The sequence below is a fragment of the Liolophura sinensis genome, chromosome 1 (genome assembly GCF_032854445.1).
Source record: "Liolophura sinensis isolate JHLJ2023 chromosome 1, CUHK_Ljap_v2, whole genome shotgun sequence".
Taxonomy (NCBI): domain Eukaryota; kingdom Metazoa; phylum Mollusca; class Polyplacophora; order Chitonida; family Chitonidae; genus Liolophura; species Liolophura sinensis.
In genome coordinates, this window is record NC_088295.1 from 21,181,500 (window position 1) to 21,446,991 (window position 265,492).

Consider the following 265,492-nt stretch of genomic DNA (forward strand, 5'->3'; position numbering starts at 1 on the left):
CCCAGTGTTGCTTAGGTTTATTTCCATTTGCATCAGAATTGAGCATAAACCCAATTGATAATAGTCCTATTGTAATTTTGTCAACATTTAATAGGGGTCAGAATTACTGGTGCCAGCACATCCCATCCGGAGGCTATGACCTAAAAAAGGAATACCCGGCCGTTCAGTCTAATGTAAACATTTGCTCACGGGCATACATAAGCCAGTTAAATTTTTGTTAAATCAGGGGGAACTACTCTCTCTGTCACTAAAATAAGGGGACAATACTTTGGTTAGTTTAACGAAGAATGTAACGTAAAGCCATTTATAGTGTGGTTTGGGTTATGGGATTCATTTTTATTGTTTCTTGACAGCTTTAAACCATACATCAGAGATTCGAGGCAGCGCTGATGGCAGTCGTTGATCGCTCTACAATAAAGACTTGTGGACGTCACTCGTTTTGGATGCGTTGTATTTTACTGACTTGGGCCATTCGACGGTTAGCTAACTGCTATTCCTCCATGGAAGATGCAGAACAGCATCTGTGGTGCTTTTCTCCTCAGCAAAATGTTGCCTCAAGTGGTCGTACTTTATGGGTCTGATCATTTGGGACAGGAAGTTGTGCTCATGGATAGTAATTCTAACACTACTTATGAGAATATACTTAGTAAATGATCTAGAGCCATGCGAATGGCTGACTGAAACCAGTCTGTCTGTCTGTAATATGTACGATTTTGTCCACGCCAGTGCGAAGCATGTCGCAGCAATTACATGTATTAGGCATAAGATTCTCACTCACACTATGGGGCCTCCGTTGTCAAGTGGGGTTAGAATATCAGCGCTGCGCCGTGGCTTGTGCTGGCTTTCTCTCCGGTCGAACCGGCCCCAATAGCGCAGTTGGTAGAGCGTCCGCTTCGGGAGACGGTAGATCCAGGGTCGGATCACACATAAGACCTTAAGAGAGGAAGTTATACTTTCCTCGCATGTTAAACATGAAGGGGATAGTGCAACGACCAGTTGACCCATATCAATATAACGGCTCGGGCGGGGCAGCTTGCTTGCCTTCGGTAAGTCGTCTCGGTGAAGCGGCTCTAGAGTAAAGAGGGGTGGAAATCCATCATGCATCAAGGAGGCATATTACATGCACTCAAAAAAACTCCTTTGTCCGTCATATGACTGAAAAAATTAAATACGACGCTAAACCCCAAGCAGTCACTCACTCTCACGTTGTACGTGGGAAGGTCTGTGTGCAACCTGCTGGCCGTCGTAGTATTGAAATATGAAATATTTTGGAGTACAGCATAAAACACCAATCAGTTAAATAAATAAATGAAACTCGCATTAAGTGTGCAAAATGACCTGGAACTGTGCGCCGATAGGTTATTTTGTTCACATTTCAATCTGTTTTAGGAGTCTGCCCTTGTGCATATTTTTCCGGCCATTGAGTAGCAAATTTGTGAAGGACATATATTGGCTATTATATGGGACATAACTCTGGCATCATATGTTTCTTAAATTCTCACAAATTGTGCCAGATAACCTGAAGTGGTGCATTGTCAGATTGTTTTTTCACAAATTGATTTTTTCAGTAGTTTTCTGGACTTGCTCTTCCTACAAAAAAATAGGAAGGGCAAGTGATAAAATTAATAATGTTGACTTTATTGCACCGGAATTCGGATCTTAAAATTTTTCCCCTTTTCAAATGTAAGACTCGGGTATGATATGGCATGCATTGTACATGTAGGAATCTCAAACTCACACAGGACTCTCTGTAACCGAGTGATCTTTTCCGACGATTGCTGCAGCTTTCCACCAATGAGGTCAAGGCTGGAATCTGTGTTCTCCCAGGCTTAAGTGAGTAAACCTGTGTCTGTGAAGCCCTCCTCCATGCTCTGTCGACTGACACATTTATGGGCTTAAGTGGAATATATGGTGTCCAAGTTTAACGTGAAAGATTCTTGAATTCACACCTACTGAGGAAAATGATCATGATCTGAAGTGATGAACGTGTATCAGTTATGGTATCTTAATTAAAGAACAACTCATGCTGAGGGGAAGGGGGACATACATCTTTGCAATCTCTGATTGCTTTCTTGTTTGATTTGTGTTTTACACTGTACCGAAGAATACTTCATTTGAGCTCCTGACCGACCTTCCCACTGAATTCTGTGGTGGCTTCGTAAACGAAACGCTTTAAATTGATACAATAACGCGTTGTAAATCTGGTCTCGATTTTAAGACAGAGTCTCCTAGTATTCCGACATTTTTGTGATGTCAAGAAATGCGGATATATTTAGTAAATCGATTAGTAATAAAACATTGGTCATCTATTTAATTACTATGTATATACAACATTTTTCAAATGAAAGTAAGCACTGGAACAGTTATGAAAGATATCCCAGAAGAATGGCGCGGTCTAGACAAGAGTTCCGCGGCAGGAATCCCCATGACATTCTGGGAACGGGAAGGTGTCTGGTATGATTTGTGCCTCTGTTGTCATTTCTAGTGCCGTGCCATCTGCACCAGGGAACGTCATCTGCAACAGATCACATATAGGTGCAAAATAATAGGGGACAAAAATATTGTTCATCCAAAAAGATCTTCCACACAACATGAAAACATTTTGAAAACATGTCAAAACAGGTACACACAGGAAACCACCGTTCTTCGATGTCCCGACAACAGGCTGGTGAGCTCGCGCTGGTTATGGTCAACAGCGTGTGAAGAATTGACAAGACTTTTATATCGTTTGATTTTGTTGATCAAACTCTTAGCCTACAAACTGCAGGCACTTAAAGTTGAGGGTTGCAGCATATATTATTTTGTGAAATATACCTAAAAAAACCCTTTAAATTCTAACATATTATATGTTACATGGTAGGCATATATTACATAAACTCTCCGGCCGTTAGTGGGAAGGTCAGCCACCAACCTGCGGATGGTCGTGGGTTTCCCCCGGGCTCTGCCTGGTTTCCTCCCACCATGATGCTGACCGCCGTCGCATAACTGAAATATTCTTGAGTACGGCGTAAAACACCAATCAAATAAACAGATTAAATATATTACATAAACTGCCGTCGTAAATAGGTGAAACTGTCTTGGGTACGGCGTAAAACATCAATCGAATAAATATATTACTTATAATGTTGATTTTATCGCATCGGAATTCGGATCTTAAAAATTTTAGTTCGGTGGGGCCGTACCCCGGCAATTTCAAAAGTCGGTGAGGCCAGCTAAAGTTCTGGCGCCCCCCGCCCCCTCTTTCGACCCAACCATTAAAAAATACACCACAGTGAATGTTCATTGTTTTCATTGAATCGTTTTTTGTAATTTCCAAAGTGGGCAATGTAACTCAAACGGAGTGAAAACTCACGTCTATTAATTTTGGAAGGCCTTTTATCCTCAAGCACTCAGCAAAACTCAATGCAGCAATTGTCTTATTTTCTGGAATATTTTCAACAAGGCGATAATACTCAAAAACAATTCTCATGTTTTATGAAGCAATACCTGCATGTTTTCTATCACAAAGAACACATGGATATAGATATCGAGTTTAGCCTACTTAAGGTTTTATCATAATTTTGGATAGGAATTTCCTTGTGCAATTTTGTGGATGCCTCTAGCTCCCCCGTTCAAATGATTTTGCATAGATTTTCAAGTTAAAGGCTCCATACATCTGCTTGTATTTACTTTAATTATAGAAAAGGCATTCAGAACATGTCTCCGGACGTCTGGAATATCGGAGCTTCCGGGGCCTCGAGGGCCACTGGAGCCTCGCCTATATTGACTGGGATAGTTGTTCCGCTTGCCTGTGTACGACCCCACCATCTCCCCACCTCGCTGTTTGCAGGCCTCATTACTCTGGTCAATGTATAAATAAATATTGTTCAGTTTATCCGCATGCGCTATTATACAATAGGCCTAAATATTTCAAAACTCACACAGCGAGTAGCGGTGTTCCAATGGATCCGGTAACTAAATTTGTGCCAGAATGTGCATTATAGGCCTTCTTTGTCACAAGCTTGAGGATGGATACTTTTTTCTCTCAACACACGCTGAAACGCACATAATACGGCTATAGAGCACTATAGGGTGCAAGAGTTTCCGGGGCCTTGGCCTCCCCTCATTGGTTGGGATAATGCACTCCCCACTTTACATTTGCTTCCTACGCCTCTGTATAATATATGAGATTTAACATTCCGGTAAACAATTCTAGATTAAGTCGAAACTTCGCTTCACAACGCGCCATTTCTGTAAATCTCGCTCTTTGGATTAAATTGCGCTTATCTCCTAAGAATGTTGCCTTGTTTTCGGAATCTCGTCCTAATTTCGCTCTGTCGCCCGAATGTCACTCTTCCCAAGTCGAGCTGCAAAGCTCAGCTTTGAGAGTCAGATCAGTAATTTCGAGAGTGCCGCAACATTTTGACGAGATCAAGAATATAGGCGACATTAGAGCCAATGCAGTGTGCGAGACTCGAAATTCAGACGAGATTTAGACCAGATTTGACCAAAAAAAAATGAACGAGCAGGCGAAATTGGAATGAGAGCACGAGGTTCAGTCATCAAAGCGAGATTCAGACTCAGGCGCGCTATTCACACAAGATTCTTGACCGAATATCATTGAAATCTCGTTGGAATCTCGACAAAATGTTGCGTTGTCGTTCTAATCTCGAAGGAATGTCGACTAAATCGTGTACGGCCGATCTAACATCGCTGTTCCTGGCTTGGGGCAAACATATACGATAGAGCCTGGACGCTTCCATGTATTTGACTCATTGACGTTCGATGCAAACCAGGATTCAAGTCCCTGTGCAGTAGATGGGATCGTGATCGTGGGTTGATCAATTCTATTCTTTAGTTGATAGAGGATTGTTATCACCATACCCAATAGAGTTAGGCCTATGATGTACAGCAGATCGCCCTATCCTACTGACATGCATGCCCTTACCTGAATAAAAAAAAGCGGCCCAGCCTTCCGCTGGATTGTCGAACTCCACCTGGTACATGTTATTGCCCTGTTTGATAAACGATTAGGGTATACAGTTATATATGTAAGTATACAGATATTCATTAAAAGATTTGAAAGATTCATGTGCGAAAAATAAGGCTTCTTCGAACGCTCTGTGTTTGTATTCACTGCAGGTATTTCACAATGACATAGTAATCCTACATATTTTCCAACCATTTAGTTTTGTACATAAAATAAAAGATAACCCCCGCCCCCCATCCACAACAAACAATTTTCGGTAACATTAAATTTTAAATTAGTTGAAGAGGGCTGCGCTGTTTTCGTGACGAATGTACATAGAAAGATGTAAAATATGTATACAGAGTAATACGAAATACTTTTGTGAGGGTCACAGAATCAAACAGGGAGGAAGATCTGCGTAAGAATGTCTGATAAGTGCTTTTAATGTATGTCTCTTATAGCGGGGAATCTTTCTGACATCGCCTTTTGGATCGCTTTGTGCGCACTCCTTTGTTCTAACACTGGTACATTATAGTAGCTTACCACTTCCTGTACGTCAAATGTCAGCCATGGAACGGGGTGTGGAAAGGGTTTCGTAGGGTTGCCAGGTGTTCCCACTAAAGGCGGAAATCCCTCCTGAAAAGAACGCATGGTTAAAATACGTTAACGATAGTAATGATAAGAGAAAAAAATCAGTGCCACACAGATATCGCTAACCCCGAGTTTGTGTTTTACAATGTGGTTGTACATGGGTATTTGGGTGAAAATCTTCAGATGACAAAAGAAGGTCAGCCAGCAACCTACGGATTGTCGTGGGTTTCCCCCGGGCTCTGCCCGGTTTCTCCTCCTCCATAATGCTGGCCGCCATCGTAAAAGTGAAGTTTTCTTGAGTACGGCGAAAAACACCCAATCAGACAGATCAGATGATATAAACACTAATTTGTGCCCTACTACATTCATTCAAGTCATTAAAATTAGTCCGATTGTTCTTTGGACGAGATGATAGAACGCTTTTCCTACAGATTATATATACAAAGATTTGAAACGTTGAGTAATGCTGAATATAGAACGGAATCTTTCTAGTCATAGAATGCAACAGGGAGGAAGATATGTGAATGTACACTGAACAAAAAAAGAAATTTCACGTACTCGTTTATGTTCCAAACATAGGCACTACCTATATGGAACAAAGTGTGTGGAAAGGAAAAAATCTAGTGTGTGAACGTAATGAGCGCATACTAAAATAGATCAGGCATTACATGCATTTGTCAGTAAATGTGCAAATCTGTATTATGACTGTATCCTTGCCCATATTTTTACACAGCACAACAACCAACGATCAAAATAATCTCCAGAACTCATAGACTATACAGGCCATATCAAGACTACACACTAATTAAATCCTTTCTAATTATATGGCATTATGTTGTAAGACAATGAAATTGGCAAGAGCATGCAGAACTTTATAAATTTTAATCTTAATGACTCAGACTATGACACAAAACAAAGCCAATTGTATATTCCCTCTGGGACACCAACCGACTTTTTGGGAAATTTCTGGCATAAAGAGTATCAAATTAATCATCCAAAGTTCATTTCTTCAGCTGTTTAGTAATATAAAATATGGTATTTTCAAAAAAACATAGGTGGGGTGCTCTACATTACCACCTGAGAGTTGTTTTACATGGCAGTTTACACACATATCTGAGAAATGCTAGAATATTGTTTTTGAACATAATTAGATTAATCTTAATTGCTGGAGGAGTTTATATAGGTTGTATATATTCAATGCTTAATGACGATTATTGTGAGTTTTCATTGTTGAGCTATGTCTGTGACAAATTTGTAAACATCTGACACGAGGACGCCGTTGGTAGACCCTCCACAGTCAACAGTAGCATGATGGTGGCGCTTTTTGATTTCACAGGGACTAGCCACCTGTATATTCAGTACTGCTTCCTCTCGCATTAACAACAGCAAGGCAACGTTGTCTCACTGATTGCCTAACACCCCTGAATTTGGCATTGGCAACCTGCGCCACTGCCATACCAACATGGCACCCAGCTCTTGTGTTGGAATGTTGGAGGCCTAGGTCACGAACAGGCATGGAGCGGTACCAGCTCCGGGTCAAGGACCTGGTCACGATATCCCGCTGCATTGAGGTACCCACCAATTAAGTCAGCAAATCGCAGTGTAAAACTCTGGTTCAAGAGCAGGTGAAACTGGACACCGTGCAGACGTTCATTACGGTTTACCTGTGTCAGAACTGGCCCAACATCATGACTTCGGGCACGAAGATGGCCAGCGCAGCTACGCGACCCCTAAGCTTTGCGTTTACACGCAAATGACGTAGCCGAATTTGATTGTGCTCGGCGTGTGTCGTCATACGGGGGCGTCTTGACCTGAGGCGATCAGATGTCCTTCCCGTTTGATGCACACGTGCCCTGAGGTTGTCTGCTGTATTTCATGGTAAATAAGCAAAGTAACTCCGAAGAAATTCATCTGGACGATCTCAAGATTTTTCTGATGTGGCCAGGATAAATAGGTATAAAAGCAAGATTCTTCTCATGTGCTGGCTCACTTGGCACAACTGAAGAAGAAAACTTCTCCCTGTGTGTCTTCCCAAATAAGTATATATATGTTAAAAGTTTGATAAATACGATGAAATTCCTGGTTTATCGCCGGTGGATCTAATTCTGTAGTCATGAAATATCGTAAGACTGAAAATTGGTGCAATACGCAAGTGACCATGCAGCCGATAATGGTATTCTTGGAAATGATGAACTTCTCAAGAGTCGTGCAAAGGGTCAAGCAGAAAACTCGGACGAACGGATGTCAGTTATCTCAACAAAAAACTTGTTGAGAGCACTGAAAGGAACCGACGATCGCTTTTCGCAACGATAAGATCTGAGGCTGCAGGGGATTTCCAGTGTGATGCCGAACCGAAACACATCGTTAAATTTAAATTTAGACACAGGTTATATACCATACCACTTATGTATAATATATTATTCTAAGATTTGCCACTACACCAAATCTATAATAATGCAATTGTCGATGCAGTGTTCCACTGTTAAATGCTACTGACAGCGACGTGCAAATTACAACAAAGATTAATGACAAGATATTCAAATTACCTTAGACCGTCAAGTGTTTTGGCTTTGTATGCATGGATTGTCATGGGTGTAGTATCTGTCATCACAGTTATACGACCACCACTTGAAAGCTGGAAGAAAAAGTACTTTGGTTAATCATATATCGAGATTACATTGAGAAGTCGATCTTTTCTGCCTTTAAATTCTCAAGTAGATGGTATATGGTACTGAGATATTGTATCATTGTACAACTATAAAGAACTATACCCTCCATATTTGCTTCAGTGGTAAAAGTGCTATTCTACGGCGTGAAATTAACGTTTGTTGTTTAAATTTCTATTTCACGACAGGTTATACTGGCCTTTAAACCATATACCTTTGTCACCGCGCATTGCGGACAATTCAGATGGGATAGAATGGATTTTTGTAAGGTTATAACATAATGTGACCTAGAGGTAAGAAAGTGAGTGTGATCGTCATGCAATGGTTTAGATGCACGCAGATGTTGGAGCCAGTGAAGGTAATAAGTATAGATGGAATTACAAAATATTGATATTGGGTGAAAAGCTCTGTCGATCTGTCATATCGATTCGACAAGTGGGATGACTAAAGCACAAGCCGATTTCATAAGCCGTGTTCAGACGATAGGATTTGTCTTATCCTGTAATCGAATGGAATAACGCATGCTGTTGTTGTATTTTCAATGAATTATTCGAATCCGATGGGTCGGCTTCACAATCACACGATGTGAACGCGACTTTATGCTTACAACTTAAAAATACATTCCTTTCAAGTGAAGGCGAATTGCAACTATTCGTCAAAGGTTGATAATCAAACACTTCTTTCATTGATAATGTTATGAAAAAGGTAAATGCCATAAATGAAAACTATTAGATATTCGGGTAACAGTATCAGTACTGTGAACTCCACGTGTGTTTGCAAAATCCACATGTGCAAGCATTGTAAGGAAATGGATATAACAAGTGTATTGAGACAGATGTAAAAAGAATTGTCAGGAAATGAGTGTAACAACTGTACACACATTCACATGGATATGTTTGCCTACACAACATGTAACTACCGTCGCAGTGCTGTTGTATATACTTCTTAGAAGAAAATGTACATAACTATAGACTGAATACCAAAATTACCACTCTCGGGAAAAGTGGCAAAGACCAACTTTGTTTTAAAAGTTTGAATACCAAAATAACTGTTGAAAATGATAATGAAAACAACTTGTCACTTCAAGTCAGGTGGGTTATTTATTTGATCATTTATTTGATTTGTTTTACGTCGTACTCAAAGAACATGTCACTTAAACGACGCCGGTCAGTATTGTGGAAGTACGGTGGGAAGAAAGAGGGCCAGCACTGGGAAAACCCACGATCATTCGGAAGTTTCTAATAGGCTTTTTACCACGTATTTATTTATTTTTTTGTCTGGTGATTTATGCCTGATGATTTATGCCGTACCAAAAAATACTTCATGTAAAAATAGTACCACGAAGGCACCGCGTTCCCACGTATACGAAGGATGTGGCTTGTGTTTTCCGTAATAACCAACTTGTTGCCTCGGGACTTGTCTTTTACCTTTACTTTAATGTGCGATATTCTCTAATTAACCAACAGAGCTACATTAGTATAACGGGCATATTTTGAGCTATCATGCAAGTGTAGCATATGTAGGCTGTATATTCTATCTGTGCTACACACACAGTATATACGCCTAATATATATAACTAAATAATGTAAAGCAATTGTGTTGAAATCTAACACAACGACATGTGCTATTTTTCTTTCAACACGGAAATGTGTTACCCTATGGACACAAAGATGTGTCAAATAAACGTGAAGTACACGTTTGTGTTACAAAATAATAAAACACAAACTTGTGTTGAACCAGAATGACTTAATTATGCAATACAACAAAAACTTACGTATATAACATTTAACACATCTTATAGTCAATTCTTTCAACACGACCCTGTGATGTTAATTCAATACAAGAAAGAGTTGTTCAAATATGACACAAACATTCTGTTTCGAAAGATTGTGTCATAAAACAAATGCATTTGTGCTATATAAACAGTATAATATACATCTACATATGATTACTATGTGTGCAATAAAGCACAATATAAAATTTAAAACCACCTGAGCTTGGTATTAGTATATCTCACACTCACCGTTTCTCGTTTCCAAGAAACCTTGGGAATGTCCACCCCTAAAATTTTCAATGAAGAAGAATAAGTTTAAGCATAAATTCCAATTGTTTATGCCTTGGAAATCACCAATATACACCACCAATAGAATGCAAAATTACAGTTAAAAAAAAAAGGTATGAAATTCGATGGCATATGTCAAAATTGTAAACCTGTATCAGCAAGCACTTCTCTTTGTACAGTAATTTTTGTAGATCTACCTCGTTGACATTATAAGGGATTTACAGCATTTTTCTCAGTTTGAAAATCCACCAAAACAGTGTTTACACGTGCAGAAATCACATACAGTGTATGCCCACGATCATTCTGTTCTTTCCAGATACTAAACTGCTTTTCATTAATTTAAATTTGGGCTAAAATTTAGGGTAAAATATGGACAAATTCTTAAGTTATTTATTTATGTATTTGTATATTTATTCGAATTGTCTTACGCCTTTCTTTGGAATAATTCACTTATATCCTGATGGTAACTTTATAGAAGGAGAAAACTGTACAGTCCAAGGAAAGCAACGCATGCAGCTTAATTATCAGAGGCCAGAGAAATCTCAGTTAACGGACTAGAGGAGGCGGGCTGTATGATATATACCAGCACGCGATATACATGCAGTATACAGTGTCTTTTTGAACATTTTAATCACCGGGGTTTTCATTTCTTGATTGAAAGGCTTTTGTTAGGCCCTGAACTTTAAAAATCTCAGATTCCGTCCTCCCTTTCAAAATTCTGTTACCTTCACAATGGATAAGTAAAAAGCCCTCAGAGTAAAAAAGAGACTGATCTCGTGTCCGGCACAGGAATGTTCTGCATTGGGAAGAATTCTGTGGAAATATCAGAGAACCTGGCTTTAAGTGTTATAGGAAGCAGATACATGTAGTTCAGGATCTTTTCATTCAGTTTGTTTATTTAGTTTATTTGATCGTTGAATAACGCCATGCTGAAGAATTTTTCAGTCAGCTTTGTAGGTGATGGAAACTGGAATACCAGGCGTAAACCACCGACCTTTGGTAAGTCTTTTCATGGACATCATATTGGTGGAAGACGAGTGGCCCTCAGCAAAAGACATACTGTGCAAACAATCACACGGGAGTCGTCGACCGTTTATTCTCACCAAGTTCCCAATGATGTAGTGAGAGCGAGAGGAATGTACAAATTCCCTGGCCAATGCCGGCTTTGAACCCGCACCTCGTGTGTCACAGCTTTTCATTCAACCTACAGGATAATATATGCAGAGACTGACTGCATACAGTCAGTTTTCCACGTCAGATACTTCACGGGCAATAGAGTGGGCACATTGTGATTTATGCTCGGCTTTAGTCACTTCTTTATTTTGTATTATTTTTTAGGGCCTGTAAGGGGGCCTCAGTGGGCTAGCGCGCTAGCGAAGTGTAATGACCCAGGAGCCTCCTACCAATGCGGTAGCTGTGAGTTCAAGTACAGCTCATGCTGGCTTCCTCTCCGGCCGTACGTGGGAAGGTCTGCCAATAACCTGCGGATGGTCGTGCGTTTCTTCCCATCATAATGCTGGCCGCCGTCGCATAAGTGAAATATTAGCACGGCGTAAAACACCAATCAAATAAATGAATAAATTAGAGCCTGCACTGGAACATATAAATGGGTACAGTTACCCGCTAGGGCCGCTTACCTCATGTATTTCGGTTCACTGAGCTGATTGAAGTAATAATGAGAATCGTCAGGCAGGAAAAACTCATCCCCCCCGGTGCTGATAACCAGCTTGGGCATTGTCAATCGGTCGTTATAGGCTTATAGGTGACAAAACGTATTTGATAATGAGCGTGTTTATATATTACAACAATTCGAATATAAACTTGAGTAAGGAGCTTCTGAAAATGCGGTTGTTATACACAGGGAAAATTCAATTAGGTAGGCCTTTAACGGATTAAATTAATTAAAATGGAAACAAATTGGTCTAAAGAAGCTCTCAAACACATCGCAGGCCAGTACTCCATTATATGAAGAAGCTTTAATATACGTATTTAGCAAAATCAATTTTACCTCGTTTACCTTTCGACTTGTAACTAAGCGGTTCATGAAGGTATGAGGTTGCATGTATAGTTCAGTAATAGATAAGCCATTGCATGACCTTATATGACTATTTGTGCAAATGTCCTCATAAAAAATTAGATTTATAGATGTGTGTGTATACTTACAGATAGGATCAATAATATCTGCCATTAGTTGTGTATTTGGATTGTCCAGCTGATCGGTGAAGTTTAGCTCATAATAACTGTTAAAAGCAAATGTCCACCCTCCCAACGCTCGATAAAAGTGATGAAGATTCTGCCAGAAAGTTTAGAAATTTCAGCTTTTGACAGTTACAATTCATAAGTACACAATTTACCAGAAATGCTGAAAATCTTATTAGGGTTATAACAAACACAGCCGGATAATTAGAACTCAATGAATTTTTTCCACGTGTGACATGTGCCAAGTTTGCTTGTCACTATCACTGCCATTTCATCTCATTCAAAGAATTTGGACACGGATATTGTTGTGGACACATGGAAATAAACAAAAATAAAACAAAAGCTCAATTCGAATACAACGCTATATGGTTTCTTATAGAGCATGTCTGGTCACGGTACCAAATTTCTTTAAGTTTATTAAACTTAAACGCTTTGAATACAAATGTAAGTCAATTTGGACTTCTGAGTTGTATGGCGATGTTATAAAACCCTGTATAAAGGCTCATCACGATACGAACATAAAGATCATTCCAGGCCTACTTTAATAACCTGGGACAGTAAATTGATATGCATGCATGGTTCATGCCATTTATTTCTACATTTCTGTGTGACAAATCGGGAATATTGTGGTATTAATCAAGAAAATGGTGAATCCCAATACTCGGTACATGCACATGTGTACGGTGATATACCTACTAGATTTCAAAGAATTTCTGTGCATACAATCATTCAAATTAATTATTGAAATTAGAGCCGTCGGCAAAACTTACATCAGTAATGCTTCCGTGAGTGCCTTCCGTGATACTGGAAAGCGTATATGGTTTGTATTTCATTTACTTTCAAGACGGTAAAATTTTACCAGTATGTATACATATAACTTATATATGCAACACGGGACCAAAGTTTGTATGACTTCTGTGGTCTGTCTTCAGTGACTTAGTTCAGAATGCCTAATAATATACGTTTAGATTTGTACATGTAGAATGTACATGAAGATTATCTCACCTTTACGAAGTTCAGAACGTCTAATACTATTGGTGCTATGGCGAACACCCTTTTGTCCACTGCACCAGTAGTCCAAGTTGTCCATCCTCTCTACAATGAAAGTAAGCATGAAAAAGCATATATATAAAAGAGTGAGTACAAGCAACACTTTCAAGCGTGTATTCAACGACATCTTTGTGAGTGGCTATCCTTTTTGCTGTATAGTCTCGTCTTAATCGTGAAAACATGTCGACAGAAATGTATGGCAACAGATGCCTGCCGGTATAAATCATCACATGGAACTGCATGGACCCATAAAACTATATACGAAAACGCCTTTACTTCACTTCAGTAGATTCTATAGACAGTATAACCACCTTTCTTCCATACATTACGCATGTACCTATATAGATGGGTTTTCGAATATACACGATGATTGTTCTGACATCAAACGCTCTTGTAAGTATGACGAAAACTTTATGGGACGGTAGTGTGCTAAACATTTAGAATGATCGAGCAAACAATAGCTATACTCATCCCGTGTCTCTTATAGCCCGTCATAGATTCGCAATCCTGATGTCAGAAATGAATGAATGAATGATTGGGGTTTTACGTCGTACAATTTTTACTTAACAGGGTGAGTCCATGCTGCCGGAGACACCAAACCAAGAGTCCTGTTTCCTTGCTTCCCTCAGTGCTGAACGCCAAGCAAGAAAGCAAGAAGTACCATTTTTAAAGTCTTTGGCATGACCCGACCCGGGTTTGATCCCAGATCTCCCGACTTTTAGGCGGACGCTTTAACCATTAGGCCACAGAAGCAGTAATCTGAGAACTAAACCGAATTCAATTCGATAACTCACTTAACTCACTTCACAGTTCACCAGTCATCCGTCACATCCCCTTTGAACAATATTTTTGGCATTAAAACTTAATCCATTATGTAATAACGTCTTTTTATCAACGGAGATTTAGGCAAAAGCGTTTAACTGATTGCTTGGCAGTTATGTTGCCTCTATATGTGTAAATGCCAGGCGACTTTCATTAAACTGGACATGAATATATGTAATTTCCATCGGCCACATTAGTATATAATTTTACCCTCATGATCGGTAGAGAGCCAATTAATAAACACAAGAGACATAATTTATACATAGGCCTACACTATACCGTGTTTATATAAGTTATAAGTGTAGGTGTATGGATGTTGAATGTCTCAGTCATTACCTTGGATGCTCCGGCCACCATGAACTTGCTCGGTGTGATGTTTGCAGTTTTCCCCGCGAAATCGGTTATTGTGTCCAACGCTCTTACGGCTGCCTTTGGACATACATATAAAGCCGTGATGAAAATATGCAAAGCTTATAATCGGTTACACAAACATGCGTTTTATACCGTATACATATAAATTATATATTATTTATCAAACATATTTACCAATAACCACACAAATTAGGCCTAGTCATTTCGTAACATTTCGTTAATTACTCTTGTGCCACTCGTTTCTATATTAGGACGCAAATTACCAAGGGTTACATGTATATAAAAGCACTTAAACAACAATTTCTCCGAAATCAAGAATGTTCACTCATACTTTGGTCATTGGCATTCTCAGAAGGATCTCAGGGTCTGTAGTGTTTTCAATAAACGTTTTCCACGTCCAGGCAATGATGGAATCTTCGGAGCGGGACTTTTGGGTTGGGTCTTTCTACAGGATTCAGAAACGGGGAAAATATATAAGGCAGTTCACTGCAGAAGCATATTCCAATCAAAACATAAATGATTAGCAGACATGCTGAAGAATATTACCAGTATAAATGGCGGTGATCAGATTAATGGGTGGAGGAAACTAGACAATGTCCAGAGGAAACCATGCAGTGTTCTTGGTGTTCTTGCTCGGGCACTATACAATATACAAAGCTTGCGAAGGGCTGGAATTCGTATGTTTCAGATGGCTCAAAATATAGTCTACAATCGGGTAGAGAAAAGTAACATTGTCATTAATTCTGAAAGATCCCACAGCAGCTAAGGAAAGAATATAGAAGACTTGCAGCATATAGATACCAGAGCAGCGATGAAAGAGTGATAGTTGGCAAATGTTCTAGCTCACGTAATCAGTGAAGTATGGCCTCCCGTCATTTTACTCAGTTATTTTTATTAAATAGGAGTGTTTAGCATTTTCCAGGCACAGCACTAATTATTTTGAGCCACGTCTACGAAATAGGAGACAACTCTGCCTTGACGCAGGTAACCCAAAAGAGAGTGATCTCCCTTTATGACCCCCACCTCCCCAGCGCAGGAGGTTGTCGGTCATGCAAATATTTCGTCATGCCCATCAAGCATTATTACATCTTCCGGAACACGCACATGTTTGGGCATTTAGATTGTAAAGTATTTTTAAAGTATATCAGCGATGCCGCGAGCTCGTCAGGCCAAGAAACGTCGTACGTCAGGTGAGGCAACTGTCAGCGTACAGAGGCCGAAGAAAGCGATGTCATTCCATCTTCTTTACAAGCTGATCCACAAGAGCCTCCTCAACAACAACAACACCGGTTGGTCGGGGACAATGTGGCCGGCCTCGAGCAACACCAGCCAGCAAGTTCGTTATCCGTCAGTGGAAATATTGGTACGTCATGTAACAGTACTGTGGTGGTGTCGGATAATTACACTTTTACTGAAGCCATCAACGCGTTCGGATATTTAAGTTCTTTGTTAGAGCAAACCAGACTCCATGTCAACAGGCTACGATCAATAATTAACCCTGATGTTAATACTCGTACCCAAGATTGCGACAGTGACGTAAGCAGTAGTGATTTCCTATCTATCCCACAAAACAAAAAAATATTGAAATTTCAAATAAGGATCCCGTTGCATTGAACATTCCAAACTGTACTGCCACTATGTGAAATGTTGTTTTTAGTTCAGGTGTTTTGGATAGCCATGGAGTTCGTATCTCCTAAGTGGAGGCTGGCAACAGTCAGGTAATGTTATTGGAAAAAGAGGTAGACACTGCGGGAATGTATGAGCCCTCCCCACTACATAGTATATCTGATTAAATCAGTTCACATGTTCCAGAGAGCATTAAAGAAAAATTTGGAAAGGGCAATTTTTTTGAGTTGGCCATACTTGTTAAGACTAGCAAAGTTATTATTGAGCCATCTTATTCTCTCAACTTTGGCATTTCTGAGGGAAAAATCATTATGCGACCAAAGCTGCTTGCTAAACCCATACTAGATATTGACACACGGCTGACATTCACTATTTACATGGATTTTTATATTAAGCGTCATCCAACCAAAGCTAGAGAAATGCTGAAATATTTTAACACCATTTGCACTATTGCATCTCATGGTAATTTTGTGTGGGCAAGGTATGAAGATCAATTAAGGTGGAGGATGGCAGAGAATCCTATTAAGTTACAGGGTGTCAAAATGATGATGAACTTTGGATGATGGCAATGTTCTCAGAAACCCAGGATAGACAGGCTGCAGATAAAGTTACCAGGAATCTCTCTAACTCAACTAAAGTTTATTGGGTCTACAATCAGGGTAATTGTAACTTTGCCAAATGTCCATTCTGACATGCATGTAAGTATTGTGGTGTAATGGGCCACCCAGAACCAAAATGTTTTAAAGCTAAGGGTAACCATGGTACCAGCCAAACCTGAGCCTCAGGTAAGCACCTTTTTTGAGCTGGCTCTCACACCAATCAAAGTGGACCAGTTGGAAATTCAGCTTAAGGATTACCCAGATAAAGAAGATGCTGAGTATTTGTTGAATGGTTTTAAGTTTGCCACAAATGCCACAAATTTACTTTCAGCTAAGCAAAATCTTGATACAGCGGAACAGAAAATAGACAAAGAAATTAATCAAAATAGAATGGCAGGCCCCTTTGACTCACCCCCATTTCCTAACCTTAAAGTCTCGCCAATCAGATAGGTTTCCAAGAAAAATAACATAATGGGAGATTACAGACTAATTCACCACCTTTCATATCTTCAAGTGGTCAGTGATCATATTAACCCTGCCATGTCTTCTGTTGGCTACTCCAGTATTGATGAGGCTGTGGATCTTATACAGCAGATAGGTGGGAACTCTCATATGGCCAAAGCTGATAAAAAATCAACTTTCACATTCCTACCGGTTACACCAAGTGACTTTGACCAGCTTGGGTTTACATTCCTAGGTAAGTTCTATTTTGATAAGACCCTTCCAATGGGATGTTCCATTTCCTGTGCCACCTGTGAGAAAGTCTATAGCACATGTTTATAGCACACCGCAGGTATCTCCCCACCAAGGGGTACAAAAATGCCTGGATGACTTTCTGTTCATTGGTGAATCAAAAACAACCTGCCAACTTATACTTGATAGTCTTATGCAGATTTGTGATTCATTAAGTATACCAGTAGCATATGAATAGACTAAAGGGCCATTAAAAAGATTGAGAGTTTTGGGCTTGGAATTAGATGCAGTGTATTCAAATTAGGCTGCCTTAAAACAAACTTGCGCTGATATACAGTCTGGCCTTTGTTGCAACAAACTCTGACTGAAGGAGCTCCAGGCAGTAGTTGGGTTGCTTAATTTTGCCTGTCGTGCAGTAAAACAGGGTAGCCCATAATGTAGACGGTTAATAGATGCAACATTGCATGTCTGGAAACCACACCATTTCATAAGGGTAACCACAACAGTGCGTAAAGATTTACAAATGTGGAAAAAATTCCTGTCCGAATTTAATGGTTCTTCATATTTCTTGGATAGATTTTGGTTCCTAAATCACAGCCTACGGCTATATACTGATGCCTCTGAGTCAGTTTTCTTTGGTGCTTTTTACATGGGACATTGGATCTGTGGTGTGTGGCCACAGGAATGGGTTGACACAGAGATCTCCAAGGATATCACGTTTTTGGAAACCTTTCCAATAGTTCTTGCTATCATGGTGTACAGAAATTTACTCTCTAATAAGAAAGTAATTTTTCATTGTGACAACAATTCAGTTGTTGCAGTCATAAACAAGGTAACTTCTAAGTCTAGTAGGGTAATGAAACTCATAAAGTTCATTACATTACAATGCATGACACACAGCATCCTGTTAAGATGTGTGTGTCTCTGGGGTTGAAAATAGCATAGCTCATTTCTTGTCTCGTTTGCAGGTTTCCAGCTTCAGGAAGTTTGCACCCCAGGCAGACAGGGCAGCTACACCTGTACCACGGGAATTCTGGGACATCTATGGATAGAGGAACATTGTTGACTTCATAGCGCTTTGGCCACATGCACTTGGAAGGGTTATAAAACAGGCATAGAATCTCTCGTAAACTTCAGGAATATTTCTAACTGGCCCCAGTTGTGGCCAGCGGCCAGTTCCAGTGAAAGATATCATCATGTACATTGCATATGTGCCAGTGACCCAGTTATCCCCGTCATCAGCTTCCACATTTTTGGCAGGTGTGCGCAAGAGGCATAGGCTTATGAGCTGGCCAGATTCGACACAACATTTCATTATAAAAAAGTTAGTAGAGGAATTTCGGAGGCAATCTGGTCACCCAGATGTACACTCTCCCATCATGTTAGATATACTACGGAAAATTTTGCTGGCCCTTCCCCATGTTTGTGCCTCCGTATACGAGGTTTTACGATTTAGAGTTGCATTTTTGTTGGCGTTTCTTGGATTTTTAAGAATCAGTGAGCTTGTGCCAGATAGTATTTCTGACATAAGATTGATTGCCCTCCTGTTAAATGACAACAGTTTTTCTAACTCACCACAGGGCAGGTGCCTACTCATTCAGATTCGGTTCTCCAAAATTGATCACTACGGTAAAAGAGCACAACTAGTTCCCCACCTATTAAATCAAAGAAAGCTTTGTCCGGTTAAGGCAGTCAGTGAGCATTTGTCAGTTCGTCCACGTGGGAACTGGCATTTACTTGTAATTTTGATACCAACCCAGTCACTTGGTACCAGTTCACATCTGTTTTAAAGAAAGCACTGAGTTCTGCGGATGTTCCATCAGGTCATTACACCTCACATTGGTTGGCGCCGGAACAATGGCAGCTGTGTGCGGTCTGTCGGGAGGCCGTATAAACGCTTTGGGAAGATGGAAATTGTCAGCTGTCTGCACATACATACGAGTAGCCTTGGGTTGTGGATATGTGTTTAGTTAGCAAATGAATATTTCCTTCTAAATGTTCAGTAATTCAGTTTATTTCCAGGAAAGAGGCAAGTTACCATCTACGGATCTCCCATAGTGTTCTGGGCAGGTATACGAGTGCTATGCCGACCAGGTGGGACTTCCCTTGGTTTAAGCAGCCATTTTTCTGTTCGTTGGGTGGGTAAAAGAGGGATGAGATGGGATGAGCTTCTCCCAGCTGTTAAACGTGATCCCCAGCACTACCCAATCCCAGAAACTAACAAGTACAGCTGGGAAGTAATGAATTGGGCAAACGCAAGTCATGTAGTTCGATTTTTAGCATGATCCATGTGCTTGAAGAAATTCCTTTGCTTAATGGCCTGTTGTTACATTATGTGGTCTTGTATGCTACCGAAGCTAGCCTGGCGTGGGGTACAGAATCTTGTAGCCATTGACAAACTCACAGGAAGGTCAACAAAAATGTTGGGGCGAAATGCCGGACCAGGGGAAATACACTAACATATAAGTTCATAACTCACACAATCCCCGGCTTATTCAGGTCAGACGGAACACGTTTATCACATCAGATATCAGTAATTACATCCTCAATTTAGATTTCCAGATTGCTTTGGAATCTCTCATACCTATTTAAGAGTGTTTATGGTGGATCATGGTGGGATGTGCTCATTAAATTTGTACACGTAGCAGACTGTGAGCATGTTTATTGACTTACATGTGTGCATACACTTGAAACTTAAGGAAAATTTTATTAATGGGATGGGATCACCTTTATGTTTTCCCACATTGTTAAAAAATGTGTGTTTTATGTGATGAGATATGTGATGTACTACATACATCTATATGTGTGGCCACATCAGATGTTTTTGGCTGTCCCAACGATGGACATAACCGGGTTACCAGGATATAGCCTGAGAGGAATCTCTTTACTAATAAGGGAGAAGAAAATTAAAATATCAACCAAATACCATTGAAAAGAGGATGCTTTTCGCAGGTGCATGCCATAAAAAATTCTAATATGTACCTCAAGTTGATAAATTATGGATAATGTCAGCGCCAAAATCCGTTACGGGCAACTCCATTTTGCCTAAGAACTAGTCCTGAAGTCTTCTGTGTTAGGAAGAGAATTGCCGTTGGAAACGGCCAAAGTGCAGTTCGTACATTTCCGGTAGAACTCTTTTTCCCAGAAGGTAGCGAAGTGTACAGTTCGTTTTCTGCTTGACGATCGGGGAACCGGAATGTTGAACGTAGGTTCCGAGATTACACTAACAAGCCGACAGTTTTAACGACTCTCATTGGCTGAGAGGCAACACACCCCAGCATAAATTACAGGGTGTTAAAGATGGAGGACGCGACGGACACAGCAATTTATGCCAGCTTTGCCGTTTTTAGGCTTTACGCGTAAAGCGAGAAAAATGGCAAAATTATGCAGCAGGCACCACCAGATAGAAAAAAATGAGCTCTTTTCAGCCTATAGTGTCATGTTTTTAAGTTTTCTTCTTCTTTAAGTTTGCCGACAGTCGTTGGACAGTAAACTGCAGTAACTTTGGTTATCAGTGGTCTGCCAGGGCAATTGGTGGCAACCACTGGATACCTCAAGGATGGGTATCTCGGTATACCTCGTACATGGTTATCGTATAATAGGGTGATCTAATGATACGTATAGACATGCTCACAGTTCCAACTCATGCCCCGATGTAAAATTAGAGGAATAAAGCTCGGCCAACCTCCATCTATCATTGAAGGTGTTCTTAGTTTTATCATATGTTATATTAATTAGCATGGTTATTCGTAGTCGTTGGAAATGTCTCGAGATAATAGCAAATTACACGCCCCTTAGTATCATTCCTTAAGCAGAATTAAAAAAAAAATCCACTGATGTTGGATGTAATTTATTAGACCTCACGGGTCTAGAATTACTCAAAATGCTTTGTTGCCAACACATTTAATATACAATCACACTGAAACAATGCAAAGGGTCGAGGCCTCCGGGTTTTTTAGTCCACCAGCAGAATCGTGGTTTATGCTGAAATACAATATTAAAATCGTATAAAGCTGAGATTCCTTACATGCGGTAGCGGTATGCGGTACGCGGCAAGAAATCGAAATAGTTAAAATAAGTTGCAATGATTCCATAGGTACGGTCGCGGATCCGTTTTTTCATGCGGAAACGTATACGGCAAAATCAATCGCACCATGTAGCGATCGGTGCGGTATGCGTTTTCAAAACCGGACAGGGTATCCCAAGAAATGACGTTACTGGTGGGGTGTTTCCCCGACACGTGGTCGGAACTTTTTTAAATTGTTCTCTGTTTAGACGAAAGTACTGTTGGAATTTTTCTCCATCCAGCTGCAATTCCGAGACCAAGTTATGGAAAGCCGTATGCCGTATCCGCGTACCGCGTGCCGTATACCGCAAACTGCATACCGCGTATATGGAATCTCAGCTTAATGAAGAGTTGTAGGTGTCAAACAGGTCAAAACACAATGAGTGCTCTATTTCATGCACCAAGGACACTCGCATACCTTAAATACCACTGGCTGATTTGGAATCATTTTGAGGTTGGCACCTATTGATTTCGTCCCCACAGCAAACATCGTGATCAACGACACAAAGTTATCCGTGGGCTTCGGTGGTCTACAAACATTTATGGCAAAAAATATTTGTGTATAGGCTATATTTCATCTACGAATTAGTAGATAGTCGTAAGTGTCGATGGAGACCTATGTGTTTCAAAGAAAATACAAGGAAATGTCACTTCGAGAGTACCGGAATGAATTACAGTGGATATCATAATACTTATCACAGTCAAGAGAAACTACATCTCTGGGAATCTCTGTAAATTCACGTAAGTTGACACCCTCCCAGGTCCCAAAAAGCCCACACCCACCCATCCACCCAGTTGGCTTAAATCGATTTCAAGCCTAATATATTTCTTTTCAGCGTGACACTAATGGGTTTCCGTACACTAGAGACTTCCTTGCGAAGAGATTTAGATAATTAGTCCCATGTTTTTGTTCATTAAAAGTAGGCCTACCCATCTTGTGAATGTTTTACAAATATATGCATGTTATGTACGTACATATTTACATATATACACCTGTATATTCTTACTTGTCATGATTTGATCCTCCGTCAATGAAAAGAAAAGCTGTATTCTTGAGTTCGACTTCGTCTGGTATTGTCACACTCAAGTAGTGCCACCATATCGGGTGCGTTACCACATCATCTACAAAAGATACGAGGCAAATGGTTATACTATATTAACTGATGTGTGTATTGATTGCTTGCTTCGTTGAAGGGGTAGTTGACTGACTGACTGACCAATGCACAGATTGGCTTGATGTCTTGAGATCGTGACTCATCATTCGATAGAATGATCGATATTCAATGTTGGTTGATTAACGGAGATGCAGATGATTGAGTGATGATTGATTTGTCCTGTCAAAGCCCTTTAAATCGTGGAGTAGAATAATCTCCCAATTGTTTGTTTCTACTGGATTCCATTGAAGCGCATGGCAAGCACTGGTCATGAAAGAAGATCTCTAAGTGTGGACCGTAGGTCTATGTATAGAGAACCTTGAACGCCTACACTAATTCGGGTCAAAGTTGTGTATTGTCTATTGGTCCCCATTCCTTCTTTGGTGATGACGCAACGTGGGTATATTGATAATGTATATACTCATGTTACAAGAGAAATATGGTCACGCTATACCAATATAGGACTATTGTTAAATGGAGGGTATTTAAAGAAAGGTACATGAGGAAAGGTGTGGCTCAATGGTATGGTGTACTTTTAGCACACACGGGGTGCGGGTTCGATCCCAGTCTTGGACAGGGAATTTCTAGTTTCCCCGCTCTGATTACTGGTAGGACAGCGGTGTCTGTAAGCCGTCAAGGGCGCTTGTGTGAGCGTTTGTACAGTCTTATCGATCACTCGTCATTGACCTTACATGTGCATGGCGTACAAAATCTGTACGGCTCTATAATAAACACGTGACATATATATGTCGGTAGTTTATCAATGGGCACTCCGGGTTCCCCCAACCATGAAGTCGATTGCTATCCTACGGGTGAAAAATTTCCGAGTGTTACATAAACCAACCATCTACATGTAGTAAGTAAATAATCCAATAAAAATAAAATTGAAATACATAAATCTAGAAAAAATAAAGAAGTAAATATAAAAGACGGTTTTTCGCAGTACGCCAATCTCTACATGCATATATATTTATGCAATCCATACTACATGTATTTTCATCGCCGGTGTATACGTCACATATTTATGCAGAGAAAGAAATCTTTGTAAGCATGATTACGTTGGCCAACACTTGTTTCCGGAATCCATGGAAGAATCCCGTTTTCTTTATAATACTGTTTTTTCAAACCTATACAGACATATAACAAACATCCGTGTACAAAAGGAGTGTTTTTCCGTGAATGTTGAGTAGGCCAGCATGTACATAAACGAAGTATATGAATAAGGATGAGTAAGTTATTTAACTTATGATATAGATGATACGATATGCGTAACAATAATTACATTTCTCATAGAATACTAATATAATACGTAAAATATTTGCGAATATATTGATAATTACACGGTTTCACGAGAAAAGAGCATACAATTATTGATAAAAATGTTTGGACATACCTGATTTCCATTTCTGTGAAGTCATATTTAATGTATAGAGGGTATAGTCAGGCCCTCGGAATGTGTCTATCAGCTTATAGCTGTAGTGTGGATCGGGCTTGTTGACATAATCGTCCAGCGGTGTGGACAGCGACCATGAAACAGAAGACAGCCATACGCCGAGTGAAAGAATACAACTGTAAAAAATCCTCATTATGCTGTCTTTGTGGTCATCTATTGTCTAAAAGATCACATTAACGTTCATCCTACATTCAAACCGCAACTGTCAACTATTTCAAATCATTATGATGTTTCTATATAATAACCTAACCTTTGTGTGGCCGATCACATGAGGGTATTGTCTGATCGTTTCTCAAAGTCCGTCCGCTATCAGTACTCCCTTTTTTCACTCTTCTCTCCCACTATCAGCCATTGTATATACTTATAATCGTGTAAGTTTTGGCATCGCACAAGTCTCTCAGCTTCCCTCACAGTTTTGACATAGTCTTACACTCTTCCATTGTATTTCCATGACCACAATGTATGTGCATGAATTTAATTATTGTGCTCGCTCACCAAAATAAACCAGGAAGTTTGCATGAAGATGATGGCATTTTCAGTAGGCGGATGTACTTGTATACATTATACTCAGAAATAACGTCTATATAGGCTACATGCTCCATACGCACGGGTGATGATGTCAGCACGTGCTATGTAGGTTTTTCCAAGTTTCAATATAACTACCAATAACTTTTTACTTCCATGTAGGCTACTTTCAAAATCCAAACCAATGTATGCACTTATGTATAAGAAGCATGCATGCAGTAGAATTTCTGTTATTTCTGTGAGTGTGTATTTAACACCGTACTCCAGCATTGTTAAGTTGTATGATGATTATCGGGTTTATGGGTGGAAGAGACCGGATTACGCAGTGTAAAACGACCGACCTTCCACACGTATATATAGCTGCCGCCGAGGGCTCCGTGGATTTGAACATAGTCAAGGACCTGATGTTCACCGAGAGCTATGTAACGCTTATATGAGTCATAAAGACCTCAGTGCAATTTTTGTGATTTTACTCTTATTTGTTTCAATGTTGAAGTTTTGGATAACAATAGGAACCCAGTGCCAAAAGTATATAGGCTTGGAAAAAATACTCAATTTGTACAAATATTCCGTTCAAAAGTATACATGTTTGTTAAGTGAGCTTTATGGTGACACTGTACCAGTGGTATATGACAAGGTGTACTTGTACGGTCATGGGAAAAGTATGCCAAAGGCACACAGATCATCCCCCATACTCCAACTCATCAGATAATACACTGTCGACCATCACCATATGTATATGTATATACAAGTTTCGTTATATATAGGTTAAAAGTAGCCTTCAACATTCTTTCTCAATTATATCTTCATGCAGCAAGAAGGTGTCACTGCTCTCTCTGCAGACTCTCTTTTCTCCATTAAAATGCATGCCAAAACATACCTAATAAAAATTGAGTTATAGATATACCTGGACCCATGTTTAGGACATTTTCAGAGTGATTAGTGGTATACACCCACATGTATATGCGCTCATGCATGGTGAAACTAAAATATTTCCCAACGAAAAATAAAGAATTTGATTATATTAATACATGCACAAATACCACTACCAATTGCATCGTCAGGGAAATCACGTCAAGAACAAATAGGCTACATTACGTCTTACCCCAACTCCTTTTTCAACTTAGAAAAAAACAAAACACTTACACAAGTAAGAGGAAGAGATTTTACTTGTAATAACGAGCCTATGAGAAGAATACTGTACGTACAGAAAACAGATAGGTTTTATTAAAGTACTGTTATGCTCGCATATATGTAAGCTTGTTGCAAAACTGTCGCGTTGTGTTCAAAGAAGATTCTTCTGACCAATGAAGTAGCCCAAACATGACACCCGGCTCAATTGCAGGCTAGGTTTGCGGAACAAGAAAGATAACTCTTGCAGCCTTTTGGCTCCCTATGGTTCATCATGGTGGGAAACAATTGATTTATTTATTTATTTGATTGCTGTTTTACGCCGTACTCAAGAATATTTCACTTATACGATGGCGGCCAGCATTATGGTGGGTGGAAACCGGGCAGAGCCCGGGGGAAACCCACGACCATCCGCAGGTTGAGGGCAGACCTTCCCACTTACGGCCGGGAAACAATTGATAATGTGTGTCGTATGTTTTGCCAAGAGATACCTGATGACATTTATAAATGACATTGTTCTTCGTATGTTGTGTTATTTTGGTGTTATAATTTCACCAACCCTTCAACATCATCAGGGGCGTAGCATGGATCTTCACTGTGGGGTGGGGTGGGGTTCATTTTCACATTAAAAAAAAAAAGCAAACGATCACTCACTTGCCTTCAGGGACTTTCGTGAACAACAACAACTTTTGCGAGTGATAAGGTGTCATTCATTCGAAGCTGTCGCGTTGGGAAGGTGTATACAAATTATGCGGTTTTAATATCCAACGATTAATCAGGATGAAAGCGCACAGAGCCACAAAATCACGACCTATGTTTTTTAAGTGAACTCATTGAAAGGTTTCGGGAAACTTTCGGAGTTGGCCTACCGACGGCGTAGCGATAGGCTACAAAACTTCTCAGCATTTTCGTATCATCAGTACAGGACTGACGCATTATTTTTAAGTTTGATTGACACGTTCAATTTGAAACTGGCTGGAAAATGAAGATTTTACATTTAAAAATGCCGAATCAGCATTTCAGCAGTGTTGCTATAGGTCATTCGGGTTTAGATCATGGATGAGATAAGGTGGGGGCTCTCGCAAACTAATGTGGCTGAAAGGCATGATATTATGGTTGTTCCTAGATTGCAACATTGCATCTTGCATAGTGGGATCTGTTAGCTACCACAAAATCATGCCTTTTAGCTGCAGTGGTATGTGAGAGTACAGTCCGCCTCCCCCCGTTCCCCCGCCCCCTCCCTGAACTTATCTCTCCTAAATCTCTGTAACTATATTTGTGAGATTCTTGTAATGTTGATTTGGTTTATTTATTCAGATCTATTTTTATGAGAGACGCATGGCATGTTCTCCTGAACACTTGAAGGCTCAAGAAGTTAAGAAAATCATTTATGTTCGAACAGAACAATTAAATTAACCGAAACTACTGCAATCTGAAACACAATGTGTTAGCCTAGCACAACATGCTAAATTTAAATGCTGTATATTTTTTCTTTCAGTAAGCATTTGGACGTCTGATTAAAATGGCACACATTACGAGAACTGCAGGCTTTTCAAACATCAGTTTAATGGTAATTAGTATAGTTAAAGGGGGTTGACAGTATTTTTATTTTATTTTAAAATCACTTTAAAATTAAATAAAAGCATTTGTTTGAGGCCATTTCCCCCCCCCCCCCCCCCAAAAAAAAAAAAACAAAAAAACAAAAAGAAGAACTGATATGGAATTGGCCTGGTAAATGAAAAGACCTAGGCAGATTGGGGTCAGACTCATTGTAGTACATCATATAGTAACAAAAGGAGGAAGAATTGAATGGATATTTGGATTTCCTTTTCAAAGTGACTTATCAGTATATATATCTGTGCAGATGTTGAAAATATCTCAAGGACCGCTAAACTTAACTTCACTCAGTGACACAGGAGCCTCTCACCAATGCGGTCGCTGTGAGTTCAGCTCATGCTGGCTACCTTTCCAACCATACATGGGAAGGTCTGCCCTCAACCTGCTGATGGTCGTGGGTTTACCCCCGGGCTGCACCCAGTTTCCTCCTACCATAATGCTGGCCACCTTCGTATAAATGAAATATTCTTGAGAAAAAGCAAACAGAAAAAAATATCCCCAAAACAATCAAATCAAATAAATCCTGAAGTTTCTGGTGAGAAAAAGATTCTGGCTTTGCAACACATTAGCTGATCTTGGTACATGAACCTGCTTGCTGTTCATGCAGACATTGTACACACATTTACACATGCTTGTGAGAAGCGCCCTTTTGACTCCTTCAACCATCTTGAGGTGTTGTGAAACCTAGTTCAGGTTGTGCAGGTTGAGCTATGACCTTGTGTCAGGAAGTTTGTCATGAACTTGGGGAGGTATGGTGATTTCCTCCACTGGCAACTGTACACATTCTGCCTTGTGAAAACAAATGATGTATGCACTATGTACGTGTTTATGTATAAATTACAACATATGGAATTAATATGATGAATTGTTAAAATTGATGCTCTTTTTTATTTCCCGTAAATGCTGGATTGATATTCACATACTTACTGGGTGAATCTTCTGATTGAACAGCATTGCAGATAATGTAACTTGTAAATGCAGATACATATGTATGTACATTACAGTGTATTCTGTATGCCATTAACTGATCACTTATTATATCAGCAGGTTCATGCTGCTATCATATTATCCCCAGGCAGATTACTTTATTAAATATTTAAGAAATGAAAAAAACAAAAAACAAAACAGTGTCCTCTATATTGTTGCATATATGATAGTTATTGATTCTGGATGAGTCGCCTGTGATCATGGTTTGACTGCAGTGTTGCTGTTACTTTTTCAGATAAATATATATCCCAAAGATGTTTAGTTCTAGCAAAAAGAGAAAGAAAATTGAAAGAAAGAGAGGACACTTCCAATGTAGGAAATCCAGGGTAGAAGGTAAGTAATACCTGGTTTCTGGTCAAACAAAGGTGACTTCATGTACTTGTATCTCATGAGTTATCATATTTAGTGCTAATTTGTAAAAAAAATATGTTTAACAAAGTTTAACTATACAAACTACATGTATGATTAATTGGCAGAATGGCAATATTATGGGGATGGCTATGTCATGTTTTACACCTTTGTATCTTTTGATTTTCATTTTCAGTGTGTCCAATTTAGGTTATGACAGCAGGATTAGAACAAGCTCTGTGCATATCTGTCTGTGTGTTGTTCATGAACACACTCATGCTTGTTGTGCTGAGAGAATAAATGAATAAATTAGTGTTTAATGTCACATTGGCAGTATTTCAGCCATTTCATGGCAAAAACATGTTTGAACCTGGAAACTGTTGTCTTTTCACATGATGCCAATAAGATACAAAATCAGAGCGAACAAGAAAACTCATTCACGTTTACACGGTATCCTTCCTTAAAATGAGACTTACTATTTAAATGTGGAAATGTGAAAGAAAATTTGTTCCAGGCTCAGTACACAGGGCATGTAGTCATGTACTTGTGTCTAATCTATCAAGGTTATAAACAATGCAACACATAATAATTAAAGGTATGCAGGTAAATTATGTGCAGATATCTGTGAAATTTTTGTTGTTGTTGATATTGTTGGTAATATGTTGAAATTCCACTTCTTGATAAATACAGAGAGTATTTTCTACTGTGAATATAAGACATAATGGTGTCTTTGTTGTGAAAGTTTAATGATCCACATTTTGATGAACTCAAAGGAGTCGAGGATGATAAGATTTGGCCTCTGAATGTGTAAAATGTATAAAGATCAAGGTGAATTATGATATACATGGATGGAGACAGGAGAGTAGGGGTAGGTAATCAGTCTGTTTTCTAAAGGCTTAATTAAAATTGAAAGATGCATTGTTTATAAGGCATATAAGGAGAGTTTCTCAGCTGAGTAAACCAGTCCACCTTGAACCACCTTATGTGGTGAGTGTAGGATCTTGAACCGTAAAGTTTCATGGAAGGATGCAGTTGTGTGACTAAATGAAATATGTGCCTTAAGGTTTCATGAGAACACTTTTCAACCCATTGTTTTGATGTTTCTCTACAAATGTGATTGAAAAGATTATTTTTCTCTGGGAAATGTTTAAATTATCTAGTGACCAAGTTATTTACTATGATTATAATTTGTTGATCTTTATACATGTACAATGTTAGACTTCTTGCCTTGCTCTGTTACTGTGTGTGAATAAAGAAGAAAGGGAAGAGATAGGAATCTGAGCGAGTGTTGTACAGTGAGTCCTGGTATCTCTCTATCTGCTAGTAATGATCACTCTGACATTTTTTTGCGCTTGATGGCGGCAAATGTCTACAACCTGTTCACCCCCATGTGAGGTTTACCTGTGATCTCCTCTGATCCCTGTTAGACCAAGGAATGGTATTTGCTACATGTAATTACACTAGACTGAAAGTGCAGGTGTCTGGTGTTTTAACTCTAATTTGTTGTCTACCATAGAATACTTTTCTCACTTTTAAAAATTGCTAAGATGTGCAGTTGTTATAAATTCAGTGTAACGTGATTTTGAACTAGTGTGTTTATTAGAGATTTCAGCCTTTTGCTTGTTACTACTGTATATTACTGGGACATATTTATTACAATGGTTAACTTATATATCTCATGCGAATAGTGTTGTCCACCAGATAAAGTGAACAGAATTTGCTTTTCTTAAGTTAGATGAGGTATAATGAATATTTGGTGTGATTCATGTGAAAGGCCAAAGAAATTGGGTTAAAGAATTACATGCCATTAAGGCATATGGTAGCCCTGTATGTCTGCTGGTATGTCTACGTGTATTAACAATAGACTATTCTCTATCTACATGTGCAATGCACTTGCCATTGCCAGTGCATAGCATGGTCGAGTGTCTATGGAAAACTGAACCAACCGAAAAAGCCTATAAGGTGTTAGACAACATATAACTACTCCTGTAGACAGGTTTACAGCTAAAGACTGACTAATGTCATTGTAAAATTTCAGTGTAGATGTCAGGGTTGTTTTGTACAACACGATGACCATTTAAAATTGAATGGTGCTTGAGCAAGAAACATTGCTGTGAGCTAAAATGTCCCATGCACTTGATCTAGCTTAGCACCTGCTGGGTATTTTGGATACAGAAGTGAAGGCCTATGCCAGCGTTTCAGGGATGGATATAATGTGTGTTACACCTGTATCCTTCACTCTGAACTTGTCACATTCATGTATCGGGCAATCTGACTAAGTCATCTTTGATGGAGCTGCAAGTCAGCAGTTACTTGGCCTCAGGCATTCCATTGTACAGTGAACGGCTCTGCTTGTTTAGTCTTTGTTGTCATTGTTAACGCAGGGATTAAGAGAGCATGTGATCGTTCACCTGTTAATAGCGCACGATTGGAATCAGGGGACAGCAGAGGAGAAGTGACAACGATGCGTCGCTGCCTGGACGAGGGTCACTCAAGTTCGTTGGCGTGGGGGATTTATTTCTTTAGCCGTGCAGTAGCCCTGGATTGTCCACAGTTGAATCAGTGTCCAAACTGAGCCTGTGCACACATAGCGAGGGAACACTTGCTCTTGTACTTCTTCAATTTACGTTTATGTGGGAGAAAATGGGTCTGTTCTACCCTGGCTTGGGGACTAGAATGCAGATGTTTTCTGGATTACTCTTAATTTGGCGTGATCATTAGTGTGAGCAGCTAGTAATATAGATGCCAGTTGATCCAGGTGGTTTCTTTTTCTGTGGTGGTTTTACCTGTGCTTACAACCCTTTGCTGTCAATTTTCACCTATGTGGAGCCAACAGGAGGTGTAACTTCCCCTGACGTCCCACTAATGAGCTCCTAATTGCAGCATTGTCGGACTTAGGTGATTATTTAAATCATTTGGTGATTACAGTTTCTGTGTTTCTTCCATGACATATATTAGAACTTTTGAGGAATTATTTTGTTTACATGGTAGCACATGCTTATCTCTTTTATTTGCCATTCATTGTGTGTGTGATCTGGGAGAAGTGCTTGACTCTGAATCAGTATTCTTTCATGAACCAAGTCCTCTCTGCCTAGTGCATACCACACTGAAGCATGAGTCTTTACTCGCATGTGTGATATATTTCCCTTGGATTTATACTGTGTCAGTTTCAAATTTGGGAGATTTTACCTATCAGCATATTATCGATTTGAGGTAAGTGGAGCAAATACATTGTAAATTTACGTAACCTTGTGTGTAAATCTGCCTTCTACTTTAACCTGAAGGCTTACTCAACCCTGATTAGGTTTATGGAAATTCAGAATGTTCTCTTTGTTTTAATTAAAGCACATGCCCATTTAATATTGATCTATGTTTTTAAAGTTAATTTCTCTGCTAAGTCTGACAAGAAAAAGTGATTAACACACCTTTTTTTTTGTCAGATGGTATGTGGATGTGGCATGCGGATATTGGAGTGATGCCAGCTTGTGTTATAGCATACATAGAGGTTTGCAAAATTCGGTTTATTTCATAGTGGAGTCATTTTGTAAATTCATTTATTGGATTAATAGCATGTTTTTGAATACATTGCACAGATTAGGTACATTTTTTAAGCTTTCATATTGTGTATTAGAGTGACGCATTGATAAAGGTCATCGCACAAGGGAGCCTCAGTGTTTAGTGTGTTGGCATTGAGCCTCTCAGCAATCCATTCGCTGTGAGTTCAAGTGCAGCTTATGCTGGCTTCCTCTCAGGCCATATGTGGAAAGGTCTGTCAGTAACCTGTGGATGGTCATGGGGTTCCCCGGTGCCTGCTTGGTGTCCTCACATTGAAACACTGGCCACCGTTGTATAAGTGAAATACTCTTGAGTACGGTGTAAACACCAATCAAATAAATAAATCATTCTACCTATGGGCTTTGTTGCCTTGTGTACAAATATACTTCAGCATATTGTAATGTCATTAATGTTGCATACACATATCTGGAACTATTGACAATTTTGAATGTTCCTCTGAGATTAAGACTTGAAGGAAACCCTGTTGTAGTCGCCCCGTGGATTATTTAGCATTTTTCAAAATAATCCAAGGGGATCAGTGCAAACAAAATTTTTGGACTGATTTGACAAGGGATGTGCCTGTGCCATCTTTTAGCTGAGTTTCAAATGATTATCGTTATCAACAGTGTGTATGTGACAGTGTTGAAGGTTAAAGTCTTTAGATTCACTCTCCAAGTGCTTGGGCTACATTTATTATTGAGAGTGAAGTACTATTATGTCATTTCCTGTGGTATGTGTATGTCATTTTAGCCATGCCCATTGGAGCAGAGTATTTTCATTAGCTTTGCAGTAAATGTGAATAAACTGTGGCCTGTTAATGGGGGTGAAGGGACCATGGCCATTGAAGCATGGGTAAGACTACAGGGGCGCCTATAAGGTGTGGTGTATTGACCATACTCATGTAGTCTGCTATTATTTATATTGGTAGACTGCATGCTGCTTTTTTCACTTACCGATTTTTCCAACAAGTTTGCACAACCACTGAAGCATTAAGGGATTGACAGGGTACAGATAATGTTAAAGGGGTGTCGGGGTGGTTGTATTGAAGTGTCTCTCTAGGGTCTGAGTGAGCACAGCCATACCCTTGTATATCTTACCTGTAATCAGACGAGGCTGTGAGAACTACTTTACTGTTCAGATGAAACACTGCATTAAGTTATCTGCAGATCACAGAGACTTTTAATTAGACTCAATCTTCCATGTTTGAGCATAGTACCTTTAGGATTTAATGTGTCCAATTTTGTACCCTTTTATCTACATGAATACATAGGAAGGACCCACTCTTTTCATGGTGAAGTGATATTCACTTCTTTTGAGAATTCTGGTGAATGTCAGTAAATTCCATGATATCTAAACCCAGAATCTAAACATGTATTTATCAGTCACTTTATTTGGTTTCATTAAAAGCCAGCTGTCATGTACTTGTATTTCGTACTATAATATGCATTGATGTAGTTCAGATAGTGTGACCTATTTGGTATGCCTCAGCATTTCGGGTAGAAAAAAGCCATCAATAAAATACATTCATTTATTCTCTTGAGTTAGGTATTACTCTGGAGATGTTCTTAAGTAAAAATGGCATCAGTTACAGTGAAATGTGTGCAGTAGAGTGGAACAAATTGTACAGTTTAAGGATAGATAAAATATCTTTGAATTTAAGATTCCATCTTGTTTAAAAGCTTTGGTAAAATAGATAATACTGATTATGTATGAATTCTACTACTTTTCCATGTTCCATATGTCTTTTTGTGCTTCTGTAACAACTCCAACAATCCTGAGCTTGATCAGTTATATCATGACTCATGTCTGTAATGTTAATGTGTGAGTGACATCATATAAATTATCTTTGCTAACCTAAGCAACATAATTACATTATGTACACAGCAGCTTAAATGTGATGAACTAAAACTGAAATGTGAATCAAAATGAGGTTTAGATTTTTTTAAGCTTTCTTGAATACAAATTTATGAATATGAAGTAGTATTACTTGAAATGAATGAATGATTAGGGCTAATTAGTGATAGCTGAGTATTACTTGGAGTAAAAGTTTAGCATATTTATGCTTGTAATCAAGCAATTTCCTGTTGTAGCAGTCTACACAGTTCTCTCCTGTCTAGCCATATCAGATTGTTAGACTAATGGTCAGACATCTGATCATATTAATGCTGTTTTATGGGTTAATTTATCCTCAATATCAGACACCCTTAAGCTATATTAATAAAGTTTTTCAGTTTTCTTACTTTACATTTTGCTGACAAGGGAAGTTACTGTGTCACTTATTTTTGAGTAATCACAGAAATTCTTGGTGTGTGTGGTATGTATCACAAGTAAAACAAATTTCCTTGGAAGAGAAAAGTTCAATCTGATCACAAAACGTTATGAATAATGTTAGTGTTATTATTAATTGATAATGTTTATTGTAAAGAGGATTGTGTTAAGTTTGAGTGGTATATGTGATTATGTTTGACTAACAGTGCACTTTACAGTACCTCATGTAATAACATATAGACAGAAATACTGTAGTGTGGCTAGTCCTGAAATGGACAATATTAGTTGTCGGTACTGAGACTAATAAAGCCATTACTAAGTTGGTTATGAAGACTTTAAATCTGAGATATGATCACTGTACAAGCTGTCTGGCTGTGCCATATACAGTTTATCTGCAGGACTTAATGCTTATACCAGGAAGGTAGAAGTTTATACAGTAGATCAATCACAAGTGTGTGTGATGCTAGGGTAGTGTTTTGTGGATGTTAAATGTTACTTCTACAATCAGATGTTAACACTGGGTGACACTTTTATACATGTAGATGTTGCTGTCTTTCTCATCATATTCTTTGAACTAATTCTCACTGTATTCTCTGTAATATGTTTATAGATATATAAATATGTGGTAATTGAGGTGAGCTGAGTGATGTTTGAGTTGTAACCTGGCAATCACGTGTCCTCATGAGGTGTTGTTGTACCTCTGTTCTGTCTGCCTAATTAGGTCATCTGGGCAAAACTTGAAGAGGAATCCTCACCTCAAAGTTTGAGCTGGCTATTTTGAATGAACTCGTGTATGAATCTGACAGCTCGACCTGATGCTGCTGCAGGGAAAGGTTATTTATGAAATGCTCACACAAGTGTCAGAGAGAGTTCAGGTATTGTCTGGTCTTGCATAAATCAGAGACATTAAAAAGGTGTGATGTTAAGATGGCAGTGAAAGCAAAGATTTTAGACATCAACATCTGTAACTTTGAATCTTTATTTACACTGTATGTGGTATGCTATTTTCATTACAAAACTAGTTGTAAATTGATCAAGCATGTGATTTTCATTACAAAACTAGCTAGGATACATTGACTGGCTTCACAAAGAGACTAGTTACTTACATGACTGACTTGTACATAAAGGCTGCCTTAGCAAGCAAGCAAATAAATCACAATAAGAATCGATTTCTCATGTGAAATTAATAGCATTACTGCAGCGATCACGCTTTTGATCTGACAGATTACATGGAGAAATTGGAATATTTAGCCGGTCATGGGCTGTGGTCAGGCTACATTCCTGTATTGCTTGGGAAAAAATAAACCATGAAGTAACGAATATAACCTGTGCTACATATCCTCAGACATGTAACTGCTGGTATTGTGGATGTCAAAGGCGTGGATCAAAATGTTATTACATGTAGGAAATACTTGTATGTACACCATGGGCCCTCCATTGGATATTCAAAGGCTGTGACTGTGTTTTGACATAGTCGGCGTGTATGGTTTTATTTATTTATTTATTTGATTACTGTTTTATGCCGTACTTAAGAATACAATAATATTTCACTTATATGACAGCGGACTGCATTGCGCTGGGAGGAAACCAAGAAGAACCCGAGGGAAACCCACAACCATCTGCAGGTTGCTGGCAGACCTTCTGATGTCCGGTCGGAGAGGAAGCTATCACTTGAACTCAAAGTGACTTCATTGGTGAGGGCTCCTGGGTCATTGGGCTGGATCGATAAGCTAACCACGAAGGAGGCCTTGTGGCTGGTAGGAGAAGGATCTGATATGCTGGATGAACATTTTCACTGGTTTACTCTGGGCCCAGTCCCTGAAGCATTACAGACTTCAAACCCACTGTCATACTGGCTGTGCATGAAACTTACAAGTTGAGGTTTGATTGACTTTATAAGACGATGTGCATTTGTTTGGTATTGTAAGCATCACCATTAGTTTACAAGTTCTTAAAGCAGAATCCTTGTTGGGGCATGCGTAGCACATTGACTCAGGATCCTCTCACATGTGTTATTTCTGTGAGTTCAAGTCCAGATCATGATTTCTTCCTCTATGGTTATATTTTGGAAGGTTTTTCAGCAACCTGCAGATGGTTGTGGGTTTCCCCGTTTTCCTCTCGCTGTAATGCTGACCACCATCATATAATTGAAATATTCTTGGTTTCAGCATAAAACGCCAATCAAGTGATTCAAATTTGAAATTTCAAATACAAGCCTTTGTTGTTGAATATATAATTTATTGTAAGTAAACTACTATTTAAACTATGCCACATAACTGGCACATGTTTAATCAGCTCCTGTCTCATTCAGCATGTTCACTGGTCAATGTATTTTACACCTACACACACACATATATGTCCACCAGTTTACATTAAACTGTAGAACTGTTTGAAGCATGCCACATGAATGTCATCTGATTTTTTTCTAAATCCTTGGGATCAAAGCCAGGATAAAGGTTTCTAATGTACGCTGCTCTCCACAACTTGCCTGGCTGTCTGCTTGGACTGATGTGTATTTATCACCTTGTGGTAGAACATAAGTGGGTGATGATAATAATGATGCTGAATCATGAACTTTGATATGTTTGCCGACAGTTTTATTTGCCGGAGCCAGGGTGATGAATTACAACATGTTATTCAGCATTCCTTTTTGTCAGTTCTCTGCCGATAAATGACAGAAGATTTATCCACTTTACTATATCTCGGAGATGTGTTCTTTTTGCTTTATAAAAGCTTTATGGGGGAAAGACAAAGACACATCCTATACATTCAAGATACATTTTATTATTCCTATTGTCCTTGTGTATACCATATCTGTTACTGAAGTCTGTCAATGTATCTGTTACATTGCTTGTTAGCTGTAATTGTATGGGATAGAATTGTAACCATTTGCAGGTGGAATTCTTGCAAGTATAATGGAGAGAAAATATGAAATATACATCAGCATGTAGTGGCACCTTGCTCAGAAATTGTTCACGTTAATTCTTAAACATTGTTGCATATTTTTAACATGTCCATTCAGGCATATTCTGAGGACATTATTCTGTGTAGACTGATAAAAGTATTTGTGTAGCCCGGATATTGGCCACACCAACCGATGTAGATGCAGTTCTGTCTCCAAAATCAAAGTGAAATTCTCAAAATGTTGCTCTTTGATATGTGAAAAGGTTGAGGAGTTAGGTGATATGCAACGGTGGTCATGTTTATGGTTGGAGGAAACCTGATGTAAACCAGCTTCGTGACTTCATTTTGACTGTAAAGGGAAGAACAATGTTGTAGAATGATCTAGCCAACGGTGGTCTTTGAAATGATAATAAGCAGATTGCTAAAACCACTACCTGGAATGCTAACACACCAAATTTTTCAATGATATTTGTTTATAAGTTCATTGTTTATTCTTTTTGGAAGCTAAGAACCTGTTGTTTAAGGGTTATAGTGTTGTAGCTCTGGTGTATCTTATTTAGGATATGTCAGTTGCACTTTATGCATCAGGGTTTATTCTTAGAAGAGTTGTTGGAATTGTAGGACTTGTCTAACTCGTCATTTCTCTCTAGCTGTGAAGGAAAACTGACAGAAGGAGGCTTTGTGGAAGATGTCAGCCTGACAAGTTCTGCTCTGTCTAACAGATATCCTTATGAATGGCATATCTTGAAACATGGTGGATAAGACTTGAGTCAGAAGGTCAGTTGTAAACACATAGATTATTTTCCGATTTAGGACTATTCATTGGCAGCCAGATATGTTGTCAGAAGATAATCTTAGTGATGTCACATATCAGGCCCTCAGAGTTCTGCTTGTTCGTGACACTCTTCTATGGTGTTTGATTGATCTCCTGGTTCTTTCTAGTGCTGAGCAAACATACTGGCTAAGAACAACATCTCCTTGTGTTTTGTTTGAACAGTCAACCTTTGAAGACCAAGTTTAGGATGTTCTATACTAGGTTCCCAATAACTCACTGCTGAAGTATTGATCGATGGCATTCTTAGATTTCTGTAACTTTCACCTTATTCCAGTATTTGTGATCAGATTTGGAGTGGAAAAAATGGTACTTGCAGCTTGTTTAGTGGCCAGAAGTGGATTGTTCTGATGTCATTCTTGAAAGCAGTAATAGTGTGTGGAACAGATTATCTTTTCATGTATGTACTTCCAAACAGTTTGTTGATATTCGAGTCATACTTTTAGTGTCTTCAAACCAAGCTTTGGTATGACAAAGGACTGGCTGCTCCAGTGACTTGCGTTGTGTGGGTTTGTTATATTGTTGTTGTAACCAATGTATGTCAACATTTTAAGGGCAAATCATTTTTCAATCACAGTAGAGGCATTTAGCGGCTTACTTGCCTTTCGTAAGTCGTCTCATTGAAGCAGCACTAGATAAAAGAGTGGTGGAAATCTATCATGCAACCAGGGGGCACATTGCATGCACTCTAAGGACACCTTTGACTGTAGGCTGAAAAATTGTTAAATTTTTCTGTTAAATTTTTCAGGCTGAAAAATCGTTAAGCATGAGGTTAAACCCCAAGCACTCAATCACTCACACACTCACTCACTCTTCAATAGCTTGCTCAGGTATATAACATAGCATGGTGCCTTCCACCTTGATATGCTCCTTACCTATACACTTGAGAGAGGAAATGTTCCTGAATGTCTCATAAAATTGCAGTCAGATAAACAAACAAATTCTTTTATGGGGTTAATATAAAATATGATGTGGTACAGCATTTCTCAGAAACCCAATACCTGTAGATGTATTTGTGATTTTGTTTTATTTTGACAAAACATTGGTCTCTGGCTTCAAGGGTCAAACATTGCAAATTCAGAGAGTTTAAAGGTAAGATTTCATCCTCAGTTTGTGACCATCTTCATCATTATGAAGAAGACAAAATGCTTACTGTTGTTGTCTCATTAATTGCTGATTCTAAGTACATGTACTTAGAAGTACAAATTGTTCAGACAGCTGTTTCACATTTATGAAAGAGACGGCTTCTATGGGAAAGGTTTATGGTTCCATCTTGTACAGGGTTTACAGATTTTCATGTGTATCCAGGTCTATGCAATGCTTGTTACATGAGAAGAGAGAAAGGTCATTCATTTCACTGGCTTGTGCAGACCGAGCTCTGCTAATAGAAACAGCAGCTCCATGTAAATTAACACAACAAATCATTTCTGTAACAACACATTGACTTAGGAATTACATTGGAATTTACTCAGAGGTTTGGAGAAGTAAATATTGGTGTGCTTGTTTGCTTTGACTTCCTGAAATAGAAAGTATTCCATCCTGTAGTCCTCTTCCACGTGTACATGCAAAGGTCTCTTTCTGTGATTGGTTAAATCAGGATGTATATAAACTGCTGAGATACCACCCATGGAGTTCTCCATTGAAGGTCCCTTTACTGACTAATTAATAATGGTCTTAGCAACCTTGGCGAAAGATTTGCTTAAGACCCCCATGTTTGCTAAAGGTGAAATGACTGGACGTGTCAGCTCTGGTTCTTGTAAAGCCAGGTTATTCACATACAAGTCTTATATTCTTTGCACTATTCATAGCTCAACCAGTCAATAGCTGATTTAAATTTGGAGTCTGATGGTTTACTCACTTGAAGGCCTGGGAGCAACCTAGGGATGGTGGGTTTCACCAGGGCTCTGTCCGGTTTCCTCCCACCATCATGCCGACTGCCGTTCTATAAGTGAAATGTTTTTGAGTATGGCGTAAAACACCGATCAAATAAATAAATTTGAACCATTCTGCTGCATCTCAAAGTGACATAAAAGACAAATGCTTTTACTTATATAACGAAGTATAGTACAAACATGACCAGTTTTTCAAGTATTTCTTTTTATTTCATGCCACCAGATTTATAATTGTATGCATATTATCACCATGTATATCCATTTCTAACAAAATCTGTGTAGTATAGTTGACTAGCCGTAGGTTGATATTGATTTGTGTCTGTGTGTGTACTGCTTTTTCCAGACCTTTCTTTCAGCTCTATAGGGCTGGTTAAAAGGTGCACAGAATGTCTCCAGATCCTTAGCGAGATCTGCTAGAGCCTTGTGTCTGTAGACCACGGCATTTAGTGCAGATTTGAGGCTACCCATGTTGTGTAGGGACTTTGGTCATATGATTTGAGCTCGAAGGCGAATTTTCTGAGGATTTTGTCTGTTTTTCTTACAAGGCCAGTTCATTGCTCACAGAATTGTCTGTGCTTATTGGATCTTGTAGTTCAGGGTCTCTTCTAAAAATAACGAACAAAGTAAACTTCCTGTCATCAATGAAGTCCTGGTAGATTTACATCACTAACCCAGACTGAAGGTTTTTGAAGTGTGGGGTAAAGTAAATGAATATCAAGATGATTTATATTTGTTGCGTAAGAATTGATTTTTATGCGAGTGGCAAAGAATTTGACCTACAGGTATGCATGCTTTGGCGATTTTCTTTTCTTTCTCCTGTACTCCAATCACGGATGGTTCCTGTGTAGAACTTTGGTGTCAGTATGCCACTGTATGTGGTCTATTCTTGTATTAAGTCCTGCTGACTGTCACTAATGTAAGTTTGACGGCTGTGGACAATGGTTTCTTTGTAAGAGTTTGTGTGAAGTATTCGGTCAGGAGACCACTGACTACGAAAACAAGCTGTCCACAATGGACTTTAGCTCTGCAGGCGTACTCAGACCCTTAGAAACTCCTGACCTGCCAGTCAAAAGTGTCTATCAAATTTGAGAAGAAGCTGTGTTAGGTTTTCTTAAAGGTGATATCAGAAGTCAGAGGTACGTGTAAGATAAGAGTTTGTTGGGTGGTGGTGTTAGCAAAGCCTACAAGATCAGCATGCCTGATTGATTTCTCTCTACCTACTCTATACTAAGGCCAGAAAAGTGAAGACTGAAGCAAGAAAAGGTGTGGAGCCTAAAAATACATGTACAAAAAGCCTTGATAAGGTCAATATCATATGGGTGTTTCTGTTAGAAGTGTATGTGACTATGCCCATTAATATTTACACTATAATAGCAGACAGGAGTTAATGGTTATCTTCTGTAAAAGCCACAACACTAAAACTCACATTTTTATGTGTCTGGAACAAATTTAACCTCAGGTTCATTTTCTCTTTGACATAGTATTGGTATCTTGACAAAGCAAAAATGCGGGTTCAACTTAACCCTTTCGTGTTATAATATTTTCCCCTATTGTGACATAGTGACATACATACAGTAATTGTGAAGGACATGTATGTAGGACACCGTGAGTGTAATTGGTGTAGGTATTCCTTGTAGTTTGTCCAGTGCTGTGGGTTATAACACCTAATATCTTATTTTTCTAGTCTACATAAGTGCATTGTTCAGGATTTGCACCGAGTATGGGATTGTGGAATTTGATTTACAGGTATGAATAAGTTTAGAAAATGTCTTACCATTTATTATTAAAGTGACAGTACTGGAAGATATATGGAAATCATTCAAATCAACTTGCAGCAATTAGGATAAAATTTTTGGTTATTATATGTGTAATTAATCGAAACTTGCTTCATATAATTTGGTATATTCAAATGTACCATGCTTTGTATGATGAAATCAGAAACAGTGTCTTAGAAATCTTCCCAGTAAATGAAATTAAATCTTGTGAATTGTTCACCACTCACACAATATTACAGAGTGTTGGAGGCATGGTCATTGTGCTTCGTAGAACCGTCATGTCTGCAGGCTTGCTGTTAGGTGGTGCCTGCTTTATTTACTTTTTCACAAATCTCGCATTCCCAAGGCTGACGGATTAAAATCCACATAACTCTCATTACATGTGCAAAATTTCCTGGATATGCTCATGGAAATTGGTATGAGATATCACACTGTGGAACAAATGGGTTACTTTCAAATGAACATGGACTGCTTTGGTGGCCTAATGGTTAAAGCATCCACCTAGAAGTCGGTAGACTCAGGATCAAACCTGGATCGGGTCATACCGAAGACTTTAAAAGTGTTACTGGTTACTGGTTGCTGTCTTGCATGGAGCTTAGCACTGGGAGGTTAGAGCAAGGAAACAGGACTGGTTGGCCTGGTGTGAGTGCAGTGTGACTGGGTGAGGTGTCATGTCTTCATGATACTTCAGTGGCAGCAAGCACTTTGGTGCCATGGACTTGCCACAAGAAGACATAGTATATTTATACACATGTAATGGCTCCTCGTTGTCATATGACTGAAAAACTGTTAAGTATGACTTTAAACCCAAAGCATTCATTTATTCATTCAAATAAGCAAACATGCACCCATAAGCTTTTGCTTTCTACATTACCATCTGATCAGCACTTAATGCTCTAATGACATCTCCCTTTCTTGAGGTGGCTCAATCATAATATATTGAGCATTATATATGATAATTATATATGCTCTCATTCTCTTCTTGGGCTGCTAAACTTCTTATGTTTCGATTGGTGTTTATGTGAATTAATGACAGGATATTAATTTAAGCAAATGAATTGTATTACTAAGTTGATGTGATTAGAAAATCCCTGAGATAGTGGAAGTGATTGGTGGTTGTGCTGGAGGCTTGCTCTATCATTTCAGATATCATCACAGATCTGTATTAAATCACTCAGGTGTACTCGCTCGATGACAAAGCCTTACCTTGCTCATCAGATAGTGAGCTAAGCCTCCCAGCTATGCCCCCTATATAGTCCATGGCACAAAATACAGGTGGAATCACTGGGACCTGATAGAGCTTTGTAAACACTATGTCTCACCAGAAACATCGCTGATGTCTGGACATCAAATGTCACAACTGCCAAAGTGCAGTTTGTACACTTAGAAAAAACTGTGGCCTTTTCAGCCTGTAGTGTCATGTTTTAGGTTCTCTTCTCCTTTAAGGATAAAACCTTAACTTAACAGTACATCTGTGCAGTTTTTTTTTTTGTTAAAGCTATTCATTCATATTTTTATTCTGTTTGAATTCCGGTTAGCCTGGATATATTACTTTCACCATCCTATTTTGCCTGTATTTTAGGTTCTTTGTTTCATTTTATTCATGTGCTGATTTTAATATTTTGCAGTTTTAATAAAGTGTGACTAACACATGTTCTCACAAATTCCTCTGACAGCAAATCTTCATCAAAGAAGCCAGTCAGGTGTAAGATATCTTCTTTATACTCCTCAGTCCATGCAGGTAATGACCATAATCTCTCTCATTAATTCCTACAGGCAGTTTTGCATATTGTAATCAAATGCATAGCTTCACGGTATCATAATGTTGGCCTCAAGCTTAATTTTAAGCAGAAACTGACTAACATTGCTCTAGGGTGTAAATATTCAATTAATGTCAATACTTGTTCCATTATTCTGTCTTAATGTGGTGAGTAGTGATCTCATGGGCCATTAATTGAGAGTCCCACCAGTTAATCTGACCCATTGCTGTACAGCTCTGACTAGTCAGAGAAACCTACATGCCTCTGCAATTATAGCCAGAGTGATTTACAGGGTGTGCACAGATACGTGCACTAGCCAGTCGTAGGTTAACATTTGACTTGTGTGTTGTATGTTTGTTCTTTATGGCAATACAATATGCATACATGTGCAAATGGTCTTTGAAGTAAAAATAGACAGATCTACATGAATAAATATACATGTGAATTTGTTTGGACAGATAATAATATTCTTGGTCTTCACAAATATGATAAGGTGTTACGGTGTTATGAAGATTATTTATTAATACAGCTGCGTGTAGATTCTGATTATAGTAGTTAAGCTTTCCACGTTACATAAATCTTGTTGATCTCATACATGTTTGGGTTAGCCCGCCAGCATGGGTGCAATGACCCAGGAACCTCCAACCAATGCGATCGCCGCGAGTTCAAGTGCATTTCATGCTGGCTTCCATTCTGAACTTACGCAGGAAGATCTGTCAGCAACCTGCGGATGGTCGTGGGTGGGCCTGGTTTCTTCACCACAATGTTAGCTGCCGTCATAGAAGTGAAATATTTTTGAATACGGCATAAAACACCAATGAAATAAATAAATGATATACTTCAAATAAAAAATCTTTTCATACATTTAGCAAATGTATGCAAATACTTTGAAAAGGTTGTCATGCATGCATGAAACATGCAAGTTCAAGGTGCAAATGAATACAATAAAGTTTTCACATATTGAGATTTAGTATAAAATATAGCATGTACATGCATGCTTTCTTTACTTTTTTAAGTAGTGTAACACTGCATGACTGAGTCCATCTAGCACCCTAATGGGAATAGTCATCGTCCACTGTTGTTTGATCTCTGGTTCTGATCATTCACATATGCTAGACTGTTGTAGTTTGCAGTGTTGTAGTAACAATAAGTAGATGGAGAATTTGCAAGTACTGTTTATGAGATTTGGTGCTTGATGAGTCAAGTTAATATGATCCTTGTTGATGTCTAGTCACCTTTCATGGACCTGAAAGTATAAAGGGGAAAGATAAAGAAAGCACAAAATGTAGAATTTTGGTTTGTTATGTTACTTTAGGAGTGCTTTGAAGAAACTGTGGAAGATGTTAGTTGCACATTTTGTAAGTATATGTGTACTTGTAGCCACGTTATCCTTCCACCTGATTGGGCAAGTTGCAATCTGTGAGAGAAACCAACAAAGGTGGCTTCATGCACATCAGGCTCTCTGACTGGCTGGATTTCTACCTTCCTGCTCAGTGTTTATCCCTTCCATACTGTTGTTCTTCATACTAGTCCACTTTTTTTACTGAGGACCTCAGATTTCAGCCGAGCCACTAAACAGCTAACATGGTCTGTCCATTAGGGTAATTATTAGAGGTAAAGAATTGCTTTAAGTAGATTCAGTCAGGTTTGATTGTGTTGGGAGAAGCTTCATTGTTTAGGGGCTTTTGGCCTTGGGAATTGGCTGTCCATGTGGCAGCAGGGGTAATCTGTGGTAATCACACTGATCTATTGTCATCCATACAACAACCCAGTCTAACAGGATTAGAGGCCTCAGATGACCACTCACTGCCCCTTGTTCATTTCACTTACATAGGCTTATTACTAGCTTTGATTGCTTAATAATACATTTTGTCTAGTGGTGGTGTATAAGCATGTTACCATGTGCTGATCCCATGTGCTGTTCCCATAATTGAAGTAATATCGCTGGGCTACTGAATCAGCCTGAAGTGCTCTCAGGTGAGGTTAGTTTTATGGTAAAGCCAACTGCTACAGTCATGAATTTATTGCATCTGAACAAATCAAGACATCTTTTATATTTAAACTCTGCTTTTCGAAAACATTCACGAAATTTATGGTGGTGGCTGGGGAGATTGTGAAGACAGCATACATACATACATATATACATGTATACATTCGTATTTACAGGTAGCAAGAGTATGTGCATCAAGAGTGTGTGTATTTTATGTTTTCATTTTGAAGAGCTTCCACCTTTTATTCTTGACATTTTCTGATATGTTGTGGAATACAAAAATGCCAAAGATCTATCGACATTTCCAACCTGTCACAATTCAAAGTACAGGGCTATCTATTTAAGCATTTATGAGTAAGTATTGTCTGGTAATGAATAGAAAAAAGACTCCTACGACAGATGCATGCTCTCACCTTGATGCATGTCACTTCTAAGAATATATTTTGTGTAAAACTTGTATGGTAGGACACAATGTTTGTAGGTTGCCCACGAGGTGTGCCTGGTTTCCTCTGGCCATATAATTCTGGCTGCCGTCATATAAGTGAAATATTCTTAAGTTTGGCGTAAAACACCAATTAAATAAATTAATAAATATACATGTATTGTGATAGGCTAGTAGTTATACTTAAAGGATAAGAGCTACATGTAGGCTACATGTTGTCAGTAGATCAGAAATTTGGCACAAATTGCTGTTATTAATTTATTTAATTGATTGGTGTTTTACGCCTTCTCAAGAATATTTCACTTATGCGACGGCGGCCAGCATTATGGTGGGAGGAAACCGGGCACATCGCAGGGGAAACCCACAACCATCCGCAGGTTGCTGGCAGACCTTCCCACGTACGGCCGGAGAGGAAGCCAGCATGAGCTGGACTTGAACACACAGCGATCGCATTGGTGAGAGGCTCCTGGAGTCATTACTTTGCGCTAGCACGCTAACCAACTGAGCCACGGAGGCCCCTCAAATTGCTGTTAAGTTTACACAGTGTTTTCTGGTGGTCAGTAGTCCTGAACAGTCTTTTGTTTCACAGGCATTATTGCGCCTGTATTGACTAGGACAGTATGCAGATGTCTAGTATGTGATGTAAAGTTCAGTTTTGTATTTTCAAAAATTTTTTTCATTTGTTTCCTTTGCAACTTATGACCACATTCCTCTCCATTGACTTGTCCATGGTGTATATATTTATATAATTGCCCTGCTCCTCCCTTATATCATAGAAATCTATACAGAAGTGTTAAGCCCATTGTAATTAAACTTTTATATGAGTTAAAAATGTTGAAGCAGCAGGTGCATGCTTGATGGGAAAAATGATTTTAAGTTTTCTCACTGTTGTTATTTGAGACTTTTTTCACTTTAGTTCTAGTTAACCACGTTAATTTTGAGGAGAAAAAACATTGATGCCTTTATCTGGCTAAATGCATTTGTTGTTAAAATGTTGTACCTATTACTTATTGTACCTGTCAAATAGATGTCATTGTGGTGGAAAGTCTAGTCATTGTTTAGTTGTTGTGGAATGCATTGTGTGGTACAGTAAATGTAGCTGTCTCTGGTTATTTGTGTGAACTCCCTCTTACTCATATACCATACCAGTATTATAAATATTGGTAAATTGGATTATTGCTGGAATGGCCCACAGTAAATTAACTACCATCAATATAGGTTTATTGTTAACAGGAAGAATGGAGATTCATTCAGTTATATCCCCACAACAACAGAGCTGCTCTTTAATCTAGATCTAGTTACGCTTGATGAAAGCTATCCTCTTTCAGCATAACTGTATGTGACTGTGTGGGGTAATTGATCAACTTTATAGGTGTATTTCTTTTGAAGTTTGTTATATGTTCTCTGTGCACAAACAGGGCTGCAAAAAACTTTATGATATCACTTTTCTTATTTACAGGTTCAGCAGGTTAGGGCTTAATCTGGAATCATTGACATTAAACATGTTTTTTAACTGAAGATTGGGAATGTTGTCAATATATGTGTACATGTAGCTTATATATTTCTTTGACTTTGCATACACTATACATGTACTCCTTTTGATTCTGTGGTCTATGTTCATGCACTTTCATGGGACATCTACATGTACAAATGTGTTTATCTGAAGGAAAACTATTTTATACAAGGTTGCAAGATGTCAGCTTCTGCTTATGGTACAATGTACAAAAATGTTTTTTTCTCTTGTGATAACACTTTATTTCCCAACTGCATTGTTTTAAAGGGATTTTGATATCTGCTCTCAGTGCATTGGTTAGGTTTGAGTATGTTCTGTATGTGCTACTTTATTTCACTTACAAGTTGTAAATCTTCTGATACAAAATGATAGTGAAGTGATGACAGATGGGAAGTTTGCAAATTAGGTAGTTACTTATAATTTTTTGACTGTGGAAATGTCATATCTAGTTCCATTGACAGTCTTGAGCCGGAAAGTGTACACCATGTGAGCACTTGATCACACTTTTATCATGTTAATCTGGATAAAAACAGTGCAAAAGTGTCAGCTAGATAGTTTATAGGTAGTGGCCTGTCTGCGATCATTGATAAATTTCCACCATTACAGTTAATCTTTTCTTTCATGTATGTGGTGTTGTCTGACTGGGGCTCTTTAGCCTCCCTTTCAAAGAGAAAGAACAGATTAGCGTGTGTACTCCTGAATCATAGTTCAGACCTGTCCAGTTTTTTTCCCTTTGTCAATAGATCTTTTGTTTCCCACACTTCTTGCCCGGATGAACATAGTTTTATGATCTTTTATAGATTGGCTGTTATTCTATTTTTGTTTGCATAGTGTTAAGTGCAGCATACCATGGGAATTATCTTCATTTCTCATTCTCTGCTTTCTTCAGTGTTCTTGGGTCAGCAGAGCTTTATTCATTTGACCATTTGAAAGTTTGTCTCTATTTGAGTTCCAGCAAACAGAAAAGCGACAGGCGATTTAATGAAAATTGTTTCTCGATTATTCACTGAGTATGGTTTAATGCAGGTCATAATCTTAATAGGCATTACCAAAGTATTATTCATTATAGAACATTGAATTATTATCCACTAAAGTTCTTGGGGCATAACCACTGTTGCATTTGAATGTGGCTTCATTTACTTTAAATTGATGAAAAACATCTCAACCTCAGGTAACAAGTACCGTACCGAAATCTCTTCTTGAAGTGCCATATTGTTTCATTGGAGCTGCAGTTGTAGCTTTAAGTGAGGACATTTGTCATGCACCGGCTGAACAATTTTTTTGTCCAGTTTCCTTACCTACAAATCTGACTGTCATCATATGATTCAAATATTCTTGAGCATGTCAGTAAAGTAAAACCATACCTCCCCTGCTAAATAATTAAGCATTAGTGGAAAGATCATGAAAACTATATCAAACTGGATATTTTTATTTTTAAACAATTGTTTTGACCGAATTCAATAAAATCTGTTTGATTTCTGTGGTAAGCTTTTTGGACTGACTTTGGGCTTAGGGACATCATTTTTTAAAATCAGAAATACACAATATTAAATGTGGGAATACACTGTAGCTAGTTTTTGTGTATAAGTTAACATTACATGTACATGACTTACATAACATTACTTGTGTAGATGCCACATGAATTTCATCCAGAAGTAGAAATGAAAGTATTACTTCTCCTTCATATTGTTGGCACCCAAATATGGTGACTTAAAGCCCACCATAAATTTAAAAAGTCTAAAAATTATCAAATAATAAATGTTGTTTCATTGGTTTTTCAAATGAAGGGTACTTATTTGTAGTCATTCTGTCACTGTAAACCCTTTCAAAAAAGACGGTTTGTTTAAAGCTCAAGAAATAGTGAAAATACTTTTTAGAATGTTTGTTAATATAGCTGTGTATCCCTTTAATCTATCACAAGGTTAAGTCCATTGGGGGATTTTGGTCATAAGAAAGTGCAGTCTGGCATAGGCTTCCTCTAATAGAGCATGTAGTGACAAAAACTAAATGTCACATGGAGTAGTTTGAATTCTCATAAAATAAATATATGTACCTGTAAATCAAACAAATTTAACTGAACAACTTAAACCTGTCTTTCAGTGTTTTCCTCTATTTCTGTTTCCGCGTATACTTTTGATATAAGTACTTAGCTTTATGTAAAACAGGCAGTTCACGATTGGAACCCATTACAGATATATAGTCATTAATGTTGTAACACTGTGCTATTGCCATTCATCGTTTTATAGAAACCGATTTCAGGAGATAGTCAGGTGTGAGCAGACACTTTACAACATTTCATGAATTTCACCAAATTTTCAAAGAAACTCCTACTTCCAGAAGATATCCACCCAATTTTCAGCTTCTAGAAGCCAGGTTTAGCGACAACTGAAGCGAAGATAAATGTTAATTTTACATGTAGCACTTAAGATGACATTATTTTAATCATAGGAGACTTCCCACCACTCAGTCCTTTGTACATGTGTATGTAAGCCATCTTTGTGATAAGCCTTGTAGAGTTATTTCCCTTGATTTATGATTTTTGTTAAAATAAAGGGTGTATATCCTGTGTAAGTGGTATATTATGTACTTTTGCTCAAGTGATATACAAAAGTGTGCATGGAAACATTTAGGTTAAAGTAACAACTGCGAATGAGTTCAGTTTGATGAAAATGTGAGTTTTTGCAGTTGACTTTTAGGATGTGAAACATACATTTAAGTTTCACTTCAGGTCATTTTCCTTTAAAAGAAGCGTTTGTGTCAGTCTTTCTGGTTCTTTCAGACAATAACTTATGAATGATTAATGGAGCAACACTTTAGCAGTTTTGCAGTCATAATGAGGTCAAAGGAACGAAAGAAACACACATCAGGGAGAGACTGCTTTGCATCCATTCACATTAGTCCATTAGGCATGCTGGATGCAAATTCCATCTCTAATAATATGAACCTCTAAAATAGTGCTTGCACCTTCTTTATTTGATTTTTATACACACTATAGGTGGTCATTTATAACTCTCATTGTTTTGCATGTGGAGTTGTTTTTGGTAGATACAGAGGTGTTGATTTACCTAGCCCACTGTGAGATATAGGGTTGATGCCTTTGTCTGACCTAGTACTCCAACTTTTCCATGATTGACATGATAATGAAATTTTTTTCTGTCTTATTACATAAATGGGAATATATCAAACAAATAAACCAATATGACTATTCAAAATCTCTTCAAAACAGAAAAGGATGAATAGGGAAAATACTTTATCTTATGCATACCTACACTAACAGTATTGTGAAACTTCATATTTTGCAGTCGCCCCTTGAGTAAACTAGCTATGGTATGAGGGAGATGCTGGCTAAAATGTCTGTGGGAAAGGAGTACGGAGAGTTTGGGGATGACCTTGATTTTGATGAGGTCACCATGTTGACCTCTGACCAGATGACCTGTCCTGAGATGTTTGACCTTGATGAGGTCTTCCCTGACATCCCGTCTATCAGGTGAGTTAGAGCGTGAGGAAGTCTGGAATACATATATTTACAAAATATTAAAAATTTAAATATTTAGAACCTTGCGTAATAGTGCTTTTCCATGTATTCAGATTTTGTCCATGCAATTCTCCCTAAAGTACTGAACCTATTTCCATGAAACTCAGCATAAACTTTCCTGTAATCTTGTGCATGCTTAATATTTTTCATAATTACTCCCATTCAGGTAGTTAGTGCAGTAATCGGTTTTCATGCACACTGTAATCTCTTCAGATTACAATATTTCTCCATTCAAGGTAGATGTATCAGTAGTGCAATCATTGTACATCACGAATGGTCCATGAAACAATCCACATGAAGCCAAATTAAGCAACATTATGTCTTCTCATTTCTTTAAAGTTTTCTAAGTTTTCTTTCTTTTAGGGGCCTCTGTGGCTCAATCGGTTAAAGCGCTAGCGCAGTGTAATGACCCAGGAGCCTCTCACCAATGCGGTCGCTGTGAGTTTAAGTCCAGCTCATGCTGGCTTCCTGTCTGGCCGTACGTGAGAAGGTCTGGCAGCAACCTGCGGATGGTCGTAGGCTTCCCCCGGGCTCTGCTCGGTTTCCACCCACCATAATGCTGGCCGCCGTCGTATAAGTGAAATATTCTTGAGTACGGCGTATAAGCCCAATCAAATAAATAAATCAAATGAATTCTTCCGTTTATTTTGGAAGTGTTGGGGATGGCAGCGGTATTTCGGACATTTGATTTTAGTTGTGTTTTAAATCAGGACTGTTTATCATGGTATATTAGTCAATTTTTCAATGACTGGTTCATATTTAAACATCATAAATTTTGCCATTTGACTAATAAAATTAACAGATGCAATTGTATTGAATTGAAGTAAGGACTTACTGTGCGTTGTTGAGGTATTGGCATGTAGATGTGAGGGAGTAAAACTTTTGATGCAGATCTGATGTTAATCTTTAATTTCTTTGCATTAAAGACCTGTATTCACTTCTGGTGCACTTTTAAGGCCTAATTAACCAATGTAAGCCAATAAGTTTAAAACGTGTGTGCAGATATTCCTTTTGATGCTCATTTAGTGAAAAGTGTATGTCTTTGTGGCTAACCAAGTTAAAGGGAAGAAATTATCTTATTTGTATTTATTTAAGCAGCATGTCAAGATGAAAAAAATTTATTGTGAAGATCTGGTGAAGAAATATGACCATAAAAATGTTGAGCAGAAATTAAAGGCTTTCACACAGGAAGATTGGTTCCCTGTAATATAGTTTAATCTTAATGTGCCTTGCAAAAGAAAGAGCATGATAGTGAAAGAGGTTGACAGTAGAAGTAACATTAAAGGAGAGTTCTTTTAACTGTTTCTGTTGCCTTGGCTGATAAACCTGCAGTGCTGCTGTCTTTGAACAGTCAACACACAACTGATTTTGAGTAAAAAAACAATCAGAATCCTCATACAGTTTAAAGTTAATTTGAAAAACAGATTTTCTTGCTGAGTGTAATCAGTAGTTTGGATGGCGAACTGTTCAGAGTCCAGATAAACTGATGGTAATTACTGCGGATTTTTTGTGTTTTTGTTTTCTAAATGAGGCTGTTTGAGAACTGCTTCCTTGTCATCACTGATCTTCCTGTATCTTCCTGGCAGGTTGGTTTATAGTAAGTTGGTTCCTCAGGAATATAAGGGAGGCAACTCAGTGTGGGAGTAATAGCTGTATTTTTATGAACCGGGAGAAGAATCTGATAGTTGTAGCAGATGCTTCTGATGCAGATTTTCTACATGAAGAGTACTCAAACAACAATACACCTTGTACTATATGGTGATGTACTTGTATGCTCAGCCACAATGGAAATAAAGAAGATTAGATAATATTGTCGTGCAATTTCTAGCTACTATTAAGTTATCTCTACATGTACAGTACAAAGTGTCAATAGTACATGTGGGTGCAGAGAAAGTTTTATTAAGTCAAGAATATAGCAGGAGAAATTTTAGGCTTCCATGGGAGACTCCATATTTGCTGCGCAGGCTCTTATTGAGATGAACTAGGTTCTTATTTAGACATGTTCCTTTTAGGCCATACACCTGTATTTGAAGATGCTGTTTAGATCAAAATTCTGATTTCCACACAAAAAAAACCCTCTGAAAATAGCAAGTTTCATTGACATGATATCCATAGAAGGTAATAAACCACCAGAGGTAAGAGTTTCATATTTGATATACGTGGGAAGGTCTTCCAGCAACCTGGGGATGGTTGTGGGTGGATATATCAGTTAAATATCCGGTTTCCATGGCATCTGACTGGAAATAGAAAGTTTGAACTATGTGAGCAAAATAGCTTCAATAGTTGAAGTCATTAGGCTTCACACAGGATTGGAGAGAATTTATTTTATTTTTGTACTTCAAATTTCTGATTTCCATCGTAAAAGTCTGTTTCATGCAATTTCACTTGGAGATTGCAATTTTGATGTTCACATTCATTTGGGGATAAAGTACTTCCTATTTAATCTAGGTCTGAGCTGAACAGGGTTCCAATCTCTAAAGCAATCAGCTGAAAATGGTGAATTACTGCTTCTGATTTTCAAGCATATAAGGCTGTCAAAACGGCTGATGGGATTGTGTGTGCAACACTCACTTCTTGGTCATATAGGTGATCGTTTTGTCTCCTACTGCGCGAAGACTTGATGGTTTAAATATGATAGCATGTTATGTTTTCAGTCCTGTATGGTTTGAGAACTTACTGTTTAATTATATAACTGTATTGTATTTTCTGCTTTCAGTCCTGTTTTTGAGGATCACACTTTTCCAGTTGAACAGTATTGTTTTGAGGATTTCCCTGATCGCAGTGGCTTCAAAAAGTGTGAGGAGGTGAGGGAGGAAGACATGGTGGAATACTGCAGTACTCTCTACTCTACTCTTCAAGCTTTGCTAGGAGCTGGGCAGCTGGATTGGTAAGTAATTTTTGTGAAACCACCTCTACCTTAGGGGCCCATGAGTTTCCAATCTGGTGAACGCATCCTCCACAGTGGTTGAAATGTGAAGTGGCAAGTCTGGATATAGGGCTGTCTCGTGGATGGATGGGTGTCTATTTTTATTATTTTGGCAGACCCATAGGAAGCCAAGTTGTTCACCTACAGGCATTGTGACCACTTTGGTGGCCTCTGCCATGGAGTCAGGAGATCAGGGATCAGACTTGGGTTGAATCATATCAAAGGTATGTATTGCTGCCTCATTTGGCGCTCAGCACTGAGAGGCTAGAGCAAGGAGATAGGACTGGTTGACCCGAGGTCAGTATAATGTGACTGGGTGGGGTGTCATATCTGGTGGCGTTGGTATCGTACTTTAGTGGCGCCAGCACTGTGGTGCCGTACCACAAGAACACACGCTTTACCCTGATTGACCTAAAATTTAATCCACGAAAGTGCATTTTTAGAGGCATATAAATGTCACAAAACGTCATTTTTGGTGCTGAAACTAACAATTTTCCAGTAGAATATAATCCCATTTTCCAAGTAAACCTCAAAATATTTTTCTAAAATCAATAAATCTCTCAGAATCAGGAAAGATGGGCAACTTAAGTCATGGACGAAATTTATGGTTATTAAGGGTATTTACACACTCACCTAATGACTGTTTGTCATGTGACTGAAAAATTGTTAAGTATTACATAAACCCCAAGCATACATACATACATACCAAAGGCATGGTTTGCCATCCTCCACATAACCGAGTGATCATTCATTTGAATTTCTCAGGACTTTTTATTTTGTATATGATCACAGTCAGGGGTGTGGAAAAATCCGGTGTATGGTGTTCAGTATGCTCTGAAGTTAAATGATATAACTTGGAAGAGTGGAAATGTGTACAATTGGGTATTTGGTTCTGAGATTCTGTTACTGCATATGATGCTGCTGTATGAATGTTACAGAAACTTGGAACGAGTGTGTACATGTATGTACTGCAGAAAGAGATGAGTTAGACCTGTTTCAAACTGGTCTGAAATGTGTTTTTGGGTTAATGGCTATTAACTAAAGCCAGAATGCTGTCACCTTGTTAAGCTTAGGCTGTGTATGAACCCCTCTTCTGGCTGGCCATCACTTCTTGTTACTGTGACCAAGGGAATCAATCAATACCATGAGTCAGGCCACTCCTGCGCCTGAAAGCTAAAGTTAAACTTAAACATGGTCATAAAGGCTACCCACTTTGTTCTCAACTACTATATCACACCTTTAGAAGTCTCTAGAAGAATAGCTAGGATGATACTTTGTGACACAATCCTTCCTTAATGGCTCAAGTTCACTTGTTAGACGTGTAAATAAAGTCTTGTTACGGAGTAGCTGATGGCAGGAAGATGGCTACTGTTGGTCCAACCCATGGTGTTTGTAAAACTGAAAAGACACATTAGGATTATTGCCTAGAGGAACATGATTTTTTAGTGTATTTACATTTATATTTTTGCTTTATTTTTGAAATTTATTTGTTTAGGGTGTAGTGTATAGAAGTTTGAATTGTTATAGGAGAAAGCATTAACATAAATTTTCATGTATGAACTCAGTTTTCTCTTGTAATGGGTAGATTTTTCTTTTGTAATGGGTAGAGTTCTTAAAAGTTTTACCTGTAATGATGATAAATTTGTTGCAGACAGTTTACTTTAGTAAAGAGAGAGAAAAAGGATTTTCCTCTTGCTTTCCAAAATGTATCAAAAGACAGGTCGGGTTTCAAGTTTCGGGTACGTGTATAGTATGCTTTGTGGATTGTCCTGTAGACTGACAAATTCCAAGTGTGTTCTATCATGAGTTTTTCCTGTAGAATGACCAATTTAATATTACATGTATCTTCTTTTTCATGGGTTGCCCTGGACAGTGACTAATACTTGTCATGTAGAGTGACTACTTATTACATGTAGATTCCGTCACATAGATTTGTTGGGTAGAATGGGCTGCACGTTTTGGCCTGGAAACTGACTGTACTTTATTGCATGTACATTGTATGTTCTGTCTCATGTTTTTGTCCTGGAGAGTGACTACTCTCATTTTTTCAGTGTTTTCGTACAAAATTGTTTCTGAAGTTATCAGAAGGGTTCACGTGGAGAATTCTCTTTGCTAGACCAGAGTGAAACTTACTTCATTTGCTTCACAGATGAACTGATGTGTTATAATGTCTAATATTTCGTTATTTATTTATTTGATTGGTGTTTTACGCCGTACTCAAGAATATTTCACTTATACGACGACGGCCAGCATTGTGGTGGGAGGAAACCGAGCAAAGCCCCGGGGAAACCCACAACCATCCGCAGGTTGCTAGCAGACCTTCCCATGTACAACCGGAGAGGAAGCCAACATGAGACAGACTTGAACTCACAGCGACCGCATTGGTGAGTGGCTCCTGGGTCATTATGCTGCGGTAGCATGCTAACCAACTGAGCCACAGAGGCCTCTAATGTCTAATAAGAAGAGTGAAATGACTGGCTAATGGAAAGCTGATGGTGCAGGTGGAAATTTAGTTTAGGTTACAGAGAAAAGACATGAGGCAAAGAATAGAAAGAAGTTGGCGGGCAGGCTTGCAAGGCCTTAATTGTGGATGTCAAGCCTTAAACAGAAAGTCACGGTCTCCAACATCTACGCAAGAGAAATAAATGTGAATTAATTATCTGAGCGGATGAAACATGTTCTTAACAAAGAAAAAAAATAAAAGGAAAAGGTGTGGTTATGAATTCTTCTCAAGTGGTACTTTTGTTTTAAAAATGAAGCAATACAAATGCGGTACATTTAACATTGAAATGTCCTGGATGAACATTAGCAAAGCTAAGACAGTTGTTTTGGACCAGTTACATAAGTGTATCTCAAGCATTTGTAGAACCTCTGTGGCTGAGTGGTTATAGTGCTAGCTCTCCTCTGCTCTGGAGACGCACCATTGCGATCACAGTGAGTTGAAGTCCATCTCATGCTGGTTTCCTCGATCTTTTGTGGGATAGTCTGCCAGCAGCCTACAGATATCTGCGTTTTCCCAGTCATCATATCAGGTACCCCAGGTACATATCAGCCAATACCCCAGGGTATTTTCACTACCGATCACTCTAAGCTCCATGAAACTGCAGACAGATTGGTGAGAATTACAATTAAAATATATTCTGTAACATGTATACAGGAATCCAAGCATTGTTAATGTTTTCACACAAAGCTATATGAAAACTCTGACATATTGGCAAGAATTTCCTATTAAAAATGTTTCATAATGAAGTGTATGATACACATACATACAGGAGACATGTGGGGACATGTCCATGTATGTATGGACAAGTATAAATCTTGCATTTTAAGAATGTATAGGTCCAGCGAAATAATAGTTAAAATGCAGGGCACATGGACTTTTGTTGAAGACTGGTCATTGACTCATTTTTCTGTGTCTCTGAATGTCATTTTGAAAAAAAATTGAAAAGTTTTTCCCATGTTGAATAAGGTTGGGCGATGGTGCACAAAAACTTTCATGACCTCGTAAAGGAACAAGAGAACATCAAAGGGCTGGGTGTGCTTTGGTTTTACCAAAATGTTTGGACACAATGCCAGTCATTTTACTTGTTCCAAAAACGTACCGTTTAGGTACTGATGGTGTTTATGTGAGCTGGTAAGACACTGACATCTAGGCACAAGGACTATCTGTAACCATTTTAGCTGAGCTGCCATATGGAGGCCAGACAAGCACTCGAGGGATCGCAGAATTGGAGAACAGATTGCTGTTTACTGCAACCTGTAAAATGAAATTAAACAAACCCCAGATCTAAAATCAATACTTGGCAATGAAGCAAAAACTTCTTGAAAGCTGTCTGACAGAGTGGATATTTTGAATGTTTGTGAGATATGTGCTGAAGTATTTCCAGATGGAGATTACAGGTACCTACTTGGGATTTCGTTTGCCTCCACACCTCCCAGTGGCTGGCAAAATGTACATTATTCAGACATGACATTTACACTAATATAGCATAAATTTGACATGCATGCCATCTTGATTATTTTGTTCTAAAACTGAATGTGGTTCTCCGTCATGGATGCATGTTTGCTGGACTTACTTAGATTTACCTCTTTTCAGTATTACATGAGGGACATTGTGAGTGTTACAGACTCTTCTCTAAAGAAAGGAAGGGATAGATAGTACAAATCTCATCATATAGTTCAAATTAATGTTAACCATGTCGGTAAGTAATCCATTTGCCTGCTGTCAGAATGCATGTCGCAAAGAGACCACTTTTGTAAGGGGATAATGGTGGATAATTGGAATGTCAGGGGAAGATGACCTGGAAGAAGACATCAGTTTATTTTGTTTGATGTTTCTCCACATGGAGTATGGAGAGTGATGAAACCCCAGAGTTGATGATAATGCCCTACCCCTACATCTGTGGCAGCCTTTTTATCTATTATTTTCCTCCACATCTACGTCAGTTTGACCAAGGTGGTAACCATAGCAATTTGATTAATTATAGGATCTGACAGATATATATCAGAGATTAACACGAACTTCAGCACATCCTTTATTCCTTTCGATGTTTTTGTGGCCACCCCACTAATATGATAATTTCTGTGAACGTGAGCTATTTACAAGCTAGGCTTGCAGTACTCAGTGCAGACAAAGACTGGTGGCGTAGCTTGATTCGGATCCCTGATTATGGTGTTATCCTCAATAATGTACACCACATCTGTTGACGCCCATTAGCTTGTCTGTTATGCCACATGTGCTATGTTTAATGTATGCGAATACTGGACTGATAATAACAGAACGTACAGATGTGAATTTTTATATCCCAGTATACATGTACCTTCACTGTAGACAATGTGAAAATGATGATGTAAAGTCTATGTAAAACGCATTATATAAACAGCATAGCACACTGAACACTTTATTTTTCAATTTTAGGCTCAACATTATAAATATTGGTCAGAGAAATTTTTTCCAGTGGTACCTTCCAATTAAGTTTGTTTTTGCCTCCAGATTTAAATTTGCTTTACACATAGTTGAGACTTTGGCATTAAGGACTAGGATATGTTTCAAAGACGAAAGTTCAACTGTTAAATACTGGTCAAGGTTTTTGTGTTGAAGCGTTTTCATTGGTTGAAGTTTGGTGTTCAAGAAATGATTTGTGTAGTGAAAAAGATGTTCTGGGCTGTATACCTCTACAGATGTTCCTTGTATACTTCTAAGACATTATTTCAGTGGCACTGGTTCATGTTGGTTTTCCCAGCTGTATGTACGGATGGTTGTGGACTTCCTTACAACATAATACTGGCTGCCGTCATATAAGTGAAATATTCTTGAGTACACTGCAAAACATCAATCAAATAAATAGTGTTGGTTTTCAGAGCTTATTATCTTATCAGGTTTGTTCGCAAGTATGTTTGACATTGATAGTTGATTTAGTATGTTTTTGGTGAAAATTCATATACGCTGTTGTTATTTATTTCTTTATTTCACAGAAGTTAAATGCTGTACTTAAGAATATTTCACGTATATGACGACAGTTGTTTTATTGGTGAACAGGAAAGCCCAGAGTAAACGAGGGAGCCAGTGTGGCTTAGTGATTAGCATACATGCCAGCATGCCTCTCACCAATGCGACTGCAGTGAGTTCAAGCCCAGCTCATGCTGGCTCCATTTGTGTTCTTATGTGCGAAGGTCTGTCAACCTGTGGATGGCCATGTGTTTCCTCAGGGGTCTGCCAGGTTTCCTCCCACCATAATTCTGGCTGCCTTCATATAAGTGAAATATTCATGAGTACAGCGTAAAACTAAAATCAAATAGATAACTAAATAACAGAGAAAGCCACTGACTTATGCCTAGTAACTGTCAAACTTTCCTACATGTGAAAGTGGGACCACCAGGGCCCTGAGAACAACAAAAATCTGACTATGTAGCCTTAATGTGGGGCTCTTTATATGACTTCGGATGTTATTTTTCGGGTTTGATTCCATAAATATATTGTCTTTAACAGGATTCTATTCTCACTGTTGTCAGACTGAGGCGTCATCTTGAGTGTTACATTAACACAGTAATTCATGACCTAGCCATAAACAATTGTGGACCGTTCAGACAGCATGCAAGTCCTTGGCTTTTTGATGAAGACCTTGGCTTCTTGACTGATCTAAGAAGAAAAGATGTTGTGGTTCTATAGGGCTAGCTGAGTTGATATGAATCTAACCTGGCTGTGGCCTTAGTTCAACCTAACACATTCTGGGTCAATCAGGATAAAATGGGTCACTATTCTGTAATATTCTATGGGTATTCTGTGTGAATAGCTTTAGTTGATGGGTCTAAGAAGACTGGTGAGCTGGAAGCCGAGTTGAATCGTTTAATTGATTATTGAGATGACTGGTCATTCTGAACTCAACATTTGAATGATTCCCTGCCTCAGGCTCATCGTTCACGTACATGTAGCTCTTATATCCTGTCTCCAGAATTTGCTATGACATCTGTGAAGACTTGCTGATTTTAAGTTTCATAAATATACATACGTTGCACATGAATGCAGACTTTATTAGACAAATGTATCAATGAGATATGTTTTGATAAATGTTTAATGCCGTGGTACAGTTTTTCATGCATCCCAGAGAACTTCGTTTTAAATAAGGATATTTAAGCAAGGAGCAGCTGGCTCTTGTGATTGACCCATGGGGATCTATCTAAGGAAGAGCAACTTCATCTCAGAAATTGTCTGTTATATAATGAAAGTCTTGATCGTGGGTAAGACTTTTGTCTTATTCAAGGGGCTTGGGCAGTTGAATGATTAGAAACATTGATATATAAATTAATCACAACAAGAGACACAACTTACAAATTCCATTATATCTTGTTTTTATATACACAGGTGTATGGAAAGTTGAAAATACTGTGTTTTCTTCTTAAGGCCAGCTCTGTGTGTGTAATAAACACGCAAAAGATAGGCCATTTTTTTGTTTGCCATTAGACAAAGTATTGTTTGCTGTGATAACAAAGTGTTGTTTGGTACGCGAGGATTTCTCAAATTTGTCCATGTCCAGTTAAGCTTTTTGTTAAGTCCAGGTATGGTGTGTACAAGGCACGGATATGTTGAGGTCTATGGTTAATGATTATTGTAGTTCAGAAGTATGTCTGCATTGTTCACTTTGCTCCCTAATTTGAGTGTGGACAGGATTACCATTCATTGACCAAATAATACCATTGAGTTTGAAGTGCGTGTTTCACTAATAATCTTGAAACACATGCCGAAGGCACCATTTTTTCTTTAACTCTATATGCCATAAGCACTTGAATCACTCATCTCACAAGGCTTCATTTGTTTCAAGGGTATAACTTTTTCATTTATAACATATAAATTCCTCAGAGCTAACATCATCAGCTTTCAAGTCTATTTTCATTCTAATCTTGCCAGTATGTCTTTAAATAGTTAGAATTCAGCATGTATTGATAGAGGACTTCATCAACTTCAGGGATATAGCCATTGGTAAGTGCTGCTTGTTAAAAGCGTGTGACGTCAGTGGTGTTTACCGTGCCTTGTCGGAATCAAAGATAATGTTGGTTGTACCCAGGATCGAAATTCCGGGAATCTCTGATCTTTAGGGAAGCTGTCAGTGTGAAGCAGTACAAAACCTAGACCTAGCTGTCCTTAGGCTTGATTAGGTAACAAAAGGCATTCCTGCTTTTCAAACAAATCTCAAGTGTTTTTTCCAGGTTATAACATAAACATGGCACTTCAGTTGTCAGTGTCATTAAATCTGTCTGGTGAAGACTGAAAACCCAATAGATACATAGATCGCAGTTTAAATGAAATCTGCTTGGATATCTGCTCAAATATCTGTATCCAATAGGAAATACCTGTCACATTTGTGGTCTTGATGAAGGTAATAAGAACTCAAGGTTTCTGTAGTGGTATTAGTGTATTCCAAGTTGCCCGATGACCTGTTGACACAACCTGATAGTTGATTATTTGTTTGGCTTGAACTTTTATGTAACACAGCTTTATCTTTAGTTTGGGAAGACTTATACAGCTATAAGGGTTACAGATCAGTGACAAATCCGTCTTGTATTTAAAATAGTTTAGTCGTCTTATTCACCCTCAGTCTTCACCGACAGGGATCTAAAAGGTGTCAGAGGCAGATCATATTCACTACTGTGAGCCAAGGTTGTTCAAACTTCATGTTTCACACATGGTGTACATGCATATCATGTTGAGTAATGATTATTTTAACATTCTTAGCCTTGTTAATATTTTAGAGACTACATGTTGCTTGATGTCATTGATTTCAGTGTAATTGAGAATGTTTTGTCATAAGACAAAAGTATCAAGGTCTCTGGTTTTCTGTCTGTTTTGCTGAATATCCTACATAGTTGTGTATGTATATAGCTTATGAGCTATTAATTTTAGGTTGCCTTGTTTATCAACCAGTTGTTAAAGCACATGGACTGTTTAATCATGATTTAGTGCTATTTACTGTAATGTAATGGGGATCTCTACAGAGTAGGAAATTATTCTTGACACGATGATCATGTGCTAATGCGTGGTATGCCTACACGTGCCTGGGCTTCTATAGGCGAGTCTTTATTCTGTTTACAGCAGCATGTACATGTATAGTGATATGTCAGTGTAATCAAGCTGTTCAGAATGTTCAAGGTGCTCAAGTGCAGATTTCATCCCATACAGTTTTACTATACTTGCTATCTCGAGTATCTCCGGGATGGGGTTTTTGTTGTAAACACAGTGAGTGATAGACAAGATGTGAAAGTGCTTGGAGTGGTGGGGTGTTGGCATCTTTGGGGTCTTGTGAATTAAACGAGGAAGGTTGTATGTGTAGCACAGGAGTTACACAACACTAAATTGTCTTGGCTTAAGAGAGCATTGGGGCCTCATAAATTGAATACCAAGCAATCACAGAGCATAATGGGAGTTATTACAACCATGCAGCTCCACTGATATGGCCTGTCTCAGAAATTCACGTCATGTCCAGCACTGGTCACTGGTTAATTAAGAACGAGGTACAAATGCAGATAGTTGTGTAATTCCCTGAAGGTCATAGCTGAGTGCACTGGGTGTGGGCTTAAGGTTGGCATGGCTGTATCTGTGGATGCATGAATCCCTAATAGCAGCTTGTCTTGTTGAAAGCTCTCCCACATGGCAAGATGGCATGACCGCCTGTGCTGCTCAGCTGGGCCATCTCTGTATCTCTGATGTCCTAACCTTCCATGTGTCCATGCTTCTCTGTATATGACTTCAGTCCTATCTCATAACATCAGCCCACCACATGTAGCTCATTAGCTGGTTACACCTGTGGCCTACCCCGCTGTAAACAATAGATGCCACTCATTTGTCGCACCCAATAATGATGTTTGGACTTCATTGAACTTGATTAACTTAACTGAGTTTTCTATATTTGCTTGAAAGAAAGAAAGCATTTATTTTTAGAGTATTCGTCATTCACTTGTTTATCAACGTTTTGAACGTAGTGTTGCTAATTGGCGTGGTATGGTTTTATCTTATGTAGAAATTAATTCTATAGTTTGAAAATACAGTTTAGAAAGTCACCATAGTTACCCAGCAAATATATGTTTCAATACTGCAAGTGGTTGATTTCTGTACATTACTGTAACACATGCACTGGTGTGAGCATGTTGGCATGAAGTGTTTACCTGTATTCATTTCACAAACTGACTGATGTGTCTAATTTCATTTCACAAACTAAAACTGATTTATTGGGGTTACCTGTACTACCTTGAAGGGGTATGCACATTTTTGCTGGTTTCTAAGCTAGGAATGAAGAAAGGATATATGTTTGTGATGGTCATAGCAAGACATTTCTTATTTGACATAGGGTTCATGTCATACTTAAATGCGCAGGCTTGGGTTTGTCCCATTTCCTGTTAAAGATGCCTTTGGTTTGTTGGTAATGTGCTGCTAATTATTTGACATCTTTGGACAAAGACAGTTTTGTGAATTCTGTTTGCTGTTTTTGGATGGCAGATAGCCAGGTATGAGCTAGGTGCAGACTCTCGTCCAAGTCTAGTCATATAGGGATGGGGAAGCCCTCATAGCTCTCAGTTCAGATCAAACATTGATTGTCGAGCTAAGCTTCCATCAAAACCTGGTAGAAATCAATCAAGCTGCATGTTAGTTTGTGGGTGATTTCCTCTGACAGATATAGATGTATGGCTTGTCTAGTTAGTCTTATTTCTGGGCATACTGCAGGTTGATACATTTCCCATCCTTTCCTATCAGTCCAAATTTCATAACCATGAATCAGTTATTGACAGCTTCATTTGTACATTGCCTATTAACTTAGAGATTTCAAACTATCTTGTTTTTTTGTTGTATAACGATGCTTTAAATATTTTTGTGCCATACTGGTACTTAAGTTTTACCGATGAAAGATTTTTTTTGTGGCTTGTCTCTTGTTATTATATGGTTTAGCACAGCACTAAGATGTGTCTGCTGGCTTATAGAAATCAATATATTATAGCTCGGGTGGCAGTGTTGTGGAGCTGGTCTGACTTCGAGTAGGCCTGAAGGCCATATAGCTGATGACTTGCTCCCAGCCTTCCGCACGTGATGATGCTTCAGTCTGACGCCAGCCACTTCTTTACACCTCTCATTCGTGAAGGAAGAATCTGATGTGCTTCACTGATTGGCTCTGCTTTGTCACATGATATGAACAACTGTCTTGAGAAGTCTGACAAGCGCAGTAGTCTGTAGATATCTGTAGATATGAGAACCTGCCTGTGTAGTGGAGAGGTATCTTTGTGTTGAGCCAATCAATACCCAGGTTACCTGTGTGAAATATTTTCATGAAATTGATGGTGTAACACGAAGGTATACAATTTTTTTGAAAAAATCAAAGTATAAATTGGAACATACCATTGGCTTTGTGATTCCATTAACTTTTCTTATTGGAAGAATGGTTGTCTCATTGTGAATTTTTGTCACACAATCATTGGGCCTGGTATTCGGTATTTCTTTTGGTTGTAAAGATTCGTTATGACTGTAGCTCCTTGAACTTTTGACCAAATCAGCGTGGGCTGCCAGTTTTCTGAGTTGGTTTATTTGCTGACATCATTGTGAAACTCAGTGTGTTTGGGTTTGGGATTGGCCAAGTGTTTCTTATAGAGCGGAACTTCCCCAGAAATCCACTGTGAACACACTGGCTGTCAACTGTGTTGGTTCACTGCTTAATGTAGACTGCTCCCGAATCATGGCAGAAGGATTTTAGTGGGAGAAATATATTTCAAAGGCTCCACCAGCAGTAATTAACCTTCTGTTTAGTTGGTTTTCTTCATTACTTCATTGTGAAGACCAATATGAGCAATCTGTGGAAAAAACTGTTCGAGAAATGGAAGACTTCACAATGTGAAATGAAACGTGCTGAGGCAGCTGCTGCTGCCTTTTTCTGTGGAATAACTGCCAAAAGAAAGAAACGGTAAGTTGAACTGTCAATTAGTTTAAAATTAATTGCATTGTTACTGTCTGATGAGAACATATGGAATATGATTGGAAAGTAAATGTTCTATGTAGGAAATGAACCTTTCAGTGTTTATAGTCAGAATATAGGTATTGGGAATGTATAAAAATTGATGAAAAAACATATATGTATAGGCTATTTTAATAACACCATTACTTTTGTATGTTTTACATGAGAATGACATTTTTTTTCATGAAAATATGTGAAATAGGAATATGTAAGATTGTGCAACAATGAAAATATGTGAAATAGGAATATGTAAGATTTTGTGACAATGAAAATATGTGAAATAGGAATATGTAAGATTATGTGATAATGAAAATATGTGAAATACAGATGTGTTCGATTATATGACAAGATAGTGCCATAAAAAATACATGTGGTTAATTGGTGATTTCTTCCTTAGATTTTGCTTTCACAATGGAAAGAAAGCTTAATACATGCCTGTATGCTTCAGTTTTTAAGTAACGTAGTGAAATGGAACTCATCTGGTACCTTCTCAAATTAAAGCAGAAGATATTGATTTCTAGTCTTCAAAATCTATGATTATTTTTCACTCTAGTGGCTTATTTATGATGGGCTGTCAAAAGCTATTTCTGTCAAATTTGCTTTACTTTTGCCATAATTTCAAATGACAGTGTTACTTTATACATGTATTGTACACTTTATTTAGTGTCCTTGGACTTTCTGTAGTAATCTAAGTTACATTGTGTCTTCTATAAACAATGATGCTTTTACCCCTTTATTGTCCTACATGTAAATACTGTTATTTAGCTATTTAACTCCAGTTAATGTTGAAGACTTGATCTTCATGTCAGGTATCGATGTAATCATTGTAGCATAATCACTCTGTAGCAATTTGGTGACTCAGAAATCAGAAAAGTGCGACATGGATTTGCAAGATTGGTAGCTTTTCCATTTTCAGTTGTCATGTGTAAGTTATTTGTTGGGGGGAATTTTTCATGATCATTTGTTGATTTATTTGATTCTTGTTTAACACCATACTTAAGAATTTGTAACTTTGACAGTGGTGGTCAGTTTTTAGCTTGCCATTACAAAGTAGTAACAGGGTGTGTGTTCAAGTAAGCTTTTTTGTTCAGGTCAGCTGTCCAGTCAACTTAGGCTAGACTCTTGCTTGGGTGTTGCTGGGTTTCTCCTAACCATTGTTTTGGGTATGGAAACCTGTGTGGCGGGGTTAAACTAACAGACTTTGACAAATTAATGATAAACATTCCCACTTGTGAAGTACATACTTGCATATTATATTTGTGGCATTAAGCCATGTGGTCTTATGTCAACATAAAAAATATTGAGGACTACACATAAGACACCCATGCACAACCTCAACTGCTTAATGAGGCATGAAAATGGGGGCATCTACAAAATCCCTGTCAAAGTTTGGGGTGATTTTTGTTGATGTTTAGACATCTATAGAGTGGTGTGTTGAAATGCAGTAGATTTAACAGTGTAATCCTGTATTGCGTGAGAAGAAAACCCCAGCACAGCATAGTTATGTACCGTCATAAACTAAAATTTCACCCAAAGAGTGCATATTGAGAGGTAAATACACATCGTAAAAATACAAATTTCCTTTGGAACTAAAACATGTCTCCATTAGGATATCAACCTGTTTTCCAAGCAAACCTTAAAACACCTTTTTAATAGAAATCTCAGAATCAGGCAAATTGAACAGTTTATTGTTAGACGAAATTTTGATCAGTAATAGGCAGCTTGAATTGTCAGTGCTTAATTCCTGAAATGTGGATTTAAGAGAAAAAAAACAACAAAACATGTGCATTATAAATAAGGTGAGAATCCTATTGTATGAGCATATTTTAGATGTAGCCAGTTTGAGGAATTTCACGACTTACATGTATTAAGAATCCTTTCTTGTCAATATAACTCTTCTTAACTTTTATGTGATTGTGGCGTGGCGTTTCCCCCCCCCCCCCATTAATATCTTTGTAGGTTAAGTCCTTTAAAGCTAAAGAAAGACTCAAAACTGTTTATTATATGCATTTATATACCTTTCCAAGTCAGTATTGTAGAGTCGGCATAGCAGAAGTTCTATGCAATAGGTGTTAATATGATTTAGTTAAGTATACCTCTGTTTGGAACTGGCACTGACCAGGAGTGCGTTTTTCTTGTACATGCGTACTGTTGTTGACATGGCAATGCAAAGAGTACATGTGTTTAGAAATGTGTCATCGGTGTGTACATTTATAGTGACCTGAATCTGTTTAGGTGTATGTACTGTTCCTATGGAAATGCTGGCTATGTGTCTGTTTTATTGTTGTTCAGTCTAATGTTGATGTGAGAAGAGTTTAGGGTGTGGCATCACTAAGGTGATGCTGTTGGTGGAGGCTGCCTCAGTGAATATTGCTAAGTGTTTACCTGTGTGCATGGATGGCTGGCTGGCTGGCTGGTGATGTAGGGAGTTAATAATGATTGAAGCACACCTCAGATCAATAATTGCATCCGGTTGTATTACTGAAACGTCCCTAACTCCTCAGTTGTCACACCTTAATTAGCCGTTACCAGGCACATTCCACCTGTGTAATATGTTTTATGGTACAAACCGACCACTTATAGAGCATGTGGGTGGGGTCCGCTCTGATGTCAGCTCAGCTAATGAAAATTATTCCAAATAATTAATTTCTAGGCAGGTGTTCAGGCTGTATAATTTTGGATATTGTGTAATATTTTTACTAATGGTTGTCCGTTAAGCCATTAGTTTTAATCAAGTTTGACTGATACCAGTGCTAATCTGTCAAAACTCAAGAACATAATCTGTTAATCAGATATTATTGGATTCTTCATTTTCGAAGAGCATTGAAATTACGTATATGTTTTACATATATTTTGGTATATCTGATGTACATATAGGGGTGCAATCTCATGAGAAAGCACTCCGAGACTAACTGTTATTGAAAGATTTCTGTCCAAAATTTCTTCTTAGTGCATTTGAAGTTTGCAAAGTATGTTATTATTTTCCTTGCAGTAAATCGAAAAAACATACACCACCTGTAAAATTCTAGTGCTATTTATGAGACAACATGTATGTACTTTTGGGGGGGCCTCTGTGGCTCAATTGGTTAGCGCACTAGTGCAGCGTATTGACCCAGGGGTCTCTCACCAATGCGGTCGCTGTGAGTTCAAGTCCAGCTCATGCTGGCTTCCTCTCCGGCCATATGTGGGAAGGTCTGCCAGTAACCTGCGGATGGTCGTGGGTTTCCCCCGGGCTCTGCCCGGTTTCCACCCACTATAATGTTGGCTGCCGTCGTATAAGTGAAATATTCTTGAGTATGGCGTAAAACACCAATCAAATAAATAAATAAATGTACTTTTGGCTGTCGCCCTTAACTTTAGGCTAGATTATATGTTGTTTGGTCTTGAGATTATTGACCTGTAATGTCCTTTTTGGTCGATAGCTGGTATACAAATGTCAACACTTTGATGTAAGGATTGTGCAGCTGACCCACGCCACATGTTGTTGTGATAGAAATGGCCTCAAAAGTGAAGATTTAGAAGGTGGTTAATCCCTAGCCATTTCACATACTCATTGAAGATTCCCAGTTGATTGTGTCAACAATGTGGCAGCGTGGGCTAAAATACAGGCGAGGCAGGGTTTCATCTTTCAAAAGATAATAGTACTGTTTGCTGGGACAGTATTGGTGATTACAAACATGTGCCTAGTCCAAGTACATTTTTTTTTTTGGTAACATCTTGACATTTATCACAACACTGAAAAGTCCATTTATACCATTCAATGGAAAAAAGTGCATCTTTAAAAGAAAATGAAATGTGTTCAGGGCTTGATTTTCTTACATGTATCCCCACACTAATGGAGTATTTGCTGGCTATCTAAACAGATTTAAAATATCTCTGTTAATAACCGGTGTGTCACATTTTTACATCTGTTCTTTTCAGCTTAGTGCTATGATATTGGAAAAGTGAATTCTTTGGTAATGACATTTAAGAGATGAAATTGCTAGATATTGTACAAATCTAATTCCGTGTTATGGTGTGCACAGTTTATTATGTATGCTGTATCCAAAACGTAGCCATTTGATTTCTTGTAGAAATTGTTTGAGCAGATAAGGATTGAATTTTTTGAAGGCTTCTCAGTGTTTAACATGCAAACTTGCTGGATTTTTGTAGCATTCATGTGTTAGCTATAACTCAGGATTATCCTTCATCAGTATCAAACTCTTACTGTTTGCATATACATGTACAATATTTCTAAATGTATGTTTAGACTGACATTTAAACTCTGTTATGAAAACGGACAAATGAGCTAAAACCAGAGACAACGTAAAATTATATGTATCCTGTTTGTAGAAGTTTAGGGGGTTCTGCGTAGTTTGTTGTGATTGCAGCTTGCATACATTGCTGCAGCAGGAGCAGATTACTCTCAGGGGATATTAATGAAGCCTGGCCACTCATGTCATGGCTGTGACCTTCATTTTTTTTATTGACGTAATTTCCTTGATTGCTGTTTGGAATCTCTATGGGCATTACACAAGAATTGTGTTGGCCATATGAACTAGTTTATGCTACAAGGAGACTCTGGACCAACTGTTGAAGGCAAGGAAAAACAGGGAATTTTGTTTTTATAGAATGTAGAAACACTTGACAGAAAAACACTTTGTAGATTTTTGTGCGCAGTTCTTAAGACCAACAATAGACCCACAGATATTTCGTTTAAGGGTAAAAGTTAGGCCTAAATTTTAGTTAATGTTGCTTTTCAGGCAAATTGTTACACCAGCTATCTTGCTTCAAATTATCTATTCTCAGATTGATTGTGTGGGCTGAGCAGATTGGAGGATGCTCACATATTAGAGAGCTCTGGCCCATTAGTTATAGCCAACTGATAAAATATCTGCTCCCCATGCATTTGGAATACCTGGAGTACATTTACCTGTGTCATGACAGTTATTTTGAATTACATGGTGTTTTTTAATTGTGGGGCATTGAATATAGTTTATCCAATTACAACAAGTCTTTCGTTTTAATTTAATACATCTTGTTAATATGAGTAAACTTGTATGTTGAAGCTGTTTCAAAGGATGTAGATATTGTACTTTGTAGAGTGTTAAGACGTTTATATTGAGATGCTTTCAGCATTGATCAGAAAATCTTGTGCTAGTACTGATTGTAAATCTCACCTGTGAAGAGCCATGGAATATTAAGATTTTGGGTAGTGCTGTTGACATGGTTAATGTTCTGTAAATTGACTTGTAAATGAACTGACTATTTTGAACTGCGACTTTAAGTGGCCTTAAATTAAGTTTCATTTGTTGGTTGATTTTTTTGACATTTTATCTTTTGACATGGGCCTCGTGTCTTTGAACATATATCAATCTCTTAAGGAGGCCAGGGTCTGAGTACAAAACGACACAACATCCGACTAAGTGGATGTCTCAGCTATTGCAAATTGGCCCTAGAGAGATATGATAAGAAAGTGCAAATTTCAAAACCCTCAGCACAATTCTGTTAATTTCCAAATCAGAAGTAAAAAACTTGGTGAAAGCATCCATTAAATTATATAGCCAGAGAAAAGATGGTTGCTTAGTAATAACCCGTTACATGTGCACTCTCAACCAGAGAGTTTTTTTTATAATGTCGGAATATCAACATTAGCCAGAAAATTATCTTTACTGAAACCTTCACCGATGAATTTCTATATGCTTCATTTTGGTGAACGTTTATCTTCATGTATAAACCATAAACTTTATAATGTGATCAGTTTTGTCATAGTTTGGCAAGTTTAAAATATATATTTCTGTCGAAGTCTGAAAGGCATCCTTCATGGTACAGTGAACTAAGGAATTCACTGGGGAGAACACATAGCATTTGGAGAAAGAGTTTGAATTGTCGTGATTCATTTCATTTTCATTGGAAACATTTTGTTATGTGAGTAAGGATATAAGCTACATGTATTAAATACACGTTTTCATGAATCAGAATCAATAATTGTTAAATTGTTCTAATACTTAACATGTAGTAACTAAACTGAAATCCTAGTGACTCCTGCTTGAGAGCACATGTGGTTGTCTATCATTGATTGCCATTTTACAGTATGTGTAATATGTACCAGAATGATAAGGCTGAAAGTTACATTTGTTATATATGTATTTATTTGGTTTGTGTTTAATGGCATGCGGAAGGATTTTTACATTCACATTTTAAGTTACATTTGTGGTGCAGTGATTTTCCTCACTTTCCAGTGTCTAAAACAAAAATGGTATTTCAGTGTGCCTAGGGAATAGACTACCATTTTTCGATTTTATGACCTATACATCACTATACATGGATATACTAAATACACTGAATGCAGAAGTGGCACGAAGGTGTCAGTAGCTTTTAATCACAGCTATAATCAGATTTGCTTTTTTGACGTTTAAAGTTTTTTTTGCACTGAGGCTGATTCCTGGCCTTACCATACCAGGTCCTTTGCGATTGTGGAATCAGTGATTTTCACTGGTGTGCATTGTTGTGAAGCAGATTCGAAGTCATTCTGTATATTGCATCCTAATGGTGATTTTAGTACTGCTAGGTAATGCATAATAAATAAAGCACAGGTACAGTGTTATATAAATATTTGTCTAGGGGTTTATTTTTGGCCTTGTGTTGTCTACCAAAATGGCAACAAACCTCAATGAATCAGTCGCCTTTGGACAAGTTTAACTCCACACTACCTATTCAAATGGTGAGTGATTGCATGATGTTACTATTTCTGGTGCCCGGCTGACATCTCCCACAGGGAGGAAGACTCAAGGAGCACTGTGAAAGTTTAACTGGGGAATAAGAATGAGGAAATGTACTAGTTTTGCGTGGTTAATCTGCGTGTTGGGGCCTGAGGGTCTGCTGTCCTCGTGTTCACCTCCCTCTATCATACAGTTAACCATCAGCCGCTGTCTGGCCTGGGAGTTAGCAAGGATTAGAGTGGCCTGCAGGCCAACCCTTGACAGCCCGCAGAAGGTCTTAAGGTATTAAACTTCTCCATCTCTTAGCGTAAATCAATTGATTTCGGGGTGAGAAGCCTTAGCTGCCAGTGTATATTACTTTGGTCAAGTCGGTGTAGTCACTTCTAGCTAAACCTCAGTTCCTAACAAACCTTTCAGCTTCTGCTGAGCATACACTTTTATGAAGCTTCACACTTCATGGAATAACTTCAGGGTTCAGTATGAAATGGCAGCAGATCATATTTGCATTTGTGTGATTGCAGACATAAAACATGATTACATTATCATGTAACCTTTGTGACCCACATTCTTTCCTCAGAATGAAGAATTAAGTAATATTAATATGTTGCTCCTTGATTTGTCATGTTTTAAAGGGATGCAGGTGTCATATTTCAGAGTTATCCTTGTATATATTAAGTTTTCCAGTATTTATCTAATCAACACGTGTGCATGTTCATCATATACGCTATAATGACTCATCCTGATCTTTGTTCTAAAGGGGGGACCTCCGTGGCTCAGTCCGTTAGCGCGTTAGCGCAGCGTAATGACCCAGAAGCCTCTCACCAATGCGGTCGCTGTGAGTTCAAGTCCAGCTCATGCTGGCTTCCTCTCCGGCCGTAAGTGGGAAGGTCTGTCAGCAACCTGCGGATGGTCGTGGGTTTCCCCCAGGCTGTGCCCGGTTTTCTCCCACCATAATGCTGGCCGCCGTCATATAAGTGAAATATTCTTGAGTATGACGTAAAACACCAATCAAATAAATAAATAAATAAATTGTTCTAAAGGCGCATATTAATTGACAAGTTGTTCAATATGCACATTGCATCACAAGATGCCCGAGATGGCTAGCATGGTAGCACGGCACGGTGACTCAGGAGCCCCTCACCAATCTGGTCGCTGCAAGTTCAAGTCCAGCTCATGCTGGTTTCCTCTATGGCAGTAAGTGGGAAGGTTTATCAGCCACCTGCGGAATGTCTTGGGTTTCTGTAATGCTGGCTGTTGTTGTACGAGTGAAATATCCTTGAGTACGGGGTCAAACAGCGATCAAATAAACAAAATTTATTTGCGCAGAAGTTGGCTTCTTCTTCAAAAATATTTTTTTCCCTCTGTTTCTTGTGGAGACATAGTCTGTGCTAAATCAATATTTAACTGTGAGTAATCAAGCATATTGTAACTGCTTTTGTAGATTTCTTATGTTTTTTTTTGTATTTATTCAGTTGCTGCATTTTTTTTTTAAATTATGTTTATATGGGAAATATGATGCATGTCTGATTAAGATATTCAGGTGACTCCATATTACACGTGATTTGAAAGAAAAATGTTATATGTGCACTTGTTTAGTTTCTGTGACAATTTGAATCTTTCATATTTAGATTTAATGTTATATTGTTGTATGGTTGGGTTTAAGATTTATAGCTGCCCTAAAAGCTTATTAGGTTGCACATTTTAGAAATACATGTAGACAGTGATAGCTGGAGAGATGAGGTGGTAATTGCTGGCCAAGCACCGTGGCAGTATGGAGGAGACTGATCATGGCAGTGGCTGGAGTTCATGCAGGAGTTTATGCCAGGGTTGACGGAGCTTTGTCTGGCTTCACATGACAGAAGATTAAACCTGTCTAGAAGCAAACAGATACTTTTTACAGTAATGGGACTTTTGGACTGCAAGGCAAGGAACAAAAAAGAGATAGAAAGAGAGAAAAACAAAAAACTTTTTCAGAGAGTCTTTTTATTTAGCTTGTAGGAAGAGAGAGTATGTCAAGTCGTACCCAATCCATTTAGAAGAAACTGTAGGATTTCAGAAGTGCTGTTTTCAAGCAGATTTGTATCTGAAAGTGGATAATGCTTACATGGGCATGAATCCAGGAAGATCGTGAAATATGTACATCTCATACATACATGTATGTGCATGAAAATGAGTTGTTAATCCATTTTTTTATTTTTCTGGGCAATTGTCTGCTCCAATCTCTGACGAAATCTGTTGCCAATAGTACTTATTAGACATTTACTGTTTTATAAGTTCTTTCTTTAATGTGTAATAGTTTTTTATCTTTTTTTTTTATCTTATCTGTTTCATCCCTGCATACTTTCATAGTCTTTGACATAAAGTTCATTCTGTTGACCTCTGACGAAAGGAATCAAGAGACAAAATTAAACTGAAATAATTTACTTATAGAAAGGATTCACATTAAGAAGCTTTAATTGCCACCCATCTATAGTCACCATTGCCAAAAGTGAAGAAAATTGGTTTGATGGTTCCAGAGAAGATTCTTAAAGGGTTTTGATATAAATGCAATATGGCCACCAAGTCATGTGACATATGGTGAGACTACTACAGACCATAGGCAAGTATGGTGTAAAGTTTCAGCAGATTTCATCAGGTGGTTTTGTCTTTAGCAGGCGCACAAAATTATGGTTGATAATCCTGACAATTTCCAGAGGATATCGTCAAGCGGGTCAATCCCCTAATAAGGACAGGTATGATATTTTGGTTAAGAAACGTTACTTCATGCAGCCCTTTCTGTAGAGAAAAAAAACGAAACGCTATTGTTATATTTGCAAAAGGGCTCGTGCCAGGAAAAGAAAACTCCTCGGTCAGATTTGCCATTATTTTGTCCGACTGTTCGTCTGTTCTTCCATATGTTTGTAAACACTTTACTGTATCTCTTAAATGTAAATAAACAGGTTAATTGGCTATTATGTCAGTGTAATATTGTCTACAAACATTGATTTCAGCTTGAAATCTGCTGTGGGCTTCAAACGTTAACAAGGGATTGTTGTTACTTATGGAGTTGCCATGGTTTATTATTTGTGGTATAGGAAAAACCCTTTTTCATAAACAACCAGTGCTAACTTAGACAAGGATCATTGCTTATATTTTATCTTCTCTTTTCCGTACACTTATGTTATAAGTTGTACTTCTTTACATGTATGTACCATATTGACCTGGACTGCCTAATTGTCTAAATCTACAACTCTTCTCTTTGGGTATGTTTTTTAAATGCCTGACTTAAAGTCGATATAAGACGTCATTACAACATTGGATCATATCTATGCATGCTTCTTGAGGTGCCTCAATTTTATCTGTTACTTTTTGTATTTACATGTTTTGTCTATTTAAACATTTATTTGATCTTCTTTGCATATTGCACTTTGTGCTGGTATACTATTGAAAGGCTATTTTTGTTGCACTAAAATGTGCACTGGTTTGCTACATTTTTGAGTGGTCTTTTATATTAAAATGAACTGAGTGCATATGTTACTGGAATTAGTAATAGGCCATTGATCAATAGTCTGCATTGCTCTGTGTACAGTTACACTGCATATCAGTGGATTTGTGCGATCTTACCTGAATTATTCAGTTACTAAGTTGCAACAATGAAGTTCAGAAGTCTATGTGACATCGTTCTCTGAACATATTTTGTGAACCCCTTATGAATGTAGAACATACAGCTCTGTGCACTGAGATGTTACTTGCAATACATGGTACACTAAGTTACAATGCACTGGTACATTGAATTGCTGGCGTTGTCGATATTTCACTGCTGTTTACAGTGACAATTTGCATTGACTGATAATCTGTGTGGATTGACTCTCCATATTTCCTGTTTCTCATCATTATGATATCTTGCTTTTCAATTCTCTTTGCTTGACAGGTTCGGCAATTTTGTCATCAGTTCTCCATCTGTCTTGTATCTGTACTGTTGCATGCCCTGCCTAGTGATCAACCTGTTAATAAACTTACTTGTCTTAGACACCACATATTGTTGTCACGAGTGACAATGCTGTCTGATATATCCCTCTTCATCATTATGATTGATGGCAGTCTTGAGGAATCATTTAGTAAGCAAGAAAGGAAATCAATTTGTCAATATAACCATGACCATGCCTATCCATCATTCACTGTTTCGTCATATCTAATCATTACATTCATCTACATAAATTATTGACAGAATGTACTTAATTTATTGACTGCTTGCCTCATGGAAACTTGCATAACTTTTCATGCAGATTGGAAACATGCATTTCCCCTTAAGTTGACTGGGTGAGAGAAATATCTAGGATAAGCGAGACTGGAGGAGTATGGTACACGTTATCATCAATATTTATGGTCTAATATGTTATTCACAACTCAAAGTCAGTGTGCAGTTTGCTTTAATCATTATGTAAATTTTTGTAAGCAGTTTAGAAAGCTTTATTTAGAAGATTCAGTCCATACCATAGACATTATGGCAGGAATGTCAGCAAACTTACCAGTAGTGTTCTATAAAATGGTGCTACATACGTGCTACAGTAAGTGTGTTGTTTTTACTGGGTTTAAGTGTGTCAAGTTACAGTAATTCTTCAGCCTTTTTGTATGTTTGCAAAAGTTTTACTGGATGTGTACATAAATCCTGATGATAATCAAGAATAATAAAGACACTGTAACACAGATTTTGACCGAAAAGAAAAAAGTATCAGCGTGAATTCAATTGAATTTTTGCCATTATTTTCAAATTATAGATGTAAATAATTACCTTTCACAAAGTGTCAGCCTCATCTGTGGATGTGTTACCATTCGAACTTGGTAGTAAAGTTTAAGTTCAGTTACGAGTCTGATATTTACAAATGAAAATCTCCTGTGTAGCTTCTTTAATTTCTGTGGAGCTAATGTGAACTGTTTCAGATTATTGATGTGAAAGGCCAAAGATAAAGGTTTAATGTAAGGCTTATAAGCATTTGCAATTCTGTTAGTACATTTAAGATACAGCAATTGAAGTAGAAGGTAAGTTTTTGTTGAGATCTCTGTTACATGGATGCATGTGTTCACACTTATCACCGAGGAGCACATGTGCATGTAGATATTGAGTATTGGTTACAGCACTGTGTACACATTACTGGGTTGTAACCCACAAGGATAGAGGAAGGGAGACAACCACCTTTCAAAAAATACTGAATAAATTACATGTATTAAAGTAGAGCCCTATTGCTCAGCCTTCCAAACTGCATGCAGATAGTTTAATGTCCCCTGAATCCATTTGATGGTTGAAGTTGTAGAAAAGGGAAGAAAAATGGTAGAATTTGATGATCAAACATCAGAAAATCTACCCCACTACAGTTGAGTCACCCTTGTGATGTGATAGTGGTACATTTGCTGGCAGGCATGCAGGCTTCTGCATGTGTACAACACAGACCACAGGAGACAATTGCTATAGTTTTATAACTAGTTTTGAGATTATTCCATGCCCAAGTGTGGGTTTGGGACCCAACACAGGAATCTGCCGACAAGATAGGCAGAGGGTCCAACTTAAATGGAATTTTTTTAAATAGAACTAGCTAAGATAGTATTTTTTTAAATGTAGTTTACACACTAAGATAGCATAAATATTATGTCTAGTGAACATTTAGTGTAAAAATAAAATCGTTGGGGAACTCCTTTAAGAATCCACATACGGTATAAGTGTGGTCCATTTTATCTAATGGTGTGAGTACATGTAAGCCACACGACTTACAGTTGGCTGTGATATGAGACATCTTCATTTATCTTGACACACATCTCTAATTATGACACCCATTGTTCTCATGTGCAACATCCCAGTAAATTGTTATTTTTCATGAAATACACTTTTTGTGACTACACAGAGGTTTGATTTGAACATAAGCTACTGTATTGGTATAGGAAAAAATACATGTACATTAACTATATTACTATAACTATAGTAATAACTATAATAACCATTACTATATATGCATATGAGTCAGGGGTTGCCCCATATCGTTTAGCTAAGGTATCATGCATACCTTGTACTGTTGACGGCAGTCCAGCTTATATGTTGGTTTCAATACAGCTTACGGTCTGAGTATGTCAGACGGATTGTCATAATGCAGACATCTCATAAAACGCAATGGTTTTACTTTTTTCGATTTGCTCCACAGGTTATCATGACTGTAGTCAAATAAGTGAAATATTCTTAAAAATAATTTAAATACCTTAATGACATGCATAAATTATATATGTGATAATAACACCATGTCAACATCTGTGTATAAACATACAATAAAGCATCTTCCTGAAACTAAAGATTTTTAGATTCATGTAGTGTTAGTAAAATCTTAGCATTTTGTCATTCCTATATAAAAAATCTAAACCTACAACTCTGTGCTACGTCATTTTTTTCCAGGTAGTATAATGTTTCTCTTCTGAAAACCTATTTTAAAAATAAACTGTTCATATTCATATGTTAGTTACGTCAGGTTGTGGGGAAATGGGAATTTAATTATAACGAGTGTTTCGGGAATAGCTGTCATGTGGAGATGACAATGTAAATATTATGATGATCTCTTTACATATACACATGTAAAGTTAGACATATAAGGAAATATAAAATGTTACCTTCCGGTTTAAAGCTGCAATTAATTTTTAAAACAAACATGGCAGTTTATTTAGATTGTTTGACTACATGGTCTTCACATAATATCTGAGTTCTATCTATTTCAATGGCTGGGTGTTGTATATCGCATAACCTTAACCACGGCTTGAAACTAGGATCATATGAATAAGTGAACCATTATCCTCACTAGGTGATTGGTATGGGTGCCATACCAAGACAGCACCAGTTGACTTCAAGATGTGTAGGAAAAATGTGTACTTTCATTGATCACTTGTGACAGTGGTGTAATAAATACTGGAAGTTGGATGTTGAATCATAATGACGCTATCAGTGTTAGGTCCAAGACAACGCGTGTATTTTGTTTTGAGCATTTGTAGAAGTTCATGGAGGATAATTAGACAGAATATTGGGTCATCAATGCAGTGTTCTGTTCTCCAGGATCGTCACATTTCCCTGTTCTGAGGGAACAAGCTGTCAATTAGCAGCAATCGTGTCAGCCAGTTTATCGAGCAGACACGCGCAGTAGGCAAATTAGTGATGTTTATCAATCAGTTTCTGACCTCTGATCAATCTACATGTAGTACAGCTGAAAAGTTAACTGACTGTCTACCTGTACGTCTAGCAGTGAAGTGGTGGCTTAGATGGTAGGCGATGTGATAGAGGATGAACATCATTAGTGTCGTGGGCATAGCAACTCATGTCATAGACTTGAGCAGTGACCAGATGCCTGTTTTGTCTTACATCTCTTTCTGATTTACCTATACACATACCAGCCCAGCTGATTAAGGTACTTAATAAGAAAGGTTTGCATGAAGTGCATTTAGTGATCGTGGATACCTCTTCAACACGTTTGCTTTAACAAGTCCTCTCAGAACTGATCGTCATTGGGACAACAGTGGTATGTGTGATTGACACACAGTAGGTGTGCAAATCAGCTGGTAGATGGTAGAAAGGGAGTATGTGTAGGCAGGTTTTCTGTGCTACATGGGATTTTACCTGTGACATACCTCTGGTTCATAAATGGTCTAGTTGGTGATACACAATCCCTGTTGTGTTGACAACTTCGGAGACATTTATTATCTACACCATAACATGAACTGTGTTAACAACACTAAACCGAAATGTCAACAGCATAGGTAGAGCAGTGGTCTGGACATAGGTGATCTTAACTCTACCTACCATGGCACTCTTCCCTGCAACGGTTAAAAACTAGGGTGTAAACTACATGTAGGTCTGAGATAGCTGTGGGACAATGTCAGTATGGCTTTGAGTAGGGACTTAAAGCTTATGCTCTCACTGACACCAGCGTCCAGTGAGGAAGCTGTGTGTAAAAGTAAAACCAAAGGTATGTTCCAGAGACTACGCCAATCTTTCCGCACAAATGACAGGTAAGCCAGAAATAGTATAGTTATGTTGAATTGGTTGGCTTAAAGGAGACGAAAACATAACAGTGATGCCAAAATTAGATGAAGGAGCATCAAAACTTATTTGCAAATATGATCTTTTTTTAAAAAATATTTTTGGATTTTTTTTATCAAGCGAAAAGGGTATTTGAAAATAGTTTTGTTTGGAGGGTATTTGGGACCAAGTCCTGGTATTTAGCATTTTTGCATAATAATGTTCTAAATATTGATGTGATGCTTGTCTAATAAATTTATTTGAATTTAAATTTATTAAAACATATGCATTTAACCTAAATTATGTTAATATTTATGAACATATTCAAAATATAAATATGATCCGAATTGCGGGTTAATACATTTGTTAGCTGAAAGAACAAATTCTAGTGCTAAAATATTCATTAAACCATTATTAAACAAAGACAAGAAATACCAAAAGGTGGTCTCAAATACCGAGCATATTTTCAACTGTCTTTTTCTCGTTAAGGAAAAATTGGAAAACATATTGAAGACCACATTTAGGAATAACTTTTTGCACTCTTTCATCTGAACTTTATGTCATTTTTATGTTTTCTCCACCTTTAATGTAACAAGCCTTTAATAACACTTGTATGGTCTGACTGTAAAATATATCATATATCTTTTGCTCACCTGTTGTATGTCAAAACATGGTCAGACTGTAAAATATATCATGTATCTTTTTTTCACCTGTTGTATGTCAAAACATGAAACTGTTGTTAACCAGTGTGGGGTGTGTTCAGATTAGATAAATGTTCATATGTGCATGTGTTGATAGACATAGTTTGGTTTTTCAGGTAATGCAACTATTGAGTTAAAGGCACCAAATCATTGAAACCAGGATAAAATAATAGCTCACTCTAACTGTAGTGTCCATGTTCCTACAGTATACGCCTGATAGTTGATGCCTATGTGGTGGTAGGAGAAAACTATGGTTGAAGGGTTGCAAAGTGTGCAGTTAGCAGTTAGACATGAGATCCACATGATGGCTATTGGTTGTATTGGTCCATTTTGAACAAGGCTAATTTAGACAATTATGTGTGATTCACAGCTCAGGAATTTGGTACTATTTATAAAGTTCCTTGTTCAGTGCTGCAGTTAAAAATTTAACATACAAGTTGTAATTTGTGTTGATATATAGTGTTATGTACACTTTCTCTTTCTGTAATCATTTGTAGGCAGACATGTTGCTCTTGACTTCCCAAGTTTTTGTTGCTAACTGTACATTCATTACCCAATTTAAATTAATTAAATTAATGGCACGGTATATATGTGTTGTATTGTCAGACTATTGTTTCCCTGGCATTAAATATGGTGTTTGATTTGCCAAAGTTAGCTGGATTTAATTATTTTAGGTCCATATGCCTTATCTGTTGAAAAGTAATCTTGTTTAAAGTGTGGTGCTTGCTGCATGTTGGTCTATTTTTGGCCATGTGATGAGAAACTTTTCATATTTTGTATGCTTGATTAAGCACTTGACATGTTGCGTATTGATTGAAGCATACTTGTTGACACGGGTCATGCTAAACAGTTTGCTCATCTACATGGTTCTCACTGATGGTATCTAATCTCATTCAACTGGAGCCTTATTTACATGTATAAGCACTGTGCTGTGTGATCAGAGTGACTGCATGTAGTTTTAACATGCCACAGAAAAGCCAGTTTGTCACCAGCTGTGAAAATCATACGAGCAAGCTGATAACACACGATGATAGTGACCTAATATTTCTCTTGCAAGGCTTTGCTTCCTATTAATAAGTGGACAGTTGTTCAGAAAAACTAATTATTTTAAAAGCTGAGAGTAATAATAATGGTTTCAGATAAAACAGTAGTCATATGCACAAAATACTGAAACTGACATTACAACTGGTTTAAACCAAAGTCACATTCAGTTTCTTTGCCTTGGTATTCTACATGAATGTTGTACAATAAACATGTATTGGATAACCAGCCATTGGGTATGTCTAGACAAGTTTGTGCTTTTAAAATGTGTTAGTTATGTATTAAACTTTGTTGGCAGTATGTGGAGTTGTGGTTATGTGATCTTAGAGTTGCTCTCCATGTTTAAACCCCCACCTGTATCTGTTAATCATTGTTTATCTGATTAACATGTACAGTGTAGTCCTGTCAGAAAACTGAATTTATCATCCATGCTTGTGGATCATATTGTTCATACTGCCCACTCACAAAAGTCTCTTTATTTTGCTAAAGCAATAAACATAATTCTTCCTGTATATATTCATTTTATTGGGACTTCACTTTTTATGTGATGCGTGAGAATGTTTCACCTTCTGTCTACTACGATAGTCAATTTCATGGATGGAGGAAACAGGAGTGTCATTAGTAAACCACATGTCTTTTTTTAAAGACGATAACTGACGAACTGTGAACTTTCATTTGTGACTCACAGACTTTCAAACATCATAATGTTTGTCATATTGGTGGAAGGCAAGTTGTCTTCACTAAATTTCACGTAAGACCATATAAGTATATATCTGTGCCAGTGCTATGGACAGCTTATTCTCGCCAAGACCCTTACTACAGGGGAAGGTGGTGAATTTGGGAAGATTCCTTGTGCAAAACTGAGATTGGAATATTCATTTTATTGCCTTATGTTAACCTTGTATTAATCTGTGTTCAGAAAGAATGGTGGTATTCCTAATGCATAATTGTAAAACAAGGCATGCATGTAGTGTTAATATATAGTAAAAAAGATGTACCATAAGGATTGCTGATGTAGTACAATGATACAAGAGTATACATACACATGTGACAACTCTGGCATGTGGGCCTACACATATACATCCTTCAGTGTTGTGCTCATGTTTCCTGACTAAGTTTGTAGATATTGTTTGTGCTGATGAAATGAATTCTACATACCCAACATTCCCATTTGTTTATTCAAATGCTAATTTACTCCAGCTGTTGTGAATTGGAAGTTCCGTATAGGATTGGTTGAAAGTAACATTCATCTGAACAACCGGAAGCATGCACATGCAGTAGTGGGTGATAACTCAGTTATTATCAGGGTTGTAGGCTTTGTTTTCTTGCTTGATTTAGACGACATTTGTAGGTACGTAAAAAAAAATGCCCCTTTTACTGAAGTATTTATTCTGCTTTGTTTCAGTATCAAGGGTAAAGAATTGCTTAGGTCAAAGACATTGCCAGTGATATCACTACCAATAATGTGTAATGGGGAGATAATCCATCACCCTGCGCAGCCTGTCCAGCTCTCGCCAACCTTCAGGAAGAGCTCTACAGCCTCCTCTGACAAGTCCCCCAGAAGCAGCCCATCTCTGTCAGGTCAGAGGTCAAATCCTGTAACTCCTTACTGGTTGCCCATACATTATACCTTTTCATTATTATTATACCTGATTAATAATCTTATTGATGTATTATGTGTCATAGCACAAACTCTGCCAACAAAACTTCAGGAGTAAATTCTTTGAAAGACAGATATAAACAAGATAAAATGTCACAGAATACAGTTATTTATATCCCAGAACTTGCACAGTGCCCAGTATTAAATTGTTTGCTGATTGTTAAATTACCGATTTTGGGTTTTGTTTCAGACTCCTCCTCAACAGATATGAAACAGAAGAAATGTCACAGAAGTTATAGTTTGGACAGACGGCGCCAGAGGAATTTGCAGAAGAGCAGTCGCTACCGTGACAAATGTGAGTACATGAATTTGATTTTGCCATCTGGATTAGTCAGCTGAGAGTCTCAGATAGCCGTGCTGGTGTAGCAGTGAGTGTTTACTACCAAACTAGTAACTGATAGTCAATATATTCTCTGAGCAAATAATGAGGGTTAAATTGTTTCATGAGAAGCATTTATCAAATGGGTTTGTTCTGCATTTTGACTTCTAACTGACTATGCTGCCATGTGGACACATGTGTCTAAATGTTTGAACTTCCATTCACTCCACTTGGTGTGGATCAAGGGAAACAACTCTTTCATGCTAACTCACTCCAGTCTGTGCATGTTACAGTACTCGTGCCACAAGACCTGATTTATTAACTCACACAGAAATGAGTTCACTCAGCGCATATACATTGATTTCCAATCTCTGTAGCTTATTATGCCTCTCTCTTGAAAATGGGGAGTTCTGTAGCGATTGCTGTTCTGTCGAATAGTGGGTCTGTGGGTCTGGATTGCTTGTATCTTGAAAACTAATAAGAGGAAAATCATGAAATTTGCAGATTCCATTGACCTCAGATCAGATTATAAACCTAGCCTGATCGTGTTGTGTGCATGTTTTGCATAGTTATGATTTCCTTGAATCTGAATGATCATTGATTCCTGTGCAATGACTGCACTAAACATTGTCTTAGATCATGTGGAAAAAAGATCAGTTTTGGGTGTTTAGTGTGGCATATAAATTGTCTGAAATTAAGCTTGTTATTGCCCATTCTTCCAAAGATTTATTTATTTATTTGATTGGTGTTTTACGCCGTACCCAAGAATATTTCACTTATACGACGACAGCCAGCATTATGGTGGGTGGAAACCCATGACCATCCGCAGGTTGCTGGCAGACCTTCCCACTTACGGCCAGAGACGAAGCCAGCATGAGCTGGATTTGAATTCACAGCGACCGCATTGGTGAGAGACTCCTGAGTCATTACACTGCGCTAATGCGCTAACCAACTGAGCCATGGAGGCCCCTTCTTCCAAAGAGGAAGAATTATAAAACTGACATTTTACATTGAGTACATATATTTTGTATTGGTGCATATTTTGGGGCTGTCATATTGATTTTCATGCATAAGTTTGGGTCTGTGAGTAAGCTTTTCTGCAATGTGTTCATACATGGATGAATCTAGAAAACTGACAGGTTTGGTGGGCATTGATACTCATAGTCTTTGATTGTATTTCCACTTGTTTAAAATTCGCATTAAAATTAGTAGCCTATTGTGTCTACTGGCAATCAGTTTTGACATTGTTGAATAATGCATTAAGCCCATTTCTTGCATGTGTGAAAATTTTATCAATAAATTTTTCACGCAGTGGGACTAGTGCATTACTTCACAAAGCAAGTTATTAGCCTATTATATATAATCTCTGTGGCTGATATGGAATTTTATATGTAGAGGATAATGGGTTTGTTTGTTCTAACACAGAAATGCTTGTTGATCTCTGCATTTGATGTAGTATCATGTTGATAAAATTACCAAGTGATGGGGAAAGATAGTGAGGCCCGGAACCATCCACCAGCCATCTAGCAACCATCCAGCACTAGTGATTTTAATGATTTACCAAGGTTTTTCTTATCACCCCAGCACTATGTATGACATAATCACAATCGTTGGCGTTCATGCATTATGATCTTGCTAGCCATTGCCCTTTCATAAAGTCTTGTAAAAGGTGTGTATCAAGAAGAAAAAGATGAGCTTATTGTCTACTTTCTCAGCCACTTAGATGAATGGCTTTGTTTCTGAATAGCAAATGAGGCCACTCTATTGATTTTCCTGCAAAACTGGGCAGTGTATTCTAAAATCTTATTATTCCTAATGGCATGGTCCTATGGGGGGATTAATAAAGACAGGCGTTGGAGTCAGAAGAAGTTGATATCTGGTGAGGAAGATAGGAGTGATTATGAGGCGTTAGCATGGTACGTCTCCATCCTGGTGAGACTGCGTGAGCCAGCCTGGTGGTAGCGTCTGGCGCGCTGGGACTCGCCAAGGCCAGCTGTCAGACAAACGCATAAGACACATGATGAATAGATATCAAATACTGCTGTATGATGATGATGATGGAGACTTCTTGTGCACTAGCCAAGACATGATGATGTACATATATATATATGGCGGGGGACAGGACACAACATATCTCTATCTGTATGTCATCTCTGGAGGAAACAGCTTACAGCATATATCTCGCTATCAGCCCTCTGATGGGTTGCGTGTATGGAGGCTTTGTTATTACATTTGTAGATACAGACAAGCCGTATTTACAATGTGTATGTAGACAAACATATACACAGTAAAAACGTTTTAAGAATGATTTTAGTTATCAACTAGTGATTTAAATTCAGTCTGAATGTGGGCAAAAGTTTGCGGGTATAGTACATGTCACACTCCATTCCAAATATTTTTGACTGTTCATTGACAATATCTAGAGGTTGCATGTGGTCAGTTCTGATTGTTAAGTTTATAGATGTCAGACATTGAACTGTGACACAGAGTTTTAGTTGTAGGTATTTATACTGGTTATGAATGAAAGTTACATTTGACCGATATATATGTACGCATCATATTGATTCTTGCACAAGATTACTGCTGCAAGATTTGGCTGGAGAAAATTTGCAACAGCTGAAATGACAAGTGTTGTGCCCTATAGCAATAGAGAAGATTGAGAGGAAGTTTACAGAGCTGAGTTATGATAGTTTATGTCTGGCAGCTGGTAAATATGTGCCATTAAGGTGGGTTAGTGTGATGAGTGCTTGACAGCAGGCTGGTGAAGTAGACTGATATCTTAGTTGCAAAGTTGTTATATTGTTTCTGATCTGCATTTGGATTTGAGAATGCGTAAACATTCTCTATTTTTACAGTATGGTTATGAACTGGTTATTGAGCCTTTGATAACTGTGAGGGTGTGCCGTAGTCATGGGTTCCCCATGACCTCTGCCTGGTTTCCTCCCACCATAATGCAAGAGCCCATCATAGAAGTGAAATATTCTTAGTTACACGCTTACTCAGTGAAAGGATAAATGTTTGCACAGCCAAACAAAGGGAGATGACCCAGTTAACTGAGGATACTGGGATATACACGTCACTCACATGACTGTTGCTCTCCAATGAAAACTGGAGTATTTGGTCTGATATGGGATAATTTTGTGGATGACTTAAAACACTGATCAAATAAGTAAATGAATAAATAAATGTACTGCCCAAGTTAGCTTGTAAACATGTCTAAAATTTCATGTACAAGACTGGTGACAAATTAAAACTGTCAAAGTGTCAAAAAATGTACAAAGAGATTGAGAATGCCATTTGAAAGAATTGATCTTTGCCAAATCTGTGTTCTCTTTGTCACTTAATTATTCAACTATACAGCCACTAAACATAGATGGATGCAATGTAAGTATGCTGTACCATTATCATATATTTCAATAGTTTCCCAGTAGAGCTGTCCCTATGGGCTGTATAGTAGGATATAGACCCAGCTCTTATGGTTAGATCTCGTTGAAATACCCAATAACAAGTATCTTCAGTTTTGTCTGAACACGGTATTAGGAACTGCCATTGTCTTAAGCTAATCAGGAAGACATACTCACAGTGACCCTTTCAGCACAAATATTAAAAGTTTCTAGTTACATGTTGTTGTTAGCTGGTAGACCCTGGACTTCCACAACACAAGGTTTTAACCCTGCCTATTTACTGCACTACTACTGATTGAGTTTATGACTGTCCAACAAAGGAAGTATTCAACAAAATGTGGATTAATGCATTTAATCTTCACTGTTGTATAAGTGAAATATCCTTGAACAAGGCATTAAACCCCAGTAAAATAAAATAGATAAACCCATCTGGTTTGTTACTATCTATATGTATGAATCAGTGATATGTACAACAACATCTAGCTATAACCAACCCACACAGTACCGATCATTCTATGGGAAAAAGTTTACAGTGAATAGTTTAGGATTTTCTACAAGAGTTGGTTTAATTGCATTGTCAGCTTCATAATTTTAATGAAAAGATTAAATAGTATCATTATATGGTTTTAGGGTGATACTACAACTATCACAGCCAGCAGCATTTAACCACAGTGACCTGGTATGTTCCGGTACCATTTATAATGATTGCCAAGTTCAAAAAAGGATGCAGACCTTGATTTGACCTCTAATCAGATTAGTTCAGAGAATCAATTCTCCATAAAAGTGTTTCCAAGAAGGGTTTAACTGTCTGCAGGGTGGTCAGCACCATTTTGACCTAGATTCTCTTAAAAACTTGATTGATTATTTTCTGTTCTGGGATCTCTGAATTGTTGATGGTTGTGGTTGATGGTTGAATAGAATGCTAAATACATGTAGAGAAGGAAACAAAATTTGCCCGACACGTTGAGAATCAGTGATGGAATCTCAATCAATACAACTCAAATATTCATCGTCTTTCACATGTGAAATAATCCTGTTCAAAATGTAGATTTTTTGTATAGTAGTAATGAAAGGCGTGAACATATTTATCACATTTACTTTGATAAATTACAAATTTCCAATCTTTGTTACCCTCCAAAAATATCATCCTTTCATTCATGGTTACCTTGATTTCTGAACTGATCCATGAATTATTCATTATGTGTATAAATGAATGAGATGTATGAGATGTTGTGTACATGTTCACCCTGAATTGTGTTGTTACATGCTGACTGCAGGTCATCTTAACATAGATGCACATGATGCTTTTTCATAGGAGCCTTCTGTAATACCTGAGCTCTGTTGCAGCCCTTGACATAATCATGTTTGGATGGAATAAATGGTAAACTGAAAAAATCGGCTGATTGGTTGTGTGGAGTTGGTATTGGCAGTTGATCCCAGCAGCTTGTCTGACTGGCAGAAGCTGATGGACTATGGTCCCTGGCCTGTAGCCTGTTGAGGACACAGTAAGCCATTTATCTGCGCAGGGGAAACTTGTCTTAGTCAGGGCTATGGACCTGTATAAAGAGTTGACTGTAACCCAGTTCAATAATTCATCTTTAATTGCACACCAATGCCAGTTGTATAGGTCTCACGTGGTCAATACATAGCCTTTGTTCTAATTGGTGCTGTTTACCCGTCTCTTAGTGTATATGTGGCCATGAACACTGACATTCATGTTCATGTATTGTGACATTCATGTTCATGTACTGTCACATCCATGTTCATGTACTGTCACACCCATGTTCATGTATTTGACATCCATGTTCATGTATTGTGACATCCATGTTCATGTATTATGACATACATGTTCATGTATTGTGACATCCATGTTCATGTATTGTGACATCCATGTTCATGTAACTGGGTATGCATCTGAGCATTTGAGTATCTGGCCTCCAGAACAAATAACCTCGTATCAAAACAGCATTGAAGGCCAGATACTTCAATGGTCTTTGAGCAAATTGCCATGATTGGATGAAAAAAATGTATGTATTTTTTTAAAAGTTCTCTGTTGCATAAACATTCTAGTTTACTCATGATGATTGTTTTCCAAACTAAATGTTTATTTCAGGTAATATTATAAAAAAATTACTTGATTTTTTCAATTTTGCAGAATAATCAATGTTAAGTCAATTTTGTAATGATTTCTCCAGAGAATTTTACAACAAAGAAATATTATGAGATCAAATCTGCTCATGTTGATGTGGAGCAAGCTTGTACATGGGAGAGCAAATATTGTTTTTAGAATATCCAGTAATTAGAAGACTTCTCAATCCATCATTCCAAGAAAAAACCTTAATTATACCCTTTGTACGATGGCCTGGTGACTGATGGAGATTTTGAAGTATACTGGGGCAAAGAGGTGACAATTGTTTCAGTCAAACCTGGCTTTACCCAGATGGCTCTGTGTTGCCCTATGGTGCCTCCATACAATAACAGTTCACTAGGATAACATTGAACAATCTATAACCAATGTAAACCTAGCCTGCAGCAAACTTCCTGGTGCCCGGTCAATAGTCCAGTCTCAGAACTTAAGCAAGAATCTCATATTGCCTGAATATTTGCATATTCATGTGTGTGCTGCCGGTATTCTGTGAGTATTCTGTATAGGGACATGCTTGGTACAAGGATATATGGACTGATCCTATCTAATCTGTCCCTAGCGTCTTCACCCGATATCTCCTGTATATTAAAATGTTACAAAAAAAGGGCCTCCTTCCTAATATTTTTATTCCAGTGTTCTTGTATGCTTTTAGGAATAAATATAATTGCTTTTCTGGTAACACAAACTAGTTTATGTTACATACACATATATACATCTATGTTCTGAATCAGCTTTATGCCTTTTGCTTACACTTCAATCCTCTTGGCACACTTTCTATCATTATAGAATGATATTAATGTTATCAATTTTAGTCACTGTTTCCAATAAAGATGTTAAAGTGGATTTATTGTTCAGCTCATTACTACCTATGTGTAGGTCTGCACATGTACAGACTGTATTTGGTTCAGAACTACACATAGGAAAATAGTGTATCAAGTTTGCGAAATTGATTAAATGTTTACTTTGCAAAGGTTAGGCAAGTGAAAGTGGCAGCTGTGCTGTAAATGTATTAAGTAGACTGACATGTATGGAGACTGAGCCATTCATGTGGCTGGTGTGTAGTGATGTGACGTGATGTGATGCTTGCTTGCTGAAATACACCTTCCTATGCTGACAACCTTATCCACACTGCTGACCTTCTAATACTAGTTCCTTTTGACATTCCATAACCTTCTGTTTAACCCTACATTGTTGATATTTGATAATGAAGATAATTACTTGCTCTGACCTTACTGTGGTAACAGCTAGTGGATGGGTTTGATGTAACTCAATGCTAGTTGTGTTTTATCAGTCCTCTGTGATCAAGCTCTTGTCTAGGAGCTGTGTCATGCCTATGCTGGAAGTTCAAATCCACGAAGTTTCCACATTGGTTGTGTGATTATGGACAGTAATTTTCTGTACTTAATCGTGTGATCTTACAAATATATGGATGATTTGATTTTGTTGCTGTGTTGTCTCCGCGATAAAAGTTGAACTGAGTTACAGGGTGGATGTTAACATTATTGTAATTTTTCAACCTTTTGGCAAGTTTGTAAGTGTTTATTCAAGCATATTATGAAGGTATTATTATGTATTGACTGATAAAAGTATACTTTCTGTGAAACCCTGAAACTGGCCAATCCAAAAATGTATTTTTGTCTCCAAAATCAAATTGAATTGTGGATAAATTGCACTGAAAGTTGCTTTTTCTAATGTAAAAAGGTTGAGGAATTAGGGTATGTACATAAAGTTGTGGAAATAAATAATGTGTTATCAAATGACTGAAATACTAGGCTAAGCTCAATATTGCTCATGAATTTTGTTGTATTAAGAGTTGATCACTGAGATAATAGTGGTGTGAGTAACAGTGGGTGTGACATGTATCTGAGGATATGCTGTGATTGTAGTGGGACCTGTGTGAGCTGACATTCTCCACCCAGACCTGTGTGTGTACAAAAACCCAAATGACATAGTCTGGGTTATATTGCAAGCAGAATTGGGTAGCTATCAAAGATAATTTTTTCTGAATTGTTTTCTATTGTTTACTGAGTTGACCTTGTTGTTTTATAGAGCCTATTATCAGCTGGGTAAACTTAGCAGAGACTTTTGGGCAAGCTGTACGTATTTCATTATGATAGCAACCCTTTCTCCATTTTGCCGCAAAATGTGATAATGAAAGTTGGAAGTCGTATTTTTGTAACCAAGTGTATTAGGTAGTGGTTTGATGTTCAGTGTGGAGGTTTTCACTCCTTGAAAACAATCTTGTTCACATGGACTTGTACAGATACGTATACTTGCCACCCATGGTATTATTGAGATGTTTAGAAGGATAATAGCAAATATTTTGGCAGGTAGGTTCTTATATATTCTATATGACTTGCTTATTTGTTTTAGGTGACTTGTTCTTTGAAAATAAAATTATACATAAAACATTTATTTTTGATCAAAAATTAGCAGGAGGTCTGAATTTATTTTGAGATAGGTTCCCAAAAATGCTTGATACTTTTAGTATCTTTTGCACAGGAAGCAAATATCAGGCTGAACTTAACTTGATTTTGGGTAAAAGGTTTAAATCTTGAGAGTGATTATTGATTACTAATATAATAATTACAAGGGTAATTTTATCTGCTGGTGTTTGTATCACTGATAGCCAATAGAGAAATGTTTAGTGAAAACCTCACCTCAACTCATTGTTTACCTGCTATCGGCCTAATCTGTAGGCATCAATTAAGTCATATCTATTTTGGTCTGGAACAACCTGAGATCTCTTCATCCTCCTGCTAAAAATGGATTCCTCTGCAGGGGTGTGGGAAATGCCGGAAACCAATATTATTCAGTCACACAAATAATAATTGACAGATGTTTTGACAGTATTTGATTTGTCATTTGGCGATACCGTAGTATAGCTCTCTTTTTCCCTAAATAGAATCATGTTAATTTCTTCCATTGAGTTTTGCAAATATGCCATCATCCCAAGTTTAGACTAATGTGTGAAACTGTTTTTGATTGGATTTGTTCAGTAAAAGATCTGGTCTAACTAAAGCACTTAACCCACCCACAAGTGCATTTTAATAGAATATAGAAATACAATATGTATTTGTAAATAAGATTTTTGTGTTGTTTTGTTCTAAAAGCTTTATTCACATATGTCATGAAATGTTGAATTGTTGCATGAAATGTTTGTGATTGTGATAAGCCATTATTTCTGGCAGAAAAATAGTATTTATTTAGCTTTTCTGTTCAATGCATTCTTTCACACCATGATAGAATCTGTGTGGTTGGTCAGCTTGAATGGCACAGTTATGTTTTCAATTTGAGTTTAGTGTGGTTTTTAAGGGCCAAAAGAATAGATATATGTAAAGAGTTAATTTACTTAAGTTGCACAGACCGCTCTGTAGTACTTTCTAACTCTGTAGTGCTGTAGTCTATAGAACAGCTTTAATTCTTCCTAATCACGAGGCTTCAGAACAGATGGCGAACAGTAAATATCAAGAGCATTCTAGAAACTTCACTCTATCATTGAGTCTCTTATATTTAAATGTATGTTGGTTTTAGTAAAGATGTATCTGGTTGTACAAGAACTGTTATCGTCTGAAATAGTTTGTCCAAGGGAATTTGAAAACGTACCAAGCTTGTCCTACTTTACCAGATATTTGATTTTTACTTATCAAAGTATTCTCTTAATGAATGGATCTGACAAACAAAAAAAAAAAGAAAAAAGAACAATGAATACCTTGAGAGTTATATTTTGGTGTGATTTCCACATGAAATAGTTCTGTTTGTGGAAGATTTATGCCATTATGACTATCTTTTTATACACATGTATAAAAACTGTTCGTTTGACCTGCTGTGATGAGTTTTATGTATAATGGGACAGACGCTTGGTTTGATCTCCAATACAAAGCCTATCCCGCCCAGCCTTGCCAGACTTTTATCTGTTTTACTATGTTTCAATCTTATGATGCACTTATATGATGTTTTTTTTATGGACACTGGGTTTGCTATATAGATAAATACTAAGATCATCTTAAATTCTTTAGGCAGTCCAATTGAAATTTTGACTAGACAAGGCCACCACAAATTTATTTTGTCCCCACACATTTTGTTGTCTGATTTAAAGGAGAAGAAAACTTATAACAATGACGCTATAGATTGAAAAGAGCATATTTTTTTTCTATCTGGTGGTGCCTGCTGCATAATTTTGTGATTTTTCATCACCATACACGTAAAGTCTAAAAATGGCAAAGCTGGCATAAATCGCTGAGTCCATTGTGTCCTCCACCTTTAACACCCTGTAACTTATGCTGGGGTGTGTTGCTTCTCAGCCATTGAGAGTCATTAAAACTGCCGGCTTGTTTGTGTAAACTCGGAACCTACGTCCAACATTCCGGTTTCTCCATCCTCAAGCGGAAAACGAAGTGTACTGTTCGCTTCCTTATGGGAAGAAGAGTTCTGCCGAAAATGTATGGACTGCACTTCGGCAGTTTCTGACGGCAATCCTCCTCCTAACACAAAAGACTTCAGGACTAGTTCATTGGCAAAATGGAGTCTCCCACAGCAGATTTTGGTGCTGACATTATTCATAATTTATCAACTTGAGGTAGAATTTTTTTATGGCTTGCACCTGCAAGAAAATGCATACTCTTTTCAATGGTATTTGATTGATATTTCAATTTTCTTCTCCTTCAATTTTGGAAATAAATGATGTGAAAGTTTTGCTGTTATAATACAACACAGGCTAAATTGAGTTTGTTGGAAAAGGGTTATTTTTTGTGTGGCTGTACGGGCAAGCACTTTTTATTAGAGCCATTGATTTCTTTGTCTTCCACTCTTGATTTCTTGGTAAACTATGGAGTAGTCAATACATTTATACTGCACAAAAAAACCCCAAAAGCCTCAACTTGCTTAAAATGGTGTTGACGGCTCAGTGTATCAAAAATGCCTCAACCATAACAACTGCTTTATTCATTTTATGTATTTATTTCATTTGGGTTTATGCTATATTTAAGAATATATCACTTACGCGAGAGTGGCCAACATTTTGGTGGGATGAAACCGTGGACATCCCATGGGATAACCAAAACATCTGCAAGGTACTGGCAGACCTTCCTGCTAATGATTAGAGAGGAAGCCAGTCTCACCTGGACTTGAACCACATTGATGAGAGGCACCAAAATCAATGTGCTGCACTAGCTAGTTACTAGCTCGCCCATGGATCTCCTGCCTTGTTCAAAATCATTTTTTTTTGTGTGTGAGAAATGTTTTACTGCTAACATGGTATCACTGTAGTGAAGAGCTGTTAATATATTTACACAGGTAAACTATGCATGCATACTGAACGCACTGTTGTCAACAGTATGAAATTCTGGTTAAGGCTTTTATAATGTGAATAACATGCACTTTCCATGTATGATATTTTTAGCACACAGCCTTGAATATTACTTCTCTTTTTATCCTAGAGGGTTTGAATAAACATTTTTTTTTTTCAAAATGGTTTCATGTAATGATTTATGGCCACAGAATGGGATGTGTGGGTGCATATGTACATGTATGTGTTATTTCTACTATGTGGACTTCGGTGGGTGGTGTCTTACCCTTTCACTAGACTAGGTAAATGAGTGCACAGTGAAGTATGTGTTTAACACCTTTGTATTGAGCCATTTACCTCAGCAGTGCTAGTTTGTTGCTAGTTGACTGAATAGGGAAGCAGGTAGTGATAGTGTAAGATGCAGGCAAGTTGCTAGTGTCAGTGTGTGACCACTGGCATCAGCAGTGTGTCTGCGCATCTCTGCACGGATTGGTATCTAGACATCCAACAGGCTGGTATTGACTGGAATACCGCCCAGCCACTATCTGTCTGCATTCTGTTCACCACCGCAGGTGGCCTGTAAACCAGTTGCAAGCCTCTCATTCAAGTCTTGCTCCAGATTGCAAATAATTATTCCTTGCTTCATTGGTTGTCAAGGAGACTGCGACTGGTCATATGAAGTGGTGCCGGCAGAAAAAGTCATTGATGGAGATGCCGCTTTCTGCTGCGATACACCATTGACATTGGCACTCAGTGCACACAGTGCCATTTCCTGTGGGTGGCTGCTGGAGGTACAGCCTGAACCCGCCAACCTCATTGCTTTCACATCAGCAGAGTACCTGTATGGTGCAGTGTTGTGGCTGTGTACCGATAGCCAGATGATGTGTTACTCTGCCAGCTTAGGACCCAGTGCTCCAGTGGATATTACTTGAAATGCTGCTTGTAGTGGACAATGAAAGGGAAAATCAATTCACACCTACATTACATGATCCAAGTTGGACATTGTGTGGGAGTCCCTTAGCAAGGACACAGTGACAGGTGTTTTGGGACGGTATATATATAATTCCACAATCATCAAGAGCTGTTTTGTTCAGAGGCTTACAATTGTAAGCATTCCTAAAGTGAGCCCATCAGGCTGTCATGATGCTTCAGAGAAGGACCAAGATGCAGGACCTGAGGAGGGCAGCTTCCTGGAAGCCAAAGAAGGGCAAACATCCCCCAGTTCAGAGGAGCAAAAGTGAAGCTGATCAGGCAGGGGATTACTACACACAACAAGTTGCTCCTCGTAAGTTACAAAATGTACATGTGCACATGTAACTCCTTCTCCCTCATTATTCTTCCCATAAAACAAGATGTTCACAGGGTTTTGGATATGGTTGCTGGGTTGTTAATATGGTAGCTGGGTTTTGGACATGGGTTGCTAGGTTTGGGATATGGTTCTGGTAGGTTCATCCAACACGGTAATTCTTTGAAATATGATTGTATTGATTTTGGGCATTGAGTTAGTCATGGTGAGGATTGCTGCAAATGACCATGGTGTGGATTTCTTATTATTTTTCATTTTCATCCATCACTTTGAGTTCTGTTATTCAAGACTCATACTGTTCCTGATTTTAGAGTGAAGAGTTAAGAATAACACAAACTTCAATGTATTTTATTTAGCTCTGACTTGTGTCAATGTCTAAATGTGCCTTTTTTCACATGGTTTAATTTAGATAGCCTGTTTTATAAGAAAAGACAGCAAATAATATTACCTTATATATATCAGTGAATCAATGAAAACAGACTTAAATGGCCACAGCCATTTTGTCCTGACTTGCTTGGTTACTCCATAAATCAAGTTTTAATCAAGAGACCATGGGATGCGCCCTGTAAGCGCAACTGAAAACAGGCTCTCATCGCACATAAATATATAACACATAAATACATAACACACATGTGGCTAACAGGTAAAATAGGGTTTGATTGACATCAGCAGAAACAACTGTGTTGGAAAAATAACTTGTGCCTGATGAGTTTAAATTAAAAACATCGTGGCGCTTTTGACTTTCTCAATGTGTGCAGTTTTGCTTTACATCTGAAATACTAGTTGCTAATAATTCACCTTGACAACAAGACTTAAGAGATTTGTCTTAGAGCTATTCCTCTCTAGTGATTTGTGATCAGGGAGTTGTGTATAATTGCGTATAATTTCCTGTGTCTATTTAACACTATATAAAGAGACTTTTTACCACTTTTTTTATCATTGATTTTGCAGTGCTAGAAGACAAATTATCATCTTGACATCAGTACATGTTAAGATTAGGTAATTTCTCATTGCTGATAGGTGCGTAATTATGAGATGCTAATGAAAACTGGGTAGTGCCACATCTGTATGCAACAGATTATGTTGTTGGTGGATCCTGTAAGTCTGCTATAATCAATGTCTGATGTGGAACCTTGAGATACAGCCGGGTACTGTGGCACATTTCACACCCTGTCCAACTGAACACGTCTAAACTATTTTGTCAGTGATAATAATGAACACCCTGCCGTTGTCTTTGCCTTAAGGATATAAACTGGAAGCCATTTGCAGTTGCCCTGTTTACTGGTGTTAAGCGGCTGAAAGAAAAAATAAATCCTCAGATGACGCAGACATGTATGTAATATATATATACATGTAATATAAAGAGCATGTAGGTTTTCTCTTACCAATTCTAATTCTGATTAACGGTGAGCTACATGTAGTAGCACTTGACAATTACATGTATGTACCAGGGCCATTGTGGAGTGATAATTTAGGTAATAGATCCCTGATTTGTGATGTAATCCTTTCTCTGAAATTACTGCCATCTGAATGCATATACATTCATTGACATGTTAACTCTTTCCTGACCTGGGCCTGAAGAAGTGTACCACGAACTTGAAATGAATCACTTATTACATTTAGTCTTCTTGTGAGAAATTTAGGTTTAATATTGGTACATTTAGGTTGTGGAAGGTGGAATGGATGGTACATGTAGGATTGCAGTATAGAGGGGTAATTCAGTTAAACTAGATGAAGGCTGACATTGGTGCTTTCACTGATCAGACAGGCTAACTAATGAGCATGCTGAGATACAGTTAGAATAAGATACATAGTTCAATCATCCCCAACCACACTATTCTTTGGAGGACAGCCAAGATAAGTAATTCAAGCAATTAGAGCTATATCTGTGTAGCATTTGCATCTGTTTGACCCAAACTAGCTGCTAAAATAAGGAAACCTTGACATGTTTTTGTCATAGAACTATAGAAATGTGGCCCAATGAACAGGCCAAGCTGATGCTGTTTACATTTAGGTTTGTGTTAAACTGTTGAGTGTGTAGCAATGTCGTGTTCCAGTGAGTATTTGTAGTCATTAGGAGGTAATCTGTAAAGCGGAGGGCTGTTAGAGGCTGGTAGATTGACACCGCACATTGGAACATGCTGGCTCTCTCACCTACTGATTACCTGCCCATTACCTGCCCCGGCTGTCAGTATTATCTCAGGTGGCTGCAATCAGCTCAGCTAACTCAGACAGACTGACCCCTGAGAGTAGCCATATGATGATGTAGGAAATGATAATAAACCACTTCAAGGACAACCAGACTGAAATCAGAGACGAACTTAATTGTAAATCTGTTCTTGTTGCTCATAAAATATTACGATGTCTCGCACATTTCCACATGAGTGTGTCCAGCTCTTAATACGATGTGTCCAGCTCTTAATACGATGTGTCCAGCTCTTAATACGATATGCCTAAGAGGATTATTAGGTTGCAGTTGTGCATGTATAGATAGTACAGCGTATACTGCAATATGACTCTCGATGTACACAGGTGTTTATAAACCCTAGGATATATATCATTTTGATGGACTAAAATATCTCATCATCCTGCCAAGTTGCATGGCTGGTGTTTGTCATTTGCTGATGAAACATCTTAGCCTTACAGCATTTCCAGGTTGCTGAAGATGCATGGTAGCAATGTAGATTTGCGTTTATATATACTTTGCACAATTATACATGTACACGTATCTTTACTGTGATATTAGGACTCAGTGGTGTTGTGGTTTCAGCCACAGATTGCTATGGTAGCTGGTCTGGAACTTCGAGTACAGCGCTACATATTTTATAGGAATAGAGGCGGATAAGACATGTATTAATAATATGTTAAAAGATAGAGAGTGTACAGCTGTTGCTGCCAGTATTCTGCTGATATAACTTGAAAAAGATCTAATAGCTGGGATTTAACCTGTATCGACACAACAGATTTGGCTGCAATAAAGTCATACTAGATTCAGTTGCACTGTGAATAGCTCAGCTTAGAAAAGCTGACTGGTATCATTTCTTAATCATCTAATATAAAACTATCTTGAAACCATTATCTTGGAGTAGTGTTTCAATTGTATTTGCCAAATGTGTGTGAAGAAACTTTGCCATTTGCTGGGTGCCCAGGTTTTATAGGATTTACATCGATTTCCTGGTTCAGTGGGCTGATTCAGCGGCCTTTTCCAGACAGCCAGCCCTGACCTGGAGTCCACGAACTCAGTAAGATGAAGTCAGTCTTTAGAATCACCACACGCACATCTAGTTCAAAACAATTTGAACACTGCAGAAAAGTGAAATTGTTTTACAAACGTTTCATAATTACTTGCATTCATAGCCCAGTTCCATAACTCAGAGCAGAACAAGATATTGCAGTTTGTGTAGCATTCAATACAAATTAAAGTAATAATGATCTTTTGTGAGTTCAAAATGCAGACATGACCTGATGTGTCTTGTTCATTGAGTTCTGATTTCACCTGTCAGTACACAAGGACAGAAGAGTGATGAACATGATGGATGTTTTAGTGAAATATACAAATATGTTGGACACACAGCATACATAGATTTTTCAGTGAAGATTTAAAAAGACATTATATATGCATGCGCGTTTAAGATTTTGTTTTGAAAATGATAGGACTGCTATACTAAACAAAACCTTGTTTTACAACATCTTGGTATTTCTTTACTACAGGGTGTTCTTTTTAGTTGTTGATTCACTATTCATTTTAATGTGTATATGCTGAAATATCAAAGTTCATTGTACACATAAGAAACAAAACAGCATTGTTAAATTTTGAATTTTACCTTGGATGTTTCATTTCACTGTCATTGGTTTAAAATTCTGGTTCAGATCTTGGCCAAGTACATATAGCTGTTTTACATGTATTCTGTAGGCTGGAAGCACTCCATAAGAGGGATAAAAACCATCATTTGTAAGAAGTTGTTGCCATAGCCAATGGACTGGTTGCTGTTTACTTACTAAATGTGGCAGTATCCCTTGTTATCCAGTCCCTGTTTAAACAGAATCAATCAAAGTGTGACTGGAGCCTCTGGTAATGTTTGTATGTTATTTTGTATCCTGTTTTATGATGTTAGCAGTTCAGATTGACCAGCGCCCTCATCAGATAGCCTTAAGGGGCATGTGGTTTCTAACCTCTCGAATCTGTTTTCCAATCTATTGAATGTTGGCCGACAGAAAGCAGTGTGTCTTCACCCCATTGAATCAGCAGTCTGGAGGGAGGCTGTTGTGAGAACCACGCTTATCTAATTGTCATGGAATGTTAAAGGATTTTCATTTCCGTCTGATTGCAGCAAGAAGCTGAATCAAATTATTCAAATTTCCTGACCGAGTTTGCTAAAGGCTGTCTTTTCAGACTTCAAGTCTATATTGACAGAAGCCCATACGTCTGATTTCTTCTAATTTAGCCCACTTTAGCTTTTGAAAAAAAAAAAAAGATGTTGAAGAGCAGGAATGGCATAATCATGGAAGAAATATTGATCATATTATTAAGTAGGTTTGATTGTGTATGTGTTTCTGTCATTTCATGGTGTAGGCAAGTCGTACATGTAAAACCATCACGTATGTAGACACCAAAAATGACACTCATTCATTCACAGAGTAGTAGCTCCAGGCTCACCCATCTTTTCCTGGTAAACGTTGAGCATCACAAGTCAGATCCATTAGCACCTTCCCTTATTCCAGATCCAAACAAACAGTTCTTCCTAACTCTATCTCTGTTTGCTCAGTCCAATTCTTGCTTCCATACTTTGGTGAAAAATGACATTCTCATGATTCTCATTGTTACCAAAGTTTGACTAAAAGCTCCATTCAAAAAGATATTAGTGGGTATGCTGGAAGGTTGTGTGATTTCATATATAATTAGGAAAACTAAGTCACCGTAGTTAGAGAGTACTAGATTTGAGTTTAATTAGAATTGCTGAGCACTTCTATATCAAAGAAGCTATAAGAAGCATTTTTATAATGTTTAGTGTAACACGTCTAGGAATTCAACCAAGAATTTATTCTTGTATACATGTACACAGAGAACCAAGTACTGTAGGTCAACATAACATGCTGCTCTTGATATTCTTCGCTCCCGAGATGCGTGTTGTCTGATTATGAAGTCAAATTTATTGTCCCACATTTCTTCAAATATTGTGTGAATCCAATAAAATTTTGTGCACTGATTCATTTTGAAAACCTTAAGATCCACTTTATCCATGTATAAGTTTTACATATTTAGGGGGTGTAAATTCTCTGCATTTGTTTCTTTTAAGTAAATTCATTGCACCGTTCGAATTAATCAGTTTGATATTTTTTCTTGAAGAGTCAGTGGGTCTCATTGTCCAGCTTTCCTTCTTGTACAACACAGCCAATTATTTAATTTCTTTCCAGCATTGTGATTGTTGTTGAAGGAAGATTGTTTTATAGATATGTCCTATCCATCAACCTATATATTGAGTAATAATTTAGCAATGTCATGTTGACCAGCCATATTGTTCTGGTTCTTGCTCTTTTTTGTGGTCTTCAAGAAAAGATTGTTTATGGTATGAGAGGCTTTTTGTAAGGATCTAGACAAATAGACTGCTGGACCCATTAGAATCTTGGCAGGAATAGATGTTTTGTCTGGGAACTGTTAGGGCAATGGCAGACCAGTTGTATTGATTTAAACCCATTGAAGATTGTATGACCGACCAATACATTTACTTTTGCACACCAGTCATGGTTTTATTGGAAATTTCTGGTAACTTAATACTCACAGAACAAAATGTCTTTGCTAGAAACAGTGTTTGCATTTCTGTCTTAGCTGCAGTTTTTCGTGTGGATTTGTTTGCCATTCTCCTAAACATCCATGAAAAGTTCTCTTCGGCTATTCTTGATTCCTGAGGGGCCATCTTGCTTTCCATTTTTCCATGTATCTATTATATCCCAAAAATTTGCAGGAACGTTATATTTTGTACTAATATCCTCTCAGTGTCATAACCAGGTTAGAATTTGAATACGTTTTAAGAAGGTTTTCTACTCAGTTTTCCCTATTTTGCTTCACCTTCTTGAAGGCTGTGGCCAGAATGTATCCCTCTTCTCTCCAAGTAAAAAAAATCACCTGTTGACCTTTATATCTTACTTGTGTTTACTTTGACAAAAAAGGGGGTTCAGCATTTGTTGTAGAAACACTCAGCAGTGCTTTCGCATGCAAGCACCTTATTTTACTGCTTGTATTTTTGGGTGCAGTACTTGTACTTTTGTGTACACAGTGCTTTCAGGATTTTGTCAGCATGATTATCACCGTCCATCTTTGATAGACAGGTTCTGACATTGCAGGAATTTCATGAAAATAATGCACACCATGTTTTAAAACAAATTTTACTTCAATTTGTCAAATTTATTGGAATTGGGTTTCATTTTTTCTTATCTTGCCCATTTGCCTGAAGTGTATGCCTAGTTGGTGCCTTGGACAAGGAAATTTACTATTCCCATGAACCAAACCCCTCTTGAATGAGCTCTGGCAAAACATGAATAGGTAATAAAGCCAGAAGGGGGACCTGTTGCTGCTTGATGGTTTTGAATTATTTAGCATGTGTAGGCTGTTGGAAACAGCACTGCCAGACTTGTGGTACATATGAAGGGTAAACAGCCTGTGGTAAATTTATACCATAAGTACACAGGAAGGCATGAAGAGATGTGTTTTAGTTAACAACAATTCTCTCTTCCAGAGGGTAAGCTGAATTGCTCTTATTTCAGATACACACCTTCACAGATATGTGGCAACTTTGTGTATTTAATTTAGGAAGAAAGTATACACATAAAAGCTGTAAAGGCGATTGAACATGACCTGGATGCTTTCATGGGATGAATTGAATGATATTATACAAATGTTGTAGCAGGGATGGTGTGGAAAATGTCTTCTATGGGTATGGTGTTTGTCCAAGTTGTCTGACAGACAGGTTGTAGGCATTCTCTCACAGATTTGATATTGAATGTGCAAACAGAAGTGGGCATGAGTATACATAAGTAAAGTTGAATTCAATTGTTGACATACATTGTATATTTCAATCCACTTGCATACATGCATGTGTTAAATATATACTATTCTCTTTATGGAATTTAAGTTCACCTAAACTGGTAGAATTGTATGCTTTGGCTCATTATAAATACTTTCATTAATGCACAATCCAAAATGGGTGATTCTGTTTGCTTAACTTGAATGATGCACCTGTATACTAGTTTTTAAAGACTTTATTTGGTTGACTCTTACATGGAAACATTCAGTAGACTAATAAAAATGATCAAATACGTGTATTCTTTATCTATTGAACAGTTTCCTCTGTCTAAAGAAACTGTACAGTCAGGATACGAACAAAATGGTTGTAGTGTGGTGATTTTCATTGTGAAGTCTTGTGTAATAGAGCATGCGATGCAGACAAGCCCTGAGGAACCCTATCTGACAACTGTTACACTGTAGGCCTGCCACATAGCTGGCCGCTGCTATATCATGGTAAATAGATTACTAGCAACTTAAATTGACTCGGGGACAAGAAGGATGCTATATGTCCCTCTATCCCGGGGAAACCATTAAGCCAAGAAAACCACCCCAAGCACAGCATTGTCTGAGCCCAGATCAGCCTAGGCAGCCGTTCACAAGGGCTCTTGCCAAACATTACCTTTGCATCTAAATCTGCTAATCTGGCTTCTTGCAAACAGGAAGTTTAATTCTTCCAGTGTCGTTTACCTTACACAGATGTCAAAAAATTCTGTGGAAGAAAAATAGCTGAATGTCATACATTGCAGTTGCTGAGAAAATAAGTAACAGGTAACAGCATAATATGCATCCTAATTTTCATCAGAAAAAATGTGATTTGGGTTGTTTTATCTGGAATATGAGAATTAAGTTAAATTTAGCACAAACCTTTATATAAAAATTTTGGTAACTTTTTTTTTCCAGTGTGAGTAGCTCATAAAGTGTGACTTATATAAAAATATAATTTTATATGCATTTATGTTTTTACATGTACTAAAGGATGTAAAATATGACCTAGTTCATGGAAAGTTTGAGTTTATTGACATGAGCTTGTCTTGGCTTGAGCTGACCTAATTACTGTTGAAAATAAACCTACAGCACAGGTGCTGTACTAATGGACTGGGGATTCTATCTTCCCAATAACTGATGCATGACAGCAGTATACTTTCAGTATGTTGTCTGTGTAATTGCTAGGGTCCTAGTACTCCTGCAAATTTGAGCCCACAATTGACCTATGAACTTATTTATGGATTTGCACTACTATCAATATTTGAACATGATTGTACCTGTGCACTGTGATTATTTTTTATCATGCTTTTTAATATCCTTCTGTATTTGTTAGTCTTGATTTTATGTACATTCAAGCAAGTATGCTTATTTATGTGAGAAACAGGCGCAGAATATGCACCAGTTTCTAGTTTGCATTCGGTGTTAACCATCATTATCATTCATGTTGAGCAGTCTTGCAAAACCACCAGGCTAGCTTTTCACCATTGTGGCTATCACCTTCGGACGCTCATGTTGTGCAAAGTCCAAAGTCGCTCCTGCTCTCCTTCACACTCCCCGAGGTGTGGCTGCCTCTGTTTACAACAGTAAAAATAGCAAAAGCAGCAGTTAAAATAAATAATAAATTCTGCACTGATCAAATAGTTTTAAGATGTTTATTGACTGATTATTACAGATTACAAAAAAATACATTTGGTATTTTTTCATCCTTGATTTTCAGAGTATGGACTGGTTTTATTGCAGAAAGCCCAGTGCACAAAGAGATTTGTATTTAATGGATGCAGAACTCCCTTGGTGGAATCTCCTACATTGTGTATGATCAGTGATTGTTAACTATGCAGCTATAGCTCTGTAATTCCCAGTCATGTGATATTGTCAAGATGAATGATAAAACATGTTGGCAGATATTAATGAGGTGCTTAGGCTGTATCGATTTGTTCCCAACGTAGAAGGTTATCTGATATGTTAGTATATATAAATTAATTACTAGCTGTATATGTTGGCTGGTTTATGTTGTTATGGTGACACAGTGTAAACTAGAATGCAGAGGGCAGTTATGAGTTGGGATGGTTTTCCCTTTATGTAGTGGTGTAAAGTGTATTTCCACTCACAGAGATGCATCAGTGAGAGTGAATATACAGTTCTTATTGAACAGTTTATCTAGCCTGGAGACTCAGCCAGAATCATCACATGTAATCAATAAGCCATGTCTCTTTCCTACAAGGACTGTTGTTGCCCTTTGATTTGTCTGAATCCCAACTTGCATCAGAAACAAGCTAGTTTTAAGACATTTTTCCTTCTTGAATCTTGCAAAAAAATCTTCTTACGTGAATTATTGTTATTCTGAACTTGCTTAAATGCTAGCATTGAGTTGTCAGAATGTCAGCAGCAGTGGAATCATTTTTAAGAAAAGCAACATAAAAAGTGTAAACAATAATTTTTTTAATGCAAAGCTGGTTGATTATATATTTTATCCTGTATGGATTTGGTCCTAAATATCGTACTACAGGGTTTCTGCTATGTCAGTTTTGCATCCCCTGAAAAAGGTACCAAAATTTCACCCTCAGACATACAAAAAAGTGAAAAAAAGAAAAAAAGGCCTTTCAATTGCCATTGGAAAATATGAATCCTGTTACAAATATGTTGACGGTAATAGATAGTTAAAGCACCAAACAAACCAATATGCACACTCAACAAGACTGCTGACTACATCACAGACGTGTCCCATTCCTGCATCTCATAAAAATTTCTGTTTTTAGTATATGTGTTGGAGACCGATGACCTAATTGACGCAGGGATAGTGCATGCAGCACAAATTGCCCAACGTGCTCCAGCATAACATCTAGAATACATAGGCCTATGATAGCCCGGAAATCCGGTCTAAGGATGGCCTTGTAGGTAATTTTGAGAAAATACTTTTTTAAAAGTGACAAGAAATAAAGGTTTGATGTGGGAGATGATGTGCCATGACAGGTCAGAAAGGTCAATCATAGGTTCGCATGCGTAGCGCGTGAAAACAGTTGCTCCAAGTGTAAAATGTTGAGGTGAGATCTCATGGAACTGCTCATCGTATACACCATGCAGTAAGATGAAAATTGTCCACAAGACTGCAAAGCCGTTGACGATTGTAATTCACTTGACTTTGCCCACGACGGATAAGTTTTGGCACATGTTTTCGTTCTGCTGACTTGCTTGTTGGAACACAGGAATTTCGCTGAGGACATCGTGAATTACACCTGATCTAAAGACTCAAAATTGAAGGGGGAATACCACACTCTTACATTGTCTCTCACCCCTTACCACCAACCCTCGGCTTCAGACAAACTCAAAATTTATTTTCTGGTGGAAACCCTGTACTAGTAAGATCAGTATGTATGATTCTATTTCTGATGTTTTTGATTTTTCAACACATACAACAATACATCATGTTTACTGTTCACCTATTATTTAACAACCTGCCAAAATGTTTTAATATTTTCATGCATGCACTGATGGTTAAAATTGTGACTACTGGGGGCCATCTTCTGGTGCCAGGTTGATCATTGAGGTATCCCTAGGTTTATTCTGTGCTCAATGGCCTTTTGATTTCAGCAAGTTGTGGTAGAAATTTTCATAAGGATTAAGAAACCACAAATTTAGATGTAGCTGAGATGGGGGTCTCTCTGATTAAAAAGATAACATGGTAAACCAGAAAATTAATTTGTATGGGTGTCAGAGTAAGTCACATCTGTAAGCTCGGTATCATACAGTACCTCTGTACTTCTATTCTATAACATTTACTTCAGCTGAAAAACAGTGGCTTCACCATTGTTGATGGCAGTTGATGACAGTGAAGGCCTACAAGAACAATAGGGGAGTATTAAATACCCAAGGCAGAGTACAATAATCCTGCCAGTGTCAAGACAGAACAGCATACTACACTACTAATCAGCCCATTGGGTACCTACCACTGTATAATGAAAACAGTGACATGGCAAGTGTTTTTATGATGTGATGAACATGCACACAGTTCATATACACGCCCATAGCAGACACATTCTCTTATGTTACCAAAACAATGACAATATGCTTATTTCCATATTCAGCCATATATTGTACAGTACACTGTTCATGATTATCCAAAGTTGAGGTATTATTATAATTACCTTGGACTGAATATCAGTGGGCCTGAGTAAATCTGCTACAGGTGATCTCCTGCTGACTGGTGACATCTTACCTCAGCAATGTTCCAAGCATGACATGGGTATAATGAATTACTCAATAGCATAACAGTTAAAACCATTTGTTTTTATACCAGTAATATAGTTAGGATTGACTGAAATGTTTGACATTAGTCCTGAATACTGGCAGTACGTCATTTTAATGGAAGCTAATACATGTACAATGTGCGAGTATCATGTTTGTGATGAAACCACATCACCAATGTAATTCACTGATAAATTGAACAAATATGGACTTGTGTTGTAAGAAATACTGATCCTACCAAAAGGTAACTATGTAATGCTACTTACCAGCATGTTTTTCTGGTAAACGCACGAAACTAACTTGTTATGTACAATTTGCCGATGATGATGTAGTTGCTTTTGCGAGTTTTCAAGAGAGACAATTTACGATGGAACAACCTCAGTTGCTCTCCTTGATTTGTGCTGTACAAAGGACGTGTTGCCAATCACCCACATCACATACTCTAAGAGTACTAGAAATTCCTGCTCCTGAGATGTCCTCTCATAGACTGACTATAGGAAATTTATCCACTCACTCGTACCATTCTTTCATTCAGATATCCTATATTGTCACTTCAGATTAACCCTTTCTTCAAGTTCTTCCTCGGATTTGAGATAGAAAAAGTATTTTGGAACATCAGTAACTTAATTTTTTTTTAAAGAATACAGTTTTTTGCTCTTTTTGTTAAAGCATTTAAAACATGTTCACTTTAGGATATGAATCTTTAGATGCTGACATTTTGGGGGAATGAAACTGAGTTAAAACCAAGTTAGGTATACTTAATTGATGTATACATGCCAGTGATGCACATATTCAGGAGAGATCAGTTGAAAGCTATAATTTTTTGAATTTTTGATGGTGCTATACACCTGTTTATTACTGATGTTAGCATTATGGAAACATGTAATTGCTTTCAACCAAAGAATATTTGTTTATATATTAGTGATCTTGAACCAAGATCAAGAAGTGATCTTTTGTTTTATTATTACTGTGTAGATCAGTTCATTGAAGACTATACAAGTACATATATAGGTACTGAAACATAAGTGTGTATGTTAATCACTTAAAATCAATGGTCCAAAGCTAGACCTTTTTTCTTTTAAAATACATATACATTCATACATATATGCCAAAATATGTTTTTGGTTGAAACAGCCTGAAAAAAAGCAAACAAAACAAAAACGTATATTCCCTTATTACCGACACTGTGGGACATTAAAAGATTAATGATTCAAACATTTGCAGAATTATCTCCCTTGTATTACATACTAAGACCACCCAATCTAGCACAAAGCTACATTTTTATAGTCCTCAAGCTGGGCTGAAGAGCACTTAGATGCACTGAACTCATTAGCTCGTTTGTACAAAGTACATGCACCACTGGTGTGTGCATATCACATGTAATTACTGTAAATTACAAAGTTGACGACTTCATTACTTTATGTATTGAACTGAACTTGTGCATTCATGTGCATTGCTACCCAATCTAAGTTTTGTTTTAATAGTGATCAATTCTTGGAATATGGAATTTAGAAAGCTCAATTTACACGTGTAACCTATAGCACTTTTCTATACATGAGAGAGTATCAGAGATCTGTCTCGCATGCAGCTAGTAGTAGGTAGTCAGAGATACATGTAGGCTCTGTAGCTTGACATGATTGGGATCTAGAAAGTATAGAGAGCAGGTTCAGCATTATATAGCTTTGTTATGGAGGAGATATTAGGTTAGCCACGTGTGTGACCAGTAATTAGAGTACATGTAAGTGTGATGCCATAAAAGACCACATGAAAAAAAGGAGATAAAAAGTTGATGTTCTATATACTGTGCTTTCCTTCATAAGAAGTGGCTCTATTTTAGTTGCTCTTTGTTTGCGTTTTTTTTTTTTCACAGCGTTATCTTGAGACGTGAAATATCCCACCTCATATTTGTCACTTTCTCCCAGTTTTTTGGTGTGTGTGTGTTGTATACTGTGGTATTTTCTGTCGTGTTACTGTGAACTGTGTCAGCAGCGCTCCAGAGAGATTCTCTGCGGCCCATGGAGTTAGCATTGACCCATGAATAGGGGCTATGTATTTGAGGAGATGCCAGTGTCTTAGACCGATTACCTTCCTTCGCAGCTGACACTTAGGCCAGCTTAAGGCTTTCTCCAAATGTTTGGTTTCCTTGATGCTTCTACAGTTAGGCCTGAATTATTGTTTTTCCTTTTTAAGAGGATAACATGTATGTGTGTGTTTTTATGTTTTGTTTTTCTGTTCTATTGTTAATAAATTCATATTGGAATATGTAAAAAGATTCAGACATTGCACAACAGGGTTGACTGGAAGCTTGGGTAAATGGTGGAAATAATTGATGGCAGTGTGATGTTTTGTTTGTTGTTCTGGTTGAGGTAGCTATGCACCTGGGGCTGGGAGGGAAGATGTCGAGTAGCTGTCAGTCACTCCATGGGGCTGTCACATTTCACCTGCAGGCAGTGCTGTGGCCTTTATACTTCAAATTTATCTAAATATTAGGTTTTCTCCAAACTCCTCAGGCATTCACACTATGCCTCAAGTTTTACTCTATAGCTAGCTGATACACACAATGTCAGCCTGGTATAAAGCTTTTGGGAGTTCATTCTTCAGCACCTTCAACATGGGTAAAAACTTTGACATAGATGCAAACCCTCTCAGTCGCAGTGACATGTTATGCTGATCACCACCAGAGATATGCTTATTATCTGTCAGACATTATAGTTAAGGTGAGTGACAATTCCTGATGTCTGTCTATCTTCAGAACAATGTGAAAATTTCGTTCAGTTTTGTATATTAACTAAAGATTATACTATTAACAAAAGATAATATTATTAAAAAATTAATTTATGTAAAAAAATTCAAATTTATATTTCATAATATCCTTGCTGTCTCAAAATATATGATTTTTTGGCTTTCCAACAGTCAACCTTCTGACTTACACCTTCATTAATTCTTCTGTGAATGAGCTATGGAGGGGACTGTGGAGACAGTTGTCTTTGCCTGTGTATAATAACACTTGCTGAAATAGCTTATAATTACACCACAGGCATTGTGAGGAGATACTGTGAGTGTGATATTGTGAGTGTGATGTATTGGATGTAAAGAGAGAAGCACTGCCAATGGGTTGACCCATACTGATGTGGCTAGGAGATAAGAGGAGCATTATGACATAATTCAGCCTCTCACAGGTGTAGAGGTGATGGTAGGTTAGTAGTTGTCACATTCTTGACTACAGGTCAATGCAAGTTGAATCAGAAAGACTCTTTAGAGATTCTATGACATGGCAGAATGTTTAGGTCTACAGAATGTGCTTGAGATGTAGAGTTATGTGATTGTGGACTTCTCCTGGCAGGACTATTTCTGGACCAGTGAAGACACAATGAGGTGATTTAGCTTCTGTGTCAGTAAACTGACATAAAAGAGAATGATACAAGCAAGCATGTCAGAGGTCAAGCTCTGCACGATTCTGGTCTCTGTGATGTGTTAGTGGAAAAACATTCTCACACGTGCAAACACAACACAATGTAAGAATAGTAAAGCACACTTTAAGCAGAAAAGATTGAACCAGTGGTTGATGTCAGAAGGGATGCAGCACGTTACTCACTGTGTTTACTCTTTGGGGTGTAGAAAGTACAAGGCGTCTTTAACCATTAACAGGCAGCATTAAACACTACAGCCTCATGATAGAAGAGCTAAAAACTGATTTGGACAGGGTTTTAACTAAACTCTGACAGCAACTGTAGGTGCTTAGTTACAAAGTCTATAGAGACTCATTTTATGTGCAGTTGATCTGGAAGGTATTGTGTTTAGGGACCAGAATGTGCCTCAGTAGATAAACATGTTGATGTACTCATCATGTCACAAGTGGGGTGAGAAGACAACTTACCAAGACTTACTATATGCAAGTTCATGAAATACTGATAATGTCTTACATGGCACATAATTTGTACATAATACTGGTCAAGTGCTACTCAGTGATATGTTGTTGTTGACTTCATCTATCAGATTCTTGACTTATTTTACCTCTTTAAAGATATCTTTGTCTTATTGACTTTTTCATTCGCTGTGTATGGTATAACTGTTCTAACAGTTGTTTCAAAATGAGGAAATGTGCCTATTTAAACATGTTACTGTCTTCTCGCATATATTCTTCTGTGACCACAAATATTCTTTTGATGCTCACACATAAGTTTTAGTCAGATTGCATGTCCACATGAATGTAATGTTACCATCAAATAGGATTCACACAGTAAGTATTTTCCCCATTCTGATGTGTTGTAGGTCCAGCCTGGAGATTTGATGATGACAATGACTCTACTACATCTTCGGAAACAATGCCCCCTGGTGGAGAAGACACACAGCTGACAAAGCATACTGCACAGCTATTTTACACCACTCCGCCCAGAGCCGTAAGTATATAGCGCTGCTCTTTAAAATTATCACTGGATTTGCCTTTTTGTTGCATTTTATTTAATTAAATCATACATGTAAATACATGGAGTTTTAGGGGACTAATTTTAAACCATCAGGAAAAAGGGTTATAAATCTAAACCAAATCAGTAGTATTTCAACCTTATGATGATAGTAACTATGAAGATTTTCTTCTATTTGCTTCCAGTACTTTGGTATTTTCATATGCTATGAAATTTTAATAATATCACCGTAAATAGTCATTTATTCCATATGATATTTCATGGTGTTGAAAACACTTTCTTCGTTTTAAGTTCAGTCTGATGATATACCCAATATAAGAGTATTAATGGCACAGATGTTTCCATGGATTTCTTGCTCATAGAGGTAGATGTATCTTTAGTTGCTTTTCTGTTGTTGAATGTGCATCGTTATTCTGGTAGTATTGGGTGTGAGTAATGTGTAAGTAGAAGTGTTGTATGGCTACCTAATCTTTTCTAAACAAGATCATGTCGGCAGGAAGATGTTATTAAGATATATAGATGCAGACATAGCCAATATGAATTTTTATTTTTCAGAATATGGTTCATCATAAAGATCATGAAAAAAGGTGAGAGAATTTATACTTGTGTGAACTTCTTGTGAAAGTTAGCTGTGCAACCGAATTTGTTTACCATACCTGTACTCAGCTAGGTTTTTCAGAATTGTAAATCTTCATGGATCATTTAACCTTTGTAAGAACTGACACATTTATGGTACAAAGTTTGTTTAAATGCATCAGCCTACAGAGTTACATTAAGCCTGAAAGAAACTTCAAAGCTAAGATTTTTTATGTCAAGCTATGAGGCTATTTTTGTGTGCTAAGTGCAGCAGTATAATTTACCTGCAAAGCTCAGTTTACAGGTTTCTTTGCTTGTGTACAATGCTTTTATTATTTGCAAGTGTTAATAAGCCTGCAGAGATATTATAATTAAGAAGTCACTTCTCATTCACACAATCAGCTGCGAGTTATTCTCATTTTATTGGTTTCTTTCTTAATTTGGCTGACCAGTTTCATGAATAAAATAGAAGAATTATTTGTGGCTGTGATTTATTACCATAGTAGCCAGCAGCATACAGCACATTTATGTATATAGTAATTTGGTGCCATATATAAATAGCCATCAAGGTTAGCCGTGTTTTTAGTATACATGTACTTGTAGCTCTATGACTGTTTGGCTCTTTGCACATCAAAAGTGTTATTATGACTAGTAACCACCTAATTGGCCATAAAATGAATTAACGTTTATAGATATGTATAAATGACAGGGGAAAAAACTAAAGTTCACATGTGCAGATATGGACAAAAAGGTTGTAGTAATGTATTCCGACCTTCTTATTTCCATACTAGATGAAATGCGTGCATGTTGTAGGGATTAAAATAGGTACAAAAGTTGGGTTATAATACAAGGGTAATAAGGTAGTGTGATTGGAAAGGGCAAAGACACCTGAATTCAGGTGGAAATTTATCCAGTGTATAGTTCCCTGTGTGAGTGGAGTATGTCCTTGCTGACGAGGAAGGGCTGAACACAGGTGACATTTCTTGTGTATTTGTGGGTCTGGCCTGCCAGGGCGTAGAGTAAGGACATGACAGGGGGATTACCTGCAGAGGATATGTGTCCTAACCTGTCGCTCGTGTAAACCACACCTCTATGTGATCAGGCCCAACCCGAACCATCCTGCACTGCGACAATTCCATGGACCACCAGTTCATTTTTTTCCCCATTTGATCACCTTTGTCGCAATCATTCCTGGTTCGTGTGTTTTCCCTCCCCTGTTTGAACATGAGATTTCCGATAGCAAGCCAGCCCTTTTTGATTACGATACTTGAGATCTGATGTCATATATTAAACAGACGCTAAGGTTTTGGACTGGATCCAAGTTTATTCCACACGTATAGGAAATGAAATAGAGAAGTGTATGGTGCGCATGTAGTTGAGGATTCCTGGTTTTTAGTGAGTATATTACACTGTTAAGTTACTCTGACCCACACAGAGAACTTTTTACCTGTTCTGTTGGCTTTATTGCACAAGGTAAACTAATCAGTGCTTTATGGGAGTTCTCAGCTCGGGGTAAAATGTGATGTTATCTGTAACCTTTTAGCTTGTGCAAACAAGTCGGATTCTAACGTGTTTATACCCATTTCAGCGTGACATAATTGCATGTTGCATTAAGTTTCCTAATGGAGGAACAGCTGCTAGTGTATTCCTCATGGCCACCATGATTAGAGCGTAGAGTACATGTAGCTAAGCCTAAACCCGAGACATACTGATGCCCATTTCTTTTTATAATTTGAATTGCCATTACCCTTCTAATAAACTATCAGAGTTAATTAATTTTATTTACCCAGACTATATATTTAGATGTCACAGGATTTGTGTGATAAGCAGAGTTAACTTTGATACCAAATTTGATCTGTCTCGACATCAGACATTGAAATCAGATAGCCAATCTGTGCCAGTTGTTATCTGTTAGGCTTTTAGTGGAGAATTTTAATTAGAGTGTGTTTGTGTCTTAGCGGGAACTCATTATGATAAATCATGGCGTGTTAGTTTGTGTGATGCAGACAGGCTAGGCTCCAGTGGTCCCTCTCTCTGTCTCTCTCATCAGTCTTAATGAGCCCGCGGTTTACCTGAATTGAACCTCACATCTACCTGTCTACTGCCTCAATTCCACCACCATTAAACGAGACATTGATGAGGGAATTGTATTCATTAACACATCTTATGATCTAAATGGTATTTTTATTGCAATCAAAGTTGGCTGGGCAAAGTTGAGGGGGTGGTTTTTTATTTTATTTTATTTTAGTGGTATTTAGTGCACTGTGATTTTACATGTATAATTTGAAATCGTTCTCTTTATTCTTCAAGTCTATGTAGCCTATTTAACACATCACATGTATCTAATGATTTATGCTTACTGTCAAGACTGGCAATAGCTATATATACATATATATATATATATATATATATTATTATTATTAGATGTAGTATCACAGGTTGATAATAATGTAGAAATACAGTAGCTGTATTATTATTACTGGATGTGATATAAAGGGTAGATTATTATATTTAAAAAGCTTTGTAGATGTAATAATAGGTCTTTGTATTAGCTTTTGTATAATTTGAAAAATTTGTTTTTTTTTCATTATAAATTATGTGGATGGCTTGATAATAGACATATAGGATTTGAAATTGTCATTTGCTTATAAAATAACTATTATTATTTGATCAGATAATTATATTTCATGCACTTAGTAAATTCTGGGGATGTGGTGGGGGTAACAGTTAAAACGTGTAAGCTAGTAATTCAGTTGTTATGGCTGATTACAAATTCTCACAGATAACTTTAGGTTAAGGGGCTATCCCTAAGTCTTATTTGGCGTGGTTTCCAAGGGGAATTATCCTGCAGAGCATGTCAAGGCTGGAATTATGTCAGTAGGGTCAGATTTTCTAGTTAACAATTAATAGCAAATTGTGCTTCTTAAATTTCCTCATGTGTTTGTGTCTGGGCTTTGTAGGCTGGAGAGCACTGGTAGCATCTCAAAACTCGCTCGCAGACTCAGCCAAAAGGACAGAAAAGAGCGCCATAAAGCGTCGTCACCAAGACAACGGTCCGTTAGCCTAGACTGGTAAGACATTGACTTTTCTGATCTGACCACATCTATTATGTTGATATTAAGAGAAAACACACACTCGCCAATAAAACAGCATTTTATAGCAGGTATACCCAAGGCTGCTTGGGTGGTGTGTGCTGTGTTTAAACCTGTTTAACATGCTGCACATGCTTTGCCTGGGGTGGTAGAGTGCTTGGGGCAAAGAGGCGAGCTCTGGAGGACTAAGGTAAATCAGTGCTCTCTATACAGGGCACACTTTCTCATGGAACATGCGCAGGGACAACCTAATAAAGATATGAGAGAATATCAGCAGACTTGTTGTGGACCTTTATTGATCTAGAATCCAATATTACATTCAAGTTGCACAACTACATGACTTATGTTCATAATCACCATCATGAAAGTAATAAAGACAAAAATTTCATGATGTAGGCTTAAGCTTGAATTGTGCATTAAGAATAGGTGAAAACAGTAGATTTTATTACAAGAAAACTCCTGTGCTATGATTATTATTGGCACATGCGAACTTGTAAACAATGAAAGATCTCCAGTCTAGAACCAAGCCAGGTGAGCAAGAGTATCTTTGTTAGAAATTAATGTCTTCAATGAAAAATTAACATCAATTTATTAAATGAAAGCCTCAGAGACATATGGTTCTGAATGCTCTTTTATATTATCCTATTAAGAAATAACTTTGGTGAATTTATGTATTGGTCAGTTATCACCAGTGTTTTTACAGTAGATCTAAGGCACAGATGTATATAAGGCACGTTGAATGCGGTATTGTGTGAGAGGTGAATGAATTGGCTGCATTCATTGCATTACAGAAGAATGTTATTCATAGAGCCATATTCTTCACTTACAATCTCCATCCCACATTAGCTTAGAACTGAAAAGGTTTTCTAGCATTACATGCACTATGCTGAAAATTAATGTTCACATTTTAGAAAATCTAGCTGACCTATTCCTAAAGGGTTTAGGCCATCTGTATGTTATACAGTTCCAAGATGGTTGTAAAAAAAGCTTTCCTAATCTATGACCACAAGTAATGGTGCTTTGCGAAATTAAGTTAGCCAACAATCTCTTGATATAGTGTTTCCCCTGTCAGTAATGTAAAGTTAACCAAATATAAGCAGAACATACTTTGGGAAATGGGATATTTCTTCAATTTAGGTAACAAGGAGGCCTTTGACTGGCAGATATGACATCCAGCATGTATATAAAATCTTTAATCTGAATGATTTAAATAATCAGTTAGATCATAAAAGACTTTGCCAGATATACCAATGATACTCAAGCCTGGATGAGCAAGATGGTTACATCAGACCTTGTACATGTCTGGTGACGCAGTTCGTGTGCCATTATAGCAGGGTGAATGTCTACCTTTGTAATGTTACATCTTTGACTCTGCTGTTCTAAACTATAAACAGGAGATTTAGAGGAAGACAGTAGAGGAAGAACAATGACAAAAATTGCTGAGTTAACTTCTGCTGGCATGTAGGTGATGAATTTAGCTATAGAGGTCTATCTCATTAGCGCAGCTCACTATCATCCTCACACACTCGGCTTTATCACCTGTTCAACAGCTTTCTTGAATTCTTGGTTTTTAGTGAGCATTAATTGATATGCATAAATCAACCCCTCCTGACAGACCACACAGACTTGAGGAAAAACTCTTTTTCACCCATAATAGAATTAACCACACAATAATCAAGAGGGAAGCTGATGTTCTACTACTTACAAGAAACTTTCTATATTATTTACCTCTATTAGGATGTGCTGATGTGATCAGATGGAATTCAGGTCTAGCCAAAAAAAAATGTAAATTTAAAACATACATGTGTTTAGATGTTCGTGTAAACTCTGTTTGACACTTGTTCCAACAGGATTAACTCATCTGTGTTTTGTTTGTATGGCAACAAATGATATCTGGATAGATATATATATGTATATATATATACTACCTAATAAAGATTTGACCTGATGACTTTTTATTACTGGGCCTTAGATGCTGTACAGCCATAGTTTAAGAAAGTAAACCCCTGTGTGGTAAGGAATGTAAGACCCTTGTAACCTCATGGCGGGGGCAGTGATAATACCTGGTAACTATAGAGTTAACACTTTTTCTCTATAGCCTGTCACTGACACTAGATTTATAGTACCAGTCATAATCAGCAAGTGAAGTGTGTCCAGTAATTTATACATAGATAACTGTGTGTAAATATGAGTTGGTGTGGCTAGTGGAGACTGAGGGTTGACAAAGGTAGATTGTTAAGGTGATAAAGAGCAGGTTAGATCATGCTCCAGTCCTGCCAGAGGACTCTAAAGCACAGAACTGAAGTGATTGCAAAACCCAGTGGTTGTAGTAGTCACTGTCTCAGTCCACCCAGGGGCTGTCATTGTCCATGGAGTGGTTATCTGACTGACTGGTTAGCCTGCACACTTCACACCTCTATGAACCCCGGTGTGACCAGGTGTCCAGGAGCTATAGTTACATCAGCACACACCTCTGATGGCATGCTCTGATAATAGTACATTATTACAGTAATGGACATTAGATGAGCTATGTATCATTCATATCCATTAGGGTAGGAGACTCACCTGGAGACAGACTCAAGGTGTACAGATTGATCACACACAGTGACAGGTAGAAATTTGTGTTCAGCCACATTGAACCGAAATCAGGAAGCAGCCAGGCCAGGAGCTTTGCATTGTTGCATTACACTGTACTGGATATAATGGCCGGCTAGGAAACCCGGGTGATCGGAAACAAATAATAATGTGCACTTTAGTGTGCTTTGTGTTCTGGATGAGGCCTATTTGGTGTGTACTCTATGGTTGCTGTGGTGTTTATCTTGATGCCTGTGAGGAATTACAGTGATGGTGTAAGCTGATCAGACTGGGACAATGCACTCTATTGGTTTACTGGTGGATGTCCACCACAAAGGGACGCCAACAAGAACTCGCAGAAGGTTCAGTCTGTAAGTTTTTGGAGCATTTCCGTGATATATTGTCGATTTTGGTTTTTTTTCATTTCTGAAGTACCGATATTATAATTTTATAACAAACAAGTAAGCTGTGGGTGTACAGAGTGTTTGCACCTGTATATTCATATTGTGGTCCTGTTCCTTATCCTGCTATAATATTTAGTTGTTGCATTTTTCTCTTGGGTTTGTTGATTTTTTTTACCTGATTAAGGTCTTCCTATGCCTGAATCATTTCGGTGTGACCTGTTTTCGCCCACACCTGTCATTTATGATTGACATTTAGCATGAATTGTTAGGAGGGAACCAGGTAACTTGTGTCTCCTTGTGGCATGATGGTGTAAATGTCAGCCATAATCTCTAGTGGTAGTTATGTAGCATGTCCCACCTACCTGACTCATTTTCAGGCCCTGCGCAAATGTTTGGGGTTAATGTGATATTTCAGCTTTTCCTGGTGTTATAAGCCATGGTCTAGTTTCTTTGGATAATACTTTGACATTTATAATGAGATACCCTACTTTCTCTGAAAAAGTGTTCATTTAATATTATGTAGTTTAACAACCTAAAAATCACAGGTTTTCACATCTTATGATAGGAAAAGCCAATTCCTGAGTCAAATGTCTCATGTGAAATGAATTATTTGTGGTATTTTAATTTATTGTTCGCCCTGTTTTAATACATGTATGATTTGAAAAGCAAGTTCCCATGAAATTTTAAGGCGATAGAGAGTATATTTGTGGCGCTACTAGTCCCATGGTTAATCTACTTGTTTTGCAAATTTATGCTGCATGCAGCGGACAGTGGTCATGATGTATATATATGTGGTATTAATATGCATTATATTCAGTGTAATTACTCTGATCTCGAAGACGGGATATTTACATCCCTTATCTACAAGAAGGGATCTGTCACGAATTCCATTAAAGATCTTAGCCTAGATGACAGAAAAGAGCGAAAATGATTATACGCTCATTCATTCAACAAAATCTTGATCAGCCTGAGGCTAAAAGTCTTGAAAACCCTGTGAATTAGTATTTAGCTATTCAGCTATACAGTACCAGTACTTCTGTAAAATTAGTTGTCTTGCCTGATAAAATGGGAATGGATGAAACAGCTGTAAGATGTCAGTAAATTAAGTTATTAATTGAATAATAATCTTAGCCATGGAGATGGTGGAATGACATCGCAGATTGATACGAGAGATCAGATTTCACCAGCCCTTTAGGTGATTTGAAGTATTGAGCAAGAAATCTAGCTGTTGTATCAAAGTGCCTTTAATTGCATTGAGAATTGCTTGTGATCTTGTAGGAAAAAGAATCCAGATTATCAGGATCCTTGTCATTTAAGCATTTTTGAGTGCAAAGTGGAATAGTTGGTGATATGCATATTTTGTTAGGGCATAACCTCTATCATTGTGAGAGATCATTGTGTAGTTTGACCTTGTATAACCTTAGGACTATTCCTCTTGCTTAGCCTGTTGTAATATTTTCCAAAATAATCGTTCAAGGTATACATATAGACTATAATAGTAATTAATGTGTTAATTGTTAAGTGCATTTTAACTCCATGACGGTGTTTGTATTGCATTTACATACGCCAATTCACTTGACACATACAGTTATGCTTTGTTTTTATTTGTTAAATAAAACACATTGGACATTAAGAGCCTGAGCCTTCCTGAAAATCAGGAACCCACATCTCAACATGTGTAAAATTAACTTTTTACACATTGTTTTTTTTATTTATTTGGTTTTGTTTTTTTTGAAGCTGCAAATGTTTTTGTGTGTGTTGATTACTGTGTCAGGCAGGATGATACATCACCTGTATACCTGTTTTACTGGCATGTGGTGAAGAAAGCAGAAAACCTCAGATCGTAGCTGTTCGTTAGGGCACACACAAGGCTATTTCTTTTCTGCTTCACAAGCTCTCTCTATAAGGAATATACATGTATAAATATGCAAATAGAACACACATCTAGCAGAAGTAACTATAAACTATGTACTTTTATGTATAGTTTACTGGGACCTGTACTAAATGGGTATGGATCAAAGCCTGGTTGTTCATTAGGTGTTAAATCTGACAAATGTAAGTGGAATATAAAAAGTGCTCATATCAATTATTGGACCTTGTCTCGTGTTCATGTAAGATTGGAAATAGCCTAAATAAATGTACCAGTCATACACAGGTGGGGAGCTGTTCTAGAAAGTTGAGTTTTCTTCAAATCGTGATCAGGGACATCCCATGCTGGCTGGCTAATTGTATATGTAATCTGTGCCTATATGGCTCTACAGGGTTGGTTCTATGGGATAAGAAAGGCACTCGGCCTACAGAACCACGAGGATTACCAGATTAACACGAAGCTTCTGTCCAATTCTGAGGTTGCAGAGCTGAAGCCAGAGCACTAATGCAGCTCTGTGAAATCCCCATGACCACCTGCTGTGGATTATGACAACCTCCTAGAGTGGTTGTGAAGGACTGATCCCAGGGGCATGGTCAAGTCACCGTCCTACAGAAAGCTGCTTATTCCCCCGATCTTTATGGTATTAATGGTTTATAGGAGTTTACTAGAAACCTGTGATTTTTGATCGCCTGGAGCATACCTGTAGAGTGAGGCCATAGACTGTTAATCAGTGTTGATCTGTCCTACCTGAGGGAGGATTAGGCCAGCCCCAGGCCAATAGGTTACCGCAAGTGGTATGTCTGCTGTACAGGACGTGTGCCTCCAATGGACACTGAGACCAATTACTGTGAACTCAGGTGTTATTTTCAAAGCACCCAATTTTGAGCATTGTGGCAGTGTTGACAGCAGGTACCATACCTGTATATTAAAGGATTGGGTGCAGGAACAATCTCATGGGATCAGTTTGCCAGATAGTGAATACATGAAAGTGCTAATTGCTCATAGATGCAGCACATAACATGTGCATCATTACAGCACATTGCAGGTGGTCTGGAGGCATGTGTCGTGTTGTGCAGCATGTGCACTGACAGGAGAAGAGCAGATGAAACAGCGCTGACTATCTCAGGGTGACCATGCAGATGTAATTAACCACAATCACACAATGGAAGCACACCATATTTTATCATCAGCTAAGATCAAGCTGATGAATTTGATGCTGTGTCAGGAGTTTCTGTAAGATGTCATATTTCTCTTTATTATTTTTTTAGCTGTCATATACTAGCAGTAATTTATTTTAGTGTTTTAACTGGTTTGTGTGTGTGTGTGGGGGGGGGGGGGGGGTCTTATCTCAGTTGGTTAGCGCGCTAGCACAATGTAATGACCCAGTAGCCTCTCACCAATGCGGTCGCTGTGAGTTCAAGTCCAGCTCATGTTGGCTTTCTTTCCGGCCAAACGTGGGAAGGTTTGCCAGCAACCTGCGGATTGCCATGGGTTCCCCAGGCGCTGCCCGGTTTCCACCCACCATAATGCTGGTTGCTGTCATATAAATGAAATATTTTGAGTACGGCATAAAACACCAATCAGATAAATAAATAAATAAATAATTGGTTTGTAGGACAGAATGTCCTTAAAATTCTATTCATAAACCAGCCCTGAAAGAATCCAGTCAGAAACTGTATAACATGTGATGAATTTTTAACAAGTGTTCTCTATCAAAGATTTTGGTTTTAATAACATCCAATTTTTGCTGTTGTTTAGTTGTAATTTTTATTATAATTATCATTTTACGTTCAATATGCGTCTGTGGCTGAGGTGGTTAATGTGCCTTGGCTGAAGAGCCTCACATCAATGTGGTAGTCAGCTCATGCTGGCTTCCTCCCCAGCCCTAAAAATATTTCTTGAGTATGGCATAAAACACCATCATGTAAATAAGTCAATATGTTTGAGCGTAAAACAAAATGGAAATTAAAGATTTGCGACTTATTATGTACATTGTTCGTTTCATACCTCATTTTGTCCAGTACATGTTTTTCCTATGTACTGTAATTTTTCCTAATGATCTGCCATTTTTATATTAGCCCATTTTATAGCTGAAAATTGATGATTGTTTCACATATGATCACATTTACAAGAGTCCTTTTGTTTATTTATTTCTTTATTTCTTTGATTGGCATTCTACACTGTACTGCAGAATACTTCACTCATATGACACCCAGCAGTCCTTTGTCTGCTGCTTTCCAAGCATGACTATTTCTGGAGTTCAATTTAGGTTAATGGGAGAAATAGCAAAAACAGAAATGTGTCCTAGTGGTCCATTTTTGAACTGATTAATACTTTTTATATATTATGATTTTTTTTAGACACCAATTGCCCATTAAATATAGTATTTTTATAGGTTCAAAAAATTTGGTTCCAATGAAGTGTTTATGAGGCCAATCAACACCTGCATTCATATTTGCATATTGCTAATTAATTTAGGAGTAAATATATCTCACATTGGATGATAAAATTTTTTTCGAAGTCTGGGTAGATGTCATTCTGATATTTCAAATACCAACACAATGAAGTATCCAAATTATTCATAACTGAAAAATGGTAATAATTTACAACTTTCAGCTTTAATTTGAATCATGAGATACCCATTTTCAAGATCTTGTTGTGTAAGTCTGATAACTATACCTAAAAATGTCTACCTAATTAAAATTTACTAAATTTACTCATGCATTAATTATTATGACTCAAACTTTGTATAAAAGACAAATGGTGTAGATATTATAGAGGCATAACCAGGTGGTGTTGAGAGTAGCAGAATGCAGTGCATACACAGGACATCCCTCAGCTGGCCCAAGTTCAACTGTGGTATATCAGTGCTCTCAACAAACTATTACGGTGGCTGGTTCCGAAAAAATGGTCAACAAAACATGAGAATCCCATTTAGCCTAGGGTAAATTTACTCTGTTCTTTGGACTCTTTATTGCAGTCTTACATGAAGTTCTTCTCCTTCAAGTTTATAAAATGTAATTTACATGTAGATTGGTATGATTTGATTATTTGGTGATCATTGTTTCTGTTGGGTGTTTTCAGTGGTGATGGTCGGCGTGTGAAGATTTTGTCCACCTCCCCGTCGGCTGAGTCAAGTCAGGGGCCCTCCACAGAGAACATGACTCTGCCTCCTTCCACAAGTGCTCCACTCTTCAAGGACATCAACAGCCTGTCCCCAAGTCCCAAAATGAGCAAACACTTCAATAGTAAGTACATTTACTAGTTTGCCCTCATTATTTTATCACAAATCATATTTCAGTAAAACTAAAGGTTCAGATGTTTTGCTTTGAAAGTTCTGAAAATTTGATTGTAAAAAATGCTTAGATAGTGATTATTGAGATTTTATGCTTCTGTTGCTTCATCAAGATTTAGAATCAAATTTATACTTGGTTAAAAGTCTGTGGACGTTGTGTTATATGATGAACTGTTAAGTTTTTGCAGCTGGGTGGGAATTGGGTACTATTTGAACAGTCAAGAACCTGCTTGATGTTGTCTGTAAACACCACTGCCCTTGTGCTAGTTAGCAGTCAGTTAATAGTCCACATGCAGCCATGGTGAGAGAAGCAGAGATAAGCCACGGTAATAGATACCCATCACATGGGCAACATTGAAATTTATGGCATTATATATTTGGCTGACTTTCAGATCCATCAGGTGGATAATTGTTTTGGAAGTTGGCTAGCTTTTGACCAATAAAGTGATGTGTTTGAATCCAGCTCCAGATTCATTGATCTTCTCCAAAAGTTCAAGCATAATCTCTGAACCTTAGCTAACACATTAAACTACGTTACAGTTTTACAATATTTGTAATCCCAGCTAACTTTTGGTAAAAAAAATCTTGTATACAGAGAACTGTTGATATGCTTTCTATATTTTACCTGATTAGATATCGGTTTCCATATTTTAAAGGCTTATCTTCATATCTATCTATTTCCAGCACATAAAACAAGTTTATGTCTCATTCTCAAATGATATTAATTAAACTCGCTTTGCTGGACTTAAATATATGTGAAACATTCTCCATGTATGTTTGGTGTGTATAGTTTTTTGCTGCATTTTGGGGCAAAGGTTCTCTTTTTTCCATGATCTAGTGTTCTTAACCATCAGTGTAAAACAAGTAATGTCACTTCAGAATTGAAAGTCCCTGTTAATTATCTTAAAGAGCATGTAATTTAATGTGTATAAATGTTTATATTCCTGTGGCTGCCACTTAAGGTGTAAATGAAATGATAGCTCTGTTGATGTTATAAACCTGCTAGTGGAGTTAACTAAAGAAAAGTGCCTGTCAATGTTTAATCTTAACTGTAGGTGTAAATTGAGTAATTAAGAATAGAAGTGAGGTAGAAGATGACAGCTTGTGGTTTAACTGGAGGGGAAAAGCTTTGTTCTTCTTGCAGATGAGTGAGAGGTCTGTGAAGGAGATACTTGCTGGAGTCAGCTGATGAGTTATCACAGGTCTGCTTCTGTCGACAGGAGACCTATGAGCATGGGCTGTAAATCCCTGCAGACATGGTCATTTATCATGTCCTACCTTCTTGGGAAATTTTGACTCCCAAGCCCCTTAGAGAGCCTCCTGTGCAACCATTAATTTTAAGTGGTGTAGAAGGTGCTATTGTTCTACACTGAAGGAAAAAACATCTCAGACTGAGTTTGGAGACAGAGTTTGACAGTCCTCTGAAAAAGTAGTCCGCTTACAGTTACAGCTCATCATGAGCTTTATAACTACCATAGCACGATGACTTAGTGAAATTGTTTTTAATGGGACATATTTGTAAATGCTGACTCCAAGGCGTTGTTTTAGCTGCCAAACTGATACATTCCTCTGGTAATTTCTTCCCTGCCTGTGGCAGAGCTGATAATACGGTTTTTGTTTGTGGTTAGGGAGGTTTCGTGATTCTCCGAGCTGATGATGTAAGAGGTAGTGAGGTAGCTGGCCTGCTGTACTGGTTAACCTCACACCACATATAGGTGATCTGTTGACACTGGGCTGAGGATTAGACAAAACTCAGGCATCAGGGATTAAAACCTTATAGCAATTAATTAACCACTAAATCCATTGTTACTTAAGTGTTTATCTTGCCAACAAGTTCATTATGTATTAATTTTGTTACCCAACCATTCATAGCGCTTAGAAATTTGTGGTTATTTATTTTATTATAATATGATGTGAAGTACAGATAATCTGAGGATGTCCCTTGACTAAACACACCAGATGTAGATAAAAGCTTCTCTTATACATGTGCTTCTCAGCGTGCAAACATTATTCAGGTTGTCAGTTAATACTAAACTAGATTAGACATCTTTTCATTAAAGATTGATCTAAAATACCTTTTGCTACAAATCTGTTTTTCCCTATGGTAAAGTATAGCTGTTCATCTTCCCATACTGCAGAATATTTCACTCACTGATACATGTAGCTGGTGAAAGGAAAGGAAGCATCTCTGTTGAAACTACCACCTTGACAGACCTTGTGATATGATACCACAGCCAAGCCCTGTGTCATTTAGAGCCCCATACTGGCCCTCAATAAGTGAATGCTCTGTCATCTGTAGTGAAGCCTTTGATGATTAAGCCAGCACAGATTCCTATGTGACATACACAGACATAGGCATACAGCCCTGGTTTCTGTATGGTCTCCCACCTGCTGTGCTTTCTATTTCTGATCTTGAGCATGCATGCACTTAGGATCTGTGTTTTTATTATTGTGCTTGTTTGTATCAAGGACAAGCGACTGATATAACGCTCACATAATCAGTTTTTGGATGCTGAATTAATATGGATCAAGTCTTATTTATGGATATAAATGCATAATTTCCTGCTTTGTTGCGTGTTAATATATTTTTGTGCTCTCTTGTGCTTCTCTCAAAAGGATATGGCTAAATTTTGGAAGGAGGAGGCCAATTTTGTGCTACCTGTAGTTTTTGTGTACACCTGTGTTGATTGATTAGGACGACTATGATGAAGCGCCTGTGGGTGTACTGGCACTGCTCCATGACACGTACGGTGCTGTCTTTGAAGTCTACATGACCGTGCAACGACTGAGTGGTTACCTGGCACAGTGACTCCCCCACACTTGGCTCTAGGCTACAAAGCCAGCTTAGTTTTACATATGATAGGCAGATTGAATGGGTATTGAATTGACAGCCCATGTATCAATCCCTGTTCATTCAGTAACACTTGGATAAGTTCTTTGTAAACAGCATTCACCTTTTGTAAAAATGCCTTCTTGTTTAGGATCACTGGGCAAGTGTCATGGCAGTCTTGCTAACAACAGTTGATGTTGTTTGTGCATGTTTTGTGTACCAAAATTTGCAACTGTTAGTGCCAGGTAGAGTTTGTCTTGTATAGGCCTCTTTTGCAATTAAACTGAATGCTTGATTGAACACTGCGAAACTAGACTGTCAGACATTGTTTGCTTTTGATGTAAATGCTTTTGATGTACCAGTACATGCACATATGGTGGTTAACGAATCAATATAATTAAAAAAACAAAACATTGCTGGAGAGATGAAATATATCAACATTATATTTTATCTGAAATAGGAAAGTGGATAACAAAATCATGTATAGGATTACTATGAAGGGAGACAACTTTTGTATATTTTTGTATGTGGGAATTGTTACCTCCCTGGAAGTTTACATGGTTTAATGAATGGGAGGGAATGTTCTTTACTCCAGAGAGTAGTTAAGGTTGCATTGTGAAGTAATGTGGTGACTGAATAGGTTGCAACTTTTGCAATTTCAATTGGGTTTTACTGATTGCTTATTGTTTTTTTGTCGTTGAAGGTCCCAAAAGGAAAGGCAGTGCAGAGCTGGATAGTGGAGGTGCTTCTCCAAACAAAACTGACAAGAGGAGAAATGACAAAGATAAAAAAGCTTCATTTGATTTAAATGGTGAGTTGGGTTAGTTCTTTCGTGCAGACATTGCACCTTTGTTCAAAAGACAAAATAAAAAAGGAATTAAAACAATGAAAAATAAAGAAGTTGATTGTACGACAATGCTGATTGGTTTTGGCTTATCGCATGTTGTGTCATGCAGAGTGCATGATAAGTCATCTCCTAGTGTACAGTATTAATGAGAGTTTCATGGAAGTGGTTCATCTCCCTCAAAAATGCCAGTCCTGTGATCATATTAGCTTTGACTCTGTAGAAACCTTCATTTGTATGTAGGAAATGCTCATTTGAGTAAGGTTAACATAAATACAGCTATGTATGCAGTTGCAGTGGGTATACATCATTTATGTAGCAGCATTGGGTTGTCAATACTACACAAATGAAATAAAAGCATGTATCAGGAGTTTATATATTTGATATAGGTATTTCATTAAATTTGTGTGTTTCTGAAGTGTACCTTTATAGGTATCACTGGTCAATAACATGGTGAATGAACAGGTAGGAAATGTGTTCAGCTGTTAGCGTCAAACTCTCCACTTGGGAGAGAAGGGATCTGTGTTGCAGTTTACATTTTGTACAAGTAAGAAGGTGTCTGTCCAATTTTGTCTTTGGTGTATAGATCACTGGATGCAGATAGGTTGTGTAATGTAATTCTGTGACTAATGACCTTAGTTGAAGTTTGAAGGGAGTCAGTTGTTCTAGGGAAATGTGAGATACAGGATGTTGATAGGTGAGAGCAGATTTATGCCTGCGTCTGGGAAGATATGTGCTGATAGCTAGACCTGGATATGTACCCAGCATGGTTCACCAAAGCTGCTGTGATCTGCCAAATTATTAGCAAGCATTTAGCATAAAAGTCAATGCAAAAACACTCCCTGTCTGATGCCATATTAGATCAGTAAACAAAGCCTAGACCTATGGCCATGAGGTCATATACATGTATGGTCATGTCCACCTGCTGGCTGCCAGACAAGGGTTACTGAGTGCATTTCACAGAGGTCATGACCTTAGCTCAGTGTAAGTGTCAGATGGTATGATGTGTGGGTGGATTTGTTGGTGTTCTGGCTGGCCATAGCCATCATATGTGTGGCAAGAATTTGTTCACACACATCATATGTGTGTCAAGAAGGATCAGCGTCTCTAAATAAAGTCATTAAGTCTATACATTTCATTTATCTTAAAGAAGTTTGCATGAATGATTAGTTCTCCAGACAGGAGGTAATCTAGTTGATTTTTTCTTTGAAAGTTGATCCCGAAAGTAAATAAGGGAGGATTTCTTTGTTAGGTGTACAGATTATCCGTACACGTGGATCCATGTATCCTCAGTAACCCGTAAGTGGGAAGTTGGCCGGATAGTACTACTTGATCTAGAGTACCGGATGATGTCGTGAATCTGTTGTATACGTGGGAACTGCATGTATTTTCAGTGCATATGGCATTATTTATACCTCGTTCAGAGTGTGTATCTGTTACGGCTTGTGGTGATACTTACAATAGAGTAGTGTAGAGAGTTGATGCTTCCTGTTTAGGATCATTATAGATAATGTTATGAAAAATAAAACTGAAGAAAAAGTCTTCAGTTAAAATTAATTTACAATTTTACGCCATATATGGAAGCAGAAGGTACAGCGTACATGTAGGACATATACTGTAAGCAGACATGTTTCTGTCATTTTATCAATAATTTGGAAATAGCTATATTTAACAATCACATGATATTTTATGAGGACAAGTACTTCCTTTTATTTACAGCAAGTTATTTTGAATAGACTTGATAAACATTTTTATGGATAAAGAATTATTTGGACATATTTTACATTTGATGTCTGCCAAATTCTTAACCCTGCCAAAAAAATAAATAAATAAAAAAAAATAAAAAAAGAGAAATAGAAAAGTTACATGAGAATGTAATTATTGATTGACTTCTTAATACATCCAGTATGCAGTTATCGTGACTGGCTGACAAGTTATTAATTAAATTCTAATTGGCTTATAAACGGCTTTAACTGGAGACAATGAAAATCACCCGTCCAGAAAACGCCTATTTCTCAGAGTTCATACAGCCATATTGCATGATGATTTTCATAAACCCTTTTGTTGTCAGTGATTTTAGATTGTGATTGCTAAAGTGGTAATATGGGAGTGCAAGTACATTTGACCCATTCTCCAGAAGTGTCAGACAGTAAAAGAGCTCAGTGTCAGTTGTAATAGCACAGCCAAAGCTGTTGACAGAAGGCTTCACAGTTTGACCTTGTTTCTTCCTCTTATCTACCTGGACAATGAAATCGACATGCCCCAGTGGATTCCAGTCTTATTAAATTTTTAAACAAAGAAGGTCACATTGAAAGCTGAGTAAGAGAGGCATTGCCAAAGGCCATGTGGTTGTCTCAGTGTTCCTTGAGACTGCCTGGTGATGTAAAAATGCCCCACAGGTGTGTTGTGTGTACAGGGCTCTTGCGTGTGATCAAGAGCTTAGCCCATCAGTCAGCCTAGAATGGCCACAGCCAGTTTTACACATCACACTCTCCCATCGCCTGGAATTGCTATCTAATGTGATATCATGATCATGTCTCCAGTCTGTCAGGTGAACATGGAGGTATGTCATTTATACAAATTTCATCAAGATTTCTCTGATCCCATTTGTGATGGGACCTGCATGTGCAGGTGAGACTAATAGAGCTTTCTTCTCACCACTGTTCGGCTGTTATTTATTTTCTGGTAACTGATAAATTTAGTTTAGTCTTGAAGTATGGTATTAGCCAGGCTACGTAGCCGCATATTGCATTGTTTACTTTTCCGGCTAGGTAGGTAAGCCTATTCTCTCCTTATGCATCCATTTATATTTCTTTATACATGTACATGAAATATCATTCTGTTGTTAGTTACTACTTTTAGTTTCTGGCTGATAGTTTACTCATTCTTTCATTTGTTATCATTATGCTAGCATGTGTACATTGAAGCTGTACAGTGTGTATCAAGTAAATTAAGTCATCATTTCTCTTCATCAGTCTGGCCTTAGTGACATGATACATTTTTCAATGTATTTTATGAATATTCTCTGGTATTCCGATGACTTTACTTGTGTTACAAAGATCAGGAAGTAGACAACAAGACCAGTGTAGTTCCATGCTCTGAGTATAAAAATTTGGGTACAGATTGGTTGTAATTACGAAAGATTTTCTGCATGTTATAAGTCATATTTTGTATTATGTTGATTTCATAGGATGTTCTTTGGTGTAGGCCTTGGAATAGACCATGTATACATATACCTTCATAAGTAAAGAAAGGTACTAATTACTCATGTTTGATCAACTTTGGATGACTGATGTGACATGCTTGGCTTGGTAATGAGGGTTTTTATATGCCAAATTTTAATTCTGGCTGATATGTTGAGACCTATTTATCCTTAGGAAACAGAAGAATTCTTTGTGGAGTTAGTGTGTGTATGTGATAATCATACATATGTATCAACCTGTTGTTCCTTTAAATGACAGTGCCAGTATTGATTAGTGATCAAAAATCTTGAAACCAGGTAATTGGATCTGATTACATAGCCTAGGATTGTCAGAATATTTTTGTAAAAGTTACATACACTAAAAACAAGACATTAAAGATTAGTTTCACATCAGATCTAGTTATAACATGTTTGGCTTACCTATTGAATGCATTTACTATGAAAAAATCTTGTCTTTAATAATGATATAATGTTGATGGAAAGGCATTTAAATGAGAAAATGAAAGCTAAAAATGATGAATAGTATGTATCCTCAAGAAATATTGTACTTCCAGTATGAGTTTTCTTGTATGAAGCAGTTCATGTCCCTGAAACTGACAATTACATGTAGGCCTATAATATGTTTGCCTAGTTTGAAACACCTTTGTTTGTCCTATCAAGAATACAGTATTCATCTTGGTTTCTTCTCAGTCTTGTTTCCTTTTAAACAATGGAGAATAATATCAATTTGGTGCATATATGTGCACTTAGACTCGGCCTGATTGTGTTACAGGACTTGCATACAACGACCCATGACACACATTAATATTCATGTATTCAGAACCAGATCCACACATCACGTGCTGATACATTCTTTTACATATGCTTTACACTCTACTGAATTTTATCTTGTTCTATTTTCATTTGGGCTTTATTACTTGACATATCAGGGCCATATCTAGAGCCTTTTCATTTCCGGAAAATGTTTGGGCATCCAAACTGTTGGGCCCCCAAACTAGTCAAGGTGTATTCAATCTGTCAAGTAAATTGAACAAAAATATGATGGTTTACCAACAAAATTTAGGTTTTCATGCAAATTTTCTTCATTCACAGGCTTAAAACCTTTCAGAAACCATTTTGAGTTACAGTTCATAAAATGTGTTTATGCAGGGTTACAATGTCACCTATAAAGTTGGGGATCAGAACCTTCAGTTTTGTTGTAGATGTGGTCCTGCATATAGTTAGGTCTTTACTTGCCAGTGGATAAAGAAGTGGCCTAGGTAGAAATGGTGTTGAGATATGATTGTTGCTTTGGTGCATTTGGGAATGATATATCCCTGACCATAGGGCTCAGACACATATAACATGGATGATCGTATATAGAGCCAGGTGTATTCTTTTCATGCTTAGATATTTAGACGTTATATGAATTATCATCAACATGTCAGTTTTAAAACTTTTCTTTAATTTTCTTGTTTCTTAAGCATTTCTCATTTCTTTCTAAAACTGAGCCAGTTTGAATTTGAAGCACATGGGGCTGTTCTCACAGTTCAAAATATTACCAGTAATTTATCTTTTCATTAAGATTTTGGTGATAAGTATGCATGATGTGTAATTAACCTGATTTCCAGGGGTAACAAGGGATTGTGTGTGTATGCATGATAACAGTAATTAACCAGGTCTGATGTTAATGTGCAGGTGTTAAACTGGCCATCATCTATGTTATGCAGATTTCATCTGTGCTAGACTGGTGAATTTCATAGATGCTGTTAGTTTCCTGTCAGTGTGCTCTGAAACTGTTGACCTATTGAGTATTGTGTCCTTGTGAATTCAAGTTTGGACACATGGAGAGCCTTATTGATTACAATTAAATTTCCTCTTTACAGTTGACTTTAATATAATCCTCTTCAGTTGTACAGCTGTTGTGTTTTCTTAGCTGATTGCTTTCTTTAATCCAGGGATTAAGAATGACCTAAAGAAGGAATGTTGTGATTTCATTTCACAGTGAAACCACTTTAATCCTTGTGTGATTGCAGAAATTTTGTTGTGTAGCTTTAAGCCTTGGTTAGTACGCTGGTTTATACTTGACCATAAGTGTTAACCTGTGGCAGTGTAGACTGGGCTCTGTTAGGGCAAGTGAAGGGCAGTATCATGACCATATTCTACAGGTCACTCAGACTTAGGAGAAGGAATATATCTGTGGCAGGTAACCTGAGAAATATATCCGTGTGTGTGACATATGTATAATCATGTATTACCTGTAACACATAACATACATTTGTAGGCAAGAAGAAAAATATTTCAGATTTCTAAAAAATTCCAAATAGTCAAAAATTGACATGATTACAGCTTTCGGTTTTGTGACCATATAGTATAGTAAACCATATATCAATTCAGCAAAATATTGTTAAAACTTTATTTGAATCAATTTGATGGTTTCACAATTTTATGCATTTATGAAATAGAGAATAAAAAGGTGTTTACAGTGATTCTTGTGGGCATAATCTGTATGCATGTACCTGGACAGATGTACATGTTTATACATGTGTAGTAAAGCCTTATCTACGACTCCTTGTTCTTAGTACACAAAGCCGTCACTGTTATTGTGAGCTATTTTCTGTTTTGTGGGATGAAGTTTTTCATTAGTGGATGCTTCCTGTTTGTATATATAAGAATAATTAGTGTGGATATTTGGATTATTTATATATCAATCCAGATTTCTGTGTTCCTGCCTTAGCCTTCTTTGGTGTGAGATGTGCACATTTGATTGATCTTAAGTTAAGAGTCACATATTGCTGAGCTGTCCCAGATGTGATTCATTGGCTATGGTAATTACAGATAACTACATGTGTAAGTCCTCTAAATTAAGTCCAGTATATGACTAATATCAGTCGCCTGTTCTTGTTTCGGATAATACAGCTAGCCAAAGGTCCAGCTTCGTGGAATTGTTATCCTAATTGCCCCGTGGAAATACAGCTTTGTAGATGTATGTTTTCATGTGTAGGTTTTGAGATACAGCATTATGACCTCAAAGTGACGTCCCTTTGTGACATGATGTCATCACTTGACAGCACAGTAGGGTCAATCTGCCAGTTTTAAAATGGGATGGGCTGGCCTCTGTTGTATAAATGAAATATTCTTGAGTATGGCCTAAAACACCTATCAGATAAACAAATAAGTACAACTAACATGGCGTCGTACAAAGAATTTAGAAAACTAATTAATAAGGATTAGATTGATCTTCTGAATTATGTTCTTGGGTGGATGTGGCATCTCTGTGTTGTAAAAATAAGGATATTCTGCCAATAGTTTGTTCTAAACACAAACAAAACATGCCACGTTGTAAGATGTAACAAATATTTCTACCATGCTTTAAAGCCGCAACAACATTTTGCTCATGGATGTTGCTCTTTTGTCGAAATGATATAACTCCAAGAGTGTGTATTAAACTACTTGGTACAAGTAATCCATGAGAATAAATTTATTTATGTACGCATTTGAAAATTATGACAAAGATTATTTAAAGGCATATGTTTTTGGAAACTTTTAATGCAAGTTGACTTTTAATTACAGTTAACACCACAGCAAAGGCAAAATATATCACATGAAAAATTCTGAATAAGGAATCAGTTAGTAATAAGATTCCGAAAATGTCTTTGGCATATTGAAATTTATAGAAAGAATTGTCCAAATTGTTTACATGTGTTATGTGTGACAAGCCTAACTATACAGGTGTAAACTGTCTAGATCTTTCCGTTGATATATTTTCCTTACTGCTGCTAAAGGTTTCACGGTCAAACTGTAGTGGCATTTAACCTGGTTTTCTACATTGGATACCTATTGTCAGAGGCCATTGACACCAAAACCAGTCCTCATGATAGCAAAGATAAACAATAGTCATTTATATTGACAATATTTCATTCGTGTTTACAAGGTAAAAATATCTCCATGATGTGGGCTCAGTCACTGGATGTTCTAACCAGGATGGGTGTCTACCGCCTACGTGCTTTGATTGTCGATATTGCTAGTATAGTGATGCTTTGATTGTTTACAGGTCTGTTTGAGGCAGTGGAACATCAGGATATGGACCAGGTAAAACTCATCCTTGACTCTAACGGACTGGATGTAAACAGGTAAGCCTGATTAGTACTATACCATTAGTAAAGCAGTATTGTCAAAATATAAATTTTGTAAAAGTTTTCTTGTGTTCAGTTTGTATCTTTTTTTTTTCATCAGTATAATCATAATCTTGTTGAACCATACAGTGTACCATACAGTATAGTAGTTGTGTCCAGGGTATCAGTGGACACGAGTTCTGTATGCACTGAAACGAGTACATAAGAGTTCCAGCTATGCATCAGCAGGCATAAATATGCCTAGCACACAGGATACTCTTTTTTTTGTATTGTAAACTACATGTTAATCCCAATCACTGGACTTACTCAAAGTTTTTCAGGTTATTTATGTTTAAGATATGTATCATCTCCAGTCATGCATACAGTTCACTGATACATGCTTAGAGATAATGTTGACTTTGTATTTTACAGTACAAATGAAGAGAATCTTACCCCACTGGATGTAGCAGTGTTGACAAACAACATTCCTATGGCCAAAACTTTACTCTCTTATGGTGCTAAAGAAAATCCAACCTGTGAGTATCAATATATGAATATGATAAAGGCTTCTTTTGTCTTTTGCCTTTCATTGGTAATGTATTCACAGTTCCAACTGTATTGGGAAGTACTTTGAGGATAGAAGTTGCCTGGTGTTAGTTTTAGAACAGTGTTGTTTCCAGTTGAAGTCTTGAGGGATGTATTAAAGACATTATGCAAACAAACAAACAAGGAAACTATAGACAGAATGTTAATCTAGCATTGTGTGTGAATTTGCCATTGTCCAATGCTCACATCAGATTGGGTTTTTTGTGGATATGCTGATGTATTATCTCATAAATATGTAGCCTTGACAGAGGAATTTCAGCTGTCTGGTTGTAAGGTTTCCAAGTTTGGTGGAATGTTGTTGTTTTCTGTAATCTCCTTGCCATACCACGTTGAGCATGTTGGGGTTTCGTTAAACTGGTTGTCTTGGTGTTAGCATGCAACATTGGCCATGATGAAAGCCGGTGGCACGAATAGGGTTGGGTGTAAGGTGGGCTAACATTGTGTAAACAGACATCTGGCCTCCAAAGCAGGAGGGAGTGTTGGGGACAGGACCAGCTCCGCTAAACAATAACACACCACTTCACTCCTTTTCTCATATGATGATCAATTTAGGGCAATTGTTGATTCCATTTTGAAGAGGGTAATCAGGTTTCTGATGGCTTGCCTATCCCTGAACATCCTCCTTGAAATTTCTTGGTCATTTTGAGGGGAACATTTTATATTACAGGTGTGGCTTTGGAGTGTTTTGATGAATACATTGCCGTTAATATACTTAATAATGACTTCATATTATTGACTAGAAATTCATTTTTAACTGTAATATTATTCTTTACCACGGTAACCCAAATTGTAGTCTTCGGAGTGTGTCTCCGCATTAAGCTGGTACTTAATCACAAAGTGGGCAACAGATGATGCAGAAGTTGTCAGCACACCCAGAAACATTTTTTTTTCATAAAATGGTGTGGAGTGTGTTTGTATTGAAGACTCTAAAAATACGATGAGCTATCATCAGATGCTCAGCCCAGAGAGGTAGCAGGCAATGATAAATTATGGTGTATGTCTAGGACTGGGCCATTACAGCAGCATTACACAGCCTATTGCTAACACCAGCATCTCCACTCTCAGAACTAACTGTTAGGGTATTCTCAGGCCACTGGTTGAATACGACTGGAACTGGCATCTGCCCCTCTTACATCCTGACTCTGTTTATTATCCCCCTTTACAGTTCTGCGTGAGGAGTTACGAGCTGATCTCTTGGAATCTCTTGTCTCGGACGCTGAGCGTCGCGTGGTTGATCTGACAGCCGCTGTATTAAGTGGGGGTGGCCACTCTGGTGTTTCTTCAGTGCAACAGCAAAAGGTAAGCCACTTGACAATGTCATGACTTTTGTCATCAACAACTAGAGTACATCATTCATAGATATGTGACTATTGTGAAGTGATGGCATGTATGTTCTTGTATAAGTTTCTTTGTTCTACTGATTCAATGTTAAAGTTTATAACGCCTTTTCTGTTGACCAGTTTTGGAGTTGCGAATATTGGGATAGGTTTGTGTTCATGGATAATTTTAGTGCATGGAACATCTGTTGCTATCTGGTGTTTATGTTTCCTTTGATAGCAAAGGGATTGGACCTGAGAGTATTGAGCCTACTTCCATCTGAATGTATACAGTTGCGGTAGAGATGAAAGATGAGGCTAGACTTGGTAAACTCAGGCAGAGCAGTTTGTAAGGGTCAATTGGTTTCTGTTTAAATTACCAGCACATTGGTTACACATTTGTGACCTGCTGTGGTAAAATAGACAATATTCCAAAAAACAAGAAGTACAAATAGTCAAGATGTCAAGTAGAGAGGTGGCAGCTGCAAATGTTTATTTGGTGATATGTGTACCTGGGGATTAGGTAGAGGTGATTCCAGCACACCTGCGTGGGACTGTGCCGTGATAGTGAGGTGATGTCAGGTGACAAACCTGACCCAGGAAATGTCACTGCTCTGCTTGTCCACCAGAGAGATATGTTAACATTAGTCAAACCTGGTAAGATAGACATGGAATTAATTCTTCTCAAAGCTTTTACAGGTAATCTAGGGCATTGAAATGACATTTTCTCTCCAGCACCAATTAGTCTGAGTCACTGATGAAGCTTGATCACATCAAAGTTGGCAGGGTACATGGTGCGGCATGTTTGTTAGCTAGCTTAAGGGTGTGGACAGGGTTAGGCAGGTGGTTATCACAGTTCCCCAGGCACAAGTCTCAGTCTCACCACATCCTGATTCTTGTATGATGAATGGAACTCTGATGTTCTCCTATCATGTCCCCGTACATTCATCTACGCTGTACCACCATGAGATTTAGCCACTATACAAGGATTCAAGTCATGGAATGCATTTAAAATCTTCCAAATAGTAAAACTACTTGAGGAGCCAAAATTATACCAAAAAATGGTGTCTGTAGACATCTGTAGATTGAAGACTGCAGGTAATTGGGTTACCCGTGCCAGGGGAGTTTTCCTGTATGTGAACATGTTGAGGCACATAATGAATTAATTTTTGTTTGAATGGTGCAAATAATGAGTTGCTGTCACCAGTGTTTTAGTCCTAAAGAATATTTATTGAAGTGGTAGTGGTTATTGAGAAAACGACTTTGAAAATCTATGCATTGATTTGTGCTCAACATTATTTATTCATTATGGCTACGGGTTTAAATATGCTGATCCTGTGGGTCCCTGAACTCCCCCATCACTTTGGGAACTAATCCTGCCTCACCACCATGGCTGTTATTCTCCATGTTATGGGCACATGTCATGTTTGTATATGTTGATTGCCCAGGAGATGGTAAGATATACCTGTGTACCTCTTAGTCTCTGGTTCCTAAATACACAAGTCCCTGCTAGCTGCTGCTGCTTGTTCAGCAATTATTTAAGAGGAATAGCAGGAATGGAAATGTTAGAAACCATGACTTGTGCATCATTGCATTGGCTCCACAAACATAGGTGTAAATATAGCTATTAGATTGTGAGAGTGGCGAGGAGCTATCAATCATGTCATTGGATGGGCAAGGTAGATTGTTGGGAAATGGGTGGTGGGGGTGGGGGTTGGTGTGAGGGGTGGTGGTGGTTATCTGCCTGAGACAGGTTGGCTTTGTTTAGGAAACCCTACAAGTGGTTGGGATTAATCCAGACTGAGAGGCATTCTCACTTCACTTCTTTTCTCTTTCTCACAGGAAAATGGACGTCAATTAAGTCATTGGGAATTCCGCCACCGACTGCTCAAGCGAATGAAGGCTGGATACGATCATGCCCGTAAGTTATTAGCTACATGAGAATATTTATAACAGGCTTTTATACAAAATTGTAATTGCTCCTGCATTCATGTGGACTGATTAAATGACCAGAACTATAAGCTACAGTACTGTTTAAAAAAAATTAAAATTTATAGGTAACAGAATCATTGTCACAGAGGTAAGGCCCTAAACTTCATGACCATTATCAGATGAACGGATGAAGAAGTTCTTGTTTAAAAGTATAGCTTCATCTATGGCTGACAATGCCGTTGGTCTGCAGATCTCATTAAGACTATGTTGAAACATAGGTTGTTAAGGTTCTACTGACATGTGCCTGTCATGATCGTTTGTTGTTCTCCAGAAATAAAACTGCACTTACTGATATTTCTTGATGCAGCTGAAGAGAGTGTGAGCTGGAAAGTGTAGGCTTGATGTTCACTTCCCTGTGAAACAGCAGTTGTTGGATGATTGGTTTCCCATTCTCGGCTGAATGCTCTGAACTGCCGCAGGATATTTACCTGGGCTGGCACAAAATAGACTCTTTGAAACTGACACATAGAGGATCGCTTAGCACATTCCAACATTTGATGCCAACTTTTTGATCTGGTTACTGAATGATTATTCGATCCTAAGAAAAGGATCACTTTGGAAGCTACTGCACATTTTGTTCCATTGTGTTCCATTTTTGCTTAACATTTAACATTGACGCTGTTGTTGTAGTTGATATCTGACTGGAATTAGTCATCTGTATTTCACCAAAAGTCTAGTTTTTTTTCCAAGTGATTTATCTTGCTTGATTCTAACTAAAGGGGCACTTTCCTTAATTTTGTATCAGAAAAGCTCAAGTGTTAGCATAATAAGTGTCATTTTAAGGTCTTTTATATGCATGTGAAAGTGCATAAATATATATATGTTTAAATGTAGTATTTTCAAACCTCTAACGCTATTACATATTGACTTAGTTAAATGGATGAAATGATTGTAAAATAAGTTAGTAAGTGATGGGCATAATACTACCAGTAAACGTTTTGTGGTTTTAGACAGCATGCAATCTTTTTAATACAAAATATGAAACATACATCTTATCAAATTCATGAAGCCCCAAGATATCATACTGAAGGGTTGTCAGTAAGTATCAGTAAAGCTTCATCATACCCTATCCAACCCTGTTACATGCGAAGGTCTGTACCTGCAGCTATTCACAAGTGCATGTAGTGAACATAATTGTTACCATGTGAAGTGGCTTGTTTTGCTTGCATCATCTGACTAAAACTCAACTGTGAAAAATGCTTTCTGAAATTATTTTAGAAAATAAGTATATTGACTTGTTGAGGTAAGAAAGTTTTGCAAGATATTATTTTTTCAATGGTTTTATTTATGCATGGTATACATTACAAAGTTTCTCGGTTTATAGCTACATAACATGAGTGAGAAAACTACAAGGATTCCCCCTACATATACCTTTAAGGAAATCTCGTTTCATTATTACATTTAAAAAAAAAAGGATTTTCTGTTGTTCTAGAAAGCATCTAAATTGGATTGTGCCTTTATGCTTTTAAGTTAAAAGGGAAAAGTAATTGGAGTACTTTTACTTATTTGAACTAGTGTCAGATTTTCCCACCGATGCAAAGGTCCACCTCCACTTCAGATCTGCCACATCACTTCCTATGGCGCAGAGGTTCCGGTTTAGGTGTAGTTTACCCCATGTGACAATGTTGTATAAAACCAGTTGATTTCCTAAATCTGCGTCATAGTCAGGCGGTCTCCACGAGTGTGAGTCAATGCTGTTCTCATTGAAACAGCTGGACTAAATCTTACTCGCTGCTCACTTCTCTTGGAAGAACATTGTGATATTGTGAATACCTGGATTTATTTGCCACTTCTGCAAGAGTATGAGTAGGGACAAATGATTGGAGAAAAGATAACACTGATGCAGTTTTGTGCCAATACTTCAATGAATATGAAGCAGCTGAGGAGGGAATTGACAAAGAGGCTATTCAAGCACGGTTGTTGGAAACCCTCTGTGAAGTTAGGCCTTATAGGTAGCGGATTGCTCCTGTGTGTGTACACGTTACAGTTTACTCAATTTTTCAGCTTTAACCCAGACCTCAAGGAATAGTGTTTTAACTACTTGCGTTACACATGTCTGGCTATTTTTTATGTACCAATATCTGTGCTACTCTAAAAGTTGGCCTGAAAAGCTAAAATGCTTTTAAATCAGTGAAAAATTCCATTTCTGTATTTTGTTTTTAGATGCTGCTCTTAACTAGGTTTTGACTAACACAGCAGTATTAATTATTTTGTATTTCATTGTTTGCTTGCCAGGGGCCCCAGATGCTCCGGCCAGCGTGCTACTCGGGGTGGCCAGTAGTAGTTCTCTGTTGGTTCGCTTTGATGAGCCAGTCAATCACAATGGAGCTGTCGTCACCAGGTATAAAGGTAAGCTTGATCTTGTACTGGAATGTGATATAGCTGAATTGCATTGCAGTACTCAGTTGTATAAACTGTGGAATCACCTAACATTCATTTTTACTGAAAACTGTCTCAGTCAGCAGAATCAGAAGTTAAAATTACTTCTGGGAATAGACTTGTTAGAACTCCTTTGAGTACATGCTGGCTACGTGTATCCGTGCACTTGATAAAGCGGTGAATAACTTTCACTTTAAACATTGAAATTACATCTGAAGACAGACTGGGTAAGGTTAGAGTTTGTGGATAGAGTTTTCTCAGTTTGGCTAGACTAAACAGTGGGAACACTATCAACCACTGGTTGAGGTATCAGTAGATAGTTTCAACAGACAGCCTAACTGTGTTATTGTTTTCAACTGATGTTTCTTAATTACTGTTGGAGAGAGTGGCGACCTCCCAAGGGAGTCTGTGGTCTGAATTAGCTGGGGAGACAGCACTTCACAGGAATAGGCACAGTACTGTATTTTTGGCTTACATGTAACTAAATATATGGAGCTGTCAGCCTGTGGTGCTCTTCTGTCAGATGGGAAAAATGACGGAATATTAATTGGTTAATAAATAACATTTGTTGAAATAGAGCCGAGTCATGCACATAATTGTCTGACTGAGAAGCCAACATAAATGTCAGTACAATTTGGGACTATACATTTAGCAGGCCAAGTGATCGCAACTCAAGATGAGGGCTTGTGAGCCAGCAACACACTGAGTCGATGCTTATAACCCTCCAGAATAATTACTTAATTCACAGCCAGGGATGCCTCTCAGCCTGCTAATTTCTTGCCGCCAAACCACCCCAGCTGAATTATTACCTGTTGTTTGTTGCTAAGTTGTTAGTTAACCAGTGATTAAGACTGTTATGTGTGCTCAGGTTATATCTGCAACCTATATGTACAAGGCGTATATAGATTTACTATACTCGCATAGTGTCACCTTGTTTAAATGACCTTTCCCCTGGTCACTTCCTTCTTGTGATAGATGTTATGGTTTAAACCAGAGGTCTCCATCCAAACAATTCAGTCTGTAAATGTTTGTTCATATGTGCTATGCATTGTTTGTGCATGTAACATGCATCATTTGGTAGACCTGTGCACTGGTATTTCTACAAGGTGTGGATGTATCATTGTGGATTGTCCAGGAATTGAAGGTGCTGCTCACCCACACCCCCTGTATTAAAGTGTTTGATGTGGAGGGCAGGGGGTGGGGGAAGCCCTGGGTGTGATGGGAATGGATGGAAAGAGGGAGGGGGGACTGTAAGAATAGTAATCTCCATCTCATATGTCGGAGGCTGGTACATTGCTGACTCAGAAGCTAGGATAGAATGGAGACCCCCTTCTGTCTTGCTCTAGGCCATCCCTGTTCCCATAAGGAAGACTATTTGTGTATAGTTAAGAGTGAGCTTGTATTACTGTGTCACTGGATGTAGCCTGCTAACTGCTGTATGTAACTAGGTGGGATGGAGAGGCTAACAGGGGCAGCAGGGAGCTGCTCACAGTCACCGGGACAAATCACTCAGCATTACAGGGACACTTTTACAGTGCAGGGGCTCTAACAAATTCTCGAAAAGCACTTCTGTGTGTGGAAAACTTCTTGAGCAGTTTGTCACCTTTTGATTTTATGGTTAGCAAGGAAACATTCCTCGGTGACAAAAATGGAGTAGCATGTGTACTGTTGTTGGAATGGTGAAGGGACCTAACTAAATTTTTTTTATAAACCTGGTTTTGTCCCATCGTTGTAGTGGAATGGAGCTGTTTTGAGAACTTTACTCCCTTGGCCGGAGAGACTATAACAGATGACATCCAGCATCCCGAGTATGAGATCAACGATCTGATCAAGGGGAACATGTACTATGTGAGAGTGGCGGCAGGAAACATGAAAGGTTATGGGCCATATACAGTGGCCAACCCACCCTATGCTGTCCCATCAAGTAAGTTACACAATGTAGTCTTCTTAATGAGTGCTGAAAGAAGAAATTTTCCTTAATTTGACATGCAACAATGGCTACGTGAAGTCATAAAACACTTAATGGCTGTGTACATATACTCTACTTGAAAATGACAGATTATAAAGTTTTATTTAAGCTATGGAAAATTATTATAACAGTAGATTATAACAATATGTTATTGAACATATACAGGCTGATTTGTTTATCACCCTCACTTTTTGGGGGTAATCAGAATAAGATTATTGCTGCTGATCTGAGGGTGTTAGGATGTAGCCTACGTGTAGTTAGTGTTGAGAAGTTACCTATGATTGGTGTTTTGTAGGTTGGAGAGACATGGAGGGTGTAAAGCCTCGATCAGAAGGAAAACTACAGCTGATGGAGGATCTGTTTACACAGGTTAAGCAAGCCCGACCTGCCAATGCTCCAGAGCTGAAAGGTGAGATCAGTCACACATACTGAGCTCTCTCTCTGATATTACATCTAAACACATCACTGACTTTTAAATACCTACCTCCCAGTTTAGCCACCGACAGATCATACACCATCAAGTAGTACATTAATAGCATTATGGGCTGGACTGGGATCGTTAAGGTGTATGTTACTTACTATGAGTTGATGTACATAGTGGCATACCATTTTTCAATCTTTATATCATTTAAAAATGTATTAAATTCTCTTCAGAAGTTTAATATATACATATATACATCTTAATTTGCATGTAATAAACCATTCACAAAGTACATGTATATCTGTTCTTTGGTTATCACAGACTGTATAATGTTTGAATATAAATGTGGGTAAAAGCAATTTCATAATTAATTTTGAACAAACAAAATCTAGATCACCAATTGTAATGTGTAAAAATAAATTAGAAGTGGTGGTTAATCAGTTATTAGTAATGCACATGTAAAGCAGAAAATTGGTTTCTGTGGTATACATGCCAGAGTGATTATTGTACAGACAGTGCCACAGTATACAAATATTTAAACACTTTGTTGTGAGTTACAATATGACGCATCGGCAGACATGCATTCCATTCCATCTTTTAGTTGGGATACATTGAGACAAGGTGTGCTGTAGGGTTTCATTCTAGCTATTCTGAATACTGGTTAGATTGTCCTGTGGAAGGAATGTTAACCACATTGTCTATCATCATCATGGGAAGTATTAAACTGTACATGTAATATCAATCTGTTATCATGAGGTAATGGGACAATTAGCACATGTTTTGATGCAAGTTTTGACTCCAGGAAAACACAACTTCCCAGTCTGAATGAGAAGTCTGACTTTATCTGGTCTTAATCAGTGGTAGAGAAACAGTGGTACAGCTTTACTGGAGTCGAAAACATTGACTTGGGGATGATAGAAGGGAAACTGATTGCTATCACTAGCCTTATGTAAACAGCTAAGTACAGATGGGGCTGGATTAAGAGGGCCTGGCCCTGACTTCACACGTGTTCACCACTACCTACCCTTCACCCTGCCTGCAAGGGAACCCCTGACTGCTACTCACTGGCCTGTGAAGGCTAAATGGGAGATGGTCACTTTAGTGGGCACTAAATACAAACCAGATTTAGATTATTCTGAGTAAGCCGGATGGCTGCTTCCAGAATCATTTATCTGGGCTGCTGTTGGTGCTCAAGCATTAGTCCTAGAGAATGTTTCACATCTAATAAATATAGACAGCTATAGGATACCCCAGTATGGGATATTTATCTTGAATCAGCCTTTAGTCATGTAGACTAAAAAAAGTTTAGTTGTCAAGCAAACTAAAAATACCTGGTGAGATTGGGTAATCTGTAGGCATGTTATGAGTTATGTTCGACTACAGCTGATACCGCAGTGGATCATTGTAGTGCTAAGCTGTTAGTACTAGTATAGCCAGTAGACAGCCGCATCTGCTATTAAGACCACACTCACCATCTTTGCACTTTCGGCAAACAACAAAAAATATAAAAACTATTCCTGGCTATGAAACAAGAGTTCCCAAGCAGGAAGGTAAAAGTAAAAAAAGGTTTTAAGTGTTCTTCCTAAATTCATTTGTGTAAATTGCTAATGACGGTAGTCGGCATAACGAACATGTGTATATAAATCTACTCCCTTAATCCTGAATTCTTGCCTGACAAATAACTGGCCTTACAGGAGAGGGCAGCTCATAAAAACTTCCATTGTTTACTGTAAGGAAATTAGTTTGGCTTTCATCACATGTTAAAGCTAGGAATGTGCAGGGCTGTGTACTCTGCTGGCTGGGTGATTATGGCCCCTGCCAGACATTTAGAAGGGTTTTATTTGACCTGTGCAGGTCATGGCAGGGAACGGCCGCCACCAGATCTGGCATCTTCAGATGTACAAATGGTTGAAGTGGCATTGAGATCTCAATCATTAAGGATGCTGAGACGGGAATAGTGTCTGACCTGTGCATATGGTTACTGTCCCACTGACCACTTTAATCAGCTAATTAGGTGAACTCCCACACTCATCAGCTCTGCCTCACTAACATGGCTGCTGCTCATGGTAAAATCTGGAAGCATTCAGCTTTAGTATTTTCATTGGAGACAGTGGTGTTTGTTTAATGCTACACTGATAATTTATCAAGGTTCTCACAGAGTTGTTATATTAATGGCAGGGATTCTGGTTAGTTCAGGTTACTGGGTACAGCATAGATATGGGAATGAGGTGATAATGTGAGGTGTATGAACATAATAGCTGTCATCAGCACATTCCTGTGAGAGGGATTGATGACTTCTCCAGTTACAGCTTGTGAGCAGCCTATCTGGCCAGTCTGACCTCAGACCAGTGAACCCTGAATCTTAAATGTGAACCAACTGGACATTTGTGAAACAACACTGCAACATAAAACTATACTACTGAAAGACCATCCTCAGTAGTATTCGTGTGTGCAACAGCTAAGTCTATAACCACAATAGGCCATTATCTTAACACTTCTTGGGGATGAGTGACATGGGGATGGGCATGAGTTCTTCCCCTGGGCTTTGCCCTTTTGCCTCCCACCATTGTGTTGGTTGCGGTGGTATAAGCAAAACATGTTGTTGAGTATGAAGTAAAACACCTATCAAATAAAATGTATTTTCATCCTCAGTGTTTATATTCTGACAGTGGTGGAAGACGGGATGGGGGGTGGGGGGGGGAGGAGGGGTTATTTGCAGTTTGCCTTGGTGTTTTTCACCAGTACCAGGGAATTGTTTGCAGTGTGTGTTTGGTGTTTGTCTTCAGTACCAGGGAGTTGTTCGGAGTTCGTGTTTGTCACCAGTACATCGTCACTACACACTTGTCACCACCTCAAATATTAAGTCAAAACATGTGTCCTATGGTATTGTATAGAGTGAGGTGTTAGGTCAGATAATAGTTGTGTGCCTGGTAGGAGGTTGACATTGTCCATGTATCACATGATGTAGTACAAAGTCACCCTCCCATTGTCACTAACCATTGTTTTAGTCACATGTAAATGTAAACACAAAACAATGCAAATGGATAACATGATATATATTAACTTAAATATTTTGTATGGCTGACATACATGAAAGAAATAAACTAGTTGGAATTGACATACTGAATATTTGATAAATAAAGCTGTTGTGGGGAGTTGTTCCATCTCTAATATCTTTATTGAGGTTACTTTCTGTAGCATCACATTTGTCTGTTAACTTGTGAACTTTTAACAAGTGTGAGTTCTTTACCTAGCTGAAAGTAGATAAAGCTGCCAGTTGTCACTGACTCTGGCAAAACCTCAAGAAATCCACAAAGATGCTGCCAAGACATCCATGATCTAGTATGTCAAATCACATGTGTATGATATTGGCGGTACACATGCTGCATGACGGAAAACACATGTTCTCAAATATTTTACATCTTTGCTTCATCTATGCAAATGTATTTGAAAATAAACATATAATGAGCAGTTTAATGTTGCATAACATTATAGGCAAGGTCACAGTGGTCTACAAAATTGATCTCGTGATAAGATTAAGAATATTATGTCGTAGATCTGTTTCTGCCCACTGACTAATTCAGCAGTCAGGGAAATTGATGGTTTATGTTATCTTCTCAGATACCAACGGCTCCGGCAATGATTCGCCAGTACAGAGAAAGCGCAAAAGCATCAAGAACCTGTTTGCCTCGGCTCCAAAGTTTCAGAAATCTTTACGAAGGTAAGGGTAACAAATATTATCTTGTGAGTGCATCTGTACCCTTACATTTAACATGGTTAAGTATCATGTCAGAGTGAAAACAGAGTAATAACAACATATATTCGTGATATGCAAATTTCAGAGCTGGATGGAAGTTAAGTAAGGTAATTGCTGATACTACCTTATTTGAGTGCATGGTGCAGAAGATGTGTTATAGGGTTGCTTGAGAATGTGGTCTTTCACATTTTGAAGTTTTGTGAAGAATCGTGTGTTGTTCTCAGAGGACAAGGTGTTACAAGTTTTAAACTGTATTGGGATAATATTGAAGTCTTTCAGTCTATCACTTCATTTTGCTAAAGTCAGAGGTGACAAAATTACAATTGCTAATTTGGGCAAAGAAAACTTTCCTGGTAATAAGCACCAAGCCACAATCCTTAGACAAACCAACACATTCCAATCACAGCTTTTTATATCCATCCATCTGCTGAAGAGTGCTTGAGGCTTAAGTGGGAACCTTAATCCTACAATATATTTGGAAAACAAACAAAAAGCTTGTTCTCCCACTGGCTCTGAAAACAACCATCTGGATTGTTCCAGTGTGTGACGTATGTAAGAACAGGTTGGGATGAAATACTCATGTATGTGCCCACAGATAGATACGCAAACCTCTGTCTACTTGATCTTTATAGAAAACGAGTAGGATGTTTCGGCCTTTTCCTGTAGATGATAATTGGACCAATGAATCCGTTGGCACCTTAGGTGTGGAGGAGGCTGTTCACAGCTAGATACTGCAGGAATGTTAGCTATTCTCATATCTCAGCCTTGTGTATTAATTGACTAGCTATTTCCATCAGGGTACAGATTAAAAGACTTGTCAGTCAATTGGTAGACTGCTTAACCGAATTGATGTCATTGTTGGCCACTTGACTATCTGACCGTGTTTGTGTTTGAGGGGTACAGCAAACAGGAGCACAGATAACTGGGAGCTTAAACAAATGGTTTTACCTGTAGCTAGAATAATGCCTGGTGAGACAAATACAACCAGGGAATCTTTGACTGTGTTTATGGGCTTCGCACAAAGGTATTGCTAGCAGAGTAATAAATTCCATAGATAAGTGGTTAGATTTAGTGGTGCTGTTTTGGCAGTGGTGTTGTTGGGGCCGATTGTGAGGCCATTGCTGGCTGAGTGTTATCAGTTGGATGATGTGATGTTGTTCACATCTCGTTTAAAGCCCCCTCTTGTGTGTGGCTCTGTCTACCTCAATCCAAATATACAAGGCATATGTATAGCAGCATGTGTCCTTCTCATGAGCTGCTATTTGCTGTAATAATAGGTGCCTTAGGAGCAAAAGCCAGTCAGACAAAGTTCAGGATCTTTACAAGATAGGTCATTAGAAGACCAGATTAGAGATAGGTATCGAATGTGTACATTCAGGTGGAAAAAAATCTGTTGTAGATGTAACCTTGTGACTGAATGAAAAATTCTTTTGCCACTTTGTCCTTTTTATTATTACCAGTTTAGTGCAAAACCATGTGTTCTTGGCAAAAAGTGGGAGCCTATCCATGTGTTTAATGTCATTGGGTCACGGTTCAATATGTGTATGGAATTTAGTTCAGTAGCTTGTGGAATGTAGTCAGTGGCAGTGATGATGTAGTAAGTAGGTGAATGGCTGATCTGCTTGGCTAAGCTTTGGGTTTATGAAGGCCATATGTGCATTGTACTGGGATGGGTGGAGAGACACACAGAGGTGACTTACAGCAAGAAGCACATGACGCTGAGAGTAGCTACTGAACAGACGCCAAATGCTCTGTAATATGAAAGGCTAGCCCAAGTGTTACCTTGTTACACAATCATCTCAGTTACATTACCTAGCAGGCCTTTTTGCTTCCTCAGCGACAGACTGTAGCAAGTGTTAGCAAAATTAAGGAATTCTGGATCACATAATAATTAATCATGTGAAACCTTAGACCTAAAAATAGCAAGACATTTGTGGTGTGTGGAGGGCTGTTAGTTTGGCTTAGTCTGATGGGGTGTGGGTTTAGAGAAAATGAGAAATAAGTGAGAAAAAAAAGGCGACAGCAGGCATAGATAACAGATGCCTAATCATCCAGTTTGAATGAAATATGTTTTTATCTTGGCCACCCACAACTCTTGTCAGAACGCAAAACCTGCATCTAAGGTGTGCAATTGTGACTGTAGATTTCCCATATCTCTAGCACAGTCAGCTATATTATTTACTGTTACCTGTATGTCCTCTTATTATAGGTGTTGGATAATTGAGTAGATATACTGAAAAGTAAGCCTTTCCTTGCTTACTGATTGTATACATCCCAGACATATTAAAATCTAGGGGCCTGCGGGGCTCAGTTGGTTAGCGCGCTAGCGCAGCGTAATGACCCAGGTGTCTCTCACCAGTGTGGTCGCTATGAGTTCAAGTCCAGCTCAAGCTGGCTTTCTCTCCGACCGTATGTGGGAAGGTCTGTGAGTTCAAGTCCAGCTCATGCTGGCTTCCTCTCCGACCGTATGTGGAAAGGTCTGCCAGTAACCTTCGCATGGTCATGGATTTCCCCTGGCTCTGCCCAGTTTCATCCACCATTATGCTGGTCGCCGTCGTATAAGTGAAATATTTTTGAGCACGGCGTAAAACACCAATCAGATAATTTATTTTGGTGTTTCCATCATCATGTTGTCACATAAATTAGGAATGTTTTTGTTTGCAGAGGAGTTTATTTGGCGTGTTTATTATACAACGAAGATCGTGTGTTAGTGACATCTGAGGAGCAGATCCCAATTGTGGAAGTAGATGAAAACTTTACATCGCCCTCTATTCATGCAGATTTTCATTGGATGATGAAGGTATGACAATTTTATTACTGTAATTTTTTAATCTGGATTGCTCTGATTTAACATTGATCACATGATAACTGTTATCGACCTCATGTATCCAAAACTTTCAACAATTTTAGTTAGAGCCAGTAGACCTGCATGCAAGAGGGTTGAACTAGAATAGCCTGTTAGTCTATCAATTTGCTGAGTAATTTACTGGTGAAATTGAAAATATTTTTTCAACATCGACAGATTGCCTGCACCTGGGATGATGTGAAGTCATTACGACAAGATATGGAGAGGAGTAGTTCTGGAACTGCACACTTCAGGAGTAAACTTCTACAAGCAGCCACTGTACTACAGGTGAGGTTGGAGGTGTCCTGCACACTTCATGTATTACCTTATCCTATGAGAGCCAATGGTATAGTCTATATTTCTGTGAAGTGATGCACAGCATGGTTTTCATTATGCTGTTTTTGATACCTAAATACAGCAGCTTACTAAAGACACCTGATATCAGACATTTTAAGCACAGGGGCACTAACATTATCACAACTGTAATTGTTGTGTAATTCTATTATTACTTGTGGTTGTATCAGTCGTGTGTATATGGTTCTCTTGTCGGAAGGTTGTCTATTGCCTGTCTTATTACTCTGTCAAAACATTTTGACAGCCTTGTGAGACAAGTCTGTAAGATAGGCTCATATCAGCCCTTATCAGACGGCTCATCTCTCTACAATCCAGACCTGGCACCCAGTTTCTACAGACGGAAATATGACGCAAATAATCTGACTTCTCTAGCCTAAGCTGAGATATTTCTGGCCCAAGTGCGCATATATTCTAAAAGTTTTATCACCTTTATTTTGACACAATTTTATCAGTTTCTAGAGAAACATCTTTTCATCTGGCTGCCTCTTGGACTGTCTCCTCTGTAAATTAATTCTATGTTGTCTAGACACTGTTGATGTATAGATGTCTTGGTGAAAATTATCTCTTAAGTTATTTTGTGTAGCTTATGACTTTCTGGGTTGTTTTTGCAGAATGCCTTAGGGGTGCATGACTTGGGTCAGTTGTACCATCAGCATCTCAAAGATGACAGTGGCTGCATCCTGCTGACGACAGTCAACTATGTTCGTGATCCTAAACATGTAGCTTTGATCTCGGGCAAGTGGATTCCCATTTCTAAACTTCAGCGTAGACTTTCCTTGTCTGGATCAGAGACGTCTGATGCCTCAGAGATGCTTCTGAATTCTTTATCGGTATGTGAGCACTCAATCAATGCCGTTTGTGAAGCATGAAATATGAAATCCTGATTTGTAATCCTAATTTCCTGAGAATTCTGAATGTTTGCAATGACAGAATTGAAAACTTACACTTCATATGAAAATTTTTGATCTACTAACTGTGCTTTTTTTATTAGTGTTATCTTTGACATTTGTTTGCAGGAGATGATCCTCTATCACCAAGTGAGCATGATACCCCTCCCCAGGGGCCTCTACCTGGGCTATTTAAAGTTACGCTGCACCATGGACCTGATATTGAGAGTACAGGTCCATCAGAAAACTCCCAATGTGCTTCCTTATACCAAAATCAGGGAGTGTCCAAATGTGTCAAAGTAAGTGTTTCTCGTGTTGTTCATCTTGCTATTTATTTCTGTTGAAGATGGGGATATTCACTAAACTCCAGTATGCTACATGCCAAGCAGTTGTTAAGACTGACATGACAAAATAGTGAAACAAACGATGGTGTAAGTGTTTTCCTGGGGTTAACACAAGTCATTAGTAGAAGAAGGGGTGATCAGGCAGTACTTGTGCCTGTCAGGCAGACACGTGTTAGTGGCAGACTTTTTGCCCCTTACCAATCTGTAGATGTGTATCACCTGTTTGAAGCAATGAAGTGCTTACCTATCAATAATCTGAAGTGATATACTTTAAGATCTGCCATTTACTTTAAAGTCATGTCACCTGTATATACAACATCAGTCAACAGACTGTGCAGATACACATCTTAAAACGAGAGTTTTTCGGGCTTTGATCATTTCTGACAGTGCCTTAAAATGGAACACTTCATTATGTGTTCTGATAATTTGCCAGTTAAAATAGGCTCAAAAATCCTGTTTATGTATCATATCCTCTGCGACCTCACTGATTCGGGTGGTTGAAACACTGTTGGCTATAACTGTCAGGCCCTTGACCAGTGAGGTTGCAAGTTCGAGTAAAGTTCTGGCTGCAGCTTTAGGTCAGAAGTTTGGACAAGTACCTTGTGTCTGAACATAGGCATTGATTTGTCTCATTCCAGTAGTCTCATATAACTGACTGTTTCTATGTAAGAGAAAAATTTCTGAGTACAGCATTAAACAGCAATCAAATAAATAAATAACTGAATACTACATAGGCTCTGTGATTGATATTGATGACAATGAACCTTGAAAGATTTTTTGTTGTTTTCATATGAGTAACTTAAATAAAGTGTGCAGAGCATAGATATAATGGCCATTCTTGTGTGTTTATGGTGGTGTTTGTGCTGACAGTTTTGTGCGGTTTGTTTTCAGAGAGGAGTGGGAGTGGGTGAGAAAGCTGAGTGACCAGGATGAAAACTTTGAGCCATCAGAAGCACAGCTGGAGTTCCAAAAAGATCTCATTAAGAGCTCGCAAAGATTGTTAGATGTTTTAGGTAAGTTGTGCCTTTCAAAACAAACTTGCATATAGGTTTGCCATTCTCATCAAAGGATTCCCTGCCACAATATGGCTGAAATGGAGTTGAGTCAAAACCAATAATTCATCTAAGTTGTTTAGATAAAACATACTTAGTAATGTTTTTATTGTTATCTATATCTGCATAAAAAAAAATTATGCAGATAGAACTTACCAGTGTGTTGGGCTATATAACTGCTGTGGTGTATTACCTAAATGTAGTAAGTTAGGATCGCAGACGATTCTCCTGCTTCTTCGGCCTAGCTCTACTGTTTCAGTAGTGGGAATTATTGGCATGTCTGTATGAGCTATGGTACATATATGAGCATGAGTCTACTGTATATACAGTAGAGTCATTGGAGCTTTGCTTGTATACACATGTTATCATGGTGTGTTTAGCCCCCAGCCAAATCTGCGGCCTAGTATTCTCTTGTTTGCTTAGAATGATAGAGAAGGCATTACTCATGACACTGTCTTCAGCAACCATTGCAATCTTCTCTAGCAAAACATGTGTCATACAAGAAAACGATTATTGGGTTAAAAGCTTTTATTTTTGGTCTGCACACTGGCACCACATTTCGCAAGATGCCAGATTTACTGCTATAATATATATTTGCGTGGGTGGAAACGTATATGATAAAGTATATAATTATTTTTCTTGAACTCTCTCTGTGTCACTGTATTATGGCCTGTGTCATATGAGGTGAACATTATTTAGTCGTTATGAGTAATATTATTTTCTGATTGCCAAGAAGAATAAGTCAGAACAGTAGAAAATGTAAGGCACTGTAGTTCATGCGATAACATCAAAATAAACATGAAATGAATTTGAGCTGTGTTCATGTTTCAGGTGTTCCGGCTGACCAGGTATCAGGACACAGAATGTATGATATAGAAGTTATAGAACTTAGTCCCGAAGTTTCCTTTCTCCTCATCCTTCCTCCAACTGAAGACGTGTGCAGTGTCCCAGGCCAGGTGGATGACTTCAGTGAAAAAACAGAATTTACAGCCTTAACTGTTCCTGTATTTGAAATGAGTAAGTTTTGTGCCAAAATAAGATTTTGCATTTCAAAGACACGGTGTATATTATAAAGACATTAAAAGCCTATTTGTCACTTGAAACTGTTAGTTTTTGACCAAAGATGGCACATGTTCAAATTGAAGCCACTTTATCCAGGGATCCGTTAAATTCAGCAAATAAAAATGTCATTCACGCCGATTTGGTTGAGTGATTTTGAAAATTTTACAGTGTTACATCACCACTGAAACATTGGTTAAATACACATTTAAAGGTGATATGAATGCAATCTTACTACTGAGTTTACTGCTAAGAAAATACATATTTCGAGTGGGACACGAGTGGGATTACAAGTAGTATAACTGAAATTATGTTGTCTGTTGTCATCTCCCGGCTGCATGCTGAACATCTATATAGACCATGGACTGTTATCACCAGACTCACTCTATGTTTACTCCTGGTAACCCATTGTTTAATCTTTTGCTCTATTTCAGTCCACATGTGTTCATACCAGCCAGAGTTCATCAGTCGATACTCGAGGCTTTCTTCTATAATAGAAACAGATCTATATTTGGCCCAACAGGAGCAAAGAGGGGTAAGCACACTTTATCAGACATACTTCAATTTCAGTCCCAACAAGATTTGTTCTCATTTTCCAGAAATAGCTCTGCAGTTTGGTTATTGACTAGATCTCTGGACTTTTCTTGATCTTAAGTTGTGGTGTTACAGCAAAAAAAAAAAAATTTTCACAAGGAAAAAAGTATTTTAGGACTTGTTGTTAGTACGATGAAGAGATTTAAGTTATATTATTAATTATGTGAACTATTGTACGTGCATACCAAAGTTTTCAGTGTGGAACAGAAGCTACTCATTTAGGATTTTTAGAACCTTTAAACGGTATGACGAGCATTTTGCTAATTTGTATATTTGTGTGTTTGCAGGCCTTTTCCAATGAAGAGCTTAACCTAGCCAAAGAACGGGTTGATCTGCTGGACAGCTTACAACAAAACCTAGAGAAGGCGTGGAAAGCCATGCGGTGGATTATGGACTTAATATCTTTCGCTCGAGACAAAAATGTTCGTGGTGGGATTCCACTGAGTGTACTTAAGACTCTACCATCGCCTAAGCAATCCCCACAGCAGGCAGGAACAGACTTAGAAAATGAAAATAATAATTCTGAAAGCGTTTGTGATGCAATGACCTGTGAATCTAACCAAATTCGTGTTGGGAAGGATAACCAGAAAATAGCTAAATTCTATGATCCAAATGAAGAGTTGTTGTCTGGACCGACACACTCTCACAGTGATAGATTTCACACCAGGGAACTTAACCCTTTGACTGCAGCCACCTCGCAGAGGACTTCAAAGTCTGGTATTTTACGAGTCTATGCTGCGTATGAGACTGGGCTGGCAAAGGGCACCAGTGTTAAGTTACACGTCACACCAAAGACTACAGCAAGGGAGGTAATCAACCTGGTTGTTCAACAGCTGAACAAGGCTGTGTGCATGAAGGGCCGCAGTGGCCCGATCTACCCAGAGGAACAGCTGAATGAATTCTGTCTGGTGGCAGTGATCGGGGCCAGAGAGAGGGTGCTTAGAGACGACTATCAACCTCTACAGTTACAAAACCCCTGGACAAAAGGACGATTGTATGTGCGCATGAAAAGTAATCTGTTAGCAGCTATACAACAAGGTCAGGCCACAGCTGTATAGTACTGACTGATACGTAGCTAATGGTCAGAGTGTGAACTGAGGTTAAAGGTCAGCCTCTGTTGTTTGTGCTAAGTAGCCTCTAGAATACGGGTCATTTGTCTGCTGCTCTCCCTGCTTGGAGCACAGTCGTTTTACACAGGTTGCTGACAGGTCTGTTACATCCCTTGATCAAGGTGTGGTTCTAGGTTTGGTGTGTGTGGTTTGAGTCTGGTACTTAAACCAAGCCCCAAGATTCCATAGACATATTCAGACTTGTTGAGCTGTCAACAATTTAATCAGATTGCCAGATTTTATTTATTTGAAATATCTTGATGTTTGTAAATAGGAACAGAAAACCTATGTAGATGAATAGGTTTTGGGCTGTGAACAACCATTTCCTGTTAGCATTTTGTACACTAGTCAGGTGGTTCTTTGAGACATGATTGGTGTGATTCCTGACTTGTTTTACACCATGGCTGTTAAGAGTAGCTACATTTGAACATTGCTCCCATCAGTGTGAATCTAAATGGTTATCGTGTTGGTTAGTATTGATGCTTTATCAACAATCCAACAATGTCTCAATAATAGTGATCATTGTTTTGAATCCCACTGCGGCCTCCACAAACAAATAATACAGCTGCCAAAACTGTTTGGATCATCACTAAGGTATTCTCAGATGCCGTTTCAGTTGAACCAAAAAGCCTTGTCCAATCAGTATTAGTACCTCTTTTCCATTGTTGTATGTTATAACATGAAAATCAGATTTTCCAAATACCACAATCGAAATTATGTTTATAGAAGTAACCCTTATAAAATCAGATTTTATTTCCTTTTATTTTTTGTTACACAGACAAATTGACAACATCAGTTTGTTGCTGGAGAAAAATTGATGACCATTCTGTATTAGGTGTTGTCCAGAAAACCAAATACTTAACCTTGAAAACCTTCATTGCACATGAAATAAACATGTATGTGCCTATTTGTGCACATCTAGATTTCCAAAAACTAACTGACATGAATTAATCACCATGACGTGCTAGATTCAAGGGATTATTTTAGGTAACTTTTACATGTCAGAGTTGACAGTCAGTGGTTGGGTTTTTTGTACAGTTTTCTTGATTGTCAAGAAAGAGAATAAGAATACATATTGGTGAAGCAACAAAATTTTCCAGATGACATGAAAAATAGTAATCAACTCTCAGAGACAGTCAGATGTTGCTTGTTTAGACGTAAACCAGCTCACTGCCAAAATTCTTTCCTTTGGTTTTTGATTAGTCAGGGTTTTATTCTTTTCTTTAAACTTTGGTAGTTTTTTTTTCCAGCGCTATTAGTAATCATTCCATACCATATATATTGTTATCTGGCTGGCCCAAGTTGATCTCTTTACCTCTTTTAGCACAACCACTGGTGCAGGGTTATCCTCGGTTACCTCCCTTCTGCACACATCTATTGTGTTAAACACTTTTCATTTTCAAAAGTCTAAACCCATGGGGCCATTCAGTGAGCCGTTAATACTGCATCAACAGATGACACTGTTAAAGTTATTAGATGGTCTCAGTGGTACAAATAGTAATTTATTGGATAGCATCTGTTCATTCTGGAGAATCTGGTCATGAATAAACTTTTTTGTTAACTTAATTCATTATAGTTATTGTTTTTATTTGCTAAATTTCAATCCTAAATTATGATGGGGTGATGTTAATGGATTGGTATGCTGTGGTGGGTGTTCCGTCCTTGATTTGAATCAAAGACTTTTCCAGGTTTTGCAATATATATGGGGGCCATTGCTGGCTCCTCCATGCAGCTGAAGTAGATAGACCACTCGCAGATCTAATGGGTCACAGGCTCAAATCCATCCCTCGCTGGTTCGACTCTCGTTATAACCATAAGTCTGCGTGGTTGCCACGTACCATGTTGATGTTGTACAGCTGTACGATTTTCTATGCTCATAATCTTCAGTAAAAAATAGTACAAGATATTTTACAGTTTAGTAAAGGAAAGACAAAAGGGTCAACTTTGATCTGGCGACTGTTAGGACTTCCATCTCTTTAACACTCTACTGATCGGTTTCTAAGATCATATATATAAAGTAAAGCATAACAAAAGACATATTTCATACTTGTGGCTATTAGATGTGCTGCCATTAATGCATGTAAGCACAAGATTTGCATCAAACCACCAGTTCATTAATGATGGTGCCACATGTGCTCTAATTCCTCAACCTTTTTGCATATGAAAGAGCAATTTACACACATTTTTGGCCAATTTCAGGACTTAAGGAAAAGTATAATTTTATCAGTCTACACAGAATTACGCTTAAATTACCACTTAAATGATCACCATGCAAACATGCAAAAAGGTTGAAGAATTACAGTATATATATATATATATATATATATATATATATAAATAAATAAATGCCAAAGGGGTTTGCCTGCTTTCAGCGGCCACAAAGACACACTTGCATATGGGTGCCATTGGTGTGAATATCTCGCATCCCAACACTTGCATAAGGGTGCCATTGGTGTCAGTATCTCGCATCCCAACACTTGCATAAGGGTGCCATTGGTGTCAGTATCTCCCATCCCAACACTTGCATAAGGGTGCCATTGGTGTCAATATCTCACATCCCAACACTTGCATAAGGGTGCCATTGGTGTCAGTATCTCGCATCCCAACACTTGCATAAGGGTGCCATTGGTGTCAATATCTCGCATCCCAACACTTGCATAAGGGTGCCATTGGTGTCAGTATCTCGCATCCCAACACTTGCATAAGGGTGCCATTGGTGTCAATATCTCACATCCCAACACTTGCATAAGGGTGCCATTGGTGTCAATATCTCACATCCCAACACTTGCATAAGGGTGCCATTGGTGTCAATATCTCACATCCCAACACTTGCATAAGGGTGCCATTGGTGTCAGTATCTCGCATCCTAACAATTCCATAAGGGTGCCATTGGTGTCAGTATCTCACATCCCAACACGAATCAATTAACTAGTCAGTGCACGGTTGCCTTAGATTCATCTTTTCAGGCGTACAAAGGAACACATGGCGGACAAGAAACATCACACTTTGGTTATAATTTCTTGGCCACTGGAATAGCCTGAATTAAGTGGGGATGCAATAAATCTTTCTGTACGGCATACAACAACTTAGATTTGGTAGTAAGGTTATCAGAGAGCTCGCCTGTAGGAGACCCACGAATGCCAAACTCCAGCTCCAAACATGAAGTACTGAAATCGTGAGTTTGATAATTTATGGTAATTAATATCCACACAGGGCATCAGCGATAGATTATCCCCTTGTGTCATTGAGCTTTATATGTATGTAAAACTTCAGGTCAATACATGCTGTATATTTTGAGATACTACCCCTAACATTTCATTCAACATTGATGTTGATGCATGTACACAATACAATAAGCCAGGAATTTGGTAATTAATGGTATTTAATATGTTAACACTGAATCAAGGATGGAATATCCCCTTCATGTTATTTGTGCTCTACATATGTACAAACCCTGAGCTCAATACATGCAGTATTTTTGAGATACCACCCCTAACATTTAGTTTAACACTGATTCAAGTACACAATACAGCAAGTCATGAATTCAGTAATTTGGGGAATTTAAAATGTACACACCGAATCAACGATGGAATAACCCCCACGTGTTACGTGCTCTACATGTGCTCAAACCATGATCTCAGTACCTGCATACTTTTTAAGATAACACCCCTAACACATTTTGTTTAACGTTGCTTTCCCTGTTGTTCGATGCCGACGCTCAGAGTATGAAATAAGCTATGCCTGGACTTTGTGCATGTAGTACAATTGTTATTCCACTGAACAAATTTCAAATTTTGTATACTGGTCCATGCTGGGAAGAAATAGACAGGTTCAATCAAATTTTGTATACTGGTCCATGCTGGGAAGAAATAGATAGGTTCAATCAAATTTTGTATACTGGTCCGCCTGGGAAGAAATAGATAGGTTCAATCAAATTTTGTATACTGGTCCATGCTGGGAAGAAATAGATAGGTTCAATCAAATTTTGTATACTGGTCCATGCTGGGAAGAAATAGATAGGTTCAATCAAATTTTGTATACTGGTCCATGCTGGGAAGAAATAGATAGGTTCAATCAAATTTTGTATACTGGTCCATGCTGGGAAGAAATAGATAGGTTCAATCAAATTTTGTATACTGGTCCATGCTGGGAAGAAATAGATAGGTTCAATCAAATTTTGTATACTGGTCCATGCTGGGAAGAAATAGATAGGTTCAATCAAATTTCTGGTTTCTATATACATGTATAGCACCACATTACACATGAATGGAAAGTTTGTCATGTGAACACAATTTAAGACATACCAGGGTTTTCAAATTTCGTACATAAGTTTATACTGGGATGAGCATCTGCAGTGGATATTAAGTTGCGGCTGATTCGTTCAAAGTTTGGGTTTCAGTAGCAATCAACGGACTCAAAATACCCATTCAGGGAAATACACATATATACTACCGGACTACCGTTGGCAAATCAAGCAATTCATCCATATTGTTTACAAATGCATTGGCAAAGTATCAACAGCACTTGCTCCTGACCAGTTATGAAACTACAGACTCGAACCCAGCTCCTGCTAGTTCAATTGCGATTTCAGGACAGGTATCATGCCACGGTTTCCCTTGGGCGCTTAGTTTCCATTGCCCATATGAATGGCTGCCATCATAAGTGTAAAATACAATTACTTGAGTATCTGATACAGTTAAAGAGCAGCAAATTAGATAAATTATATAACTTTCTTTGAGTAAAATTTGCAGTGCCTAAGCCTGCTCACCTAAAAATATTATAGTTTGTAGCTCCTTATCTGGCTATAAAACTTGGCATAAAGGAAAGTACATGTACATGAATATAAACGTAAGTATTGTCTTTGTTTTTCGATGGGCAATGGGCATGGAGAGTAATTTGGTTTACAATACGTGCACCAACAAGCAGTTAGATCAAACCCCATGCAGTAACACAGCTACATTACTGCCTCAGCGAAAAAAAACTACATTGTTTTTTATATAATAGAATTTCCTAACATGAAACTTAAAATCCATACTGCTGTGAGATTACAGACTACAAGATATAACATACAATTCATTTATGAAGGTTTTGTTGTACTAAAACGTGCGAACAATATCAAATACTGCAGTGTTAGATACAGGGTTTAAATTAAAGTCAATGGCAGTTTAGGTAACTGGTGTCGCCCTTTGTCAAAACATATTTAACTTAGCACAATATACAGCATGCTACATGTTTCTGAATAATTAGGACGTCACCCGAGGTAATGTCGAATCAAGGCTTATGGAATTTAACAACATAAATTATAAAAGCGTTTCAACTTCATTTTCTTTGCAAGAATATGGACTCCCAACACATCGATACGCAGAGCTTGTGTTGTTACGCGTCACTGATTAAAGGCAACTTTGGTTGCAAGTATGACTGATTTTACAGACAGCTGAATATGGCTAGAAGGACTAGACTATTGAACAGTAGTCGACCCGGTAGGCCAACAGGTGATTTAACGGCCTCCTGATGTCAGATATCTGCAAATTTAATTGTTTGTGATCATATCCTGCTTTGTACTAAACACAACCCAACAATAAAGGGCTCAAAATAATCATTTTAAAACAGTGAATATATGCAAGGTACGGTACATAAAAAGACCAGTAATTAAGATTAATCTAATTATGTTCAAAGATATTGACATGGGCTAAAACATACATTTCTCTTTGTATGTTATCATGTTTTTCACATCATTCAACAGCTAAAGAAATGTAACTGACATAAACTGTAAACTTTGGATGATTCATATGACACGGTAATTGTCAAAATTGTCTATAAATGTGTGTAGGGTGAACATTATTTGTGTTATAGTCTGCATCCAAAGTTCAAAATTTAGAGCAAAAAATGAAAAGTAGTTCTCACCCCCAAGCCTTCAATTTGGACTTTCCATGCTTCAGAAAGGCTATACATGTATGTTGGCTTTGACAACCTGTATTCCTTAATATCACCTGTTTGGTCGGCGCTGGGGAGACAACCGCGTCAAGTCCAAATATGAAAATGGCGAGCATTGCCATTTGTGTGGATGTGGCTGCACATCTGTTGGGCTAAACTACGCTGACAATCTGGAGTAAAAGCTCTGCCAGCTAGATGAAGAAAGAAAGCAAAATCACTTTCTTTTCGTGACTGCGTTATCATCTATAACATTCGAGTGTTGTCAATGTAACACTATATATGCAAGGCTGTATTTGAAGAGGTTACACAACAACAACAACATGGTTATTTACCTATAACGCTGAATGTTGCTAAATTTCCAGCTAATACTGCGACACATGGAAATATCTATCGAACGACAATAATGTCGTTCACGCCGAATGGGTTCACGCAGATTTAGGCGAGAAAAGGTGGAGGCCTTTTATCCGCATTAGTTTGCAGGAACCCCATCCTTCTCTCATCCAAATATAGCTGCATGATTAAGTGAGACTCCTGATATGATGGTTCACCTTATTGGTATATTGTGGCTGAGATGGCCGTCATTTACAGAGATAAAACTGAGTGCTGTGATATATATGTGAGATATTACACAATTTTTGGGATTATTATACAAAACGCCAATCAATTAAAAAGTCAAAAAGAAAGGAAGATGGGGTTATACTGGCCCTCTATGAATGAATTGGATACTGCTGACATCTGAGCGCATGCCGTTTTACTTGTGCCTTTTAATTACTTACACCTCAATTACAGGCAAAGACCACTTTGAAGTGAAGTATGTAAGGTGGGTGTTCCGCACGGGGCTTTCAGAAGTGACTCAGAAGGTATCAGTTACATCACATCTGTATCTTTTGTCTGAAATAATTTGTTTCAAGGCCAAGTGGGCGAATGCATTCATACCTTTATATATATGTCACAAATTTTCTATATGCATAACAACCTCTGATATATTTTTACAGATGTATCAAGGTACACTGAAATGTCAGAAAAAATAAACAAGAGGTTATTGTCTATAAAGAAACTTTGTGATGTTACTCTGTCAACTTCTCTATGCTTTTTGAAGAACTGATATGTATATGCATTTTGAATGATGAAATGTACCAGTCTAATGTGTGTTAAGTAGTAAACACCTTTTGTGATGTCATAGCTAGCATTATGGTCAGAAAAGGTCACCATAGAATAAAGTATTGAGATGCATTTTACTAGATTGAACAAGTTTTAAGAAAGAAAAAAATCCAACTATATTCCTGGACTGTTTTTAATGGTCTTTCATTTGATACATACCTCATTTTAGTGTCTTCTTTGCCTTTAATTGGGGGAAGTGGGGGGGATGTTGAATAAATAACATGAAAGAATATCAATTAAACTCTGCTTGACAGACATGTACATGTATGTTCAAGACTATAAACTTGGTTTACATTCACAAGTTACATATGCTGTGCAGTACTATTGTTTAAGATACTGTAATTTCTAAATATTGTTAGTCATAGTTCTTAGAATATGGTCCAGTGTTGTTCATTTCCCTATACCTTAATTTCTATGTTATTTTTCACCCACCTGTCTTCTCACTTCTGCCAAATGCAGGTTAATTACTTGGAACAGGTTGTGCTTGATCTTGAATACAGATCAATAATTTATTTCAGGAGCATATTGAAGATGTAAGCATGTGTAAGGATGGTCACAAGTCCTTCATCTGATATTGGAACCAATCAAATGAACAAATATTCATCGTGGAGTGCATTTATAACCAATTCCGTAAGTACATTTAAACTGGAAAGTGGGTATCCCGAGTCCCAGGTGACAGTGTAGGCACAGTTACTTTAGAAATGTATGTGTCTATACTGTTTTTTTGTCTAGTTTGCACTTTGCTTCTGCAGCATTAAGTTATGGCTAAATCAACGAATAACCCACCTTAAAGATAAATAATTTGAAGGTGATAGGTGATGGTTCTACAGAAGCAGAAGATGTCACTAGTTGAACAACTTTGTTTCTTTCACTGTGTATGACTCTTCCAATGGGGAGCTAAACCTGTAAGTGAATCAACTGTATTAAACATGTAATGTTGTGGTGTGTACTTTCAGCCGGGAGTGTTTAGGTCATTTCTTGCCGGTTCTATCAGCGGAACATGTTCAACAATTATCTTCCAGCCTTTAGACTTGGTCAAGACCAGACTTCAGTCATCCATCACCACAGGGTACATGTATAATGTAACTTAAGTATACTTGGTTGTGAAAAAATATGAAAATGATGAAGACAGAAAGAAAGTTTTCATTCAGGTATATCAAATTGTGCACCAGTTAAACTCTTGTGTAAAAAATATTATTACAATCTATCTTTTTATACAGTAATAATATCTGAGAACAATCCTTCCATTGATGTCTTGCATGCCCTGATGATAATTTGACAGAGTTGTTGCATGGTCCTGCTGTTTGGGTTAGTGACATCAGTCTTATTTTTCTCAGGTGCCCGCAGGTTGGGGTTGTGGGAGTGTTCCGCTCTGTGGTGAAGACAGAGTCTTTTGCTAGACTGTGGAGAGGTACAGTACCTGTGAGTTCATCAACTAACACTACATATGTACCCTTAGGTCTGAAATATTTTGACTTGTAGCTCAAGCATTGCTGACAATACAGACAATAGGAGAAGTTGTGTACAGTGCTGTCCTTGATATCTAACATTGCATGCAACTTGCTTGCTTATGATAGGAACCTATAATTAAAGATGTACAGCATAGAGAGTAAAACTAGAGCAGCGATGACATGATAGCTGGCAAATGGTCACACATAGCCGGTGAAATATGGCCTCCTTGTCATTCCATGGGGTAAGCATGAGAAAAGATTTGGTATTTAGCCCTAAGTCTGTGTCACAAAGCTGTTCTATAAATTTTAATATTCTTTACAGAATATTTCAAGCTGGATGTGCAAACTTGGCCTAAATGGTACTACCACAGTATACAATCAGCGATCAAAGTTTTGTTGATTTGATGCAAATATTTAAGAGTTTTATGTGGATTATAATTTTAGGATTTAACCGGTTGCTTTAAGTTTATGAAATTGTCCTCTGGGATCATATAATAATATTTGATCAAGGAAGTAAACTGGTTTATACAAAGTTTGAATAATATGCATATACTTTCTTGAGCTCTTTTTATTCCAGTCTTTAGCCAGATGTGTTCCAGGCATTGGTATTTACTTTGGCACCTTACATTGGATTAAGACAACTGTGAGGTAAACATGTTCTGTTTGGCAAATCGGTATATTGTCACCCGATTTATAGTCCTTAGATGTACAAAGTACATGTATTGCTCATTCTCAACACTAAAAGACATGCTAACCTGTGGATGGTTGTGAATTCCACCAAACTCTGCCTGGTTTCCTCCCACCATTATGCTGGCTGCTGTCATAGAAGTGAAATATTCTTGAGGACACCACTGAAATAAAGAAATAAATTAAGAACATGCTTTTTCATATCAAGCTTTGGGGTTTGGCCCCTTAAATCAGGGAAAGTGATTTTTTCGATGCTAAACTAAATTTGTTTTACATTACTAGAAGTTTTAGAAGCAAGAAAGAAAGGTACTTTGCTTCATTTGTTTCAAGTCTGTTTTTAGTTTCAACTTGGTACAGCTGCTATAGTTTGTCATTCATCCGATCTTCTAATCTAATATTGATCCTGTTTGAAAGGGCTTTATAAAGATGGCCTGTATATATGTACTTCAGGTTTATGGTACTTATGGGTTTTTAGGGATGATATCTCAGGTCAGAATGCTTGCTACATCATAATCCTGATATACTTAGTAATTCCTTGAATGCTTTTGTGTTGTTAGGATAGAAAAGCCTGGAATGTTTGAAAATGGAGTAATGGGTGCAAGTGCTAGGACAGTAGCTGGCATTATAGTTCTTCCCGTTACTGTTGTTAAGACAAGGTTTGAGGTAAAGTATGCTTGTTTATAATGTAATTCACAAAACTTTGTTTTATATGTATGAAAGAGGATGATAAGAACCCAAACCTGTCACACCCACAAAAGATGCGTGGTTACCTTTTGAAAATGCAGGACTTAATAACGAATGCCACATCATGGGCATGTCTGCCACAAAATGTTTGCAGTACCTATACTTCCCTTTGCCTAGAATTTGGTAAAATTTGATGCCATTTGTAGTAACCCATTTTGCTGTTCTGCGACACATGCTGAGAGAAAAGCCGTATATACAGTGTTATGCAGTTTATTTTCGAGCAACAGATGTTGTGGGACAAGAGAGTGAGTACGGACAAGATGTGTAAGCATATTCCTATGTTGTTGTCCCCCTATGACAAAATGGATTACAATGTACAAATGTACTATACCCCTTTTCTTGACGTTTGCATTCTCTTCATTGCAGAGTAAGGAATTTGGCTATAGCAGTATGTCAAAGGCTTTGCTATCCATCTACAAAACAGAGGGTGGAAAAGGTGAGTTACCTAGAGATAAGAATCTGTATTGTATATTTATATGTTGAGGTATAAGCCAAATGTGGCAAAAATGGGAAGCCTGCATAGCCTCCATGTAGGAGTGGAGAAACAGTAAAAGTTAATTTCACCTTGTATGATTGTAGATACATGTAGCTTTAATTTTCTGGGCCACCAAGGTCTCCCAATGTGTACTGACTTCAAGTTTCTGAGCAATCAAGTGTTCTCCAAGACTTGGGCTTTTAGTTTGCTGTTATGAAATAAGGTGAGGTATTGCAATTGTAGGGGAGAAGTGGTGTCAGTGTTGGTGTCGGAGTAAGTTTTTTTGTTTGGGTCACTTGAGTAAGCTTTTTTGTTTGGGTCACTTGAGTAAGCTTTTTTGTTTGGGTCACTTGAGTAAGCTTTTTTGTTTGGGTCACTTGAGTAAGCTTTTATGTTTGCACCTGCTAGTCTCACAGTTTTTACATCATCTTTATGAAACTTGGTGGGAATGATGAACATGATTTGGACATTTACTCTTTTTGATTATAAATTAGGAATGTTTGCATTTTTATTCAGATTATCAGGTTTTGGACTAAGGTTTTTTATTTGGATCACCTGCTGCCAGAGTTTTCACACCATCTTGCTTAAACTTGGTGGGGACGATGAGCATGCTTTGAAGACCTCATTAAATAAATGCTTTTAAATAATTAGGTATATTTTTATTTTTATTCAAATTATCAGGTTTTGGATTTTCGCATTTTATCTTAGCTAGTACTGTTTAGTTTTGTTGGCTAAGGTAAGGTTTTATGTTTGGGTCAGATATTCCAACAGTTTTCATGTCATCTTTATGAAACTTGGTGGGAATGATGAATAGGATTTGATGATTTACTCATTTTGAATAATTAGTGATATTTGCATTTTTCATTCACTGTTACAATGTAAGCTTTTGTGTTTGAGTCAGCTGTCTTCAACGTTTTCACAATATGTGAATGAATCTTCTTGAGCTTGATAAACATGCTATGAAGATGTTGACATTATACTTGATTTTTCTGTTTTGGTAAAAACTACCTTGTTTTGGACTTGCTGTGTTCACGTTCCTTTCATAGGTGTATATGTAGCCTCAGAGGAAGGTTTTATCTTTGAGTCAGTTGTTATCACTTTTCAACATATCTTCATGAAACTTAGGCTTCCATTTGAAATGAAGCCATTACCTGCACAGTTCAAGCCATGGAAGAAATAAAATATCCTTCTGATGTGTCTAATTTCAGGAAAGCGTCTGTAAGTGGTTGGTCACTTACCTAGTCACCTAGATATCGCCAGATATTGCCTAGTCGATAATAAACATGAACACGTCACACTGCTCTTGATAATGGTGATGTGATGAAGCCCTGCTAAAAACAAGTTTTACTTATCAAAAAATATTTAAAGTCAGTATATTTATTTATTTATTTATTTGCTTGGTGGTTTATGCCGCACTCAAGAATATTTCACTTATATGATGGCGGCCAGCATTATGGTGGGAGAAAACCGGACAGATCCCGGGGGAAACACACAACCATCCGCAGGTTGCTGATGGACCTTCCCACGTACGGCCGGAGAGGAAGCTAGAACTCTCAGCAATCGCATTAAAGATACTTTGAATACTAGTCTTTCATTGAAAGACAATAAGCAGGTGTTGTCTTATACAGGTGTCACTGATTCAAGAGGTTGTTTTCCTCTGCACATGCAGGTTTATAATGAAATAATCCTCTATACAGTGTAAAGCTTAGTTTAATTAATCAGGTAAATTATTTTTTTTTTTTGGACCAGATTTGCAGCCAAATATCAATGTTCTTTTTCAGGTCTCTTTAGTGGTATGATTCCAACATTGTTAAGAGATGTTCCATATTCGGGCCTCTACCTCATGTTTTATTTGGAAATAAAACAATCTCTCCCATCGGGTAGGTAAACTTACAAATATGTTTGCTGAGTTCGCTGAAGAACAGGTTCGAACCTGACTTGAACTCAATGTCTCATTGTTTGTGTTGCCTTGATGACAAAAAGTGGTTGACAGTCTTCATGTGGCCATTTGTACGTTGAAGACGTCTTTTCTTCCAGTAATATGGCAGGCATATATGTATTTGTACGTCACACACTGAGTGAAATTTGCCAGTAACTTGTCAAAGGTTGGTGGTTTACACCAGATACATAGATGTCTTCAACCCATAAAATGCTTAGGTATGGTATTAAACAACAATCAAGTAAATATAAAACTAGAAGGCATTCCGAGCACAAACAGTACTCTGCAAGGCATTATTACAAGTAAGCGAAAAATATGCATTTGTGTTTTATCTGACAATGGTGACATAATCGATTGATCTTTAGTCTTTGCCTTACCTGTGCACAAAAGTTCTTCCAAATCTCTATATAGCTTTAATGAAAATCTTTGAGATATGAAGTATTAAAAGAGAAAACAGTGTTTTGTGAAATTCTGCTTTGGAAGCCAATTTTTTGTAACCATTAACAATTATTGTGTACCAACAGTTTCATTATCCAGCATAAAAAGTACTTTCTATTCAGCATTCTTAGTTGTTTTACACTGGGAAACCTAATTTGTTCAGTGTACTTGTAAGAAAAAATGTTACCCTAATTCTTCTAAACTTTGGGACAGATATTAGTAGTGTTGAAAGTAGAATATTACATTTCTTTTCCATCCTTTTGGAAAACTGAAGATAGGAGTATGTTGTTCATTAGATGGTCTAATCATGAGAAAAAAGCAACTCAATATTCCTGCTAGAATTACATATATATTGGCTAAAATGAGCAGACCAGGTATCCCAAATAATACAAGAAATAGGGTAAGTGTGCATTATATAGCAAGACATGCCAAGTAAATGAATACAAAAAATGTGTAAAAGTTTTCTTTGTTTCAGGCCCCATTTTGGAAAAGTACTCTCCTGCAGTTCACTTTTCTGCGGGTTTATTGGCAGGGGTGCTGGCATCTTTCTCAACTCAACCTGCTGATGTGATAAAAACACATTCACAGCTGTACCCTCACAAGTTTTCTCGGTTAAGGACAACCATTGCCTATGTCTACCAGGTATTTACATCATATTCATTTATTTATTTAATTGCTGTATTACGCCATACTCAAGAATATTTCACTTAAACGATGACGGTCAGCATTATGGAGGGGGAAACCGGGCAGAGCCCAGAGAAACCCACGATCAACCACAGGTTTCTGACAGACCTTCCCATGTACGGCCGTCATACTCAAGTCATTAAATATGGAACATCATATTAAATGTTTTATGCTGTGGGTATGGTCACATCACTGTTATGAGACAAAGTACATGTATTGAATAATGACAGAAACTTCAGATCCCAAACAAACAAAGCCAGACACTGAATTTTAGAGAAATATTTGAATTGTAACATGGGCTGTTCCATTCTCAGTGTTTGATATTGGCATTGCTAAGGAAAAATTTTCTAAAATCTTCATTTATTACATATGTGTACCCATAAACAAAAACCTGATGTACAGAAATATTTGGTCTAGGCAGAAAACAAATGCATCTGGTACTGATACCCACTATAAGCATGTTATAAAACGTTTGAAATTTGTAAATTGTGAGTTCATCATATAATCTCATCTTTCCTCATGGTGAGATTGCCAAGCCTTATCACTAGCTTAGTACTTTCCTTCAGAATAACGGTTTTAGAAGTTTATCGTTTGTTGTCCATGGAACTCCGGACTGAGATTATTGTCAATAAAGATTGTGTTATGAATGACACGCATATGCTACAGATTCCAACTTACCATCTGTGACAAAGGTGTATAATGCAATACAGTGTATGTATATTCACATGAGCAAATTTACGCGGAACTAACCATTTCAGAATGATGGCTGGACAGGGTTTTTCCGTGGTATTGTACCCAGAACTTTAAAGAGGACTTTGGTGGGTGCCATGGCTTGGACTGTCTATGAGGAGGTAATGTTAAGTATTTTTTGTAAATTTGATTAACTTAATAAAAATACATTGACCATAACAGAAAAATTATTAGCATCAGTGACATTCTGGTGTCTATGTATTAGTTGGTTAGTTCTGTAAACATAACAATATATCATGTTATACATCAATAGATATGCTGGGTTTTAATGTTCATCAATGATTCCCTTTCAGCTGATGCAGAAAATGGGTTTGAAGACCGTGTAAGAGTCAGATATATTCAATTCACTGAGAAATTGAATCTGTGACGTGCTGCTCGTCGTCATCTATACAGACAGAGGAGATATGATATTCAGTTGTGCAACAGTAGCACGGCTCTGATTGGCTGACTTGTGGGAAAGTGTCCACTTACTGAGATAATGTTGCCAAAATGGATGTCACAGAGCAGCATTTAGCCTGTATTTGGTGATCGATACCTGATGATGCTCTAAACAATAATCACACATTCAGGTGGTACATATAACTGTTACCTGTATATATGGTTTGATTATGGTTATACTGAAGTACTTAGGTAGACATTCCAGCCTTTTAATTCATAGTATGCAAAGGTACATAGCTTGTGTACTTGTATTTTGTGGTTTTGTGATGATCCTCATTAATCTTGATCCCAGTATTATGCAGTGATAGTGATTGAATTGGTGCTATTTTAGATTATACTTATAAATTTCACACTTCTTAGAGGTGTGACAAGTCAAAGTGATTCATTGCATGTTGGTAAATGCTGAATGAGATATTTTTCACAGTTCATTTATCTAAAGATGTAGATATGGAGGAGATAAAAAATGTGGTCAACCACAGATGATATCAGTCTTAATATTCATAGTTTAATCGTCTTTGAATCTACATGCAAATTACAAAGTCGTGCTAAAGTGAAAGCATATTTTGGGAAAGATAACTTTGACCTTGATGGTTATCAGAGTTACAGATTTGCTGCATTTTACATGTTTAGATGATAGCATTTCTAGAACTTCCATCTCAAGAGGATGAGCAATTGTATGTAATGGATTTGTTTGAAGAAAACCATTGTATTTAATGTGAAGGTAGAGGTTTAGGTATCATTCTGTTATAATTTCTGATCAGACTGGCCAAGTGAATGAAGCTGTGATAAATAGAAAACAGTACCAGTTGGCCTTGTTTCCAGTAAACTACATAATACTTGACAGTTCATTCTGAAAATCTTGAGAATTTTAAGTTTGATTTTTAATTAAAATAATTTACTACAAATCAGAACTTTTGTTTTAATTTTTTATTTACACGTCCAATTTTGCAATGAAATATAGATATACATTTTTATTGATAAAGTACAGCTCTTAATGTTTGGAAGTGTTACATCAGCATGTAGCAGTTTGTCATTTCCAGGACATCCCATGATACACAAGTCCAAGGCCAATGAGATGTTTGTCCGGTCAGTTGAGTTAAACAAGCAGGGTTTCAACTGACCTGTGATTTGTCAACATTTAAATCAATTACCAAACTCTGTACCTACATTTACAAAAAAATCATGTAAAAATGTGTGTTTTCTACTAGATGCTATACAATTAGATGAAAATAAATTGTAAAACAGTTTTCATTGGAACAATGACACTGTCAAAATACACAAACCCTAAGAGGACACCTGTATACAATCATAATACCATTGTTAAATTCTGACTTCTTTATGTGAAATTCATACCATGCTCAATCAACAGTTTCTTGCAAAAAAGCCTGTTTCAGATCTGTTTTACTTGCTTGATTGTTGTTAGTGCTGTACTCCAAAATATAATAGCATGCAGGTGTTATGATGGACTTGGGGAAACTTGCCAGAATTAATGTTTAGTATCATACCAGACACATATACATGGAAAAAAGCCTGGAATAAGGGAGGTTCCACCAAGCATGTCAGGAAAGCTCACTGGCCATGGGGCATGGTCTCACAACAAGACACCGGTATGGCTTTTAACGAGTTTGTGTCCTTAATACCTAATGAAGATATTTCACTTTGACATCCTCAAGCACATATGGGTATATGTGCAACTGTGTCCAACTGATTCCGTTCACAATATGAAGACCTGGCTTGTCTTATTCATCTTCATCCATGTACTACTAACGGCTCTTGTTCAGATCCTGTCCCATCTGCAAAAAACACACAAGTACAGGGACATCAAGAAGAAAGGGCTTCTTGCATATATGTGGACATAACTTGGTCTAAAGGAATACCACAATGACAATATTTCAGCAATATTGTGAAAAATATTTCTATTTTTTTTTATTTTATTTGGTTGGTGTTTTACGCCATACTCAAGAATATTTCACTTATATGACGGCGGCCAACATTATGGGGGGAGGAAACCGGGCAGAGCCCAGCGGAAACCCACAACTATTCGCAGGTTGCTGGCAGACCTTCCCATGTATGGCTGGAGGGCAAAATATTTCTAGACAAAAGAATATTGCTGAAATTGTTAAATGGTAGTCCCTAAAAGTTTCTTCCAGGAAGTTTGTGAATTTCTCGGACTTGTAAGGGGGCAAGTTTCGACAATTTTCAATTTCAAAATACCTAGAATTCAGACCTTTGTAGCTTAGCATTTAATGCACCCATGTATAAAGGCGCTATATATTTTATTTTCAAGGGTGTTACCATTTAAAAAAGAATTTTTAGTGAGATAAGTTGATATTCATTTTTTAAAATTAATTAATTACGAGTTTGTAAATTAGTCGCTGTTTCACAGTCCAAGTCCTAATCTTTTAGTGTGGACAAGGAACTTCTAGATTCACCTGCTCTCGTTAATGCCATGGTCTTGGTTACAATACATGGCTGATGATAATTATTGGGATGTTTCTGCAGTGAAATGTTTCTTAAAGACCACTTGTGCTGGATCAACATGATGTGCATGTCTGTCTCTCTCAGTCAGTCATATAAAGTTGGAAAGTATGTGTGTATGCCTAAAAGACAAGGGTTTGATGGCCAGGAAGTCCAAAATGGCACTTCTGAATTACGTAGAGGCATTAAATCAATCCCAAACATTTCTCTAACGTCAAGCACACCTGCTTCCAGCATGGTCCCTTGCTGGCGAAGTGGACAATTCATACCATTGGAACTTCACCAATGAAATATATTGTAAGAATCGTTCTTGGGAGAGTGCCTTGGCTTCCTTCACCCATAAATATGACCAGTGTTGTAGTGGTAAGATGTTCTCCAGTGAAGGGCTCATCAATCAAATAGAAACATTTATTATTCATATAAAGGCGAAATATCAGGATTTCCTTCACTGATAAAAGTGTTGATTCAGATGTTAGATATCATTTCTGCTATTACATTTTGATATTTCACACCCAGAATCCAAGACATTGACAAAGAAACATCTTTTCTCATGACGTTCCAATCTGAGCTAAGTGTGATAATGTCAAAATACATTTATAGCACAGTTTTACATTCCTGTGTCACTTCACCCTACCTGCATATATACAAGTCTATGTAGACCTACAACTAGAAACAATGCTTAACTTGTTCTCAAGACCATCAACATTATCGAGATATTTTTCTCTTGAAAGGTGGACATAACCCACTTGATATTTCTTATCTCGTAGTTTATCATTTCCAACTCATTCAAAAAATATTTATGGTATTCAACCTTCATTGTCCAATTACCTATAAAAACTTTATGCTCTGCCTGTGATAGCAAAGTGATGGGGCTTGTTAACTTGGATGCTACGAAAACTCTTTCAAGGGTAAGCGTTTGTGTGGAGCAGCCTGATCAATTCAAAAGTGATGCTAGAGTAACCATGTTTAAAAACATGTACACCACTGAGTTACCATGAAGTTTGCACATTTTATCTTCGGATCCCAGCCAATCTCTATTATAATACCAGGAGACTATAAGTTAGATACTGTACCATACACTGCCTGTTGTTTTATCCTTCGGGACTGGCTCTGGAAATGCCCCACTAGATGATAGAGCAAAGGTCTGGGGAAAAAAATTACAACTGATTTACTCATTTGACTGGTGTTTCATGCCACCCTTATTTCACTTATACAACAGCAGCCAGCATTATGGTGGGAGAGAACCGAGTAAAGGGGAAACCCCATGACCATCTGCAGGTTGCTAAAAAACTTTCCCACATATTGTCGGAATTACAAGTGATATCATGAATGTCAAAACTGAATTAACCCGGTAAAAAATGAAAGATCAAATACAAGTAAAATCCAGGTGATGTGCTTATTTGAACCCTAGACTTCGGAAGACTACAGACAATAATTAATGATGTTTAAAGAGGTTAACATTATGTCTTTGAACTTACACAGGTGATGATGGACTATCTGTCAAAATGTTAAGTTCACTGGCTAAAAACTCTCTATCCAAAGGCTTCGTTGGTTGACCTGATTCTGGAAAAAGCAAATGATTCATCCATTTATTTCATTAGTGTTTGGTGCACACTTAAAGAGTACAGAACCGAAATACAGCTCATGTCAAGTGAACATGGCATGATTTCTCGTGTCAAATAGTCAAATGAAAACAGAACGAGTTCAAATTCACAAGTCCCAATTGTAAAATGCGATCTGTTGAATTCTACAAATGGTAAGACAGTGCTTGCCCTATTTTCATTCAATGAGTTGATACTATAAACCGCAAGTGATTAGTCTGTAGGCTTGACATTCAGCACATCAATTTCTGTTTCACAGCATCAAGGTGGTTAATATAATTTTCTGTGCTTAATGGAAGGGCAAAGACACCAAGAGTTAAACAAGTCTTCCCTATCACTGTACATATAGCTGCAATTTTAGATGGTGAGTTAATGCATTATCCAGATTCTGACTTATTGGCAAAAACGTAGCACTAAAGGTTCAAGTGGAACTCAAAATTTTCAGTAATTAACATGGATGTGTCAAAGTTTCTGTACATTTGAGTGTATATGTAGTCAGACCTGTCTGAATAATGGAAAGTATATGTCTAGAAGTATACATCTATCCTAACTGACCACTTTCTACATGTTGGCATATAATTACTACCAATCCCACCTGCTAATAACACAGATGAAGTATATTTGTATTTGTTGAAGTCCAGGTATTCTCGTATCAACTCATTAATGATAAGATTCTCATTGGAGAGAGGTGGCTTTTCTTCAGATTGATCTTCTAGTGCATTGAACACCTCCGCTCGAATCCTTGCCTTGATTTGTCCCAGAACACCTCTATTTTCCAGAGTTTCCTTGATTACTGTCAACAAAAATTTAGTAATACGTACACATGAAGGAAATTTTGAAATGTTCTTATGTTAAAAGAATTTTCTCATTTTCCTCTAATTATCTAAAACAAGTCAACAAAAACCAAATGCAATTTTATTCTTTTCCAGGTGAAATACATGTGGAACTTCATAAAGGTCTGCCTTTTTCTATGAAAGTTTTCCTCATACTAGCATTGCTCTCCTCGTACAGAGGCCAGTAGCCTACTGTTTGTACCTCTGCTGAAAGCGCTCACAAATCTGATAAAGATGGCTAATTAACACTATCCAGAATGACCAATGGAAACGATCTGTGCTGCTGAAAAGTTACACAGACAAAACGACTAAAGGAAAGTGAAATACCGGCCAAATGCTACCAAATTTCTTGATGGAGATCAAGTTTTATTTATTTATTTATTTGATTGGTGTTTTACCCCATACTAAAGAATATTTCACTTATACAACAGCGGCCAGCATTATGGTGGGTGGAAACCGGGCACAGCCCAGGGGAAACCCACGACCATCCGCAGGTTGCTGGCAGACCTTCCCACGAGCGGCTGAAGAAGAAGCCAGCATGAGCTGAACTTGAACTCACAGCAATCGCATTGGTGAGAGATTCCTGGGTCATTACGCTGTGTTAGCGCACTAACCAACTGCGCCACAGAGGCCCCGAGATCAAGTTTTAACTATGAAGATTATTCATGGTCCACTTGTGGCAATCAGTGAACCCAGGTATATTGCTGAGGCAGTTTTCTTTTGTTGGAAATGCAGGACTTGCTAGTCAATATCCTACCTCAATATAACTTATGACTACATGTATGTGAATATTAATGAAGATACACCTCCAGTTCGACCAATCAATATTTGTACATGTTTGCCATGGTGTTTTGCTCGTATGTAGTGTTCATTGGTTAATACAGAGTGTGTCACTTTTCATGCCTATCAGAAAATCAGGTGTCTTTCATCTTCATCTCAATGCCTACAGTCCAGGTTAAGAGACCGATACCTGCACACTGCCCTTCCGAACGCTGAGGAAGAAGTTCCCTTCATTGTAATTGAGAGACCACACTTAAAGACCTTTCAACATTCTAGTGCCCTTTGGGATAATAAAAGAAAGAGTACATCTTCTGAATTACCTACATGTACATGAGCTTCAATGGAACAAACCAATCCAAGCATCATTACACATTGTTTTGAGCCACGTATAGCACTCATAATTCTCCAACATGGCTAAACTACTGAGCTACCGATATTCTATACACGTATGACCATAGCCCATATTTATATTTTGTCCCTGTTTTTTACACCATAAGAGGCCTACTAAAAATACTTATACTTCGTTGGTCAAGTTGATAACCGAACAAAGGCTGGAGGAGACATTCTCCTAGCACCTGACACACCTGTTAACCTAAAGCCATAGCTTAAGCACTGTGAGCTGAATCTGAAAACATGGCCTTATATATTGGTGAAGGGTCTAATTGTTATTTGAGTTAATTTAGAGAGTACCTTGAATGACTGAGAACATGAGCACCCCTGACAGCTTCCAGGCTAGGCAGTAAATATTGTGCTTCACACAGCATCACTGTGTCACTGTGCAAGTGGTCTACAAGTTTCAGCTTTTTATGCACAGCAAATCTGATTTTTACATGCAAACATGAATTATTAAAAATTATCGACATCAATAAATGAATTGGTGTTAGTGATAAATACATTAGCGATATCAATAAATGAATTAGCAATATCGACACGTGAATTAGTGATATCGATAAATTAGCCTTCTTGGACTTCTGATAGTGACTGCTCCTTCCTGAAATCTCGCAAATTTTAAAAGTTTATAAATGTTAGCATGACTGCGAAAAAACCGATTGACATTTACAAATTTTTTCTTTTACAGGTATTACGCTAGTACCTGTATCACCAGTGAAACAGTATCTATCACAAGCACTGCTACATTAAATTACAACCTAGCAGGTCAGACAGCCCAGATTCAGTTGCCTTACTTCTTCTATGGCTGACCTTGCTACAACCAGCCATTGTAAATACAAGCACTTACCCTCAGCTTTTCTTTCGTGGCAACGCAGAAGAAGCAGTCATTTTCGTTGAAGCCAACAAGAAACACTATTTACTGAGATCATTATTTCATTTAGCGACATTGATAAATGATTTACTGATGTCAATAAATGATTTATCCACATCAATAAATAAATTAGTGATTTCGATAAATTGCTAAAAACTATTGCTATAGCTAATTTATTTATTGATATCTGTAATTCATTGATCAATATGAGTAATTCATTTATCAATATCACAAATTCATTTATTGAAATCGATAATTTTTGATTAAATGTTAATTTGGCCCCCATTAGCACACCTCCCCAACTGAAATCTGCCATGTTGAATTCTTTTAGGTTTTGGGCATGATGGCTGCTGAAGTGGACCCACCAAATTTTGCTAGCTTTTTTAGCTCTCCAATCATCATGCCAATAGGAGAGCTGTAGTACTGTATCTTACAGTGAAGCACTATGTGCACAAACAGATGTGGTGTGCAAATCCAGTGTGAATGACAGGTGTGATGAGGCCTGGAAAATGGTGCATATGGAATGGGTGTCACACATGACTTTCAATCATATGAATATGTAAAGCCTCTACTAGCTGCAACCACCGGACAGAAGATTTACACTGCAAAACAAGACGAAATGTGTTGTACGTACTCCTGAAAGGATATTTTGAGTGCAGTTTCTTAAAAAAAAAACAAACAATCCATGCCTTCAACCACAATTGTTGCTGATAAATGTCAGAAAAATCCGAAGTCAAAGCTCCTTTTCTGCTGTTTATTTGCACTTGAATTCATTTGCCTACTACCCTAGATGCCTCCTATACGGAGCTATGCAGCTGTCGGGAAGCTAATTCAGCAAGCTAAATAATCTTCCCCTTTATGTAACGTTCTGACATTTGCCTTGACCGGCCGAATTATTAAATATGTAGAAAGTAGAGTTAACGTTGTTGAATTATCGAGAGGTGAGCAGTATGGAGGCAGAGAGTACATCTTCAAAATGAATCTGATTTTCACCATGAACATGAACAATAAGAAGCAGCATGAACTTCACAGCTCCCAATATATGTACTTTAGTGCAGTCATTCGATTCGTGTGAGAACATGTTCAAAGCTGTTTAACAGAAGTTAATAGGCATATTCAGATGTTCGACATCCAAACAAACTGAGCCAACTGGAACAATTAGCAGCCCTCAATAAAATCTCAGCCATAATCACTTTGCTGTACATGGAAGATAACTTAGGGTTATTTTATTGCTCCTTTTTGTTTAATACAATACCTCTCAATTTTAACTTTAACGCTTACCAGACTTCAGTTCTTGTGTTGACGCCATTGCAATAATTTGACACTCCCGCCAAACACACACGAATCCGTGACGTCGTGAAGGACTGAAGTGGATGACGTTTTACACAAGCACTTTTACTTTCCCTTTTTGCCATGGGGATGTTTTGAAGCGTGTGGTGAAACGTGGCTCGGGGTTAGTCTAGCGATATTTTCTTCCTTACCTAATTTGTGTTTATTAGGTAGACTTGCGGTGTGACAAGTATCAGGGACTTCGCTGAAAAACCATACTGGCGTGACTGAAATGGGTAAATTTAGACTATGTATGCATGCATTAAGCTACTGTGCACGTCATATCGTAGTTATCTGTAGGCCTGTAGACACGAAAGGGTGGTCAGGTGACTTCCTACTTCCGACCTGTCTTACAGAATGATATTATTGACCTAGCTCTACATATCTCTATGCCTTTGCTAATTATATTACGGGGGTAGTGCCAGAGTTCTGCAAGCTCGATGTGAGCACAGACCCAGGGTAAATAGTGCAAAGGGCATGTGGTTTGGGTTTTGTACCTTTGAAAGTTTCATCTTTTTAAAATGACTTGATCAAGCTAGTCACTGGTAAGCTACTGAGACTTTTGTCAAAAATTATGCGAATCTATTCAGTAATACGGATCAGAAGCTAAAGACCACGTGATTTCCTTAGTAACAGATGGCGCAGGTAAAGAAAACGGTCCTACCAACATTATTGCGTGGGAAAATGCCTATTTATGAGTCGCTGTCAGTGATCTTGTAAATATTTGTATATTTTTCAGCATTCCAGATAGCCTGAGTATCTGTGCAGAGCCTTCGTGATGTTATTTTGTACAGCTAGGCCTTACTGGTCTGGCAAAGTGGCAGAAAGTGGCCTTTTCTATAAGGCTTTAACAGTGGGTGGCTATTTTGTTTTAGACACAAAAGGGTGGTCAGGTGAACTCCTACTTCCGACCTGTCTTACAGAATTATGTTATTGACAAATATGCGTGCTACAATTTTGGCAACCCCACCTTTATTCCTAAGCATCCTGCTCATCTTGAAGATTATCGCCCCATGTTAAAATGAAACCAAGCTGTAATGGGGGCTGCGTCCCGTATGTAGACAATGACAAGTGACTCTCGAAGCATTTGGCCCAGTTTAAAATTGTGCAGAACTGAATTAATGACTTTTGACCACATTGGTGGATAACTTTTGGGGCTAGTAGTTCTCATTTGTCTCAGTGAAATATTGCAGCAGTTGTAGGCTTCAAAACAAACTGTTAAAGTGCCGTTGGTGGGAACTCTCCACACACGGGAGGTGTCATATTGTTTACACTCACCATGACTATCATGATGGATAGGTTTGGTTTTAACATGGGGCAATGATCTTCAGGCTGGGGATCTCCTAAGGAATGAAGATAAGAGCGCCGAAATTATATGGCACATATTTGTGTTGGCCTGCACTTTTGCAGGAGACACGAGAAAAGTGCCTGAGGTGGGAGTTGGCAGAACTCTGGCACAATTCCAAGAAAATCAAACAAAACATTGTATAGCTCTACCCCATACTATTAGCGAAGGTGTAGAGGTATGTAGAGCTAATATTGACCCTAGCTCTGTTGGGCTGTGATTACGTATACTTTCACAGCCCTAACTTGTTCAATAAGCTTACCTTGAATATCTCTGCTTGTACTTTCCGTGTTGTCCCCAACATACTAATGCTGTCCTACAAATAATGTGTACTTATGTTGTCATCCTAATGATGTTGTCATTCTAAATGATCTCCCACCTTATTTAACATTCTGACATTTACCTAGTCGGCCTACCGACCAAATGAATGTCAGAAATATAAAGTATGGAGGTGTTACATTGTTGAATTAATAGTTATCCCAGCTATCAATTCTAGCTAGGTAGGTGTCCCCATCCCCATGCATGTCGATGTCACCACTAGTCTGGTGAAAATTGGACTGCCGTGTTTGAATGCGTACTCCTCACAGTGAAGAGAATCTTGTATACAAGGATAAGTCTCTGACACTGCCACTACTAGATAAATCTGACCTATTGGCACACTTGAGTACACCGTAAAACACCAATGAAATAAATAAATAAAATACATAGTAACTTTCTCGTTTTCTATGTGGTCATTTTCTGTCAGAGTTATCTGACATCTGGTTTAAGTTTTCAAGGAGATTGAATGGATATCTTTGTAATTTACACAACATTTGACGTTAATTGTTTGTGTATATATGTGGCTATGGTAATGTTAACTTATATGTGGTAGAAAGTCTTTAATTGTAGCTTCATAATAAACAGCTATTTGTTTGCTGCAGGGCAGTCACACAGTGAACTGTTCATATGGTATATTTGACTGACCTGAAATAAGAGCATACCGGCCAGTGTTTCACCATAGAATATCTCATGTTTTTAGGCACTGGTGTTGTCCAGTAGTAATCATAGAGAATTTGACTTTTAAAGTGGAGTCCATGTATAAGAACTTGGATAAACCCTACCCCACAGGGCACTTCCCTTACAGGACATTCCTGTTCCCCCTCTATCTCCCCTTTCCCTCCACAACTCCCCCTCCTGGAGCTACAGGACAATTCCCCCTGTCCTAATTCCTCCCCATACATTTATTTTCTGCTTGTTTTGAACTGAATGATTCTTAATAATAATCATGTGAAATGTAACTGTTTTGGTGGCCTAATAGTTAGAGTGTCCACTTTGAAGTCGGGAAACTCGGGTTCAAACCTCGTTTGGGTAATTCCAAAGGTTTCAAAAATGTTATTTGTTGCTGTCTCGCTTGGCGCTCAGCACTGAGAGGTTAGAGCAAGGAAACAGAACTGGTTGGCCCGGTGCCAGTATATTGCTTGAGTGCTTCAGCACTTACACAGCATGGACTCGCCCTAATAAAAGATGATACAGAATACGTTCACACACCTAATGGCTCCTCATGGTCGTATGACTGAAAACTTGTGAAGTACACCATAAAATCCCAAGCGTACATACATACATGTAATATGTAAATCAATTTTACATTTTTTTTCAGAGAATATTAAACATTTGGAACATGCATTGTTATGTCTAATGTAGCTGAAGTCAGGACAATAGAGTTGGTATTAGGCCTATATGTATTTTTAATATTCAAGAACAGTTGCAATGAAAGCTCTTCCAGTTTACTTTAGTTTTTTTTTTATTGGTTTCTTGCATATTTCTGCTACTGAGTTGACTTGTCGTGTTGTCAGTGCCAGATGTGTCGTGTTGTCAGCTGTGCTGCTGAAATAGTCACCAGACATGAGCACATATACCACAGAGGCTCAAAAGTTTGAACAGGACCTCTGTGACTGAGTGGTTAGCACACTAGCACAGCTCAATAAATCAGCAGCCTCAACCCCCACCATAGACTATATACATGTATATATATAGAAGAAAAAACCAAATTAAACCTTCTCCAATGTCTGCGTCTTTGTATTCCGACTGCAGTTTCGAACATCTTGTTCTTATCAAGAAAAGACTGTAATTGACTTGTTCTATCATTTCTTCACAAGTGTGGACATTGACTTTGGGGTTGGTGATTAAATGTATGGGGAAAGTGTTCAGGGGAGCTGAGTGGGAATGTCCTGCATTCAAATGGACCACTTCATTATATCAAATTTAGAATCAGGAAAGTTTGTGTTTCAGATTTAATTGTCTGGTGATCTAGTTAATTTGATTATTTGTTATTGTACAGTGCACAACTTTAAAGTGATTTGTTGTAGGTTCTAAAAAGAGTGTGATGTTGCCTGCATCAAGCGTCATGGCAGTGAGTTATGTGGAGAGATATATTGCTGCCATGGTACTTAGTGGTGTTGGAGATGCATTAGGATATAAAAATGGAAGCTGGGAATTTTGCAATAATGGTTCAGCAATTCTTGATGAGCTAAAGGCGATGGGAGGGTTGTCTTCAATAAATATTAAAGGTGAGAACTTTTTCTTCTGTTTGCAGATGAGAATAACATAGTTATGTAGGGGCCATAATGTGGCAGATAATGTTAAGGATTTTGTGAACAGACAATACGATATAAAACATGATAATTTTGATCATGTGCGTGTTTGCTTAGCTTAGGTTGGAGAATCATTCATCAATACAGGTAGAAGTTAAGTAACTCAATGTATTGAAGTCCTAGTTTGTCTTTGTTACAGTTACTATACATGTATTTGTTGTATCATCAGGAAGTATGTACAGTATATTTATTTCTCTGCTGTTAGATATTTTCTGATGGAACAAACATACATGTAGTAGCCGAAGTATAGATAAACTGTGACTTCAATCCACCGTTACCTTCCATCTGTTTTTGATCTGCTTACAGTCTATGCAGATAAATGAGTGTTTTACTGATTTGGACATTGCCGTATGGTTGTGGCTGATGGGAATTGTTTGTGTTTACTCTCAGGATGGATGGTCAGTGATGACACCGTTATGCATCTGGCAACAGCAGAAGGTAAGTGTGTGAAGGTACATATTACAATCAAGAAAGGGGATACATCAGATGAATCCAGTATAGAGGTAATACATGTAACATGTTAAATGTAGAACTAACCAATGACAAGAGACAAGAGTTCAAAGTAATCTGTGAACAAGGGCAGCTTTCAACTGGTGGAAGAATATCTACCACAATCTGACAACCTTTGAAGTTCATTGTCACTAATATGTTAATGATTTATCTCACAGTTTAGTCCCCTTTATGTCTCCCCATGCCGAGTTACCTAAATTGTACACCAGTACTCGGAATCACAAGATGCATTATCATGTCATCATGCATGCGGACTATTCTGTGAACAGGTGGCAAGCATTTGATGTGGTTTGGATGAGTTTCCACTGAGTAGTGTGTATATGTACATTGTAACTCATAGTTTAATCAAGAGAATGTCTTATTCATGACCATTTAGTTCAGATGTAGAATAACTCATAAAATATATTAAAACATGTGATCAGACGATTGTGTAAGACAAAATTCTGAGTAATATCGAAACTTATGTATATGGATGAGTGATACAAGTATGACCGAAGTTTTGCCATGGCAACTTTGTTCATGATTATCTATTTTTATGATTATAGCTCTTTGTGAAGAAAGTGGCCAATCTGATATGGAAAAGCTGTATATGAAGATTGCCAAAAAGTACAAGGAGTGCATGTCAGACATGACTGGGAGAGGTCCAGGACATACCTGCCTCAGAACAATAAGAAGACTCAACCTTGAAGTTAACAAGGGATACCAGATCACATTTGATCCCAGGTTAGTAAAAAGTTTAATTTTTAATCCTGCATTATGAGCCTGCATGGTGCTGTATTTGCTTTTTATATCATCAGCATACTTGTATAATAAGGAAGGGTTATGTTGTCTTTGCTGTCTGTCTGTGTGGACAGACTGAGATGACATGATCTAAATACTGCATCAGATAGAAGCTTGGTATACATGTATATATGCTCAGCTGATGTTTCACTAGATTCCTATTCTGACAATGTGTTCACAATGGAAGACTAATTGCATTAGGCACCTGTAGGGACTTTGAATTTGGTATACTTCTTGACTTAAGGTTTAACTATATTCCTATCTAAACTGAGGTCATGTTGATTAAATCTCGGGCTTCCCTGGGAACTAGAACAAAAATATTTGACATGTTTACAACATGAGGTTTGCCACATGCAGTAGGAATGTCACGGTGGTAAATGGAAGACCCTTTGTTTAAATTTTTGGAACTGACTGTATACTGACAGTTTGTAAGGCTGAACCTATAGCTGTGAAGCATACGAATGTCCTTTCCAATTTTAGGTGAATAGAAATTTCCTGTGACATTACATTGTTGATTTGATCATGACTTTAACCTAAGTTAGTCTGTTGTGAGTAGTTTATGTTGTTTTGAAGTTGACAGACTGCTGAGCACAACATGGGGACAAGCTGCTATCTCAGGATTCAAGAAATATCACCTATAACTTAATCATAGATCTGAGGATATCTAAAATGTTTGATAATATCCTGGTATGGAGCTGCTAACTGTTTTAACTTCTCTGGAGATTAGCTCAATATATCCTTTTCATGAAAAGAAGAAGGGTGATATATAACTCTTTTAATTATATCTGGTTAGGTTTTATGTAATTTATTCGTGTATTGAAAATTACTGAGCACAATTATGAGCCAGGTTACATCGAGTATGCGAGATGTATGTGAGATGCTTGTGGTTAGTGCATCGCGTCAGATGAGACTGATTTTCATCCATCTTTGCAAACTTTTGGGCCTGTTGATCTGACATAAATCATGAAGCTGACAGGTTACATTTAGTTTCTGATAAGCTTGTGGTTGGTGGATATTCTTTGCGCATTGATCAGACTGATTTCCATTACTATTTGCATCCTTTTGGGTCTGTGGATCAGGTCTTCTGTAATTAGCTCATTCATACATCCTGAAAGCTAATCTGAGGAGAATCATGAAGCTCTCATGTTGTGTTGGGTCTGTGATATGCTTGTGGTTGGTGCATATTATTTTTCTAATATCAAAGCACTCAAATAGGGTATTCATGTCCATGTTAAGGTAAATTTGCATTCCTATTTAAAGTATGATGAATCGAGTCAAATACAACAATATATTTCAGTTTGGCCTGTTGGTTTAATTATGTTATGTTTCCAGTCATTTATAACATGCCCATGTACATGCCCACGTTATCTTAAAACATCATATTTATACATTTATTGTGTTGTATACACGTGGAGTATGTATTTGGCTTGTTATTCACATTACCCGTGTCTGTTGTCTGTCATTGATAGTGGTGGGGGATGTGGAGCTGCCATGAGGGCCATGTGCATCGGGTTGAGGTATTCAGAGTGAGTAATTTGTTTATTTGCACTACTTCTGCCGACAGCAAAATATTTCTGAGCAAAACTGATTCAGCAGATTCAGGATCAAAACTGGTCTTCAGTCCAGCTAATGCTGGCTTTCTCTCCAACCTTTAGTGGGAAGGTCTGTCAACAGCCTGTGGATGGTTGTGGGTTTCCCCCAGGCTCCTCCCACCATAATGCTGGCTGCCGTCATATGAGTGAAATATTCTTGGCGTAAAACACCAATCAGATAAGTAAGTCAAAACGGGTCTTCTAACTTCTGACATCTTTTTTAATGAATATAAAGTTGTTTTCTGTATTATTGAAATTGTGAGTCTTCATTTGCGTATAATAATAAACAATGGTTATCTTAATATGCCAAGCATACTGATGTTTGAAAACAATTATTTTAATGGTATATATATACTTGTTGTGGTGTGTTCTCAGTCCGAGTGATCTGGACAAACTGATAGCTGTGAGTGTAGAGAGCGGACGGATGTCTCATCACCATCCTACAGGCTATCTGGGGTCCCTGGCCTCTGCTCTCTTCACTTCCTACTCCATTCAAGGTAAAATCAACTGTGGGTACCATCAGTTGTGGTGTATCAAGAAAAGAAAGCTGTTTTCTGCTGACAAATGTAAACTTAAATACAATTATCAAATAAAGCCACTGCCAATTGTTTGTTTTTCATGAGTCTTTAAACTGTAATATTTCATGCACACCTATTAAAATAAATGAGGGATTTGCATTTTAAAACAGAAATTTTCAAATTCACTTATTTGGCTATAACTCAACTCTAATTGTACATGTTGTGCTCAGTATCTTTATAACAAGGGTAATAAAAACTAAGAATAAAGTAATAATTACCTGAAACTTGAGCCAAGTTTTTCTTGTGTAAAATATGTTTTCTTACATTATAAGCTTTAAAAGAAAAAAAAAGCTGATTTTCCTGTACAGCCATCTAGTGAATTTTGACAAAATTAACGTGATAAACCTGGTTTCAGGGAAGCCTGTGGCTGAATGGGGTGCTTGGCTATTAGAGGTTGTGGACAAGGCCAGGGAATATGTCATCTCACAGGGTCACCATGTGGCTGAAAACATGCAGAACTGGTATGTACATGTGTATATACATGTGTATGTATGTATGGGGGGCCTCCTTGGCTGTGGAGGCTAATAGTGTGCCAGTGCATGCAATGACGTAGGAGCCTCTCACCAGTGTGGTCACTGTGAGTTCAAGTCCAGCCCATGATGTAGGAGGGTCTTCTTGCAGCCTGTGGATGATTGTGGGGTTCTCCTAGGCTTTGCCCGGTTTCCCACCAAGATAATGCTGGCTGCCGTTGTATGAGTGAAATATTCTTAAGTACGGCGTAAAACACCGATCAAATAAAGGAATAATAAACCTTCCCAATTATGGCTGGAGAGAAAGCCAGCATTAGAACTGGACTTAAACTCACAGTGACTGCATTGGTGAGAGGCTGCCACAATAGGAAAAATAGGCGTGACAGAGGTTCACAGCTACAATTCTAACAGTGGGTTTCTACTACAGGTGTGACAATGGGTCACTAATACAGGTGTGACAGTGGGGGCATTGGTACAGGGTGTTACAGTGGAACACTGCTACAGTGGGACACTGATACAGCTGTGACATTGAGTCATTGATATAGGTGTGATAGTGGTTAACCTGTATCATACCTGTGTCAGTTGGTCACTGATACAGGTATGACAATGGCTCCTTGATATAATTGTGACATTGGGTCACTGATACAGTTTTGACAGTGGGTCACTGATACAGGCGTGACAGTGGCTCACTGATACAGGTGTGACAATGGCTCACCCTGTGACAATGAGTCATCTGTGACTGATACAGGTGTGACAGTGGGTCACAGCTACAATTGTAACAGTGGGTCACTATTACAGGTGTGACAGTGGGTCACTGATAAAGCTGTGACATTGTGTCACTGATACAGGCGTGACATTGGGTCACTGATTCTTGCGTGACTGTAGGTCACTAACAGATGTGACAGTGGGTCACTGATACTCATGTGATGATGGGACACAGCTACAGGTGTGACAGTGGGTCACTGATATAGGTTTGGCAGGTGATCACTAACACAGGTGTGACAGTAAGTTACTAACACAGTTCTGATATTTATTTATTTTTTTTTTTTTAATATTTCGCTTATCAATGGTGGCCAGTAGTATGGTGGTAGGAAGCCGGGCGGAACCCAAGGATGCCCACAATTATCCACAGGTTATTGGCAGACCTTCTCTTGCGTGGCCTGAGAAGAAGCCAGTTCGGACAGTGATGAATGTGTAACAGCATTAAACTTGTTGAAGTCTGGTACTTGTTACAGATACAAGAAAGTAAAGGAAATACATGTAGAATTTAAAAAAAAAAGGTTTCTTCATCATTATTCCTGTGTTTTTTTTTTTTAAATCTATGTTATATACATGTATGATGTATATGTCAGAGAATTACATTTTGTAAGTCATCTGCATAATTTGCAGTTATAACAGGTGGTAATCATGTATGGGTGAACTTTCAGGTCATACTTTACAGACCATTGGAGACAATACCTATCACAACGTGGTATTCTAGATGGAAAATCCATGCCCAAATTTCCTGATGAGTATGGGGTTAAGGAGAGAGATTTGTTCTACAAGACTATCAGTTATAGCGGCTGGGGTGGTGCCAGTGGACATGACGCTCCCATGATAGCGTGAGTGAATCTTGCCTTGATCGTGGCAGTGACATTCGGATTTTAGGAACAGTTTTTTTTTTATAAATATAACATATAATTTTTTTTTGGGTACTTACTTGTAATAACTGTTAATTTGGATATTAGCTTGTTATTTTAAGACAGTGTTGAAACTGGTTATGCATTCATTTCAGCTAACAGGATAAAGGGTACATTTTCTTTTCTATGCAGATATGATGCCCTGTTATACGCAAGTGATAACTGGAACGAACTTTGCAACAGGTAATGATTGAATTGTTTGCTGTGAATTTGTAATTATTTTCCCCATATAGTTTTAAACAGTCGTCGAGTTATAATGTTAAATGTTGAAGTGGAAATACATGGAGACCATTGCCCATCTGCATCCACTCCACTTGTCACAGTTTAGGATAGCAGTTTTAATCTGGCAATTGTTACACATATTTGAAATGGTTATGTTAATAGCGCTGCAAGGTTTTTGTAATATCTTATAAACGAATTAAATATGTTAAGTGACGTATATATTGTAATTGCTAAACTAGTTATTTTTGCTTATTGCACCTGTGTTGTCGGATGGTTAGATAGTCAAACAGCTGTTTCTGCCTCAGAGCAATGTTCCATGGAGGTGACAGTGACAGTACTGGGGTGATAGCTGGAGCCTGCTATGGAGCTATGCATGGCTTTAAGGGTGTCCCTAAGGGTTTATATAAGGTGAGTGATGTTTAGTGATTGATAAATATTTACTGGAGTGAAGTTTGTCCTAGCATTTGTGTTTACTGCAGAATGTTGGTTTTATTTTGCCTGTACAGTAAATGACCTAAAGTTTGGCATGTGAGTTACTGTCGTTTACTTTCACTCAATCTGAATTGGTGACAAGATGACAGAAGAGAGTGATTAGCCCCCTTCCTGTTTCATTACCCTGCATGGCACTTAGGAGTGCAGGTTGCTAATTCTCGCCACATGGGGTCAAGCCATTGACAGTGAGGCGTGCAGATCTTCTGACTGGGAGGCCTGCTTTTGCATCTCTAAATAAAGCCATGAATGAAATCAGAGAAGTATGAAGAAGGGCGATGTCTATTACAAACCTTTAAATTCCAAACATTGTCTCAAAGCATGACCACGCCAAACAAGGAAAGTACATGCACAATGTACACTGCGGACGAAACAATTATTCAGGTTAAGGCAAAAGCGGAAGTCACCTCACACTGTTATCTGATGTATGATTGTCTCCTGAGAGTGAGGTTTCCGATTTACTTTTACTGCTTCACTGTGTGCAAGTCTGGCATATTGAAAGACAGGATTTGTTTGAGTGTTATCCCATTAGGAATTCGCAAAACACCGTCACTGGCTTTATTTTAAAATAAAATGCATGTTTTATTATTTCCTGTATACATTTTTGCCCAGACATGATTTACGCGTCGCCAGCGACAGAGAAGATTATTATTTTGCAGCAAAAATCATGTGATCAGTGGGTAGACACGTGGAAATTTTGAGACCTGTGATTGTAAATGGCTTGTATCTGCATGTAGATAAAACCAGTTTGTATGACTAAAATTTCATTCAAGGATACTTGATTAAGTATTAAGTAAATTAAACATTCATGTTTATGAAATATGGGCGAAAGTTGACAGTCTTTCAAATTATGCCAGAATGAACAAGAAATATGTAGCTGCAGCGGTCCGAACACGTGTGTACATGTAGGTGTCGCTTTAGTCACAGTTTGACATCTTCATCTTATCTGCTGGTAGGCCTAGATTGCAAGTATTAATTCTCCATATTAGTTTTGTATACGGAGAGCCTTGCAGTTTAAAAATGGATATTTGCCACGACACTCCACATGCATAAAGGTACTGGGTAGTCACATTTAATGTCCCCAGAGTTTTCTCCCAACTACTCATTTATCACAAAATGACAATAATAAAACAATCAACCAGTGTGAAGTGTATGCACTAAAATCATTGCGATTAAAACTGAGGTAAACCTGAACTGTTGGTGGTAGGAGCATAGACTAACTGCTCAGTGAAGCGTGAGCTTGTTTATTACATTTTTGAACTGTCTGTATAATCTGGGACTTTTATATACATAACAGTCCCAGGTATAATCCCTTGACCACCCCTGATGGTCTCCTGTGGCACCCTGTCAGTAAGAACTACCATCAGTGCAATGAATCCTGGGATACACTTTCCAAGTCCCAGGGCGAAACTTTAAGTCATTTACCATGAGTGTTATAGTACAGGTTTAGTTTTGTTATGGTAGACATTAAGACATAAAGGACAGAATCCATACATGTGTTTGACACCATAGTGTGTGCAGTTAGAAGTGCTCATACACTGTTGTCCGTGGACAGCTAAACAATGGGATGATCAGTCATTTAGCTGGATGACTTTGGGTACATTGCTTCGTTGTTTGGTACTACACTATGACATAATAAGTTGAAAGTAATGAAAATACCAATAGACTAACAATGTAGCAGAAGGTAGCCAAACATGCAGCGACAACAGGTTTATATTTGAAACATGGAGTTAGTAATTCATGTGAAGCAAAACCCTGTTTTTCAGCGTGATTTATTATTAAATGAACGTTGTGTATTTGAGACTTTGGTCAGTATAAGGTTGAGAGACTGTTCGATTTACATCAGCCTCCTCCTGAGCAAACTCCCAAACTACCCTTGTATCCATATCAGCACTGTCCTGCATGACACGGACAGCAATTCCCCATTTAATGACTTAGTTGGAGAGATAAACATACCCCTAACAGACAATTAAACTTTCTTTGGTTATTTAGGTGTGTGTGTGTTTAAAATTTAGTTGTGTGTTTTCTTATCATATTTTATGAGCCCCTGACTAAGTTTAAGTAGGCGTAGATCACATGTTTAGTACTTTTACATGCCTGTTAGCTATAAAACACCTTTATGAAATGGTCCGAAAGTGTTTATATCCTTCAGGATTTATGTGGTTGAAGAAAAATAAAAGGTGTTATTTGCATGTAGTTATCATTGCAACCAGCACTGTAGATATTGCATGGCAATGACAGTTATGTGTTTGTAACATTGAGAAGTCTTAATCAGTGGACCCAAAAGGCTTTGTTAGACATGGTTTGATGCAGGGATCTTTTTCAGTCACAAGTAATATTTATATCACAGGTGTTGTCAGGTCATATGTATAAAGCAACAATGCATGGAAGCAAACTTTCTCATTATAAAAGTATTTGGCAAACACTTGGCAAATAATAACTTTCTCTTATTATCAAAACTACTGGGAAAATGTAGGAAACATAAACAGGATTTTACCTAGTGCTTTGTGTTGTGAATTATTTCAGAATTTGGAGTACAGGGACAGATTAGAGCAGACAGGGAAGAAGTTGTACAGCCTGAGCCATGGTGGTGCTGGTTGTGAAGCAGAGGATACCACCCATAACACTCCAGCCTCAAGGCCCACTGCCCAAACCACTAACTCTGATTAGTAGTCAGTTATCAGGTGGCTGATACAAGCATCATGGCACATCATGGCGTGCACCTCCGACCCTCAGACTTGTAGGTTGCCACAATATGGCTTAAATATTGCCCACAGAGAGTTTCACTTTTTGTGGATATACAGATACACAAATGACGTTGTGTTGCAACTCACATTCTTCCATTTCTGCAGTTGTTGTGGTAACCAGATAGCCATTTTCCTTATATATAGTATATAAATAGATATGATTTCATGTCCGGACTACAACTCCAACTGCTTTTCACATAGAGTTTCAATTTTGGTTGGTAGAGCATCTGCTTCGGGACCAGTAGGTCCAGGATCAATCCTTGATGGAGTCACACCTAAGACTTTAAAAGAGGAAGTTGTAACTTCCTCGCTTGGCGTTCAGCATGAAGGGGATAGTGCAATGACTGGTTGACCCGTATCAGTATAATGTGTCAGGCGGGGCGGCTTACTTTGGTAAGTCGTCTCAGTGAAGCAGCAATAGATAAAAGAGTGGTGGAAATCCGTCCTGCGACAAGGAGGCACATTACACATACATGCACCCTTAAGGATTCCTTCGTCGTCATATGAGTGAAAAATTGTTGAGTACGACGTTAAACCCCAAGCACTCACTCACTTAATTTTTGGTGGATATAGATACACAAATGACGATGTGTCACATTTGTCTGTGTCTGTGGTTTCCATATTACCGGATTGCCATGGTAACCAGATTGCCATTTCTCTGATATCTGCTATGTAGTTCCAAGTGAACATTGCCTACAGCTCCAAGTGTTTTGCAGTTTTGATTTTTGGTCGATGCATACATACAGAGGTGATGTGCCAAGCCTCACATTTGTCCATTTTTATGCATCCACTGCCATTAGGTATAGCAGATTATGGTATAGTCCATCTCTTCATCCGTATTTGTATCCTGGCTAGGTCCCCTATTGCTTTCCACATACTCTGGCTTTCTGTTATCATTTTTTCTGCTTCTCTTTAAGCAATGTTTGATTAATCATGCTTGATTTTTGGTGAATCAAAATATTGTGCCTATATGTGGCTGACAGCAGTCTGGAAATGCCCAACCCGAACTGGTCGTCCGAAAACTTATGTTACATCAGCAGCACACACAGAAACCAGCACAAAGGACAATGAATTGCATCAATCACATTTAAGTCAGATCAATTGGAAAGGTATGCATAAATCAATTTTATTATGTTTTTTTGGTATCACAATAGTTTTTTTTTTATCACTGGCAGCCCTTGAAGTATTCGATTGTATTTTGTGTTTGTATATCCATGGGACATGGAATAATTCAGAATGTCTTCATGGTTTAGCAATGTATTTCAGCCAAGGTATTCACGGGTATACATTAAGGCTCAGTTAAACAATGTGACTTAACATAGATGATGAAATATAGTGGAAATCTATATATGCTTCATGGTTTCTTGGATTACTCAATTGCATAGCGTTACTTGGTCTTGGGGGATACATTTGCCATTTGTGTCGTAAAACTGGCCATTGGGACAGACAGCGAGTGTCCAGACACCAGCGCCTTTGCACATAACATAGCAGGAACAGTCATTATACACGGGGATCACCTGGCCGTCAACCAAACACAGAGCGTGGACTGAAACAAAACAGAAACAGTCATTATATATGGGGATCATCTGTCCATCGACCAAACACAGCGTGGACTGAAACAAAACAGGAACAGTCATTATATACGGGGATCACCTGACCGTCGACCAAACACAGCGTGGACTGAAACAAAACAGAAACAGTCATTATATACGGGGATCACCTGACCGTCGACCAAACACAGCGTGGACTGAAACAAAACAGGAACAGTCATTATATACGGGGATCACCTGACCGTCAGCCAAACACAAAGAGGGACATAAACCTACTTTAAACATTAAAATATCTCGTATAACAATATCTACATTGTAGAATGCGATCTTCTTCGGGACCGATTTTGGTGGCAAGTCAGGACCAAAATCTGCAGTTCTTTGTGCCTTAATTAGGACTTTGTTCATATAATAGTACGCCAAACTTAACATTTGTCCAGATTATGACCTTGACTAAGTATGCACCTGTCTTTGTGAACTGGTTTGAAATTATTCCAGTAGGGTTCACATAACTTTATGACAAGATTAGTACCTATGTTACCGGTTGCTTTGATCGAATGGTACGTGATTAACTGGTCTGCAGTGTGAACCTAAATGTGTCATGTCGCGGAACCTGATTGAGTGGTCGGCCCTGTGGAAGTTGATTTACTGGTCCTGTAGAACCTGATTAAATCATCATGTGGAATCTGAATGAGTGTTCCCATGGAACCTGACTGAGTGGTTCCTGTTAAGGTGGACCATCTGATCTTTTAGATCGCAATAACGTAGGAAGCTGATTGGGTAGATCGGTAGATTGTCACTGAAGCTACACACAGTCACCACTCTTTTTTTTTTCGCATAGTGTGATGGTGGCTGTGGATTTAACGTGATAAGTACTTTACTCAAGCGAATGCCATTCAGTATTTAAAACTCACAATTTTGTACTAGACGGAAGCCTCTCCGTGCGTGTCCAAAGGATCCGTCCAGATCACACTGATCTGGTGTAGAGGGGGCCTTCAGGGGTGCGGTGATATCGACTGATGCTGCAGACTGGCAATCTGTGACTACGCCTGGCAACTCGCAACGACTTGAGTCTATGTGAAAGTACTGGCATTCCGGACACCGTTTCACGTGGTAAATACCGATGTTGGAGAATGTACACTGGACGAAGGAGCCACAGTCAGTGTTTAAAGGGAGGTGGGCATTGTCTCCCGCTAGTCGACAAAGAGTTACAACTGTGCAGACAAAAACAAAGTCATGAATTCAAACATGGACCAGTTCCACGAAATAAGTCACCTGTACAGATATATAGGTAGATTAGATCGTTCTCAAGTTGTAGCCTACTGCAGACTTCCAGAACAAATGGAAAGCTTTATCAATATTATGAATCTAAGTTATGTCATTTTGCATCTTCCGATAAAAGAATGAGCTCTTCAGTGATACAGTGTTACTATCTCAAGTAATGCACTGGTGTTTGGGAAGTACCTGTTTAGGAGACGAATTCTCATAGCATTTAAATTCATAGGGTCATCTGAGAGGATAATGTCATCTTGTACACACATCTAGAGTGCACCGGCATGTCAATGTTTATCCCAGCATTTTACCTTAATATTTATTGAACAATAATTGAAATAATCTATTACTTTTCTAATTCTCTTCAAGTTTCTGTTCCAAGTGGCATGATGTACGTTACAATGTCAACATCACCACTGACAGAATATAACACATCTGACGTAGGACCTAAAGTATCCATACATCACTGATTACGTGATACCAAAAACCAACACTACCAGCGTGGTTTGCTTGGTTCGATGAACTTCTTTTCTAGAACGTATAATACCACCTAATTCCCCAACTATCACACATCGCCTGGCTTAAGAAAAAAATCATAATTGCGTTGATCTCAAACAAAACCCGGAGGCCATATACACGGTTTTGTTAATCACAAATTCTTTTTACTTAAATGTTAACGTAAATATAATTCAGGGTAGACATTCATACAGGCGCTTATCCCTTGTTTAGCAATGGTGCTTAATTACATTATGCTTCATGCGCAAGGGAGTATAAACGACCACGTTCCTTTCAAATTATTACATTTGATTCTGCCAACAGCATGGCAGACCTAGGCTCGATTTACGTGCTTCTGCCACGCCATATCGGTGATGAGGATAAATCTCGGGTAACAGAACATCATTCAAATCAACATTTTGTCTACTAGTATGTATTTTCTTCTTTAGGAGTTATATGTTCTTTTCAAGAATATTTTACATATACAGGGCACCACGCAAGTTTATCAAATTGAATATAGACGACTTTTTGTCGAGGGTAGGCCAAATGTCTGTCTTTGATTTTAAAGTCGCTAAAGCGTAATGAAAACTCACAATCTTGCGACTGAGTGGACGCTCGTGGTTTGGCTGGTGCTGTACATTTTTTTGCAGTTGAAGGACTAGCAGTGGTGGTTGTAATCACTGGTATGGGGTCTTGGCAGTCGGGAACATCTTCGGGGTATTCACAAACATTACTTTGACTGCTGAAGTACAGACAATCAGGACAGGTCATGATGGACCAGGAGGAATATTCACAGTGGACGTATCGTCTACAGTCAGGGTTATATTGGATCAGTTTGTTGTGAAAGCACATTTCATCGACTGAAAAGAGAAAAAAGCAATTATAAGGACTATTAAAGAAAGCGCAAAAGGGCCTTAAAGACAGATAATACAGCAATGAAGTACCTTTTCACGCGCAATGGCGACGCGGGGACCAAGCAGGATTTTAGCACTGTTCTCTTGTAAAACACGAGTACGTTACCAGTTTGCTCATATATCGTCAACGCAAGCTGCGAAAGGTATTGAATAAACAACAGACTACACAGCTTAGAACCGAGTTACTTTAGCTAGGTATTTAAATCATTAACCTCTCATTATACCGCTAATCACAGCATCATCACTGATGGCGAATGCGATGGTATCTTATCATTGTTTGCAAAGGGAGATCACAGGTTTTGCCATACGTTCATTAGCCTCTTATTATACTGCTAATCACAACATCTTCACTGATTACTAATGCGACGGTATCTTACCATTATTTGCAAATGGAGATCACAAGGTATGTCATACGTTCATTAGCCTATCATTATACCGCTAATCACAGCATCTTCACTGATGGCGAATGCGATGGTATCTTACCATTATTTGCAAAGGGAGATCACAGGTTTTGCCATACGTTCATTAGCCTCTTATTATACTGCTAATCACAACATCTTCACTGATGACGAATGCGATGGTATCTTACCATTGTTTGCAAATGGAGATCACAAGTTATGTCATACGTTCATTATCCTCCATTATATCGCTCATCACAATTGCGATTGCACTGGTATCTTGCCATTGTTTATAAATGGAGATCACAATTTATACCATACTTTCATTGGCCTCTCATTATTCCACTAATCACAACATCTTCACTGATGGCAAATGCGATGGTATCTTACCGTTGTTTACAAATGAAGATCACAAGTTATGCCATACGTTCATTAGCCTCTAATTACATCGCCAATCACAGCATTTTCACTGATGGCGAATGCGATGGTATCTTACCATTATTTGCAAAGGAAGATCACAGGTTTTGCCAAACGTTCAGTAGCCTCTAATTATACTGCTAATCACAACATCTTCACTAACGGAGAATGCGACGGTATCTTATCATTATTTGCAAAGGGAGATCACAGGTTTTGCCATACGTTCATTAGCCTCTAATTATACTGCTAATAACAACATCTTCACTGATGGCGAATGCGATGGTATCTTACCATTGTTCACAAATGGAGATCACAAGTTATACTATACGTTCAGTAACAAAGTATTGACTTTTTAGAACTCATATTTGTCCTAAAATCTCAGTTGACATGGTTCGCCGAGCAGTATAGATTAGCACTGTCCGAGCCTTAACACAACAGGTCATGTGGGTGATTAATTGCAGGTCCAGATGCTTTGTTGTGGTTATCTGACTAAAAGTTTTTCTTGTAAAGTGTGGATATAATTATATTTATTGAAACCGCTGTTCTACGTACAATTTTGGACATCCTGAGAATTTCGAGGCCTCTGAGGACTGTAGCATGGTTTTTGGCTGGTACTGGCAGTAGATGGAGTTGTAGACTTGGTACTAGAGCCAGTAAACTTGGTGGTTGTTCCTGTCGATTTTGTTGTAGACCCAGTGAACTTGGTGGTTGTGCCTGTCGATTTGGTGGTAGACCCAGTGAACTTGGTGGTTGTGCCTGTAAACTTTGCGGTTGTGCCTGTTGATTTTGTTGTAGACCCAGTAAACTTGGTGGTTGTGCCTGTCGATTTTGTGGTTGACCCTGTATATTCAGTGGTGGGTCCTGTCGATTTTGTTGTAGATCCAGTAAATTTGGTGGTTGTGCCTGTCGATTTGGTGGTAGACCCAGTGAACTTGGTGGTTGTGCCTGTCGATTTGGTGGTAGACCCAGTAAACTTGGTGGTTGTGCCTGTCGATTTTGTGGTTGACCCTGTATATTCAGTGGTGGGTCCTGTCGATTTTGTTGTAGACCCAGTAAACTTGGTGGTTGTGCCTGTCGATTTTGTGGTAGACCCAGTTGATTTTGTAGTTTGACGCGTACAGTCTATTACGTTTTCTGGGAAGTCACAGACGCTGTTTCCAGGGTTGAAGTACAGGCACGCAGAACAGTTTTTTATGACCCACCCATCGGGTTCACATTGAACAAAACGTGTACAGTCTGGGTTGTATGGCAACAAATCCGTGTTATTGGCACAAAGCTGGGTAACTGAAGTGAAAATTTAAAAAAGTACAATTAAATTGAGGCAGTCAGGTATTTTATTATTCACAACTGAAGGGAGATTTGAGAGCTAAAGCATGATTGCAATGTAAGCATTTGCACAACCAAGACTTACGATTAGCCAAAACAAATCATGGGGTCCAGCGCATGAGTTAATCCTACAGAGATGATACTGTTTTCAAGCCGTTTAACACGAGTACATTTCCAAGCTGGTACTGACCAGTTTGTGATTGTAATGTGATGGATGGAAAGCATGAACATCTGGTCAGTACGTTTTTATTTATAAATTATAAACACATGAGGAAAACACTTTATGTTTCAAATCGAAATAATTAACTTCAAGCTGATTAATGTAAAGAATACTATTAACTCCTTAATTTCAAACATAAAACTCTCCGTATGGCAACTGAAAGCTGTCTTCATTTCTGGTAATATAAAGACTAAAGGTCTTTGAAATGAATTTTTTGCTTGTTTGTTTTTTGCTGAGCTGGTTTAGTTTCGGTGGCGGAACTATTCTAATAAATGATGTTCACCAAGTGTAGACGTACATGTAGAAGACTGTGTAAAATAAGCGTATACACTGGATACGTCAAACTGCACCGTTTATCTGTGTAGAACAGATTACATTCAGATGTGTTGTACGACCGAGAAAATAAAAAAAAAGCAGAACCAGGTCTACAATGGCTTCATAGAAGTGAACTGGTTAATTGTGAAAACGCACAAATTGCACAACTTCGAATTAAGGTTCATTCAGCCCAACGGATCACATTTATATATAAGACGTGCTTGAAATACAGATACAGCCCAATTTTCAATTTGAACCCCGATCAATAAATAAATAAAGCAGAGAAACATAATTAAGTTGACAATCTTGATCCACTCACAATTTTGTGGTTCGTTTGTATTTCTAGGTGGTCCATTGCACACCACAGAGGTTGTAGGCAGTGTGGACCCAGTAAACTTGGTGGTTGAGTCTGCTGATTTGGTGGTAGAGCCAGTAAATTTTGTGGTAGACCCTGTAAACTTTGTGGTTGTGCCTGTTGATTTGGTGGTAGATCCAGTAAACTTGGTGGTAGACCCTGTAAACTTTGCGGTTGTGCCTGTTGATTTTGTTGTAGACCCAGTAAACTTGGTGGTTGTGCCTGTCGATTTTGTGGTAGACCCAGTTGATTTTGTAGTTTGACGCATACAGTCCATTACGTTTTCTGGGAAGTCACAGACGCTGTTTCCAGGGTTGAAGTACAGGCACGCAGAACAGTTCTTTATGACCCACCCATCGGGTTCACATTGAACAAAACGTGTGCAGTCTGGGTTGTATGGCAACAAATCCGTGTTATTGGTACAAAGCTGGGTAACTAAAGTGAAAGTTTAAAAAAGTACAATTAAATTGAGGCAGTCAGGTATTTTATTATTCACAACTGATGGGAGATTTGAGAGCTAAAGCATGAATGCAATGTAAGCATTTGCACAACCAAGGCTTACGATTAGCCAGAACAAATCATGGGGTCCAGCGCATGAGTTAATCCTACAGAGATGATACTGTTTTCAAGGCGTTTGAGACGAGTACATTTTGCAAGCTGTTACTGACTAGTTTGTGATTGTAATGTGATGGATGGAAAGCTTGAACATCTGGTCAGTACGTTTTTATTTATAAATTATAAACACATGAGGAAAACACTTTATGTTTCAAATCGAAATAATTAACTTCGAGCTGATTAATGTAAAGTATATTATTAACTCCTTAATTTCAAACATAAAACTCTCCGTATGGCAACTGAAAGTTGTCTTCATTTCTGGTAATACAAAGACTAAAACTCTTTGAAATAATGTTTTTTTGCTTGTTTGTCTTTTGCTGAGCTGGTTTAGTTTCGGTGGCGGAACTATTCTAATAAATGATGTTCACCAAGTGTAGACGTACATGTAGAAGCTTGTGTAAAACATGCGTATACACTGGATACGTCAAACTGCACCGTTTATCTGTGTAGAACAGATTACATTCAGATGTGTAATACGCCCGAGAAAAAAAGGCAGAATCAGGTCTACACTGGCTACATAGAAGTGAACTGGTTAATTGTGAAAACGCACAAAATGCACAACTTCGAATTAAGGTTCATTCAGCCCAAAGGATCACATTTATATATAAGACGTGCTTGAAATACAAATACAACCCAATTTCAACTTAAACCCCTATCTCAATCACTGCAGCTTGAAATAAAGCAGAGAAACATAATCAAGTTGACAATCTTATTTCACTCACAATTTTGTGGTTCGTTTGCATTTCTGGGTGGTCCATTGCACACCACAGAGGTTGTAGGCAGTGTGGATCCAGTAAACTTTGTGGTTGAACCTGTTGATTTGGTGGTAGAGCCAGTAAATTTTGTGGTAGACCCTGTAAACTTTGTGGTTGTGCCTGTTGATTTGGTGGTAGATCCAGTAAACTTGGTGGTAGACCCTGTAAACTTTGCGGTTGTGCCTGTTGATTTGGTGGTAGACCCAGTGAACTTGGTGGTTATGCCTGTCGATTTTGTGGTTGACCCTGTATATTCAGTGGTGGGTCCTGTGAATTTTGTTGTAGACCCAGTAAATTTGGGGGTTGTGCCTGTCGATTTTGTTGTAGATCCAGTCGATTTAGTAGTTTGGCGCGTACAATCCATTACGTTTTCTGGGAAGTCACAGACACTATTTTCAGGGTTGAAGTACAGACAAGCAGAACAGTTCTTTATGACCCATCCATCGGGTTCACATTGAACAAAACGTGTACAGTCTGGGTTGTATGGCAACAAATCCGTGTTATTGATACAAAGCTGGGTAACTGAAGTGAAAATTTAAAAAAGTACAATTAAACTCAGGCAGGCAGTTATTGCATAATATACAACGGATCAGAGATTTGAGAGCTAAAGCATGATTGCAATGTAAGCGTTCGCACAACCAAGACAGTCTACCACTCTTATACGATTATCCAGAACAAATCATGGAGCCCAGCGCATAAGTTAATCCTACAGAGATGATACCGTTTTCAAGGCGTTAGAGACAAGTGCATTTCCAAGCTGTTACTGACCAGTTTGTGATTGTAATGTGATGGATGGAAAGCTTGAACATCTGGTCAGTACGTTTTTATTCATAAATTATAAACACATGAGGAAAACACTTTATGTTTCAAATCGAAATAATTAACTTCGAGCTGATTAATGTAAAGTATATTATTAACTCCTTAATTTCAAACATAAAACTCTCCGTATGGCAACTGAAAGCTGTCTTCATTTCTGGTAATACAAAGACTAAAACTCTTTGAAATAATGTTTTTTTGCTTGTTTGTTTTTTGCTGAGCTGGTTTAGTTTCGGTGGCGGAACTATTCTAATAAATGATGTTCACCAAGTGTAGACGTACATGTAGAAGCTTGTGTAAAACATTTCCAAGCTGTTACTGACCAGTTTGTGATTGTAATGTGAGGGATGGAAAGCTTGAACATCTGGTCAGTACGTTTTTATTTATAAATTTTTTATAAATATTATTATATTTATAAATGTAGAAGCTTGTATAAAACATGCGTATACACTGGATACGTCAAACTGACCGTTTATCTGTGTAGAACAGATTACATTCAGATGTGTAATACGCCCGAGAAAACAAAAAAGACAGAATCAGGTCTACAATGGCTACATAGAATTGAGCTGGTTAATTGTGAAAACGCACAAAATGCACAACTTCGAATTAAGGTTCATTCAGCCCAAAGGATCACATTTATATATAAGACTTGTTTGAAATACAAATACAACCCAATTTCAACTTGAACCCCGATCTCAATCACTGCAGCTTGAAATAAAGCAGAGAAACATAATCAAGTTGACAATCTTGATCCACTCACAATTTTGTGGTTCGTTTGCATTTCTGGGTGGTCCATTGCACACCACAGGGGTTGTAGGCAGTGTGGATCCAGTAAACTTGGTGGTTGAGCCTGTTGATTTGGTGGTAGAGCCTGTAAATTTTGTGGTAGACCCTGTAAACTTTGTGGTTGTGCCTGTTGATTTGGTGGTAGAGCCGGTAAACTTGGTGGTAGACCCTGTAAACTTTGCGGTTGTACCTGTTGATTTGGTGGTAGACCCAGTGAACTTGGTGGTTGTGCCTGTCGATTTTGTGGTTGACCCTGTATATTCAGTGGTGGGACCTGTTGATTTTGTTGTAGACCCAGTAAATTTGGGGGTTGTGCCTGTCGATTTTGTTGTAGATCCAGTCGATTTAGTAGTTTGGCGCGTACAATCCATTACGTTTTCTGGGAAGTCACAGACACTATTCCCACGGTTGAAGTACAGACAAGCAGAACAGTTTTTTATGACCCATCCATCGGGTTCACATTGAACAAAACGTGTACAGTCTGGGTTGTATGGCAACAAATCCGTGTTATTGGTACAAAGCTGGGTAACTGAAGTGAAAATTTAAAAAGTACAATTAAACTCAGGCAGGCAGTTATTGCATAATATACAACGGATCAGAGATTTGAGAGCTAAAGCATGATTGCAATGTAAGCGTTCGCACAACCAAGACAGTCTACCACTCTTATACGATTAGCCAGAACAAATCATGGAGCCCAGCGCATAAGTTAATCCTACAGAGATGATACTGTTTTCAAGGCGTTTGAGACGAGTACATTTTGCAAGCTGTTACTGACTAGTTTGCGATTGTAATGTGATGGATGGAAAGCTTGAACATCTGGTCAGTACGTTTTTATTCATAAATTATAAACACATGAGGAAAACACTTTATGTTTCAAATCGAAATAATTAACTTCGAGCTGATTAATGTAAAGTATATTATTAACTCCTTAATTTCAAACATAAAACTCTCCGTATAGCAACTGAAAGTTGTCTTCATTTCTGGTAATACAAAGACTAAAACTCTTTGAAATAATGTTTTTTTGCTTGTTTGTTTTTTGCTGAGCTGGTTTAGTTTCGGTGGCGGAACTATTCTAATAAATGATGTTCACGAAGTGTAGACGTACATGTAGAAGCTTGTGTAAAACATGCGTATACACTGGATACGTCAAACTGCACCGTTTATCTGTGTAGAACAGATTACATTCAGATGTGTAATACGCTCGAGAAAACAAAAAAGAGAGAATCAGGTCTTCAATGGCTTCATAGAAGTGAACTGGTTAGTTGTGAAAACGCACAAATTGCACAACTTCGAATTAAGGTTCATTCAGCCCAAAGGATCACATTTATATATAAGACTTGTTTGAAATACAAATACAACCCAATTTCAACTTGAACCCCTATCTCAATCACTGCAGCTTGAAATAAAGCAGAGAAACATAATCAAGTTGACAATCTTGATCCACTCACAATTTTGTGGTTCGTTAGCATTTCTGGGTGGTCCATTGCACACCACAGGGGTTGTAGGCAGTGTGGACCCTGTAAACTTTGTAGTTGTGCCTGTTGATTTGGTGGTAGATCCGGTAAACTTGGTGGTAGACCCTGTAAACTTTGTGGTTGTGCCTGTTGATTTGGTGGTAGAGCCGGTAAACTTGGTGGTAGACCCTGTAAACTTTGTGGTTGTGCCTGTTGATTTGGTGGTTGTGCTAGAGGAAGATCCCGACTCTGACAAAGTACATCTAATCGTGTTGACTAAGGGGTATGCCTGAGCTCCACAAGATCCTGAAAAATCCTCCTCATTGAGAGACCAAACAACTGCTCCACCTAAGTCTTCTCTCTTGATAAAATTTGCCTGAATAAAAAGCCCAAGAATTTTTCGTGAAACAAGCAAGAGATCAAAACTTGCTTGAGCGCTGTGAATATTTTATGTCTAGATACACCATATTAAAGCGGATGAATTAATAAATTGTATATGCATTCTGAGATTTTAATGTCACTTTGATAGATTATGTTAAAATGCACTGACTGCATTGCATGTTGTCTATGGTTATCATCTTAGAATCTGATAAAGTTGGTGCAGTTTGATTACCTTCTCTCTAACACTTCTCTCGTTGTCGTACGTCAGCCAGACTAGCTTGGTGTTGTAGGCAAATGGCACTCTCCTTACGTTATCCCAGGCCGTCTGGTACCCGGATAGCGCGTTACATATCTAAATTAAACACATACACACGGGCTGTAAACTTACAAATTTTCAACAGGTATTGGTGAAGGCACATTCAACCTGCCTTGTCGATCGGTATTAAGCCTGTGACTATTTATCAAACTGCACGTGGATACAATTTTACTGATTAGCTGAACAATGGATCACAAGAGGGAAAATTTGTCCAAACGGCTTTTTTCTACTCTTGCTGAGGGGTTAATCTATTTCATGACTGTTTAAGATACGGTAATAATATACATACTCAAGATGTGATTATTTCCTGTACCACCACCAGTCTCAATACCAGTTTGAAACAGTTCTTTAACACATACACCTCATAAACACGAATAATCTCCGAAGTGTGTACTTCAAGGAAATGTGATGTACTCAATTTACCAAAAAATACGGAGTGATACCACTATTGCGCCGACAGGTGGACTCAACACCGGTCGTTAGTTGTCCTGGACCGTTGTTCATTTGGTTAGCCAAGCGAAACTGGCGTCCATAGACGGGTATTCCCATGACCAGTTTTCCCCGGGACAGACCATTATTCAGGTAGTAGTTTACGGTCCAGTTCTGCAACACAGTACAATAATATATATATTTGCGAAAAAGTTAGTGTCGGTCAGTGACTCGGCATGAAGGCTCTGTACATATGCACAGCTTGCAAGTAGCTCAGATTTTAAGCATATCTTTATTCTAGAATCCGGAAGTTAATGAGCAACTTTTTTTCTCAAATAGTTATTGTTATTAACGAAAAGGTGTGGGTGCGCAAGTTCACTGGCAGCTTTCGAGTATGCCTGCCATTGCCATGCTTTACACTGTGATCTTAGTTGCACAATAGGGAAGTGGAGGAAGGCGGGAGGCAGTGTGGCGACTGGATGCCTGCCTTTCTTAAGTCAGGTGTGGGGGAGGGGTGTATGTATGTAGGCCTTTGCATGCTTGGGGATTTTACGTCGCATTTAACAATTTGTCTGTCCTATAACGACGAGAAGTCATTCGATGCTCTTGTATATACTGTGTCTTCTTGTAGCAGGACGAGCCCATATCGCCACTGAAATATCGTGCCGCGGCACCAGACATGACACCCCACACAGTCACACTATACAGACACCGGATCAACCAGTCCTGTTTCCTTGAAACCTCTCAGTGCTGAGTGCCAAACAAGCCAGCAACAAGTAAAGTTTTGATCCCACATTTTCCGACTTTGACGGCGGTGGTGTGAGATGAGGGAGGGTATGTGTGTGTTGGGGAAAAACGGAACGAGGCGACGGCAATTGTTTATTACTGATTGTTACAAGGGAAGATGCTTCCTCTGAGAAAGCTTGATATAAACCTCGGGTACGTAATATTTGCAATTAATTCTTTAGATATGCAAATGTCAAGAAAAGTCTCTTGGTAATCTGAAATGCATGTGACTTGTATTGCATGTATTATGTTTAATTTCTCTGATCTAATGGACAAAACACCGATGATTTAATAGAAGAGGTTGGCTGACAAATGTGTCGTTTTCTACTTTCAAAAGTGTTTAAGAAGATACTCTAGTATGAGAAAGCTTTATTCTCAGCTTGTTAGACAGAATGTTTTTACCTGGTTTAGTTGCGTCAGTTCCCCAGTGCCAGCATACAGTGGCGCATTCATACCAGTGCGGTCTGCACACCTTAAGTGATAGTCAAACGCTAAAACATTCACAAAATCAGCGTACCTGAAACACAACATTAAAACGCAATGTACTACAAAAGCGACATTATACATTGCCTTCTAATAATGGGAATTACATAATTCCTAAGACATTGCATAGTTATTTCTGACAGCTCAAAGGAAATGACAGTTCTTCATACGTCGTCTATATTGTGATACATAGAATTAAACTAAGTGTACAAAATATAAACCGGGGGCATCTCTGGCCTGGTGCTTTACGTGTTTGCGCAGCGTAATAACCCAAGAACGTCTCACTAGTGCGGTCCCTGTGAGTTCAAGTAAAGCTCATGCTGAAGTGAAATACTCTTGAGTACGGCGTAAAACACCAATCAAACAAATAAATCAATCAAAACGTAAGCCTGTTGTATTGATTGTAAGCGGAAATAGCCAATATATTATGCTCCTGCCGTGTCGATTGTTATAGGGAACAGGCAACACCCTGCCTCTGCCTTTAATTTGTCGTTAAGGGAAATAAGCAACACCCTACTCCTGCGGAACTGGTTATCAGATGAAATAGTCAACAACCAGAGGGACCAGGCAACACCATGCTCAATTCGTTATTGATTGTTAGAGGGAATAGATAACGCTTTGCCGCCGTATTGGTTGTTACAAAGAATAGGCGACATCCTGCTGCCATATTTACTATTAGAGGGAATAATCAACAATTTGCTCCTGACGTATTGATTGTTAAAGGGAATAAGCAATGCTCTACTCCCGCCGTATTGATTGTTAAAGGGAATAAGCAATGCTCTACTCCCGCCGTATTGATTGTTAAAGGGAATAAGCAATGCTCTACTCCCGCCGTATTGATTGTTCAAGGGAATAAGCAATGCTCTACTCCCGCCGTATTGATTGTTAGAGAGAATAATCTACATCATTCCCCTGGCGTATTGCTTGTTAGATGGAATAATCTATACAGAATGCTCCTGCCGCATGGATTGATACTGGGATTAATGTACACCATCCCTCTGCCGTATTGATTGTTGGATGGAATAATTTACACCCTGGCCCTGTGGTATAGATTGTTAGAGGGATTAGTCTACACCCTGGTCCTGTCGTATTCATAGTTAAAGGAAATACACAACACTCTGCTTCTGCGGTGTTGATTATTAGAGTTAACTGCCTACATCCTGCTCCTGTCGTATGGATTGTTAGAGGGAATCTACATTATCATCCTCCCGTGTTGATTGTTTGAGGGAATAATCCAGAAACGCTGCAGTATGCTTGTGTCAATCAGGCTGTGCGAAATGACAGCTTTCCTGTTCCTTTGCTTTAACACCCATAAACTCTACCGTTTTTCGATATATAACTGGTGATAAGGAGAATTCTCGTTTTGACTGCGCTGAAAAGCTTGCCATGGGTCTTGTCGAAACATTTATTAAAATTTTCGCCGTCGTATAATTGAAATATTCTTGAGTACGGCGTAAAACACCAATCAAATAAATAAATCAAATAAATTATTAAAATTTCACAACCTTTGTCTAAACACACACTCCATGCAATATTGGTAAAATACACACTGCTTTAAAGAATATGCGTTATAACGTATATCTTTTATATAGCGAATGAGGAACCCATGGAGCCTCAGCTGATTCGACAGCGACGTTATCTTAGGAAGTTTCTGTCTGGCGAGACGTACCATTAAATCAATAAACGAAAGAATAAATGAAACATTAGGTGTCTGTCGAGAGACTACTTCAATAATTCAGAACTCAACGTACGCAGTACGAACGTCTGTATGCCACGCGTCAAGCTACGAAAGCTACAATTCGGTAAGGGCCTCCACCTCGTGACACCTAGGATCAACCAGGAAAACAGGACTGGTTGATCCGGTGTCAATATAATGTGACTTGGTGGGGTGTCATGTCTGATGTCTTCGGCATAATAGATTAGTGGCGACAGCATTTGGCGACATGGATTCGCTCTGCCACACGAAGACACAGCATATGTACACACACTTAATGGCTCCTCATATGTCATGTGACTTATAAACTATTAAATACGACACAAAACCTCAAATATACATACAAATCGGTTAGCCATCCAGGACCTGTTTGTTACAAAACTACACCTAACGCATTTGCCTTGGTGTATGTTTGACTATCTGTTGTCATGGAAGTTACGCCAACCTTTGTAATTCTGGAATAATGTATGAGCCGTCAATCACCTCCTTCTTGGCTCCCGTGGCTACAGTCAGCAACAAACGGGACGTTGGAATACTCATAGCTTCCTCTGAGAAAGCTTTATATAAAGCCTGACAAAAAAAGCAATAATATAGGTTTACTTACATCTGTTTCAATGTAAAAAGAACCCAACATCAAGAGACAATATTAGCAATTTAGAAACGCGTTCTATGTACTATAATCGATATGGTATAGTTGACCGAGATTCTACCTGAAATTAATACACACCTATAATTTAAGTGAAGACATTTTATGTAATATATACACATAGAAAAGTATGACCCGCGTGAAAATTGAAAGCTGGTCATCAGTGAAAAGTTGATTTAGCAATACCTTGTTTCTTCTAAAACCTGCGACACCTGGTCTGCTCAATTTAGCCAATATATATATATGTAATTCTAAGAGGAATATTGAGTTTCGTTGCTTTATATGGCTAGACCATTTAACGAACAACATACTCATATCTTTACTTTTCCATTACATTACCAAATAAATGTAATATCTTACTTTTGACACTACAAATATCTGTCCCAGATTTTAGAAGAATTAGGGTAACTCAATGGAATTAAGTGTTTTTTTAAAAAACAGCAATGGGGGCCCTTTTATAAAACAAACGGTAGATGTCATAGTCTACTCTACTCTTCCAATTATCAGTTTTACGTTGTGAGCGACGGATGTGTTCTACTCCTCTTGGCTCTTAATCCATTTAACAGTCTTTAAATGATTTACGATATAGGCCACGGCTGGAGGAAAAGAACTATTGGCTTACCTCTAGTAATGCAGTAAACTTAGTCTGAATAGACGGCACTTGAGATGCTGAGGGAAAGAGCCATGCGAGATCTAGACCGTCAAAGGTTTCATTTCGCAGAAAACCAATTGCAGATTGAGCAAATTCATCTATGTTGGTGTCACTTGAAACCAGATCATTAAAAGGAGCCTGAAGATGATTCCACCCACCAATGGACAGTAAAACCTTCAGATTAGGGTTCTGTGAACGAAGCGCCAATACTTCGTGGTAAACTTATGAAAAAAAGAAGAAAAAAGTACACATTATTCTTAACTCACATCAATGTTAAGATTTTGCGAACGTTTGTATTGTTTGTTAAAATCTAACTTTCGTGACTTAATAAATTTCCATTCACTGTTTCCATAACATAGGTGTTTACTTTCGCTGATGTTCAAAACCTGAATGTACATTCACGTCCATTTGATTTAGGCCCTATATCACCCCATGTGATTCGTGTGTGTCGAGACATATCCTATTTTCCGCTTTATCAACCTGTGAGAACATTTAATACTACTAAAAATAGACTGCTCCTAACATTAAAGTCGAAGGTCATATACACTTTAGAAAGATTTCTCTACCATTTGTCACTTTAATGACAGAATATCATCTCCGATTGTTTTGGTGTTTAAGAGTCACAGGTTAATATGGCAACAAAACATTTTAGCATATATTACATACATGGTTTATTATTCATGGGACGTCTCGTTGTTTATCCACTTGCTTGAATTTCTCATTAAAAGCATCTGTGTGAAATTCGGGGAAACCGCATATCAGCAACGTATGTGAATTCTGATGGGTACAAATTATGCACACCTTTGGCTGACCTATACTTGTTCTGGTATGAATGCGATGTTACGTCTTCTTTGTACAAAGATCAAAACGGTTTACTGTCACGTCGACTATTAGATAAATAGTGGACGTGAGGGATACACTAAAGACTCCTCACTTGGATAGCAATACACCCAAGGGTCCTGCATGCAGCGTGTACATGCCTGGTCTTGTAGTATTTGTTAGATCTTGTGTGTTATGTGACGATTTCAACCAATGTTATTCCATCAAACGCATTCACTCCAATTTTCTTAAGTTTTCCAGTAAATATAAATGTCTTAGACTGGGCGTCCAGTATGGCTGGCATAACTGTGTCTAATTCCACTCACCCGGGGCTAGGGGTTTAGGGTATTCGTCGTGTTAAATCGTCATATATGATATATGGATATATCATATATAAGCGCAACTGAGATACATATTTTGACTATTGGTAACCTATAAAACTAGCGTGGTTATAATTTGGAAACTGATATTTTTAATTCGCCTAGCAAATTTCTTAGGTCTTTCCAACACCACTGAAAACTGTTTAGTACTTCTCTTTGCATGAATCCGTCATTGTCTTACTTTCTTAGTTAGAGCTATTGTCTTAGTTCTTTGGTGGCTTGTGTTGAATGATGCTTTGTAATGGGCCCTGCGATTATTGCCGTGGAACGTCCACTTTGGTTAACGGTTAGTATACGAATGTTTGTTTTGAAGCCTAGATTCAGCTACACTCTTCACCGATAGATGTCAGTTTGGGGAGAATCCATTAAACCTTTTACACGAATTATAATTTTGCATAATACCAGACACGTACATTGGCATACCTATATACAAATCGAATTTGGAAAGTACCGTGTCATCTTCGTGTCTGACCTGTGTGTCATTACCTTGTGTGTCAGCAGTTGTTTCAACGCTGATGGTGTTTTCATTCAAAGAAGCGAAAGCATAAATGAGATGAGTGCACAGGTTGACGTCTATATCCGGATAGTACAGAGGGGGGAAGTAATCCCTCTTGGTTACGTAGCACACCATCCTGTAGTTCGTCTGAGCACCTGAAGGATAAACGTTACCACTTATTTTTATAGACAAGAATACCTGGAGGGAAATGTGCTCAAAAACCAGAAGGAATCTTTCTGATGAAACCATCAGCGATTCCAAAAGTTTACAAGCCTTCATTCTTGCAACACAAGACAGTACGACTGACGCAAAGGCGCCAGGTCATACCAAGACATAAAAATATGTACGTAAGCAGTCAATGTCTTGATCTCTTAATTCTCCATAGACGCTGGTATAGGTTTTTACACTGGTGGATTTCGATCAAAAGTGTGACTCGCCGGACAAATAAATGTACGACTAAGTGTGTATATAGCAAGTCTAAGCTTAAAGCAAATGCTACAGCGGTTGTTAGCTGAGGTGGAAGCAGCATTATTCACCGACATCCCATGTGAAACATGAATATTATAACAGTTTCATTCCTTTAATGGATAATATAATTTTAAAATTATTATAATGGTCTGATACAAACAGTGGATACTCCATCATTGTTGGCCTAGACCTAGGCTACTCACATGGATCCGGTGTCGTTGATACGGGAATGTCTGTTGTTACATGTGACGACGTACTCGCTAACTGTGACGTTTTATCCACAGTTGCTGTGGTCGTGGCTGTTGTAAGAGTGTCTGTCGTTACCAGGGTTGTGGCGATATTAGGCTTGGAGGTATCTGTGCTGGTAGACTGCGTCGTTGTTACAGGAGTCATAGAGGTTGTAGTTACGGGTACAATATACCCGGGACAGTCCCGAACCTCTGATATGTTCTCACACTGTGATGTGTCTATACTAAAATATGTCTGTTCGGGACAGTCTTGCATAAACGGTATGTAGGTGCCCGGGCTAGTAAAAATACATTGTACAAATTTTCGACAGTCTGTGTTGACGGGTAAACGCTGGCCAGGATTTTGACATAGTTGATCGACTGAAAAGCATTATAACAAGCTCTAAAACATAAATAATGATGGCTTGAAAAAGAAATAAATAAATTATCGATCCACGTATATACAGCATGCCCACTTCTTCATTAGTTACTATACATGCATTAAGATTCATATGCTATATTCCATAACCAAATGTTTTCTAGGAAAACAGAAACTATGCCTAATGCGTTACCGTGTCCATCTGATGGAAGCCTAAAACGTAGATTGTACACATGAAGCCTGGGGCCACTTTCAAAAATCTTATTTCGCGCAACTTTTTTCGTAAAGGAAGTGTGGGTTGTCATTTACAAGAAAAGCCACGAAAAAGTGATATACGAAGATTTGTGAAAGTTTATTCAAGCAGTTTTCGCACAAAAGTCATAAAGTATTTAAATACTTACAGTCTTGAACTTCCGTGCTATTTCTCACTGGAGCAGTGGTTACTGTTGTAACTAGAGAGGTCGTTGTTGTTGTTGACGATGGTCTTGTCGTCGAAGATGGTGAAAGGTCTTTTGTTTGTGTTGATGTTGTAACAGGAGTCACAGAGGTTGTAGTTATGGGTGCAATATACCCGGGACAGTCCCGAACCTCTGATATGTTCTCACACTGTGATGTGTCTATACTAAAATATGTCTGTTCAGGACAGTCTTGCATAAACGGTATGTAGGTGCCCGGGCTAGTAAAAATGCACTGTACAAATTTTCGACAGTCTGTGTTGACGGGTAAACGCTGGCCAGGATTTTGACATAGTTGATCGACTGAAAAGCATTATAACAAGCTCTAAAACATAAATAATGATGGCTTCAAAAAGAAATAAAGAAATGACCAATCCATGTAGGCCTATATATAGCAGTTCGTCTTTTTCTTCAGTCACTACCTCCATTATAAGGTCCATGTGTTACATTCCTTAACCAAATGTTTCTTAATAAAATAGTCAATAAAAATAAGTTTCGTGATGGCGTAGAAGTTATGTAGCATTAAAATACGTGTTTTGAGCAGTCTTGAGCTTCCGTGCTATTTCTCAATTTCAATTTTCGCGCAAAAGTCATAAAGCATTTAAATATTTACAGTCTTGAACTTCCGTGCTATTACTCACTGGAGCAGTCATTACTGCTGTAACTAGAGAGGTCGTTGTTGTTGTTGACGATGGTCTTGTCGAGGATGGTGAAAGGTCTTTTGTTTGTGTTGATGTTGGAACAGGAATCACAGAGGCTGTAGTTACGGGTGCAATATACCCGGGACAGTCCCGAACCTCTGATATGTTCTCACACTGTGATGTGTCTATACTAAAATATGCCTGCTCGGGAAAATCTTGCATTAACAGTATGTAGGTACCAGATCCAGTAAAAATACACTGTACAAGTTTTCGACAGTCAGTTGCTGATCAGAACTTTGACATAGTTGTTCGACTGAAAATGACGAGCTGTCTAGGATGGAATTTCCATGTTACAGTGACAGAAGCCCGTGAAATGCCATAAACGTGCAACAAGTATAATAAGACAATGTTAAGAAAGCCACACGTGCAAGAAAAGCTACAACCATGATGTGCAAACACGGATATGTTTTATACTCATGGCATAGCAGACATACAGCTACGAAAGCACGAAAGCAATCACTGTACAAACCCTATTTCATGCACCCACATATGCTGTCGCGTATCTTTGGGAGGGTTTCCACAGCAGTCTACTTTGTAACAAGCGCAACTTCCTAATTGCTGTGACATCTTCAGCATAAGATTTTGAGTCCGCTTGCACCCAGACCCGTCGTTAAGAAAATACTCATCCTAAAGGATAGGTGACCAACGTTAAATGATAGGATGTAAACAATTGAGCGGGCAAACCCAAAGAACACAGAGCGACCGACTTTAACAGGTGTCAAAGTTAAAATAAAAGTATACAAGCTCACTTACAGTCCTGAGAGACCGTGCTCGCCCGTGTTGGTGCAGTTGCGGTTGTTGGCGTCGTTGTGATGAGTGGCTGAGTAGTTGTTTTGAAGGCGGATGTTGTTTTCATTGTCGTTTCCTGGGACAATGCGGTCCGTTGTGGTGTTGTACCGGGTGTTGATGGCGTCACACACAACTGGACCGTTGGGCCTAATGTTTCCTGGAGTGTATTAAGAAGTGGAAAGTTTCCCTCACCACAGCTGTTGGAGAAATCATCTCGATCTAGAGACCACACCATTGCTCCCCCTAACGAGTTGTCCACGATGAACTCCGCCTGTAATACAAGAGCATTGTGTCGGAGGTAAAAGATGACAGAACACTATGATCTATAGGAACTTCTTTATCAAGCAGTTCACAGTGTTTCAGTTCAATTCACAAGTCTTTGACCAATGTGGTGTCGTGCTCAAATCCAGCTGCAACTAACTTTGTTTCGGCCTTTACGTCAGGAGGCTTGGTTGTATTCAATGTATTGCTCCCGGTATTGCCCTTTATCCCTTCTGCAATCTCCCAAACAACAACAACTTTTTGCTAAATAAATTAAGTAACTAAGTTTCCTTGAGAATTTTGAGCACATATACCGGATCCTACTTTACAAAACGATCGTAGGATTGTCTCTACCGTGGGCAGCACATGTTAAAGACATAGGTAGCCATGGCCGTTACATTCGGCTTAACCTACGGTCACTTGGAGGAACAGTACACAGCAATCAGTATATTCTGTGTCCAGTTTTAGGAAGAGCTATACCTGTAGTGTTGAACATCATGGAAGCTGCGATTTCCCGGAACCGTCAAATTTCAACATGAGCCTTACGACATTTAAAATTTTACTGGTATTGGTTTATTTGAGTGAAAGTTTTCATACTGTTTATTCCACTTTTTCATACCTCCTTCGAGCCTCTCAGTTTATCAAAATTTGACAAAACGCCACAGAATATAGGTGCCAGCGCCCTGTAATTTTTTTCTTTTTATCTGTATACAGTTTAGCGAAATTTTAGCAAAGTTTTAGATTCTCACCTTTTGTTGGATACTCCTTGTACTCTCGTATGTTATCCACTCCTTGCCGTAAGACGCATAAGGAGCTTCTTGCTCATTGTCGTAAGCATCCACCCATCTCCGGCTCTGGTCACGTGCAGATAGACCGTCACATGTCTATGACATTCAAGAAAACAAAGAGCATGTCCATAGCCAAATTACATGTGCATTAAAAAATTAAGTAATAACATTGAGCGGTACATACCCTATCTGAGATGAAGGAGTCACCTCTTACCCATCCAGATTGATGGATCCATCACATCCAATGCCCTCCCCCCCCCCACCCCCACCCCCCACACCCGGCCTCAACTCTTCACGTGAACACGTTACGTTTCATTCCATTCCAGTTTAAAGCAATTATGGCGTCATGCCGTCAGAGAAAGATTGACAACCAATATGTGGGACATCTAACTGGCCTACTTGTTACAATACGTATACTTGAGCGACAGTTCGGAAAGGTCTATTGCTTTATACATACCTGATAGTACGGAACCCTGTCATCATCTGGCAGACAGTTTAGCGGGATGTTAGTTGGAGAACCAACTCCCTTGTTGGCCACGTGCTCCAGAGAGAATTTCAATCCGAACGTTGGTATTCCTAAATTTATCTTATCGGGAGGTAATCCCAAATCTATAAAATAATTCACTGTCCAGTTCTGTAAAATAAAACAAAAAAGTCGTGCTTATAATTCAAGTTGAAATACCTCCCAAAGAGGTGATGATATGACCACACAATTATACATACACTTATATCTAATCATAGCAGTAATATACATATTCAGGATGTAGTTCCCTAGTGAGCCAATCTACATGAGCACTAATCATTACAGCTTGAGTTCCAAGTGGATCTGGTTCTCTAGTGAGCTAGTCTTCATGAATACTGATCATTATACCTTGAGTGCCATGTGGATCTGGTTCTCCAGTGAGCCAATTTTTTTATGAATACTGATCAATATACCCTGCGTTCCAAGTGGATCTGGTTGTTTGTTGGGAAAATCGGCATAATCATGGATCATTGTACCCGAGGTTCAAAATTATGTGGCTCTTAGCTTAACTGTTTACAATGATATAAGTATGAATGTTTATGCCCTGAGGTCAAGAGGAGCTATTCTATTACTTATTCACATGAGTCCCGGTCTTCTTATTTTGCCGGGTAAAGGAAAAAATAATAATAGATGTCTCATGAGAAACAATCTTGTTTCGGGGGAATTTTTTTTTCGCAAATGTGTTTGCATATAGAAATATATATCTGGTTTCCACCATCAAGGTTTAGATTGCGAATAAATATTCGAACCCGGAGAAGAGTAAATACACCTGATGCGAGTTAATTATGGCACGAGTTTTGACTCTCAGAGGGAACATTTTTTTTTCTTAAATTACCTGATTCAACTGCTCTGCTCCTCTGCCCATGATTCGTTCTTCTTGGCTGCTGTATAATGGAGCGTTCAATCCGGTCACATTTTGACAGTGGTTATGATAGTTGTATGAGAGTATATTCGCATAATCAATATACCTGCAATTTGAAACATGTTAATAAAGAAATTGTGGGTTGCGCATTGCAAGAGAAAATATTTAAATCTGTACAGTACCAAATTTGCAGTATATGTGAAAAATATATCCTGGTTAAAGAATCATAACTGAACTTAACTCGCCTGGCCACATATGCGGTGAGGCATAGTTTTTTGGCTTTGGTTTCTGTTTTCTACCGTACGTTTATTCAGTGACTTTTCATTTTTATAGGTGGTGTGAAAGGAACGCGGACACGTCAGTGAAGTTAGTCTGCGGTTCGCAGTTAGCGGATGGCTGTTCAAGCGGGGAAAGTCATTATTTCTGTAAAATATACATTAGGCTATATCTCCATTGTTTCTGCACCTACAGACATCATGTTTGATACATAAATGGTACGTATGTCTTTACAATACAAAGTATCTCGGAAGTATAACGAGGTTATCTTTTCAAAGCTTAAGCCGTCGAAGGGAATTTTCCTGATAAATCAACGCGTTGGCTCCACGAAACGACAATTCTACGAACTGTGAAATATGAAATGAAATGTGAAAACATCATTTACGGTTCTATCGACGGTATATCATAGGAGGCATCTATGGTGCCCTTCGTAGAAGCCAATGTTACGGCTAGCAGCAGTCGGTCGTTTCCTTGTGCGTCTGCTTCGGCGTTAAATGCTGTTCGTAATTCCTGTAATATACAACAACAACAGCAAAGAATGAGCGCTTGAATGGGAACCTTAAACAGGCAGACCAGCAAAGAGTCTGCTCATAATATATTTATATAAGCTTATAATATATTTACGAGTCTAACGTTTCTTTCTGGAAGAAGCTCTGCCAATGATGACTCTGAGTCACTGCTGTGTCTAATACGTCTGGAAGTATTGAACCAGTTAGCAAGTTAATAGTTCCCAGCGTATCAGCGTCATCTATTTTGTTCATTTCGGATTGTCTTACTTTCACAGGGCGACTCTAGAATACGATATTGTTTTCTATAAACAATGAATGATTATGAATTAACTCTTTGGCAGAATGGTAGCTATATCGTGGCCATTTTCTCTGAAGAAGGCCTGCTTGGAGCCCTGTCAATCAAAATACAACGAACGCTGTATGTGGGTAAGAAGTATTCAAAAAGAAAAATGTTCACTGGAATGTAACACAGGCCCGACTAATCAAATCGGGCCTATTTATTCTCTCTCTAATTGAGCTATAATTACGCTATGTGTATAGTACGTGTTATGTTGAAAATCACACAGTATTATGTTATAATAACAGAATACATTCTGGCATCACTCAGACAACAGACTTTCGGTTAAAATTAACACATTAGTTTCTTGAGTGTAAAAGGTGTACAAGATGTAAACTTACACGAATGAGCTGTGTGTAGAGATCAGGGGATGGTAAACTATTCCCGGGGAACTCCCAGGCTATGTCAATACCATCGAATCCATATTTTCGCAAGTACTCTACTACATTCGTCGCAAACTGTAAGATGCTGTCTCGGGAGGACAGCATGTCAAGGAAAAGTTCTGAACTTTGTTCCGGTCCTCCCACCGACAGAAGAACTTTCATTCTGGGGTTTATTGACTTCATATCGACCAGCTCATTGTAGCTTCCTGTCGTATATGTAAAGGCACTTGTCGTGATACAGAAAAGAAATGGAATATGAAATGTATTTTAAGGCCATTTTTTGAAACAAAATTGTCAAACTATTATTATGGGCACACATAATAATTCTGTAGTGAGTTTTATGGTGATCAAGTATATAGCTATATTATAATGTATTTATAAGGATAAATTCTAGAACATTACATGACTCACCACCAGGGGTATCATCGTTAAATTCCGTAGGAGCAAGATCAGCGTTGTTGATCTGTGCATAGCCGAAGTGAATATGAGTACATCGACAAGCTGGGATATCCTCGGCAAAAAATCGATGGTCAGTTATAAGTTCGTACTGGCTCTGATTGGAGAAGTAACACACTAATTTATATTGCCAGGTTTGTTCTGCAATTGCAAATAAAATACATGTGGACAAATATGATAATGCCTTTGCTGTTTTGGGTTAACGTACTTTACATCAAATAACAATACTCACATATACACGAGCAATCTTCGCCGGAGTGTTAAAAGATGAGAATTTGCCCAATTCTCGCCAGTCCACCACAATATTTCGGTTGCATGGCCCATGGTGTGTGGATAACACCCATAGTGGCTATCTCCTAGAGCAAATAGAAAATTAACAACACTTGTCGCCTCCATCCACCCCTCATGGCTGGTGATGAAATCTTTCAGTTGACAGACTTCTATTCCCCTACATCCTGTCTCGGATTATTTCTAAGCGAACCATTATATATTTTAAATATACGTTACGTTAAGTACGATGATACGTACTTAATGACAGTTGGATTGTTTTATTTATATTCTTGAACAGTTCATTAGGACGATGTTTGAACGTTAGTTTTAATAGAAAATCTCCAAAAACAACACCTACATAAATATATAAATACAAACGTCTATAGTATATGAATAAAATTATTCGTCGTTGTTTTAAGAGTTTTCTAGTTTTAATTTATTTTTTTTATTATTGTTTCGGCTATTGAAGTGTACTTAACAATTTACAGTTTAATTTACCAGATGGCCTGCTTCTATCTGTTTCATGGATTGTCGGCTTCTATTTATTTCACCTAAACATCTTTCGTCACACATGGCTTTCATATACGTTAACTTTTCGTCGACTAGACTACTTACTGTTAAACTACAAATAAACTCAGTGCGATTTCTTCGTTTGTATAACCAATGCGTGGGTAAAGAGTTTTACCTATGCCATAATGACATGAAATAATGACACTTTCTAGGTTAATATTATTTTTTGGCTTCCACTGAACTTAGTTCAACATGGAGAAAGATAAAGTAACAACGTGATTTCTTCAAACACATTGAAAAGGACACACAGCTAAAAAGAAAAGCTGAAGTCTTTTTCAAGCTGTACAAATGTTATATATCCCAACATGGGAAGGTCAGTATTGTTTAAAATATTTAATTATTGCCAAATGGGAAACATTTTCCGCCTTCAAGATTCAGTTATAAATTGAGTAAACCCACATCATTCTCTTCAGTTAATCTGCAGTGGTTGTGAATTATTACCTCTTTGCGTACGAGCATAACTATATACAGAAATAGTTATGTATTAGAGAAAAAACAAAAGACCACACCGCTTGGGCCGACGTCTTTCAAACACAGGGATTACTACCATGCCCATGTGTTGTAAAATACAATGAACTTGCAGACAATGAAAATTGCAGACGATATCCATAATTGCTTTCAGTTGTATGTTAGCATATCTTTGTAAGAGGAAAACCAAACACAACGTAAAACTGACCAGAAAAGCTGTATACAGGACCTTATTATCCCAAACTCAAGCCCAGACAAAAATACTTTTCAACGCCTCCAAATTCTTTTGTGCTCACCTTGTAGTTAAACGATTTGTGTTGTGTTGATCGTGTTTGTGTAGTTTAAATCAAACCCAGTATGCATACAGGAGTGGTGAGAGCTACTGGTGTCCTCCAGGTGAGGTGTACACACCCTGGCCTAGTTCATATCTACACCAATGGGATAGGCCACTATACATACACCACCCATTTGTTCTCTTTTCATACAGGTATTATTTATGTTAGTTCTCTGAACAAGTTCAAAGAAAGGTTGATTGTAGCACGGCAAAACCAGTTTTCTATACGTTCTGAGTGCATAGTTTCCACAGGTCCGTTATTCTTCGCAATGGCTCGGTATATTGTACACGAATAAAGGAAGGCTCATTTTTGAAAAAGGAAATAGATTTAAGCGATCTAGGTGCAATATAGTCCGATTGTTGTTGCCAGATAAGCTGCAGGAATGCGCCTTATGCAGACAGGAAGCTTAAATAGACGATAGGCCTACATTCGAACAGAGTAAACCAGTTCTAGGCTTTACAAGATTTCGAGTTTTACAGTTTGAAACCTCGCCCTGTTGAAGCTTTCTACTAAATATCTGGATCTAATTTCCTTGTATACGAAAATATATCAGATCACAGATATTCTGCAATTCATTCCCGCATCTAGCTGCATGTGGTGTATTCTTGTATAGGTGTATCAACCTCAGTCAGGTGACATGCCTGGGGTCTCTAACAACTAACATGCATTCCAGGTGGGGCTGAATACAAGTCTAGGAGACATAGAATCACACATTTGAGTGGCAATAAAATCCGGTGCAGTAAGTCACGAACTCAAGTTCATATATGTCTGGGATGGTTAGGTTTTAGCGAAATGGAAGGTGACATGTGAATACACTAGCTTATTTTACCGTCGACAGTGTCAAAGCTCCCATTAGCCGGAAATTGAGCGTGTCCACCAGCAACTTCAATAGACCCAACATCTTCCCATATACTAACAATAACAAGCCACGTTTATTGTAACTACTCACATAAGTTTTCATTCATGGTACCTATTTATGTTCCATTCAATTCTATCAATCACACATGTTTGGTTTGCATGGAGTGCGGGAGTGCGGAGTGGGCTACTCAGGTGATTGGTCCAAACAGAATAACATAAATCCAAGATCATTTTTTAGGCTGAACGGAATAACATTTTCAATACATAATCATATACATTATAGCTGATTGTCAGCCACTACTGGGAATTTCGAGGTGTGTCCGCGTGCATTTATTTAAGATTTCAAATCTACTTTGTCTCTCCTATACGGTTGGTGATTAGGCTTATGTAAGTAGTAAATACATATTTTTATTTCATTTTCTGAAAGGGCTTAGACAACGACGACAAAAACACGATATATATTTCTGTGAAACATAATTAAGTCAGGAGTAAATCAAGAGAAAATTAAATAGTAATTTTCACTGATATCGTAATGACATAAACAAGATCACGACGAAGCAAATGAATAATGTGTATATGGATGGCTATTATCGAAGGGTCAAAGATTCTGAAAATTCATAATCTTAAATAAGGATACATCTCATTACTGCACGAGACACATCTCATAGCTGTGTCCGGTGACTGACACAGTACATTCACTTGCACGGTTTGAATATAATCATTTATTTATTATTACATATTGTCATCAAGGCCCCAAGAAAACTGAAAGCTGTGTAATATATCTGTCCAAGGCTGGAATCAAACCCAAACATCGGGTACTTGTGTTACGGAGTCGCCCCAGATTACCACTGAGACAAGTTCCACACCATTGTATACATTTGCATTGATCTTTTCGCTAAAGGTCTGACTTTCTCTAAGCATTAGTGAATATCGGACCTGCCGCGGCAAGAATTTCATCTTTACAGCGAGCCTTCGCGACATGACGTCACCTTTGCTTTTGTTAAAGACATCACGATTTCAAAATACAGTGTGTATTATATTCTTTTAGTATATCCTGCTCTCCGTTCACCCTGAATACATTTTAGGCGTTTTTGTTATGTTCCTTCGGAAGACATTGTATAACTCGTATATGAGGAATTATATTTCCACAAAATTTCTAAATTTATACACGTAACTTTTGCATTCTTCTGTCTAAATCCAACAACAGCCTGCTCGAACCTGAACAATAGTCACGAATCTCTCACGTGTTTTGTCATATTTACAAAAATAGAAAACCGGTTATCATATTCTGTTCAAATGTTACCGATAAAGGAGCCCTTTGCACCGTAAAAGTGCTTTGGAAGAGAACACAGAAACTAGACCAAACAACGAATGCATTTGAAGATTTTATCTAAATGTAACAATATTTGCTTAATGGTAACGGTTCTGTGTCATTCCCTTCCTTGGTAAAAAATACATTTCATCCTTTCGTCCTTCACGCGCATTTGGGATTGTATTATAGCTGCGAAGAAATGACCCCATATTTGAAATATTGTACTACATTTAGGCCTAACATAACCGTGAAACGCATGGTTGTCCAGAAGTTAAATATGTGACCTGCGCATCTGAGATGGGTTTGGACATGGATGCAGCGAATGGCACCTGTCATGATACCCTGCAGTGGTGTCCTCAGTCCGTTTGGGGCTATTTAGGTCATCGGGTCATTGCCGCCCATTGGTAGGCACCTGAGTGTGTCCAAACCATCACATGAATAGAAACAATTTCTTTTTTCAATATTACGCAGACGGTATCAACTTTCAGCTGTGAAACTCTCCAACCGTGACAAACCAACATGTGAGAGAAGCAAGTCCTCCCTACTTTCCCAGCGTTAAACGCCTCCAAGGCGTTGTTGGGTAACATAAGTTAAAGATAGGGAAAAACCAGACTTGATCGATTTAGTATTAACTAGTGTATTATCAGAACATCGGTGAGTCATTCAAAGGAACTAACCCCAAAAATGAGCAAAATGGCAGTTTTATAACGTTTATCTTTTCCAGCAGTAAGATGAAATTAATGTTTAGACGAGGGAAAAAGATTAAAAAAACAAACACTTACCGCATATAAAGACTAGAATGATGATGGGCAGAAAATAGATCTGGTGAGCCATGGTGTATTGTACAGACTAAAAGATTTCGTAACAGGATCAACCCTCGATGGTGATCTAAGATCATCTATGGCGAATGGCCCTAACTGGAGATCTCAGGGTTTGTTGGAAGATCATAGCCAACTGTCAACTTTATGAAGAAAAGACTCTCATCACAGACGATGACTAACACTCCTTAGTTCTGGTTCAGTCTCTTTTCCTGATCTGGACGTCTACCGTTTTGCCTAACTTCCTCATCAAACTTCAGCAATAAACTGAGCTGAACTATAATCCGATAAGCCGTGGATGTGTGAATGGGATCAGAGGAAACCCCACACATGCGTATATTTGTCCCGATCAGTTTCTTATCCAGTGGTAAATTTAACTCAGAAATATTAAGCACTCTCCACCACTGAATACCCGTGATAAAACTGTGACCATAATTCACAAAGCCCCGTGTGTGCATACGACGAATGTCTGACGCTTCTATTCAAACTGAAATTGAGCTATTCTGCCTCAGGACTGTGAGCATATTCCTCTTTTCAATAGGACTGTACTAAAGACGCGTACATATATATACAACTCCTAACTTGATGAATGGACTTTGTGATGTCTACAAGGTCTACAGATTAACACATATTGGTATACAGATATAATATGAAATGCGACCCGAACGTCCGCCTAGACCAATAGACTTTATTCTGTAGGAAACACATGGATTTTGCTGCACAATGACATTCATCACGACTCCTATTAAAAGCTTACAAGTGTTGGGCGTTTTGTTGACGTTCTTTCAACCATGCTATCAGCTTATTGAACGAAAGAAAATGAGCATTGAGGAGAGTGGGACGTTCTCAGTGCTATCTCCCTAACAATTTGCCGCCCACAGAGGTCAGTAAGCCATGGCACGTTCAAAAGCTGTGAATAATGATATGTAGGGAAAGACACAACAGGGCTGTGGCGATTAATCAAACAACAATATCTCTGTCAGTCTTTGTTATTCGAAGTTTTTTGATGAATACTGTCAGCATTCGCCATTTTTAAATACTTAAAATAGATAAGAACATATATTTTATAGCATTTGGCTTCATCAATAGACTTAACCTACATAATTACGTCATGGTATGGCGTTAAACTACAGTTCAATAAATAAATACGTCACTGACGGTCTCTTGTAATGAATAGTGATATAAAAAAGTGATCAAGTTTCCATTCTGTACGAGGACGAAACGTGCAGGCTATAGTTAGTAGGCATATTAGCTACAAAATGAGCGGCTTACATGCAGTCCGATTACTTCATCCTGTTCTGAGGAAAACCATAGATGACTAGCACGCGCTGACCATGTCGGTTGTTCAGGCTTTCATTTAACATGGGTAAACACATGAAGGCTAATATAAAATACTGATCTAGTTGATATATATTAGCGATAAACACAAAAATATATCAGGTAAGGATACACTTGAATTTTATGGCCTTTAGAACGTATGGTGACTTATTCCTGTCAATCATAATAATATTAAACTTGATCGGGAGCACCGTAATATGAATTGCTGTAGCAAACATACAAGCATGTTGTATTAACATTTCATCAGCCCCAATATTGTTTCCATGTATACTTGGAGAGATACTGTTACACTGTCTTCAAGTATCAAAGAACTAATCAAAATAGCTCAGTCTCCAGACAAAAAGCCTTTCGGGACAAACCCTTATCAGAGAACGGAGATGGTGAGTGTCACGATTCAGGCCTTACCTAGGGATCCAAGCAGTTTGTTTTGGAACCAGATTCATAGCGGAAATATTTGACATTTCAAAGTATGCAAGCCCTTTGTGAAAACCAAAATCCGTGAGCATTAACTCTAAATATATCTCCGACACAAGAGTATAAACAGAACACTTTTGTCCATTGGCAAATTCAAAGTTTCGACATTTGACATTTCAAGACATCTAATCGAATGAAGTCAACAGTAGTTGTTTTATGCAAACGATAGCGGTCCATTTGATGAGCAATGAAAGTAAACAAAGCTAAACGGAATAAGAAACAAATGATATCCACACAGATAGACTGATAGATCTACGCGTCGTACAAATTACTACCAGCATTTAGTAAAAGTCTGTCTGGCTATAAAATCATTTCAAATCCCTAAATTGAGTCAATGGGTCATTAGGAACGCCTTAGAATCTATATCTGGTCATTCACAGGATGTTATATAGAGTTAGATATGTCTTCAGACTCGTCCAGCTTTGGAGTGAAAATCGTAATAATGAAAAAATTCTCAGTTCTCGCACCATTGCTATTCCAATATCAAATGTGTCTGTCTGGCTATGAATCATTTAAAGCCCCTAAATTGTGTAAGCCTATCGTTAGAGAACGCCTGAGAATCTATATCTGGTCATCCACACAACCTTATATAGAGCTCCCAGATATGTCTTCAGACTCGTCCAGCTTCTGCAGTTTTGGCTAAACTTTTGTCTGTATGTAAAAGGGAGGTGGATGTAATTTGCACTTAAAGCTAGAAGAATTTAACTCTCCAGCTGAACCCATGACTGTAAGCTGTGATCGTCAGACCTCTGACTAAATAAATAAATATTACGTAACACGTATTTCTTTTATTACACTACCCGTTTGAAAATTAATAATTACGTAGCATGTAAATTTTTCTAAAATAACTCGAAGGCTGGTTTTATTACGTTATGAACTCAGTCAGGTTATTCAGGTATTATCGCATTTACTGATGAACATGAGCATTACCTTTAGAAATGACCAGGTTTTGAACATGTCGTCTTAGTAAATCGAGTAGCAATCAGTATTGCTGTACAGAAGAAAAGAATACACATGGCTTGATTTGAATTAATAGATAAAGTTATCATCAACACCAGGCTGTTAGGTTCAATACCAATCAAATAAACCAAAATAAAATCATTTTTTACTTTTAGTCCCCTCAGTATCAGAATAGATAAAATAGTTTGATGTAAACTCTTCTAGCTATTCAAATAGTTTATTGTTTATGGCAATGACCCTGAACTGTCAATGATTGCAAAAAATGTTTTGATTTAAATTGTTATAAATATGTATCCATATCAGAGATTTTTTGTTACCATTAAGAATTATGAGCTTTCATGCTTTGTTGATTTTGTGTAAAATTACAAGTCACTTCGAGGGCGCAAACCTCTGTCATACTGTAGTTACATGTTCAAAACCACGTGATACCAATACTCTGCTGTATACACCACTACAAGTTTTATCTGGGAAACGTTGAAGAATTGCTTCAAAATACCTGCATCCTGATCCTGATGCGTATCATCGCTGTGTTGTAATCAACCTGTGAACAAAAGTTACTGACAGACAAACAGACAGACCGGCAATCAGAACGACAGACAGGCAAACAGACAGACAGCCAAGTAGAACCACAGACATACAGACAGACAGATACAGGCAATCAGAACGATAGACAGGCAAGCAGATAAAGACAGGAAATCAGAACGACAGACAAACAGATACAGAGGTAAATACTTTCAAACATAACAGTATGTCTTCTTGATACGCTTAGTTAGAGAGCTGAGGCCAACTTCAACTTAAAATCATGACATAGATCTATCTATAGGTCCATCTATACATAACGCACCTTTACTCTCATATAGAGAGGCATGGTTGCTTGAACAAACATCGAGCCTTTTATTAGGCCACGTAATGGCTTTAGGGTAAACTGAAATTGCATGACTTCCATGCAAAAATCACATTAAACCCGCCTAGTCAATTTCCTAACGGATAATACCAGCAATGCTCATTTACTGACAATTTTTATTTGAGTTTATTAATTGCCAGATTTCTATCAAATGTATTTTTGCGTTCCCATGGCTGCAGTTCTTTGTGGATGCACAAAGGCTTTATTTGGTGTTGGAGAGAGGACAAGGGCACGCCCGTGTATATTCGTACTCTTAGTCAAGTCTCACATGACTCTGTGTTCGTGTTGTCCTTTGTTATATATATATATATAAGAACGTCAGACAGAGTTGCTCAGTACAAAAGTGGAATATTTCGAATGATAGATAGATATATATCAGTGTAATAAAAAAGGTAGGAGCTTATCTTCTGCGATGTTACCTAATGGTATATAGGACAATTAAAGATGCTATTAAAGAAATCCATTCTATAGCCACGCATGCAACATTACAGTATTTATTTAAAACCTATTTATTATTTATCTAATAAGACTTAACATGTTGGGATATTACTCACACATGTAACATATAATTCATATCAGTACTGCAGTCAACACTCTGGTTATCTTTCATACTGATTATTTCCTCCCGAATTCAGTGCGCACATTTGAGCCATTTCACTTATCCGATCATTTGATCCGTATTATACTCAGAATACAAGAATAATAAGCCGTTGATTTTCAGCCCCATAGCCACTTAATGTATGAACTGACCTGGGTAGAACCTAAGTTCTGTTTGGACAAATGATCTAGGTCTATATGATCTAGGTAGATGGTCGTTTACCGGCCGTCAACCAAAATTGACGTTTCGGGTCAAACAGTCATAAGGGGTAAGGCCAATTCCCAAACCGGCGCATAACACACACCACCAAAGAAGGTATACAAAGCACAAACTTGTAAAGAGAAAGCTTTCAACAAGTTTCAATAGTGTTAGAAAAACGGAAGGAATAATTAAGCGAATGGATTGAAAATATACAAATGTAACTGAAATTGCGCCCCACTTGAGTGGGTTGTAGGGCACAGTTAGTACCAACCTTCTATTCTTTCCTGGTTGTCCCAGGTGCTGTATTTTCCCTCTCAGGTCTTTCTGTCCTGATAAGTCCACGCGACATATGTAAAGGCATGTTTCGGATATATCATAATAGATCACATATGTTGTCAATTAATATGGTCATACTGATATCTCTCTGAAAATCAGTGAGCATGTTCTAAGTGATTACTTTTCTCTTAAAATGTCATTATGATGTCGTATTTTCAATGACCACACAATGTGGACCGCTTGGTCTATTGAATCACACATAACTATACTGTAACTGTTCATTCAACCGAAAGATTTTTGTACACCTTACTCTTAGCCACAGTGTTATAGCCACAGGCAGTGTAGAGGGTGTACCGCTAAATTATTGATTTTTTTGACTGTTGGTGTTTTACACCATACTCAGGAATATTTCATTTTTATACGAGGGCGGTTGTGCGGCTAATAACAGTTTACTTAATATTAGTTATTATTTATTATTAAATCATCCATTGCTGGCTTGTATGTGCTTGGTAGGCGTTGTGATGTCGGCCTAATGGTACATATGTCGCACAGTCACGTGTCACGTTATATTATAATACTATGATGTACCAGTCTCATTTATCTACGGTAACCACACTGTTGTTGTCCACCTCATAGATTCATTTTCAGAGCACATGATACAGTGACATAGCGACAAACGAAGGCCTGTCTTAGGGTCAATCATAGAAAAGGGCCTCCGTTGTCTAGTGATAGCGTGCTCGCGCAACACAGGCCCAGGAATCTGACCAAAGCAATCGCAGTGAGTCCAACTCATGCTGACTTTCTCTCCTGTCGTACATGTGTGAAGCAACTTATCAGCAACTTGTGGAGGATCGTGGGTTTCTCCGGTATCTGCCCGGTTTCCTTGCACCATGATGCTGGTTGCGTGGTAAAAGAAAAATAATGAGCAATCAAATAAGTAAATAAATAAATCAACCATAGATACTCATCAGCAAAATACGGAAAATCCAGCCAGATAGGACAGGGAGAGAGAGTTAAGATATCATCAGAATCTGGAAGACTCATTAGTTCACATGTTGGGTACCCTGGCACATCGTTAGATATAAAAGTGTCATTAGAAGCTGTAAAAGCCTTTATTGTTACTTTCTTACGGCCTCAACGGCTGATTACTCTAAAACCCTGTTTACGATTACCAGTACGTGCCCTCACGAATGACCAGGCTCTCCTGACAGGTTTTGCGACAAATTGTCAAGGCTGTTTTTGATGGGGACATTAGCTCAGAAGCAACTAAACATCTACCGTTCACATAAATGTCCGCTTGGGTACTTAACGTTTTACGAGTGAACCGTCGAAGACTAAGTCACTGCTAAAATGTTTCTTCAGTGGCAGATTTTCGAGTTCTCAGACTTAGAGTACAGTACTTACTTCAGTAATTGACAGCCGTCAAAAATTAAAAGTTCTAGTAATTAGGAGTTTAACAAAACAAATAGAGTAACTAAATTTATGATTACTATGGTGATCACCTGCACTTGGTCAGATATTCACGACTGAGGACATGGCTATATCTGCAACATTGGCTAAACAAAACTCGACATGCTTATAAACTGATCGAGTGACCTTGCATGGCTTTTATGTTATTGTATGACGAATGTTATGACAAAACAGCATCTTAAGTAACGCTAGACCAGTGACGTTTAAAAAAAACTGCATTCTTTCACCTAATTCTGCTTAAGCCGTGGTGCTAGCGGCGTGTAATTTGCAACTATTTAAGCATTTATAAGAACAATTAGAATGAAACCAAAACTGAGGTGAACTGACAAGAGGCCGTATTTCACCGGATACGTGTAACCATTTGCCAGCTATCATACTATCCCTGCTGCTCTATCTTTGCTGTACGTCATCATTACAGATTATATTGTCGTCATACCTAAACTCACTACCCGGTTTACACTATGATTTCTCAGAATAACGTCCGAGTTGTCGATGTTAATAGATATAATCTATTTTTCTAGCGAGTCTCCTATATTCAAATTCGCTGTAAAATAAGTCATACACGCTACCAAAATTGCCTTTAGTCACTGACACGTAACAATACAAATTCTACACAATGATCTGTTGAGCGTTCATATTATTACAAAGAAATAGCAGTCAGAATACTTTTTCTAATTGATAATGTTTAACTCCATAAGCTTAGTTTCAATACCAAAAACTCATTGCCTCGGATGACGTCATAATTATTCAAAAGGAAGTTGAAAGCTGAATCACAGGCGTGGAGGGTAATTTGTTTACAATGGCTGCACCACAAAGCTGTTCGAGCAAACTCCACGCAGTAATACAGCCTACACTACTGTATCTGCGAACAGACTACATCGTTTTAATTTCCTAACATAAATCTCTAAATCTATGCTAGATCATATACTACAAGAAATAAAATAAAATTCGTTTATTAAGGTTATAATATTCTGAAACAATATCAAATGTTGCAGTGTCAGTAACAGGGTTTACAGTTAAGTCGATAGCAGTTTAGGTAATTAGTGTCGCCCTCCGTCAAAACATGTTGAATCCCGCCTAATCTCCAGCATATCACTTTTTTGAATAATTCTGACGTCACCCGAAGCAATGGATTCTTGCCGTCGAAACCGAGCTTGTGGACTTCAACATTATGAATTAGAAAAGTGTTCTGACTTCATTTTCCCTGCAAGAATATGAACTTCCAACGTGTCCATGTGTAGAACTTGTGTTGTTAGGTGTCACTGACTAAAGGCAATTTTGGTAGCGTGTATGACTGAGTTTACAGATAGGTGAACATAGTTAGGTAAATAGGTTAAACGCTAAACGAAACAGACTATAGTAAAACAAGTATTGCTTTACACAGACGACATCTGCTTTTGAAATCAGATTGATGATTAATATGGGTTCACTCTACACAGTACTCTACACACACTTTGAAATGTCTGTATACTTTATCTTCCGCTCGATAGAGGTCATTTATGTGTTAAAGCAGCTTTCCTTATGAAATGTTAGGTATTGTCTGTGACATCCGTAGTTGAAAGCTTCCTAAAGAGTATTTGGCACTGTATCTTTTATTGTTACACAGTTCCTTAAAAATTTCTACAAACACGCAAAATGTAAATTGTATTGTTTTGTGAAAACTGATCCATCAGATGAGTGTTAAACATCCGGATAAGTTCTTGATATCCAGTAAGACTGCTGGAATGAACCGTGGCAGAAAACCAACAGATAGATGACTAGATGGAAGTGTATATTGTAGATGACTTTGTTTTTGGGCAGTTGTTTGCAAACCGGTTCTTTTGCATTATAAAATTATCAACTTTGTTGATTTTAAATTCCCGTAAGTAATATTACTCACCAATATGCAGATCCACAAAATCGTTGTCTACAACAACTGCCATGTAATCTTGCAATATCACTAGGTAACAATACACACACCGTGCAACATTGTTATTGTCCCCTATGTTATTCATCCAATGGTCGGGTTTTTTGGAATTACAGGTAATCAGTGAAATAAACAATATGTCATTGTCAGCATACAGACATGTACAGTTATATTTCACACAAGATCCTTGTTGAAATATTTACTTCATAAATTCCTGTACACAAGAATGTGCCAGTTACAATTTGTAAAATAATCTGGTTTCATATACATTTTATATACGGATAGGGTATGATTGCACATCTTCCACAAAGTGAGCGTACACACACTGGATTATACGTATATATGTCTACGTATTACCTTGGCCACAGTCGTCTCAGTAAAACAGCACTAGATCAAAGAGAGGTGGAAATCCCGCCTTGCAACAAGGAGGCACACTACATGCACTCTAAGGACTTCTTCATCATCATTTGACTGAAAAATTGTTAAGTACGACGTTAAACCCTAAGCACTCACTCACTCACTCACCTAGGCCACAGTATCAAATTGTGCACATTGGTGTATTCACGTGTTATCTTTGTTGTGTATGAATTATCTTCCACTGTGCCAATTGCCTGACATGTCGCACAGTAGGGTTAGATATTAGAGAGGCTAAAATAACCCCAGAACAGATGCGCAAGAGACAATGTAATAATTTATTTTTCGTATTTTGGCCTAAACCAATAAATAATTTGTGAAATAAATAAGTGCCCTGACAAACGGATCTGTGTGAATTAAGTAAATTGGGATCATTGATAGGTTTGTAGTGCGATGGTTCTGGCAATATTTAGATGATCTAATGTCCTCATTTATGACAGCAGGAACTGCTGGAGAGTTAACTCTTACATCATTCCTCAGCATAAATATACATGTTACAGCAGATATGCAGATGGGGTTTAGATTAAGACAGGATAGTGATTATTTACTTGATTAGTGTTTTATGCCGTACTCAAGAATATTTCACTTATACGACGTCGGCCCGGGCAGAGCCCGGGGAAAATCCACGACCATCCGGAGGTTGCTGCAAGACCTTCCCACGTATTGCCGGAGAGGAAGCCAGCATGAGTTGTGAGACGCTCTGATCGTTGAAATACCGGTTGAACAACGTAAACTATAATGTCCTACACCTACGAGGAAAAAAAAGAGAAAAAAATGTAATGAGAAAACCACAGATGTATGCAAAAATGCTTTGCTTTGTCTGTGTGTGCATTTGTATATTCACACATAACATAGCTTACCCCTCCGCACACCTCAGAGTCAATGAATCAAAAAGTTTCGATCCGAACAGTACTGACAGTTCCATAATATGTCGGGCATTATACTCAACTCAAACCCCTACCTAAACAGTGGGCCATTTCTGCTCCCAGATATAGTTGTATAAAGCGTCTTTTTGAGATTTCATGCTAAATTCTATACACATTTTTCTGTTAAAAGATGGAAAGTTCTTACGATTAATATGGCAGATATCTATAAGGTAAAATTTTCTCAAGCATTCTTTAGTACAAAAAAGAATACTAGTCATATATTAGAAACAAAATGAAACGCCTTAAATGTGATGTTGATTCTGTTTGACCATGAACCCATAGTGCCTGACCTCATTTGCTCTTTGTTTCGATTTCAGATGCCCTCCTTCAAAACTTGGTTATTTGTGACTAGACAGAGATCACCACACAGTCGTTGTATATACGACGACAAACTATCCGCAATACTGAGAACGCATGTACTGCTATTCAAAAAAAGGACAATGTTACGTGTAGGATTCGACTCATTTGTCAGCAGCTGCGGCATTGTATGCATATGCCAATTCTTGGGCTGTTTTAACTTTGGCTGTGAATCTTTGCCTTACATGATAAAGAGAGGCCACCTTCTTACCTAGTGAGGAATACTAAAGTCACACATGCGTACAGGTTAGTGGGGGCTGTGCTGTATAAAAGCTTTGCCGTCTTGGCGACAGGTCGATCTGGTTCGCAGACGTATCTTGCCCAGCTTACGGGTAAGCATCGGTGTATTCCGTGTACGACAATATGGTCAAAGCAATCACGTACGGGACAAAAGGAGAAAGAGTGCCAGAAGGCAACAGATATCCCGGGAGTGTTCCAGTGATATTCGGAAGCATTGGAGCTATACAGCTATACAGTTTTTGGTCCCTGTGTCGCCAATCGGATCGAGGAAACAGGTGAACACTATATTTTAAGCTATGTGTCTTTACAGTAATGATGACTATCTAAAGTAGACGCTATTATGTACGGGAACACGTCAGTGGATGACATGCCCCCTGGATTATTGTCACCTGCTCAGTTCACCGTTATCACTTGTTTCTTAACATTGTGTGGAGTTGTGGGGCTTGTCATCAACTCGGTCACCTTTCTAGTATTTGTCGCTGTCCCTTCCCTTCGCTGCCCCACAAATTTGTTCATAATGGCTGTGTTGTCATGTGACTTGATCATGTCCACTGTTGGGATTCCTTTCGAAGCTGTGGCAAGTGTTCACAATCGCTGGGTATTCGGAGCAGCGGGATGCTCTTGGCATGGATTTATCATGTCGTTTTTGGGCTACACGTCTATCTATCTTTTGACAGCGATTTCTGTGGAGCGATATTTACTCATTACAAATCCCTTCTCACGACCTCTCATTACGAACACACGGGCTGTTGGTGTTATTGTGGCATGTGTCACATTGGCCTTACTGTTATCCGCCTTCCCTGTGATCGGATGGAGCTCCTACCAGCTGGAAGCCGCCCTTATATCGTGCAGTGTTAACTGGCAGAGTAACAACGCTGTAGACGTATCCTATATTATCACAGTGTTTCTTTTAGGCCTGTTGCTACCAGTTACAGTTATGACCTTGTCTTATTGCAAAGTCTTTCTGACGGTAAGTTGAGGATAATGCTTTCTGTATATTACAAACCTATTCACGTGGAACAGATCGTCTGTACTTCGATTACAATTATCTCATAATCTGCTAAAGGACCAAAAGGAAGCAGAAAAATTCAATCATACTTCTAGGATAAATCTTCCGCATGAGAAGGAAAAGACGTGAAGGCATGAAATTAGAAAGATTCCACGAGGCTAAATATAGTCAATTTCTGATTAAGACAAATGTTAATACTTACTTAGTTGCTCTACCGTCTGTCTCATATCCACATCCCACTGACCGAAAATGTGTTTCAAGCTATAATTGAAGATTTAAATGTAAGCAAAATCCGAAATTTTAGGTTAAGACCTCAAATAGTTACCTAATCCTAAACTGGGTGAATATGCCATCGGTGCATTACTCTGGGCTGTCGGATTTCCTTTATCCATTAAAATGACCGCCATCATATATACGTAAAATATTCTTAAGAACAACATCAAGTGTCGGTCAATAAGCTATATGTTAAGAATACATAAAATGTACTGCTCCAATACTTTGACTTTCCAAACTATCACTGAATGTTCAGTTTTGCACAAATGTGAATTCTGAACAGGTTACTCTGCTGAGTGAACAACGATATATTAGCAAACAAATTTTTAAACAACAAACAATATTTTTCAAATATTTATGCTTAATTTTCTGACATTAGCAGGCAAAGCTCAACCATCGGAAAGTAATGTGTAATCTATATTTATATCAAGTTCCATATGAAAACAGCTGTTAACTAAGCTAACAAAACCAATACTTTCTATAGGAATTGTCAGCCTTGAATGCCAAATAATCGATTTCTTGTTGTGAACACGTTTCCCCAAGTTACTGGGAAAGTAGATAAGTAAGCCAACGAATGAATAACAAAGTTTAGTGACAATATTACGGACGTAAAATGTTATCAGTTTTCATACATGAAAATCTTGCTTCAAAAATAAAAAAAAAAACCCAAAACACTACCTCTCCGTCATACTTTAAGTGTTTAACTGTTTAATGAGTGTGGATCGTTATTGTTATTCAAAGATGATTGAAAAACTCAGAATAAAACCACCGTGTGTAACACGTAATTTGTTTTGATGAACTGAGCTTCAAAGCATCTTGATATACATATACGACAGCCATCAGACAGATGTTTTGTGTCACACTGCTGTCCAGCACTGAACATTTATCTTAGACCTTTCATCGTTTTGATTCATGAACAAATGAAGAATTGGTCTCGGATTATACCGGCTATGCATCTTGGTGTGAGATCCTTCTGCTCCTGTATCTGTTAATTTGGATGGCAGACGCGATAATGTCAAATTGGTCAGCGATATTATATAACACTTATAATTGGTATCTTAATTACTGTGTTTTTCTGACATTTCTATACTTATGAGTCGTGGACGCCAAAGTTATAGGTGGCATAGTAGTATAGGTAGTCTCCATTAACTGAAACCTGCGCCATAGTTCTACAGTGACACATTTCCTCAGCACATCTTGAACACTTTCCACTGGCCTTGCCTTTATTGTCTCAGAATGAAGAAAAGTTGAAGCATTAAAACCTAATCGCAAACCTCTAATCGCAAACCTCTAATCGCAAAAAGAAAAGTCACGTTTTTTCGGCAGTCTTACTGGATTAAACATTTAAGGCGAGAAGATGCGATTTTTGCGGGAATGTATTTTAGGTTTATGAATACAATGGTTTAATTAGACATTCGTCATTCTCCGTATTAACAGTTACATCAAAATAAAATCTCGTTTACTGTTTTGACTTTAAATGTTTGTCAAATTCAAACTGTTAGGTTATCGCCAGTCTAATGTACTGTACAGAATTCCACTCAGTACAGTGTGGCCTGTGTGTAGAGCTATCATCCCCTGAATAGATTGAGAGCTACTTATTAACGCCGTTCTCAAGAATTTTTCGCTTATATGACAGGGGTCACGTTTATAAATAGAGGGAGCCAGATTGGCCTGATGGAAATGGTAGAATGTTTGTGCTTTGCAGTTGACAAAAGATATGATATTAAAACAGGTTGGTCTCATTATACCAAGTGACAATCTTTAATAGTGAAGTGCTTAGAGATGACGTTAAACAATGATATGCATCGGAGAAATGAGATAGGAGTAAGAGCTATCCATTTTATAAGTACGCGGATATGCCTTTCGGTCTTGTATCTATATCTTGATCTCTGTTTTGTTATCCACCACCTGTCATCCTGCCCCTAGCATCCCCTTTCAGCCGTTTCTGTCTATATCAGACAACTAAACCTGCCAAATGTCCACCCATCCACATTTATTTTCCCGCAATCATCCATTGAGCCGAGGGCGAAGCCAAGTTTCAGAAACTAATTACTGGATGGGCTGGGACAAACGTCCTTTAGTTAGATTTAATCCGTGATGTATTGCCCAAGTAACAGTCTGTGCTCGGAAAGCCTTTCCTTTTGATTATTTTCACATTCATTGTAAGGGCTTCGTGGTTTGGTAAAGTTAGTCAGTAAGGATTAGACCATCGCTTGCCCACCCCCTCCCACACCCCTTAAGCTCCTTTTGTGAGAAATAATTGTAGGAACATTTTTACTGTACCAGATAGTGGATAAATAAAACGCGGGAAGGCCTCCATGGCGGAGGCGGTAAGCAAGCGCTGGGCAATGACCCAGAAGCCTCTCCTCAATGCGGTCCCTGTGAGTTCAAGTACAGCTCATGTTGGCTTCCTCTCCCGCCGTACGTGGGAAGGTCTACCAGCAACATGCGGACGGGTTTCGCACGGGATCTGTCCGGTTTCTTTCCACCATAATGCTGGCCACCGTCGTATAAGTGAAATATTCTGAGTACGGCGTAAAACACCATTCGAATAAATATAAGCCGAGGAAAATAGTTTCTTGGCAACACGACATCTCAGAAGATCTTAAATAAATTTCTTTTAGGTACATACTCTGGCTCATAGTCAGCTGTGGGGTGAAAACAGTCACGTGACCAGAAGGAATATAAATATGGAATATCGAACGACGAGGAACATACTTGTTGTGATTGGTAAGTTCTTTAGGCCTGTTTGATAAAGTTCAATTGACAGTCAGTAATACCCTTACAGTATTTTATCTAAACTGTCGACTCCGTTGTGATACGTGTGAATTGAAATATTTTCTTTCAAGTTAACATTATCTCTTTGTGATAAAACAAAAAATACCATATTCACATGTTATGCATACTTATTTGTGAGCTATTAGTAGTACAAAATCTGCGTTGATTGTGTATGCAGATAGGTCATTTTCGGTGACCTGTTTTTGTCTTTAATGAAAATACAAACTTTGCAGGTTTTTATTTGGAAAATGTTTAGCTTGATTCATCTACATGGCTAAAAAGTTTTTCTTAGTTGGAGTGAATAAAATGAGAGCTGTCAACAGAGTGAATGTAGTCATGAAATGCCTATAGCTAAAATAATGTCTCTTATTGGCTTACGGCAATTTTCCCCACCCTAGTGTTCAGTGTAGTACACTGTATTAGTACTACCCATATCAGGATCTTCAAAGTATCGATGCATGAATGCGAGGAATTTGCTGTTATGAAAATTATCTCTCCTGAAGAGCTGTAGGTTTTCTCCAACGGTGCATTCTTCTGAACCTGGTGGACAACAACGATATTCGCCGAGGGACAGTCCCATCGGAACAGGAAAATATATATTTTTATATATTTGACGGAAATATGATTCATATACTTACTGCTAATGACACCTTTCTTATTATTATTCGGACGTGTTCTCCAAATTCACCTGCAAGTCATTGTTTTAAAAAGATGTGATGACTGAAGAGTGAACTAAAAGCCAACCGGTGATCCCCTCTTAGCAAAAGAGAACTTCGATATCAGCTTTATAGTCTAGGTGCAGTGAACGCCATTGTGTTTTCTTCCTCAGGTGCTTTTCTACTGTGCTGGACTCCGTACGCCGCCGTGTCCTTGTGGTCAGCCTTTGGGAATCCTTCAGACGTTTCACCTGTAGCCGGAACTGTACCTTCTTTAATCGCCAAGTCGTCCGTAGTATGGAACCCATTGATTTATGTACTGACCAATAAACAGTTCCGGAGCAGGTTTATTACAGTCTTCACGTTCCGCGTACGTTCTCAAACCAGATTGAAAACACAGGAACGTGCAAATGAAAGGATAGAGATGAAACTACTGACAAAAGAATCAAAGGGAGAAAGTAGTAGTCAGAACTACAAAAGCGTGCAGATGTACAAGGAAAGCCTACAGCGTGAAGGTTCACATTACTGCCGCACGAACGCCTTGGGGGATAGCTGCAGTAACCCGTTTATAACTCTGACAATGGAGAAGTCAGATGTAGCCCCGGTGTCGGTCTGATCTGGGCTTGATGTCATCATGAATGCAAAAGTTAAAATCGTTAATACTATCACAAGGGAACCATCACTGAGATATTAACTCTGCAGACAAGTGTTGTCAATATAATATCACATCAGCTGTGGAAAAAGTTACAAGATTATTCTGAGAGTTGATGCAGACTGGACCTTGATTTATGTGGGCTATAAACACATAGTGCGTACATCAGGTAAAATTCAGTAAAAATATTGGTGGAATGATGTCATCAGGCTTACATGCAGTGGCGCCATTCATGATGTACATTTACATTTATATGCGTTGAAATAATTTCCCAAATGCCATGCACTACACTGCCAGGCTTTCTCATACATGTTGTGCTGAGATCTGGAAAGTTTTGGAATTATACTGAAGAATTCGTCAAATTTTTCTAAGTATGATATTTAGTAGAAACAACCATTCCACTTTTAGGGCACAAAATGTAGCCTTTTCCAGCTAACAGTGTTAGGGAACTCATTAACATTCATATTCGCATTTTTCCACTGATATTGATTCAAAAAAAAAAATACATGAACTTAAAGGCTGCCTCTGAAAAGCTCAGACGTCATTAAATAAAGGAAAATTCTACCTTGAAATTTTGATTATACTATACATAACCTGGCATGATACTTTTATTTAACAGATGAGAACAACAAAAATGCCTATGGACAATTTGAGGAAACTTTTTAAAAGATAAAGACTCATTCTCCATTCTCCTTTATTTCCATAACACCATGTTGCAATCAGGCGGATTGAGGGTTCCTAATGCAACATCTACTAACTGTACTGGAAGGGGTATACGGGAAATTACATCATGATAAAAAAATCCTTTGTTGGCATTCTTCCAGCAGTTATAAATCTGCGAAACTGAAATACTGTCTGGTTTCGGCATTGATAATTACTTAATACCCAAGATGTCCCCAACCAATATCATCACGAATAGAATGGCTCTCTGTGACGAAAGAATAAAGCACATGGATTACATAACCAGATTCTGGCATTATAAAACATGCGTTGTCGTTGTTCCATGATGTGTGAGGCTTAAGTAAGTTCGGCCTGGACGTTCGCGGACTATACGAGTTTAAAATTTAAGCTGGGTGTCATGACTAGAATATCGACAGTTTCCACTCTGCACTTACAAAGTTACTGTACACAGCACAACAACCAACTCTTATTCTGCTTAAACCGGTGTATATGCATTGTGTTGCATGAACCACCGCGCTGTTTATTTATTTATTTGATTGGTGTTTTACGCCGTACTCAAGAACATTTCACTTATACGATGGCGGTCAGCATTATGGTGGGAAGAAACCGGGCAGAGTCCAGGCAAACCCATGACCATCCTTCTGGTTGCTGGAAGATCTTCCACGTACGGCTGGAGAGTAAGCCAACATGAACTGGACGAGCTCACAGTGACCGCATTGGTGAGAGGCTCCTGAGGTATTGTGCCGCACGGGCGTGCTAATCCCCTCGGCCACGAAGGCCACGCGCTGTTTATTAGAACGGAACGGAACCATGACATCGAACAGTATACACAGGCGTGGTGTGTACCAGAACCATGACATCGAACAGTATACACAGGCGTGGTGTGTACCAGAACCATGACATCGAACAGTATACACAGGCGTGGTGTGTACCAGAACCATGACATCGAACAGTATACCATGCCCGTTTACTTCCACCATAATGCTGGCCGCCGTCGTACACGTGAAATATTTCTGTGTGCGGCGTAAAACACCAATCAATAAACAAATGAATTGAGCATAACCCGCGCATGGGATTATCAACATCATGACATCGAATAGAAACACCGTCATTGGCCAAAGGAGTGGTATGTAATGTGGCGATCTACAACGTTCGGTTGTATTTTTATAAGAGGAATGATCTAACATTCGAATTAAAAACATAAACTCTAAGCGACACTGATATTCCGAAGACATCTGTAAACCAAGGCTTGACTTGTAGAATGGACCCGCCTGGGCGTTATGTCATAGGTGGTAGGCCCACAGTACAAATGCATTGGCATAAATACCAATACACTTGCGAACTGAACTCAAATAACGTTTGGGAACATTGTTATTGTGAATGGGAATTAAACGTACTAATTCGACAGGTTATGCTTGGAGCCTAATGTCACAAAAATGTCATACCTACAAGAATTTCACACAGATACGTCTCATTAATCATTTTGTTCCATCTGCCTGGTGATATATTTATTATCATGATTATACACAAAGTATGAGCTCAGTTGATACTGGTTCAATACGAATTCCACACGTCCCGAGAGAGATGAACTTGGCAAACTGAGGATGGGACATTACCGGATCTGCCATAAATATAATATGTGTAGCCCTGGAATTTCTTCTGTCTTTTGTAGAGGATAGTTGTGAAAAGTCAAATACGAAGCATATCTTTTATGGCTTGTAATTTTCCGTATGCAGGTTGGTTTTCCATCGTCCAACAAGACTCATTGTCATTTCAAACGTATAACTTCTCCCGGGTCTTATCAGTCACAGATACAAGTACACCTTTCCTCTATCTTCTTAGCTTCAGGACCGGCCCGGATAGCACAGTTGGTAGAGCGTCCACTTCGGGAGCGGTAGATCCAGGATGAATCCTGGGTCGAGTTACACCTAAGGCTTTAAAGTTGTGGCTTCCTCTCTTGGCGTTTAGCATGAAGGGGACAGTGCAACGACTGATTGACCCGTATCAGTATAATGGCTCGGGTTGGGCGACTTACTTACATTTGGTAACTCGTATTAGTGAAGCAGCGAATTTTGTGAGAATTATGTAACATAATTTTGCAACAAGTGGAAGTTTGTAATGTAGTGACAAGAAAAAAAAAACAATTTATAAGTACGCTGAAAAAGCTGGTATGTCATTATAAAAGACAAATTGATGATATGCATGTACATGTAGGATGCAGAGACATGTCCCGCAATAACAACATTAATTCATAACGATTTATCTTAAAAAATATCTCGAAGTAACGGATAAAACGAATGATTTCATTTGCGGACATCTCATTACTTTTTCGTGTTATTATTTATCATTTATGATGACTGCATTTTAATTACCCTAGACCGGTGACGTGCAATAGGCCTACATTACTATTGACATTACTGCGTTTGAATTAACCCAGTGAAGTGTAATAGGCCTACATTACTTTTGACATTACTGCATTTTAATTAACCCTTGACAAGTGATTTTTTTAACCCTACCTCTACTTAAGCCGTTGTGTTAGAGAGAGTTTAAGTTGAGAATATTAAACATTTATATGAACAGTTAGAATAAAATGATAAGTGAGGTAACTGGATAAGAAGGCGTATTTGACCCGCCTTCATTTGCCAATTATATATCTAAATGTTGTCGCAGCTCTGGTTACACTCTACACGCTGTCATCTATTATGCTCAAGATACACTTTAGAAAGAATACAAGCTGGCCAGCTTCTAACAAGCGAGGGATATACACGGTAAATCGATCGCATTATGGGTAAAGCGGCTTTCCGGAAATGTCTCCTCCATGTGACTTCTGATCGTGATCCGTCGGTCGATTTTCTCTCCAAGTCAACGGGATACCTGTACGTGTTCTTCCAACTGAAAACTATGCTCCACGGAGAGGAAAAATAAGTCTGAAATTCAACTCTGTAACATCAGCATTGCTGGTGGAGAATCGAGATGCTGTGATATGTTTGGGGAATACTAAGATGACAGTCACGGAAGGAGGTGATAACTGACTGTTGGTTACCTTGGCACGTTGCATGTCGAATTTGAGGCTTACATTTAACTGTTAACGTACTTTACACAAAATGTAGATTATGTGTTGACGTATTTCCTGGTATAGTGTTTATAACAGTAATCAAAACTAAATACTTCCTGGTAAGAATGATGGATTCGGTCAATTATCGGACGGTACCAGCAGGCATAATTAAAATTTCAGCATTTCAATATCGTTAGTTGTTCCAAGGAGGATTATTACTCCCCCTTAGATATACTTATGTCTACGTTTTCATTTCAGCCTTACTCACCACAAATAGTAAACTAGTACCCATAAGTCGAATTATCTTTAAAGCAAGCCTTTCTCTAGAGTGCACCAACCCGGTCATCTCCTTCACTTAGCTAAACTGGAAATGCACCTGGGTCAAGATATTTTACGAAAAGAATATAATTCAGCTAATTTCAGACAACGGTTGAATGACTTTAGTTATATCCAGCTACTGCCCCCTACCTACTTGTACAACAATACGAGCTGTGTTTATTCATGATCACGTGTATTGCTAGTAAAGTAAGTACGGAGCACTACTCCTACTACTACTTTCAATTTATGCTACCCAAACCTGGTTATAGACGAGCTCGTTCGCTTGTTAGGAAGAAAATATAAAAGTAAAAATATGAAAGTACAAATGAAATACAGGTAATTTATTTTAAATGACAGACGGAAATCCCATCCACTTAATACAAAGAATTATCGGGTGTAAATAAAACAGTATTGAAATGCATGTGTTAATTAAACGTTAAAGACTGTTGAGTGTCAACTTACGAGCAAAGGCTAGGTGCAATTAAGGCCACATAACTACGAGAATTCGGGCGGTTATCACCCGCCCAAAGTCTATGACCAGATAAAGCACAATGCTATCTTATGAATATATTACCTTGCATAAGTGGAAGACAAACAATGCCAAAACACCATGGAGCAGGCACTTCTGACCTCCACAGCTGAAAGTGCCAATTTAAACTGTAAATTGCAAGAAGTGAAAAAGGCATTCCTTAGCAAAATACCAAGCAAATTTAAACAGGCATGAACAGTTTCAGAGCAAGCACTGCTGACATCTGATTAAAAGCATATTATAACAGTTACATATATACAGTAGTTATATCGTCCAACCTCATGACAGGCCTAACAGCTGCCTGGAGCAGGTGCTGCTAACCTCCATAACAACAATGAAATGCATCACGTAGAGTGATGAAGCAGATACATAGTGACTGAAGCTTACATGTACATACACTGCTGACCTCACGGAGTATAGCAGTTATATGAATTTGATAAGAATGCATGATTTTACTGCATCTGATTTCCATCGTCCAATTCTCTGAATCAATGCTTCAGGAATACCTGTGGAGGCAGCTGTTGTAACACGTGCAATAGGACCAAGCCTAAATATTGCCTTAGAGTCAGCACTTGACAGAGACGAGGGTTGCCCTGTGGTGTGATGAGAAGGGTTAGCGGCTTCAGAACGGTGTTTTTAATATTAGTGATTGTTAAAGAATGTTAAAGGTTGGATCCAAAAACGACGTCGCTGACTTGAATGATTTTTGAGAAATCGTTTTTTCCGTTCACAATGATCTCATCTATTGTCTATTTTACAGAAAAATGCATGAAAAGAAAGTAGAAACATGGACTGGAATACAAAGGTTATGTGAAATTCAAAGCATTAACTATCTTGCCCAAAATTTCAACAGTGATAGGTAATCTTGTATCATTGTGACATATGGTCTTCTGCACACCTTTCAAGATCTTTTTGACAAAAATGAAGTGATAAGATCATCTAAATCATGAAGGTTGTGAATGAAACTTTCGACAGACACATAGGAATAAATAGCAGATGAGCTCAATTTTCTTTTAAATGGATGAGTTATATAGTGTGCATTTGTCAGAGGGGATAATTGGAAGTGATTTGCCATACGGCGATATGATGACAGTGTGCTTTCCGATAGAAAAAACAGCAATAACACCCACATCATATTTTGGTGATTCGGGTGGAATTGGTCAGCCAAGTTGCGAGCCGTCTGGAATTTAAACCGACAAAGTCTGTTTGCAATGATGCTACTTTTTCCTGGAAAATGCTTAACACGAGAAAATGCTTATTACTTGAGGCCATGGCCGTGCAAATCCAATGTTCGCTAAGTACAGCTGAAATCACACTATGTACACCTGCAGAATCAGAGTATAAACTAATCGTGTCTGAAGACATCCAACTGCTGAACAAAAAACATGATTTACCATTACACTATGTTCAAGAAACAGCATTTAAGCGCATAAAATGACGAGGGTTTATGAAGCCTATGGATAAATCATGTAACCCTACACAGAAATGAATGACCAGGGATAATGACAGGACATGCAAAACTCAACTGACTGAGGGGAGACTGAAACTTTGCAAGTTGTACACGCCTCCGATGGCAAATTTTGTTTGCTGGATCATTAGCTAGTCTCGCTTTTATCCGGCGGAGGGCGGGCCACCATTTCAGTGGAGTCCATATTTCAGTGCCATAAATAATAATGACATTACAGAAAATGTTACAGAATTCAAGAAACTTATCAAGTGGCTGCTGGCATACTCTCATATTTGCAGGTCCAATAAAGAAAAAATCACCCAGTATATGGAACATCCCGGGATCGCGGGGTAAATGAGTTATTATTCACTGTACAACTACAACTGCATTCTTCGAATAATTTATCAGATGAAGAACAGCCCATGGAAAGCCATCTGTCAAAATAATACTTGCCCTCCAAAGTGAAGCCTAAGAATTTATAATCAGAGCTGTGTACAGGAATAATTCTAAATGCATCCTCAGTATCTGGTTCTGCCATCAAGTTATTTGCACCGTGCAAGGGTTTAATATTGTCATGAACTCATAGTGAACTGTGCTGACATCATGAAGAATTGACGAATTTACAGAGCGTTTTTTAGGGTAAGACAAATCATACAAAGCAAAACATGCCAACTTCTTTTTTTCTATTGGGACGACACCTATATGGGGACATATAAACCCCTCACAAGGTGGGACCTGAAATGGGCCACTGATTCTACCCGACTGTAGTCAAGTTTAACGTTACCCCCATCAGGCAACAGCTTAATTGCTGTGTCACTGTCCGATAGGTCAAGTAAAGAGCCAAAATCAACACCCTCATTAGGGCTGATTTTTGCTCTAGTTTTTTTAGAAAACATAGCGGCAAAGAGCAGAAGACAAGAGACAGGGAAGGTGAGGTAAAAATAGAGAGCTGGTACTTATGGGTAAGGCAAATGTTGATAATGTCATTGATGACAGGTGTATAGATATGAGCGCCACCCTTACCCTGCGAGCACTCCATAGACCTCTCAGGTAAAAGAGGCGGGTTCATCTCTCCACTGACTTCTGGACTTAGTTTCGGGGAGGATATTACACCTGAAGCTTTCACCTCAGCCACTACAGCCCTGCTCACCTCAGCCTTTTCAGCCCTGGTCACCTTAGCCACTACAGCCCTGGTCACCTCAGCCACTACAGCCCTGTTCACGTCAGCTAGTACAGCCCTGGTCACCTTAGCCATTACAGCCCTGGTCACCTCAACCACTACAGCCCTGGTCACCTCAGCCACTACAGCTCTGTTCACCTCAGCCACTACAGCCCTGGTCACCTCAGCCACTCCAGCCCTGGTCACCTCAGCCACTACAGCCCTGGTCACCTTAGCCATTACAGCCCTGGTCACCTCAGCCACTACAGCCCTGTTCACCTCAGCCACTACAGCCCTGGTCACCTCAGCCACTACAGCCCTGGTCACCTCAGCCACTACAGCCCTGGTCACCTCAGCCACTACAGCCATGGTCACCTCAGCCACAGATGGGCAGTTACACCCCTTGTCTGGCCCCTCATTGAAAGCCACCCTCTTCCGCTTACATGTTCCCTTTCTTTATGCTACTGCGTCACATTATCTAATTCAGCTCTAACTTGGAATCATAATATGCACAAACTTTACACCCAAGACATAATAAAGAGCATAGGCATACACAGACATACCTGGCAATGACAAAATATAAAATTGTTAGTAAGCAATATTTAGGAACCTGCCAACTGTAGCCAGTAATATAGAAAAGGGTCGATATTCCTACTTATTCCTAGTTACAGGAGTCGACCTTCTCCTGGAGGTTGAACAATGACACATAATCAACTTTTTCAGCTATAGTGGTCTATTTTCCAATGGAGAGTAGAACAATTATACTGGATCAACTTTTCCAGTTATAGGAGTTAACCGTTCCCAGACCGTTGAACAATTATACTGAATTAACTTTCCCAGTTATAGGGGTCTACCTTCCCTTGAAAGTTGAACAATTATATTGAATCAACTTTTCCGGTTATAGTGGTCTACCTTGCCCTGGAAATTGAACAATTATACTGGACCATCTTTTCCAGATGAAGAAGCCTACCTTCCCCTGGAAATTGAACAATTATACTGGACCGTCTTTTCCAGTTGAAGAAGCCTACCTTCCCCTGGAAATTGAACAATTATACTGGACCGTCTTTTCCAGTTGAAGAAGCCTACCTTCCCCTGGAAATTGAACAATTATACTGGACCATCTTTTCCAGTTGAAGAAGTCTACCTTCCCCTGGAAATTGAACAATTATACTGGACCGTCTTTTCCAGTTGAAGAAGCCTACCTTCCCCTGGAAATTGAACAATTATACTGGACCATCTTTTCCAGTTGAAGAAGCCTACCTTCCCCTGGAAATTGAACAATTATACTGGACCATCTTTTCCAGTTGAAGAAGCCTACCTTCCCCTGGAAATTGAACAATTATACTGGACCGTCTTTTCCAGTTGAAGAAGCCTACCTTCCCCTGGAAATTGAACAATTATACTGGACCGTCTTTTCCAGTTGAAGAAGCCTACCTTCCCCTGGAAATTGAACAATTATACTGGACCATCTTTTCCAGTTGAAGAAGTCTACCTTCCCCTGGAAACTGAACAATTATACTGGACCATCTCTTCCAGATGAAGAAGCCTACCTTCCCCTGGAAGTTGAGCAATATACTGGATCAACTTTTCTAGTTATACGGGTTAACTTTTTCAACGAAAGTCCATTCTACCGTTCCCCAAACTCTGGCGAAGATTGCCTGAGGTTGATCAGAAACTACGAAAAGACTAGCCGAAAAATTGCAGACTACAAAACCATATGAGGTTCAGCCTACATTGTCTACCAGCAGATATAACTCCACTCAGCCTAAAGTTGAGGCCCAATGCACGTGGCTATAAAGCTCAACAAATTATCCAGAACGAAAACTCCTAAATGAACGAATAAGACAAACTAACTTCACCACGAGTGTACTTCAAGAGAAACAAAAGGGTTGGCTAAATCAACTGTCATCAAAACTGCCTACCAGTGATGTTAAAAGAGTTCGTGAATTTACAGAAATGGCACAAGTCTCACAGCATAAAATTTCAAAAGAAAGACAAATAAAGAAATTTGACGCCCTACATGCGAGAAAAGTCAACCAGACTGATGAAAGTTCAAACAGGAGAAGTGACAATACCGGAAAATCTCTCATCTAAAACGCTAAGCAAACCAGAAGAATCACTTTTAAAGAAAAGACTTTCATTTGCTGTCACCCCTAAGTCAATCCCTGTTACAGACTTCATTACAGCTACGGAAACTGCTATTCGAATTAGTGGTACCGAAGCGGAATTGATATGGCAAAAGGTCAATTCTTCTTTACTTCATGCTAAACCACCTAAAAGAAACCTAACAAGTGATGAATACAAAGCCTTACAGGAATTACAGAAAGATGATTTCAGGATGGTTCTTCCTGCTGACAAAGGTCCTTATGGACAGAGAGGAATATCATAAGAAAATGTTGAGTCTGTTGTCTAATCAGAATACATATGAACTACTCAAGACAGATCCAACACTACGTTTAAGAAGAACTATTATTGAAAAATTGAATGAGTTATTAAAATCTGATTGTATTGACTTTAAGTTGAAACAAAGGTTATATCCATATTCTGAAAATCCTCCATCCATCTATTGTCTTCCAAAAATTCGTAAGTTGAATATACATGTTAAACCCATTGTGTCATCTATAGGATTGGTTACCTATCATCTTGGTAAACATCTTGCTTATGTAACCCAACCGCAGGTTGGAAATACTCAAAATCATATCAAAAGCTCTCAAGATTTTGTTTCGAAGACACATAATATCAAATTGAATGAAGGTGACACATTAGTATCATTTGACGTTGTTAACCTTTTTACTAGTATTCCTGTTGATAATGCCATAGATGCTGCTTCTAATGCACTACATAACTTTGTCTGCACGCACTAAACTCTCAACTACACAAATCTGTCAATTGCTTGAATTATGTTTAAACATGAAAATAATGGTAAACTATACAGGCAAATGCATGGATGTGCCATGGGATCACCTGTGTCGCCAATTGTAGCCAACATATTCATGGAATCCTTTGAGCAAAAGCACTATCTACATTCACTGGAACACCACCGTCACACTGGTTTCGATACGTCGACGACACTTGGGTAAAAATCAAAGCTGAAGCTTTACCAGATTTTTTCACTCATTTAAACATCATTGACAGCTATATACAATTTACTTAGGAGATAACGACAAACCATCAAATTTCCCTTTTGGACACCTTAAAAAGGCACACTTGAGGTAACTATATACCGAAAGCCTACAAATAAAGATCTGTATTTGGACTTTCAGTCACACCACCCACTTAATCAAAAACTAGGTGTAGATAAAACACTCTTTCAAAAAGCTAAAACAATAACAAGCAATGACACTGCTTTACAGGTCGAGAACACCCACATACAAAAAACTCTGAAAGCCCGAGGGTATCAAAACGGGGCCATTCACAATGCCCTGAAAACTAATCTCCCCAAGACACCCACTGACATACAAACATCTAGTACTCTAACTCTACCCTGTGTACAAGGTTTATCGGAAGAGATCAGAAGAATTTTTGCGCAACATTCTATAAAAACAGCCTTAAACACATATCAGAAACTGAGAACATCTCTTGTTCGACCCAAGGACAAGCCTATCAAGATAAGACAAGTGGTGTGGTGTAAGAAATAAAATGTGGTGAAAACACATGCAGGTATTCATATATTGGTGAAACGCAACAACCACTAAGTAACCGTGTTAAACAGCGTCAAAAACTGGCATTTAGTGGCTATGATTCTGCTGTATTTCAACATATATGTAATTCAGGTCACAGTTTTAATGGTGATAACGCAAATATTTTATCCAAGGAGCCCTATTGCTTTGAGAAATGGGTTAAGGAAGCCATTTTCGTAAAGGTTAAAAATCCCACTCTCAATGGAGGACTCAGATTTAACACACCTGGGACACAGTGTTGAAAAAATGTTCATTAGCTTTTGTAAATGTACCTCAACATAGTAAAATTTGTTCACTCGTGTAAAAGCTGTACTATATTCAAATTCTGTCACTGTAAACAAGCTCCATTTGTCTAATTGTTTAAACTTGTATAGACACATTGTATACTTCAACCGTGAACGTGACCTGTTTTCACCATGAAACTACATACTGGTTTGTTCACTTTGTTTTTGTACGTAACTTCAATATAAGCAGGAATTCTTTTTGTTTAACGCGTTACTCTGTTGAAAACGATAGGTTGTCGCCGCAACGTCAGTAAATAGTATACATTGTCCAGTACAACAGTTTTATAGTGTTATATTTTATAATTGCAGGTAGGTGTTCCCATGTGTCATCACTAATAAATCCACACAAGTATGAGACCAGTGGAAACTGGATAAATTCCAACCGCCATGTTTGAATGCATTTTCCTTAGTTTATATCAGAAAAATATATACACTATAGACTATTGCATAAATATAGCAATGTAAACTGCCAATGTTGGTAGCATACATATAATTATCATGCTGATAATTTCAATTTCCCTGCATGTGCCAACAACAGCATTTTTCAGCATCTGCTCGTATACCTTCGGTATTGTTGCAATAACCAAACACCAGATAAACATGCTCCATACAAGTGCTCTTGAAGCTGAAGGTCAAATGAAGGAATTATATAACAATATGTGGAAATTGCCCTAGCCGTTTATGCTGGTGATTCCAAGGTCCTTGGGAAGCGTGGATTTTCCTCAATGTCAATATTGTCTTTATTTCTACCTCTGTAATCTAAGCTGTAATCGCATCACTGGGCTACACGAAGCGATGGTCATGGAGTCATCGCTTCTAATCGTTCCTTGCCATCGCCCAATCGCTTCATGCCATCGTTCCATTGTTTATAGCATCATCATGAAAGACCCAATGCTACGATACCATATGCTGATGGCAATTAAGGCTACTATATTCAAAAGAGTCCATTTTAAGTGAGAATTGACATTCACTTCTCTTTGCATAAAATACACAGTAGATTCAGAAACTACTCGTGATCTGCTTTTCTGTATGTGCACTAACGTGCGCTCATGGGGTAAGCATGCAGAGTTGCTGCCCAAATACAAAATAGCGAACTCCCGAAAACATTGTTGTTCCTGCATACTGTAATAGAAAAATCACAATAATATATCAGTTTATATCTGTGGAAATTTGGTGGCTTTAATAGGATCTATTTTGAGTGAGTGAATGAGTGAGTGCTTGGGGTTTAACGTAGTCCTTAGTAATTTTTCAGTCATATGACGACGAAGGAAACCTTAGGGTGTATGTAATGTGCCTCCTTGTTGCAGGGCGGATTTTCACGGCTCTTTTATCTAGTGCTGTTTCACTAAGACGCCTTTCCTAAGGCAAGTAAGGCGCCCAACCCGAGCCATTATACTGATACGGGTCAACCAGTTGTTGCACTATCCCCTTCATGCTGAACGCCAAGCGAGACAGTTACAAGTACCTCTTTTAAAGTCTCAGGTGTGACTCGACCCTGATCTATTTTGAGGCTTCACAACTGTTTTTTGGGCTTTGGTTATGTGGGGGCGCTTTGCCTTGGCCTTTAGAGTGATGCAGTCACAAAGACAAAGCCCACACGATCAATCCATGTACACACGTTTTAATAAATGTGACCCAAGGAACAAGCGTGCCCTGATATACTTTGTTTAAAGGACGAACCCCAGACAAATGTCCGGCATATTAACCTCATGAAAAATAATATTTGACTTGGGTAGGAAACGGCTATATTAAAGATCAATGCTCGTGGTTTTGAGTGGACAGATGTGCCAACTTAGCAATGTAGCAGATACTATATAGTGAAGGGCTTATTTAACGCTGTATTGAAATCTTTTCATTAGCATGCGGTGTTCAGGTTTATGAGTGGAGAAAACCGGAATGTAAATCACGAACCTTCGCATGATGGTACCTGGCAAACCTTCTGACTTTAGCCGTAGCAAAGCGTGTCCAAACAGCCAAGAATATCCTGCATAGAGGACCACAAATAATAAGTGACAGCCATGTTCGACACGGATTAAGAAATCCAAGAAACTCATACTGGAAGGTATTATAATATAGAGGTGAAGCACAAAAATTTTAAAAAATTCGCACTGAAAGATATTAAAATATAAAGGTGCAACACTGTCACATGGTGACAAGCTATCATTATAAAGAACTTGAGGTCATAGAATCAGCCTGCCAATAAGTTACTCTCCTAAATGTCAAACTGCAGTCTGAACAAAAATTCACCAAAGCATTCCAGGAGGCATATATTTACAGTAACTCTAACTCTAGTTACAAAACTCTATCTCGAATATCTTATACGGGTCAAAATTTCTGCGCTCAGATTGTGCTCAGATCTGGTTGAGATCGCTCGCGTTTCCAACAGGTTCTCTTGTTCAACCCAATAACGAGATGTGTCCTTATCTGACTTCATACTTTTTCCAAAGCATTTTTGATGTTCTTATGATGGCACACAATACACGTACTGCCCTTTAGATAAAAATATTTAAAAATTTTTCTTTATCGAAATGTATCCCTCCCCCACCAGGCTCAGTCATGTAAACTGGTGACGTCACTTTTGTCTTAAAACAAAAGACAACAATATAACCTGAGTTATATGTATTTAGGAAGATGAGTGAACATAGAATCAAACGGCTATATATATATTTTTCTGACGTGCTTGGTAATTCTATAAAACAACTTCTAATAAGGAATTCTTACGTAGCCATGAGATAAGCCATGTTAGAGCAACCGGATATAAGATGTCGTGTCACTCGTAACCCCAGACACTTATGGTTAAAAGACAAATCTTGGTTCGGGTAAGGTAAGCAAAAAAAGACGACCTTTGGGTTACAGAACTAACTCGCGTATGATTGGATAAAACTTATGTCATGGCAGCTCTTTCGATTGTCTTAATACGAGCCATTTTGCTTATTTTGAGCTGCGATATCTCAGTTTTACAACACCACAAATATAAAAAGTTATGCATTTTAAATTTCCTGTGCGATGTTTTTTTCGAGGCATGTGTACGTTTGGACTAGTTTTGTCTTTTGCTTTAATCTGAACCAGCTTTGAAGAGCCGATTAACATGGCTGGTGCTACCAAAGGTTTTCTTTATCCTTCTATATCTACCTCGATGTCCCTGTACAAAATGAAAGCCCAGAAGTTTGCGAGGACTGTGTGAAGTCACCAGTTACCCAAACGAATATACAGCCACACCAGTTCGATATTTTCACTAACCTAACAGGAAAACGAAGTGTGTAAAATTCATTTTAATATCTAGACTGACAGCCAACATGGGGGCGGGGCGACTTAATAATAGCCCAAATTTTGTGGACTGCAAAATACTTATTCTAACCATAGATCTATATTTTACCAATAACATACGATGAATACAGTAAACCGTCTCAAAATGAGCTCGGTCTGTACCGGTTCCAAGTTGTGATCATGCACGGTGTGTACAATATATAGATTTATTTCCTAACCATGTAAAATTGTTTATTGTAAGCATGCGGATATTAATTTCTGTATGGTATACAGTTATAAGCCCAAGTGATGCAGAACAAAAATGACAACTGCGTAAAAGTTGTATAGTGTGATAGTGTCGAAGAATGCTTTTCCTTATTTCATAATAACACAAGTAGTATAATTAAGACGTACAGCGTACAGAGAAAAAAACAGAGCAGGGACGACACTGTGATAGCTGGCAGATGATCACACGTATATATCCGCTGTGAAATACGGCCTCTTATCAATTTACCTCAGTTAGGATTAAATGTTCATGTTAAATAGTAGCAAATTACACACCCACTAACACCATGGCGTAAGCAGAATAGGGTAAAAAATGCAATTTATTAGACATCACTTCTCTGGAATGCTGTGTTTTCATCACATTTAACATCACATTTAACATACAATAACATTAAAACAATGCAAAGGGACCAGGACTCGGGGATACTTAGGCCACCTATACCAGAATCCTGGTGGCTCATCTCATGCGCTGCTTTCGTCATTTATGTAGCCTATAATATAACTTAGTAAATTTAAGGTTCTACGTTATCAGAATGTATGAAGTATAACATTATGGAATTAAGATTTGGTAGTGTGAAATATTATACTGCAGATTAGAGTTAGCTACATTGCGTAGGTTAACGTTTTTAACCATATTGCACCATGCTGGGTTGGGCAGATAGACATAGCACGATGTTAAACCCCAATGTGTCCAATTTACAGACCACTTTCTCATATTTTGATCAGGTATGGAAACTCACAGCTTTCAAAGATGTATTGCTACAACTCTTAACGACTGATATTGGCTAAAAAATATATGACTCTCAATATATATCGAATCGCTCATTATACTTCATATAAAATGTGCCTTAATGAGGCAATTACGAGTATTAGTCCCGGTGAAAGGCTTAATTTATTTTCAATTTCACATGTGTAATTATTTATTAGTTTGGTTGGAACATATCGCAGGGCACAAGAATTTTTAACTGATATGACAGCGGTCAGGTTTATGCCCGTGAGAAACTTGAGGGCCGGGAGAACACCACCGTTAATTCGCATCAGGCAAGTAAGATCAGAAAATTAATTGCTGATGGTGGTTTAATTACACACACCAAAATTTAGCTAACCTACACAGCAGGCTATCTGTAGTTGGTAGGGGCCTACCTATTTTCCACATAACTAAGAAGCTTTTGTAAAGGACTTTCTTAAAATTCACAGTTATAATTTAACAGGTATTTCAAAGGCTTACAAAGGGCAAATCAGCAATTGACACAAACAAAAAAGAGTCAGTCCTGGGTCGAGTCACACCTGGGACTTTAAAAGAGGTACTTGTAACATCCTCGCTTGGCGTTCCGCATGAAGGGGATAGTGCAACGACTGGTTGACCCGTATCAGTATAATGGCTCGGGCGGGGCGCCTTACTTGCCTTTGGAAAGGCGTCTTAGTGAAGGAGCACTAAATAAAAGAGCGGTGGAAATCCGTCCTGCAACAAGGAGGCACATTACATGCATTCTCAGGATTCCTTCATCGTCATATGACTGAAAAATTGTAAAGTACAACGTTAAACCCCAAACACTCACTCACTCACTCACTCGTGCACATTGGTTGTGATCGAGAACAAACAACGCGTTTGCTCACGATCAACCGTCGTATAACTGAAAACTCTTGAATACTGCCAGAAACCTCAATGAAATAAAATCGCATTTAAGCCTAGGCTCCAACAAATAAAGCACACACTATTATTCCTTTGGGCCTTGTGTTTCTTCAGCTATATGCATGCAGTTATGTACAATGAGAGGGATTTATTTATTTATTTATTTATTTATTTATTTATTTATTTATTTATTTATTTGATAGGTGTTTTACGCCGTACTCAAGAATATTTCACTTTTACGACGGTGGTCAGCATTATGGTGGGTGAAAACTGGGCAGAGCCCAGGGGAAACCCAGGACCATCCGTAGGTTGCTGACAGACCTTCCACGTACAGCCGGAGAGGAAGTGCGCTAACCAACCAATGAGAGGGAGATGTGAGAGATAAATCAGTTAGATTGGGCTGAACATTTCAAACAAACATTTCATTCTGTGCTACGCGTTTAATTAACGCGAATGCCTGGATTATTATCGTGATTATATTTTGCAATCTAGGCATGCTGTTACGTTCGTGCAATGGGCTTTGAAGCTTAAAGGGAAATCATTTAGATTGAACCGACAAGTACAGATGATTTATCTAATATAACACTTACAGCGGACAGTTTTGCGTGTTACTGCTGCGATGGCACAAATAAAGCACGCAGTTTTAGTTTAGTTTTGATGTGATAAATAACAGAATAAAGGAAGGTATGATATACTTTCGTCTTAAAACTTAATGTTCACATTCATTCGAAATAAAAATGACATGCTGGACACCAGCGATATTGTATTGTATAAGTTGTTAAATTGTGCTTGTGTTTCAGACGTACCAGTAAGGCAGGCTCCTGTTCTCGAAGTCGATGGTTTACAGTTAGCTGACAGTGCCGCCATTACCTGATATCAGGCCAGGGAGTTTGGTACGTCAGGGAATTCCCCTGTGCACCACTGTTTATAACATTGTACATCTCTTCACATATGGATACTTAAAAACTCTAAACATCTCACTGAAGAACTAGATGCTCTAATACACGTACCATATAAGGACATATATACTTGGTATTTCTCAGCTCTCTATACTACTATTTCTCACACGGATTTTATAGATAGAATTTCACCATTAATTGTTTCGGTGTTTAATAAAACCGGTCACCGCTATATTAACGTCAGAGGCAACATAGCCTTCTTCGATTCCACTACATACAAGGGTTTCGATGTTCGCTGAGTTGCTCGAATTTCCCATTAATAACATCTTTGTGAAATTCGGGGAAGCTATATATCTACGGTGTATAGGTATTCCGATGGGTACAAATTGTGGCCCACCTTTCGACCAACTTATGCCTGTTCTCATATGAATACGACTATATGCAGAAACTATTAAGGAGTAATCCTCACCAGACCCGATTTTTCTCATTCACTAAACAGTGTATTGGTGATCTGCTGGCTTCAAACAATCCATGTATAGCAATGACTGTGAAAGGTATTTACCCATCTTCTCTGGATTTAAAGAAAACAAGTGTTCCCCTGTCGCTCAGGTCGATTGCCAAAATGCTCACAATGACAGGTCACCTGCGAAATGACTCAACGGCTTCCCCGTTAAGAGGTTGGAGTCGTTATGTAACAGATGAAGGCCGATGAAAAAGGCCAAACTAAAATATTAGTTGCTAACTATCAGCCCACTGTGGCTTTTTAATACAAAGGATAATATCCTTTTCCGTCTAATGTTGGTATTTGAAACAAGTTTTGTCTTACGAATTATATTGTGAATATATGACTGTCTTCTTAATAAACATTTATAACGAAGCTAAACTGAAATACAGGTGCACCCTTTCTCAAAGTAATTGTAGGATATCTAGCTGGCTGAAGTAAATAGCGTTGAGCTTTCATTGCAAAACAATCCTGGGTCGAGTCACAGGTAAGACCTTAAAAGAGGAAGCTGTAACTTTCTCGCTTGACATTCTAAGATTCCTTGGTCGCCATATGACAGAAAAATTGTTAAGTCCGACGTTAAACCCCAAGCACACACTCCCTCATTGTAAAAATACTGTATATAATCTATATAGATTTAATATATTTAAACATACCTAACGTATATATTGACAATATATGAAGCAATATAAAATAACAATTTTGTGAGGTTCAAATCACACACACCCCCCTCGCCTCCATTCCATCACTTTGTTAAGCACTAAAATAAACACAAGCTGTAATGATATGCATCGAATTCGTTGTCCTTTTGCACACAAGGGTTTCAAAATACACGTTACCACTCTACCAATGCGGACAACGCCTTTGAATACATGAAATATTGTGGTGAATGTAGAGTTCCTCTATGACAATATGATTGCGCGAACCAATACGATGTTTTGTTATGGCTTAGTATTCCCTAACTAGACGCCAAATATGTGGAAATAATTTTGGTTCATGTTGGTTAAAATAGCAAAATCTGCATTTGACCCTACCTTTGCCTTGTGATAAAATAAAAAGTATTAATCGCATCCCTCCAATTTTTCGCACACATGCTGGTGAGTAATTGTATTTCATATTCAAGTAAGTTTTATTTGTTTTTCTGCATGAAAAGGGGTCCTTTCAAAGCATGGTACTGGCAGTACTTCTTCGAACTTATTTTCCTGTCATAATGGTGAATAATAGTGATTATAGATCATTATGGCTGTACTTCCTCTGTAAACAGATGACTTAGCCACTGGGTTTGTCTGACATCACCACATTAGAGTGAACCACTCAGACTTTTGTGGGTCTGACCCATTGTAATTATACAAGCCATCGCATAGGAATTTCTCCGCAATATATAACCATAAACATTTGGGTTGCAAGCAGAGATTTGAGCAAGTGGAAAAAGCCGTAAATGATCTCAAGTAACAGCTTATTAGAGTTAGGTCGAATGGATGGCGCTTACATCTAGCAGTCAGACTTATTCAATGATAAATGGAGGTTGTCAGTGTGGATCCGTAATCTCTATTATCCACACCAAGGCCGAGAAGTACTTTCAACTGGTCGTTATTGTCTTGAAGCTTTCCTCCCGTAGGAACCTAATGTCGGGAATCCCTTCAGAAGCATTAAAAGATCCCACAAAACCTGCTTCATTAAATTTGGAACTGAAAGAATTCTTTGTCCTCTTGTAACACAGCGCCAGTCACCTAAGACTCACCTTTCAGCTGATCATACTAAATATAAGCAGTCTCATTCATGATAGCCTGTGAGCTGATAACTCAAGAGATAACGGAGAGATTCCCAGCATAAGCTTCGTTAACTGCACTAGGTGTACATGTAGATTCTTTCCCAAAAGTGAAATCTCTCTGACATTTCAATACTAGGCTGGCCATATGGCCCAGAGGTATATTGTACGACGCGACTCCCATTAGGATAACAATGTCAGCTATAGAGAACCTTGGACAGCAACCCATCTAGTAAATCATAGCATCGGCTAAGAAAAATGCCCACGTGGAAGCTTCATTGGCGCAACCTTCATTATTATGACATATGTTACCCAGCAGTTACCGCCTGACGTTGTGGTGACCAAGGTAAATAAGCACCCATTTTGGGCCGACTGAGGGTGACAAGAGAAGGTCGAGATTGGGTGATCATCTAGCTTGATTACCAAAACCAAACGCGGCAACTGGCTTACACATGCAGTGGTTCATTGTTTGGCAAGGGTCATACGTTTTGTGAAATCCCCGTTTATGTTTGAGGTTGGAAGGAGTTTTCTAAATATCAAAGTATACCTAAATTAATATAGCTGTAAAATTATGGAGTTTTATTGGAGTTTTATTAATAAGCAACCACTTCTTTCAACCACTTCACTATCTTATCGTCGTCTCTCGGCCTTACCATGCCAAACCCTTTCCTTGTAGTGTAATATCCCGGCGTAACATAAACACAGAGAGACAGACTGTCGGTGATACAGCCCTAATGTATGTATTAGTTGCATTAAATGTGTAATATAGAACACGGTGTAACGGTATATGCCTGATGTGAATTCCGACTATATATAGTGTCACCGATCGGTGCAGAAATTTAAGAATTAAGGCCATTTTTACACCAAGTCATTTTGTGCAGCTAACAACCATTTTATACGTTGTTATTACAACCTATTACGTTTTATACAGCTGATATTGCTATACCGGTGGCCCGTGTATAAGGACGTTCAAAGGCTGACCCTTATGGTACCTCTTCAACACTATGACAAGAAGTGTAAACGTGGGGTTTTTTTTGTTGTCAAGACGATATTGACAACAACGGTATGAGCAGTGAAACAAATAACACGTTTTCCTGATGATGTTGTACTTGACTACAGCATTTTAAACTATTAACGAATGCCGGGGTATTCAGAAATATACATACAGATATACATTTACTTGTGTACATATGTATGAATCGAAATAAAACACCGCCCTGGTGAATCCATGTTTGACCAGGAGCGGTTCTATTGACAAGTCAAAAACAATTTGAAAATTGAAGCTGTTAAGTTCCTTACAGGGATACCGGTGGCCAAGCATCAAGGCGCAATTGAATTTCAAATGAGGAAACATTATGAAAGTAACGCACTGAACTAATTTGCCATGATGTGCAAAAGTGTACGTGCAAAATTAAGCTTTGGAAAACATCTGTTTACCAACAGATGCTAACACACATAACGACCAATAGCTTTATTCAACTGCCGAAGTACATAAACAATGGAAAATTCAACACATTCAACCTGCATGTACAAATTGTAACAGTATTTCCAGAAACAGGCAACATGGAGAAAAAGCATGACCAAAATGAAAACTAATCGACTGGGTTTGAACCCCACACAACCAAATGTCATATACAATGCGTCCAGTGCTGAAAACCACCACAGTGTCTTGATCGAGTTATCGAGTCATGACCCAAGGTACATGTGTGGATAGATAATTTTCGTATATTTCGCCATGGCTTTGGACTTATGCTCATGAGGGCACGGGTGTGTGCCGTCGGGACTGTTGAGAATTACCCACTATGCATTGCGAACAGAACTGGCTTTACTTCCACATTGATAGCTGTGGTGAAAAAGGAGAGTTGTTCATTTCATGTTTTGATTAAAATTCGCCTCTATGTCACGTGACCAACGTTAACCCAAAACAGCCTAAATTTGCGTAGTAACCTAAAATCCTTAGCTGTTCCTAAAATCACCAAATTTCAACATCCAACAAAATTTTTTTACAGCTCTTAAAGCTTTGAAATGGCAAGAAAAAAAAGAAAACTAAATCCAAACAATTTTCGCGTGTTCTGGACCACCTTATTAATTTACGGTTCAAATCGTTGCTACCAAACTCCGAATTAATGGGCCTTTATATACGTTAATATATGTTTCAAGCTTTCGTTGAAACACCGGCGTTTTCCATAGCTAGCGACGTAACAGAATTGTAGTTCAAAGTTTCTTGGTGCCGAACCACACCGATATTATCTTGACCATCATACGCTGTCTTCTGATTCCTGTTTAACAAATTCATTTCCATCCTTCCTTTCTGGCTGACTTCCCTTGCTCGCGCTCGTGGACGTGAACAGTAAACCAACCTCGCACGAAGGTGTTTATTGGTGAGTACATAAATCAATGGGTTCCAGACCACAGATGACTTAGCCATTAGGGCTGGGATAGTTCCGGCTAGAGGGGAAATGTCGCCAGGATTCCCGAAAGCTGACCACAAAGACACGGCGGCGTACGGAGTCCAGCACAGTAAGAAAGCACCTGGGAAGAGCAAATCAATGATCAATTTTCAACTCACACAATAAAGCTTTTTCACAGAAACTAAGACTGTCACACTGTTGTTAGTGTAGGAACCAAAGAACCATTCAGGGACAAAATGGTTCAATATCGATCAACATTAAGACAACATAATACCACGACCTCACCGTTTCAGTAGTTATTGATGATTCTGTAGCACTATCTTTAGATCAGCCAGGAAGATCTAAGAGACTTATCATTTCCGACATCTTTTGCACCTACAGGATTAATTGCCAAAGAACACAATTCTGTCTGGAACTTGTCATCCGACTTGACAATAGACTATGTACGTAGACAAAACCGCAACCATACACATCTATAATCATCTTGTTCTAACATCTGACAAATTCAGTCTACTGCATAAAAAATTGGTTCTGTTACTTCTAAGTAAAACCCTTGTTCTCAGGCGCCTCGATTTAAATTTTCTTAAATTTTACCAAAGATATCAGCCATTAATAACAATCTATAATCACAGTGCAGAAAGTCTTTGGCCCTATTGTTCTCAGGTGTATGTTTCTGACCCGTTTAACCCAGGGCCAAGAGCAGCATAAATGTGGCGCTGTTTTATTGCCATCGCTGTGGACTACGTACTGGATTTGAAGCTTTTGGTATTATCTACAATTGATTTTTTTCTCTTATGCGTTGAACAGATTGTAATGCTAATTTGATTGCCCAAACTAATGCTTTTGAAGTTGTTTTTACTGATGATTCTTGTCTTTCAATAACATATTACAGCAATAAAAATGTTTGCCACACCAGAAATTTTACTTTTCCCATTTCAACACTAATTTGCCCTCAGGGAGCTCATATTAGTTTTACCTATCACAAGGAGGATATTTCGGGTGATTCGATATTCGATCTTTATGTTCCTTCTGGTCACGTGACTGTCTTTACCCCAGAGCTGATTACGAGCCAAGGATGTCACCTGCAAAAAATGTAACGTTTATTTCATTATGGAAATTACAAACGTACGAAAATTAATGAAATTTGAAAATGGCTTAGTAAATGTCAGAGGAAAAAATACAAATCGTACATATAATGGGGTAAGAAACGTAAACAACTTTCATGAAATTCTCATCAATATTAGTCATTAACAAACACAAACATAGCTCAAATACAATATTCCGTTAGTGGTTAAAAAGTTGTTTTGAACAGGTCTATGTGAAACTGGTCCTTGTCGTTCATAGGAAATCTTGGCATCACATGCATTACACATTATCTGTTTTGCCGACAAAATACAAACCTTTTTATTGCAAAATTATTGTCGGCATTGCTTACGAAAGGAGACATATGCATCTGTAAATTATATGATAACTTTATCACTAAGTAGATGTTCCTCATGACACTCAGTCAACGTATATGTAATTACTTCTGGCCTTGAACAGATATTACCTGGAAATTATGGATTACCAGAAAATCACAGCACTGTTTGCAGGCAATATAACGGCTCTCTTCTTGATGATAAATGTTAAACACGCTGATGGAAGTTTCTTTTTGGAGAAGTAGTATGACCAACGCGATGTGATGATCATTCCTCCAGGAATCGCTTACTACAATATCACTCATGAATAAAACACAGGCCTGCTGTAATACCGAATACCATCCCAATTCGTGTGTATCATATGAAGCTTAGAATTCCCGAATCTTGTCAAACCCTATCTGTCGAAAAATAATATCAGATCAAGTTGTGGACCCTAGGGCACACAAGAGATAAGTTTTTAAATTGACCACTGAAATTCATAAACTAAACCATTTTTTGTTTCCTATTCTCTGGTCAGATAGCTTCCATAAAAAAGCAAAACCCATATCCTAAACTTACCACTAAGAAGACGCTGGAATACGAGTACACCATAACTCCGATTGGCAACAGAAGGCAGAACAGTAATACAGTGACAATATAGGATACGTCTACAGCGTTGTTACTCTGCCAGTTGACGCTGCACGATATAAGGGCGGCTTCCAGCTGGTAGGAGCTCCATCCGATCACAGGGAAGGCGGATAACAGTAAGGCCAATGTGACACATGCCACAATAACACCAACAGCCCGTGTGTTCGTAATGAGAGGTCGTGAGAAGGGATTTGTAATGAGTAAATATCGCTCCACAGAAATCGCTGTCAAAAGATAGATAGGACGTGTAGCCTAGAAACGACATGATAAAACCATACCATAAGCATCCCGCTTTTCCAAAAATCCATCGGTTATGTGAACTGGCTGCAGCCGAGAATGGGATACCCAGGGTGGACATGATAATATCACATGACAACACAGCCATTATGAACAAATTTGTGGGACATCGCAGGGAAGGACAGCGACGAATACTAGAAAGGTCATCGAGTTGATGACTAGCCCCACAACTCCACAGAATATTAAAAAACAGGTGATAACGGTAAACTGAGCAGGTGACAATAATCCGGGGGGCATGTCATCCACTGACGTGTTCCCGTGCATGATATAGTCAGTCAGAAGAAAGACACTGTGGACATCAGTCTCGCTCAACATACATTTAGACTCGTTCATAATTTTCCCAGGGACAACAGAACGACAGGCATCTGTGAGGGATAGAAACAAATATAAATACTGCCAAGCTTCAGCCTGTTGCTTAGCCAACGGTAGGTGGCGCAGGCCTGCGTCAGGACTGTCCCACGCAGAGTGCCGTTCATTATTGAGGATAGACACTGAGCAGCAAATTAGTCCTCTCTGAATTGATTGATTTGACCAAGGCTCCACGTGTAAAAGCAAAGCCTTGCAGTCAGCGTCATTAATTACTAATGACCATGCATATCTAATGCAAAAATTACGATATATTTCCCCCAAGCTATTGTAGTAATGTCTGCAGCTGTGCATCAACAGAAATCCCGGGGTCTAAAAGATGCTCAAAAACAGTTCAGTTCAAGGGTCAGTATGATATGCGAGAAGCAGTAGACGCGCCATATCAGCGCTCTAGAGTGCATGACAATAAACCATTGCCTCTGCTCAAAATTAACTTCCTGAGACAGAAACCTGAACTGTCCTACACGTCATTAAGACTGGGAAACACCTGGGCCGAACTATAAATACATCTCGATCGGATCACAAGTTGCTATTCTTTGACCTATATACTTATATATAAATGTATGTATATGTTATATATCGCTTCAATTATTAAACGAGGCCACGCATCCCATGTGAGTACACAATATTGCGCCTCACCAGTTAACACTGTAACTTGCCGTTTCTGTAAAAGCCATAATCTCTGTAGCATTAGTATTCGTGTACCGAGTCGAATCACCACACCATGCACTATTGTTATTTGACAGTTTCATTTGTGAAGGGTCAGTATTGTTATATACCCATCTCCTAAAGAGGGCAGACCCTACGATACTATAAAGGAAAAACCCGAATTCCAACAACATTAACCAATATTTCAATACATACAGATTTTTATTCATGCACATGCCACTTAGCCAACACTGTAGCCACGCGGTTCACTGGGCTTGGGGGGGGGGGGGTTGTCAACGAGTTCCGAGCAAGATCCACGATGACATAATTTCTGAAAAAACCGGATCGTGACGGAAAATATGCATAATATGGAGGGGTAATTAATAGGTATAAAAATACCCCCAAAGAATTTTTTTCTTAAAAAAAATTCAAGAGCATAATTTTCTTCGCATAAAAACATAATCATTGTTTTACAGTTCCTTTTCATATATTATTTAAATACCACCGCCATGTCATCGGTGTACACAAGCAAACAAGTGTGACAGATGGTTATCCACAAATCTCCTGTTTTGGCGTTGTCGATCCTTTAGGATTCGAAAGTTAAATTGACGTTTTAATAATTTAATAGAAACAATTTCACACTATCTAACCTGAAAATTAAAAAGGAATTTCTGCCACATATACTATCGTAATGTAACGTGCTGTTTTAGTGTCTGTTGTTCTTGTTCTTGGATTGTAATCCCAAAGCAGTAGTCTATAAATAGCTCCGATAACACCACTTAGATAAGGGTGCAAAGGAGACGGACAGTTTCTGATGATGGATGAGGACATCGATTCATCCTTGACAAATCAATAATGGCCCATGAACCGCGGGTATGCTCCACGGAGGATGAAATTACCGCTCAAGGGGGAAACTGACGGCTTGGACTTAACACTGTACTATCAAAGTAGTCTTAGGCTCTCAGTATCACACAAGAAATTTCATGAGACACGCTGCTACCAGATATCGACCATTTAAAGAACACGATATTTAAGTTAACCATATTTGAGCTCAGCTATATCGTTAATCCAGCAAGCATCAGAGCATGTGTACTGTTGGACTGCTGTGTATTGTTTCTTGCCTGAAACGTCTCATGCAGGCACTGAAACTGGTTGGTAAAACTTATCTAATGTTGTGGACTTTAAACAAAAATAAAATTAAAATTTGTCTTTTTAATTAATGGAAGAAATATTACACCTATATATGTAATTTCAAAATAGTTGCACAGTGCAGACAGTCCAAAGTATTCCTACTTCTTGGTTATTATACCTCATTTAGGGCTGTATTTTTCGTTGCCTACATGAAAGATTACACCTACCGTTCTAAGTATGTCCTAATCATGGGCACGAATACTTCAGTGTCCGAGCACACATATATCGCCTCTCTTCAGCCAAGTGCCAGCCCTTCAGCCTTCATCTTGAATCTCTTCTGTTTGATATTCGCATTATGTTGTGGTACCCAAATACATTTGGTATTAGCCCTTGGGGCTGCTACTGAGTAGTACTCAGGATATAAACTGCATGTTACCAAAGCGCCAAGCAGTTAGCATGAATGAGCGTCCAATTTTCTGTGCAGATTAGTGGAAAATTTGACCTCTTATACAGTTATATACACTTATACAATGTTCAATCAATTGATTTTACAAATTATGCAACCCTGCTAGGCACTGGTACTCAGAATGTTGAGAGGAAAACAGATGGGGATGTAGAAAACCATAAGGTACATCAGATTTCGAGTCCATCTGGCAAAACTTCTATTTACTGTAGCCAGAAACCAGTAATTACCAATCCGATAAGGTACTTCTCAATTTCCTGCACTTTCTGGCCGAAAGTATGTTGTGAATTTTAAACCTCAAAGGACATGGATACACAATTGATTTGAAGTTATCTCCCTTTAAAGCTTTTAGTGAATTATCTTTATTGTGCCTTCCTCGGAGAGATCATGGATGATAATGTGGCATTGGTAGGAAAAAATAATCTGTTGTTTCTATGCGCGGAATGTATTGTTTTCGATTATTCATGTCACAGTGCCTCTGGATTGCCAAGGGTTCATAATCACACGGCATGAAATCAAGTTAGTCTTTATGGTATTTGGAAGCTTCTAACAGTGGAGCAAGGTGACAACTTATCATTTAATATCATACACTCTGTATAATTTAGTATTTTTATGTAATAGCACTGGTTATCAGACATATGCTGATATGCTGTTAAAGCAGTAGTCACATGGAACCAGTTCTTTGGGTGGTTGTGGTATCAAATTAAAGCTACAAGCATCGAGACCTCAGGGAACAATGTCAGAGGGTACTCGTCTTAGTCTCAGTCCCATCACGTGGGTGAAGTCCAGCTGCTGGGCT

The 265,492-nt window shown here is 38.3% G+C and overlaps 8 protein-coding genes across 18 annotated transcripts; 5 read left to right on the plus strand and 3 right to left on the minus strand.

Annotated features, from left to right (window-relative positions):
• Window positions 1-5,491: 5,491 nt before the first annotated feature.
• On the minus strand, window positions 5,492-24,800 carry LOC135470688 (autocrine proliferation repressor protein A-like). The gene is made up of 12 exons (XM_064749726.1): window positions 24,242-24,800; window positions 22,702-22,816; window positions 22,113-22,224; window positions 15,042-15,155; window positions 14,675-14,767; window positions 13,472-13,561; window positions 12,431-12,560; window positions 11,905-12,022; window positions 10,993-11,080; window positions 10,229-10,266; window positions 8,086-8,174; window positions 5,492-5,584 (listed from the first exon to the last, which is right to left on the minus strand). The coding sequence occupies exons 1-11, from the start codon at window positions 24,432-24,434 to the stop codon at window positions 8,153-8,155; spliced, it is 1,113 nt and encodes a 370-aa protein (XP_064605796.1). The 5' UTR covers window positions 24,435-24,800; the 3' UTR covers window positions 5,492-5,584; window positions 8,086-8,152.
• Window positions 24,801-28,812: 4,012 nt separating this feature from the next.
• On the plus strand, window positions 28,813-54,513 carry LOC135470319 (uncharacterized). The gene is made up of 4 exons (XM_064749223.1): window positions 28,813-28,894; window positions 51,143-51,327; window positions 54,092-54,262; window positions 54,426-54,513. The coding sequence occupies exons 2-4, from the start codon at window positions 51,170-51,172 to the stop codon at window positions 54,511-54,513; spliced, it is 417 nt and encodes a 138-aa protein (XP_064605293.1). The 5' UTR covers window positions 28,813-28,894; window positions 51,143-51,169.
• Window positions 54,514-79,928: 25,415 nt separating this feature from the next.
• Window positions 79,929-157,123, plus strand: LOC135475401 (ankyrin repeat and fibronectin type-III domain-containing protein 1-like). Of its 2 annotated transcripts, XM_064755289.1 has the most exons (24): window positions 79,929-80,504; window positions 83,662-83,837; window positions 84,107-84,211; window positions 111,941-112,068; window positions 112,648-112,679; window positions 115,629-115,739; window positions 123,693-123,856; window positions 127,437-127,544; window positions 134,813-134,891; window positions 135,306-135,409; window positions 136,645-136,778; window positions 138,638-138,716; window positions 141,023-141,136; window positions 142,902-143,090; window positions 143,431-143,544; window positions 147,178-147,277; window positions 149,978-150,113; window positions 150,336-150,446; window positions 151,124-151,342; window positions 151,529-151,698; window positions 152,635-152,756; window positions 153,627-153,812; window positions 154,289-154,389; window positions 154,736-157,123. In XM_064755289.1, exons 1-24 carry the CDS (start codon window positions 80,377-80,379, stop codon window positions 155,504-155,506), a joined length of 3,681 nt encoding a protein of 1,226 aa, XP_064611359.1. In that variant the 5' UTR covers window positions 79,929-80,376; the 3' UTR covers window positions 155,507-157,123. The 2 variants fall into 2 exon arrangements, with proteins under 2 accessions (XP_064611359.1, XP_064611368.1); XM_064755298.1 differs by lacking the exons at window positions 79,929-80,504; window positions 83,662-83,837; window positions 84,107-84,211; ... (1 more) ...; window positions 112,648-112,679; window positions 115,629-115,739 and adding an exon at window positions 118,535-118,705.
• Window positions 155,419-171,161, plus strand: LOC135475438 (mitochondrial glycine transporter A-like). Of its 7 annotated transcripts, none has more exons than XM_064755346.1 (12): window positions 161,598-162,013; window positions 162,281-162,351; window positions 163,171-163,282; window positions 163,609-163,721; window positions 163,990-164,074; window positions 164,681-164,751; window positions 165,348-165,453; window positions 165,901-165,970; window positions 167,791-167,889; window positions 168,862-169,028; window positions 169,829-169,921; window positions 170,114-171,160. In XM_064755346.1, the coding sequence occupies exons 3-12, from the start codon at window positions 163,202-163,204 to the stop codon at window positions 170,144-170,146; spliced, it is 918 nt and encodes a 305-aa protein (XP_064611416.1). In that variant the 5' UTR covers window positions 161,598-162,013; window positions 162,281-162,351; window positions 163,171-163,201; the 3' UTR covers window positions 170,147-171,160. The 7 variants fall into 7 exon arrangements, with proteins under 7 accessions (XP_064611455.1, XP_064611416.1, XP_064611424.1 ...); XM_064755354.1 differs by having other exon boundaries at window positions 161,598-161,940; XM_064755370.1 differs by having other exon boundaries at window positions 161,598-161,814.
• Window positions 171,162-171,206: 45 nt separating this feature from the next.
• On the minus strand, window positions 171,207-178,608 carry LOC135475481 (centrosomal protein 20-like). 2 transcript variants are annotated; one of them, XM_064755406.1, is made up of 5 exons: window positions 178,493-178,608; window positions 174,933-175,130; window positions 174,215-174,299; window positions 173,810-173,880; window positions 171,207-172,051 (listed from the first exon to the last, which is right to left on the minus strand). In XM_064755406.1, exons 1-5 carry the CDS (start codon window positions 178,518-178,520, stop codon window positions 172,008-172,010), a joined length of 426 nt encoding a protein of 141 aa, XP_064611476.1. In that variant the 5' UTR covers window positions 178,521-178,608; the 3' UTR covers window positions 171,207-172,007. The 2 variants fall into 2 exon arrangements, with proteins under 2 accessions (XP_064611476.1, XP_064611467.1); XM_064755397.1 differs by lacking the exon at window positions 178,493-178,608 and adding an exon at window positions 177,577-177,626.
• A 17-nt stretch (window positions 178,609-178,625) lies between these two features.
• On the plus strand, window positions 178,626-192,935 carry LOC135475418 (ADP-ribosylhydrolase ARH1-like). 3 transcript variants are annotated; one of them, XM_064755317.1, is made up of 11 exons: window positions 178,626-178,664; window positions 182,231-182,431; window positions 182,906-182,953; window positions 183,571-183,748; window positions 185,275-185,331; window positions 185,773-185,894; window positions 186,331-186,436; window positions 187,873-188,046; window positions 188,257-188,307; window positions 188,652-188,754; window positions 191,362-192,935. In XM_064755317.1, the coding sequence occupies exons 2-11, from the start codon at window positions 182,248-182,250 to the stop codon at window positions 191,503-191,505; spliced, it is 1,167 nt and encodes a 388-aa protein (XP_064611387.1). In that variant the 5' UTR covers window positions 178,626-178,664; window positions 182,231-182,247; the 3' UTR covers window positions 191,506-192,935. The 3 variants fall into 3 exon arrangements, with proteins under 3 accessions (XP_064611387.1, XP_064611378.1, XP_064611394.1); XM_064755308.1 differs by having other exon boundaries at window positions 178,647-178,776; XM_064755324.1 differs by lacking the exon at window positions 178,626-178,664 and adding an exon at window positions 178,900-178,999.
• A 13-nt stretch (window positions 192,936-192,948) lies between these two features.
• Window positions 192,949-217,510, minus strand: LOC135470392 (uncharacterized). Its single transcript, XM_064749349.1, has 20 exons — window positions 217,286-217,510; window positions 216,484-216,608; window positions 215,796-215,928; window positions 214,895-215,071; window positions 214,399-214,533; window positions 213,353-213,659; window positions 210,360-210,524; window positions 208,645-208,895; window positions 207,822-207,946; window positions 205,582-205,696; window positions 204,388-204,567; window positions 203,881-204,000; window positions 203,262-203,643; window positions 201,788-202,342; window positions 200,179-200,733; window positions 198,806-199,276; window positions 197,178-197,909; window positions 195,490-195,756; window positions 194,044-194,343; window positions 192,949-193,128 (listed from the first exon to the last, which is right to left on the minus strand). Exons 1-20 carry the CDS (start codon window positions 217,508-217,510, stop codon window positions 192,956-192,958), a joined length of 5,493 nt encoding a protein of 1,830 aa, XP_064605419.1. The 3' UTR covers window positions 192,949-192,955.
• A 15,308-nt stretch (window positions 217,511-232,818) lies between these two features.
• On the plus strand, window positions 232,819-237,810 carry LOC135470469 (rhodopsin, G0-coupled-like). The gene is made up of 2 exons (XM_064749476.1): window positions 232,819-233,344; window positions 237,368-237,810. Exons 1-2 carry the CDS (start codon window positions 232,819-232,821, stop codon window positions 237,808-237,810), a joined length of 969 nt encoding a protein of 322 aa, XP_064605546.1.
• The last annotated feature ends 27,682 nt before the right edge of the window (window positions 237,811-265,492 follow it).

Bases quoted from the DNA above. Each gene is read 5' to 3' on its own strand.
- LOC135475438 (XM_064755385.1), top strand. From the start codon at position 163,202: ATGGTCACAAGTCCTTCATCTGATATTGGAACCAATCAAATGAACAAA. The intron at 164,075-164,680 runs GTGAGTTCATCA...TTTTTATTCCAG, and splicing joins TGTGGAGAGGTACAGTACCT to TCTTTAGCCAGATGTGTTCC. The intron at 165,971-167,790 runs GTGAGTTACCTA...GTTCTTTTTCAG, and splicing joins CAAAACAGAGGGTGGAAAAG to GTCTCTTTAGTGGTATGATT.
- LOC135475481 (XM_064755397.1), bottom strand. From the start codon at position 177,613: ATGATGATTGGAGAGCTAAAAAAGCTAGCAAAATTTG. The intron at 173,881-174,214 runs GTAAGTTCAAAG...TTTTTTCCCCAG, and splicing joins GATAGTCCATCATCACCTGT to ACCTTTGCTCTATCATCTAG. The intron at 172,052-173,809 runs GTACAGTATCTA...TGTTTTTTGCAG, and splicing joins AAAACAACAGGCAGTGTATG to ATGGGACAGGATCTGAACAA.
- LOC135475401 (XM_064755289.1), top strand. From the start codon at position 80,377: ATGGCTTTGAGTAGGGACTTAAAGCTTATGCTCTCACTGACACCAGCG. The intron at 112,069-112,647 runs GTAAGTATATAG...TTTATTTTTCAG, and splicing joins ACACCACTCCGCCCAGAGCC to AATATGGTTCATCATAAAGA. The intron at 138,717-141,022 runs GTAAGTTATTAG...TTTGCTTGCCAG, and splicing joins GGCTGGATACGATCATGCCC to GGGCCCCAGATGCTCCGGCC.
- LOC135470392 (XM_064749349.1), bottom strand. From the start codon at position 217,510: ATGAAGTCAATAAACCCCAGAATGAAAGTTCTTCTGTCGGTGGGAGGA. The intron at 214,534-214,894 runs GTATGTATAAAG...TGAATGTCATAG, and splicing joins ACAGGGTTCCGTACTATCAG to ACATGTGACGGTCTATCTGC. The intron at 193,129-194,043 runs GTGAGTTTTAAA...GTTTTGTTTCAG, and splicing joins CTTCCGTCTAGTACAAAATT to TCCACGCTCTGTGTTTGGTT.
- LOC135470319 (XM_064749223.1), top strand. From the start codon at position 51,170: ATGAGGGAGATGCTGGCTAAAATGTCTGTGGGAAAGGAGTACGGAGAG. The intron at 51,328-54,091 runs GTGAGTTAGAGC...TTCTGCTTTCAG, and splicing joins CCTGACATCCCGTCTATCAG to TCCTGTTTTTGAGGATCACA. The intron at 54,263-54,425 runs GTAAGTAATTTT...GCAGACCCATAG, and splicing joins GGAGCTGGGCAGCTGGATTG to GAAGCCAAGTTGTTCACCTA.
- LOC135475418 (XM_064755308.1), top strand. The intron at 185,895-186,330 runs GTAAAATCAACT...ACCTGGTTTCAG, and splicing joins CACTTCCTACTCCATTCAAG to GGAAGCCTGTGGCTGAATGG. The intron at 186,437-187,872 runs GTATGTACATGT...GTGAACTTTCAG, and splicing joins GCTGAAAACATGCAGAACTG to GTCATACTTTACAGACCATT.
- LOC135470469 (XM_064749476.1), top strand. From the start codon at position 232,819: ATGTACGGGAACACGTCAGTGGATGACATGCCCCCTGGATTATTGTCA. The intron at 233,345-237,367 runs GTAACAACGCTG...TTTCTTCCTCAG, and splicing joins GTGCAGTGTTAACTGGCAGA to GTGCTTTTCTACTGTGCTGG.
- LOC135470688 (XM_064749726.1), bottom strand. From the start codon at position 24,434: ATGAGGATTTTTTACAGTTGTATTCTTTCACTCGGCGTATGGCTGTCT. The intron at 10,267-10,992 runs GTAACAGAATTT...TGAAAATTTTAG, and splicing joins TTTACTTATCCATTGTGAAG to GGGTGGACATTCCCAAGGTT. The intron at 8,175-10,228 runs GTGAGTGTGAGA...TTTTTCTTCCAG, and splicing joins TTTCTTGGAAACGAGAAACG to CTTTCAAGTGGTGGTCGTAT.